This window comes from Coregonus clupeaformis, chromosome 29 (genome assembly GCF_020615455.1).
Source record: "Coregonus clupeaformis isolate EN_2021a chromosome 29, ASM2061545v1, whole genome shotgun sequence".
In the NCBI taxonomy this organism is placed as follows: Eukaryota; Metazoa; Chordata; class Actinopteri; order Salmoniformes; family Salmonidae; genus Coregonus; species Coregonus clupeaformis.
The window spans coordinates 55581861-55870218 of NC_059220.1; the positions used below are offsets into that span (position 1 = coordinate 55581861).

Consider the following 288358-nt stretch of genomic DNA (forward strand, 5'->3'; position numbering starts at 1 on the left):
CACGGTGCTTGGTCCTCTTATGGTGGGATCTTCTGTCACGATCGTTGACTGAACACACGGACCAAGGCGCAGCGTGATAAGCGTACATACTTTAATTGTACTTACACGAACAAAAACAACAGACAAACGATACGTGAAGTCCTAGGTTATACACAACAAACCAAACGGAACAAGATCCCACAAATAAACTGGTGCCAACAGGCTGCCTAAGTATGGTTCCCAATCAGAGACAACGAGCTACAGCTGTCTCTGATTGGGAACCGCCCTGGCCAACATAGATCAACACGATCTAGAAACAAAAACATAGAAAACAAAACATAGAATATCCACACCCTGGCTCAACATATAAGAGTCCCCAGAGCCAGGGCGTGACATTGTATCAGATGTTAAGACGACAAACCATTGTAATTGGGCTAATTGCGGGATTTCTTTGTCATTTCAATAGCATTGGGTCAATGGCATAGAGTAAAATCTGTAGCCAGTGTTTGGTTTGGTGATGTAGAATGGACAATTTAGCAGCGTGCTTGGTTCAAATTGAAAGACTCACTTATGCCATCGGAATAGCGAGACGATTTTGAGGTAGTCATTTAATGGTTTGCTAGTTTAAACTACTGTGAATGGAGTCGTAATTTCAATAACTAGAATGAATATTAATAATATGGATATAAATTGAATGTATGATCGTACAAAAACAGTAGATGTTTATTTTACTACCTGTAGCCTAATCATAAAGGACAGTTACCTAAATCTACTGAATAAATCATGAATAAATGAAGCTGAATAAATCATTGGGAAAACACCTAAGCACAGGAGAGGAAAGTGGTTTTATAGGTTTGAGATAAGATAAGGGAACAAAGAAAAATAAGAATATAATACCGAAGCACAGGAAAGTGAGTGTGTTATCTTAATGGGAAGTGAAGCAAGGGGACAAAGAGAATAAAAAGAGTATTAAAAAAACACCAGGGATAATGAAGCAGTGTTGGAAGGAAGCAGAGTATGAAAGATAACATTAACTGAGGAATATAGAAACTTTTAGCTGAGATCACTACAGAAATATTACTGACCCAATATCGTAACAGAGACACTGAACCAAAACATGAAGCTACCACAGCAATCTAGGATTGTGAAAGTTGTCAAGTTAGTTTTCTAACCCTACGATAGAGGTAAATGCAGAACGCTGTTTGAGAATGGATTTTATTTGTTGTCTGGAGAGTTTCCAGGTGTTGGTCTGCGGGTGTTAGCAACTGGGGCTCGCTGAACTCGAGCAAGCTGTAAGTGACATAATGGGTTAAGTTTGGTGTAGTGGGATCACTGGTTGCTGCGGAAAAGGAGGAAATCAAAGGGGGGTGAGTGTTACCGGTGTGAAATGGCTAGCTACTCATCGGTGCCAACTAGTAGCGTTTCGATTGGTGACGTGGCTTTTGTGGAGCGATGGGTAATGGTGCTTCGAGGGTGACTGTTGTCGATGTGTGCAGAGGGTCCCTGGTTCAAGCCCATGTAGGGACGGAAGCAAAACTGTTACATTGATGCTGTTGACCCGAATCACTGGTTGCATTGATTAGATTATACGTAAGGGATTGTCCTACCAACCCATGGCGGCCTAGTATAACATAGTAATTAAAGTGGCCTCCCTGTGAATAGATGTTTTGTTTGTTTTGAATACAATTTAACAATAATTTGTCACCTGTTAAAGTAACATTAGATGGAAAGACCGAGGTAGAGGACAATAGAGATTGTAGAGGGTTTTCTGGGTTAAAAGGATAGTAGGTTAATTTGGAAATGTCAAATTGGATTGTTTGAGTACACTGGTATTAAAATAATGCTTTCTAGTAATGTAAATGCAAATATGTTATTAGGTAGTATTGGTTTGTGGATAGAATTTGATAATGCCATGATTTAGTCCGCGGGTCAAAGACAGTCTTGCTCGCTGTGCTATATCGGGATGTAAAGGACGCAGGGGGTAATGTGAAGCAGAGATCTGAATAGTTGAATAGGAAACGTTCTTTGACAATTTGTAATTATTATTATTCAATTCTATAGTTTGCGTAACACCGGTGAGTTATGTAGACAGTTAATTAATTCTAAAACAATAATCTGTTTCTGGTACGTTGAACAATGGGAGGTAGTGTTGACTATTACGCTGATGGGGAAATACACATTTTTTGTAAGTTCTGGATTTATTAAACAATAGGTTTATATTTTAATACATTAATGCAACAAGTTACAAGGATTACATTACCGGAAAGGGGTTATAGGTTTATATTAGAAGGTGTCTTCAACTTAATGAAACGTGGTATTATCTGATGTGTTTTGAGTAGGATTATTTCTTATAGGATTGGTGGAAGTACCCTACAGTATGTATATTAAGGAAGACGTAGGAGATCACATATCAAATAACTTTTTATTAGACGCTTGGGATCAAATATCACTGATTCTTTATGGGTAGTAATTGATTACATTTGCGAATGACTAAAATATTACATTTAGAGGGGTGACGGGGTGACAGGAACAATCTAAGGGGAAACAGATATTACCTATGTCGTTGGACAGTGATCCAGTAACGATACCGTGATAATTTGATATGGGATCAAATGGAGACGATTTTGGGGTTGAATAATCATTGTGAGAATTACAGAGAATGCAGTCTAAAGGGTAATCAATTAAAAATACTAATTGTAAACTCAAAGAACCTTGAGTGGTTTTCATCTTTTGAGAGAGTTTGTCATCTTCTTATGGAGTAGTCACAAGGAATTAATTTCAAACAAACTATTAATGAGTTAAGGGAAGACAGTGGAATTATCGTCATCATGCTTGTTGATGATTAAATAAATGTTAACAATTTGTCAACTTTCTTTTCCAGGAGAAAAGGGCTTTCATGATCTTTTTCAGATGTTCCCGTGTATATGGTATTGGGAAGAGGTGTTAGTTATATTCGGCAGTTTGATAAGTATGAAGATATTGGGATTAGGTCGTAAGAGGGAGCTACCAAATTAAATAAGGCCTAGTCATTTTTGTTTGTTGTTTTCCAATATGGTTTTTCAAATAACCACACACAACCAACCTATTATAATGGTTATATAGGGTTTATATTTTGATTTTAGGGGGTTTTAACGGGTTAGAGATTATAAGTCTTAAAAGGGCACACACATGGAATTTTCTGAAGTTTTTGTTTTATGAGTGAGTTTTGGGTAAATACGTGATTTCTTTTGAGAAGAAATGTAATGAGGACTTACTTTACACTTAGGATACACATTTTCTGAAATGTTTTGACTGTTGTTAATGATTAGTCTACTATAGAATCAAACACTTCTTTGAAGGGTTTGAATGACCTCTGACTGTCCTGATTTTCTAGTGTGATTTGATCACCCACACTGGAAAATTGAGTGACATAGGATGATGAATTTAAGGTAATGTATTATACCGAGTTAAGGGTAATTTGTAATACTGATAATTATGAAGAAGTTTCTAATTTGGCAATAGTCCTGTATATGATTCGGACCATAACAAGGACAGAGTGAGAGAGCTAGTCCTGAATGAGGGACACCTGTCGCTAGTCAATTTTACTATTCCTTGAATTATCTTATGGGATACAATTAAGTTAAGGTATTATCAAAGGATGTCATTTTAATTTCATTTATTATTTTGGTTTAACAGGCAATGTTGTTGTTTTGTTTTTTGAACGCATGAATCACGATGTGAGTCATGTGTCCAAAGGGGGGTAGTACTGGTCGCATGGGGCTTTTTGGTAAATATGCAAATTGTATTAAGAATATGAGCAGTCGTAATTAATGTGTTATGGGTTAGATTAAATGTTTTATGTGCAAGTGTATTTGTGGTAGGAGGCAGGGTGTAGAGAAGGCCTGTCTCTGAAACTAGTGACCTATAAACTGCAAGAATGAGCACTTCCTAATCTCAAGGCTTCTCCTGACTGATAAGAAGACAGGGTATTAGCATACGGTGTCTCACCTAACAATGTTCTTAAGACTTTCTTCCCACGGGTGAAGGCTTCTATGCCCAACCTAACAGGAGAATCTGGGCATTGTCTGCGCCCTGGAGACTGGCGGTAAAGGATTACAGAAGTAAGAGATGGACAAACCCTAGGTGGGGAGGTCAGTACTAGTTGTTGCTGGCTACATCGACGGAGGGGAAAGTAGCAGAGAGAGATACCTGCATCCATGTGCCCCACTGTAGGAGTGTTCCAACCCCAGAGGAGGAAGATGGCACCGCCACTGCAGAGCATTGTTTTCTTTTGTGTCTGTCTGTGTCTGTGTGTCTTTGCAGCAGTGAATCTCAACTTCCCTATTGGTACGCTGCCAGAAGGACACACTCCACAGAACGATGTTGATAAATGGAGAAGGACTCTGCATGATCCGAGACCCTAGTGACAGAAGAAGGTTCAGTGCTAAATGGACCATACATCGTCACCCAGTCTACACCAACGGCTGTACGGATAGAGGGGAGATCTACCTGGTATCATCTAAACTACTGCAACAGAGTACTACATGGAAACCGATGACCTAGAGATGAGTGAGCTGAGGACGCTGGAGCTGACCAGAATCAGGTGATGGGAGACGATGGCAATGGGAATGCTACTGATGAGCTACATGATATGGCTGATTCCCTCAGCGGAGGGACAGACCTCCAAGAACATCCAAGAACTTCAAGATCTTTCAGAAGTTCAAGAATCACCTGACTTTCACACCCTTCATTTCTCTGTCTGTGGAGGGTTTCCCTAACAGAACTTGAGGTCTAACTTCTCGATCCTGTGAATCTGCGGTGTAGTTGATAGAGTGATAAGGGGAGTATATTAGAAATTGGTATTAAGAATAATTGGTAAAACATAATAATTTGTCATATAGTCAATGCTTATATGGATTTTTGGATTAGAAATTAACTCAACTAAACTGTTATGTTCTGTCTCCCCTTGAGATAAATAGAGATGCTGTCTTGATGCTCCCGAGTGGCGCAGTGGTCTAAGGCACTGCATCGCAGTGCTAGCTGTGCCACTAGAGATCCTGGTTCGAATCCAGGCTCTGTCGTAGCCGGCCGCGACCGGGAGACCCATGGGGCGGCGCACAATTCATTCCCAAAGAGGGGGGATTGATGTAGATTTTTAGAGTGGTACATATCTCTGTTGCTAGGCAAAAACGTAATTGGTTCCTGTCATGGGGTTTGGTGTGTGTGACATACAGTTGAAGCCAGAAGTTTACATACACTTAGGTTGGAGTCATTAAAACCCGTTTTTCAACCAATCCACACATTTCTTGTTAACAAACTATAGTTTTGGCAAGTCGGTTAGGACATCTACTTTGTGAATGACACAAGTTAATTTTCCAACAATTGTTTACAGACAGATTATTTCACATATAATTCACTGTATCACAATTCCAGTGGGTTAGAAGTTTACATACACTAAGTTGACTGTGCCTTTAAACAGCTTGGAAAATTCCAGAAAATGATGTCATGGCTTTAGAAGCTTCTGATAGTCAAACTGACATAATTTGAGTCAACTGGAGGTGTACCTGTGGATGTATTTCAAGGCCTACCTTCAAACTCAGTGCCTCTTTGCTTGACATCATGGGAAAATCAAAAGAAATCAGCCATGACCTCAGAAAAAAAATTGTAGACCTCCACAAGTCTGGTTCATCCTTGGGAGCAATTTTCAAACGCCTGAAGGTACCACATTCATCTGTACAAACAATAGTACGCAAGTATAAACACCATGGGACCACACAGCCAAAATACCACTCAGGAAGGAGACGCGTTCTGTCTCCTAGAGATGAACGTACTTTGGTGCGAAAAGTGCAAATCAATCCCAGAACAACAGCAAAGGACCTTGTGAAGATGTTGGAGGAAACAGGTACAAAAGTGTATATATCCACAGTAAAACAAGTCCTATATCGACATAACCTGAAAGGCAGCTCAGCAAGGAAGAGCCACTGCTCCAAAACCACTATTAAAAAGCCAGACTACGGTTTGCAACTGCACATGGGGACAAAGATCATACTTTTTGGAGAAATGTCCTCTGGTCTGATGAAACAAAAATAGAACTGTTTGGCCATAATGACCATCATTATGTTTCGAGGAAAAAGAGGGTGGCTTGCAACCCGAAGAACACCATCCCAAACGTGAAGCACTTGGGTGGCAGCATCATGCTGTGGGGGTGCTTTGCTGCAGGAGGGACTGGTGCACTTCACAAAATAGATGGCATCATGAGGAAGGAAAATTATGTGGATATATTGAAGCAACATCTCAAGACATCAGTCAGGAAGTTAAAGCTTGGTCGCAAATGGGTCTTCCAAATGGACAATGACCCCAAGCATGCTTCCAAAGTTGTGGCAAAATGGCTTAAGGAAAACAAAGTAAAGTTATTGGAGTTGCCATCACAAAGCCCTGACCTCAAACCTATAGAAAATGTGTGGGCAGAACTGAAAAAGCATGTGCGAGCAAGGAGGCCTACAAACCTTACTCAGTTACACCAGCTCTGTCAGGAGGAATGGGCCAAAATTCACCCAACTTATTGTGGGAAGCTTGTGGAAGGCTATCCGAAACGTTTGACCCAAGTTAAGCAATTTAAAGGCAATGCTACCAAATACTAATTGAGTGTATGTAAACTTCTGACCCACTGGGAATGTGATGAAAGAAATAAAAGCTGAAATAAATCATTCTCTCTACTATTATTCTGACATTTCACATTCTGAAAATAAAGTGGTGATCCTAACTGACCTAAGATAGGGGATTTTTACTAGGATTAAATGTCAGGAATTGTGAAAAACTGAGTTTAAATGTATTTGGCTAAGGTGTATGTAAACTTCCGACTTCAACTGTAGGTATGTTTATGCTATTTTCATCTGATCTGACCTTAGGTTGAATTCCTCAACCCTAACTAGTCCAAGGATGTACTGATTTATCAGTGACTGAAACCAGAGTGTTATCCTGTGTATCTCTCCTCAGGCATATTATGGGAACAGAGTCAGGGTTGAACAGAGTTGAACATGGTACCTATTAACAGTCATGGGTTTTCAAGCAATTGGGTCTGAAATGTCACTCATTGAACAATATGCAATTGATAATTGCATAGCATTGGATGCTATTACAGTAGATAAAGGGGGAATGTATACGATTATAGGGGGAGATGCATGTTGTACATCAGAATAGGAAGGTTTTGGGAATGAACTAAAGCTATGGGAAATATTAGAGAAATACAGGATGGGATTAGTGATTACAGCTAGAGATGTATCAGTCAATATTAATGCAAGGAGGGAAGTACAAATTCTTCATCTATATCATGATATTCAAGTGTAGAGTCCATTGATAATGTTGATTGAGGAGTGGGGAATGTGATGTTGGAACTTTATAATGGTGGATATAAGGTTTACAGGATTGGAAATGTGGAAACAAGACTACCTCAGTCGATCAGATAGCGCCCCAAGTGGCCAGAGAAGCTTGGGGGTCCTCTGAATGAAGAAATTGATAATGTACTTGAAGTTATTTTTATTGGGATATATTAATCTACCTATATTGTAGTATACTTGTAACTTAGAAATTGTCATGAATCAATGTATTTTCTGGGATGATGTCATGAGGTTAGGAATGAACGTGTATGTTTTGTTTGTTTGGTTCAAGTAATGTTATATCTGTGGAATTTTACTTAAAACAGAAAAAGAATGAAAATGGGGGATTGATATTACGTATTTTATACAGTATTAGTTAATGTTTGGAATATTGAGAGCTGCATAAGGATTTGGAGGATGAGGACATTCCATGTATTTATTTATGTCACTGGTGGGTGCCAGAAGGTATGCGGGCCAAGATAGCTGGGGGGCCGCTGGTGCTAATCTTGGAAGGAGTATGTGATGGAATATCCTGACTAGGGTGCAACACGATACCATATAGGGTGATCCTATATGTGGCGAGGAGTGACACTCAATAATGGTTGGCATCTGTTGGATAGAATTAGCTTGCGAACAAGTATATAAGCTAAGAGATTTCCTTTGTTCAGTTAGTTCCTATAGCAATGGGCTACCCACCAGGGTTTGCTATGTGAACCCGGTACCGCAATATTAAATACTTTGAATCAACTCTCTATGTAAGTGTTTAACTATTCTCTTGCATACTGAATTACTTGATACAGGAGAAAATCATCATAACAACAGGGAAATGGGAGGTTTCTGCACACCTCTTCCAGAGCAGAGAAATCCATCCCATCTCTCTCTTCCTCTCTCTCTCTGGGTGGCCCGCTGTGCAGACAGTAAGAGGCAGTGTGGTGCTACTGGAGAAAGGTCACTGATGACAGGTGTTCAGCATTGCTGTCAGAGCATCCAGCAGACAGGCAGAAAAACACAATGCCCTGAACACTGAGACAGAGACAGACAGACAGACTGCCTGCCTGGGCCTTAATGCCATCACTGACTGCCTGACTGAATGACACTCACACACAAAATACACAAGCACTCACGCACGCACGCATGCACACACACACACAGATGCACGCAAGCACACACACACACACACATTTCCACAAACAATGCTGATAGACAGGCCGAAGTAATACAATCAGAAACCCAGATTTTAGTCAGTAACACAGAACCTATGCCTTTTGAAATGACAAGTAAATCCCGCAAATAACCCAATTAGAATTGTTTGTAGTCTTAACATCTGGCACATAATAACGACTCCATTACCAGAAAATAGACTTAAAGTTTGTAATCATTCAAGTGTTTCTTTGCAAAGATTTCACATGCTCAACAAAAAAAAGAATTGCAGTCAATGAGTTAAATCAACATTCATTGATTTGGAAACAGATCTGGTGAGTTTAAGAAAAGCAGATTATATTTTCCCTTGCGACATAATGAAATTCCTTAATTACATCACATTTGCACAGCAATGAGTATTATCTTGATGGAAACCCCTAATTTGGCTTTGTACTACGTTATAAGTTACGTCGAGATTCCATCTTAATTCGCTCTAACTGTATGAGTTTTACCCGGATGGAGAAAATCCCATAAGCGTTTTATAGTTACATCGGTTAGGGTAAGTCAATTCCCCATACTTTCCAAAAATGGACATACGCCAATCAATTTCTGAGACTATTTCCCAGATAATGCTCTAACCTTATCTTTATCAAATTATCCATAAACGGGACCAACTCAGAAAACGTTTGTTTATTTTTTCCCACCTTGACGTACGTCTACGTTTGGGTGCGGAAGTTGGTATATGAATATTATACGTTCCATTATTACTTCATAAAATCTGTAGTAATAGATTACACACATACAATTTGTCACATGTTCATATATTCACAGAATCCATATATAACGTTAGAAATCTTAGGTACTCACCATCAGAACCCAGAAACGTTGGTTTCCCGGACGCTGCCCAGCGGGTCATGGGAATAATGCTCCACACGTATCCTCAACGGTTCTCTAGACTCCCAGAAATGATAGACTTGCCGCTACTGTCTAAAATAACATCCCACGCTCAATACCACCCCGTGATATTCTATGATGGGCAGTGATGGACAGAACCCCAAGATAACGTTACATATCGAAACGTATTATCCAAATTTCAATCAAATTATTAAACATATTTCTATATTATCCAAACCACAGATTAAGACTTATTTCCACATTCACACAACTCTCATATCACATTCACACAATGCTATTCCCAAACACACTGAATCAACATTGTTATAACCTGCAGGAATGGTTTCTTCTATAACGGGGCCCAAATGTGGAATGTCAAATCTATTACATTAACATTTTACCATAACCAATTTTCCCATAATCATAAATCTCCTCTAAGGATTCCACATTTGGGAAACCTGCAGGGATCGGTCCCACCGAGATACAATGGCCGGACAACACCCTAAAAGACTGGTCGAAATACAATGTCTAGACGTCAACAAACAGGATTTCTCATACTTATTTTCCAAACCTACTCCACGTCCCTCAGGAATACTTAAAAGACAATGAACACCCTTTTTGCCTAACTGCCTACCTCTTACCTAGGTAAATCCAACTTACACCACAACCTAGGATAAGGGTTACATTTCTTTCAAGAAAAATATAACATTAGCTACATGAATTAATTATTTCTTGCCCGCTCAACATTTTCACCTAAACTGCCCACTCAACATTAACAATGTTCAATTAATGTTCAATTAGTACTATTAATTCTGTGCACTTTCAAGTTTAATTATTGAAAGAAATCAGTCTCACCCTTAATCTAATTTTGTTCGAAATTATGTATCCATTCAGTTGACGCTCCCAGCCAGGTGGTGATCCGATCTGCTCCGTCTAGTGGAGTATGCATATAATGCAACTCCCGTGCACGTTTAACTTGGATTTCCCTGGGAATAATCAACAAAATGAAGATCATCATCCCATCCTCGTTGCCAAATTGTCGTGGTAATTATTCTAATCAAAGGAGAGACTTTTAGATTTTTATAGTTTTCTGAGTCCTTGTGACGAAGAACAGATATGTGAAATCATACAAAGGTATATTGTGCTCTCATGCAACAGACAGCAAGATTTACATGGCGCCAAATATCTGTCTCTAGTTCATTTACTACTTGTTTATACAGAAATACTAATGCAACATAGGATACTATGTCCTTCCCTTAATTTATGAAATCCAGTGTTCATTAATAATCTGGAGGGAGGGTTCTCCTCACCCTGGCAGACAGACCAGCATTTCACACAGACAGTACTAATGGAATGGAGTGTTTTCTTATCACCAAGCCATCGTAAATCGACTGTCAGACATTGTGAAAGTACTAATATAGGAATACTTTCTAATATAAAAGTAATGTGATTAACATAATGTTGTAATTCTATGACATTGATGACGTTGAATCAACGTGGAAAACTGATTGGATTTGCAAAAAGTCATCAACGTAAGGAAATTTCATATTTTTATCAACCAACCTTGAACCTAAATCCATGTCATGGTGATTAGTTGTTTTGATTTCACGTTGAATTCAAGTTATTTGACAACTAAACCAAATGTAAATACAAATTTCACGTTGAACTGACGTCTGTGCCCAGTGGGTCGCAAAGTGAGATTAACATTGAGATCAGTTCAGCACCCTTCATAGCAGTCCAGGTTGATGACACCACAGAGACATATCCTGCAAATGTCAATTAACAATCATAGCACCCTATGTCAATGATAAAGGTGTTATATGTGAGAAACGTCTGGGGTTTTCCGATTGTAAGCGCAGAGAGAAACGTAGCGGTGATCACTGCTGTTGTAATGCAAACTATCGGCAAATACAACCCAGAAGCCAAAATCATCTGCCAGACTTACGATGGGGCAAGCTGCATGTGTGGGCAGCGAGGTGCGATTCAGGCGCTCGTGAAAACACACTGTCAATATCCCGTGTTGATTCATTGTTATGCCAACAAACTAAACTTAGTTTTAGCACAGGGGACAAGCAAGATTCAAGATGCAAAGTTTATTTATTTGCATCCATTTGCAGTTTTCAGAACTTTTTTATCTGGTCATTCAAAAAGACAGCCATGCTTACTGAGATTGACAATACCATTCAGGTACCGGGATGTTGTACCACTCGTTGGAACTTCAAAAGTAGAGCATTCTGTACATGAAGGCCAGAGATCATTGGACATTGTTTTTGATCGGATCATTACTGAGCCCAGCTGGGATAGCGATTCAATCGACCAGACCAGGGCTCTGAAACAGAAACAGAGTTCATGTACATTTTTGGACTCACTGTTTTAGGCCCTACAGAGGAAATCTCTTGACTTAAGGCATCCCTGTGTATGGGTTGATAGTACACTGAATGCATTGAAAGCTGTCAGAAGTGACACTGTCCAGACTGTTTGAATGGAAGATGACGGACGCAAAAGACACCGCCATGGCTGGGATGGCTGTGAGCACTGACTCAGACACCGGGACAACGCTGACAACGACCCAGGCCTCCTGGACAGATAACGATGACTGTACTTCAAAATACTCAATGGAATCATACAACTCATGACCCAGAGGTTTACTGATATGAAGAGCCTCAACTTCTTCCGTGTTCTTGATCAAGGTTCATCAAGTGTCATTTCCAAAGAGAGGATGATGGCATTCCTCTAAAAGTAGGGTGAGTCCATATATTTTTCTCTTTGCACACACACACACACACACACACACACACACACCACAAACATACGCGTGGGGACCAAAAAGTGTATTCCCATTCAAAATCCTATTTTCCCTAACCCCTAACCCTAAACCTAACCCTAACCCTAACTCTTAATCTAACCCTAACCCTAACCCCAAACCCCTAACCCTAACCCTAACCCTAAAACTAAACCTAACCCTAACTCCTAACTCTAACCCCAATCCTAACCCCTAACCCTAATTCTAACCCTAATTGTAACTCTAGCCCTAAACTTAACCCTAAACCTAAATTAGCATTTTTCCTTTTGGGGACCGGCAAATTGTCCTTGTTTTACTATCCTTGTGAGGACTTTGAAACCCAAAAAGCTAGTAAAGTTAGACCACACACACACACACACACACACACACACACACACACACACACACACACACACAGACACACACACACTGATCGATTGGACTGAATAGTTTTTGGTGTTATTAATTTGCCATTGCATTAGACTAGGCATATAATTCATATTGTTGAAATGTTGAAGTTGAAATGATTTGTGTTGTCATCTTTGTCGTAAGATGATTAATGTCTATATGCTTACAATTTGCGTACCATGTTATTCATTGTTTTAGCTCAGCTTTTTTCATGTTTGCTTCCATCTTCACCGTAAAATGGTAACACTTAACTTTTAATCTAGCCTGGACTGTGGGCATATACACTGCGTATACCAAACATTAGGAACACCTTCCTAATATTGAGTTGCACACACTTTTGCGCTCAGAACAGCCTCAATTCGTCAGAGCATGGACTCTACAAGGTGTTGAATGTGTTCCACAGAGATGCTGGCCCATATTGATTCCAATGCTTCCCACAGTTGACTAGATGTCATTTGGGTCGTGGACCATTGTTGATACACACGGGAAACTGTTGAGCATGAAAAATCCAGAAGCATTGCAGTTCTTGACACAAACCGGTGTGCCTGGCGCCTACTACCATACCCCGTTCAAAGGCACTTACATTTTTTGTCTTTCTCATTTAACCTCTGAATGGAACACATACACAATCCATGTCCGAATTGTCTCAAGGCTTAAAAATCCTTCTTTAACCTGTCTCCTCCTTTTCATCCACACTAATTGAAGTGGATTTAACAAGTGAGATCAATAAGGGATCATAGCCTTCACCTGGATTCACCTGGTTAATGTCATGGAAAGAGCAGGTGTTCCTAATGTTTTGTGTACTCAGTCTATACTGCACAGGTTTATTCAAAGTTGCATATATTATTGTAATGAGTCAGTGTGAATGAGCTCGTTGACAGAGAGGCACTGTCCAGCAGGTGGTGCTGACAAATAGCGAAGGCGGGAAGCCGCGCTCGCCGTTAACTCTCCGTGGTTCTGAATCAATAGTTAGAGTGTGCTGTTTTAATGCACTTCTTGGGGTTATCACAGGTTAACATCAGTATTCTGGGGGCTTCTCCCTATAGTTAGCCTACAACATGTCAAAGTTCAAGTGCATTGCGGTTGTATTTCGCATTAGGCTATTTTAATGTTGCTGCTTCGGAAAAACATTTTAGTAAGGATGTTATTACAACTTGAGCAAGCTGATGGAGAAATATACTTTGCCAAATTACTTTAACTTGGATTAGACCATGCTGTGTAGGTCATATAACTGTTTGGTACATGCAATATTGTCTTTGTGGACTTAAACAGGACAGATGTTGCTCTCCGGTTTTATCAAATCAAATCCCATTTTATTTGTCACATGCGGCGAATACAACAGGTGTAGAGTTTACAGTGAAATGCTTACTTACGAGCCCTTTCCCAACAATATACAAGGAGTACCTGTAAGGGATCGGGGGTTGGCTGGGTCTAGACAGAGTCTGACACTTCCCCGATCTACTGAGAGGGGGAGTCATCAGACTCGATCTGGTTCACCTGAGTTCTGAGCACACCTGTCCGTAATTAGGGTAGGATATAAGGTGTGCTCAGAAGTTCAGTCGGTGCGAGGTATTGTTCCTTTGTGACTTGCTAAGCGTTTTGTTCCGAGAGAGAGAGAGAGAGTTTGTTGTTTTGATTACCCGTGTATCCGACCTGTGCCTTGTTTGACTCCCCGAATTGCTTAATCCTCTGCTTGTCTACCCCAGTGATTACTGTGCTCTGATCCTGTGCCTGTGCCCTCGACTACGACTAAGCCCGCTCCTTTGGTACCTCTGCCTGTCTATGCCTTGCCCGGTTTTGACCACAGCCCGCCCGACCACGATTAAGCTATACCCTTGTCTGTACTCTAATAAAGCATCGCTATTCTGCGATTGGATCTTACCACTCTGTCCGAGTATTCATTACAGAATACCTCGCCATTACCATGGATCCAGCGGAATTACAGAGGCGATGGGAGATACAGGAGAAACGGATGGATGAACTCCTACAGCTACTCCACGCTGGTGCGGCTGAAGGCACCACACCGAGCACGGTCAGTCCTCGTCATGCACCTCCGATTTCTCTACCTACAAGGTACGACGGGGAACCTGGCAAATGTCAGGGGTTTCTACTCCAGATGTCCCTGTATCTGTCATATAATCGTACTATGTTTTCCGATGACCGTAGCAGGGTGGATTTCATGATTTCTCTGCTAACGGGAAGAGCACTGGATTGGGCTACTGCGCTTTGGGCAGCTGAGGTCCCCGAGCTGAATGCGGAAGTTCAGTTCAAGAGACTGTTTCAAGAGATGTTCGACCACCCAGTATCTGGGCGTAGTGTGGGAGACCAACTGTGCGAACTTCAGCAGGGCCGTCGCACAGTAGCCGACTACGCTTTAGAGTTCCGTACTATAGCAGCCGGTAGCGGATGGAGCGAGACTGCTTTGCTCACAGTTTTCCGAAGAGGGCTGCGCAAAGACGTACAGACTGAGTTGGCTTGTCGAGGAGATATCACTGCACTACATGAGTTTATCAAAATAGCCATCGCTATTGATAATCTTATAGTGCAACACAAGGCATCCACTGTTCGGGAGCCCTCGATCACTGGTCCTATGCAATCGACAGAGCGGAGGAGAGAATCTGAGGAGGAACCTATGCAACTGGGACGCTTCAGAGGTTCTTGGGGTTTGCCAATTACTATAGACGGTTTGTGCGTAATTTCAGCACCACCGCAGCTCCCCTGTCGGCGATGACCAGCCACAAGGGGCGTGGTCTGAAATGGACGGAGGGGGCAGTGCGGGCTTTTGAGACATTGAAACAACGATTTACCACTGTCCCCATTTTATGTCAGCCGGATCCTACCTTGCCGTTCATCGTGGAGGTGGACGCCTCGGAGGTTGGAGTTGGAGCCGTGCTATCCCAGCGCCAAGGTGAGCCTCCCAAATCACGACCCTGTGCTTTTTTTTCCGAAGAAGCTGAATCCGGCCGAGCAGAACTACGACGTGGGAAATTGTGAATTACTGGCGGTGAAGTTAGCGCTGGAGGAGTGGAGACATTGGCTGGAGGGAGCAGCTCATCCGTTCCCAGTGCTCACGGACCACCGCAATCTGGAGTATCTTCACAGTGCTAAACGGCTGAACTCCCGACAGGCAAGGTGGTCTTTGTTCTTCAACCGTTTCCGATTCACTGTTTCTTATATTCCCGGGTCCAAGAATCGTAAGGCGGACGCGCTTTCCCGACGGTTCGAGCGCGCTGACAGACCGGTTGAACCAGAACCTATCCTCCCCATGAGTTGCCGTGCTGGTCCTGTGAGGTGGGCTATCGATGACACAATTCAGGAGAGCCTACAAGCGGAACCAGCCCCTCCAGAAACCCCGGTGTCGAAGGTGTTTGTACCAGCCCCGCTTCGACCTCAACTGATGGAATGGTGCCACACGTCGCTAGGATCTGGTCATCCCGGAATCACTCGAACTACACGACTCATCAGTCGAAAATACTGGTGGGATTCCCTCACAGATGACGTCAGAGACTACGTATTATCCTGCCCGGTATGTGCTCAGTCCAAGGCGCCTCGAGCACTACCGGAGGGTAAACTGATGCCATTGCCAACTCCTCATGACCCTGGTCGCACATTGCGATGGACTTTGTTACCGACCTACCAGAATCAGAGGGCCATACTGTAATTCTCGTGGTCATCGATCGATTCTCAAAGATGTGTCGGTTGGTACCCATGACCCGTTTACCTAACGCCACTCAGATGGCGGAGACTATGTTTAACCAGGTGTTCCGGCAGTTTGGTGTTCCAGAGGATATTGTTTCCGACCGGGGACCCCAGTTCGTATCCCGGGTATGGAAGGCCTTCTGCGAACGTTTGGGCATCTCGGTGAGCCTCACCTCCGGGTATCATCCCCAGGCCAATGGGCAGACTGAACGGCTCAACCAGGAAATTGGGAAGTATCTACGGCAACAATGTTCGCGGCAGCCGCAAGAGTGGAGCCGATTCCTTCCTTGGGTAGAGTATGCTCAGAACTCACTCGTTCACACCTCCCTACGTCTAACGCCCTTTCAGTGTGTTCTAGGGTATCAACCACCCCTGTTTCCGTGGGATACCGCACCCGGGATGGTACCGGCTGTGGACGAGTGGTTCACCTGAGTTCTGAGCACACCTGTCCGTAATTAGGGTAGGATATAAGGTGTGCTCAGAAGTTCAGTCGGTGCGAGGTATTGTTCCTTTGTGACTTGCTAAGTGTTTTGTTCCGAGAGAGAGAGAGAGAGTTTGTTGTTTTGATTACCCGTGTATCCGACCTGTGCCTTGTTTGACTCCCCGAATTGCTTAATCCTCTGCTTGTCTACCCCAGTGATTACTGTGCTCTGATCCTGTGCCTGTGCCCTCGACTACGACTAAGCCCGCTCCTTTGGTACCTCTGCCTGTCTATGCCTTGCCCGGTTTTGACCACAGCCCGCCCGACCACGATTAAGCTATACCCTTGTCTGTACTCTAATAAAGCATCGCTATTCTGCGATTGGATCTTACCACTCTGTCCGAGTATTCATTACAGTACCGGTACCTAGTCAATATGCAGGGGTACGAGTTAGTTGAGGTAATTGAGGTAATATGTACATAGTAGGGGTAAAAGTGACTAGGCAATCGGGATAGATAATAGACAGAGTAGCAGCAGCGTATTTAAAAAGAGTGTGAAAGTGTGAATGTGTGTGTATGTGGCGTCAATATCCATGTGTGTGAGCAAGTGTAATGTGTGTATGTGTGTGTTGGAGCGTCAGTGTAGTATATGTGAGTGTGTGGGTAGAGTCCAGTGAGTGTGCATATAGCCGGTGCAAGAGAGTCAGTGCAAATAAAAAGGGGGTCAATGCAAAATGTGTTTAATTGTGATGAAACACAAACGTATGTGGTTGAATGTTTTCTGCCACTGTGTCTGTGAAACGATGTAGGCCTTATATTGGCTATCATTGTCTCGTATAAATGCATTTCTAACGGGTAACAACGCAATTATCACAACAAAGGTTGTACAAAACATTCCCTGGCTTGGCTTCCCCATTGATTTTACCCATGCACCGCTACTGCCATCCAGGTTATCAGGAGGGATCAGTCAATGAATTATACTCGTGAGCAAATTCCATAACTGCAGGTGGCATTAAATCGCCAACCTTCGCTTTATACCTGTTCAAACAACACACTATAGGTAGCAGTATGCAACCTTTCAGTTTGTTTACCAACTCATAAAAGTAGTAGAAGAAGAAAATGTACTACTTCAAAATGGAGATGGCCTCAATGACGCTACCCGTTTGCTCACAGACGCCATAATGGGACAGATACAAAGATGAGTCCTCAATCATTCTCTATGGTCACTACCAATCACTGCCTATGGGTAGCCCAACTCACGTTCCACTGTGCTGAATCTGTAGTATTCTCACTGAGCTCCACATGAAATGTGTGGTGAACATGAACTGAACGTGCATTATTTAATTCCCCTTATAAATTGTTTGGCGTGTTCATGGTTTCCGCATATATTTAGTACTGTATTTCTCCAAAATGTATGCTGTTGTTCTTTTCCTCTTTTGCAGGTATCATGCCCATTGCCCAGGTCTAATCACATGTCAAGGAAATATTTGGTCAAGTTATTGGCGCGTTTCATATTTTAAATACAGTAATTTACCCATTTTCAATCCTCCAAGTGGATGTGATGTTCAGGTGCCCATGGACACTCGCTACACTTACAAAAATAAGTTTAGTTTATTTCCATATAGTAATGTTATATTACTCATTTTTCCCTTGTTTGTATTTAGCGTGTCTCGGAGCTCCAATTCCGCCCCTGTCTTTCATGTGACTCAGCGGTTCATATGACGCATATTGGCCTGCAGGCTGCAGAACTACTATTATCATTACATTTATATTTTGTACGTTTTAAAGCTAATTTCCTGCAATTCTACACATTTTCCAATGACTTAGGCCATGTTAATGATATCTGAGTGAGGGTGACTAACAAAATCATTAGGGGCACGTGCCCTGAGTGACCAGTCGGTATTCGGTAATGATTACTACAAGTTTAGATAGCTGCCTAGACTAATTTACCAATCTAATTTTTTTAGCTGACATGGCTAATTGAGTGACTGTTAGTGACTGACATAATTTCGAACTTGCACCTTGTGTATTCTATTATTCTAACTCTCAACAGTAATTTGAGACCCCGACTGGGTTCCTGAAAAACTCTGGGGCCCTCTATCGGCCTGGGGCCCTAAGCGACCTCTTATGTAGCTAATGCCTGGAGCCGGTCCTGTGTGGGGAGGCTGTCACTAGCCTGATATACCCCAACCTGTTATAGTCGGTTTGGCAGGGTAGGCCTGATTGAGGCTTAGTATTTGAATCTCTCTATTTTGTAAATATTTTTTGTACATCTATATAAATAGGCTATCCATCAGATTTCGTTTTACCTGTACTACTTTTTCACTGCACCTAATCCCTATGATATGTAGAATTTACATTAGCCAAGTAATTCAAACATTTCAAAATGAAAGTCAATTATTTCAAAATGATGAAATTATGTGTTTGTAAATGAGGGAGTTCTATTAATGCCCCGGGCATGCCCTGGGTGAAGTGGGTTAGTGTTGATTGCATTAGTTTTCGAACCGGGCTGCTTTTGTTTAGGATCCGAGACAGGTGCCCCGTTTTGGCCGACTGCGATGTCAGGTCAAAACAAAAGTGACATAGGTTAAGCATGTGGAATAATGAGTAGGCTTCTGTGTTTTCCCATGCAAAAGTGATTCCTTTTGATAAAAAAGCTATATCTGCCTTCCTAATGAAAACTAGTTTGAAAATTCAAACACATATTTTATGGAAAAGAGATGCATGTATGTTTCTGAACGATGCATCTTGCTGCCTTGTTGACGTCATGACTGAGTGGCGCAGATTACTGTTCGATTTGAGAAAGGCGCTCCTCCCTAACCGCTTTTGCCCGATCACATCACGGGACATAGTCCGATGCACTTAATAAAACTCCCTCAATGACCCTGGGAAAGCCATTCTAGAGTGAGTCATGTATATACTGCCACCTTGTGGAAGTGGTGCACACTGATTGATATTAAACCGCCTGGTCCACCTGTTTAATAGAGGGACTGAAGCTTGCAGGTTGGGGCCAAAGATCTTTGTTGTGACTCAGCTGACCACAGTACGTACAGACTGTCAGTGTGACACTGTCTGTACTGTCTGTCTGACCCCCACTCTACTGCAGCCCTCTAACCCTCTAACTGCCAGGGAAAAGGGGATAAGGGACTCTGACTGAAATCTACTCACCATGGAGCTGGGTGTGTTACTGAGTTACCTCTAAATCAGGAGTACATTTACATATGAACATACAATCAATGACTATATCTTACAGTTAAAATGTAGTAGCCTGTGGTAGGTAGCTAGACCAAAACACATCTGCTTTGTAATCTTCAAGTCCCCCTGCATGCTCTCCATTTAAGTTAATTTGCTGGTCTATTGAAGTGTTGTGGCACTGCAGGGATGTAGACCAGGCACATCTCCCAAATAGCTCCCCAGAGAGACGCTGGGGAGCAGAAAGCAGCCTTTACCTCCAAATAAGAAAATATGGACATGAATAAATAAGGATGTATGAACAGGACGAAACAAGGAAATATGAGCAGAGGAGGGAAGAAAATGAGGAAGGGAGGAGGGAGATGAAGATAAAGTATTGTAGAGGAGTACATGCGGCCTTGATGGCCCAGGGAGAGCGCATCGTTTTGTGTCTCCAGAGGTGCTGATGAGAGGAGGAATGTGCTGTCACCTTACTCAGGGCCTGTCATCTGTCTTTCTCCTTTCTCTCGCTGCACACTGTTCTCCAATGCTCAGCATGGAATACAGCAAGACACACACACACACACACACACACACACACACACACACAGTTCAAAGAAAAAGAGAGAGAAATGATGTGGGCTCCCTTAAGACATTGGAGAAGATAAAGACAGAGCCCCTGACCATGAGCTCATCAGAGCGTGCCCATGACGACATCATCAACCTCAGACATTGCAGCTCTAGTTCCAGCAGCTCCTCTCGCTCAGTCACGTGTGATGGCAGGCAGGCAGGCAGGCAGGCAGCTGAAGACAAGACAGACAACAGGCTGCCAGCAGTGGGCTAGCTGGATTAGTGCAGGCAGTGAGGGGACCTGCAGCTAGCTGCTGTCTGTCTGTCCCCGGCTGTCCCTGTGTAGGAGCTGATATGAGCCAGCGCCAGGGGGCATAACCACCCAATCAGACTGAGGTTTACCACATCCCTTAACACCACTGACAACAAACAGCAGATCTATGACACATTATCAATTCCTGGCATCAATCTAAAAACATTCAATACCAACATTTATTTGGATTCAAAGCTTTGACGCCTTGAAACTTAATTTCAAAGGTTGGTGGCTTTTGGAAGTGAATTTTAGGGAGTGAGTGTAGCTAAATTGACAAGCAAAGTGCAAAGTATTTGGTGTAAGTGTTTACTAATATGTTCCCTGGATGTCTGGTTGTGTGTCTGTCTGTCTGAAAAGGTCAGCCTCCTGGGGCAGTGTAATGACACTGATACCTGTAGGGATGTGTGTGATGAGGGCTGAAGTTGATCAAAGGCCTGTAACAATGTTGGGAGAGAACAACAGACTGTGTGCAGAGTGTGTACTGGAGTGTGTACCACCCCCCCTTCCTTCTTTTCCCGTTCCTCCCTCCCCCTGTCCACGCCCGATACAGCAGTCCCCCCCTCCCATCAGGATTGATGTGTTTAGCAACGAGAGGCCAGCAATTTAAGTCCATTGGATTGATATTCCTATTGTATGCTAGCCGGCCCTGCAGACCTGAACCTGCGTTATTGCCTCCAGATCAACTCCATTCTTCTCCAACTCCCCTGCTGCTGAGGACAGGCAGACCTTAGCTTGCAGATCAGGGATCAATACCAGGACAAACACGCTGGTTAAGACAAGGCTTCGCTGAGCCAACACACTCTGTGTCCCGACCCCTGACTAGCAAATTAAAACCAAATCACTTCGGAGCCCCAGAGACCTGTCTGCAGCACGGCAGTACGGTCGCCCAGTGACTCAGCTTGGCCGACTGGACCTCTGAATAGGAAACTTAATCATGCTTTGATTAGACACATAATCAGGCCTTGAGCTCAGGTGCAGCGGGTACACTGAGTTCATCAATCCCACACACTCACTCTCTTACTCACTCACTGCACTGTTAGAAAAAAGGGTTCTTCAAAGGGTTCTACTATGGGGACAGCCGAATAACCCTTTTAGGTTCTAGATAGCACCTTTTTTTCTAAGAGGGTACCTCACACTGTCTGCCTCTTACACTCTATAGGTTCTGTGTCAGACAACACACACACACACACACACACACACACACACACACAGCAGACACACACCCACCCAACCCACATCCACCCACCACATAGTGCTGTGGTAAACCAAATGTGTGTTCCACAGTGAATGACAGACAAGAGAGGCAGAGGCCCACACAGAGATGGATAAACACATAGGGACCCAGAGCACTGCTCCCACCCACCAGCCTGTTCTCTCTCTCTCTCTCTCTCTCTCTCTCTCTCTCTATGTACTGTGGATTCATATTCAGCCTCATCAGCAGCACAGACTGCCAATGCACAGAGCAAATAACGGCCACAGTGTATTCCAATACACTGTCTAGTCTGGGCCACAGTTAAGGTGCAACACTGCCATCTAATGGACTGGAGGGGAGTGTCAGGCCATCTTAGCATAACTATCTGAATCCCAAATCACCCCCTTTCCCTCAGTGCTCGCTCCTCCATTTGCCCCAAAGCTGAGGGAGTGAAAATTATCGAGGATGTAGGGGCTGATTAGCCCCTCCGGTAGGCACTTTGACTGAGCTTGTAACGTTGCCGGCTTCTTAGCATAGTGGAATCCAATAAGGCAACGCATTTATTTAGAGTTTGCGCAATTTCACACAAAATAATGGAAAGGCATGCCTAATTGTATGACACGTGCATTTGTTTATGTCTGATGTCGAGACTTGACACATGTAAAATATGAAATACCTCCCAAATGAAATTTGTAACTGTTATTGAGGTTTAGATTTTGTAAAACGACAGGGAGGATTTGTTAATTTGAATTTCATGCTTGTTGTATTATCTAAAAGTGGAACATTAATTGCCTCATTCAAGTCATGAGTGTGTCCCAAAGTTGATGGGTTTACTGATCCCCTCACCACTGTTTCGTCAGCAACATGTGACAACAGAGGGCCATCTGAGCAAGTTGGTAGGAGCGGGATTCACCGAGTGTTATATAATTTTACATCAGCCCCTGCTCTCCCTCTCTCCCCCCCCCCCACACATACTGCCGCCGCCCTCTGGTGTGTGATTTACATTCCCATAGTGTCCCTCCCATTGTATGAGTGATGTGACAGGTCCCCAATGTCCTATGTCAGCAATTCATCTCTGGGTCTCCTGCTACCTCCTGCTCCCTGCCGCCACGTACCACTGACCCCTTGCCCGCACCAACATAATAATAATAATAATAATATGCCATTTAGCAGACGCTTTTATCCAAAGCGACTTACAGTCATGCGTGCATACATTTTTTGTGTATGGGTGGTCCCGGGGATCGAACCCACTACCTTGGCGTTACAAGCGCCGTGCTCTACCAGCTGAGCTACAGAGGACCACTAATATGCCAACATATTACAGCTACAGAGGACCACATCAATATGCCAACGAGGAACATGGACCGGGCCAGGCCCAAGAAACACACACACACCAACGCTCAGTCTTACTGTTGGTGTCTCCCTGTATGCGCTCTCTCAGCCTTTGTAATTGACTTTCTCTGTTTCCTTAATCACTTCAGCTGAGAAGCAGATATATATCACTGTAGATAGAGTGAGATAGACAGGCTTCTGAGAAGTGTGACCTCACCTCTATATCGTTACTCAGGTTATCACACTCTCATCACACCTTTCGTATAATAATCAGATGTTTTATAAGCTGATACAATTACTGGGAGGGAATAATTATGACTAAAGGAGTTTATGATTAAGGTCTCAACAATACCATTAATTAGAGTTACCACACTCTCACACAGTTCTTTATTTGTAGGAGGGAGGATGGCAAGTCTCTTTCAGATCATCATAGATATACCTGTCAAGAACCAGGGAAATAGAACATCCATAGAATTTTTATAGAATCCATAGAATTCTCATTTTAAATCTTCAGTGACATCACAAAGCAGAAGAAACCTTGTGTTGCTCAGCATTCTATGGCTATAGAAACAAACCTGCTTGGTACTACATCCCTGTCACATGAGCTTCCCACAGCCTTTAGGATGCCTAGACCAAACCGCGGTGATGAAAATGTCCACCCCAAAGAGAGAGAACCCCGTCACCCTGGACTGGATCGACGGCACACATGTCGAACTACTCAGAGTAGCCAACCACAAAGACCCTTTTCAGGGTTAGTATACTACCGACCCCTGAGTGAGATAACCAGGTCAAAGGTTTAAAACAACTAGGTGGTTCAAAAGGTGCATAGGCCTATGTAACAGTGTATGTAAAGGTGTGTGTTACTCACACAGGAGGTTGGTGGCACCTTAATTGGGGAGGACATGCTCGTGGTAATGGCAGGAGCGGAATGAGTGGAATGGTATCAAATACATCAAACACATTAAATGTTTCCATGTGTTTGATGCGATTCCATTCGCTCCGTTCCAGCCATTATTATGAGCCATTCTCCCCTCAGCAGCCTCCACTGGTTACTCAATATGTGTCAGAGGGGGGATATACTTATTGGTACAGTATGTATCTCTGTCAGTTTAAGAAGCTGAACCAGGCCCTCAGCAGCACGGAGAGTCTCCACAAGAGCTGCTGGCTACGGGAGGAGAGGAGGGTCAAACAGAACCTAAGGAGGCTAGCTAGCGTGTCACCTACTTTCAAAAGCCAAACATTATTCCAGGTAATACGGCGTGTGCTAATATCCTGTGGGTAGTACAGACTTAAATGTTCATGAGTATGATGATTTTGAGCATGTGCCTCTCCTCCAGAGGCCTAGCGATGACAGCAGGGCTTAGTGGAGGGGGCAGCAGGGTACAGCTCCCCGCCTGCCCCCCGTCCCATGCCAGCCAAGATGACTGCTCCTCCTGCTCCATGACCCAGCCAGTCAGAGGTCAGTACACTGAAGTACCTGTATCTGTAGCACGAAACACTGAGCAGGAGAGACAGGACCGACGCAACCTCACACTGCGCCCCCTGGAGGCCCTGCGCTGCAGGTGGACACAAATCCTACACAAAATACATTATACAGCAGCCTTCAGGCTGTACCAAAATATTGAATTCAATCACTGATAAAGTGGTTGGAATATTGATTTTAAGCTGACTGGCACTGATTACAGTGCAACAGTTGCATGTTGTAATGACTGCTGCAGTACATCATGCTACGTGTGTATGTGTGTGGGTGTGTGTGTGTACAGGTACCTGCGTCTGTCTGAGAGCAACATCTGCACTCTGCTCCAGCAGTGTAAGGACACAGGTAATCAGTAGTGACATCCACCCTCATATGAAAGACTCTGATATTGACATCAGCAAGCTATTCAAGGACTCTCCCCCTCCGTGCCCTTGCACTGACATGACATGAGATACAGACACAGACGGACACAAAACACATATTAGCTCCACACACATGATAAATACATGCTTGTAATGTGCTTATAGCCTCATAACTGTGATCTGTACTTCAATTCTTCAAAAACGAAATACTAGCAACTACTTATTTTTTTGGTGTGCTTTGTGTCTAAAATAAAATGTATCAAAATTAATTAACACAAATATTGAGCCATGTCATTGAAAAAAAAACGTCTAACCTAACTTGGAAGTGCATGGCGAAATGTGACATCAGAATGTGCAGTGTTTTCATGAGGCCACTAGAGGGAGCTGGTGAAGCAGCAGAGTGGGCTGATTATCACCTGTCTGTCTGTCTGTCTGCCTGCATCCTGTGAATAAACAATTTCTGGCCTGAACAGCTTCCCATTGTCCCATCTGGACACTCAGTTCTAAAAAGAATACAGTCACCTGGTCGTGCAGTCCACCTGGTCGTGCTGCAGCTCCAGTTTAAACTCTTCTGCCTGCGGCTATGGAACCCTGACCTGTTCACCGGACGTGCTACCTTGTCCCAGACCTGCTGTTTTCAACTCTCTCTCTCTACCGCTCCTGCTATTTCAACCTCTAAATGCCAGGCTATGAAAAACAAGTGACATTTACTCCTGATGTACTGACCTGCTGCAACCTCTACAACCACTGTGATTATTATTTGACCCTGCTGGTCATCTATGAACATTTGAACATCTTGGAGAATTATCTGGCCTTAATGACCATGTACTGTAATAATCTCCACCCGGCACAGCCAGAAGGGGACCCCTCAGAGCCTGGTTCCTCTCTAGGTTTCTTCCTAGGTTTCTGCCTTTCTAGGGAGTTTTTCCTAGTCACCGTGCTTCTACATCAGCATTGCTTGCTGTTTGGGGTTTTAGGCTGGGTTTCTGTATAGCACTTTGTGACATCTGCTGATGTAAAAAGGGCTTTATAAATACATTTGATTAATTTATTGATTGATTGATACAGATTTTGTCAATTTAACGTCAAAAGTTGATTATTTTTAGTATTTTAGCTAACCCTAACCTTTTTCCTAACCTTGACCTAATTATCCTAACCTGATACATTAATTATCCTAACCTGCTGCATAAGTTCTCCTAACCTGCTACGAAAAGTCAATTTTTACAAAAGCTGTATTCCATCTAGACAAAACCTGTCTGGATGGTTCATCTACTGAAATAATCACAACCTACAGAAGACAGAGAACACGTGTTCGGAACGAAGTATCACATAAGATGAAGCATATTCAAGGAATTACAACCTGTTTACTCAAGAGATTGTGAATGATTACAACCACACTTTTGTCCCTCTGGCTTCCTATCCTCCTGGAATTTTGAGGTTTTAGAAATGTTGGCATAGAGGCAGGTTTTGGAGTGATACAACCCATGACCCAGTTTAAAGCGACAATCAGCAATTGAAACAACAAAATAGAGTCCCTGCCCCTGTTTCTGTAAAAAGCTGAGGGATGGGGCTAGAGAAATCTCAAATTCATAGACAGAACTATGGATGCAAGGACTTACCATCCATGACATCAACATTATAGTTTGTACCATGTTTTGAGGCTATATAGTTTTACATTTACTTTGTTTACAAACATTGGAGTAAAACAAGTTTATATTTTGGGTTCTGATGGGGTATGACAGTTGAACTAAGCTCATGAGGCATTTATAAGTTATATTTCTCAAGAATCAATGGGTACATACAGTATCATTAATTTTAAAAGTAAAATAATGACCAAGTTGTTACTGAAAACATACATCTTTACTAAATCATACAGCAGACAAAAACAGTAAGCTGCATGATGGAAAGTAATAATTGAATACTGATCTATTAATATAAAAAACCGTTATTTTATAAACATACAGTGCCTTGCAAAAGTATTCATCCCCTTTGGCATTTTTCCTATTTTGTTGCATTACAACCTGTAATTTAAATTGATTTTTATTTGGATTTCATGTAATGGACATACACAAAATAGTCCAAATTGGTGAAGTGAAATGAAAAAAATAACTTGTTTCAAAAAATTCTAAAAAATAAATAACGGAAAAGTGGTGCGTGCATATGTATTCACCCCCCATTGCTAAGAAGCCCCTAAATAAGATCTGGTGCAAACAATTACCTTCAGAAGTCACATAATTAGTTAAATAAAGTCCACCTGTGTGCAATCTAAGTGTCACATGATCTGTCATATGACCTCAGTATATACAGTGAGGAAAAAAGTATTTGATCCCCTGCTGATTTTGTACGTTTGCCCACTGACAAAGACATGATCAGTCTATAATTTTAATGGTAGGTTTATTTGAACAGTGAGAGACAGAAATACAACAAAAAAATCCAGAAGAACGCATGTCAAAAATGTTATATAAATTGATTTGCATTTTAATGAGGGAAATAAGTATTTGACCCCTCTGCAAAACATGACTTAGTACTTGGTGGCAAAACCCTTTTTGGCAATCACAGAGGTCAGACGTTTCTTGTAGTTGGCCACCAGGTTTGCACACATCTCAGGAGCAGTGGCAGCTCCTGAAAAAATTCTCAGGGGGGGCATTTTTTCTGATGATTTAGGTGACCTACACACATTTTAAAAAAGATATGTCCAGCAACAACATGAAGACAGGGGCAGCATATAAGTCAATACCAGAAGCATTTATTGACTGATCTCAAAAGTGTTGGCTTACACAAGCAAAATAAGTTATCACAGTAAAAATAATCAAGGGTGTTCTTTCACATTCCTCAACACTGCATAAACAATATGCATTTCCATAAAACACCTCATCTAATTGTGCCACAAAGTTGACAAGTCCAAGAAAAATACCAGGGTTGGTGGAGCCCTCAGTTTCATCTTTGCCTCGCAAAGCTAACTCAAACACTCCGCAAAACTTCACACACTGGATTAGCCGGCTGAGGATGAGGCGGTTCTTGCTAACCTCATCGTTGTGGCGGCGGACAGCTAGCCTGTATCCCTCATCCAGTTGAGTGGCAATGTTCACTCTCCCCAAAGCAGACAATCTCACACAGCTATCCATGTGGGTCTTTGACAGCTCATGTTTCTTAATCTTTTCTGAAAGATGGTGCATGTCCGTTACACCAGTCGCTGTCCAAGCGGTGCTGTCTGCCGTGCCGCCTTCAGGGTGAAAGAGTAAGCAGGGGTAGCAGAAGACTGCATTAGCTACATCGCAGCCTGCTAGCCAGGTTTTTCGTTCGTACCAATTTTTGGAAAATCCTCGGGTGTAGGACTTTCCCCCTTTAGTAGAAACCTGTTGAATTATTAAATTTGGTATGGGAGGTCCTAATTGTTTCGTTGCCAATTTATCTTGATTTGTTCGCCGACAAAAAGGAACTTCTTTCAAAGAGACAATCGAGTTGCACTGAACGCTAGCCATCTTGACAGTAGTACGTGAATTGATTGACGCTGCTACCCGCTCTTTTCTTAGTTACGTTCATGGTTATGTTACGTATGGCGAAAGCGCGTAAGTGCAAGCCCTCCCGGAGCCCATAGAGATTGTATTGAAAGCTCTGATATTTGAAAAAAAAGATTTTACATGAGAGTCTATGAGAGACTTCTGGGGCGATTTTCAACCTGACTGAAATCGCCCCAAAAGGGGCGGGGCCATTTGAAGCACGAATTTAGCCTGATTGGACATTTAGTGGCAGATCAGACGTCTAGATTAGAACACTGATAACTACTGTTGCCGTGATATAATTGATTAGAAAAAAAATCCCTTCCTTTTCCCGTTTGGCAGTGCGTCGCCCATATCGCCCTAATGAACACACCGCCCCTGCTCAGGAGGGATTTTGTCCCACTACTCTTTGCAGATCTTCTCCAAGTCATTAAGGTTTCGAGGCTGATGTTTGGCAACTCAAACCTTCAGCTCCCTCCACAGATTTTCTATGGGATTAAGGTCTGGAGACTGGCTAGGCCACTCCAGGACCTTAATGTGCTTCTTCTTGAGCCACTCCTTTGTTGCCTTGGCCGTGTGTTTTGGGTCATTGTCATGCTGGAATACCCATCCACGACCCATTTTCAATGCCCTGGCTGAGGGAAGGAGGTTTTCACCCAAGATTTGACGGTACATGGCCCCGTCCATCGTCCCTTTGATGCAGTGAAGTTGTCCTGTACCCTTAGCAGAAAAACACCCCCAAAGTATAATGTTTCCACCTCCATGTTTGACGGTGGGGATGATGTTCTTGGGGTCATAGGCAGCATTCCTTCTCCTCCAAACACGGCGAGTTGAGTTGATGCCAAAGAGCTCGATTTTGGTCTCATCTGACCACAACACTTTCGCCCAGTTCTCCTCTGAATCATTCAGATGTTCATTGGCAAACTTCAGACGGCCCTGTATATGTACTTTCTTGAGCAGGGGGACCTTGCGGGCGCTGCTGGATTTCAGTCCTTCACGGCGTAGTGTGTTACCAATTGTTTTCTTGGTGACTATGGTCCCAGCTGCCTTGAGATCATTGGCAAGATTCTCCCGTGTAGTTCTGGGCTGATTCCTCACCGTTCTCATGATCATTGCAACTCCACAAGGTGAGATCTTGCATGGAGCCCAAGGCAGAGGGAGATTGACAGTTATTTTGTGTTTGTTCCATTTGCGAATAATAGTACCAACTGTTGTCACCTTCTCACCAAGCTGCTTGGCGATGGTCTTGTAGCCCATTCCAGCCTTGTGTAGGTCTACAATCTTGTCCCTGACATCCTTGGAGAGCTCTTTGGTCTTGGCCATGGTGGAGAGTTTGGAATCTGATTGATTGATTGCCTCTGTGGACAGGTGTCTTTTAAACAGGTAACAAGCTGAGATTAGGAGCACTCCCTTTAAGAGTGTGCTCCTAATCTCAGCTCGTTACCTATATAAAAGACACCTGGAAGCCAGAAATCTTTCTGATTGAGAGGGGGTCAAATACTTATTTCCCTCATTAAAATGCAAATCAATTTATAACATTTTTGGCATGCGTTTTTCTGGATTTTTTTGTTGTTATTCTGTCTCTCACTTTTCAAATAAACCTACCATTTAAAATTATAGACTGATCATTTCTTTGTCAGTGGGCAAACGTACAAAATCAGCAGGGGATCAAATACTTTTTTGCCTCACTGTATACACCTGTTCTGAAAGGCCCCAGAGTCTGCAACACCACCAAGCAAGCGGCACCATGAAGACCAAGGAGCTCTCCAAACAGGTCAGGGACAAAGTTGTGTAGAAGTACAGATCAGGGTTGGGTTATAAAAAAATATCAAAAACTTTGAACATTAAATCCATTATTAAAAAATTGAAAGAATATGGCACCACAACAAACCTGCCAAGAGAGGGCTGCCCACCAAAACTCACAGACCAGGCAAGGAGGGCATTAATCAGAGAGGCAACAAAGAGACCAAAGATAACCCTGAAGGAGCTGCAAAGCTCCACAGCGGAGATTTGAGTATCTGTCCATAGGACCACTTTAAGCCGTACACTCCACAGAGCTGGGCTTTACGGAAGAGTGGCCAGAAAAAAGCCATTGCTTAAAGAAAAAAATAAGCAAACACGTTTGGTGTTCACCAAAAGGCATCTGGGAGACTCCCCAAACATATGGAAGAAGGTACTCTGGTCAGATGAGACTAAAATTGAGCTTTTTGGCCATCAAGAAAAACGCTATGTCTGGCGCAAACCCAACACCTCTCATCACCCCGAGAACACCATCCCCACAGTGAAGCATGGTGGTGGCAGCATCATGCTGTGGGGATGTTTTTTTATCGGCAGGGACTGGGAAACTGGTCAGAATTGAAGGAATGATGGATGGCACTAAATACAGGGAAATTCTTGAGGGAAACCTGTTTCAGTCTTTCAGAGATTTGAGACTGGGACGGAGGTTCACCTTCCAGCAGGACAATGACCCTAAGCATACTGCTAAAGCAACACTCAAGTGGTTTAAGGGGAAATATTTAAATGACTTGGAATGCATGCATGAGAGCATCAGCTGTTCCGGATGACTATGTGATCACGCTCTCCGTATCCGATGTGAGTAAGACTTTTAAGCAGGTCAACATTCACAAGGCCGCAGGGCCAGACGGATTACCAGGACGTGTATTCCGAGCATGTGCTGACCAACTGGCAAGTGTCTTCACTGAGATTTTCAACATGTCCCTGACTGAGTCTGTAATACCAACATGTTTCAAGCAGACCACCATAGTCCCTGTGCCCAAGGACACTAAGATAACCTGCCTAAATGACTACCGACCCATAGCACTCATGTCTGTGGCCATGAAGTGCTTTGAAAGGCTGGTCATGGCTCACATCAACACCATTATCCCAGAAACCTTAGACCCACTCCAATTTGCATACCGCCCCAACAGATCCACAGATTATGCAATCTCTATTGTACTCCACACTGCCCTTTCCCACCTGGACAAGAGGAACACCTACGTGAGAATGCTATTCATTGACTACAGCTCAGCGTTCAACACCATAGTGCCCTCAAGGGTAGGTAACAACACATCTGCCACGCTGATCCTCAACACGGGGGCCCCTCAGGGGTGCATGCTCAGTCCCATCCTGTACTCCCTGTTCACCCATGACTGCATGGCCAGGCACGACTCCAACGCCATCATTAAGTTTGCCGACGACACAACAGTGGTAGGCCTGATCACCGACAACGATGAGAAACCTATAGGGAGGAGGTCAGAGACCTGGCCGTGTGGTGCCAGGATAACAACCTCTCCCTCAACGTGATCAAGACAAAGGAGATGATTGTGGACTACAGGAAAAAAAAAAGATGACTGAGCATGCCCCCATTCTCATCGACGGGGCTGTAGTGGAACAGGTTGAGAGCTTCAAGTTCCTTGGTGTCCACATCACCAACGAACTATCATGGTCCAAACACACCAAGACAGTCGTGAAGAGGGCACGACAAAACCTATTCCCCCTCAGGAGACTGAAAATATTTGGCATGGGTCCTCAGATCCTCAAAAAGTTCTACAGCTGCACCATCGAGAGCATCCTGACTGGTTGCATCACCGCCTGGTATGGCAACTGCTCGGCCTCCGACCGCAAGGCACTACAGAGGGTAGTGCGTACGGCCCAGTACATCACTGGGACCAAGCTTCCTGCCATCCAGGACCTCTATACCAGGCGGTGTCAGAGGAAGGCCCTAAAAATTGTCAAAGACTTAAGCCACCCTAGTCATACTCTCTGCTACCGCACGGCAAGCGGTTCCGGAGCGTCAAGTCTAGGTCCAAAAGGCTTCTCAACAGCTTCTACCCCCAAGCCATAAGACTCCTGAACAGCTAATCATGGCTACCCAGACTATTTGCACTGCCCCCCCACCTTATCCCCCTCTTTTACGCTGCTGCTACTCTGTTTATTATTTATGCATAGTCACTTTAACTCTACCCACATGTACATATTACCTCAATTACCTCGACTAGCCGGTGCCCCCGCACATTGACTCTGTACCGGTACGCCCCTGTATATAGCCTCCCTACTGTTATTTTATTTTACTGCTGCTCTTTAGTTATTTGCTTTTATTTTATTTATTTATTTATTTAATTAACACTTTTCTTTTCTTTTTTCTTTTTTTTTTTAACTGCATTGTTGGTTAAGGGCTTGTAAGTAAGCATTTCACTGTAATGTCCACAACTGTTGTATTTGGCGCATGTGGCAAATAAAATTTGATTTGATTTGAATGGCCTAGTCAAAGTCCAGACCTGAATCCAATTGAGAATCTGTGGTATGACTTAAAGATTGCTGTATACCAGCGGAACCCATCCAACTTGAAGGAGCTGGAGCAGTTTTGGCTTGAAGAATGGGCAAAAATCCCAGTGGCTAACTGTGCCAAGATTGTAGAGACATTCCCCAAGAGACTTGCAGCTGTAATTGCTGCAAAAGGTGGCTCTACAAAGTATTGACTTTGTGGGGGTGAATAGTTATGCACGCTCAAGTTTTCAGTTTTTTTGTCTTATTTCTTCTCTGTTTCACAAAAAAAAATATTTTGCATCTTCAAAGTGGTAGGCATGTTGTGTAAATCAAATGATACAACCCCCCAAAAAATCCATTTTAATTCCAGGTTGTAAGGCAACAAAATAGGAAAAATGCCATGGGGGTTGAATACTTTCGCAAGCCACTGTAGTAATTGGTAAGTCAGTAAAGTGCAGATATTTACCTGTTGACAGTAGAACGTATTCTTTATATTCTGCTATATGAATAGCCTGCAAATGTTTGATGATCCTCTACAGTGCTTTCTTCTCCTATTTGAACATGTGAGTAGGGAAGAACAGTGAACAATGTCACAATGTTACTGGAAGTCAGCGACATTTGCTTGAGTCAATGATTCATTGGATCGTGAATGATCTAAACATAATGTCTAAACAAATTCCATTAAATCAAACAAACAAAAGCTATCAATTAAAGGCCCATACAAAAGGTAAGAAATATGGTTATTTCGCCCCAGGTATGGAGCAATATAATGTCCTTCTTACATCAAGCTGAACTTGGATCCAGAACTGACAGCCTCATTCTCTGTGTCATGTAAGACAATACCTGAGAAGGCAACATGGTTTGTCCCCTGGAGAGCCCATCCTCCAGAAATCTCGTACACTGACACCATAAAATGAAAGCTCATTGGTTAAGAGACGTAAGAAGATGCAAGCCCATTGGATGGAGGGATGAGCAGTTGAGAGTAATGGGTTAAGAAATGGGTTAAGAAATGGGTTAAGAAATTCATCTCAAAAGCCAACCTCTAGTCTGCCACTGGACCTTTAATTGCAAACAGAGTCTTTAAAACTGTGGACTGCTTCTCTTGCAACACTAAAGAAGCAAATAGCACACAAAAGTAAAGAACGGATGGATCTAACAAATATCTAGAAGACCACATTATCCGTGTATTTGCTGAGGTACTATGCCATGACAAGGAAGTATGTAGGCGTGTTATAGTATAAGGGGTAAGGGAGAGAGACCGAGGAAGAGGGTGAAAAGCAGAAAAACCCACCCCACCCTCAGTCCGCCAGCCCCAAACCCCCACCCCACTGTCCTGCTGATACAGAGAGATGCCATGTTCACGTCCTAGTCGGAGCTCTGAAATGTCCGACTTGCTAACTGGTTGTAGTTATACACATGCCACGTTCAACCAAATTTCCGACTAGGCCCAGAGCCCTTCACTCCATTTTCTTGGTCCATTCCATGTCATCACTCCGAGGCTTGTGACCCGTCATTCTCTCCATCAACCTCTCCATCCTCCGCCAGAAGCTCATCTTGTCCAGAGGGTAGTTCAACTACCCTGAGAGAGAAAGGGATGGAATAAAAAATAAAAAAGAGAGAGTGAGGGGAATGGGAAGAAATACATGAGGCAAGTTAACAACAGAATGACATCAAATGAAACATGCACACATCCCCAACACCACACTGTGTTCCAGGTAGCAGCGGTAGTAGATACATCAGCTCTCAGAGGATCTCTGCTGCCAGGGGAGAGGAAGGAGATCTGGCTTTGGCACCAGAGTAATGCACACACTTACAGTTATAAATATGTACTGTATTTCCACACACCATACATCACACAAGGCCTGCTGAACTCAAATACGTCACATACACCATCCACCCTTATCCATGCTATAGAATCAGACACCCACTCCCAGGAGGGTTGGACATCAAATATATTTTAGTAGTACACATACACAGGAAGGAAGGGAGCGAATGCAGGTGGTCATACATGCACAAAAATGCATGGACAGTGCATTTGGAAAGTATTCAAACCACTTCACTTTCTCCAAATTTTGTTATGTAGCAGCCTTATTCTAAAATGGATTAAAATATATATATATCCTAATCAATCTATGCACAATACCCCATAATGACAAAGCAAAAACAGGTTTTTAGAATTTCTTGCTAATTTTATAAAAATATAAAAAACAGAAAATGCATATTTACATAAGTATTCAGACCCTTTACTCAGTACTTTGTTGTATCACCTTTAGCAGCGATCACAGCCTCGAGTCTTCTTGGGTATGACGCTACAAGCTTGGCACACCTGTATTTGGGGAGTTTCTCCCATTCTTCTCAGCAGATCCTCTCAAGCTCTGTCAGGTTGGATGGGGAGTGTTGCTGCACAGCTATTTTCAGGTCTCTCCAGAGATGTTAGATCGCGTTCAAGTCCGGGCTCTGGCTGGGCCACTCAAGGACATTCAGAGACATGTCCCGAAGCCACTCCTGCATTGTCTTGGCTGTGTGCTTAGGGTCGTTGTCCTATTGGAAGATGAACCTTCGCTCTGGAGGAGGTTTCATCAAAGATCTCTCTGTACTTTGCTCCGTTCATCTTTCCCTCGATCCTGACTAGTCTCCCTGTCCCTGCCATTGAAAAACATCCCCACAGCATGATGCTGCCACCATCATGCTTCACCATAGGGATGGTGTCAGGTTTCCTCCAGACGTAACGCTTGGCATTCAGGCAAAAGAGTTCAATCTTGGTTTCATCAGACCAGAAAATCTTATTTCTCATGGTCTGAGAGTCCTTTAGGTGCCTTCTGGCAAACTCCAAGTGGGCTGTCATGTGCCTTTTACTGAGGAGTGGCTTCCTTCTGGCCACTCTACCATAAAGGCCTGATTGGTAGAGTGCTGCAGAGATGGTTGTCCTTCTGGAAGGTACTCCTATCTCCACAGAGGAACTCTGGAGCTCTGTCAGAGTGACCATCGGGTTCTTGGTCACATCCTTGACCAAGGCCCTTCTCCCCCGATTGCTCAGTTTGGCTTGGCAGCCAGCTCTAGGAAGAGTCTTGGTATTTCCAAACTTCTTCCATTTAAGAATGTTGGAGGCCACTGTGTTCTTGGGGACCTTCGATGCTGTAGAACTGTTTTGGTACCCTTCCCCAGATCTTTGCCTTGACACAATTCGGTCTCGGAGCTCTACGGACAATTCCTTCGATCTCATGGCTTGGTTTTTGCTCTGACCTGCACAGTCAACTGTGGGACCTTATATAGACAGGTGTGTGCCTTTCCAAATCTTATCAAATCAATTGAATTTACCACAGGTGGACTCCAATGAAGTTGTAGAAACATCTCAAGGATAATCAATACAAACAGGATGCACCAGAGCTCAATTTTGAGTCTCATAACAAAGGGTCTGAATACTTATGTAAATAAGGAATTTCTGTTTTTGTTTTTTTATACATTTGCTAAAATGTCTAAAAAACAGTTTTCACTTTGTCATTCTGGGGTATTGTGTGTAGATTGATGGGGATTTTTATTTATTTAATACATTTTAGAATAAGGCTGTAACGTAACAAAATGTGGACAAATTTAAGCGGTCTGAATACTTTCCGAATGCACTGTATGAACTCAAACACACACACACACACACACACACACACACACACACACACACACACACACACACACACACACACACACAAATACTTTAATTGTATCCACAAAGATACTAGACATATTGAAGGAATTGCACATAACCACATCTATAAAGTATTTATAAAGAAATACACATACATTTAGGCATTCGGTATATACAGGTATCTGCCAAAATGAATAAAACACTTGAGCAAATGAGGGATACAAAGTATATTGAAAGCAGGTGCTTCCACACAGGTGAGGTTCCTGAGTTAATTAAGAAATTAAAACGTCCCATCATGCTTAGGGTAATTATTTTGGCTAACATGACTAGAAGAGATCTAAAAATTTGAAAGAGGGGTCTCAAAGAAGCATAGAGGGTTTAAAGTGTGTGTGTGTGTGTGTGTGTGTGTGTGTGTGTCTCAGTCACCATATCTCAACCCAATTGAACACTAATGGGCAGAGATGGGCAGTATTTCTGTTATGTATTTCAATTACTTATAGTATTTTCAACTCAAATCAAATTTTATTGGTCACATACACATATTTAGCAGATGTTATTGCGGGTGTAGCGAAATGCTTGTGTTCCTAGCTCCAACAGTGCAGTAGTATCTAACAATTCACAACAATACACACAAATCTAAAAGTAAAATAATGGAATTAAGAAATATATAAATATTAGGACGAGCAATGTCGGAATGGCATTGACAAAAATACAGTAGAATATAATACAGTATATACATATGAGATGAGTAAAGCATTGTGTAAACATGATGAAAGTGAGTAGTGTTCCATTATTGAAGTGGCCAGTGATTCCATGTCTATGTATATAGGGCAGCAGCCTCTAAGGTGCAGGGTTGAGTAACTGGGTGGTAGCCAGCTAGTGATGGCTATTTAACAGTCTGATGGCCTTGAGATAGAAGCAGTTTTTCAGTCTCTCGGTCCCAGCTTTGATGCACCTGTACTGACCTCGCCTTCTGGATGATAGCGGGGTGAACAAGCCGTGGCTCGGGTGGTTGATGTCCTTGATGATCTTTTTGGCCTTCCTGTGACATCGGGCGCTGTAGGTGTCCTGGAGGGCAGGCAGTGTGCCCCCGGTGATGCGTTGGGCAGACCGCACCACCCTCTGGAGAGCCCTGCGGTGGCGGGCGGTGCAGTTGCCGTAGCAGGTGATGATTCAGCCCGACAGGATGCTCTCAATTGTGCATCTGTACAAGTTTGTGAGGGTCTTCAGCCTCCTGAGGTTGAAGAGGTGCTATTGCGCCTTCTTTACCACAGTGTCTGTGTTGGTGGACCATTTCAGCTTTTCACCTTCTCCACTGTGGTCCCGTCAATATGGATAGGGGCGTGCTCCCTCTGCTGTTTCCCGAAGTCCACGATCAGCTCCTTCGTTTTGTTGACGTTGAGCGAGAGGTTATTTTCCTGGCACCACTCTGCCAGGGCCCTCACCTCCTCCCTGTAGGCTGTCTCGTCATTGTTGGTAATCAGGCCTACTACTGTTGTGTCGTCTACAAACTTGATGATTGAGTTGGAGGCGTGCGTGGCCGAGCAGCCATGGGTGAACTGGGAGTACAGGAGGGGGCTGAGCATGCACCCTTGTGGGGACCCTGTGTTGAGGATCAGTGAAGTGGAAGTGTTGTTTCCCACCTTCACCACCTGGGGGCGGCCCGTCAGGAAGTCCAGGACCCAGTTGCACAGGGTGGGGTTCAGACCCAGGGCCTTGAGCTTGATGATGAGCTTGGAGGGTACTATGGTGTTGAATGCTGAGCTATAGCCAATTAACAGCATTCTTACATAGGTATTCCTCTTGTCCAGATGGATAGGGCAGTGTGCAGTGCGATGGCGATTGCATCATCTGTGGATCTATTGGGGCGGTAAGCAAATTGAGGTGGGTCTAGGGTGTCAGGTAAGGTAGAGGTGATATGATCCTTAACTAGCCTCTCAAAGCACTTAATGATGACAGAAGTGACTGCTATGGGGCAATAGTCATTTAGTTCAGTTACCGTTGCTTTCTTGGGTACAGGATCAATGGTGGACACATAGGGAGAGATTGAATATGTCCGTAAACACTCTAGCAAGCTGGTCTGCACATGCTCTGAGGACGAGGCTAGGGATGCCGTCTGGGTCGGCAGCCTTGCGAGAGTTAACACGCTTAAATGTCTTACTCACGTCGGCCACGGAGAACGAGAGCCCACAGTCCTTGGGAGCGGGCTGCGTCGGTGGCACTGTGTTATCCTCAAAGTGGGCGAAGAAGGTGTTTAGCTTGTCCGGGAGCAAGACGTCGGTGTCTGTGACTTGGCTGGTATTACCTTTGTTACCCATGATTGTCTGAGCTGTTGAATTGCGACTCCATTTTGTCTCTGTACTGACGTTTTGCCTGTTTGATTGCCTTATGGAGGGAATAACTTCATTGTTTGTATTCGACCATATTCCCAGTCACCTTGCCATGGTTAAATGTGATGGTTCGCGCTTTCAGTTTTGCGCGAATGCTGCCATCTATCCACGGTTTCTGGTTTGGATAGGTTTTAATAGTCACAGCCGGAACAACATCCCCTATACACTTCCTGATGAACTCAGTCACTGTGTCCGTGTATACCTCAATGTTATTCTCAGAGGCTACCCGTAACATATCCCAGTCCGCGTGATCAAAACAATTTTAAAGCATGGATTCCGATTGGTCAGACCAGCGTTGACTAGACCTTAGCACGGGTACTTCCTGTTTGAGTTTCTGCCTATAGGAAGCAAAATGGAGTCGTGATCTGATTTGCCAAAGGGAGGGCGGGGGAGGGCCTTGTAGGCATCCCAGAAGGGGGAGTAGCAGTTGTTGAGTGTTTTTCCAGAGCGAGTACTACAGTCAATGTGTTGATAGAACTTCGGTAGCGTTTTCCTCAAATTTGCTTTGTTAAAATCCCCAGCTACAATAAATGCGGCCTCAGGATATGTGGTTTCCAGTTTGCATAAAGTCCAGTGCAGTTCCTTGAGGGCCATCGTGGTATCGGCTTGAGGGGAAATATACATGGCTGTGACTATAACCGAAGAGAATTCTCTTGGGAGGTAATACGGTCGGCATTTGATTGTGAGGTATTATTGGTCGGGTGAACAAAAGGACTTGAGTTTCTGTATGTTATCACAATCACACAATGAGTAGTTAATCATGAAACATACACCACCGCCTTTCTTCTTCCCGGAGAGTTCTTTATTCCTGTCTGCGCAATGTACTGAGAACCCAGCTGGCTGTATGCCGGGGACAGTACATCCCGAGAGCCATGATTCTTTGAAACAGAGTATGTTACAGTCCCTGATGTCTCTCTGGAAGGAGATCCTCACCCTGATCTTGTCTACTTTATTGTCCGGAGACTGAACATTAGCGAGTAATATACTCAGAAGCGGTGGATGGTATGCACTCCTCCTGAGTCAGACTAGAAGTCCACTCCAAATACCTCTTCTCCGCCGGCGGCGTCTTGGATTAGCCTCTGGGTTAAGTTCAATTGCCCTGGGGGGTACGAACAAAGGATCCAATTCAGGAAAGTTATATTCGTGGTCGTAATGCTGGTGAGTTACCGCCGCTCTGATATCCAAAAGTTATTTCCGGCTGTATGTAATAACAAAAAAAACATTCTCGGCTAATAATGTAGGAAATATCAAAAACAAACAAAGAAACAAAATACTGCAAAGTTGTTTAGGAGCTAGAAGCAGAGCTGCCATGTCTGTCAGCGCCATCGGCGCCATTTTGTAATTTGTATTACACTGGGCTGAACTACACTCCAATGTATTTTGTAACAACATACCAAAAGCCCTATTAAGACACTTTATGTTGGTGTTTCCTTTATTTTGGCAGTTACCTGTACATCCACATGCTGTGAGCGCATACAGTGTGTGCATGCGTACATATAGGTCTGTACACCCACAGAGAAGAGTGTGTTGTGTTGTGGCTGCAGTGTGTCTGCAGTCCCCCTGTCCCTCAGGTGACCCCCTCTCTGCAGGAGGAGAGCAAAGCAGCTCCGGTTGTTTGTTCGATTTCTCCTCTCTGTCCCGCTCCCTCTCTCTCCCCATGCAGGCCTATTTGTTAGCACTGACAGCAGGTTAGCATTAAATATACATGGAGATTTCCAGCCACTGGCACACACAAAGGCAGGCGGCGGGCCCCGGGGACACAGGCAGGGAGGGTGGAGGAGTGGTGACAGAGCTGTGGAGCTCCCCTGTGTCCGCTTCCCTCTCCACTCTACTCATCACAGCCCCCCACTAAGGTTAGGGACAAGGAAGAGGAGGGAGGGTCAGAAAGACAGTGCACACACACACGTGCTCACACAAACGTGCGCACGCACACACACACACACACACATACAGTGGGGAAAAAAAGTATTTAGTCAGCCACCAATTGTGCAAGTTCTCCCACTTAAAAAGATGAGAGAGGCCTGTGATTTTCATCATAGGTACACGTCAACTATGACAGACAAATTGAGATTTTTTCCCTGAAAATCACATTGTAGGATTTTTTATGAATTTATTTGCAAATTATGGTGGAAAATAAGTATTTAGTCACCTACAAACAAGCAAGATTTCTGGCTCTCACAGACCTGTAACTTCTTCTTTAAGAGGCTCCTCTGTCTTCCACTCGTTACCTGTATTAATGGCACCTGTTTGAACTTGTTATCAGTATAAAAGACACCTGTCCACAACCTCAAACAGTCACACTCCAAACTCCACTATGGCCAAGACCAAAGAGCTGTCAAAGGACACCAGAAACAAATTTTTAGACCTGCACCAGGCTGGGAAGACTGAATCTGCAATAGGTAAGCAGCTTGGTTTGAAGAAATCAACTGTGGGAGCAATTATTAGGAAATGGAAGACATACAAGACCACTGATAATCTCCCTCGATCTGGGGCTCCACGCAAGATCTCACCCCGTGGTCAAAATGATCACAAGAACGGTGAGCAAAAATCCCAGAACCACACGGGGAGACCTAGTGAATGACCTGCAGAGAGCTGGGACCAAAGTAACAAAGCCTACCATCAGTAACACACTACGCCGCCAGGGACTCAAATCCTGCAGTGCCAGACGTGTCCCCCTGCTTAAGCCAGTACATGTCCAGGCCCGTCTGAAGTTTGCTAGAGTGCTTTTGGATGATCCAGAAGAGGATTGGGAGAATGTCATATGGTCAGATGAAACCAAAATAGAACTTTTTGGTAAAAACTAAACTCGTCGTGTTTGGAGGACAAAGAATGCTGAGTTGCATCCAAAGAACACCATACCTACTGTGAAGCATGGGGGTGGAAACATCATGCTTTGGGGCTGTTTTTCTGCAAAGGGACCAGGACGACTGATCCGTGTAAAGGAAAGAATGAATGGGGCCATGTATCGTGAGATTTTGAGTGAAAACCTCCTTCCATCAGCAAGGGCATTGAAGATGAAACGTGGCTGGGTCTTTCAGCATGACAATGATCCCAAACACACCGCCCGGGCAACGAAGGAGTGGCTTCGTAAGAAGCATTTCAAGGTCCTGGAGTGGCCTAGCCAGTCTCCAGATCTCAACCCCATAGAAAATCTTTGGAGGGAGTTGAAAGTCCGTGTTGCCCAGCGACAGCCCCAAAACATCACTGTTCTAGAGGAGATCTGCATGGAGGAATGGGCCAAAATACCAGCAACAGTGTGTGAAAACCTTGTGAAGACTTACAGAAAACGTTTGACCTGTGTCTGTCACGCCCTGGCTCTGGGGACTCTTATATGTTGAGCCAGGGTGTGGATTTTCTATGTGTGATTTTCTATGTTGTGTTCTAGTTCGTGTTTTCTATGTTGGCCAGGGTGGTTCCCAATCAGAGGCAGCTGTTTCTCGTTGTCTCTGATTGGAAACCATACTTAGGCAGCCTGTTGGCACTAGTTATTTGTGGGATCTTGTTCCGTAAGGTTTGTTTTGGTGTATAACCTAGGACTTCACGTATCGTTTGTTGTTTTGTTGTTGATGTAAAGTACTCATTAAAAGATGTACGGTTATCACGCTGCGCCTTGGTCTGCCTCTAATAACGATCGTGACAGTGTCATTGCCAACAAAAGGTATATAACAAAGTATTGAGAAACTTTTGTTATTGACCAAATACTTATTTTCCACCATAATTTGCAAGTAAATTTATTAAAAATCCTACAATGTGATTTTCTGGAGAAAAAAAAGCTCATTTTGTCTGTCATAGTTGACGTGTACCTATGATGAAAATTACAGGCCTCTCTCATCTTTTTAAGTGGGAGAACTTGCACAATTGGTGGCTGACTAAATACTTTTTTCCCCCACTGTAAACATACAAATACGCCCACCCCCCTCTGCACACACACGCACATCTGGTGTCCATAGGGGAACAGGGTGACGCATAAGCAACCTCTCTCCAGTGCACCCTCTCAGACACACACTGAATACTCATTGTGGATCTCTTACTGGGGCCTAATGCCAGCACACACATGCATAGACAAATAGATTGCTTTTCCAGGTTATTTATACTGTATCTACCACCCACATATGGCAGCCATCTAGGATGGACCTTTCAATGGAAGATACTATTTGAATTCTTCTTGATGTGATTTCTATGTTTCTATAATCATGGCCGTTAGCTCAGCCTTGTTTGATACATTGTCATATGAACCTGTATGTTTTTTTCTAGTGGTAGGTCTCAGGGGGATAGCTTCTATGATCATAAAATGGTGCATGATCTTGCAGTACACTTGGTTGGTGGAGCCCTCCAATATACCTTTATACAGTTTAACACTGCACTGCTGTAGATATCACGTATATGTGATCAGTGCCAATACCTCTGCAAAGATGCAGTGGCTTACTGTTAGTAGCCATGGTGATGCAGTGGTTACAGTAGGTGGTATGTCAGTAATGTGTTACAGCAAGAAATCTGTAAAATACTGTACAGTACCTGTGGTGATGCAGTAGTAGGCAGTATGTCAGTACAGTAAAGTTCAGAACATTACAGTACATTGCAGTACTGTTTTATCTGTGGCTATGCAATAGTAATACTTCAAGTTGTATTGTAACAGGCACAAGTATAGCGAAATGCTTAATTTGCAAGCTCTACCCACCAGTGCAGTAATGAATATCAAAAATATTATAACTAATAAAAAAAAGTATAAATATATAATATACATTTCATGCAAAAAAATGTAAATATAAACGCCAAAAGAATCACAAAATAAGGTCGGTCAGAGTTGGGTCAGAGAATGTAAAACAGCAGCCATATAGTACACCGCCATCTTGAGATCTATTAGTTCAGTACTGTACAGTCATGGTCAAAAGTTTTGAGAATGACACAATTATTGGTCTTCACAAAATTTGCTGCTTCAGTGTTTTTAGATATTTTTGTCAGATGTTACTATGGTATACTGAAGTATAATTACAAGCATTCCATAAGTGTCAAAGGCTTTTATTGACAATTACATTAAGTTTATGCAAAGAGTCAATATTTGCAGTGTTGACCCTTCTTTTTCAAGACCTCTGCAATCCGCCCTGGCATGCTGTCAATTAACTTCTGGGCCACATCCTGACTGATGGCAGCCCATTCTTGCATAATCAATGCTTGGAGTTTGTCAGAATTTGTGAGGTTTTGTTTGTCCACCCGCCTCTTGAGGATTGACCACAAGTTCTCAATGGGATTAACGTCTGGGGAGTTTCCTGGCCATGGACCCAAAATGTCGATGTTTTGTTCCCCGAGCCACTTAGTTATCACTTTTGCCTTATGGCAAGGTGCTCCATCATGCTGGAAAAGGCATTGTTCGTCACCAAACTGTTCTTGGATAGTTGGGAGAAGTTGCTCTCGGAGGATGTGTTGGTACCATTCTTTATTCATGGCTGTGTTCTTAGGCAAAATTGTGAGTGAGCCCACTCCCTTGGCTGAGAAGCAACCCCACACATGAATGGTCTCAGGATGCTTTACTGTTGGCATGACACAGGACTGATGGTAGCGCTCACCTTGTCTTCTCCGGACAAGCTTTTTTCCGGATGCCCCAAACAATCGGAAAGGGGATTCATCAGAGAAAATGACTTTACCCCAGTCCTCAGCAGTCCAATCCCTGTACCTTTTGCAGAATATCAGTCCGTCCCTGATGTTTTCCCTGGAGAGAAGTGGCTTCCTCGATGCCCTTCTTGACACCAGGCCATCCTCCAAAAGTCTTCGCCTCACTGTATGTGCAGATGCACTCACACCTGCCTGCTGCCATTCCTGAGCAAGCTCTGCACTGGTGGTGCCCCGATCCCGCAGCTGAATCAACTTTAGGAGATGGTCCTGGCGCTTGCTGGACTTTCTTGGGCGCCCTGAAGCCTTCTTTACAACAATTGAACCTCTCTCCTTGAAGTTCTTGATGATCCGATAAATGGTTGATTTAGGTGCAATCTTACTAGCAGCAATATCCTTGCCTGTGAAGCCCTTTTTGTGCAAAGCAATGATGAAGGCACGTGTTTCCTTGCAGGTAACCATGGTTAACAGAGGAAGAACAATGATTTCAAGCACCACCCTCCTTTTAAAGCTTCCAGTCTGTTATTCTAACTCAATCAGCATGACAGAGTGATCTCCAGCCTTGTCCTCGTCAACACTCTCACCTGTGTTAACGAGAGAATCACTGACATGATGTCAGCTGGTCCTTTTCTGGCATGGCTGAAATGCAGTGGAAATGTTTTTGGGGGATTAAGTTCATTTTCATGGCAAAGAGGGACTTTGCAATTAATTGCAATTCATCTGATCACTCTTCATAACATTCTGGAGTATATGCAAATTGCCATCAGAAAAACTGAGGCAGCAGACTTTGTGAAAATTAATATTTGTGTCATTCTCAAAACTTTTGACCACAACTGTATAGTACCTCATAGGTAATATACAGAATAGTGTATAGTACCTGAAGTGATAACAGTAAGCGGTATACATCAGTACAGTAGCGTATAGTACCTGTGGTGATGCAGTAGTAGGTCTCGTGAGGGGACACATGGTGGATGCGGTGGTGTTTCTGGGGTAACACCAGGTGACAGTCCTGCAGCAGCATCACCCAGTGGGGAAGACCAAAATACAGTTGAGACCACTTATGAATGTGATTGGTCAATGTGACGAAGACTGCCAGCACAAACACAAAGCACTCCCAAGGGTAGGTCTCTGCTAGGGCATCTGAGAGAAAGAGAGTGCGAGCGAGAGGAAGAGAGGGAGAGAGGGAGAGAAAGAGAAGGGGGAGAGAAAGAGATGAAGAGAGAGCGCAAGGGAGAGAGCGAGCGAGAGAGAGAGAGAGATGAAGAGAGAGCGCAAGGGAGAGAGCGAGCGAGAGAGAGAGAGAGAGAGAGATGAAGAGAGAGCGCAAGGGAGAGAGCGAGCGAGCGAGAGAGAGAGAGAGAGAGAGAGAGAGAGAGAGAGAGAGAGAGAGAGAGAGAGAGAGGGGGGGGAAGAGAGGCAGTTGTTGTTGAGGCAGATAAATGTGACATTCATTGTAAATGACACGGTGGTTTCAATGTTTTCCAGTATATGTCTGAAGCATCTTCACATGTAAGTGAGTAAAAAACAAACTTTACCCTATTTAAGGTATTCACTTACAAGTATGAAACAGTACAGCATTATCAGGATACAGTATTTTGGAGAACCAGTGTTGGTGAGATGAGGCATTGACTAGAAAGAAAGCTGTGGTGGAGTCTGTTTTCTGTTTGGCTCCACTCTCACGCTAGTGTCACTTACGTGTTCCTCCATGTCCCCCTCTCCACTCTCACCCTGAACCCCTGACCCTCAGCGAGCAGCAGACATGACAGGTGTGGATGTCACCCTGTCACTCCGCCAGGCTTCCCTGCCCTTTGCTCTCCGCCCTGCCTCCTCTTACTGTGACACGGCTCATGACAAGGTCAGTGATCTCTGGTTTGCTCCGAGCCACCATGAAGCCCTGACATCATGTCTCTCGTAAAATGAATCACCCTAACATGGCCTGAGCGTGCCCGTGTCTGTCTGTCTACAGCTCCTCTCCGTGTTGTCACACACACATCCTTTATGGATGAGACCTTGTTCAGGTTGTAATGCACGGGTGTATATGTGTGTGTGTGTGTGTGTGTGTGTGTGTGTGTGTGTGTGTGTGTGTGTGTGTGTGTGTGTGTGTGTGTGTGTGTGTGTGTGTGTGTGTGTGTGTGTGTGTCAATCCCCTCTCTCTCACCTGGCTGGTACGTCAGGAACTTGTAGGCCATATGTGCCAGAGGCAGTATTGTGAGCATGCAGTTGTCCCCATTGGTCTCTATGAAGTCGTGTAGCGTGATGGCTGTGGGGTCAATGTGGTGTTCCCGGAATGGAGAAAAAGAAAACAAGATAGAAGAGGAGGGGAGGTAGTTAGAGGAGGAATATCATTATGATAATTAAATTATAATTTCTCTCCACACAAAACTCTTGATCACCTTTACTCCACACACAGAAACGCATACAAGGCCCTCCCTTGCCCTCCCTTTGGCAAATCAGACCATAACTATATTCTCCTGATTCATGCTTACAAACAAAAACTCAAACAGGAAGTACCAGTGACGCACTCAATACGGAAGTGGTCCGACGAAGCGGATACTAAACTACAGGACTGTTTCACTAGCACAGACTGGAATATGTTCCGGGATTGATCCAATAACATTGAGGAGTTTACCACATCAGTCACCGGCTTCATTAATAAGTGCATTGACGAAGTCGTTCCCACAGTGACTGTACGTACCCCAACCAGAAGCCATGGATTACAGGCAACATCCACACTGAGCTAAAGTGTAGAGCTGCCACTTTCAAGGATCGGACATTAATCCGGACGCTTATAAAAAATCCCGCTACGACCTCTGACGTGCCATCAAATAAGGAAAGCGTCAATACAGGACTAAGATCGAATCCTACTACGCCGGCTCTGATGCTTGATGGATGTGGCAGAGCTTGCAAACTTTCACAGATTACAAAGGGAAGCCCAGCCGGAAGCCTACCAGATGAGCTAAATGCCTTCTATGCTCGCTTCAAGGAAAGCAACACTGAACCATGCATGAGAGCACCAGCTGTTCCGGTGTGAGTAAGACCTTTAAACAGGTTAACATTCATAAGGCCACGGGCCAGAAGGAATACCAGGACGCGTGCCAAGGAATACCAGGCACTGACCAGCTGGCAAGTGTCTTCACTGACATTTTCTCTGACCCGGTCTGTATCTCAGGACCCTGGGACTGAACACCTACTTCTGCAACTGGATCTTGGAATTCCTGATGAACCGCCCCTGGGCGTTAAAGGTATGCAACAACACATCCGCTACGCAGACCATGTTTACCCACGACTGGGTGGCTGTGCACGACTCCAACACCATTAGCAACTTTGCTGACGACACGATGGTGGTATGACTGATCACCCACGATGATGAGGCAGCCTATAGGTAGGAGGTCAGAGACATGGCAGTGTGGTGCCAGGACAACAACCTCTCCCTCATTGTCAGCAAAACAAAAGAGCTGACTGTGGACTACAGGGAACAGAGGGGCAAGCACACCCCCATCCACATCGATGAGGCTGTAGTGGAGCGAGTCGAGAGCTTCAAGTTCCTCTGTGTCCACATCAATAAGGAATTAACATGGTCCACACACACCCACACAGTTGTGAAGAGGACACGACAACGCGTCTTCCCCCTCAGGAGGCTGAAAAGATTTGGCATGGGCACTCAGATCCTCCTAAATTTATACAGCTGCACCATTGAGAGCATCTTGACTGGCTGAATCACCGTTTGGTACAGCAACTACAAGGCACCCGATCGCAAGGCACTATAGAGGGTGGTGAGTACGGCCCAGTACATCACTGGGAACGAGCTCCCTGCCATCCAAGACCTCTATACCAGGCGGTGTCAGAGGAAGGTCCAAAGAATTTTCAGAGACTCCAGCCACCCAAGCCATAGACTGTTCTCTCTGCTACTAGTCTGGAACCAACAGGACCCTGAACAGCTTCTACCCCCAAGCCATAAGTCTATTAAATAAGACTGCTACATTTCTTGCACTGACTCTATGCACATACACTGGACTTTACCCAAACACATACTTACACTGACATCCCAACACACACACACACACACACACACACACACTACATACGCCCACACACACATAGCATGCACACACATGCATACTGACGTCACACACATTCACACTCAACACATACGCTGCTGCTACTGTCTATTATCTTTCCTGTTGCCTAGTCACTTTACCCCTACCTGTATGTACATAGCTACCTCAATTACCTCGTACCCCTGCATATCGACTCGGTACTGGTACTCCCTGTATATAGCCATGTTATTTTTACTCGTTATTGTTATTCACTAATCACTGTGTATTTATTCCTTGTGTCACTATTTCTATTTTTATAACATTTTGTATCTTATCTTTACTCTGCATTGTTGGAAAAGGACCCATAAGTAAGCATTTCACTGTTAGTCTACACCTGTTGTTTACGAAACATGTGACAAATAAAATTGATTTAATTAACTTACAACTGAATATTCAGTGCAATCATGTCAGACATAACATGAGAGGGGATATCCATTTCAATCACAGACATTAGATGTCTATCTAGCCTGTACCTCTTCATTATCTAAAGGGTAATAAAATACCAGAGATTTCCCAAAACAATCAATGGTCATCAGGTGTGGTCATTGGTTCAACTCCATCTCGAAGGGCCATGACAAATATTGTAACTTGTGCTAGCTTGGTGGAGGTATCTCTCACAGTGCTGTGTCCATTAAAACACAGGTAAGAGATGACAGAGGAAGGATGTAAAAGGATGGATGAAAAAAGGATTGGAAGCTAAATTATGTAAGTCAGTCAGGGGGTGTGCTATGGTTGGGAATGCAATTTTCTACATAGATCCTCAACCCTGCAGCGTGACACGCATGAGAACCTGTGTTCCACCTCCAAAGGGTTAGAGGTTGGAGTTGGTCTCACAGATTAACTCATGATCCACGGCCCTGTAGAGGAGCGTACACGAAAGCCGGAGGAGAAAGCTCTCCATCACACTATACATTAAAGAACAGAGAGATAACCTCCTATAAAACGGCACAGCCCCACGGCTCTGATCCAGCATCATAATAAACCTTGGAACAGCGGTGCCCGTCATTCACAACCCGCCCGCGCTGAGACAGACACCTGCCTGTGACAGCGCGCGTGTCACAAATGAAAGGGAATGTGGGAGAGAATCGCATAATCACAAAGAGAAAATACACAAGGAAGGTCATTTTATTTCCCACATAAAAAGAGGAATCGTTTTGCGCCATATTACCATAGCGTGTCAATGACGGTAAAAAGTAATTATCCTGTGTTTGTGGGCAGAACTCAATCACATGTATATCTGAGGACGCATGGAGATGCTCTGCGGGAGCAAGGGAAACTATCTGTTTATATTTAGACAATTATCTTCCTTTACGTTCTCCCGGTCTGTCAGCGAGATTAAAGGAGCGCTAAGCCCCAGACGGCACACAGAGCGGATGTGTGGACTCCTCTGCACACTGCAGCCACACCAACACTAATCCCACATCGTTTAACGGCCCGCCTCGCCCGCCTTTCACTAATCAAGACTCACATCTACCATCGTCCTGGCAACCCCGCCATCGAAAGGACATTTCCCCTCCCCTCACCTACGGACTGAACTGGTTTAAGACGTTCAATTCGAGTTTTTTTCTCCTCTAATTACTGTCAATAATGATTCTCCCTCAAGTGAAGTTCTTCTGTTTGAACCTCGGGTACAAAATGGTGTATAAAAAACCCGCTAAGTGTTCCCTTTAATCTGCTGGTTAAGGGTCTTAAAACACTCCTTTCTAGATGTCTGTAAATTCCCCCACTCTTTTTGAAGCCCAATCGTCCCCAGGTGGCAAATCCTAATGATCCCAGAAAGCAATAGTATCGACAGCAAGCAGCAGCCATGTTGCAGAGTCAGAGCAGTAACCGCTTCACAGCGGGGCGGCAGGCTGAGCAGGGGCTTAGCACGGCTGGGCCGCTCTGGAGCTCTGACCAGACAGGCTGCTGATGACAATTAGCCCCATCATCAGCAGAAATACACACAAACCCAGCGATTCATCACCTCAAAGATCATCACATCCACCAGCTGCACTTTTAATTGGACAGGATGAGAGTGACCTTTTCTCTAATTGGACAAGGGGAGCATGACCAAGTTCTGCTTATGCATAAATACGGAGCCCAGGTGCTGTAACCCTGGTCCAAGAGGGGTGGGAAAAGTGTGGGGGGTGGGCTGGGGTGGCTGTGGTGTTGGCTGGGGGGTTCCAGTCAGGGAGTCGTATGTCCTGGGGGAGATAATTACATTTTGCTTGGAGCAGCCATGGGAGGATTAACCACTATAGACCAATAAAGCCCAGTGCTACTGTATGGTAATAACCCTGGACGTCCGTGCCCTTCACATGACTGGGATGTAGGGGGGACAGGACTGGAGGAGACTGGCTGGATGTGGCCTGCTCAGCACAGGAGCAGGACGGTGGGTGTGGGTGTACTGGGTGGTGGATTGCAAAAGCACAGAGTAGCGCTGGCACGGTTATTGTATAATTGTGTAACGGACGATTACGGATGAAGACCGTCACGAAATAAAATAACCGCCATAACCGTTTTTATTTATTTATATTTTTTAAAAATCTACTTCATATTCAAGTTGACAAACTTTACTCAAAAGCAGCAAGGTAAAAGTAAACCTGGTTTACATCTAACAGCCAATATGAGACGAGAGGACGGAAAACTAATTTTGTGTTTTGGAACGAACAGCTGACTGACGACTGGACGGCTGGGCATTCAAAAAAGATGACACATCATGTGCGGTTGAGTCCGTTTCCGCAGTAACATGGACTCTTTATAACGTGATTAAACGTTGTTGCTCCTTGACTCCTACAGAGTCAAGGCGTTGTAGCAAACAAGAAAAGTATGCTATTAGAATGATTATAACGGTGACTGCGGTCATTTGGCAGACAATAAACCGTCATCCAAACTTCCTTGACCGTCACAGTCCTAAGCACAGGTATACAGACAGTGTGGGTGTGACTTCACTGATATAACTCATTGGGAAATGGGATGATATTATGTTTAGCCTCTGTTTTGCCTAACAATCCCTCATATGACTGATATGTAGTCATTTGGAATACTTCTCAAGAGTCAAAGGATGAGTCTGAGGTCTGGGAATGACCTTGAACTCTGAACCCTGTCCCTTACCTTCCCAAAGACTGGGATGTCCACAGAGCCCCAGGTATCTGCTCCCCAGTGCACCATACCAGAGGCAAAGTCCGCCATCACTATCCCCATTACTGAAGTGGGGAGCAGAAAAGAGTGGAGGAAAGAGAAGACAAATCTTTTACCAATATATCGGACAATAGTTTTTGTAACTTCAGGCTATTTCAAGGTCATTTCAAACATTTAACTGAAAATGTTTGAGAATAACTTACGGACGGCGAATATGATTTTGTAGATGTGCACCATGGTTAAGTTGAGGAGGAGGAAGGAGAGGTTGATGATGAAGAGAGAGACGCACAGAACCACACTGATCCACTCCTGCAGTCGCTTACCTGAGGAAAACAGCAAATCACACAATATGAGTCACACAATTACAAAGACACTGGTAAATTAATAAAGCTACCGTACATTTGCACTTTCCTCTGTACTGTACAATAGTGCTGAGGACTACATTCTGAAGAGAGTGTAGAGTAACCTGTCCTGTGATCTACTGTGTTAATGAGCAGAGTGAGGTCAGCCCTGGTACCAGGAGAACGTCCACTCTCAGCTCTGTAGGGTCATTGGGTCAAACGCTGGGGGCGCCGCCACATCTGTGGGTGTCCGTCACAGTGTGTGTGCGTCCCATCAACCACAATGTTAAGGGGTAATCGGTTCGATGAAGACAAGTGTATGCCGAGGTTTGGGTTGTGACCCCTCATGTGCGGAGCACCGCTGACACAGCTCTAAACTCACAGGTCAGCTGTGACAGCGGAAAGAGATACGGTGGGTCGGACATAGGCGGGTGGAAGGACCACCATGTCGCCACTCTGCCCCAGCGGGCACGGAGACGATTAGAGGGCTGGTGAATCATTCAGCAGCCTACGGAGCAGTGCGGAGCTGCTTAAGTTAGAGGCAGCCACTACCGTACTGTACTGTACCTCATCACCACATCCACTGAGACTAGCCTGATCCCCTCTGCTTCCCCCTCTCATTCTCACTCTACCTCTCAGTTCTGATTTCCCTTCTTTTCTTCTTTTAACCTTGTCTCTCTGTCCATATCTCTTTCTCTCCTCCCTATTCAGCTCGTCTTGCTTTTTTCTTTCTATCTCCCTTTCTGCAGATGCAAGGCATCATGTGCCACAGTGAAGTCAAGGCATCTGAAAGTTTAATGACATTAGATTTTTCCAATGGAGTAGATTGGAGTGCCAGGAGGTTATGGGGTATTGATGAACGTTTTAATAGGGTCTCTCAGGCCCAACTAAACCAAGTTAACCAACCAGTCCAATACTCATGGGAATACGAGTTTCACACCTTCCTCTCATAAGACATAGAACTGGTCCTCAATCATCACAGGAGAGTTCACACACAACCCTTCACCTGTGTATTGCCGCCCTCATCTCTCACACGGCACCTGTTTACACTGTACTAGCCTAGCCATGTAGTGTTGATGGAGGAGACTGGAGTGCTCTTAGCTGTTATGAGCTGCTCTAAATGAAACGGATGAATCAAGTGAGAAGCATCCAGGTGTGCACGCTATGTATGGCGGCGAGGCCAGGTGTGCGGTGGCCAGCTGTGAAGGACAGGTGTGGGGCAGCAGAGGCTCCTGCAGAGGAATGACCTCAGAGACTGGCAGGCTTCTACCACTTAGCGACTGTCTGACTTCACTTCTTACTAGCCACTGATACAAACACACTCTGGGATGCTAACGAAATGTGTGCAAGATCCTTTCAAAGGACTGTAATTTTTGCAGAATGTGATCCAAAATGGAAGAGATGCTACCTTTTATCAAGGGGGGTGTAACCTAATAATACAGAACATAAATCACTGAATACTCTTTGATTGCAGTGGCCCATGAAAACTCTATGTAACAGAAACTTTGCCTTAGACTATGTCTAGATATACCATTTACAGCAAGGTTAAGTATTACACCATAGTTTTGTTGTCTCCACACTAAATATGACACCATTTCTACCACTCTGTCAAAACACAGGAGAGACAGACACCAGAGATTCACTACACAAAAATTCACTCTCAAGCATACTTTCATACTTACACAAGCAATCACACACTCCCCAACTACACACACATACACACACACACACACACTCGGGGTTGCGCAGTGGGGCCGCTGTCAGGTGATCTGCGTCAGTCCTTGGATCCTCCTGCTCCCTGGTGAGAGGAGAAACTAGGCCAGGCCTCGACAGAGCAACCGTGCGCAGCCAGAAACACAGTCCCCCTGTCCATAGGACCAGAGTGGTGTGCTCATTAATACAGTCCTGACAACAACACGCTCCCTGGCAACCCCTCTACCATCGCTCACACCAGCAGCCCCCGACTCTGCACGCTGGCATGGAATTAACCTGGGAGGGGCGGAAGATGAGGAAAGGGGGGTGCTAATAGGCTGAAATTAATCAACGACGCCTGATTCGGCACAGAGGGACAGCGCCAGCACCAAACAACACCCTGTGAATGCTAATGGCCTTCTCCTCTCTCTCTCCCTCGCTCAATCTCACCTGTTTACCTCCCACTCCACTTTACAGTGCAGCAGCAGAATGGGAACCATCTCTCCTGCCATAGTGACGCATCACACAGACACAGGAAGTGATTTCAAACCTCTCAATTCAAGGAATCTTGCACTATGAGTAGCTCGTGACATGGATCTCTGTGCAAGGATGTTTTTGGAAAATACATGAACCAGGAACCCAGGTTTTATATTATTCCTCCTGATACGTGGGTCTAATTGAGTGTGGTTGGGTTCTGCTTCTTCCAGGAAAGGCCCTCCGTGTACATGGCCTAGTCTACTGTACAGATGCCTTCAGTAAATCTGCAAGCATGTACCATGCCGTTGTGTGAATATTGAGCAGAGCCCGAGTTACTTATCAAAGTAGTCAATATATTGCTTGTCCTCTGGAAGTCATAGTCCTGTGTAAATAGATTCATGATTTGCATGCTTTCTGTACAGCACTTCGAAGCCTGCCCAGTATTCCGCCTCTATCTAGTCTGGACAAAGGCATATTTTCTTCCCTCACTCCTGACTGTGTTGTCCTAAACGCCGAGGCCTTGTGTTCTCAGTACAGAGTCTCTTTGAAAGACAGCCTCTCACCTCCTCCAGAGTCACAGACAAAACTAACTCACACACCCAGAATGGCTGCCTTTCACAGCACAAAGACCGAGTCAGTGGTGCCAACATACCATGACAGCATCATTCTCTCTCTCTCCCACACACACGCACACACATGCACACACACAAACACACACAAACACACACACGCAAGTTCGCATACACACATTCACAATACAATTACAAACATTTATTCATAGTAATTACTAAAACATTACACATACAACAGTGTAGATAGATGCATAATTATCTTTATGAATAGACACCTCTCTGCTATTCTTTCTTGCTCTCTGTCTCTCTGTCCCCTGGCCAGTTCTCTGTAGGCCTATCTTCAGATGGGACTTTGGGAGGGGTGGAGGGGGGAGTAGTAAAAGTGGGTCACATGCTTAGAGTGGGAGAGACTGAGAGAGCCAGAGAACGAGAAAAAGAGTGAGGTAGAATTCCCCTGATCAGGACGAACAGATCAGTCACAGGCCTCATTCCTTTCATCTGTTCTCAGTGGACATCTCATCCTGGGACACACAACACACACACACACACACCACATACACACACTAAGCACCAAACAGAGAATCCAATCCTGCCAGACAAACTTAATACATACATTACCCCATGGACAGAACTGCAACAAAGAAATGAATGTGACAAATGAGACAGATTCAATGACTGCACACCAACACAATGGAATGAAAACCAATGAATGAAACAAACACCAATGAACGAACATACACGTGCACACGCACATACACATACACACGGCCCAAGTGAGTGGTATCTAGGCCTGGCTCCATGCTCCATCCTCTTTCCCCCATGGACATGGAGAGAAAGGAGGATGAACAGATCCCGTGGTGTGTGGGGGATGTCGACAGACCCAGATGAGGGCCGCAGATGAGTAGGGTGCCCGAAAGATACAATACAGTGTAACACACACACACACATACAGTACACATGCACAAACACACACACACAGTACACACACACACACACACACACACACAGGACACACACACACACACACAGGACACACACACACACAGTACACACGCACACACACAGTACAGACACACACACACACACACACAGCACACACACAATCCACACACGGATGCATGAACACATATAAATATTGCTAAATGGAAAGTGTGCTCTATACTAATTTCTGAACGTTTGGCTCTGGATGAGAGGAATTTGAAAATAATTCTCTATAATTCTCTATTGCTCCTCACTTGAATAATGAGCTCTATAAAGAAGGTATTTAAGACTGCATTTACATTAACTCAATTCTATGAGTTATCTGAGTAGACGGAGCTTTAACAATTCTAACATTCCCAACCCATTTCCAAGTTCAGCTGCATACTGATTGAGTTACTCCTGGGGAGGGAAATATTCTATTTAATAACAGTAATTAGACCAGTTTCCCACTGCCTCCATCCTCACTATAGCAAAGTCACCAGACGATACAGAGGACCGAAGGAGAGTTCTATCAAATATTAATAACAGGTTTTGCCCTAATGTATTTGGCAGAACCTGTGTGTATGTATGTGTGTGTGTTTGCGACTGTGCATTCAGCCTAATGTATTTAGCTGCCCTGGTGGGTATATAATTGAGGAGCTCAGCAGGGGAAATGGCAGGTAGCCTATTTCTTATCGTCCTTTCTCTCTCTCTCTCTCTCTCTCTCTCTCTCTCTCTCTCTCTCTCTCTCTCTCTCTCTCTCTCTCTCTCTCTCTCTCTCTCTCTCTCTCTCTCTCTCTCTCTCTCTCTCTCTCTCTCTCTCTCTCTCTCTCTCTCTCTCTCCTTATATATATATATATTCCTGTCTCTCGGCCTCTCTCTATCTCTCCCACCACAACTCCACTTGGCTTTTACAGCAGCCAGCGCACATGCAGGAAGGCGTGTGCAGTCAGGTTTACAGTAGCACACAGCCTCTAATAAATGGCCTGCTCTTGTTTAATTCAAGTCTTCTGTATTCTTCCGTCTGCCTGAAACCGTTGGTCCACAGGCCCGGGCTGGCCCAGGTCGACCCGGGTCAGACCCAGAGTTCGGGTGAGTCACGGCCAGCACACTGAAATCCGCTTTCATGACCCTGGGGTCAGGAGTCCAGAGCCCTTCGACCCCTGGGGTGGGGTCAGCCTGGCAGAGTGGGTCTGATGAGGGGCTTCAATAATTCAGCAGCTCTGCCAGAGTACAGCAGGTTCACCTCTCTATTGGAGGTGATGGAGGTGGAGGGAGGAACTCTGGGTGTGGATGAGCTCTGCTCACAGACAGGGGGCAGTACTAGGCTAGTGGGCTATGCCTCATTCAGTCTGCGGTTCCACATGGCTGGGCTGGGTAAGGTTCTGTGTTGCTGGACTGAACTGGGCTGTGGTAGGACAGTGTTAAATTATGTGTTGCTATGGAGGTGTGCTAGGCCATTGTAAGGTTCTGTGTCACTGGGCTGGGCTAGATCAGTAGAAAATTATGTGTTTCTGGGCTGGGCTGGTGTTTGAGTGTAAGGTTCTGTAATGCTGGCTGGGCTGGGTTGGGCTAGTGTAAGGTTCTGTGTTCCTGGGTTGGGTTGGGCTAGTGTAAGGTTCTGTGTTCCTGGGCTGGGTTGGGCTAGTGTAAGGTTCTGTGTGTCAGGTTGGCAGGGTGCTAGTTTCAGTCAGACTGACGTGGGCAGGCTGTGTCAGGTGTAATGCTGTAGAGCAGCCTGTGAGTTCTGACTCCTGAGCTGCAACACAAACCCATGGCCCTGTGCAAGCCTGTGGAGAGGCACTGGATAACACACTCTCTGTCCTCACCCTCCACAGCTCTATACTACTCTACCTCTCTTTTTCTCAGTCTCACAGCTGTCTATACATTTTAAGTGAGAGTATTTTTTTATAAAAGTTCATAATAAGTGTGCACGTGCTTCTCTAATAGAGCTCTTCGCTACTGTAGCAAGAGCTCTTGTATTTTATCTTTATGAAATCCAAGTCACCTCATGTCACCTTCATAAATCCTTGATGAGAGACATTTTTGAATTTGTTTTGGTAACAAAGTCAAGACCAGACTTGTTATGAAAATGGTCTGTTGACCATAAGACTACTTTTCTTCACTGGCTCGGGCCAGATCAACTGCATGATGACAAGCTGTCCTACAGGACAGTAAGCTGATATGAGATTTACTCACCTTTACAGAAGGTCAGTTCAGTGATAGCTACATGATAGATAGGACACCGAACCAGAGACCCTCATGGTTACTCTACTTAATGTGTCTATCTAACAAACACTAAAACGTGTAAGAGATAAGAATAGGTAGGTATACAAAAAACAATACTTTTGTCTGAAGTTCAATGTATTGAGTGTCTGTTTGACATTCAAATACACAATTACAGTATGCAGTGGATAAGTGAGCACTAAATATACACAATATACATGAGTGGATGACTCAATAAAAACATGGTAATACCCACTCATGAGAGTGGCTGTGTTAGTAATCACAGAACGACCAACAGCTGTCCTAAGTCTTAACCCTATCAGTCCCGAGACCCCAGCAAAAATCTGCTTTTCATTTATCTGGCTTTCATTTATCTGCATGTCCAGCCCTTATGTTTTACCATTTTCTTTTCAGGGCAACCAGGGCTACAAGTAGAACACAATTTGACATAAACAGTTGCATTCATGAGTTTTATTGACAAATGTCAATAAGGAAATAAGGTCCGCAAAGCAAAAACCTGATGAAAATGAATTTATATGAATGCTGTAAGTACAGAAATTGTTTGCTCACTGGGAAATGAATATCCAACTAGTCAGTGACAACTGTGTGGAGTTTGGAGTTTGTGACAGTAACTATGTGAGCTTATTACAGTATTATGATCTTTCCTATGATCTTCTATGTAGAAGAACCCCTTACCTTCTAACGACTATTGTGTGACTTGTGAGCGTCATAGAGCAAAACATGTTATATTTACATTTACATAATTTAGCAGATGCTCTTATCCAGAGCGACTTACAAATTGGTGCATTCAACTTATGATAGCCAGTGGGACAACCACCTTTTTTAAAATATTTTTTTTATGGGGGGTGGGGGAAGAAGGATTACTTTATACTATTCCAGATATTCCTTAAAGAGGTAGGGTTTCAAGTGTCTCCGGAAGGTGGTCAGTGACTCTGCTGTCCTGGCGTCGTGGGGGAGCTTGTTCCACCATTGGGGTGCCAGAGCAGCGAATAGCTTTGACTGGGCTGAGCGGGAACTGTGCTTCCGTAGAGGTAGGGGAGCTAGCAGGCCAGAGGTGGATGAACGTAGTGCCCTCGTTTGGGTGTAGGGTCTGATCAGAGCCTGAAGGTAAGGAGGTGCTGTTCCCCTCACAGCTCCGTAGGCAAGCACCATGGTCTTGTAGTAGATGCGAGCCTCAACTGGAAGCCAGTGGAGTGTGCGGAGGAGCAGGGTGACGTGAGAGAACTTGGGAAGGTTTGAACACCAGACGGGCTGCAGCGTTCTGGATAAATTGTAGGGGTTTAATGGCAGAGGCAGGGAGCCCAGCCAACAGCGAGCTGCAGTAATCCAGACGGGAGATGACAAGTGCCTGGATTAGGACCTGTGCCACTTTCTATGTAAGGTAGGGTCGTACTCTGCAAATGTTGTAGAGCATGAACCTGCAGGATCGGGTCATCACTTTGATGTTAGCGGAGAATGACAAGGTTTTTTGAGGAGGGGAGCAACTCTCGCTCTCTTGAAGACGGAAGGGACATGGCCAGCGGTCAAGGATGAGTTGATGAGCGAGGTGAGGTAAGGGAGAAGATCTCTGGAAATGGTCTAGAGAAGAGAGGAGGGGATAGGGTCAAGCGGGCAGGTTGTTGGGCGGCCGGCCGTCACAAGTCGCAAGATTTCATCTGGAGAGAGAGGGGAGAAAGAAGTCAAAGCATAGGGTAGGGCAGTGTTAGCAGGACCAGCGATGTCATTTGACTTAATAAATGAGGATTGGATGTCGTCAACCTTCCTTTCAAAATGGTTGACGAAGTCATCCACAGAGAGGGAGGAGGGGGGGGAGGAGGAGGAGGATTCAGCAGGTAGGAGAAGGTGGCAAAGAGCTTCCTAGGGTTAGAGGCAGAGGCTTGAAATTTAGAGTGGTAGAAAGTGGCTTTAGCAGCAGAAACAGAGGAAGAGAATGTAGAGAGGAGGGAGTGAAAAGATGACAGGTCCGCAGGGAGTCTAGTTTTCCTCCATTTCCGCTCAGCTGCCCGGAGCCCTCTTCTGTGAGCTCGCAATGAGTCGTCAAGCCACGGAACAGGAGGGGAGGACTGAGCCGGCCGGGAGGATAGGGGACATAGAGAGTCAAAGGATGCAGAAAGGGAGGAGAGGAGGGTTGAGGAGGCAGAATCAGGAGATCGGAGGGAGAAGGATTTAGCAGAGGGAAGAGATGATAGGATGGAAGAGGAGAGAGTAGCGGGAGAGAGAGAGCGAAGATTGTGACGGCACATTACCATCTGAGTAGGGGCAGAGTGAGTAGTGTTGGAGGAGAGCGAGAGAGAAAAGGATACAAAGTAGTGGTCGGAGACTTGGAGGGGAGTTGACCTGAGATTAGTAGAAGAACAGCATCTAGTAAAGATGAGGTCAAGCGTATTGCCTGCCTTGTGAGTAGGGGGGGACGGTGAGAGGGTGAGGTCAAAAGAGGAAAGGAGTAGAAAGAAGGAGGCAGAGAGAAATTAGTCAAAGGCAGACGTAGGGAGGTTAAAGTCACCCAGAACTGTGAGGGGTGAGTCATCCTCAGGAAAGGAACTTATCAAGGCGTCAAGCTCATTGATGAACTCTCCAAGGGAACCTGGAGGGCGATAAATGACAAGGATGTTAAGCTTGAATGGGCTAGTGACTGTGACAGCATGGAATTCAAATGAGGAGATAGACAGATGGGTCAGGGGAAAAAGAGAGAATGTCGACTTGGGAGAGATGAGGATTCCTGTGCTACCGCCGCGCTGACCAGATGCTCTCAGTGTATGCGAGAATACATGGTCAGACGAGGAAAGAGCAGTAGGAGTAGCAGTGTTTTCTGTGGTAATCCATGTTTCCGTCAGCGCCAAGAAGTTGAGGGACTGGAGGGTAGCATAGGCTCAAATGAACTCTGCCTTGTTGGCCGCAGAACGGCAGTTCCAGAGGCTGCCGGAGACCTGGAACTCCACATGGGTCATGCGCGCAGGGACCACCAGATTAGAGTGGCAGCAGCCACGCGGTGTGAAGTGTTTGTATGGCCTGTGCAGAGAGGAGAGAACAGGGATAGACAGAGGCATAGTTGACAGGCTACAGAAAAAGGCTACAATAATGCAAAGGAGATCGGAATGAAATGAACTAAACATCTGGGAAAGCAAGAGAGCGGGGCCTCCCTCACTTACGTTTCACTGAAACACTCAAATATAACTCTCCCAACTTCCACTTTAGAAATTATATAATTGTTGTAAACTATAGTGGTTCAATTTTTTCTAGGAATAGACTCTAACTTGTTACAGTATTCTTCCGTGAAAACTGTCCAGGGCACCAAATCCTATGACGCCATAGCCAACTAGCATGCCAGCCTCCAATAACACAGTTTAGCACCAATACTCGGTTACAAAAAACCACCAGTGTGTTAACACACCAAACAGATAATTTGTGTCCGTGTCTAACGTTGTGTAAAGTTTTGGGTGAGTTTTGACAGTTTGAGTGAGTACTTCGTCAACTTATTCAGCCAGTTAGTTAGCTAGAATAGTTAGCATACTAGCTAGCCATTGCGCTCTGCCAACGAACCAACCCCTCCTCCCACGGCAGAGAGCCAAGCTAACGTTAACTAGTCACCCATGTCTCGAATTCCCTTGAACGACTCTGGTTACCAGTATGTAAAAACAAAACAAAAATAAATGTAGGTTATAACTTACCCTTAGTAGCTACTGTTAGCCAGTTAAGTGCAAAGCTAGCCACTGAATCGATTCAGCCAGTTCACGTCTGTCCCAACGGAGAGAAAGAGTCTCCAAATATTACAGCTAGGTCGTTCCAGCTATTGTTTAATTAGCCATCCAGGTAGCAACAAGCTAGCTACATTTCGAGTACAGTAGCTACTAACTACCTAACGTTAACGCTTCAGATAATGAGGTTAGAAAAACAGCTGAATGGTAGGTAGCTAGCTGGCATAATTACAGGTACTCTTAAGCGTGAAATAACATAGGAAACAACTATCCACAGTTGCTAATAGTTACCAGTAGCTACCCGCTAGCTAGCTAGCTAGCTTTATGTGTGTATTCATGGGAGTCTCAGCTTTTTATAGATAGCTTTTAATAGTCTGTTGCTTTTTGTTCAAAAGACCTGGCCCCTTCGGGGTCCACCCTTGTCTCACAAACACTACTCTAGCTCAGCCCCAGTTAATCACACAGACTAATCTACTGATGCAGAAGAAATAGACAAATCCAATGGTACAACCCAGAAGTCTGTAGCTCAAACACACTATGTTTAAAAGGGGTTAGAAGTCCAAAACCCACCACTGTTATGGTGGGACTCATTGAGTTAATCATGTGAACCTGACTAAATCCATTGTGTAACTGCAGAGCAGCCTTCTATCTAACCTACTCTGTGTGAACTATGTGCAGTGGCTAGTTGATCAGTCTATCTGATGGTAACCACACCTTTAGTATCTATAAATGGAAGATGTTGAATGAGTGAGTCATAGGAACAGGCCTGAGACGTGGACAAGGGAAAATATTACTATCACAGTCTAGATCACTTACAGCCAGGGAAAATAGGTCTTGAGGAGGGCAATTTTCACTTAAAATGTATGCCAAACAAAAAACATTGATTTCAAAGTTTAACAAACCGTACAACTCTATGTTTTTTGTGTCCACGTTTTTCAAAAACTCTGTTAAATATCTGCTCCGAATTAAGATTCAACGATGTGTCCAGCTATGACATGACACATTGACTTTGAAAAAATATATTTTGGTTATTGAACTACAGTAAGTGAAGTGGATTTACACCCGATAACAGAATTGCAGTAACAGAATTTCATCATGGGTCCCTGATCTGTACTACACAGAAATGCATAATTGTGGATATGAAAGTCATTCTCTTCATGGTGATGTATCCTAAATAGGTACAAAAAGGTAGAAATATGCAAAATCCTCCTTTGCATATTTGGGTATTATTCTACACACTGGCTATTATTTTAACCCCCTAGAGTCGATGTCCGCACCCCTGCGGAAATCTAATTAGCATAATAAAAATTCACCATACAAAATGTGTCCGTTTAAGCTATAGATATCTGTTTTTTTGCATTGGATGCATCTCAATCCACCGCATCAGTCGATGTCACATTTCCGCATCTGTGGTGAAAAGTGACAGAGCTAGAGCGGTGTTTGTCAGAACATGAGCCATCCCGAAAATCGGTCTTCTCACAAAATATTCTGTAGCGTTCGAACGGTTTGGCTGACAAACTAATATGAGATGTGACTCTCACGAACACGATGGTGTTCTCCGTTTCGCTCTACGACCCCCACAAGCCTCTTGGGACTCGTCTGAAGTCAGTACAGCCGATCTGCCAACTTCAGTTTGGGCTACCAGTTGAAAAACTGTATGGAAGTATATATGGAGACTGTTTAGTGTCAAAAATAAGGGGTTAAATTCACTGAACAAAAATATAAACGCAACATGTAAAGTGTTGGTCCCATGTTTCATGAGCTGAAATGAAAGATCCCAGAAATGTTCCATAAACACAAGAAGCTTATTTCTCTCAGATGTTGTGCACACATTTGTTTACATCCCGTTTAGTTAGCATTTCTCCATTGCCAAGATAATCCATCCACCTGACAGCTGTGGCATATCAAGAAGCTGATTAAAAAGCATGATCATTACACAGGTGCACCTTGTGCTGGGGACAATAAAAGGCCACTCTAAAATGTGCAGTTTTGTCACACAACACAATGCCACAGATGTCTGAAGTTTTGAGGGAGTGTGTAATTGGAATGCTGACTGCAGGAATGTCCACCAGAGCTGTTACCAGATAACTGAATGTTAATTTCTCTTCCATAAGCCACCTCCAACGGCGTTTTAGAGAATTACAACCGCAGACCATGTGTATGGCGTTTTGTGGGCGAGCAGTTTGCTGATGTCAACGTTGTGAACAGAGTGCCCCATGGTGGCTGTGGGGTTATGGTATGGGCAGGCATATGCTACCGGCAACGAACACATTTTATCGATGGCAATTTGAATGCACAGAAATACAGTGACAAGATCCTGAGGCCCATTGTGAGGCCCAAATTTTTTAAGGTATCTGTGACTAACAGATGCATATCTGTATTCCCAGTCATGTGAAACCCATAGATTAGGGCCTAATGAATTTATTTCAATTGACTGATTTTCAGATATGAACTGTAACTCAGTCAAATCTTTGAAATTGTTGCATGTTGCGTTTATATTTTTGTTCAGTATATTGTAAAAAATGTAATTAAATGTCTCCTGAACTTTCTTATATCGCTCAGATATACACTACATGACCAAAAGTAGGTGGACACCTGCTCGTCCAACATCTCATTCCAAAATCATGGGTATTAATATGGAGTTGGTCCCCCTTTGCTGCTATAACAGCCTACACTCTTCTGGGAAGGCTTTCCAGTAGATGTTGGAACATTGCTGCGGGGACTTGCTTCCATTCAGCCACAAGAGCATTAGTGAAGTCGAGCACTGATGTTGGGCGATTAGGCCTGGCTCGCAGTCGGTGTTCCAATTCATCCCAAAGGTGTTCGATGGGGTTGAGGTCAGGGCTCTGTGCTGGCCAGTCAAGTTCTTCCACACCGATCTTGACAAACCATTTCTGTATGGGCCTCACTTAGTGCATGGGGGCATTGTCATGCTGAAACAGGAAAGGGCCTTCCCCAAACTGTTGCCACAAAGTTGGAAGCACAGAATCGTCTAGAATGTAATTGTATGCTGTAGCGTTAAGATTTCCCTTCACTGGAACTAAGGGGCCTAGCCCGAACCATGAAAAACAGCCCATACCATTATTCCTCCTCCACCAAACTTTACATTTGGCACTATGCAATCAGGCAGGTAGCGTTCTCCTGGCATCCCCCAAACCCAGATTTAGACAGGGCTTACACTGTTATGGGAGCTCTGCCCCCAAACAAGACCAAATGTAGTTGGTCCGGACCAAATCTGAACCAATCATAGACGTCTATGTTTCTCAAGTTTGGACATCAAATTACAGCACAGTAGAGCTCAGTAGAGTACATTAGAGTAGAGTTCAGTACAGTACAGTACAGTAGAGTACAGTAGAGTAGAGTTCCTATGAACTTCACATGTTGGTGCTCATTGGTCCTTTTACATGGAAATGACCAGGAATCATGTGAGAACACACACACACATACGATTGAAGGCAGTAATCAGGAAAACAGAAAGTATACAAAAATCCTGTTACTTACTGGAGAATCCATAAAGTGGGATAAAAAGCACAAAGAGCAGTCAGCCATGCATGACAAACAGACATATGGCAGATAGATACGTCCAGCTGTTTGCCTGTCCTGGGCTTGCTGTAATGAGCCTTAGCCTCCATTGAGCCGACCAAAGCCTCATCAATCCCGTCCTGTAGCTAAGCCTCAACATGTCCACAAACACAGCCCTCTCATTCTAACCACTCTTCGCCTACACCTCAACACATGCCTGCTAGGTCTGCTGCCATGGACCATGAACCCCTGACATACAGTGGGGGAAAAAAGTATTTAGTCAGCCACCAATTGTGCAAGTTCTCCCACTTAAAAAGATGAGAGAGGCCTGTAATTTTCATCATAGGTACACGTCAACTATGACAGACAAAATGAGAAATAAAATTCCAGAAAATCACATAGTAGGATTTTTAATGAATTTATTTGCAAATTATGGTGGAAAATAAGTATTTGGTCAATAACAAAAGTTTCTCAAGACTTTGTTATATACCCTTTGTTGGCAATGACACAGGTCAAACGTTTTCTGTAAGTCTTCACAAGGTTTTCACACACTGTTGCTGGTATTTTGGCCCATTCCTCCATGCAGATCTCCTCTAGAGCAGTAATGTTTTGGGGCTGTCGCTGGGCAACACGGACTTTCAACTCCCTCCAAAGATTTTCTATGGGGTTGAGATCTGGAGACTGGCTAGGCCACTCCAGGACCTTGAAATGCTTCTTACGAAGCCACTCCTTCGTTGCCCGGGCGGTGTGTTTGGGATCATTGTCATGCTGAAAGACCCAGCCACGTTTCATCTTCAATGCCCTTGCTGATGGAAGGAGGTTTTCACTCAAAATCTCACGATACATGGCCCCATTCATTCTTTCCTTTACACGGATCAGTCGTCCTGGTCCCTTTGCAGAAAAACAGCCCCAAAGCATGATGTTTCCACCCCCATGCTTCACAGTAGGTATGGTGCAACTCAGCATTCTTTGTCCTCCAAACACGACGAGTTGAGTTTTTACCTAAAAGTTCTATTTTGGTTTCACCTGACCATATGACATTCTCCCAATCCTCTTCTGGATCATCCAAATGCACTCTAGCAAACTTCAGACGGGCCTGGACATGTACTGGCTTAAGCAGGGGGACACGCAGGATTTGAGTCCCTGGCGGCGTAGTGTGTTACTGATGGTAGGCTTTGTTACTTTGGTCCCAGCTCTCTGCAGGTCATTCACTAGGTCCCCCCGTGTGGTTCTGGGATTTTTGCTCACCATTCTTGTGATCATTTTGACCCCACGGGGTGAGAACTTGCGTGGAGCCCCAGATCGAGGGAGATTATCAGTGGTCTTGTATGTCTTCCATTTCCTAATAATTGCTCCCACAGTTGATTTCTTCAAACCAAGCTGCTTACCTATTGCAGATTCAGTCTTCCCAGCCTGGTGCAGGTCTACAATTTTGTTTCTGGTGTCCTTTGACAGCTCTTTGGTCTTGGCCATAGTGGAGTTTGGAGTGTGACTGTTTGAGGTTGTGGACAGGTGTCTTTTATACTGATAACATGTTCAAACAGGTGCCATTAATACAGGTAACGAGTGGAGGACAGAGGAGCCTCTTAAAGAAGAAGTTACAGGTCTGTGAGAGCCAGAAATCTTGCTTGTTTGTAGGTGACCAAATACTTATTTTCCACCATCATTTGCAAATAAATTCATTAAAAATCCTACAATGTGATTTTCAGGATTTTTTTTCCTCAATTTGTCTGTCATAGTTGACGTGTACCTATGATGAAAATTACAGGCCTCTCTCATCTTTTTAAGTGGGAGAACTTGCACAATTGGTGGCTGACTAAATACTTTTTTTCCCCACTGTACCTCTCCTCCTACTACTACTGTCCCAGTCTCTCTCTCACTCTGTGTCTCTCTGGAACACTGTATATTTTACATTTTACATTTAAGTCATTTAGCAGACGCTCTTATCCAGAGCGACTTACAAATTGGTGCATTCAACTTAGGATAGCCAGTGGGACAACCACATCTTGATCACAGTAAGTACACTTCTTCAAACAAGCAGCTGTGAGCAAAGTCAGTGCAATCAGGGACAACTACATATCGATCACAATAAGTACATTTCTTTAAACAAGTCAGTGCTAGCAGGTGAAATAAGTCAGGTGTTAGTTTAGACAAAAGACAGTGGTAGTAAAGGGGGGGTAGAAGGATTACTATAATACTATTCCAGGTATTCCTTAAAGAGGTAGGGTTTCAAGTGTCTCCGGAAGGTGGTCAGTGACTCCGCTGTCCTGGCATCGTGTGGGAGCTTGTTCCACCATTGGGGTGCCAGAGCAGCGAATAGCTTTGACTGGGCTGAGCGGGAACTGTGCTTCCGTAGAGGGAGGGGAGCTAGCAGGCCAGAGGTGGATGAACGTAGTGCCCTCGTTTGGGTGTATGGTCTAATCAGAGCCTGAAGGTAAGGAGGTGCCGTTCCCCTCACAGCTCCGTAGGCAAACACCATGGTTTTGTAGTAGATGCGAGCTTCAACTGGAAGCCAGTGGAGTGTGCGGAGGAGCGGGGTGACGTGAGAGAACTTGGGAAGGTTGAACACCAGACGGGCTGCGGCGTTCTGGAAAGTTGCAGAGGTTTAATGGCACAGGCAGGGAGCCCAGCCAACAGCGCGTTGCAGTAATCCAGACGGGAGATGACAAGTGCCTGGATTAGCACCTGTGCCACTTTCTGTGTAAGGTAGGGTCGTACTCTGCGAATGTTGTAGAGTATGAACCTGCAGGATTGGGTCACCGCTTTGATGTTAGCAGAGAACGACAGGATGTTGTCCAGGGTCACGCCAAAGTTCTTTGCACTCTGGGAGGAGGACACAATGGAGTTGTCAACCGTGATGGCGAGATCATGGAGCGGGCAGTCCTTCCCCGGGAGGAAGAGCAGCTCCGTCTTGCCGAGGTTCAGCTTGAGGTGGTGAACCGACATCCACACTGATATGTCTGCCAGACATGCAGAGATGCGATTCGCCACCTGGTTATCAGAAGGGGGAAAGGAGAAAATTAATTGTGTGTCGTCTGCGTAGCAATGATAGGAGAGACCATGTGAGGATATGACAGAGCCAAGTCACTTGGTGTATAGAGAGAATAGGAGAGGGCCTAGAACTGAGCACTGGGGGACACCAGTGGTGAGAGCACGTGGTGCGGAGACAGATTCTCACCACGCCACCTGGTAGGAGCGACCTGTCAGGTAGGACGCAATCCAAGAGTGAGCAGCGCCGGAGATGCCCAACTTAGAGAGGGTGGAGAGGAGTATCAAAGGCAGCAGATAGGTCTAAAAGGATAAGAGCAGAGGAGAGAGAGTTAGCTTTAGCAGTGCGGAGAGCCTCCGTGACACAGAGAAGAGCAGTCTCAGTTGAATGATCAGTCTTGAAACCTGACTGGTTAGGATCAAGAAGGTCATTCTGAGAGAGATAGCAGGAGAGTTGGCTAGAGACGGCACGCTCAAGAGTTTTGGAGAGAAAATAAAGAAGGGATACTGGTCTGTAGTTGTTGACATCGGAGGGATCGAGTGTAGGTTTTTGAGGAGGGGTGCAACTCACCCTCTTGAAGACGGAAGGGACATAGCCAACGGTGAAGGATGAGTTGATGAGCGAGGTGAGGTAAGGGAGAAGGTCTCCGGAAATGGTCTGGAGAAGACAGGAAGGGATAGGGTCAAGCGGGCAGGTTGTTGGGCGGCCGGCCGTCACAAGTCGCAAGATTTCATCTGGAGAGAGAGGGGAGAAAGAAGTCAAAGCATAGGGTAGGGCAGTGTGAGCAGGACCAACGGTGTCATTTGACTTAATAAATGAGGATCGGATGTCCTCAACCTTCTTTTCAAAATGGTTGACGAAGTCATCCACAGAGAGGGAGGAGTGAGGGGGAGGAGGAGGAGGATTCAGCAGGGAGGAGAAGGTGGCAAAGATCTTCCTAGGGTTAGAGGCAGAGGCTTGACATTTAGAGTGGTAGAAAGTGGCTTTAGCAGCAGAAACAGAGGAAGAAAAAGTAGAGAGGAGGGAGTGAAAAGATGACAGGTCTGCAGGGAGTCTAGTTTTCCTCCATTTCCGCTCGGCTGCCCGGAGCCCTGTTCTGTGAGCTCGCAATGAGTCGTCAAGCCACGGAGCAGGAGGGGAGGACCGAAGGGGACATAGAGAGTCAAAAGATGCAGAAAGGGAGGAGAGGAGGGTCGAGGAGGCAGAATCAGGAGACCGGAGGGAGAAGGATTTAGCAGAGGGAAGAGATGATAGGATGGAAGAGGAGAGAGTAGCGGGAGAGAGAGAGCGAAGGTTGTGACGGCGCATTACCATCTGAGTAGGGGCAGAGTGAGTAGTGTTGGAGGTGAGCGAGAGAGAAAAGGATACAAAGTAGTGGTCGGAGACATGGAGGGGAGTTGCAGTGAGATTAGTAGAAGAACAGCATCTAGTAAAGATGAGGTCAAGCGTATTGCCTGCCTTGTGAGTAGGGGGGGACGGTGAGAGGGTGAGGTCAAAAGAGGAAAGGAGTGGAAAGAACGAGGCAGAGAGAAATGAGTCAAAGGCAGACGTCGGCAGGTTAAAGTCACCCAGAACTGTGAGGGGTGAGCCATCCTCAGGAAAGGAACTTATCAAGGCGTCAAGCTCATTGATGAACTCTCCAAGGGAACCTGGAGGGCGATAAATGACAAGGATGTTAAGCTTGAATGGGCTAGTGACTGTGACAGCATGGAATTCAAATGAGGAGATAGACAGATAGGTCAGGCGGAAAAGAAAGAATGTCCACTTGGGAGAGATGAGGATTCCTGTGCCACCACCCCGCTGACCAGATGCTCTCGGGGTATGCGAGAACACATGGTCAGACGAGGAGAGAGCAGTAGGAGTAGCAGTGTTTTCAGTGGTAATCCATGTTTCCGTCAGCGCCAAGAAGTCGAGGGACTGGAGGGTAGCATAGGCTGAGATGAACTCTGCCTTGTTGGCCGCAGAACGGCAGTTCCAGAGGCTGCCGGAGACCTGGAACTCCACGTGGGTCGTGCGTGCAGGGACCACCAGGTTAGAGAGGCAGCAGCCACGTGGTGTGAGGCGTTTGTATAGCCTGTGCGGAGAGGAGAGAACAGGGATAGACAGAGGCATAGTTGACAGGCTACAGAAAATGGCTACAATAATGCAAAGGAGATCGGAATGAAATGAACTAAACATCTGGGAAAGCGAGAGAGCGGGGCCTCCCTCACTTACGTTTCACTGAAACACCCAAATATAACTCTCCCAACTTCCACCTCAGAAACTATAATTGTTGTAAACTGCAGCGGTTCAATGTTTTCTAGGAATAGACTAACTTAGTTTATTCAGCTAGCTAACTTGGTACAGTATTCTTCCGTGAAAAACCGTCCAGGGCACCTAGTCATATGACGCCACAGCCAACTAGCACTCCAACAACACCGTTTAGCACAAATACTCGGCCACAACAAACCACCAGTGTTTCAACACGCCAAGCTTCTTGTCAATACCAGTATGTAGGGGATCTAGTTTCAGGCGTTTCTTTTACTCCTGCTACTTTAGGTTACTCCTTGCTTGACAGTTCCCCTGACTGTCTAAATCTCACACTTTTGTGTCCTCAACACTTCGGAAATGCAGCTGTAAAATATTGAGGATCCTTAACATCCTGGCGCAACAGTGAACCATGGTTTGAGCTGATACACACGGTGGTGTGATGCCATTGACATGCTCTCGCCCGCTGGCACAGATCCAACAGTGCAAGACAAAAACAAAGACCTGTTGCTATTTCAGAAACTTTAATGATTCAAATATGACACTGTATTTTCTCTATTTCTTTATATAGTTTAGTCAATTAAATTGTATGCCACGTTTTTCAACCGAAGCTGGTTGGAATGGTCAGTACACTATTCTTCTCCTCCCTATAGGCTGTCTCATCGTTGTCGGTGATCAGGCCTACCACTGTTGTGTCGTCGGCATGCTTATTATGTTGTTTAATAATGTGTAGTTATTTCTACATTTCTCTATTGTTCTTTGTGCATCTATCATGTGTTTGGGTCCACATAGCCTGTTTAGCTGTTGACATGCAAATAGGCATATTTTTCCCATACTGTGCTATGGCCTAAGTTCTCCTCTTTTCTTTACAGAACCACAATTAGTATGAGAGAGAGTGGTGTTGTATGTGTGTGTGTGGATCTTCATTCAACCTTGAACTGGAACTACTGCTTCCTCGTGTTCTGAACGGACACCCTGTGGTGTTTGCTACAGGCCTAAAATCCAGCACCTAAGTTTTCTATCCCTTTTTATTGGTCCTTCGAATTCATAAACAACCCATATTTTTCAGTAATGTAAACAAATTATATATTGTTTTCTTAATTTCAATATCTCAATTTCTCACTTAGGTTTAATGAAGAAAACGGACAACATAGTTATAACTCTATGTTGGCTACTTCTGACAAAGTAACAATGGTGGCCCCCACCCCCATCAAAGTTTCCCATCCCTGGCCTAAATATTGTATCCGATTGCACCTGTTGTGTGTGCTGGCAAGAGCCCCAATGTCTTCTGTAGCCTATTGAATTGTAAAATGGAAATAGTAAATTATTAAAACAATTTCTCAAGGAAAGTTAGCCAATATTAAAATATACACATGCATTTGTCAGTTGTAGTCTAGTTAAAATAAGTAATATGGCAAGTTGACTCTCGCCCATGAATGGAGAAGTTCAACTGCTCCCAGGGCACTGTGGTATATCAATGCGTTCCGATGACTGATTTCTGGGAACGGTACCGACCTTCTGTCCAGAAGAAGCCATGAGATTCAACGGCTGAACCAGCTGCTTAAACACATGGATGCACTTCAAGCAGAAAGCCGTATGGTCGTCAAACCAAACCAACAGTCTATTACAGTCTATTACTGTTTTTAGATGATGTGAAAGTATATTTCGCTCAGTTATATTTTGTATCATGCAGATTTCAATGTCATACATTGAAACTAAATTTGTCTGATATGAGTCAATAAATGTTGTAGGATTTAGCTAAATGTGATATTACATGTATTATATATAAGTTCATTCAATCATCAGTGAATGATTTGTTGCGTCAATATTTCTCTCCTGCTATACTAGGCATTTTGTTTCCAGATTATAAATGTTTTATAAATAGGATATACATTGGTGCAGTTATATAAATTATATTAGGCCCTACATAATTATCTAAAAACGGGGAAAACAATTATAAACAAGATCCACAATGAATTTATGATAATGTCCCCAAACATCTCTGAGAAACAGAAGCATATTAAATTCCATAGATGTGTTATGATCAATTTTCATATAAAAAAATCTCTACCCCTGATGAGTCACTGATGCAGCCTGGTCTCATAGACAAGACGTAACATAGTAAACGTAAAGCCAAGACACTCAAATTAGGATGATATGTTATGTGATGTGTTACTTCAGGCAAAGCAAAATTAGGGTGGTTGGTCGGGGTGGATGGGTAGGCATGTTAGCAACGCAAATGTTGCGTGTTCGAATCTCGAACCTTTGCATTTTAGCTAATTAGAAACTTTGAAATGCCTCACTACTTTTGAGCTACATTGCAACTACTTAGCATGTTAGCTAACCCTTCCCCTTTAACCTAACCCTAACCCCTAGCCTAGCTAATGTTAGCCACATAGCAAACATTAGCCACAACAAATTGGAAATCATAACATATCATACATTTAGAAAATTCATAAAGTATTGTACGAATTGCAATTTGTAACATATCGTACAAATTGTAATTTGTAACACATATGTACTGTAATTCGTTACATTACCGAAATGGATGGACATCCACAAATTAATACGAAACGTAACATATCATATTAATTGGAGTGTCCCAGATTTAGGTTTACTATGTTACATCTGGAATGAAAGACAAACATACACACTGTGCTGCCAGTCACTATGGACAGAAAAGTGAAGGGATGCGAGATCCTACTTACATTTTGCAGGTGGGGAGAGAGCGAGAGAGGGTGGAGGAGGCTTCTCTTGAAGCACTGGGCATCTTATGACATTCATTATCTGAATTAGGCCCACAGAATTATACCTACGGAGGAGCGGCTTCTATGGAGGAAATTTGAATGTCTTTGAGCTTCTGAGAATTGACTTAACATTGGACCAGAACAGCACTAGAATTAAAAACACATCTTCCCTTTTTGTAGTTAATGAATCCAATGTGAAATGTGATAACTATAATATCCTTAGCTAGCACTGAAAAAGTTAATCCATTCTTCTCCAATGGAAAAATAAATAATTGCTTCCTATTTCTGAATCACACTTGTAACGTTGTCAGTAGGCTACAGTAACCTATGCTTCGGAGGGGGAGGAGCAGGTAGCCTACACATGCACACCCACTGGTAAAGATTTCCAGCTGGCAGGCAGACACTGGAATACGTTGACAGAGTGAGGGCTCTGCATAGGCGCTTTGCTGCGATTTTTGTGGGACAAAAAAACAACGCCCAGTCAGTTATTAACCGGTTCCCACGCTTTTAAAAATAATGGTTCGATCTAGAAAACTAAAAATCTGTTCCTTTAATATTTTCATTATTTTATAGTTTACAGTTCTGTTCCCTGAAGCGGTTCCAACCCCTGGCTTACATTGAGAGTTGCTGTAGTGAAGGTATGTTATTCTCTCCTGGTTGCCACTCTGGCGTTCATTAGAAAAACAAGACTCACACCACACACACATTCCTTTTATTCATGATTTATTTATTTGAATTTTTTTGACTGGACTAGTTATTGCAATCTGGTTAATTCACATTTAAAAAGCAGACATCATCCAGTTGCACTGAAATTGATGATATTCATTTTTACAATAACCATTAGGTCCATAGACTGGAAAATCCAATCAAACCATTATGTTTTTCTTAACTTTATTTTGTATTTTTATTTTGTAATTACAAAAAAGAAAATATAACAATAATAATAAAAAGGAGGAAAACGCAGAAATATTACGACTGGCAAACAATCACAACACAGCACAAGTACCTATTTACTGCAAGAAATAATAAGGTACAATAACAAAAGAGTAAAAACAAATGCAAAAAATTATTATAATAATTGGCACCAATGAAGTTTGATACAAGAAGCAACAGAGGACAAGGTAAATTATGCATTTCTAGAGACTAAAATCAGAGACAAAGGGTGTTTCTTTTTTTTAAAGTTTTGTTTCTTTTGTAAAAAAAAAAAACGCACAACCGGGAAGCAGGGACGATAAAAAATACTGCACGTACAATACCTTTTCTCTCCATCTCCTTTTTTTTTTTAAATATCCTTTTCTTTTTTAATAGCATATCCCATTAATATTCATTCCCCACTGCTCGTAATAGCTGTGCCTGGTGGCGGAATCGTTAGAGTTTTACATGTGAGTAGCAAATGACACTTTGATTGGCTGTGATGTTGAAATGGTCCTCCCCCACCGGGCCTGGGTCGGGGTTCTGGGCTGAGCCAGGAGTCCTGCCGGGCCCAGTCTCACTGCGCGTGCTGGCTCAGTGTGTGGTTCTGGAAGGGAAGAGAGAAGAACACATGAGGAGAGAAATAATAACCTCCGAGCCCCCACAGCCACCTACCCCCATCCCTACACCTCTCCCCCTCTCTTTATACACAACAGTCATGTCTGTCTGTCCATCAGAGGGCCCTAGCCTCCTGTAACATGGACTACCTGCTCAACCCACACACACCCACAGCCATTATATATCGAGCTGCAGATAAACCCAACCGTCATATTATATTAATTGTGTATTTGCTTTGCGGTCTTCCTTATCCATGGCAACATGAAACAATGATTTGTTTATTCAGATTTATGAGGCTCGCATCCCTTTTGATATTCTTATAAATATTTGAAAACACCATATCAATACCTTATGAGGCCCACATTCCAACAGCTCGAGCTCAACACATGAATTCATAATAACGCACAAAACACCTTTATCTAAATTACATCCACGACACCACCATCAACAACTGCAGGAGCCTGGTTTCTCTGCACACCTCAACCAGAGGGTATATAACTTCAGACCAAATAAGATAGATGTGAAGAGTTAAACTCTCAATCACAGCAGATATGGGGCTCCCAGAGGCCTGTGTGTTAGGGAGATTTCTGGTAGGCTGGCTGGTTCCTCTGCGCTCTCCCCGGGACCATAAACCCAATTCCCAGGAAAAGCTCAGCAATCATCCCCCTCTTCCCGCTAAAAGCTGCTTTCCAAGATTAATCTCTCACAGATATGCCCATGTGTTTGTGCACCACTATGAAAACAAGAAAAGGGGGAAAAATCTGAAGGATTAAACATGGTTTTCCGTTGATAAATACTTATTCTTATTCTTTGGGCCTTATCTTGGTGCGCATATTTTGCACACGACTGTTGGCAGAGCCAGGCTGCACTAGTTCAGCAGACGAGGCCAAGCGCCCGGGTCTTAAAGCCCTAGACTGACTGATTGCAGCCATTCAGGCCCAGTCTTTCTTTTCCTCTTTCTGTCTCTCCCTCTCCCCCTGCACCCCTCCCCCACGTATATGAGTGGGAACGCGCACACAGAGGGCTCTTCAGTGAGGAGCAGTCTCTCACTGGGAGCCACTGACCCCATTATGAGAGCAAACCACTTCTCGCTCTCTCTGATCCACGCCACCTACAGTTCTGCACCCCTCCAGCAGAGGTCAGGATTGGCTCTCCATCTGCCTGCTTCTCCTGTTACTCAGACCACAACAGACTGGAGAGCTCCAGCCAGAAGTGAGTCAGAACATTTTAGACAAAACAGAATATTAGACCTGGATTTCATCATCATCACATATAGGCACATGTCAGTTTCATGTGTGCTTCCTTTGAGTGTACTGTCTCCTTCTGTGACCGAAAATTGAATTTTTGGGTGTAGCCTTGCCCCATCTTTGTGTGTGAATGTGTTTGTGTGTGTCTGTGTATATGTGTGTGTTAGAGAGGGAGTGAGTGTGCGTGCATGTTTCCCCCCAGGTTTCCAGGGTTTTGTTGGTGTGTATTGATTTGCAGAGAGAGGGGATTGAGAGGCAGTGGTTGCTCCCTGAGTCCCTGGTGTCCTGGGTTACACCAGCACTGCAGCGGCCTGATGGAAACAGCACAGATAGGGGGAGGAGATGAGAGCAGAGGAGGAAGGAGCCGCACAAACACCCTCACCTACACATTCCACAGGATGGACACACCGTTTCCCTTACAACTCAAACTAGAAGATAACACACACACACACTAGAGCCTGCAATATTGGGTTGGTGTAATGGAATAGTAGCTCTTATTAAATGTGTTAATTAGTGTGAACACACACAGACAGTCATACACACTGTGATGCTGGTCTCAGCTCTCTTCATTTGAGACCGTTGTCAGGGGCTGGGGTATTGATCACGCCGCAGGCGATCGATGGTGCGTGTCTCTGAATCTGATAATGACTCTCAGTGTGACATCAGTCCTATGCAGCTGTAATTGATATATTCTCCAGGATGAGGAGATTGAGGGCTCTGCTCTCACTCTTTAAGCAGGAGGGGACTGGAGACTGAGACCACAAACACACCATGTCATCAGACAGAGAATACACACATCACCCCAATACCTGACAAACACTATTACTTACACCCCTACAACCTAAAGAACCAGCAAAGAGAGTAGTTGATCCTGAAACAACCTCCTCCTCCCATCAGACTGCACAACATCAATGGCTAACAACTCCACATTACAAATATCTAAATCGCAAACATCACATTTCAACTCCCTCACTGCCTGGTGGATCACAACGGCCAAGACAAAGACATCAAGTCGACAAGATAACCACTGTACTAACAAAGGCAGGACATCACTGACAGTGTTATTCCTTTGTATTGTACCATCAAACTAAACGGATAGGCATGCTTGCATGTCACAGTTTAGCAGGGGGACACTGTGTGATGGATGGAACAGCGCCCCTCTGCAGGGGGAGGCTGTGCAGTGGGCAGAACAGCCCCTCACTGCTCAGTCAATATCTAGGCTGTCATTGTTTTCCTAAACTGGTTATAAAAGAGAGGCTAAATCCTGCCGAGCTGTGGGCTCATGGGAAATATGGCCCAGTCGCATTACTAATGCAGAGACTGCGAGACTGCTGCACACACTAGGGGGAGGAAGAGGGGGGAGGGAAAGGGGAGAGGGGAGGAGGAGAGAGAGGGGTGGCAGGAGATAAAGATAAAGGAAAATCAAATCTACGTTTCCAACACAGGCACTTTATTAACTGCGTTACAACGCGTGAGGACCTAGACAGGGCTGCCATCATGTCACTTTCAATCAGGCGTCTGAGGCGCCACCGCAGGGCCCCCTGGCCCCCCCGGCACCTCACGGCTCCAGGATCTGTGGCATCCCCTGGGGAGCAGGCAGGGGTGGTGAGACTCAAACATGTCAGTTCACCATGAGTCCTCTAACAGACACAGTCCTCTGCTCTGCACATCAATGTACTAGAACAACAACTTTCACTACATATTTTGGCTTTTGAAGAATAGCAGCAGCCATAACAGACGTGTCCACTATTTGGGAACACTTGAACTGCTAGGGCGTTAAATCTTGTCTGTGGTGATACAGTGAGGGAAAAAAGTTGATCCCCTGCTGATTTTGTACGTTTGCCGACTGAAAGACATGATCAGTCTATAACTTTAATGGTAGGTTTATTTGAACAGTGAGAGACAGAACAATAACAACAAAATCCAGAAAAACGCATGTCAAAAATTTTATAAATTGATTTACATTTTAATGAGGGAAATAAGTATTTGACCTCTCTGCAAAACATGACTTAGAACTTGGTGGCAAAACCCTTGTTGGCAATCACAGAGGTCAGACGTTTCTTGTAGTTGGCCACCAGGTTTGCACACATCTCAGGAGGGATTTTGTCCCACTCCTCTTTGCAGATCTTCTCCAAGTCATTAATGTTTCGAGCCTGACGTTTGGCAACTCAAACCTTCAGCTCCCTCCACAGATTTTCTATGGGATTAAGGTCTGGAGACTGGCTAGGCCACTCCAGGACCTTAATGTGCTTCTTCTTGAGCCACTCCTTTGTTGCCTTGGCCGTGTGTTTTGGGTCATTGTCATGCTGGAATACCCATCCACGACCCATTTTCAATGCCCTGGCTGAGGGAAGGAGGTTCTCACCCAAGATTTAACGGTACATGGTGTCGTCCATTGTCCCTTTGATGCGGTGAAGTTGTCCTGTCCCCTTAGCAGAAAAACACCCCCAAAGCATAATGTTTCCACCTCCATGTTTGACGGTGGGGATGGTGTTCTTGGGGTCATATGCAGCATTCCTCCTCCTCCAAACACGGCGAGTTGAGTTGATGCCAAAGAGCTCGATTTTGGTCTCATCTGACCACAACACTTTCACCCAGTTCTCCTCTGAATCATTCAGATGTTCATTGGCAAACTTCAGACGGGCCTGTATATGTGCTTTCTTGAGCAGGGGGACCTTGCGGGCACTGCAGGATTTCAGTCCTTCAAAGCGTAGTGTGTTACCAATTGTTTTCTTGGTGACTATGGTCCCAGCTGCCTTGAGATCATTGAAAAGATCCTCCCGTGTAGTTCTGGGCTGATTCCTCATCGTTCTCATGATCATTGCAACTCCACGAGGTGAGATCTTGCATGGAGCCCCAGGCTGAGGGAGATTGACAGTTATTTTGTGTTTCTTCCATTTGCGAATAATCGCACCAACTGTTGTCACCTTCACACCAAGCTGCTTGGTGATGGTCTTGTAGCCCATTCCAGCCTTGTGTAGGTCTACAATCTTGTCCCTGACATCCTTGGAGAGCTCTTTGGTCTTGGCCATGGTGGAGAGTTTGGAATCTGATTGATTGATTGCTTCTGTGGACAGGTGTCTTTTATACAGGTAACAAACTGAGATTAGGAGCACTCCCTTTAAGAGTGTGCTCCTAATCTCAGCTTGTTACCTGTATAAAAGACACCTGGGAGCCAGAAATCTTTCTAATTTATAACATTTTTGACATGTGTTTTTCTGGATTTTTTTGTTGTTATTCTGTCTCTCACTGTTCAAATTAACCTACCATTAAAATTATAGACTGATCATTTCTTTGTCAGTGGGCAAACGTACAAAATCAGCAGGGGATCAAATACTTTTTTCCCTCACTGTATAACATACCAACATGAACTAGTAGCATCGCTAAGCAAGTCTAGCATACTCTGATTAGCCTACATGGCCCGGTCTCAAACAGCCACAGGAAGAGGAAATACTGCTTTTGGCGCAAGCCTGTCCCTCTCTGTTCTGCTCTGTTTTTAACACAAAATGAAAAATCACCTTTGCCGCCTGGTGCACTTTAGTGTGGCTTATTTTTAGACCGTTGAGAGTCTTCCAGGGGCCGGAGACTAACAGATGGGCTGTCTTAAAGCTTCCTATGTTCCCAGGTTTTCACCTCAGAGAGACAGGAAACTCACTTGGGAGTGCGCTACAAATAAACCCCCTCCCCCTGTATTCCCACTTTCCTCCCCCTAACCCCACCACCCCACCACCAAATAAATGTGCCCGTTCTCCAGCCATGTCCTGTTTCAACATGCTCCCCCCAGCCCCCACCCTCTCACCCAAGAGGGACTTCCCCTCCCCTGCTGCTATCACTCAGTAAAGCCAAGCTCAGACTCAGAGACATTAACACATCCAAAAGACTCCCACACACAAACCCACAGAACAGGCTAACCATAACACACAACCGCATAGAAACACACTAACCTGGTTAGACTTACTTAAACATAACAAACACTCACTGAAATGGCTGTAGATATACAGTAATGCAGGTCCTGTCCTGATGCAGCTGGTGTAACTAATGAATCCCTCCTTGGCCTTACAGGTATGGGGTTCAGTCCCTCATCTTCCCTATATCACACAATAACACACCTACCAATACATCCTGTTCCAACTATAGACTGGGGCACAGATTGTGTGTAAGTACATCCCCTTGAATATAATATGGGGTTAGCTATATACAATATGATATCAAAGATGTGCACTCACATACTATGCACGTGCACACCCAGAGAGAGAGAACAGAGAGGGGGCCTGTGGCACAGCAGTGATGTCCGTACAGACTCTAAGGGGCGTAGAGGAGTGTCGAGTGCCAGATGAGCTCAGGGGCCCCAGACGGACTGTGCCATGGGTGACAGAGTACAGAGAGACATGCAGCGCTGCTCTCCCATTCGCTCTTCCGGGCCTGATCACCAGTGCACACTCCCATTCCCTTTCCATGTCACTGTCATAACACACTCAATCCCCACATGTCCCCGGGGTCCCCGCTTATTTCATTACAATGCACCCTAAATAAAAAACTATAATAGCTAAGAGCGGGGAACAAAGCATATAGAGAGTGGTGAGGGGAGGGGTTTGATGTAGGCGGCTGGTGGTGTCACAACTATATGACCACCCAGATGGAAGAGAGAGAGGGAAATGGAGAGAGAGAGAGGGAAATGGAGAGAGAGAGAGGGAAATGGAGAGAGAGAGGGAAATGGAGAGAGAGAGAGAGGGAAATGGAGAGAGAGAGAGGGAAATGGAGAGAGAGAGAGGGAAATGGAGAGAGAGAGAGGGAAATGGAGAGAGAGAGGGAAATGGAGAGAGAGAGGGAAATGGAGAGAGAGAGGGAAATGGAGAGAGAGAGAGGGAAATGGAGAGAGAGAGAGGGAAAGGGAGAGAGAGAGAGGGAAAGGGAAAGAGAGAGAGGGAAAGGGAGAGAGAAAGGGATGGGAATATTCAGAGAGGAGGTTTGATGGTACGACTGAGCTTCTCTCCCTAGTAGAGCTGTCAGTGGTGTATGATTTATAGTGTGTGTGTGTCAGCCTCCAGCTGCTGAATAGAGAACATCAGGTTGTAAAAGACCCCGTCCTGTGTGTTCTCTATGATGGAGAAAGAGAGATGGAGAGAGAGACAGAGGAAAAGAGAGAGAATGAGAGATAGAGACCCCAAGAGAGAGAGAGACAGAGAAAGATGTACAGAGACAGAAAGACAGAGACCCCACATACAGTATCACCTCCTTGTCATTACCACACCTTCAGTGTGGTAAGTGATGTGACGTATGATGTTGATCTAGTGATCTAGCCCACATCTCTATTGTGGTTGATCAGATCACCGTGTAACCACGTCTCTACACTGTTTAGTGCCAGGAGAACCCACTCAGGGACAATACCCCAGCTCATACGTCACTGTCAAAGCCATGACAGTTCCAGTCCTGTTTTGGCAACGAGTGGAACCACACCACACAGCGCTGTTCTGTACCGCAACAACACATCTCAGTTGTACATATTACCTCTATTACCTCTACTAACCTGTACCCACACATTGACTATTACCTCTACTAACCTGTACCCACACATTGACTATTACCTCTACTAACCTGTACCCCCACATTGACTATTACCTCTACTAACCTGTACCCACACATTGGATTCGGTACCGGTACCTCCTGTATTTTATACTTTAGTTTATTTAGTAAATATTTTTCTTAACTCTTATTTTTCTTAAAACTACATTGTTGGTTAAGGGCTTGTAAGTAAGCATTTCACGGTAAGGTCTACACCTGTTGTATTTGGCGCATGTGACAAATAACATTTGATTTGATTTGAGTTCAACTGTCATGTCTGACTAGGGACGATGCTTTGCTCTGTGGAGGCAGACACACTGAAACAGAGACAGGGTCCAGGAAGAGAGAACTGCCCCCCTTCCCTTCCTCCTTCCCCTCTCTCCCCCCCATCTCCATCTCTCTCCATCTCCCTCTCTCTCCATCTCCCTCTCTCTCCATCTTGCTGTGTTTGATAGAATACATTTAATGGAATGCAACAGACAGATAAAGGGGAAAGGATGGAGAGTGAAGAACAGACACATAGAAGAGCTGACTCTATCCCAGTGGATCTCTCCTCCTCTTCGTCTCAGCGTTCCTCTCCCACCTCCACGCTGGCCCCCAAATTATTCAATTTCTCCCAGACATCTCATCTCTCTGGGAGTCAGGGAAGCCATGGCCTCCCTCTCTCTTCATTCCTCTTCATCCCACACTGTCACTTAGGGAGGGTTTTTTCATGAGGGGAAGGTTTGTGACAGAATCTCTATGGGGAGTGTGTATGAGTATTATACAGGGTGTCATTGCCCCTTTCAGAGGCTTGTAGGAAATAACGTGCACACAGAGACACACACACACACACACACACACACACACTGGTAAGATGACAGGATGTGAATGTCTTGATTTTCTCAGAAGATTAGTTTACCCCATGTAGAGCGTTTTCCATTTGAATTCACCACACTCAAATTTGTCTGAGTTTCTTTTGCAGTGCGGGAAGAGAATGAAAACAAAACAGAAAAACAGGTAAACAACTTAAACAGGTCCTGGGGCTGAGGATGTGAAGGACAATAGTATGTTCCACGCTCCATCTCCTCAGAAGTTGATATATTTGCTATGCTAATGTCACCCCTCTATACACAAAGACTGAACCAAAATACTGGTTCTCATCTCAAGTGTTGTTGCTGTACAATGTGTTTATCATGAAAGACTACACCATTGATACCATGACCACAGCTTCACACCGCTGCCTGACAACTAGAGCAGTGTAGGCTACCACAGTGGACCATAGTGTTCTGTGGTGCAGCTCAGACAGACCCAGGTATGCCAAGCCAGACAGCTGTATGTATCCTGTATGTGGTGCATGCAGTCCCTAGACTGCATCTCTCTGAGCTGGCCAATCATTTTGCAGGAGGTTTTGGGAAGGGGCGGGGGGCTGGGGTGGGGAGGAGGTCTGCAGAGAGACCACTTGGTCCCCATTCTAATAACATGGAGCGCCACTCTGCACAGCGGGGACGCAACCAGAGACTGTCACTTGGACACCTAGATCAAATCCTGCCTCCACACTGTGGCACGCCATAATGAGCAAACTAAGAACTCCCCAGTCACCTACACACACATACAGAAATACATCCATAGTTCAGACACTCACTATAATATTCACACACTGTAGCATAGCTACAGCAGAGAACATAGACAAGGACTAACAAAGGAAATACCTTTCCTAATGTGAATGTACGAGGCTAACAAAGACACTGCTCAGTGCACTACTTGTCCAATCAAACAAAGCAGACACAGATCACACACTGAATGTTAGTGGTATGCCTCCATGGCTGCGTTTACACAGGCAGCCCAATTTGGATCTTTCTTTCACTAATTGGCCTTTTGAACAAACAGATCAGCTCTGAAAATGATCTGATGTGAAAAGATATCATATGATTGGTCAAAAGACCAATTAGGGAGAAAAATATCAGAATTGGGCTGCCTGTGTAAACGCCGCAGCCCATGTTCCCTGCTCTCTGTATCTCTGCTCTAAGACCCAAACCCCAGCTCCTACAGTACAGCATAGCTTTGGATGAGAATGCGCTTCCCTCAAATATTCAACACTTTCTGGATGTAGAGGGAGGGAGGAGGAGGCATCAACAAACAAACAAGCCAGAGGACAGAGACCCCTCCCCTCCACCTCCCCTCCCATTCCAAACTGCTAACTGGAGTTAAATATTTACTAGTGCTAAAGGAAATAGTGTACACACATGCGAACAGAGGGGGAGCGCCTCTGTTAAATAGTGTAAAGATCAGCTATGCTGTCAGCGAATGACAGCAGACCACGGAGGGGTGAGTGCTAGTGTGGGGGGGAGGGAGGAGAGGCGGCTCTGAGGCACCTGGGGGAGACAAACAACAACACACAAAAAACAGCCAAGTCTCTGAAGTTTCCAGTAAAGGAATCTAGATCCGGCAGGCTGGGTCTAACAGCGCTGATCAGGGGCGAAGCATCACTTATTTACCAGCTTACGTCTGCACTATTTATGGGGCATTGGGGAGAGGCACAGATGAGGAGAGAAGAGAGGAGAGGAGCTGAGATGGGCTAAAATATGCATGGGGGCTGGTTCATATGGGACAAGGAGAGAGAGAAAGAGAAAGAGAGAGAGGGGGCATGAGAGACTGTTCTGAAAAGTGAGGAGCGTGGAGTAGGTGGCCATGAGGGAGAAGGGATGATGCAGTGACGTGTCCCCCCACAGGCCCCTGGGACAGCTGGAGGATTAACGGAGGGTTGCCCTGCCTGGGCCCTCAGAGGGCTGGGGTAGGGAGCCCCGAGCAGGGCACAGCCCAGACAGGCCAGCCAGCCTCCTCCATCCATTCAGACCTCATTAACACAAACACCTACACAACCAGCCTCACCACTAACCTCCACGACCAGCCCAGTTCATCTCCGCACTCAGACTACTGCATATCCCCAACTTAGAGCTGCTCCTCCTGGGGCAAAGCACAGGGGTGGGCTGGGGGGCTTGTGGGAGGGAAGGGTGAGGCAATGCCCAAACATGGAATAGGGCCAGTAAAAGCGAAGAAGGATACACCCTCAGGCCCATCAGAGGATGCTGCTGTGGCCATGTGAGTGTGGCGTTCCTATAGCTTGGTGATGGAGTGAGTGGTCCTCCCTAGAGGAAAATCACTTCTTTTAGACAGCGTGACCTGGTCAGAAGGGAGAGGTGTGGCCATACAGGATGGAATTAATGGAGGAAAAAGTGTGGAAAGGTGGAGATGAGCGAGATGGGGCCATGCCACACTGTGCGATCGGTTGGTGTTTATCTCTCGGTCGCCTGGCCTCGGGGTGAGGCAGACAGTGACCGACAGGGTTCAGCGCTCCTCCTGCTGCTAAATGGACTGACTGGCCATATGCCCACCACCGCCGGCCCTACATCACTGTCACGGCAAGGTGGGGGTGCCGGGTCCGGACTGGGGCTGGAGGGGTGGGGAGGGTGTGGGGACTCTGTGGGCTGGTCAGGAGATTTAGGTCACAGACCCAAAATGGAGCCATGGATATGATTTGGCCATTATGCTCACAGGCAGCTCACTCCTAGGGCTAGCATACCCACATAACCACTCCTCTACCAACCATCAGAGTGGAGGTGAGGTAGGCAGAACACATGAGGAAGAGAGGGGGTGAGGGAGGGAGAACACATGAGGAAGAGAGGGGGTGAGGGAGGGAGAACACATGAGGAAGAGAGGGGGTGAGAACACATGAGGAAGAGAGGGGGTGAGGGAGGGAGAACACATGAGGAAGAGAGGGGGAGAGGGAGGGTCTTTGGTAGTAGTACCAGGTGGCTGTGTGGGTCCATCCTCCAGCATGTGGCTCATAGCTCAGGATGATGGATCCAGCCAGGGGCAGGGCAAAATAACACTGACCACAGCTACCCACTGGACCCACTCTGGAGTGAGTTATACAGAGCTGGGCCCTCGATGATCTGTCTGGACTCTACTGACCCGACCCAGCCAGAACCCTGCCAGGACAGGGTGGGGGAGAGAAGGAGAGGGGAGGGGTGGCTGGATCCACATGTCTTTGCGTCTGCATGTACATCTACAGTGTGTCAGCGTCTACAGTGGTTAAAACAGATAGTGTGTATAAGTACAGTACCAGTCAAAAGTTACTATTTTCTACATTCTAGAATAATAGTGAAGACATCAAAACTATGAATAACACATATGGAATCATGTAGTTACCAAAAAAGTGTTAAACAATTCAAAATATGCCTTGATGACAGCTTTGCACACTCTTGGCATTCTCACAACCATCTTCATGAGGAATGCTTTTCCAACAGAGGTGTGTTTTGGGTCATTGTCCTGCTGAAAAACAAATGATAGTCCCACTAAGCGCAAACCAGATGGGATGGCGTATCGCTGCAGAATGCTGAGGTAGCCATGCTAGTTAAGTGTGCCTTGAATTCTAAATAAATCACTGACAGTGTCACCAGCAAAGCACCCCCACACCATCACACCTCCTCCTCCATGCTTTATGGTGGGAACCACACATGCAGAGATCATCCGTTCACCTACTCTGCGTCTCACAAAGACACGGCAGTTGGAACCAAAAATCTCAAATTTTGACTCATCAGACCAAAGGACAGATTTCCACCGGTCTAATGTCCATTGCTTGTGTTTCTTGGCCCAAGCAAGTCTCTTCTTATTGGTGTCCTTTAGTAGTTGTTTCTTTGCAGCAATTCAACCATGAAGGCCTGATTCACGCAGTCTCCTCTGAACAGTTGATGTTGAGATGTGTCTGTTACTTGAACTCTGTGAAGCATTTATTTGGGCTGCAATTTCTGAGGCTGGTAACTCTAATGAACTTATCTTCTGCAGCAGTGGTAACTCTGGGTCTTCCTTTCCTGTGGCGGTCCTCATGAGAGCCAGTTTCATCATAGCGCTTGATGGTTTTTGCAACTGCACTTGAAGAAACTTTCAAAGTACTTGAAATGTTCCGGATTGACTGACCTTCATGTCTTAAAGTAATGATGGACTGTCATTTCTCTTTGCTTATTTGAGCTGGTCTTGCCATAATATGGACTTGGTCTTTTACCAAATAGGGCTATCTTCTGTATACCACCCCTACCTTGTTACAACACAACTGATTGGCTCAAACGCATTAAGAAGGAAAGACATTCCACAAATTAACAAGGCACACCTGTTAATTGAAATGCATTCCAGGTGACTACCTCATTAAGCTGGTTGAGAGAATGCCAAGAGTGTGCAAAGCTGTCATCAAGGCAAAGGGTGGCTACTTTGAAGAATCTAAAATCTAAAATATATTTTGATTTGTTTAACACTTTTTTGGTTACTACATGATTCCATATGTGTTATTTCATAGGTTTGCTGTCTTCACTATTATTCTACAATGTAGAAAATAGTAAAAATAAAGAAAAACCCTTGAATGAGTAGGTGTGTCCAAACTTTTGACTGGTACTGAATATTTACATTTACATCATTTTGCAGAATATGTAGGTGTGGTCGTACTACAGGTAAGTACACTATACATATAAAAGTATGTGGACACCCCTTCAAATTAGTGGATTCGGTTATTTCAGCCACAGCCGTTGCTGACAGGTGTATAAAATCGAGCACACAGCCATGCAATCTCCATAGACAAACATTGGCAGTAGAATGGCCTTACTGAAGAGCTCAGTTACTTTCAACCTGGCACCATCATAGGATGACACCTTTCCAACAAGTCAGTTTGTCAAATTTCTGCCCTGCTAGAGCTGCCCCGGTCAACTGTTACTGTGAAGTGGAAATGTCTAGAAGCAACAACGGCTCAGCCGCGAAGTGGTAGGCCTCACAAGCTCATAGAACGGGACCGCCGAGTGCTGAAGCGCCTAGGTTGCAACACTCACTACCGAGTTCCAAACTGCTTCTGGAAGCAACGTCAGCACAATAACTGTTCGTAGAGAGCTTCATGAAATGGGTTTCCATGGCCAAGCAGCCGCACACAAGCCTAAGATCACCATGCGCAATGCCAAGCGTTGGCTGGAGTGGTGTAAAGCTCGCCGCCATTGGACTCTGTAGCAGTGGGCACTGACCTCAACCCCGTCGAACACCTTTGGGATGAATTGGAACGCAGACTGCGAGCCAGGCCTAATTGCCCAATATCAGTGCCGACCTCACTAATGGTTGTGGCTGAATGGAAGCGAGACCCAGCAGCAATGTTCCAACATCTAGTGGAAACCTTCCCAGAAGAGTGGAGGCTGTTATAGCAGCAAAGGGGGGACCAACTCCATATTAATGCCCATGATTTTGGAATGAGATGTTCGACGAGCAGGTGTCCACATACCTTTGGTCGTGTATGTGGTAGTGGTAGCCCAGCTAAATGATGGCCTCTCACTATGCTAATCAAATGGATTCCTGTAAGTGTATGTATGAATGAGAGGAGGAGTGTGTGTGCTTGTGTCAGGGGAAGTGTGTGTGTGTGTGTGTGTGTGTGTGTGTGTGTGTGTGTGTGTGTGTGTGTGTGTGTGTGTGTGTGCGTGCGTGTGCGCACCTGAGAGCCCAGCAGGAGAGCTGATTGATTAGCAATGGACTGGGGTCTAATCGTTACTGCCCATAAGGAAGCTACTCATTTACTCTGCTAATAATTTCCTTATTAATTATCAACCATACCACGAAACACATTCAGCTATACCCTGACATAACAGCCTGTTTAAGACTGGAATGGTATTCTGGTAGTGAAGACCATAAACAGAGGTGGACAAAAATATTGTTTTATAAAAAATTCTGCTAAGATACTCAGGAGTCCATTAGAAGCAATTAATCTTGAAGTCATCTCTTATGATTTTAGATCATGTTAATTGACCGTTGGCCAGCAAAATATTCTGTATGGTGCTGAGAGATGCCATCACTCTCTGTTGTTTTGAAGTAAGCGTTGCGTTAGTGTACTGACCTGGAGCTCAGTCTGGAAGAAGAACTTCTGTGGACACTGGGAGCAGTCGTAGATCTTGTCCTCCTGACCGTGGACGGCAAAGATATGCTGCTGCAGCTTATTGGCCTGGACAAAGGCTGGAGGAGGGGAGAAGGAGGAGGATAGGTTAGATGATTGGTCAGACTGGAGATAAGTTATGCTATCCAGATAACTAGGTTATTGAATACAATTTTGCGAGGGAAAAGGGAAAGGTTTCAAGTCTCGCTCTCTCTGTGTGCAAATACTGAGGCAAGAGACAAAGCCATACTAGTTGCACTAAAACAACAACTTCAAAAGCGTCAATACAAATAAAGACCCCTCTCATATGAGCATCAGTGGATGAAGCGCCATCAGAGCCACTACGTGGATGAGAGGAGAGATGGAGAGATGGGGGAGACAGCATGCAGACTACACTATCCCCTACAGACCTTGTGATATTTATCAATAAATTATCCTCCATTCCTCTGTTTTTTAATTTTCGCTCCTGTGTTTTTTTCCCCTTCTGTTTTGTTTCAGTAAACTTAAGTTTGCTGTGTGAGTGGTGAGTCTGAATTATTAACCCTCCCCAAAGGAGCAGCACCCCCTAACTTATTCATAACCCGCACAGGAATAGAGTTAAACTTTTAAAAAGTGCTGTGTACCTGTGGGGGAAGGGGGGGGGGGACATATCTACTGAGAGGAACAGAGAAGAGAGACAAGGGGGGCTGCTACATGGTCTGAGTTTACAGTAAGTCTTATGATGCAGACAGACAAACAGAATCAGGTAGCAAGGGATTGGGATGTCCAATTACTAGAGAAACAGATAGATAGAGAAACATACTAAAACAGACAAAGAAATACAGAGACAAACAGAAAGATGACAATGGATAAAGACCGACACAAAATGGCATCTCAGCTGCGGTCAGCCATATCTGTATTTCAGTGGCAATAATGATTTCTGATTCCCAGAGGGGAGCCAGAGGTCCAATGTGACTTTCAGCCTGCTGCCTGTAGAGCCCTGGCTGCTTAACTCTGAGGACACGTACAGAGGGCCCCTAAACCGTCCAGACGGCCACAGAGGATTAGCCGCCCTCCTCTTTCAAACTGCTCTTTATTCTCTGACCTCTCAGGGCCTTTCTGATCTGGGGCACAGCAGACACAGGGGACCACGGCCAAGCCTGAAGGACCTTGAGCCGCTCTGCTCGGCCTGCTAGTCTCGGCTAGTCTCAGTGTTACGCCTGACCAGCCCTGTGACTGTGCATGTGCTGTGCCTGAATCAAGCCAACTGTGGCTGGGCTAGTCTCTGTGCTACGCCTGGCCCGGCCCTGGCCCTGTGCTTTACTCTGTGGCTGTGCCTGTGACTGAGTAGAGCTGACTGTATGAGTCTTAGCCACTCAGGGGGGACGACTCACCAGGTTGCACCATGGGTAAATCAGCTCTAATTAACTTTCCCATCAGCACAGCTGGACTCTTAAAGGACCAGACTTCTCAGTCTCAGAAGCACAGAGTTGACCTCTGTTGAATGGCTCTGCTAGGTCTACTGCGGCTTGGCTATTTGTCATAATATTTTCACTATCTCGCACCCTGATTCCGATGTCTGGAGTGAGTTTTTTCTATCTTGGCTAATTCTTTACTACATGTCTTTCCTGAGATACTCCATGTCAGGTCTTCCCTCCAGCCCAACCCACCTCCTACTGAACTGATCATTAATACAGTTCAATTAAGTAGTGGAGGAGGACTGTGTTTTACCACAGGAGGGGGTATAGGGTGGAAGGTATGGAGAGACAGACTAGATGGAGGAGTGGAGAAGGAGAGGTTAGGTGAAGAATGTATCAGGGTCCGTGCATTGGCATCTCTGCCATTCTATGGGTGAGATGTTATTCTATGTATGTGAAAGGGCAACAATGTGTGGGGGCCTGCGGATCGAGTGGATCATGTGTTCAAATTGTCTCTATGTTAATGTCGGTCAGACACTGAAGCACCTTGAATGCCCTCCACCTGGCTCCCCTCTGAGGCCCCGCCCCGCCCCCTCACCTGTGAAGCAGACGGGACACTTGAAGGTGCCACCCATGCCCTCGAAACTGTGCTCGATCAGGTGACACAGGAGCTTGGCCGGAGAGTCAAACATCTGGTTACACAGCTTGCACTCGTGATTGATACCTTCCTCTGTAAAAGAAGAGCACACCATACAACAAGGAGGGTCAGAGAGTGAAGGCGGGAGAAACACATTATACACACAAAATGAAAAGTGTAAGTTCATGTACAGGTAATTGTGTGTATAGGTAAGTATAGCCGGTTCAATTCAATCATTGCCTTTTTCCCGTCTGCAGCATATAGCAAAGCTCCAACACATGCCTTGGCCACACTGTCCCTGACATAGAGCCCAGTGAGAGAGATACAATGATCCTACATTAACATGTCTAGTCTGAATCCTACTGAGAAAGCGCTCTCTCTCTCTCTCTCTCTCTCTCTCTCTCTCTCTCTCTCTCTCTCTCTCTCTCTCTCTCTCTCTCTCTCTCTCTCTCTCTCTCTCTCTCTCTCTCTCTCTCTCTCTCTCTCTCTCTCTCTCTCTCTCTCTCTCTCTCTCTCTCTCTCTCTCTCTCTCTCTCTCTCTCTCTCTCTCTCTCTCTCTCTCTCTCTCTCTCTCTCTCTCTCTCTCTCTCTCTCTCTCTCTCTCTCTCTCTCTCTCTCTCTCTCTCTCTCTCTCTCTCTCTCTCTCTCTCTCTCTCTCTCTCTCTCTCTCTCTCTCTCTCTCTCTCTCTCTCTCTCTCTCTCTCTCTCTCTCTCTCTCTCTCTCTCTCTCTCTCTCTCTCTCTCAAAATCTGGCCTGTGTGACCGGCCCGCTCCCCCCTCCCCTCCTCCCAGTGCCTCTTCTCTCCCGGCCGGTAATTGCCTGCCACCCCCAGTGGTCTGGGCTATGTGCCCTCCCCCTGCTCGCCGCTCTATTTTAAGCCTGCATGAATGACATCAGCGGCCCCCTCCGCCGTGGGACAGATGAAAGGTGGGCGTTGGGTCCTGGCTGGGCGCCTCCGCTCCTGTCTTATCGGCCGAGCGCCACACAGGACCGAGCCGCGCCCGTCCCCGTGCCATCAGATTGCCTCCACTGCGCCCCAATCGCTGCCCCTCACCAAACCCCGAACCGTGGAAGACACCGCTGCCGGTCCCTGTCCTCCCTCAAGGCAGCCTCCCAGTCTACCCCGCTGTCCCACCGCAGACAGCGTCCCCCATGCCCCGAGGTGTCCCGCTGCTCAGCAACAGGGGCACGCAGAGTTAATAAAGTCTTCAATCAAACATCCCTAACACCCCCCTGACCTCCACACCTCACCCCACCAACACCCCCCATACCAAACCCACATCCACTGACTCCAATCTCCTCTCCGTCTCAAAGGCCTGCACAAGGGTGCCTTAATCCCTGTCTGAATGGCTAGGGGAAGGAGGTGGGGGTGGGGCTGGGTGAGGACGGGGCTTAGGAGGATTGGCAAGGGAACTCCTTTGGTCTGCCCCTCCCCGCTGCTGCTTCCTCAAAGACATCACGTTTGGGTGGGATGCCTTTCTGTCCCAAACCACACTGAGATGGTTGTTGATTACCATTTAAAATATTAAATTGTGTCAAGATTGAAGCAGCAGGTGAATCTTCCCAGGAACCCAGAGACACACACAGAGAGTGAGAAGAGAGGGAATAAACCATACAGTGACAACCACAACACGACCAACAGCACCAACTGACCCATAGAATACTGATCTACAAACACCAACTGACAATAGATCTAGCATACTGCATACGGGTCCAAAAGTGAAAAATAAGTTGAAATAAGGGTTATGTATGAGTTAAACATTGGGAGAATTCTGGCAAACTATGAGAGAGAGAGAGCTGAGTTCAGTACAGAGAGCAGGGGGATAATTGGGCTGTCCGCCGGGCCAAGGGCGCAGAGCGTTTGTATGTGTGGGTCCTATGAAAGTGGTGTATTTTCTATGACAAATACAGTTGTTTTGATCAGTGAGTGGGGAGTGCACTCTGTCTGTTCTTCCTTTCAGTGCACAGAGGGAGGGCTGGTGGGCCGAGCTCTATCAGACACAAAGCGGGCTGGGTTGGGCGGGCTGTGTGTGTGGGGGGGGGGAACCATGGCGAGATGACAGGACCCTGGAACGTCCTGCCGGCCAGCTTTGTGTCTGAGAGAGCATTTGATCCGTGAGGCAGCCACACCGCCCCTACCCAGGGAGGAATGCGCTGGGGCAGGTTGGGAGGGAGGGAGGGCAGAGGTTTGGTGAAGGTGAGTCCTGGGAGTTTCACTAAACTAGCACACAAAGCCAAACAGTACTCAACTTGTACAGAGCTTATAGCATACTAATTACGCTATGACATATTAAGAATACATACTGTCCTGCTATACAAATCACTGATGCAGACTATCATGAATAAACACAATCCCTATTAGTGTGTAACCCTTCTTTTTTTCACTACATGACCATTACAATTAGAATGATTGATTAATGACAAGGAAGAGGTTCCAGACTTGGCCTGTTAGATGAGTGTATGGCTGTTTGGTACTAGCAGCCCCATAGAGGAGTCATCAGTATGGCAGCAGAGAGAGGTTAATTAAGCAATAAGGCCCGAGGAGGTGTGGTATATGGCCAATATACCACAGCTACGGGCTGTTCTTCTGCACGACGCAACGCGGAGTGCCTGGACATAGCCCTTAGCCGTGGTATATTTGCCATATATCACAAACCCCAGAGGAGCCTTATTGCTATTATAAACTGGTTACCAATGTAATTAGAGCAATAAAACGAAACGATTTGTCATACCCGTGGTATACGGTCTGATATACCATGGCTTTCAGCCAATCATAATTCAGGGCTCAAACCACCCAGTTTATAAATAGCTACAACACATCTCATCCTTTCAAGGCCTCACTTCAGCTATCTGCACCACAGATCAGACACAGAGAACAGGACGAAAGAGAAGGAAAAACAGACTGATCTGTTAAGACGCTTGATCGGTATGCAGAGTGAAGAGTGGAAGAGGAGAGAGGAAGTGCGTGAGAGAGGGAGGGAGACAGAGAGAGAAAGAGGGGAGAGAGAATATTTAACTGATTGAGAGGGGGAAAAACCTTCCCCACCTCCTAAGGTATGCACAATCTTAATTGAGAAACGGCATGACGCCGCCACACACACGCAGAATTACTGATGAGGGCTTGCCAGGACACTAATGGGAAAAAGAGAGAGGGAGTGAGACAGGGAGAGAGAGAGAGCGAGGAGCGACAAAGACAGTGTGAGATAGCAGGGGGACGCAAGAGTGAGGAAGACATAGGGGTGAAGAAAGTGATGGAGGACCAAAATATCGATACAGTTACATATCGGGATATTATTTCTGCTGATATATCGTATCACTTTGACAATATAGCAATATTATTTTTGCGCTAGTTGGCTGTACCTGCACCAAACTCCAGTATTTTTCCTTCATAGCTTGTTCTCCATCTTATTTTTAAATAGAGAGCCAATTTGTTTTCAGCACTTATTTCCGTGACTGATCAAAACTCGTTTTCTCATGGCTCTCTCTTGTCCCTCTGCAGCAGACATATGGTGAGCAATGTGTTTGGAACATTGAATCACAATAAAATCACAGTATCGAATCGCAATACATATATAATTGTGAGAATCTTGAGAATCGCAATACATATCATATTGGCATCTAAGTATCGTGATTATATCGTATCGTGAGGTCCATGGCAATTCCCAGCCCTAGAAGAAAGAGAGGGATACACTGAAAGAAAGCGGGTAAAGGATTACAGTCTAAGGTGGATGGAGAGATGGAGGGCCTTGCAGCGATGGAGAGGAAAGGTGTGAAGTGAAGGAAAGAAAACACTATTTATGTATTATTCCTAAACTGTTATTCCACCAACTGAACAGGAGTCTTATCCTGTACAAACACTGCTGCGGTACGGCGGGCCGGCTGCCTCTGTTGCTGCTTAGCCAATGTGCTTCCAGCTAATTGACCAGGGGGAGCCAGGTGGAGCCCTGACTCGCAGCCCTCCCCGGGGATAGTCCCATCTACACAGGCGCACCCTTCCTCCCACTCCAGCTCCCCCTCAGCTCCCCTCCCCCACAACCCCCTGCAGCGCGCACTGGCACACAAATTATCTCCTTGGCTGTGAGCTGGCCTTCCCCAGGGCCCCGGCCCCCTCCCCTCACCCTGCAGCCTGGCCTGGCGATTGATGGCAAGGATGGCGGGAGAGATACCAGGGGAGAGCAGAGTGAGGGAGGGGGGGGGGGGAGGACTGTGTGGTTGAGGGGGCGAAAGGGAGTAGAGGTGCTGGGCTCCTCTAGGGGGCTAGCTCAAGGTGTGTTGCCATGGAAACACAGAGAGAGGGGAGGGAGAAATCGAGGCATGCTGAGCTTGACCCATGGTAGTGGGGGCAGCAATGTGGGCCAGAGTATACACACAGGCACGCACACACACACACACACACACCCTGCTGCAGAGCTGTAGGCGTCCCAAGAGCTCTCCACCTCTACTCTCCGTCTCAGACACACACACCCATATACACACAGCAGCATACACACACACACACAAATACGTAAACACACACACACACACTGCTGCAATGCTGAGATGATCCCTGGAGCTCCTAACACCCACACATATACAGACTATTTCACTCGCCTTCACTCAATCTCTCTCTGACACAAACGTCTTGCTTACACACAAACTCTCTGTATGCCACTTCTCTGTCATAGCTATTCGCTACTCTTCTATCACCAGTTTACTGACTCTGCCAGTGACCATGCCTCTCTCCATCCTTCTCTCCCTTCAACTCCCTCTGTCTTTCCTTTCCTCTCCCTCTCCTTCTCCCTCTTTCCTGGCCACGGCCCTGGTTCACACGTTTCCTATTATCTGCAGTAAATATTTCCGGAGCGCGCTCTCCGTCTGCCAAGCGTGATGGAGTCTCCAGCTCCAGATATTTTTGGCAGACGTGGATGGCATATGGAGCTGACCAGCTTGGAATCTCCTATCAGATTACATCACAGTAGGATGCTGGATCTCACCACCCCGTAGAAACCGACCTTCATGCAAACACACAAACAAACAAACAAACTCTCCTTCCAAAGCACACTAGCCACTCGTCGCTCCACTCCTCACTCCATTTCCCCCCTTCTCCCCAACTCCCTCCATCGCAGTCATTTCTTTAAAAAACACCCCTCTACTCTTTCCTGACATACTTTATGTGGGCTTGTGACCTAAAGACTGGTGTCTACTGACCAGTCTTTAGGTCTGATTCCCAAGGTTCTCTGTTCTTATTGGGTCTGTTGACATAAGGTCAATGGCCTAAACTGGCTACTCTGAACTGCAGGAGCCATGATGAAGCCAAGGTACTAAGGGGACTGGAATCCCTCATTTCAAAGACCACCCTTATCTCTGACAAGATCCTCCGTAATCCTCCTAGTCCTATTCTACTGAACTACTAACCACTACCCTACCTCACACCAACTCCCCACCTTCCACCAATCACATTTCCTCCCTCCTCCACAACACCTGGGCTCCACCAAATCAGGGTTAGGCAGTAGGCCCGCGCCCCCTGCCCAGCAGTCCTGTCTGGCCCTGGCCGCCCGCTGTCCATCCAGGCCTCTCTCCCTGGGAGAGCTGCTTCTCATTTCCTCCACACACACGCAGATAAAGAGGCAGTACACAGAGACACAGGCAGGGGCCCCCCAGCCAACACCAGAGAAATGGGAAATAATCAACGACATAAGCTTGCATGTGCTGCGTGTCCTCAGCTTCCACCTAGCAGCCTATATGAAGATGGAAACAATATGTTTATCTTTAGGCATCTTGAGGACACTCAATAATAATGACAGCCATATGCTAAGGAAATAAAAAAGGACATATGTGCATTTAAATCTCATGGTCGAAAAATAAATAATCTCTCGGAGCTTGGTTAAAGCGAGAGTGAAAATATGGAAACGTTATTTTTATATGCCAAATGTACACAATAACACACATACACACACAACACACAGCCCAGACGGATTGTGAGAGGGGGAGTGAGCATAATGTATGCATGGTATTTGTGTTTTGAATGTTAATGGAATGCTCAAAAGTGCCCATGCGGGAATAGCTCTAATCAGTGCACCAATAAAACCGCCACATGATAAGTCTTTATAAGTGCCAGTCACTCCCAGGGCCTCCATTTACTTCAAGTGTCGCTCTATATCTTCCCTCCTCTACCTCTCACTGACTCCATCCATACGTTTCCATATGCCTCTGTCTTACAGCCCACATTAGCAGCCCCTGTGCTGTCCATAAAGGCTGCAGATAGGCCACATTAGCAGCCCCTGTGCTGTCCATAAAGGCTGCAGATAGGCCACATTACGAGACACTCTGACACACAGGCCCTGCAAAACGCCTCAGTAATAATTAAAGGTTCTATGTGGGAACATATGTTCTAATTGACATTAACCGACAATTGTCACTCTCTCCAGTGGAAGGCATTGTGACTCTGCGGTAGTCCCCACGAGAGCAACTCATACATCATCACCACCCATCCAACTAGGTTACCAAGCACTTCTGTTCTGTATCTAGGGCTAATCACCACGGCAACAGAAATTGACAGTAACCTGTAATCAAGGCTGGTGTGAATAATGTGTTCTTTTGATCGGCATCTGTGTGACTGGAGCTTTCTCTGGCCCTTGCTGACAAACACAGCTGTTTCTGAGATTGAGGGACAAGGTTTTCAGCACAGATCTGTGCCAAAACACTGCAAAGCCTTTACTAATAATCTGTAATTATTAACGGTTATTTTGCTCACTGATATTGGTCATGCAAAATGCACTGCAGCCTAACATACATCCACTGACCTAACCGGTTGCCCACAGACCTCAAGGTGAAACTCAGCACTTATTCCATGCCCAAGACATAACTTTTAATAGGTGCAAACACACACACACACACAAACACACACACACACCCATCCCAGATTGCTAATTGAGGTGATTGAAGATAATGTAGATAATGAAGACAGTGTAATTAGGTGTGTTGTAAATGGTGGTCTAGGCTGCTGCCTGGCTGCTGCTGGCCTGTGTTTCTGGACAGCCCTGGTCTGATAGAGCCTTATTGAATCTGAGGCCTGGCGCTGTGGGCTGCTGGAACAGCAAGGCACCTGGCCGGACTCACAACCCAATCTCACAGACTGGTCATCAACCTTCACAAGACACAGGGGCGCTCCACTACCCTCACTAGCTGCCAGAGATAGTCAGTAGTACTACAGTAGGGGAAGGACGTGAGAGGAGACTCTGTTGGAACACTGTTAATCATTAACACAGTGGTGGTTGACCATCATTACACTGAAGACAGGCAGGATGGCTTGATCTGAAAGAATGTTTCCCTGTACAGACAGGGCCTTCAACACAACAGATCATACAACACAGCCAACAATGCCACTGTGTGTGTATTGGGGTGTGTGTGTATTGGGGTGTGTGCGTCCACGTTTGAGCATTTCTGTGCTTTTATGTGTGAATATCGCATCCTACCCTGCTGTGGTATATCTGTGTGTGTGTGTGTGTGTTCATCTGTATACATGTGTGTATGCATGTGAATGCCTAATCCTACGCCCCTGGGTGCACTGGGGGGGTTTATCCACGGTAGATCTCCCAAATGTGTCTAAAAAGCCAATCTCCATGAACCATTCCACAACAATTACTCATTGTCATCTCTTCCCTAAGGGAGAGGGCAGATTCCAGGGACTTCATTTCCTGTCCCCCAGCCCAACAGCCCCGCTCTCTCAGCTGTGAGAGAAAATAATCACAAACAACAACCCCAGCGGCCGCAGATTTGAGCGATCACACAGATATGCAAAAGACATCCCACCCTACTTTGTAGCTAGCGATCGGCAGCCAGAAAAAAATATGAGCAAATATGAGGAAACAGCAGGATGCTAATAATGCACCTCCAGCTGTTCAAGTGAACCTGCAAATGTGTCCATCTGTAGAGAGAGAGAGAGAGAGAGAGAGAGAGAGAGAGAGAGAGAGAGAGAGAGAGAGAGAGAGAGAGAGAGAGAGAGAGAGAGAGAGAGAGAGAGAGAGAGAGAGAGAGAGAGAGAGAGTCAGGGCTGTGCTAAGGGCGCCCACGCCCGGCCCATGGTGACACTCTACATAAGCGCACCACTCACGGATAGACATCCCAGCACACACACACTACACAGACATACACACACTACACAGACAGTGCATCCATTCCCCCCAAAAAAGAGTGGATAAAAAAACAAACAGCAAATCATTTGTAGGTCTTAGCATCAATTGTTAAAACCCTCCCTTTGTCTCTTCACGCAGTGTGTCTGCTGGCTGGTGTGTGTTCACAGACTGTACTGTTAGAGTTTGGAGGGAAAAGAAACTGTACCAAGTCCAGAGGATTGAAAAATAATACTTGTTGAAAAGTAATATAATCAACATTCCAAATGTAACTTGACGTCCTGATCTCTACAGTATGTCCCCCATTACGCTCATATATTTTATTTTGTGAGAGAGGAACTCAACTCACAACTCCTATCAATTGGACGTCATAATGGGAACTGAGCAGAAAAGGAAATTGCTGCCAATCATGGCTCCTACATGTGAGAGGATATCTGTGCGTGAGACTGAAATAATTCTACAGCCATTGAAAGGAATCAGAGGTACAAGTGCCTGTAGAGCCTGGTGTAAAACTGATGTGATCAGCATGATCAAAGTCAAGGGAGCTTTGTAATACCAGGAAGAGAAAGGTTCATTTCTCAGAAATAAAACCATGAATGACTCTCCCTTTTACAGTGCAGAGCACTTTGCTCCCAACAAAACTCTAATTGAATGTCAGAGACAGGATTGCGTGACAGGAGGACATTGTGATTTGATGTAAAGAATACTATACTGTCGGGGTCGGTAACAGGCGGCCCGCAGGCCAAAACCATTCCGCAAGTGTGTTGGGGGCAAAGTTAGGGGGAAAAAAAAAGGAGATGTTATTGTGTCTCAATGTAATAAATGTATGAAATTAACGTAATTTTCAAACAAAATTATTTGGAGGGCTTTGTTGTGGTCAATTTAAATGGTTGTTAAGTAAAGGTTAAATTAAAATAAATAAATACAAATGTATTTTAATTATGTTCTGTCCCCCCGACCATCCGCTACAACAAAAATCGCCCTGCGGCTGAATCTAGTTGCCTACCCCTGCTATACAGTATGCCCTTCCCTTGAGGAATATTTTGTACTCCTCTGGAACTCATCCTCCCAGAATTCCTCACTCTACATTGGGCCTCTCTCTGCTAGCATGCAGCATAGACTTCTAAAGTAGTGTAGTCCTTGATGTCCCTGTATGCGCCACTACTATGCCTCTCTGTGGATGGGGATTGAGTCTGAGAAAGAGACTGCACAGAGAAGAAGTGACATGGGCCCTCCAGCCTCCTGCAGCCCCTCCGCTGCTACTACCACATTCAAATACAAAACAAATAAATAACGCCTTCCCCATTAATTATTCTGAGGTATGAATCAAATGTACATGTGTTGGGAGATTTGTTTGTGAGTAAGTGTAGCCTCGTCGTGACGAGAATTCACAAATGATGCTGGGATTCCCCACTGATACGAGAAGAGAGAATTAAAGCCTAACTAGCTGCAGTGTGGAGCGGAGTGGAGGACAGAACAGAACAAAGGCCATCACTCTGCAGAGGTACTGCAACCTCTGTCCACACACGGGCAGAATCCACACACGGGCCACAGAGTGACACTGCACCAGTGATCCACACACAGCTTGCTACCCAGCCCCCCCAGCTCTGCCTCACCAGGCGCTGTGTACTGTGTACTAACGGCACCACTTAGCTGCCAGACAGGGCCTCCTAATCCAATGCCAGGGCTGTTTGAAGGTTAGCAGGGGTAAAGCAACACACTAATATTAATATCAGTGTGTGAAGGATGGGAGTTATTAAAGATGACTGAGCATGTGTGGAGGGAGGCCTCTCCCTGGGGCTGACACCAAACAGGATGTTCAAAGACCCCCAGTCAAAATAAATCAATATTAATGCACACACATCCACAACAAAAGGACGAGATGTCAGCACCCCTGTTTAGAGGACGCTTTTTCATCTTAACTTTGACCCCCTCTCTCTCACCATAGAAGGAGGGAGGAGGAGGCGGCTGTTTATCCCCCTAAGCAAGCTCATCTGTCCCAGCTAGGAGGCCCTCAGTCAAATCAAAGGCTCTCCCGTCAGGGCTAATGTGGTGTCACCTACACACTGCGGCTGATGCCAGGTAGAGGTAGGGAGGCCCTGGGCGGAGGGGTTGCTATCCTCCTCGTCCTCCTACTTCCTTCCTCCACTTGCCTCTGTTCTACTGGGTCTGTCTGTCTGTGTCTGTCTTCACAGCTGCACAGTGACTGCAGACAGGGAGAGAGGAGAGTAAGTGGGCTGGAAAATGGCAGAGGGGATTTGGAGTCTTTTCATTGTGACTCTGAGGGAATCAGTGTCACTGGCACCAAATCCCATCTGAAAGCCTCCATCCTGTTCTGTTGGATTCTGTTGGATTCTGGGACTTTGGACTGGAGTGACAGAAGTTCCTTGAAAAATGCCTGGATTAGTTACCATGGTCTACCTACACAAGCTGCTCACTTGACCTTCTGATGACCTGGCAAGTGAAGGGATGAACAACTTGACTGGTACAGATACAACCGTGACAGAAAGGACCTGCATACAAATACGTCTTCAGTGTGTCTGTCCAACAGTGTGTGTCTGTCCAACAGTGTGTGTCTGTCCAACAGTGTGTGCACTTCATAAATGACACACATTAACATACATTACACACACTTGACCACAAACTCATTATGCACAGACAACAGCTGGAGCTGCAGTCAAAGTGAGGGAGCCTGTGCATCCATCCCAGTATGTACGATTAATCTTTAAACGCCATCGGATGGTTCAACAATTGTCACGGCTGAGTTGAGAACACGTATCACTAATGCCATTGTTGTTTTGTTCTTTGTCTCTCTCCCTTACCTCGAAGTCCCTCGTCAAAATAACATCTGTTTGCATCATACAGACACCTGACAGGCAGCTGATGTCGCCCCCTGCTCCACTGCCCAAAAAGGGGGCTTTGTGTGTGTGTGTGTGTGTGTGTGTGTGTGTGTCGGAGCACATCTGGGTACAGAGCGCTCATCCTCATCCAGATGTGTGTTTCCATGCTCTGCAGCCTAATGCCCACCTGGACATGTCAGCAGCCAGACACAACGAGGGGGGAACTAACCCCCCCCCCCCCTCCAAAACAACAACAAAATACTCAACACACACACAATTAACCAAATACATGAGAGAGGAGCTTTGTATTTTCATGGATGGTGCCAATTTAACGTAACAAATAGATTGTGTGTGTTTGTGTGTGTGCATGGGTTGGTGAGGTGGTGGTTTTCTGCAAGGTGTGTGTTGATGGCAGGACGGTGATGGGACACAGATCTCTCTCTCTCTTAATTCAATTAAAATGGCTTTATTGGGATGGGAAACGTATGTTTAGATTGCCAAAGCAAGTGAAATAGTTAAAACAAAAAGTGAAATCAACAATTAGAAATGAACAGTTTCAAAATAATAGATCATGGCTATGTACAGTGTTGTAACAATGTGAAAATGGTTGAATTACAAAAGGGACAATATGTTTGTATTTCACTGGTTGCCCTTTTCAGGTCACAAATATTTCTGCTGTGACGGCACACTGTGTTATTTCACCTAATATATATGGGAGTTTATCAAAAATGGATTCGTTTTTTTGAATTATTTGTGGGTCGGTCTGTGTAATCTGAGGGAAATATATGTCTCTAATATGGTCATACATTTGGCAGGATGTTAGGAAGTGCAGCTCAGTTTCCATCTCTCCCTCTCTCTCGCTTGCTGTCTCTCTCTCTCTCTCTCTCTCCCTCTCTCTCTCTGCAGTGTTGGGTGAGGTGAGGTGGGACTCAAGAGGAGGGAGGGAGGGATGGCCTGCCTGCTCTCCTCTCCAATCCCCCACACACAGCAGCCCCAGCCTAATCCCCCATGATACACCAAGGCACTTTCAGAACCACAAAGACCCATGCTACAGCTAGGGGCTAGCACACATACGGACATCCAGATGCTGAGGGTAATTAACTTACCTATCTCTCTGTCTGTCTGTGTGTGTGTGTGTGTGTGTGTGTGTGTGTGTGTGTGTGTGTGTGTGTACACGTGCGTGCGTGTGGGAGATTTCAGTATCTCACTATCTTGCAGGAAACAAAAGCATAATAGGTTTCCTTTAGCACACACACACACCTACAGGTGAACATAGATTGCAGGCAGCCCTTGCAGAGTGAGATCAGGGATGGATACCTACTGTGGCACATAGGAGGCAGTTCTGGGCTAGGCTATGCCCAGGATCTTAATGACTTAATTGAGGTAATTATTTGGATAAGAAGTCCAATCACCTAGTTCTTTTCCTGAAGGTCCTCATCAGGATCTAATTAAAGAGCTGGTCCCAGTATGAGCCCTCACTGACAACCAGGCCTGATGCGTCAGAACAAAACGCAGGCTTAGGACTAATGTATAACACAGGGTAGGTAAACCAAAGGCAACTCAGGGACTGACTGTCTCTTCCTCGTCACCTCTCCGTGACCTCTGCCTGTCCTCTCTATCTACACTCTCTCTCTCTCTCTCTCTCTCATTTCCATCCCGCTGTCAATCTCCCATTCACTCACTCCATCTGCACTCCCTCATTCATTACTCTCTCAATCACGCTCCCCTCCCTCTCTCTCTGTCTCAATTCCTCTATGTATGCCTTTCTCTCTCCAGCTCCATACTTTTTCCCTTCCCTCTTTATACCTCTCCTTCTCTCCCTTTCTCTCCCTCCCTCGCTCGCTCCCTCCCTCCCAGCAGTGGGGACAGGGTGCGTGTGGAGAGGAGGCTCTCCTCTCCTGCAGGAGCTCTGCTGTGCTGGTTTAATTGCGACAGCACCCTCATGAGCCAGCAGAGCACGGGGCGCGTCAACACCTCCACAGAGTGCTCAAGGGTATCCAGCGGGGGTGCAGAGTCCCCCCCCCCCTCCCATCCTCGGTTCCACCCCCCAACCCGAATCCTGAAACAGGCGCCCAGAGAGCGCCCGTCAAGAGCTCACTCCTCACATCTCATTAATCAGCTGCCAACATCAAACAGCAACTCTCCCCACTTCCCAGGGGCCGCCGGCCGCCCGCCCGCCTGCCTCCCTGCCTGTCTCCCTCCCTGCCTAGCTTGCAAAGGCTGTTGTGTGTTGGCAGCTATGATGTGTGCTATTTGTTGTGTCTCTTGTGTAATGTGTTGTGTTGGCTGTGTAGTTGTAAGTTATATAATTGTGTCTGTTGTATGTGTATGGTCAGTTGTATATTGTGAGTGTCATGAGTGTGTAGTGTCTATTGTTTGTCTATTGTTTGTCTATATGTCTAACATATTGTGTCTTCAGCATGGATGTGTTGTGCCATTTGTCCCATGGTATTTGTTACTGTGCATAATCAGACTGCAAAACATGTATGTGTGTATGAGGAACTCTGAATAATTTGAATATTAATCATAGCATGATTTATTAAAACATATTGATAATCTTTTGTGCCACTGAAATCCGACTCCACTGACAGCAACCACACACAATTACCACACCACAGACTCAATGAAGCCCATTAACTCACTCCTGCATGGGAATCCACACACATGATCACACAGAGAGACCCACACAGACAGTGGTATACATGAGTCAATTACTCAAATGCTCCTTGTGTGATGAATAGGAATGCACTTCCTTAATGACAACAACACATTCTCCCCCTCACTCCATCTATTATGAATGGGGCGGGACAAAAGCAGGGGTGATTACACAGCGTATAAATGTTCCATTGTAGGAGTGGACCCTCATGTCACATCAGCACAAATCCGCTTTATTGGACAGGGGCCTATCAACCCCCTTCAGAACAGGAACCCTGGTTGACCCCACTGGCCAGAAGAAGTCCCATTTGAAGTGCCAGGCTTAACCAGCAGGGCCAGGATATGGCCCCAATCAGCCTGCTATCTTAATCCAGAGCTATATCACGTATTCTAAACAAACCGGAAAAGTCCAAGCTGGAATGTTTTTTGCTACAGTACACGACAGGACAATAAAATCCAGATCCACATACTTCCTCTTTACCATAGAAAGTGGCAATGTTTTTCTAAGAAAAACTGGCCTACTCATTCAACAATGGACCAAGATGTCATCTAAAACACCTTTCCTAACAGCACATCAAACATGAAGGACTCATCAAATGTTGGGGTTAGTGTAAAGTACGTTATGTGATATTTCGTTTTTCCTCTGTTACAATGTATAATATGCTTATTACAAGTAACAATACAATATGTAATCTAACCAAGGCATGTTGGTGCTTACGGACTGCAAACTTCATTTCATTCCCTATTGGACTGTTTCTGTGAGTGTACGGTACATGAAGAACATGCTATGGAAACTTATGGATAACTCCCTAATTTCTCCAATTGGCACAAACATGCCAACCCTAGGAGAGGTTTAGGGGAGGCTTGGAGGACTCTCTACCCCTTTTAGCGCGTGAACCAATCAGCAGGGTCAGATGGTTTGGCGGGACATTTTGAACACTCCCCTCAGATGGAGGGAATAAAATAACTGAGGTAGGTTTCATACCTCAGTTCCAGTGAATGTGTTAGCTGTCAGATGACTTCTGGACGAACCACCCAAGGAGTTACTCTTGTGAGTTGTCCTTTTTCCATTGAAGCCGAGCCAAGGATTCCGGATCACCAGCTCGCATCCGACTGATCCCATCTAGATCTCAGTCATCGACAACGAACGCTACAATTCCTCGCCAAACCTACGCTGGACCCTGTTCTGCCTTGAACAGCCCAGGACTACCCGGTGTCAGCGCGCATCTGAGTCTCCAGCCTCCCAGGACTCCGATCTCTGAGCTTGCATGAAGCCAGCTCACCATCAGATAGTGCGGCATCACTGTCATCTGACCAATGCCCATTCCATCTATTGAGTATAACCATACAGCTAATTGCCTTTTTCTCTCTCTTGCATTGGCATGATGTGTAATGTGTAGCTTTTTAGGTTGACATTAAGTAACCGCATTACTTTAACATTAGAACTGAACACCTTGTAAGTTGCTTCCTACATTCACAATTCATAGACCATACTCTTTCACAGTATGCACCCGCGTGACCTGTTAAGTATAGTCTTGAGTGTGTACATGTTGCTCTATCCAAATTGAGAATATCATCCTCAAACAATTTGCTGGTAAACAACCTATTGAATTCATAATTTTCTACTGTATTGATCATATGCCATTTTCATTCATCCTGTAACAATTGATTCAATTGACTATTTTTGTTATTTACATTTTTGTATTTGACCTGTTGTTGTGTGTTTCTCTGATACAAAACAAGCTCTAGAAAACAGTACGAGTTCACAAATCTGATATTAGGCTCATCAGATATACCTTCAGATAAATCAATTATTACTATTTTGTCTTCTAGTGTTTTTGTTAAGATAACACATAAGTCAGGTCTTCTTAGAATACTATTTTTGTCCAATAATGGATTGGTGCCCCGATTCATAACAAATATGAATGATCCTTCTAGATACATTCATAATTTATAGTAATAACTTGACCAATATCCGCTACACCATCAGCGTTGGGGTAACGTTCTGCCTCGCTCCCCAGCTGCAGCCCATTAGAGGGGGAAGGAATGAATAAAATAGAGACCCATAGTAGAGATCGAGCGAGGAGAGGAGATGGAGTGATAGCGGAGGGAGTAGAGGAGGGAGAGATGGTGAGAGTGCGTGAGAAAAAGGCAGGGAGAAAGGAGGACAGGGAGGCAGGGAGAAAGGAGGACAGGGAGGGAGAGAGAAAGGGGAAGAGGGAGGTAAAGAGCGGACTCTGACAGCCCACTCACACACACCAGGGTCCCAGTAAGCGAGGGGCCATGCCGTCTCAGCCTCATCACTGGGCCGCATGGTGCTGGGAGACCTCATTAACAGGTATAGCTCTTGGGCATACAGAGAAGGTGTTAATAAATACACACTAAACAGAGGAGACTCTTCAGGACTTATCCTGTCTGTCTGTCAGTACTGATTCCCTCCACAGAAGTCTGATATCTAGGCCTACCAATGTGTTACTTACTTGCAAACAACAAAAATCCTTACAAATGTTAGATTAGTTAAGATTTCTAACCTAAATGGTTTGCTTTTACGGGGATATTACTGAAACAAACAATAACTATTTCTTAGTATTGGGTACATTAGCAGCAGCATCCCCTACTGGAGCCAGAGAGTCAGTGGTCGAGCAGCCTGTCAACTCCTCTCCCAGCCAGCACATTGTCCTGAGACAGACTGAGACCCGAGCTTGGAGTGGACAGGGTTTCCCTGGCCGCCCAGCAAGGTCTGTTCCCTGATGTCCAGCCATGCTGCAGCAGCGGTGGCCACGCTGCCTGAGCCTCCCTCCCTCCATGTAGCACAGGAAGAGAAGAGCCCAGGAGCTGGTCTGGCTTCCTGTGGAGCCACGGCGGTAATGGCAACCAGACGCCCAACAGTTAGAGGCCTGCCTGCCTGCGCAGAGGAAGTACCAGCGCCACCCGTAACCCGATCTCTGCCCACAGCTGTCCAAACACCAGGGGGAGAGAGGGAGCGAGAGAGAGACAGAGAGAGAGGGAGGGAGGAAGGGGTGAGGGTTGAAGGTTGAGGGAGGGGGGCCCCTGGGGGCCTGGAGCTGGCTGGCGCGCCCAACAGCTCCTCTCTATTCTCCCCCACCCCTCCTCCTCCTCCTCCTCCTCCTCCTCCTCCTCCTCCTCCTCCTCCTCATGCCACAGTCTGCTCCAGGAGATGGGCCAATCAGGGGGGGCATCTGGGAGCTGGGGTGGGGGAATGGAGGAACACAGTCAGTGTGTCTTTGTGCGTATACGTGTGTGAGCCTGTGCTCATATGTGTTTATCCATTTCTGATTGCGGGGGGCTCTGCTCTAATCTGGCCTCTGCAGATTGTGCGGGTACGTGTGTGTGCCCATGTGAGCGAGGTTGTGTGTGTGTGTGTGTGTTTATCCCTCTGTGTTTGTGGGGAGCTGAGCTCTAATCTGGCTCCTGTATGCCCGTGTCAGTGTGTGCTCTCTGCTCACTCTCCTGGCGATGGTGACAGTAAAGTCTCTTTAATCCCTGCCAGCCCCGGCTCCACAACACACCTCCCACAGCATGCTAATAAGGCCCTACACACACATCCACACACGTCCACACACATCTCAAATCCACATCCACGCACCAGCCAGAGGAGCGCTGCCTGTCACACCCGAGCTAATCCATAAGTACCTCACAATGGGAGAGTGGGTATTTTTCACCTGCTCTGGTACTACGAGGGAACAGAGGGGACAAACACTCTCAGCCCTCTGGTCAGGGTGCCCTCTGGTCAGGGTGCCCTCTGGTCAGGGTGCCCTCCGGTCAGGGTGCCCTCCGGTCAGGGTGCCCTCCGCCCCCCTACTTCAACACCTACACAGAGGTAGTGCCTGATGAAAATAACCCCACACCATCAAAGACATCCTTCCACTCTATGATCAGGCCTCGGGCCTGTGTTTCACTGTGTCTGCCACTGTCTGCCTGCTTCCCAAAGTCATACATGGTTACTGGGGTAATAGCCGTACACTGGGACAGCTTCCTGACCATGGCGGTACAGATATCATGATAGTCTGCTGTCTCAGCCATGTGGTTATGGCCTGCGCCTGCCACACTACACTGGGTTATACCCAGTATCACCACAGTACAGGAGACCCACACACACAGGCCCCAAATACATTAGAGAGGCCTATCACAAAAGGACAGAGGTCTCTCCTTCCCATCCTTTATCTTTCTCTCGCTCTCTCTGCTCCTCTTTCTTCTCTTCCCCAGTCTCTCCATAGCCAAGCACACTACCCTCAGACAGACAGACTCAGCCCAGAGCTGAGAGGAGAGACAGCATGTTCAAATGAACAGAGCAAAATAGATGAATAAATCCTAATAACCCCCTCCCTCAAAAACACAAAAAGCAGCCTATGCTGCTTCTGGATTAAAGCAGAAGGGGATGGGGGGTACGGGGGTGGAGGAGGAGGGGGTGGGGGTGGATAGGAGGAGGGCTCATGAAGAAACCAAGCGGGAAGTCACATCTAAGCCCCAACACTCCTCCAAACACTCCTCCGAAGAGAGGGATTTACTCTCCCAGGGAGGTAGGGAGATGTAGGGAACCTGGAGAAGAAGAGAGGCAGGAGTCGAAAACAGCACTGGGAGAGTGAGAGAAGGGACTGATAGAAAATGGGCGCCATTAAAAAAAGAGAGGGAAGCCGTGGACAACAAGAGTCATACTTGGCAGATGCTATGAACTGTTCTCCATTCTCTAGGTTGGGTTAGGGTCTTAGGACAGTTAGACCACTTGCTTTAGGTCAATATTTATCTGAGGCAGGAATTAATCTACAGAAACTGTATGCACTGTTACCAAACACATATACTAGAGTGCCAGCCTCTCAACCAGAGGAATGGAGCTCTAGAATGTATTAAACCAGAGGAATGGAGCTCGAGAATGTATTAAACCAGAGGAATGGAGCTCTAAAATGTCTTAAACCAGAGGAATGGAGCTCTAGCATGCCTCCACAGTGGATGAGATCAACAGAATAGGGCTGTGGGTCGAATGGCTTAAGTCCACCATATTTTGGAGAGACCAGGTCTGTGTGCTGCCAAATTCATGTCCTCCTCTCCTCCCTTTCCCCTCCTTCCCTCCCTCAGTAGGGCTGTATGCCCACATTGGTGAGCAGCGTGTCGTCCCACCCCTCCCTCCCAGTTGGACAGAGCCTTTCCCCACAAATCAAAAGGCTCTCTTGTCAGCCCTTCGATTGGTCTGGCTGGCCTGCCAGGCAGAGTGCAGAGACCAGGAGGGGAGGGGCCACAGCGTGGCATGGTCAACTGCATCCAGGGTGGCCGGACAGGTCGACCCCCATCCATCCACAGGACAGGACACTGGCACCACCCGCATGCCTTCATCAGAATCTGAGATGCCGATACACAGACACACCCACACACACAAACAATACAATCACACACCCCATGCACACGCTCAAAAGACACACAAGTGCGCGCAAACACACACGTGGGCACACAAACACACAACACAACACTACACTACACTAAACCTCCTCACATAGCATCAACAGAATGAGGGTACTCTCACCAGGGTTAGTATTCTAGTGGTGCTGCAGCTTCAGAATAGGCTAGAGACATGTGCATGGTTTGTTTATGAGGTGAACTCCAGTGTCATTGTTCTGTTTTCATGGGTGAGGGCATGTGTGCGTGACAGAAGTCCCCCATGCCCAGAACACAGAGCCCCACTGACTCCAGCCTCCTCAGAAAGCCCCAGTCCCCCATGACGAGAGCCTGTCAGTGTGTGTGACTGGGAATATGTGTGTGTGCGCCTGTATGTCAATGTACAAGAGAATACTTCACACACAAAAACAAAACAAAATCTGACAAGACAATATGATGTGAGCAGCATCTGTTTGCTATGCGTCACACTCGTTGCATGTGGCTGTGCTCGCTGCTGTTCCTCCCTCTAGCCTGGCCTCTGTGGATCACTGTTGTACCACTGAGCTGTGACGAATGCTGAGATCAACACTGACCACTGGACCTTAGTGACAGACTGGAGAAGAATTGTGGAGAGCTTGTTAACTCTAAATAATCCATTTCCCCAGGGTTTAACCCACATTACCATTGTAAAGGCTGCGGTAAAACACTGAACAACAGCACAAGACATTCTCCTGTCCTAAATTCCACCTGCACCCCAACACGCCCCCACACACACATACATTCAACCCCACCCTACTCCCATACCCTCCATGATCCTCCGTAAACAAACTATTAGCCACCAACTACAATTCCAACACTCCACCCCCAGGCCTGCCCCTCTCTAGCCCAAATCTGGGGGTGGCGGGCGTGGGCTGGGTTTGGTTCTTTGGGGCCTGGCCATTCTGTGCTCCCGGGGCTGCTGGGAAAGTTTGGCCTGGGTGACAGCTGTGTTGGGCCCCTCTCGGCTCTCGGCCCCGGCCCGGTGGGGGCACCAATGTACTTCATTCGGGGCCCGGGAGCCGCTTTTAATCTACCAGCGGGGCTCTGCAGCTGCTGTAAGTCAGCCCAAAAGCATCTGCCCGTGCGCTCAACTCCCAGTAACCCTTTCAGCACTGCCTTCCTGCAACCCACGCGCTCCCTCTCCTTCTCTTTAATTGGTGCCCATTCTGTCTTTCTCCTCTGCTATTCATGTTCCCGCCTTCCATTTTCTTACAGAACGTCAGCCAATGCAACATGGCCACCGCACCAGACCACAAGTCTGCCAGCTACTATTAACATCAATGCGGATTCTAACCCATAACATTTTCACGGTTGGTTTATTATGGTCATTTCCCCACTTCCTCTGTGACCAGAATGAATCCCTGTATGTGATCAGACAGGAGAGATCAGTGGGAGAATGTCAGATGTAGAGGACCCCCCCCGGCCACTCCCCTCCCTGTCTCCTGTTCCTGACACCCACCAGGGCCACAGTCAACTGCTGACCACTGCACCCCACTACCCCTCGTTAAAATTCCAGGTCAAATCACCCACTAACAAGGTTGACTCAGAGGGGAGGGACAGGCGGAGAAAGGGAGGGTGGGGACAAGGGGAAACAAGAAAGAGGGCGAAAAAGAGGTGAGAGAGTGGAGAAGTGGCGAAGCTGTGCTCTGTCTTTCCTAAAATGGCGGCGTCTGTTGGCAGCAGCCCGGCGCAGCAGAGATTAATTCAGCCCTTTATGACTCCCACGGCTCTTCCCAAACTGCCCAGCTGTCACTCACAGATTGGGGAGTCCATCACTTGCCCATTCCACTTAAACATTACATGCATACACACAAATTCACTACCATGCACACACACGCACACAGACAGTTGCATAGAGAGCAATGGCGGCCCACATTGCCCCACATGGACCCTCGGCAACCCCCTCTTGCCACGTCGTTCCCAGCCTCAAACTCAATTAGTAAATTAGTCCCACACGACTAGGTGATAAACAGTGACTAGGGAACAGATAAACACACGCCCGACACTCCATTAAGATCCAGCCTTCCTCCTCCACCTCGCTCTGTGTTACCCTGCTGGGTTTATACCTTCCCCTTCACCAGAGACAAACAGACACCAAACTCTGAGGCATCGCCTGCTACGGCACACCGTCTACTCTTCCCCTTTCTCTCCTGACAGTTTGTTCTTCTGAAACTTGGTGTTGTTCATTCTTCCTAGGAACCCAATTAATTAAACGGGAGAAGGAGAGCGAGCGGCATGGAGAGAGAGAGAAAGAGAGAGAGACAAAAGGAAAGAAAGATGCAGAAAAATACATTAGTGTGCCCACACCTTCTCCTCTCTGGGCTCTCGCACATTAAATACATATCGTAAATGAAGCGTTATGGCCTGGGCAACGCTGCTGCTAATAGGCAGACCACAGGCAGCCGGGTGTGGGGGCAGTCACTGAGGTAAAATCACTGATATGGGGGGGGATGGCAGGAGACAATAACAGGAGGAAACTTTTAAATTATGCACTGTAAATTCTGTGTTCAACAGCTCGTCAAGTGCCATCACGTTCTACTTTTCTTCACACACAGAGGAGTCTGTCGAACACACAGAGACACACTCTGTTGCACTGGCTGGAAGTACTTCCATGGTCTCCAAGAATGAACACACACCCGCACGCACACACACTAGCACACATGCGCGCACGCACGCACGCACACGAACAGTGGCGGGGAGGGGATGAGGGTATTTTGACAAGGTCTCAGGATTGAACAGTTTGTGATAACAGTGGTTAAAGCACTTAAGCTGCCGTAATTAGTGGGAGCTCCGTAGTGACAGAAGATCCGCATTTATCTGCCGTTTCACAAGCCAGAGTGAGAGGGATAAACAGCAGAGACTAACAGTTCGGCAACAACACCAGCCTTTTATACTGACGAAGATCAACACACAGACACACAAATTTACATACACTATCTCACAGACACACATATTACAACTCACATATGAAATACACACAAAGTCCTTTACAAGCCAGAGCAGCGGATCTGGGTAACAGGCCTGGTTTAGGTTAATTGGATTAGGTCAGAGGGGCTAACTGGTTTAGGCTATAGAGACCAAACCTTATCCTTTAACTTGCTTTTGTTTATGCACACTATAGTGCACTGCATTCTCTAAGGCTGGTAATATAACTTCAGTGCCTTCCATTTCCCCACACTGCCTTTAACCCCCTGAGAGAGACATAATGGAACAGACCTCTAGTATTCACTACAGAGGGGGAGGGGGTGGCGTGGTGGACAACCAATCGCCTGCCAAATATAAACAGCTACAGTCCAGTTCTCTTACAGTGTCCATACTCAATACCCACCTCCTCTTCTGCAAAGGTCCCCCTGGGTGTCCCCTTTTCACCAGTCTGCATGCCAACTCCTAAAACCTCCAACCCCCGTCTCAGCCCTCAGAATGGGAGGAGGGAGTTAAGTCTATGCAGGCTAAACCCTGATGCCCCCGGGTGTACTATGCTGAGAGCTGGAGATAGAGGGAGGGAGTGAGGGATGAGGGCAGGAAAGTGGGGATAGGGAAGAGTGAAAGACCAGGGGTTATGTGTCACTGCTTTGAGACAGTCCTAGGCCATTGACTTAACCTTCACCTCACCCTGAGTCATTACTCTCTAATCAAGAGCAGAGCTTGTAATATTACCAAAGCATTAAATTGAAACACTTATTTCTTGTAAACAATGGCAACTATTATTATGCTAATAACGGTGGTCTGCTGAGGACACGCAACGCAAGATCAGGATTCTGAATCTTCTTGTTTCTGCGGCAACAACATAAATTAATTAATCAAGTCCTTCAGCTTGTTCTTTTTCCGACAACGGGTTATTTTACGCCATCCTTTACTAATGATGTGCTACAGCTCACCTCTAATCACAAAATCACAAGAGGGCAGAGGCGCGAGGCATTCTACAGTTCCATGTGTGGAATGTAGATGTGATCAGAGTGGAACAGATATTTCCACACCTTGTCAGCAGCCCTCCGTAGAGGTGAGGAGACCAGACTAGACTCTCAAAATTTAAAAAAGACCCCCCCCATCACCAACCCCCTCGCACCACATCTCTGCCCACTCACCCCAGCTATCACTGCCCCTCACCACACCACCCTACACCTCTATCACCTAGGCATCACTCGTGTCCTGCTAGTTCATTTCCTGCCTCCTCTAACACTGCCCCTACAGGCCACTGCCCACAGACAAATACAGCAGATAAATCCACATTACATTAATGAACAGCATCAATCATCATGAATCTGGCCAAAACATATTGGGCTCATAAATTCAACACGAAAAGCCTAAATATTACAAATACCCCCATTCTACACATAAGCCAGTGCTGTTGGATTTGCGGCCCGCATCCCCACCCCCTTCCCACAACCCCCTGCTGCTGTAATTAGAGGTGTACTTGACTGTAAGATGAACAGCTTTTCACACTTATGGACCCGTCCACTTCAACAGCTCTGCTCCAATGACCACCCACTGTGTCCACACACACACCAGGGTCAATTGTAAGGTATGGTTTTGGCGCCCACAGATGAGCTCTGTCCTGGTCTGATTGGGGGTGCTAATGCCTGGGTGAGTGTGTTAGGAGGACACACTGGTATCTAACAACTGGTATTATTAGCATGTTTTATGTGTGATTCTGGCTGTGTATGAGCACATCCAGGCTAATGTGATGAATGTAACAACTCCTTCACAATCACTCTTAAACTCTCCTTCACTTTCTCTTTGTCTTACTTTAGTATCTTGCGTCGGTATCAGTTGGCCAATACCAAACCCTGCTCTGTCTCTAAACCCAACACACAACCATCTGGCCAAGTATGTCATACATACAGCACTGTCACTGGCTCAACCTGTGACCCATTTGGACCAGTGTATGATGTCTTCTCTGTTCCCTCTCCTGTCTCTCTGTCTGTCTGTCTGTCTGTTCTGTTCTGTTTGTGGACAGAAAGTGTGTGATCCAGCTTGGTCTGTCTCTTTGTGTCCGTCTTGATCCTGCCTGTCTCTGTGTTGTGCTCTCAGCCCTGCTCAGTGCGTGTTCTGTCCAGGTGCTGGGACTGCTGTGGTCCCCGGACAGGGACTCCGAGAGCCCCTGGCTCCCCTCTGCCATGCATTTACGAGCAGTGCACACGCAGGCCATATCGATCCAGGGGAGAGGGCGGGCAGGGCAGGGCAGACGCTCTGCTCCCCGTTAGCCAGCCACACAGGACCAAGGCATGAGCCCCACTGCCTTCAATCAAACCCTCCATCCCGCTCTCTCATCTGCATACAAGCCCTCCTAGCCCGGCCCCCACACACACTATTTAAGAGCAGCCTCCTACTTATACAGAAAATAAGACTTAACCCTATAGCTTCAGAGTGCCTTACATTTAAGGGGCCCTAGTTTTTGTTAAATGTGTTGGTGAGCGGTCCACTCCACTCCTCCAGAGATAGATAGATCTCTCTCGCTCTCTCTCCCTCCCCCCCCCCAAATCCTAGAAGAGCCCCAAGTGAAAAAGTTTGGGAACCCCTGCTCTAGAAGACTAGTTATGGGGTGGGCTGAACGATGTGTTCCCTCTGGAGCCGTGTGGGAGTGTGAGGATAGGGGAGTGTGTGCTGCTCTGTGTGAATACAGTCAGTGTACAGTAGGTGTAAGATATGAAGATTGTATGTGTGTGAGAGAAGGTGCCTTTGTTCTTGTTTGCCCACGTTTGGGTGTGTATTCGTATTATGACTTCCTGTATTTATGAGTTACAAGGCTCCGGACCTTGCCCCCCGTGGTCTGTAGGGTTGTGGGGGGTGGTGTGGTGAGCTGCAGGTATACAGGGCGAGAGGAGAGCTGAAGTTAAGGTGTGGGCTGCCAGCTTTATGTTTTCTGTAATTAAAACAGCATTAGGCTATTTATTTCCTCTCCCCGTGCGGAGCTGATTGGGCATGAGGGAATGTGGGACTCGCAAAGCAGAGAAGAAGCACAATTACACGCTATCAGCAGACAACATTAACTCGCTAATAGGAACACAGCAATAAAACTTTATTATTATGAGGGAAGATTATTGCAGGGTCTAAGCTAACATTTATAATACTTAGCATCGCGTGGGGCAGAAAGGGTCGAGGGGGGAGGGTGATAGGAGCAATAGGAGGTCTAGCGCTCAGCCCCATAGAGAGAGGTCTCGCTTCCATTAGCCCTATCTGTCTCAGGACCTCCGTTATCCTCAGCTCTGATGCGTTGCAGTGGGCAGGATTGACCGTAGCACACCCCTCCAGGGCTGTCACGCTTGTTTTCTTAGTTGAGGCCTCAGTGGGTAGTGAGCTATCTGAAATAGCTTAAGACTCAATAAAAACACAAAGACTCAGTAAAAGTCATGATTATTGAAGTTAATATTAGTACAACCTGAACATCAGATCAGGTCAAACTGAACTAATATCAGCGAGAAACTAAGAATACCAACATGTAACACCAACACAATTACATAGTGCAGATTGCAGGGGGAAAAAGTGAGCGAATAAATTGCGGAAGGAAGGAAGTGAGTTTGCATGAGTAAGCAACAGAGATGTAGAGAAATAGTGGTAGTTGCTAAGTCCTTCATCCTCTGCCCTGGGCTGAGGAGAGAGAGGGAGAACGGGAAGGAGGGAAAGAGGGAGAAATAGAGAGAGTGGCCTCCCCTCCTTCAGCATTCAGTCCACGTCGGGAGGATAAATTATTCACGCCCGTGGAGACGGCCGCCACATGGTGTAATGAGAAGGACACGCATTGATACCAAATATTGCTGTTGGGAAACTATCGATCGGAAAGCTATTTGTCCAAAGTTTAGTGTGGAAGCGAAGGCTGTCAGCGTGTTTTAATGTGACTGACGGACCAACCACCAGACCCACCCCTCCCTCCCTCACCCTCTCTTTTCTCTCCCGCCAAATCTCCTCAGTCTCTCAGAGAAAATGTATATTTATTTGTTCAAGAGGGTTGAGCAAATAAATATGAAATGTGTAAACCAGACAACGTTGTTAAACATGTTGAGAGGAGAGCACTAATTGAAGACACTTCGACACCGCATCTTTAACCCTTGATATCTCATGTTCGAGGTTATCAGGGCTGGATAGAGTCTGAAAACCACCCATCACTCTGATCTGATCCACACTAAACTGGACTAAACCCGGGGAGATACAGTAGCACTGACATTCTATTACACCACTGTTCACATCAGTGATCTAGACACGAAGACATGTCATGTCTGTTCAGCCTGCTCTCTGCCTCACACACAGTGTCTCGGGCTGGAAGATCATGTTCACCCTGTGCTTAGATTGGCATGTATCAGAGGAAGTCTGTGAGTCTAGTGGGTCTATGGGTAGAGACTCTTTAGAGGGAGTTTATGGTTCCTCCATGGTCCACCCTTTTAGGAAAAATCGGAATAATACCGCCCAGAGCCAACACATACACATGTATGCGTACATGCACGCACACACACACAAACACACACAGTAACACAAACTGATTTAACTACCTTGCCATTGCGTTACTTCTGCTAATGGGCAGATTAGCTGTGGACCAGGCGATGTCATAACTTTACGTCAAATATAGGTCCGCAAGAACTCACTGACAGAAAAAGGAACACTCCCATGCCTCCTAGCCTTCTACCTGCCCTCTCTGTTCTTGCCATAGTGACCCCCCACATAAATCCCCTGCACCACCTAATTCCCCTCTCTTCACCTCCCACGTCTCTCCGGTCTCCTGCAGCAGTAATAGATTAAGATATTCCTGGTTGGGAGGGTGCAGGGGAAATCAGAGCACTACCTGTGCCTGGGCCCTCGCAGGGATACAGTGAGGGAAAAAAGTATTTGATCCCCTGCTGATTTTGTACGTTTGCCCACTGACAAAGAAATGATCAGTCTATAATTTTAATGGTAGGTTTATTTGAATAGTGAGAGGCAGAATAACAACAAAAAAATCCAGAAAAACGCATGTGAAAAATGTTATAAATTGATTTGCATTTTAATGAGGGAAATACGTATTTGACCCCTCTGCAAAACATGACTTAGTACTTGGTGGCAAAATCCTTGTTGGCAATCACAGAGGTCAGACGTTTCTTGTAGTTGGCCACCAGGTTTGCACACATCTCAGGAGGGATTTTGTCCCACTCCTCTTTGCAGATCTTCTCCAAGTCATTAAGGTTTTGAGGCTGACGTTTGGCAACTCGAACCTTCAGCTCCCTTCACAGATTTTCTATGGGATTAAGGTCTGGAGACTGGCTACGCCACTCCAGGACCTTAATGTGCTTCTTCTTGAGCCACTCCTTTGTTGCCTTGGCCGTGTGTTTTGGGTCATTGTCATGCTGGAATACCCATCCACAACCCATTTGCAATGCCCTGGCTGAGGGAAGGAGGTTCTCACCCAAGATTTGACGGTACATGGCCCCGTCTATCGTCCCTTTGATGCGGTGAAGTTGTCCTGTCCCCTTAGCAGAAAAAACACCCCCAAAGCATAATGTTTCCACCTTCATGTTTGACGGTGGGGATGGTGTTCTTGGGGTCATAGGCAGCATTCCTCCTCCTCCAAACACGGCGAGTTGAGTTGATGCCAAAGAGCTCGATTTTGGTCTCATCTGACCACAACACTTTCACCCAGTTCTCCTCTGAATCATTCAGATGTTCATTGGCAAACTTCAGACGGGCATGTATATGTGCTTTCTTGAGCAGGGGGACCTTGCGGGCGCTGCAGGATTTCAGTCCTTCACGGCGTAGTGTGTTACCAATTGTTTTCTTGGTGACTATGGTCCCAGCTACCTTGGTCATTGACAAGATCCTCACGTGTAGTTCTGGGCTGATTCCTCACCGTTCTCATGATCATTGCAACTCCACGAGGTGAGATCTTGCATGGAGCCCCAGGCCGAGGGAGATTGGCAGTTCTTTTGTGTTTCTTCCATTTGCGAATAATCGCACCAACTGTTGTCACCTTCTCACCAAGCTGCTTGGCGATGGTCTTGTAGCCCATTCCAGCCTTGTGTAGGTCTACAATCTTGTCCCTGACATCCTTGGAGAGCTCTTTGGTCTTGGCCATGGTGGAGAGTTTGGAATCTGATTGATTGATTGGTTCTGTGGACAGGTGTCTTTTATACAGGTAACAAGCTGAGATTAGGAGCACTCCCTTTAAGAGTGTGCTCCTAATCTTTTTCTTTTTTTTTTCACCTTTATTTAACCTGGTAAGCCAGTTGAGAACAAGTTCTCATTTACAACTGCGACCTGGCCAAGATAAAGCAAAGCAGTGCGATAAAAACAACAACAGAGTTACATATGGGTTAAAACAAAACAAAGCCAAAAATACCACAGAAAAAAATATATACAGTGTGTGCAAATGTAGCAAGTTATGGAGGTAAGGCAATAAATAGGCCATAGTGCAAAATAATTACAATTAGTATTAACACTGGAATGATAGATGTGCAAGAGATGATGTGCAAATAGAGATACTGGGGTGCAAATGAGCAAAATAAATAACAATATGGGGATGAGGTAGTTGAGTGGGCTAATTTCAGAAGGGCTGTGTACAGGTGCAGTGATCGGTAAGGTGCTCTGACAACTGATGATTCAAGTTAGTGAGGGAGATTTTTGCAGTTCGTTCCAGTCATTGGCAGCAGAGAACTGGAAGGAATGGCGGCCAAAGGAGGTGTTGGCTTTGGGGATGACCAGTGAGATATACCGGCTGGAGCGCATACTACGGGTGGGTGTTGCTATGGTGACCAATGAGCTAAAATAAGGCGGAGATTTGCCTAGCAGTGATTTATAGATGGCCTGGAGCCAGTGGGTTTGGCGACGAATATGTAGTGAGGACCAGCCAACAAGAGCGTACAGGTCACAGTGGTGGGTAGTATATGGGGCTTTGATGACAAAACGGATGGCACTGTGATAGACTACATCCAATTTGCTGAGTAGAGTGTTGGAGGCTATTTTGTAAATGACATCGCCGAAGTCAAGGATTGGTAGGATAGTCAGTTTTACGAGGGCATGTTTGGCAGCATGAGTGAAGGAGGCTTTGTTTGCGAAATAGGAAGCCGATTCTAGATTTAACTTTGGATTGGAGATGCTTAATGTGAGTCTGGAAGGAGAGTTTACAGTCTAACCAGACACCTAAGTATTTGTAGTTGTCCACATACTCTAGGTCAGACCCGTCGAGAGTAGTGATTCTAGTCGGGTGGGCGGGTGCCAGCAGCGTTCGATTGAAGAGCATGCATTTAGTTTTACTAGTGTTTAAAAGCAGTTGGAGGCTACGGAAGGAGTGTTGTATGGCATTGAAGCTCGTTTGGAGGTTTGTTAACACAGTGTCCAATGAAGGGCCAGATGTATACAAAATGGTGTCGTCTGCGTAGAGGTGGATCTGAGAGTCACCAGCAGCAAGAGCGACATCATTGATATACAGGGAGAAAAGGGTCGGCCCAAGAATTGAACCCTGTGGCACCCCCATAGAGACTGCCATAGGTCCAGACAACAGGCCCTCCGATTTGACACATTGAACTCTATCTGAGAAGTAGTTGGTGAACCAGGCGAGGCAGTCATTTGAGAACCCAAGGCTATTTAGTCTGCCAATAAGAATGCGGTGGTTGACAGAGTCGAAAGCGTTGGCCAGGTCGATGAAGACGGCTGCACAGTACTGTCTATTATCGATCGCGGTTATAATATCGTTTAGGACCTTGAGCGTGGCTGAGGTGCACCCATGTCCAGCTGGGAAACCGGATTGCATAGCGGAGAAGGTACGGTGGGATTCGAAATGGTCGGTGATCTGTTTGTTAACTTGGCTTTCAAAAACGTTCGAAAGGCAGGGCAGGATGGATTTAGGTGTGTAACAGTTTGGATCTAGAGTGTCACCCCCTTTGAAGAGGGGGATGACCGCGGCAGCTTTCCAATCTCTGGGGATCTCAGACGTTACGAAAGAGAGGTTGAACAGGCTAGTAATAGGGGTTGCGACAATTTCGGCGGCTATTTTTAGATTGTCTAGCCCAGATGATTTGTAGGGGTCCAGATTTTGCAGCTCTTTCAGAACATCAGCTGTCTGAATTTGTGTGAAGGAGAAGCGGGGGGGTCATGGGCAAGTTGCAGCGGAGGGTGCAGAGCTGGTGGCCGGGGTAGTGGTAGCCAGGTGGAAAGCATGGTTAGCCGTAGCAAAATGCTTGTTGAAATTCTCGATTATTGTAGATTTATCGGTGGTGATAGTGTTTCCTAGCCTCAGTGCAGTGGGCAGCTGGGAGGAGGTGCTTTTATTCTCCATGGACTTTACAGTGTCCCAAAACTTTTTGGAGTTAGTGCTACAGGATGCACATTTCTGTTTGAAAAAGCTAGCCTTTGCTTTCCTAACTGCTTGTGTATATTGGTTCCTAACTTCCCTGAAAAGTTGCATATCGCGGGGGCTATTCAATGCTAATGCAGTACGCCACAGGATGTTTTTGTGCTGGTCAAGGGCAGTCAAGTCTGAGGAGAACCAGGGCTATATCTGTTCTTAGTTCTGCATTTTTTGAATGGGGCATGCTTATTTAAGATTGAGAGGAAAGCACTTTTAAAGAACAACCAGGCATCCTCTACTGACGGAATGAGATCGATATCCATCCAGGATACCTGGGCCAGGTCAATTAGGAAGGCCTGCTCGCTAAAGTGTTTTAGGGAGCGTTTGACAGTGATGAGGGGTGGTCGTTTGACCGCGGACCCATTACGGATGCAGAAAATAAGGCAGTGATCGCTGAGATCCTGGTTGAAGACAGCGGAGGTGTATTTAGAGGGTAAGTTAGTCAGGATGATATCTATGAGGGTGCCCATGTTTACGGATTTAGGGTTGTACCTGGTAGGTTCCTTGATAATCTCAGCTTGTTACCTGTATAAAAAGACACCTGGGAGCCAGAAATCTTTCTGATTGAGAGGGGGTCAAATACTTATTTCCCTCATTAAAATGCAAATCAATTTATAACATTATTGACATGCGTTTTTCTGGATTTTTTTGTTGTTATTCTGTCTCTCACTGTTCAAATACACCTACCATTAAAATTATAGAATGATCATTTCTTTGTCAGTGGGCAAACGTACAAAATCAGCAGGGGATCAAATACTTTTTTCCCTCACTGTACATACTGACTGTCAGGGGGGGTTCTAGCTGAAGGGAGAGGATACATCCATGAAACTACATATAGCTCTAAAACGACACATCGCTCAGTAAAGAGTTCTGCTGGTAAACCTAGCGTAACCACTCAAACACATTCTCTGCTTCGAACTAACCCGGAAGACATTCTGGCACGGTCTACTCTAAGTCTCTACACATGACCTTATGCCCTGCAATGTAGTCAGCCACAGCTGGTATGTGTGTGACGGCCCAGGCAGGGAGCACAACTTGTGCTCTCAGGTCTCAGCGCAGTCAGGAGATGCTAATGACCCTGCACTTACCGCCAGCGACACTTTTCCCCTCCCAAACCCTCCCAGCCCCAGACAGCACTGCTATTACTGCCTCACTATGCACTAGACCTGCCGAAAAACAGCACTACAATTACAATCTCAGGGATACGCACAGGGCTGCTGAAGTAAAGCAGAGAGGGTACTAAATAGAATAATGATCCGACATGCAGTCTAGAGACTAAAAGAGATGTGAACTATGATAACTGTGTAAGATCATAACTGTACTAACCCAGTAGAGAGCTCTAAGTGCAGACAACCTCTAAACTCAACTCACAAAAACCAGGGTAAGAAATAATTATGTTATATGAGAAAAAACACCCTCAAAGTAAGTCACACAGACACCCCTAACACCCACAGCTTCATGCCGTGCAACATGCATCACACACACACCCACACACATTGGGGCCACCATAGCATCTCCACTGGTGCAGGTCTCTAATGAAACCCCAGTTGGGACGGAATGGAGGCGTCGCTTGCTCCGACGGGATAATTACGCTGCTCCCTGGCAGCTGAGTTTGGCAGATGTATGGGAGGCAGCGCGCGGCGCAGAGCGCACCATAACGAGCACCAGGGAGCGGAGGTGGGATTCGGCAGGACCCCGCCATCCGCCATTAACAGGTTGGCACCGTCACAAATGAGTGTTTTTCACGAGAGCCCAGGAAGGCTGTGAAATTCCAAATGAATTGTTGAGCTATGTCGCAACACAGTGTTGGGAGAGAAAGAGAGAGATGAAAGAGAGACGAGAGAAAGAAAACCAAAACCAGGGAGGAAACAGAGGAAGACGAAGGGGAAAGAGGGGGAGAGGGGAAAAAAAAGGAAAGGTTCATGCCGCCATGGCCGGATTTGTCACCTCTCTCAGCACAGGGAGCCCAGAGCAGTGGACCCTGGGAAATTACTGAATCAGAATGCATTGATTTTTGGTGGGGAGAAGAAAACGTGGAAGACAAAAAAAGCCCTGAAAAACAGTAATGGCTGAGAATTTGGGAGGAGATTGTAGGAGACCTTTGTATTATTGTAGGGGGCAGAATAGAGAGAACACCATTGTACACAGCTGTTTGAGAGGGAGACGATGAGAACGGAACACTATTGTTTCAGCATTTCTCCTGTGCCCTCTCTTCCTTTCATTTCAGTCTCTTCCTGTCGTCTTACTTTGTAATTAGGAAAACACAGCCAAGATAAACCATGCGCACATCACTGCTAAAACCGCTCAGTGTGTGTGTGTATGTGTACAGAACATGCCTGGGTATATCCAATGTCTTCATACACTTACTACCTTGCCGCTGACCGCACAGCAACATTAGATCAGTGAATGCAGTGTGTCTAGTCCATATCCACCCAGAGCTGTATTCTGTATGCATGATCCTGTTTTGATCTGCTGCCATTTTCCACCTCCCTCCACATCAGCAACAGCTGCATCATTTAATGGTCATTTGTAAACGCCGTCAACAGCAATCAGTGATCACTAATCACTAATGAACCAACATTGCGTCTTATTACAGCCTGAATCACAACCATGAATCAGTACGCTGCTCACTACAAACAAAATAATGGGTGCCTCACTCTCCCTCTCTTCCTCTCTCTATCCCTCTCTATCTCTGATGCTAAACGATCGATTTCAAGGTGACCCTGGCTGAATTGAGGCAAGTGTTTTCCTCGCGCTGCTCCAGTCTGGTCCCAGTAATTACCACCAGCGCCTAATGAAGTCCAGCTGCTCACTACGCAGACTGAGCGCGTGCCAAAATCCGGAAGAGCCCCTGTCAGGCAGCTATCGCTCTCCTCACACCCCTCTCCTCTCTCTGTCCTCCCATCCCTGTGTCCGTCCCTTATCCCTCTCTCCATCAACCCCCTGTTCTCAACCTCTCCCTGGCTTTGGAAGGTCAGCCTCCCTCCGTCAGTGGCCTCCCCTCGTCATTGGCCTCCCCCCGTCAGTGGCCTCCCTTCGTCATTGGCCTAGTGGACATCTCTGCCCTCCCTCCACCTTTTCACCATCAAAAACACTGATCATGCAGTCCTCTACTACTTTCCCCTTCCTCCCTCTCACTGCCAAATTCTCTTCCTTCCCCACCGTCCAACTGATCCCTCTTTATCTCCCTCTTTCCATCTTTCCCTCTAACTTCCTGCCAACTCCCACTTCTCTCTCTCTCCATTGCCCTAATAATCTCTTTCACACTCTTTCCATCATCCCTGCCTCTCTATCTGCTTTCACTCCAATAAAAGGGAGGAGCACCATAATAGAGGTGCTGAAAGACCAATTAAAGCACAATGTAACCACAAAGTTAACACATCTTCATTTGAATTCATGAGTAATTATATTACCAGCGGAGTAATACTATACAGTAAAATAAAAAAAAGTTTGTAACAAATATTTTCTCTAAAAAGTGAAACCCCAGAAAAGCTGTGGTAGCTTGGGTCTTAAATCACATCAGGTTGCCAGCTGTACCTTTCCCTCCTGTTGCATCCTTACTCAACACTCCTATTTAACCGTGTGATGCTCTGTCACGCCCTGACTCAGGGAACTCTTATATGTTGAGTCAGGGTGTGAATGTTCTATGTTGTATTTTCTATGGTTTGTGATCTAGTATGTATAGTTCTATGTTGGCCGGTGTGGTTCCCAATCAGAGGCAGCATACTTAGGCAGCCTATTGGCACTGTCTAGTTGTGGGATCTTGTTCCGTGTATGGTATGTTGTGTGTTCTACCTTAGGACTTCACATTTCGTTTGTTGTTTTGTCGTGTCGTGTGTTTATAAGTTAATAAACATGTACGCATATCACGCTGCGCCTTGGTCTGACCCGTCCTTCAACGAACGTGACAGAAGATCCCACCAAACAAGGACCAAGCAGCGTGCCGAGAAGGAGCAAACGCCTGGGACTCAACAGGAGGTAACATTAGTAGATGTCCTCCTCGGTTGGGGGAGAATTACAGAGGAGGAGGCCGTCCGTTATCGGAAGGCGATGAAGGAGGAAGCCCGGTAGGAGAGGAGAAACGGCACCAACAGTGCCGACAACGGAGACCCGAGAGGCAACCCCAAGAAAATGTTTGGGGGGGGGGGGCACACGGTGTGGACAACGAGACAGCAGGAGGCCGTGAAAGGGCGGATCTGCAGGTTAGGAGAGGAGGCCACCATGTTACGGGGGCTGTTGGCTCAGAGGGAGCAGGAGTTATTCGGTCAGAGGGAGGCGCTACAGGAGGCTAAAAGGGAGAAGGAACAAGTAGAGGCACGGCGAGAGGAGCTGGTTAGGCAGCAGAAGGAGCGGGGGTTAATAAAGGAACCCAGTGGTGCGCGTCGCCAGCCCGGCCCGGCCTGTTCCTGCTCCTCGCACCAAGCCAGTGATGCGCGTCGCTAGCCCGGCCCGGCCTGTTCCTGCTCCTCGCACCAAGACAGTGGTGCGTGTCGCCAGCCCGGCCTGTTCCTGCTCCTCGCACCAAGCCAGTGGTGCGTGTTCCTAGTCCGGTCCGGCCCGTGCCTGTTCCGCGCACCAGCCCAGTGGTGCGTGTGTCCAGTCCGGCACGGCCCGCACCCGCTCCACCGGTGCCTGGTCCGGCACCGGTCAGCTGCTCCACTCCGGAGCCAGAGCAGTCCGCTCCACCGGTGCCTGACCCAGCTCCGGTCAGCGGCTCCACTCCGGAGCCAGAGCAGTTCGCTCCACCGGGGTCCAGTCCAGCTCCGGTCAGCGGCTCCAGTCCGGTGCCTGACTAGTCCGCTCCACCGGTGCCTGGTCCAACTCCGGTCAGCGGCTCCAGACCAGACCAGGGGCGCAACAGGGAGGCGGAGAGTAAGAGGTCATCACGCCCGGAGCCGGATCCGAGGCGGAATGCCCACCAGGCCCCTACCCTGTTATGTTTATGTTGTGCGGTCGGAGTCCGCACCTTTGGGGGGGTTGGGGGGGGGGGGGTACTGTCACGCCCTGACTCAGGGGACTCTTATATGTTGAGTCAGGGTGTGAATGTTCTATGTTGTATTTTCTATGTTTGTGATCTAGTATGTATAGTTCTATGTTGGCCGGTGTGGTTCCCAATCAGAGGCAGCTGTCGCTCGTTGTCTCTGATTGGGGACCATACTTAGGCAGCCTATTGGCACTGTCTAGTTGTGGGATCTTGTTCCGTGTATGGTATGTTGTGTGTTCTACCTTAGGACTTCACGTTTCGTTTGTTGTTTTGTCGTGTCGTGTGTTTATAAGTTAATAAACATGTACGCATATCATGCTGCGCCTTGGTCTGACCCGTCTTTCAACGAATGTAATAATAATAATAATAATAATAATAATAATAATAATAATAATATGCCATTTAGCAGACGCTTTTATCCAAAGCGACTTACAGTCATGCGTGCATACATTTTTTTTTGTGTATGGGTGGTCCCGGGGATCGAACCCACTACCTTGGCGTTACAAGCGCCGTGCTCTACCAGCTGACATGCTCACTAAAGCCCTGTATCAAAGCTGCATGTATCTGTCAGCCTGTCACCTTTCTGGGAGCCTCACTTTGCGTCCTGGGAGTTGGGCTTTGAACACAGAGAACTAGCACCTGCCTCTCCCACCCACACATACACACACGTGCAAACACACACAAGTGTACACAAACACACAGGCACATAGGGATAAGCTAATAGGAGGCGGGGGGCCTGTGATGTGCCGCGCTGGGATCTCCAACCCCGCCCCAGCTAAAAGGAAGGGGGCGTTCGGGAAACTTTCCCCAATCATCTCTAGCTGACATTCTGCCTGATTTGGGAGAGGAGAGAGATGAGTTGTGACATCCTCTCATGCCTCTCACCTGGAGCCTCGCTGACGTATCAGACTCAAATCACCTCCGACAGACAGATAGGAGATGCTAATAAGTACAGGAGTTAGCAACTTAGCATTTTACCTGACTTCATCAGAAAGACTGATCTAAAACCCATCTTCCATTCTAAATGAACTATGAGATAGCAGGTCATTAGGAGCGTTAACAGAGACACTTGGAGAAACCTGGAGGTCAAAGATCAACTGATTTATTCTCTGTTAATTAACTTGTCTCTATTACTCTCCTCCCCATCCATGACTACCTCATCCCTTCCTCCTCCCGCCATCTCTCCTATGCACTCTGTCCTCCGCTGTGAGCTCCGCTGTGAGCTCACACACTCAGGTCAATGTGATTTATTATGGTGTGTGATGCTCTGCTCTCCTGCACCCTCCCCACACCCCCTGCACCGCCTCTCACCACCGTACCCCGCACCTTCCTCACCAGCTGCGACAGATGCCACCGTCACTCGAGAAAATAAATTCAGAATACTTAACGAATTAAGCGAGGAGCTAATTGTGGCTGGCCCGTGTTTATCATGCGCAGAAAGGCAAGCGGCTTGTTTGTCTTTTAACAATTACCAGACAGAGCAGGGAGAGGAGGCAGGGGGGGAGAGGAGGCAGGGAGGGGGAGAGAGGGGGAGTAATTGTCCCATTCTCCCCAGCAGCTGGCTCAGCCACACCTGGGCGGGTGTGAGAGCCGGGCGAGGGGGGAGAAGGGCAGGTGCATCTCTGGCATCACTAAACCAAGCACAGGCCGACTTGAGGTATGAGACGCAAATACACTCTCTACTACCGTATAACACAGACATCAAGGGCTGGCACTAGTGCTTGTAGGCACAAATGACTGTACATTTACATTAGTATAACGTGATTACATGTAGCCCCTCTTTTTCTTTCTCCTCATTATTCTCATGCACACACACAACCCCCCCCACACCACACACACACACAACCCCCCCCCCACACACACACACACAACAGCCCCCCCCCCACACACACACACACAACCTCCCCCCCACACACACACACAACCCTCCCCCCCACACAACCCCCCCCCACACACACACACAACAACCCCCCCCACACACACACACACACAACCCTCCCCACCACACACACACAAACAACCCCACCCACACACACAACCACCCCCCCCACACACACACAAACAAACACACACAACCCCCCCCACACACACACAACCCCCCCCCACACACACACAACTCCCCCACACACACACACACACAACCCCCCCCCACACACACACAGTGTGCCAATTTTCCATTCTGTTCCCACACCTTTTGGAGGAGCTCCCCCTGAGCAGTTCTCTTATAGATCTCCAAACAGCTTGTAATTACTTTTAATAAACAGCATAAGAAGCAAATCAAGCGCAAACGTGGAAAAATTAGCTCTCAGGGGGATCAAGCAGCACTCAGCCTTGCAAACAAACACTTCACCAACATCTGAGCTATTTTTCTCTTGCTTTTTTAAACTTTCAAACATGTCATTCTCAGTGGGGGTAACTAGAGGAAGACAGTAGAGAGTGGCAGAGAAAGAGAGGGAGAAAGAGAGGGAGTGAAAGAGTGAATACAATGGCCATAAAGTAGTTACTATTATTGGGTTAGTTGTTACCTAGATTCTGTGGGAGGCTCTCTGACTCATAAGCACTTCAGTCTGGCTGGCAGCCTACGTCCATGTGCACACATGTGTTCCTGTGCATGTGTGCATGTAAACATTGCAACAACATTACATAACGTTGTCTGTATGATGAGAGGTCAGCTGACATTCTGCTAAACAATAGACTCCCCTCATCTCCGATCACAATGACGCAGTTAAGAAGGTCCTTAAGAGCAATAAACAAATATACATGCACTCCTCTCTCCCTTCATCCTCCCCCACTCCATGATACCCTCACTCCATCCTTTCTTTCCCTCCCTCCCTCCCTCCCCTCTGGTGTTCTGGCTGGCTGGCTCCAGGTGGTGAGAGATGTGCATAAGGGGCCTGTCATCTGTTCCCATGTTCATAGCATCACTACAGTGTGTTACTGTGTTTTCCTATGTGTTCAGTGGAGACCAGTAGACAACCAACATCCTCCAACACACCACATTAACACTATCACGTTCTACAGTCAAGGGAAGGGCAGATATAGAGGAATATACTTTAGATGGTGACTATTTGAATGAGGTTCATGGATGATACAATAATTATTTAACCTTTACTCATGAGCAATGGTGTAACGAGCCTGGACTGACTGCAGAGAGCGGCTTTCATCGGTCAGAAACACTGCCCTATGGCTATCAGGCTGGCACGCGGCGCACACACACACACACACACACTCATGCATGCAGTGGAGTGAGCCATCATCCACATTATCCACATCCACTAACTCCTAAAGCTTCTTGTGTGCTGCCTCATTAAGTCTTCAGTGACACAGAGAGCCCACACCAGGTCTCTCTCATCAGTCTCTCTCCCTAGCTCTCTCTTCATCACATACACCAACACACACACACACACCGACACACACACACACTACAACGAGATTGGTCAAGCACTGCCCTAGAGAATTCTCCTCAGACATTACTAGTGGAGCGCATCACAGACAGACATCACTAGAGGCAGATAGCTGGGCCTTCACAGGAAGAGAACAGAGTACAGGTCTGGCCTCAGTATAAAGGGTTAGTCTCATGATGCACTAAAGGATAGATAGTACCTTAAACATCACTCATGCATTAAGGCTAACATATTACTTAAAGTTCAAGACAGCAGGACTACAGTTGGGAGCATGGTCCTGATAGTAGTGGCTGATTTCCAGTGAGAGATCAGGTCTGAGCCAGAGGATGAGTAACATGACTACACTACTGTACAGTGAGATCACTTCTGGGTTAAAGGGATCAGCCGGGATGCCTTTCCGCCACTCTGTTCATCTGGGTTCATGCTCGGGGCGCTAGCTCGCTAAGTTAATTGAAATGAATAAGTGAGAATCATGAATGAGATGCATCATTAGCTGGGCTCCCCCGAGGGCACTTATATTCAGGTGATTGGCTGTACCCTGGGCATGGCTGAGAGGGAGGGGTTCATCATGCATACACAGCCATCATCAGGGGTGGGGGGTGGACCTTTATGTTGGTGTGCAAATAATATGAGAGGGTTTGTGTTGAGAGTGGGGATACAGCTCCTCTTTACACGGTTGCAATGCCAATTAAGCATTCTGCTGCTATTTGTTATTTGGAGTATTTAACAATATTATCTATTGTGTGAATCATGCAGTGTCCTGCCCTGTAGCCCTATATAACCATTTGGGCCGGTCCCCCTCCCCACTCTTTCCCAGTGCTCAACAGGCAGTGAGGCAGGTCTCCATTCACACAGCTTGGTACGGAGAGAGAAGGGGGACAAACCTTGCAGCTGGGCAGATTCTCCTACAGGCCGTCCGACAGGCAAGGTGGGTGGAAAGAGAAGGCAGGGTGACAGTTAGTCAGTAGGTCCATGATTAGATGGGGGTTAGGGGGGTTCATACATGCAGGGTTATGGTGGGGCAGCAGCTACCGTACCATGCACCTGATACTCTCTCTTTATCCAGACCCGGACTGATGCTCATCATTCAATGACAAACCAACTCACTCCACTCTGTCGTCACAAGACCAAGATGTCCACCAGGAAATAAATATGATGGAAATTCCAATGAAGAAACTCATGAGCATGAGTCATAAGGCTAGAATGCTCAACTGACGTGGTTGTATATCCAGACTTAGTTTTGTCAGGCTGTGGCCTTGCTGAGGGGAGAAACAGTCTGACTCTAGTAGATGCTTTAATAGATGTATATATTACACTGCTCTCTTCCACGGGGACAGTTACTGGAGTGGGGAAGAGAGAGACACCCAGCCTTGAGATGGGAGGAGGAGAAGAGAGAAGGGAGGGGGGTAGCGGGAGAGAGAAAGAAAGAAAGAAAGAGAGAGGAGAGAGAGAGAGAGAGGTTGAGCGAGAGGGAGAGCGAGATAGATAGGGCTGAATGGGGGGAAGGGACAGAGTACAGCTCAATCTACTAATAAAAGCAGATGAAAGTGAGGTTAAACACAATATGCTAATTGAAATGTGTTGGCTGATTAAGGGCGATTGAGAGGAGAGTGGGCGTGCTGTGAGTTCTGGGCGCCGGTGATTAGTGAGGCATTAGTGTCTGCATGCTTTTCCTCAGGATGTGTTGGAGAGCAGAGCCGCGTGTGTCGGTGTGTGTGTGTGTGTGAGTGAATGAGTGAGTGAGTGAGAAGGGGTGGGGTGGGGGTGAGGTAATGCGTGTGCATGTGAGGTGAAATGAGTAAGCTCCTCAGTTCTCCCATCTCAGCCTGTCCTGAAGTGTGTCTGCCCACACACACTCAAGAGCAGCACAGGCATCCACACGCACAAAATGGTGCTTGCACATTCTGGCCAAATACCAGTAGTAGTAGCAGTAGTACGGCCCAAATATTTGTATCAGCTACCATGAGTATTTTTAGAAGAGAAAGGTTCAAAAGAGCTGGGTATTGACAACCACAATCTGTATCTCTTTACATTGTTTATTGCTGTAGGTTGGGTTGCTAAGGCAGTCTTTGCCTGCTTAGAATTCCCTTTTCTGTCTTTTGTCTCTCCCTCACTTCTCTCCTCTCTTTGTGTGTTGGTGTCTCTCAGGAGGACCACACTGGCATTTTTTTCGCAGGCTTTATTGTTTTCCACTGTGCAGCTGCAAACCAAGGAGGAGCCCCCTGCAGGTGTGAGTGGTAAGGCTGTCCCCCCCCCCTCCCCCTTCTCCCTCTTCCTCCCCTCTCTGTCCCTCCCCCCTGCCTCTCCCACCCGTCAGCAGAGGGGGGCCGACGTGCAGGCCACGTTGCACCGCTGAGCCCTGCCAAAACAGGGCTAAAATTACACTCTGAATGCAGAGAGCACTGTGATTAACCACACAGGTGGGATCCCCAGCCTATGGCCCTGGGGGGTGGCCCCACTGTGGTGCATAGCACCCCCACAACCTCACACCCCGCTACGGCACGGCTAGCCTATAAATAGGGAAGATGCAGAACCCCTGAACTGTATCCAGTTTCCTAGAACAGTCCTTCCATCCCTACTCCCCTGTCACTCTGAGGAAAACAAGATGGAGTCGACACTGCTGTGAGAGCTTTTGTCTCAAATGTGAAGGCTTTACCACATCATACACATCAGTGTAAGACTGATGTCATGACAAAAAGCATGTGAATAAGGCCTTTTACAATTTATCTCTATAGTAAATTGTCAAGTCTAACTAATAGTTAGTCTTCATGCCCACAATACCACTCAGCTGAGACACTGAAAAAGCAGCCATCGCTAATGACTCAATTGTTCCCTACTCAGTTCTCCTTTACTTCATAATTTTTCCAGTTTTCCCTCCTCTTTCTCCACCCTCTTCCAGCAGTCGCCTCAGCCTTCCTAATGTATTGTCTCCTTGGTATCCAACCTGGACTCAGGGTTCGCCGTAACATAGTAAATGAACATCCGGAACACTGAAATTAGTATGATATGTTACGTTTGGTATGGTATGTATTTTTTTGTGGATGTCTATCATCCATTCATATGATATGTTACAAATTACAATTCGTATGATATGTTATGAATTGCAATTCATATGGATATGTTACGGATTGTTATTCATACAATATGTTACGAATTTGCAATACGTATGATATGTTACGAATTTCAATTTGTTGTGGTTAATGTTAGCTAGGTTGCTAGGTGACTAACACTAACGTTAGCTAGGCGGCTAAAGTTAGCTAGGCTAGGGGTTAGGGTTAATGGTTAAGGTTAGGGGTTAAGGTTAGGGTTAAGGTTAGGGTTAGGTTAAAGGGTTAACATTAGGGGAAGGGTTAGCTAACATGCTACGCAAATTAGCTAAAAAGTAGTAAGTAGTTGCAAAGTTTCTAATGAGCAAAAATGTTTTTCGAACACGCAACCTTTGGGTTGCTAGACGTTTGCGTTACACGCCCACCCATACACCCCGACCAACCATCCTCCTTTCATTTTTGACTTAAGTAAACTTCTGTCTTATGTGGCCATATCAAACGTAACATTTCATACTTATTTCATATTCCCATATTTTCATTTACTATGTTATGTCTAGTCTATGAGACCAGCCTGTGGTATCCCTCCATCTGGGAAAAGGAAATGAAAATGATCTGGCCCTCTGACACTCTCTCTCCCTGGGAAATGAGAGGCTCTGGTCCGCCACTCCTATTGTTCAGCATGTGGCCCTGGAAGGGGTGGACTATTATTATTGTGATTATTTCCATCTTTGCGCAGGCACGCAGACATGGGGATCAGTCACAGCCCACACGGCAGGCATGGCACAGGGCTTTACAACACAATAGCAGAACACTGGGGTGTCTCTACAGGCAGGTTATCACCCCGGGCCAAGATGTCTTCTCTCTCTCTCCTCTGCTCTGTGCGAGAAATGGGATTTAGTGTGGCTGGCTGTTTAACTATGGGAGTGTGTAGACAATTATCGTGGGTGGAGAGTGTACACCAATGTAGTGGTTGGTGGGTGTTAGCATGGACATGTGTAGACTTATCGAAAAAGTATAAACAGATCTTGTAAAATGAATTACTTCCTTTCAAAGAATCCATCAAGTTATTTAGTCCTATTATGAAAATGGTATTAAAAAGAAAATGATATCTTACGTTAATGACCAAATACACTGTTGAAGAGGATTACAGTATTAAGGAATTATTGTATTAGAATATTTATGTTGAAAAGATTAAGTGGAAAAGGTACACGTTTTTAAGAACATACAGCAGTTTCCCTCTCTCTCTCTGTCAGTTTCCATCTGTTCATCCCATTACAGCTGATGTAGTCTGACAGGGTTTTAAGGAGGCCATGGGTACACTACACTCTACTTTGCCCAGTCTGCAGTTAGTGCAGCTTTGGAAGACTCGATCACATTACTGGATTAGATTATACAGTTGGAAGTCTCTGCCTCCCTTCAAATCACCTGTCCTCCAGGACAGAGTAAAACACTGGCACAGCCACGAGGATGCTGCTGTATAATCAAATTCCAGTCTAACCTCACAGTGGAGAGACGCTACACAGGTCAGTGACTTGGATACTGAGTGACAGGCTGACAGGCCAATCTGATAGGGGAAATCTTTAACAGGGGGAGTGAGGCTGTAACGCAAGTAAACAGGTTTATCTATCTGTGTGTGTGTGTGTGTGTGTGTGTGTGTGTGTGCGCGCGTATATATATATATGTATATATGTATGTATATATATGTATATATATATATATGTGTGTGCCGTGTGTATGTCATGTATGTGTGTGTAACATAATAATTCTGCTAGCGTAATCACACGTGACACTGTCTAAGCAGTGTTGTTAGGCAGTCTCCTCTCCACCCAGGCACACAGCAGTGGTACGTCTACATTAAATAATCAGAGCAGTTCAATCAACAGGCAGTGGGAGAAATAAACCCACATTCCTCCAGGCCCACTGCCTCCTGGAGAACGCCGCTCGCATGGCGTTTGCCTGGCGCACGACTATGATTAATTAAAACCAGGTTTTTACACCCACTCTCTCCAGCTTGATTAAGCTCTCTTCCAGCAGACCGTGTCTGCTCCTCCACTTCTCCCAGTCTCATCGATTATCATCCTCACTCGAGCTTGGCTGGCAACACAAAAATAAAACCACAGATAGTGAGGATGCATGAATAACAAGCCATCTGAGTAAAGCGTCAACTTCAGCTAAATACACATCAGTTCACTGAGTTTATCTAGACACACCTGTCCCTCTTCATCCTTCCCTAGCTGTGTCCCACTCTTTCACCACAGACCGTTAAAGGAGTTTGTCAACATCGTCAAAGCTAAGCAAGTGTGTGCGCGCCCGTCCACACGCTCTGTGGGGTGGAAGTGTATGAGAAAAAAAGAAAAGTGACAATTGGGAAGTCACACATAGATCCTACACACACGCGTGTGGTGGGTTGGGCTCACACAGGAAGGGGCTGGGAGCAGCCAGCATTCAGCAGATGTTGGAGTGTTCAGGAGGTAAACTGAATGATATGCAGTGTCACCTCCTTGTTAATGATCATTCCAAGTCAAAGCTGGGAGGGGGAGAGCAGGGGTATGATCATACCATCACAAACATCACTGTGGATAATAGGCCCGGGTGGCTGGGTAGGTGGGGTGTGTCTCTGCACATCCTCACTGTGCAAATGTGAAGAGAGCAGGGAACATACAATGGGGAAGGGAAGCGTTTATTTCAGATTTCTCAGTTACATCAGGGGATTACATTGCTATGAGAGGGGCTGAGATAGTGGAAATGACAAAAGACACCCACCATAGTGAACCCACAACACACACCTCTCTACCACACACAGACCTGTGATGGCAGATGAACATTAATAACACTTATGGAAATGGAAGATGAGTGTCAGAACACCTGCGAAGTAGTGGAGAGGAAGAAATCAAGTGGACATGATTACCTCAGCTGACAAATGGTTAGACAATAGGGCAGGCCACACCACTGGTGCTTTATCATTAGTGATGTGACACACAGAAAACACACTGACTGGAGTCATCTTGTTTTAGATCCCCCTGTCCAAAACAGCCTCTCTACCACAATGGGGATAAAGACAGTATCCTTACAAACTGTGAACAACAGACTAGAATGAAGAATGTGTTCACTGTTGCTACTTTTCTAGTGAACAAACTGATTTCAAATATAGAAATGGGTGCAAAAGGCAAAAGCCCTACATGTTTCAGGAGGTTGGAAATGCATTAAAAAAGGTCCAATGCAGCCGTTTTTATCTCAATATCAAATAATTTCTGGGTAACAATTAAGTACCTTACTGTGATAATTTTTTACCATTTTAATTGAAAACAAACAAAAATAGCTTCTTAGCAAAGAGCAATTTCTCAAGCAAGAATTTTGCTAAGACTGTCTGGTAGTGGTCTGAGTGGGGAGGGGAAAACTGAAAACTAGCTGTTATTGGCAGAGAGGTTTGGAACTCTTTCTTACTGTTCTTTTAACTAATTTACCACCTGGTGATGTCACAAGGCAGACCAAAACTCCATCCCACCACAACAGGCTAACATTTCAGGCAGTCTTTTCAAACAGCTCTTACACTAAAGGGGCATTATCATCATTTTCACAATTTGGCAGTATTATTCCAACCTCAGTGTGGAAATATATATAAAAAAACATTTTTGACTACACTGGGGCTTTAAATGCATGAGAACTAATACTTGTGCATTCTGAAGGGTTTCTATAAGGAGAAATGTGGAGGGTAAAATATCAAAGCTCAGGGATAACCTCAGCAGTCATATATCAAACCTGACAGATAGTGTAGCTTTTTAATGATTGTTTCGTAATCTGCCCAAGAAAGGGAGTAGCGAGAGGGAGAGCAGAAAACTCTCCTCCTCTGTGATCTCTTACATTTTCTCACCAAAGACGCCTCGCAAGATAAAGGTTAATACACTGCTATTTTTCACTGCTGAAAAGACGTCATCCATCTTTGAAGAGGGGTTAGAAATAAATAATAAAATAATAACAGTACTTAAAATAATCTTCCTCAATTCCATAATTAATCTCCTCCAACTTTTCTGACAATAATGATGTTAATTAACCCAAAATTCCCTCCATGGCGGCTGAGAGAGCGCCAAGCATTCAAAGCGCTCCACCTGCCCCTCTTCCAGCCGCCCCAATCACCCCATCACGGTACAGTCTTTAAGGGGGAGAGCACTCTGAAAGGAGAGGATTTTCAGGTTGGAGGGGTGGTGGAGATGGAGATGGGGAGGAGAGGGAGCATGGGGACATGGATGGGATCAGAGAGCTGAGAGAAAATTAACACAGGGTGAGGCTGGGGAAGGAGGAACGGAGGAAATTAAGTCAACAGTGGAAGTGAGAGAAAAGGAGAAAACTGGGCTGGTAAATGAATCCAATGGGGAATGTCTCTGTTCCCAACCAGACTCTGGGCTGGTGCAAGCAGCAGGCCTGTATACTATAGCTGTGGATCTGTTCTGTACCAGGCATCTCTCTCCAGACACAACTACTGCAGGACTCAGGAGGACCCACGCACTGAAAATACATCAACCGGCACAACTCTGGTATCAGCTGTCAGGCCTGGAGAAGGCTGGGGAGTCATTGCGGCTCCCAGCGTTCTGCCGTTGGTTCTCCCAAATTACTCACAGGCCAAGCTCGTTAATCTACACTACAGTACGCTGCTGCAGCAATTATTACTTTACAGAATAACAACACAGAGGAAGCCCGTAAAAAACTAGAGGAACTTTTCAGTTAAATGCACATCCCAGCAAACCGGGAACATTCTCAGAACATTAGCTAAGATTCCCATTCAATTCTAGTTAATGTTTTTAATAACATTAGGATGATAACATCCTTAGAATGTTCTCCTAACATTCATTAAATGTTGTGAACAACATCTATCAACCACCACAGAACATTCCCCAAAAGTTCTCATTAGGTTTCCAGGTAATGTAATAATCTAATGTACCAGTAATATTTTCCCAGCAAACCAAAATTGGTTCTGTGAAAGTTCCTAGAACATTCGTTAGGTTGCGGCAAATGTTCTCATAACACAAAATCTGTCCAGTCGTGCTGATGATTATACAATGTTTGTATAAAACGGTCGCCTGATGTTACAAAAATGTTCCCCGAACACATTGTCTGTTCTTTAAAAGGCTCCCAGAATGTTTCATTAGGTTGTGGGTACAGTTGGGGACATCACAAATTATATGTTCCCAAAACACTAAAAACTGTCCAGTTGTGCTGACATTCAGATAATGTTTGTATCATCTGTGTGCAAAAAACATTCCTTTGATGTTACAAGAATGTTGACTGAACAGCCTTTGAGTTCTTTAAAAGGTTCACAGAACATTTAATTTGGTTGTGGGAACAGTGTGGATACATTACAAGAGATAGGTTTCCAAAATATGCTCAGTTGTGATGACATTCATACAATGTTTAAGTTAGGTTGCACATGACATTCCCTTAATGATATTCACGAAGGTTGCACAAAACATTCCCACAATGTTGCATAATGTTAAATAATTTTCAAATAAGTCAGTTTTTATGACATTCATAGTATATTGGTTTTAGATGTAACATAAAATAAAATACAGTATTACAAGTACAACAGCATGTGAAGAGGATGGGGACATCTTAATAACTCAGAAAGTGTGTTCTGTGTCCTGACTGACCATATTAGACTGAAAAACAAAACTCAGCACTACAGCTATCCCCTGGTGGCACAGTGGGTTAATGATCTGACTACAAAACTGAAGATTGCAGGTTCAATCCCACATATTCTTTAACCATGTTTTTTTTTTAAAGAACTTGAGGCTCAGAAATAATCTACTAAAAGAGAGTATGTCTTCATTTGATCCAGATTTATGAATACTGTCAGAAATGCAGAATTTAGACTAACTGTAAAAAATAAAACATTGTGTAAAAATGGACTGTTCAACTTTTAAAAACACACCCAATATAATTCCTACTTTGAGACGCTTGATATGGTCCCCCCTCTTATTTGTCATGATCTGAAAAGATCCTAGATAAGCACTCATAGTCTTGGATATCTTGTAAATATAGGCCCAAAAGTATTTGATCCCCTGCTGATTTTGTACGTTTGCCCACTGACAAAGAAATGATCAGTCTATACTTTTAATGGTAGGTTTATTTGAACAGTGAGAGACAGAATAACAACAACAAAATCCAGAAAAACATATGTCAAAAATGTTATAAATTGATTTGCATTTTAATGAGGGCAATAAGTATTTGACCCCCTCTCAATCAGAAAGATTTCTGGCTCCCAGGTGTCTTTTATACAGGTAACGAGCTGAGATTAGGAGCACACTCTTAAAGGGACTGCTCCTAATCTCAGCTTGTTACCTGTATAAAAGACACCTGTCCACAGAAGCAATCAATCAATCAGATTCCAAACTCTCCACCATGGCCAAGACCAAAGAGCTCTCCAAGGATGTCAGGGACAAGATTGTAGACCTACACAAGGCTGGAATGGGCTACAAGACCATCGCCAAGCAGCTTGGTGAGAAGGTGACAACAGTTGGTGCGATTATTCGCAAATGGAAGAAACACAAAATAACTGTCAATCTCCCTCTGCCTGGGGCTCCATGCAAGATCTCACCTCATGGAGTTGCAATGATCATGAGAACAGTGAGGAATCAGCACAGAACTACACGTGAGGATCTTGTCAATGATATCAAGGCAGCTGGGACCATATTCACCAAGAAAACAATTGGTAACACACTACGCCGTGAAGGACTGAAATCCTGCAGCGCCCGCAAGGTCCCCCTGCTCAAGAAAGCACATATACAGGCCCGTCTGAAGTTTGCCAATGAACATCTGAATGATTCAGAGGAGAACTGGGGGAAAGTGTTGTGGTCAGATGAGACCAAAATCGAGCTCTTTGGCATCAACTCAACTCGCCGTGATTGGAGAAGGAGGAATGCTGCCTATGACCCCAAGAACACCATCCCCACCGTCAAACATGGTGGTAGAAACATTATGCTTTGGGGGTGTTTTTCTGCTAAGGGGACAGGACAACTTCACCGCATCAAAGGGACAGGCCATGTACCGTCAAATCTTGGGTGAGAACCTCCTTCCCTCAGCCAGGGCATTGATAATGGGTCGTGGATGGGTATTCCAGCATGACAATGACCCAAAACACACAGCCAAGGCAACAAAGGAGTGGCTCAAGAAGAAGCACATTAAGGTCCTGGAGAGGCCTAGCCAGTCTCCAGACCTTAATCCCATAGAAAATCTGTGGAGGGAGCTGAAGGTTCGAGTTGCCAAACGTCAGGCTCGAAACCTTAATGACTTGGAGAAGATCTGCAAAGAGGAGTGGGACAAAATCCCTCCTGAGATGCGTGCAAACCTGGTGGCCAACTACAAGAAACGTCTGACCTCTGTGATTGCCAACAAGGGTTTTGCCACCAAGTACTAAGTAATGTTTTGCAGAGGGGTCAAATACTTATTTTCCTCATTAAAATGCAAATCAATTTATAACATTTTTGACATGCGTTTTTCTGGATTTTTTTGTTGTTATTCTGTCTCTCACTGTTCAAATAAACCTACCATTAAAATTATAGACTGATCATGTCTTTGTCAGTGGGCAAACGTACAAAATCAGCAGGGGATCAAATACTTTTTTCCCTCACTGTACACATCATATAAAGAGGATGGGTGAAGTGATGGTGAATAACCCAGTTACCAGTATTTCCCTGGGTTAGTTACGTATAAGAAGGCTAAAAAGGAAGTGTGGAATTCCTGATTGACCATAATGCCATGGCTATATACTGAAAAAAGAACAAGTAAGAGCGCTTTCCTGGTGGCACAGAGGATAAAAAAACCTGGCTTGGGAACGAAACATTGCAGGTTCAAACCCCACATGTGCAGACTGTGAATATATGAAGTGTAAAAAATATGGTTGTGTTTGTATGATTAAATGCTGTTCAAATGTCCTATGAATGAAATTAAAATGCCATGTGTCTCTATACCATCTTCAAATGTGAATTGCTATTAAATCTGGTGAGAAACATAATGGGGATGTATTCCAATCTGCTTTAAGGAGCTACACATTTTAATGCTGAGAATGTTGTGGTAATATTAGTTAAAACTAAAATATAACATTTTCTAAATGTTCTTGAAATGTTCTGAGGACCACCAATAAAAGGTAAAATGTATATTGGGTGAACATCACTGGAATAATATGTTAAACCTAAAACAAATATGCTATGAATGTCATACAGTGCCTTGCAAAAGTATTCATCCCCTTCATTTTTCCTATTTTGTTGCATTACAACCTGTAATTTAAATTGATTTTTATTTGGATTTCATGTAATGGACATACACAAAATAGTCCAAATTGGTGAAGTGAAATGAAAAAAATAACTTGTTTCAAAAAATTCTAAAAAGTCAATAACGGAAAAGTGGTGCGTGCATATGTATTCACCCCCTTTGCTATGAAGCCCCTAAATAAGATCTGGTGCAAACAATTACCTTCAGAAGTCACATAATTAGTTAAATAAAGTCCACCTGTGTGCAATCTAAGTGTCACATGATCTGTCACATGATCTCAGTATATATACACCTGTTCTGAAAGGCCCCAGAGTCTGCAACACCACTAAGCAAGGGGCACCACCAAGCAAGCGACACCATGAAGACCAAGGAGCTCTCCAAACAGGTTAGGGACAAAGTTGTGGAGAAGTACAGATCAGGGTTGGGTTATAAAAAAATATCAGAAACTTTGAACATCCCACGGAGCACCATTAAATCCATTATTTAAAAACATTTAGAATTTGGCACCACAACAAACCTGCCAAGAGAGGGCTGCCCACCAAAACTCACGGACCAGGCAAGGAGGGCATTAATCAGAGAGGCAACAAAGAGACCAAAGATAACCCTGAAGGAGCTGCAAAGTTCCACAGCGGAGATTGGAGTATCTGTCCATAGGACCACTTTAAGCAGTACACTCTACAGAGCTGGGCTTTACGGAAGAGTGGCCAGAAAAAAGACATTGCTTAAAAAAAGCAAACATGTTTATTTTTTATTTTTTTATTTTTTAGGGGGAATGGATCAGCTTAATATTGCAGATAGATTGTATCTTCTATCAATGTAATTGTCTGCATCACTTCCAATCCCCCATGTTTTTTTTTTATATATATTTTTTTATATATATATATATATATATACTCCCCTTTATTACTTTTCAACCCCACCATCCTTTCCCTACTTGGAGTAAATTAGTGAACAACAATGCCCAGGCCTCTACTTCCGGTCTATACTTACTATCTACACCTTATGGACAGAGTTAATTTTACAATAATTCTATTTTATATATATATATATATATATATATATATATATATATATATATATATATTTTTTTTGCTCCTGAACTTCTTCTACTCTCAACCTCTCCGATCATTTTCATGATGTCCATCCGGTTTGCTTCTATATGCCATATCTTTCTAACTGTGCTCTTTCCCAAAAGCTCCCAACATACAACCTATATACTTATTATGGACACAGTATGCTTACATTATTAGCTATCTTTGTTATTATTTGTTGTTATTTGTTATTAGTCCCATCCTTCAACTCTATTCAATACCTCCCATCTATCTCTTAACACCATCCATATAGGATTTCTATTTGCCATATATATTTCAACCGTACTGTGATGTTTTACAAAAGTTCTGAACCTTTCTATTCTCATTGCTTCTACAGATTGTGAATTAAAAATAAACATTTTTGCTAAAAGTATTATTATATTATTGATTGATTGACTATGACTTTTCAGATCACCCAGTAATGCTATCTGCAAGGTTAGTTCCAGGTGAATATTGCAATCCTTTAGCCATTCCTGGACCTGTGTCCAAAAACAAGCTACAAATGGACAGAACCAAAACAAATGATCTAATGATTCTGTCTCTTCACAGCAAAATCTGCAGAGCTGGGAAGATTTTATCCCCCATATAAATAACATTCCATTGGTAGCAATTATTTTATATAATAATTTAAATTGAAAGATTCAAATTTTTGAATCCGGTGTCGTTTTGCGTATCAGTTCATAAACACTATGCCATGGGATCGGTACGTCAAAGATCTCTTCCCAACTATTTTGCAATCTATATGGGACGGCTGTCAATCCTTTGGTCCTTAAGTGAAACTGATATACTTTTTTATTTATCACAGTTTTCCTTAACCAATTATGTTCTTTAATGCAAGGCCGACAGACAAGTTCCTTACTTTCTCCCCCCTTCCACTTTCCTCTTCCACTTTTGCGGTAAGGCTGCAATTATTTGGTTGTAATTTTGGGTAGAGCAGACATTTCCATATGTTTTTGTTAGCTGCATGTGCGTCATAACTCCACCAGTCCTACCGATGATATCATTTACGAAGATTATACCTTTTTTAAACATTCTGTCAAAAAATAAAGGTTTTTTGTCAATTAGTATATTTGAATTTAACCACAATATTTGTTGCATTATTTGTTCTGTCGTTTCTGGAGGATTAAATTGAAATTGCAACCAACTTTCTATAGCTTGTTTTAGAAATAGTGACATTTGGGAGATTATTTCCTTTTCAAATAACTGAAAGTGAGAGTTTGGTGTTTGCCAAAAGGCATGTGGAAGACTCCCCAAACATATGGAAGAAGGTACTCTGGTCAGATGAGACTAAAATTGAGCTTTTTGGCCATCAAGGAAAACGCTATGTCTGGCGCAAACCCAACACCTCTCATCACCCCGAGAACACCATCCCAGTGAAGCATGGTGGTGGCAGCATCATGCTGTGGGGATGTTTTTCATCGGCAGGGACTGGGAAACTGGTCAGAATTGAAGGAATGATGGATGGCGCCAAATACAGAGAAATTCTTGAGGGAAACCTGTTTCAGTCTTCCAGAGATTTGAGACCGGGACGGAGGTTCACCTTCCAGCAGGACAATGACCCTAAGCATGCTGCTAAAGCAACACTTGAGTGGTTTAAGGGGAAACATTTAAATGTCTTGGAATGGCCTAGTCAAAGCCCAGACCTCAATCCAATTGAGAATCTGTGGTATGACTTAAAGATTGCTGTACACCAGCTGAACCCATCCAACTTGAAGGAGCTGGAGCAGTTTTGCCTTGAAGACTGGGCGGGGGGGTTGAATAGTTATGCACGCTCAAGTTCTGTTTTTTTGTCTTATTTCTTGTTTGTTTAACAATAAAACATATTTTGCATCTTCAAAGTGGTAGGCATGTTGTGTAAATCAAATGATACAAACCCCCCAAAAATAAATTTTAATTCCAGGCAACAAAATAGGAAAAATGCCAAAGGGGGTGAATACTTTTGCAAGCCTCTGTACAAACTGACTTATTTGGAAATTGTGGAACATTGTGGAAATGTTTAAAGAACATATGACATGTGTTCTAGGAAAGTTGCAACATCAGGTGAATGTTTTATACAAACCTTCTATAATCATCAGCATGACTGGACAGTTTCTGTGTTATGACAACATTTCCACAACCTTACACATTTTCTTACAGGAACAATTAGGGATAAGTGCCTTGCTCAGACATATTTTTCACCTAGTCGGCTTAGGGATTTGAACCAGCAACCTTTTGGTTACTGGCCCAACGCTCTTAACCGCTAGGCTACCTGCCACCCAATCAGACCTGCAACCGTGGCCTCAGCTGTGCAGTCAAGTGTTAAACAATGGAACAGCTGTCGAGAGCGGCGGCAGCTCCAGAAATAGAGCTGTCCATTTCACCGGTCTGTCTCACACCTGTGTGCTGTGCAGGCCGGGGAGAGAGAGTGCAAGGGCTAGGCCAAAGAGAAGGCTGTGCAGCCAGAGAGGAAACCGAAACAAGAGACTGGCACAAAGATAAACACACAATCGTAAACATACACACACACACACAGGAAATGATGAGGCTGACTCACCGATCATGTGATTGGCGACGTGGATCTGGATCTCCCGCTCTGTCTCGAAGGTCATTTGGCATTTGATGCACTGGTACGTCTTCTTCTGCAATGCAACAGACAGGTAGACAAGAATTTCAGAGAGGTTATCAAATTACTTTTTCATTCACAGCCGGCGTGTGCGCACACACACACACACACACGCGATCTCCTGACACAAACAGAATGTACTGGGGGGGGATTCTGAGGTTTCTCCTTGCTGTTACATTGAGCTGAAACAAAGGCACAGGTAAAGATTGAGCGTCCCTGGGACCACACTGTCAATATCTAGTGGAGCGAACAGGCCGTACAATGCCTCAGCCGGGCTGAGCAGCAGGTCCCACTAGGGCCCACTGAAACGCAGCCATGAATTCACACATCTAACTGAGCACGACTTCTTACTGACACACTACCCACTGGGAACAGACACATTGCTAGAAAATACTGCTAAAATATTAGGGATTTTAAAAAGTAGGAACAACATTTCAGATCACTCAAAAAGCATTAGGAAAGAATGAATAATATGAATTTGCTTTTAAGTTTTAATCAATTCACTAGATGTTTCTAAATGCAGGGCCATTTAACTTTTTGTTGGATTGGTAATGTGTTATATTTCTTTTATACCGCAGAGGACAATGTTGGGTACTCACTATGTGATTGATTTATCAATTACTAAATTAAACATAAGTTGTTTACCTTAACCTTAGAATTTTCACATATTGTATGTAGATTTTAATATAAAATCAGTATGCTGAGCCATAGTGGAGAATATGGTGAAAGTGTTCTTACTTTAGGGACAGGCGAGGCATCCGTCACCTTCTTGGCCCCATTGGTCTCCAGGCTCATCTCGGGGTGGTCCACCTGAACGTGGCTCTCCAGGTCCTCCAGGGTCTCAAACTTCACAGCACACTCGGGGCATCGCAGCCCCGGCACAACCTTCTCTCCCCCGGCCTCCTGGGGCGTGGTGCCCCCGCTGGGAGACTGGCCGTTGGTAGCCCGGCTCATACAGCCAGCACACAGCCCATAGGGCAGCCCGTTAACATCCAGCTTCAACAGCTCCTGCTTGTTCTTGAACTCCTTGAGGCACAGGGCACACTTGTAGTGCTTGTGTTGTTGCAGCTGGCCATTGGGGGAGGAGGAGGCTGAGCCACCCCCGCCCCCGCTGCCCCCACCGGAAGAGAGCTTCTGCATGTGGAAGGTGCCGTGGATCTTGAGCTCCAGGGTGGAGGTGACCGTCTGCATGCACACCACACAGCGGAAGCCCGTCAGAGAGTTTCTCAAGTCTGGGTGCATCTGGCAGTGCTCTATGAAGTCCTCCTCGCTCTGTAGGGGCATCTTACAGATGCGGCAGGTGCCTGTGTCTAGGCTCTTGCTGTGGGTGACCTTGTGTTCGGTGAGCGTGAGCAGGGAGGGGAAGCGCTCTCCACAGATGGGGCACATGTAGTGCTTGGCTGGGCCACGGTGGGTCTGGGCATGCTCCCTCAGGCCGTTCTCGGAAAAGAAGGTCCGTGAGCACACGTTGCACTTGTGGTTGCCCTTGATGAAGTCTGCCTTCTTCTTGCGGCTGCCGGCGTCGTCGTCCCCGGGCTGGATGTTGTGGTCCCTCAGCCGGTGGTTCTGCAGAAGACTCTCCATGGTGTAGGCTGCCCCACAGATATCACAGGCGTACATGGGCTCTGAGTTGTCCAGCTCCTCCTCTCCTCCGCTGACCTCGTGGCTGTTGGCTATGTCCTGGCTGGCATTCTTCAGCAGCATGCTCTGCAGGTCAGCCTGCTCTGTGGCCACTGTCGATCTTTCGCCTCCTCCCCCACGCTTGGAGCTCTGAGTCACCCCGTTGGGTGTGCCGTTCTGGCTGCCCCCGTTCCCGGTGCCGTTGCCCCAATCGAAGACACAGTGCTTCTCCCTCAGATGCCTCTCCAGCAGCACAATAGCATGGAAGGCCTTGCCACAGAAGCGGCAGTTGAACTTCTTACTGTGGGTGGTGATGTGGCACTGCAGTTCCACCTCTGTGCCGAACGTCTCCCCACAGAATATGCACTTACGGGCCTTGCCGGCGACCCCAGGGCCAGTGGGGTGTCCCAGGTGGCTGTGCTTGACATGCAGCTGGAGGTCACTCTCCTTCCGGAAGTCCCAGGCGCAGGCTGTGCAGCGGAACATCTTCTTCTCATTGCTGTGCTTGACAGCAAGGTGGACCTGGATGGACACCTTGGAGTCAAACACCTCCTGGCACAGTGTACAGTGGTACAGCACAAAGGTGTGCATGTCCAGCAGGTGCTTCTGCAGGTCGTCTACAGAGGAGAACTGCTTATCACAGCTCTCACACACGTACTGGGTGGACGTGGTGGTGTAGTGGACCGTCAGGTGCTGCAGCAGAGACTCTTGGGAGTCGAAGTCCTCTTTGTTGCACTGCGGGCAGGACTGCCTCCTCAGCAGCATCTCCAGGTGGGACTTGAGATGGGCCTGGAATCCCTCGAAGCTGCTAAAGTGTAGGTCACACTGGTTGCAGGGGTAGTCTCCATTGAAACCTGCTAGGGTAGAGTCCCCAGCCAGCCTATGGCGTTTGGGGGAGGAGATTTCCACATCAGACGAGGCAGGGCTAAGGTCTGCTACCTTGGCTTGCCGCTTGTTATTGGCCAGTGGGATGTTCTTGTGGTTCTCCTTGATGTGCTTGGTCAGCTTGAGCAGGGAGCCAAAGATGGGCGAGTTGGTGCAGTATGGACAGGAGTAGACCTCCATGAAGGACTGGGAGGGCTGCAGGACGGGGGACTCCATCTTGGGAACACCTCCTCCGCTGCAGTGTGTCTGCTGGATGTGCTCTGTGAGAGAGGACTCTGTGAGGAAGCCCATGGAGCACTGGTTGCAGAAGAAAGCATGGTTGCCCTCCAGGGTGGTGGAGCCTGCAACCATTCCTCCAGGCAGGCAGTGGGACATGCGTATGTGCTCCTGCAGGGTGTTGATGTCTGCAAACATGTCTGGGCAGTAGTTGCAGTGGAAGGCCGACACGTTGGTGAACTGGAGCAGGGGGAAGGCCGCTGCAGCGCCCCCGCTGCCTCGGTGGGCTTTGCGGACGTGCTCGTTGAGGTTGTAGAGCGTGGGCAGGGTGTCCAGGCACAGCTGGCATGTGTGGTTCTGCTGGGGCTTGTCTGCATGGATGGTCTTCAGATGGATCTCCAGAACGGCCAGGCTGTTGAAGTCTCTCTTGGAGCAGTAGGGGCAGCTATAGGTCACCTTGGCCATCCAGTGACCCCCATCGTCATGGTCAGAGTTGGGGGCCAGCTTACGGCGGCTCTGGGTGGGTTTCAGGGTGGAGTCAGGGGTGGAACCCCTCTCCAGAGAGGCACTGGAGTCTGGGGTGGCGCTGCTCATGGATGCCACGCTGCCCAGCACTGGGTCAGGGCTGGCACTGTGGTTACTGGAGTCAGGCTGGCGGTGGCTGTCCAGATGGCAATAGACGTCCTCCACAGAGGGGAACTGCTCCGAGCACACAGGGCACTTGTGTTTACGGTTGGCGTGGGACTTCTCGATGTGGGAGAGCAGCGGGCCCTCGTCGCTGAAGATCTCAGGGCAGTGGATGCACTGCAGGTCAACGCGGTCAGACAGCTGGGGGTGGCGGGTCACTACGTGCTTCTCCAGCTCATCTGTCTGGCTGAAGGTCTCCTCACAGTAGTCACACATGTACGGGTCCTGGTCCATCTCCCCTCCACTGCCTGCATTGCTGCCACGCTTCCCCCCTTCCTTTTCAGCACGCAGGGCAAGGTGCTCCTTGTTCTTCCTGTGAGCCTGCATGTGGCTCTGCAGAGAGGACGTGGAGGAGAAGCCTCTCTTGCAAACACTGCACTTAAAGGGCTTGCTGGAGCTGTGGGTCTTCAGGTGGATCTTGAGATGGTCGCTACGGGAGAAAGCCGCCTCACACTCCTGGCAGCTGTACTTCTTGTCTCCGGTGTGGAGCTTAACGTGGCGGTCGCGGCTGCGCTTGTGCTTGAACAGGCGGCTGCAGAAGGTGCACTTGAAGGGCAGCTTGTCGCTGTGGATCTGCTCGTGGCGCTTCAGGTAGCTGAGGCGGCTGAAGGACTTGTCGCAGAACTGGCAGGGGTAGGGCAGCCCCGCGCCCCCTTCTTCCTCCCCTGTGCCCATGCCCAGATCGCAGCAGCCATCCCCCAGCATCTGTGACGGCGATGCCACATCTTTGCTAGAGGGAGAGGACGCTACCCAGGAGAGCCCAGGGTCATCATCACCATCTGCAATGCAAAACACAGACAGAATTAAAATGTTAGTGAGGACAATAAATAAAATCTAAATAGAAGCTAAGAATTAAAGACATGTATTCCCACAGGATTGAAGAAATAAGGACAAAGTGTATTTTCTCTCTCTTCATCATCCCTTAGCAAACATCCCTCACTTCCCTCTAGAATTACATCTGCCTCATCATATTTTCATTATAGGGACCAGATTGACATTCCAAAAACCTATTAGAAGACGCTCAAATAGTGAGGGTATTCTTATATAACAAAGTGAATGAAATAAAACATGGGATTATGCATGCTTTTCTCCAGTTTAGTGCAGACAAAAGGGAAAGTCTATTAATGCATACATAATATAAATATATACAAAGCAGAGCATATATTCATTCTGTCCTGCTTTGTGCATTCTGAGGAGGCCTGACAGCCCACCCGTCATCCATTTAGCATCTAAACTAGAGCCCTCTGAAAAGACGAGAGGAGAGGAAAGTAGAGTAGAGTAGAAGAGAGGAGAGGAGGAGATGGGAGAGGAGAAATCCTCATGACTTATTGAGCAGGAATGCTGTGAGCCTGGATCCCACGGTGGCTCAGACAAACCCAGAATTCTCCAGCTCAGCCGGTTTGTTTGCTTTATTTGACTGCGTTTTACGCTCTGCTCTAAATGGATGAATAGAGAAGCCTCTGGTATTCCTCATCACACATAACCACATGTTTACAATAAGTAAACAGCCTCCCCCTTTCCCCTTTCCACACATACTACATCTTATAAAACACTCTTTTTTATAAACTAGTCTGTAGCTGGATACCATGAGACTGCATCTCATTTTGGCATGAGCACTCTCAAATAAATGACTGTCTTCTCAATGTTATTATGTAACAAAACAAAACAAGTATAATGTTGCTGCAAAGAATATTTAAATATTGACAAAAACATGTATCTAAGAGAGAGAATAGCCTAACCTTGAAAGCACTTGGTGTAGACTTATCCCTGCAAGCAACTGTGAGTTTGTATCCCCTCCCACCACCCCTCCTACAGTATGTGTGTTATACAAAGGTGTGCAGAGCATATTTGGTTGAAAATAAATTCATGTGATGAATCGATGCACTCTAAAATGTAGGTGGTGTGCGGAGCAAATAAAACTCCACAGGGGTTTGTGGGTACTTTTTTTTATAAAAACATGAATTATGAATTTAGCTTGGAGCAAGGAAAGAATCCTACGCTGTAAAAGACTATAAAATAGAGATATCACATGGAGCATCAAGGCAACAGGAGAGAGATGCCATCCAGCAGCACATTTCAGGAGAGAGGAATATTACAGGATCAGTACAAATTAAGAAATGAGCATGAACGAGAAAGGACAGAGATAGTGAATCAAAGATGTTAGAAAATGTAATAAGAGGATTTGTTCAGGAGACACTAACAATTACTGAAATTGGTCTATTTATTTCCTACAGCCCATACCAGGAGCACACTGCTTTGTTCAGTACATACATCTAAACACACATTTTATTTTTGAGCCCAGAAGTGTAGTAACTGGAATTGCTTGAATAGATTGTGTGTGTGATGTATTTATATGTGTGTGTGTGAGAGTGACGGAGGGGAGAACAACTCTGTTTCTCAGATTACAGTTCAGGCCTGTACACCACTGTCTCCACAGCTGGGGTGTCTGGACAAGCCCCTCCCTATTGTAGCCACTCCCCCCAGTCCTCTTCTCATGTCTTTGTGTCCGTGTCAGAATAAGAGTAATCCTGACACAAGTTAAACCCCGGCAACACAGGAGAGAGAGAGGCCCCAAGAAAGTGAGGGGAAGAAAAGCCCAAAGGGCCTTAACTGAGGTGAATTCTTTGGCTACACAATGAAAGCGTGGCCCCTGACAGGCTAGTCTCTGATGTGAGCCGAGCGGAGGTGAGAGAGCAGAGGGGAGAGCTGCTCACGACTGACAGGTACGCCGTCCTGCTGAGCCCCAGCCATGTACTGCACCACAGCACACCACATACAAAGGAACACTTGCTTGAGCATAAAAAATATATATAAATAAATAAGATAACTAAGAAGTAGAGGAGGAGGAGGGAGAAAGAATGGTGAGAGAAGAGAAAAAAAACTCCTGGCACATGTGGTCATTCTGGCAAATTATAAATCTATTAATGCTAATGCAATCCCTCTGACTGCGACAGAATGTGAGAAATCACTTTGAGAAAGAAGGAGATTATAGTCATTAAATAGCCTTAATCCTCAGAAGTGTGGCTGTCGGAAAATGGAAGATCACATGGCTTTTAGAGGGCTTTTGTCATCCGTCCGCCGGGGGACTTGGCAAGAGCACTAAACAGGGTTAGAAATGTCTATGAAAAGTTAAATTAGAAAAGAAACCGAAAAGAAAGAGGGGGAAAGACGAGGGGGAAGCCGAGAGAAAAGCGAGAAAAGACTGGAATGGGCACGCAAACACATGCTGCTCCCATGTCTCCTCGCTCCAGCGTTCCCGAGTGCAGCCCTGACAGTTTCTCCATCTTTATCTCGCCCTCCACGTCCATTCCCCACTCCGTCCGCCCACGTCTTTCATGTTGTGACTCATTACTGAATTAACAGGCTGCAGTCGTGGCTGCCCCTGGCGCTGGCCTTCACCTCTGCTGCCCTGGCCCATGTGGAGGGGTGGGGACTGGCAGGGAGGAGGGGAGGGCCTGGCAGATGGAGACACTCTGAAGACCAGAAGAAGAGCGGCCATCCCACCTCCAACTAGGGCACAGTAATTGGAACCGGCCGAACAAAACACATGGCCAAAGAAGAAGGCCCAAACTCAGCTCTACCCGAGCAGAGTGGTGGTGGATGGAGCATGGATGGCCACTTTGGTGTGAGGTTCAAGAGAAGGCCCCATGCCGCACCACCCCCCACCTCCACCACGCTCCATCCAGGCTGGGCCGGCCCGATGACGCCTGTCCCCCTCTAATAGGCTGGCCAGCCAGCCGGCATGCTGAGGCCAGAGCTTGGAGGAAACACGGTAATGAAGACGCGCCCAGCCTGGCATCCCCAGTCTCTTGCCCGCTCTTCCCCTCATCAGACACGAGGACAAAGGTCGGTCTCCCCATGTCCCCCATCCCAAAACCCTGCCAACCCCGAGAACCTGCTTTTGTGGCTTCTCCTCTGAAGTAGAGTAGAAACACAGCCTCAGATAGTAGCCAGGCTGTTCATTAGAGCAGGACGCCTCCAGGAGGCCAGTACTGATGATGGCACACGCTCCCTCTGCTTTCACATGATGTCCACAACACTGGCAGACAGACAGACAGACAGACTGACAGACTGACTGACTGACTGACTGACTGACTGACTGACTCCTTCCTTCATGTCCATCGGTTACAACCAGCTTTCAAGACACCAAAACAATGTGATCATTAATAATCTGTCCTATCAACTGTAATGCCGCTAAACCTGTTCTATATGCATATGGAGATAATCTGCAGTGTCAACGTGCTCCCTCGGGTGGAAAACAAGAGCAAACAGCCAGCTTGACTGGGCTGACATCATCTCTCTGTTAAGACTTGATTAGAAGCAGGGGTCTGTTTATAGGAGTTTATAGAAAACAGCAGTCTGGAACTCAGGAGAACCGTGGTGTCACTATTATATACGCTTTACATCTTGTCAACAACACACAACATGGTTTGAAGAGTAAAACTGAAGGCTCTTGGTTGCTGTAGCCCTCCAGGAGGTCAGAGAGTGAGACAACATGAGTCAGGGAACAGAACTGGATTATGCTGGTCCAGCTAAGTAGTGAGCAACTTCTAGAACAGTTTACAGCAGGGATCATCAACTATATAGATTCAGCCGCGGGCAGAATTTTTCTTGAGTTGATGGTCAGGAGGCCGGAACATAATTACAAATAATTTGTAGACTACAAATTGACCACAAGAAGCCCAAACGGATATAATATTTGACTAAAACATAATCATTTCAAACCTTGCTTACATTTGTATATGACCAAATCCCCCACCTTCACCTGGATTCACCTGGTCAGTCTATGTCATGTGTTTTGTACACCCAGTGTATATCTCCCTATTATGAGTGGGAATACTTTGGAACAGTTTTCCCAAATTAAAATCACTTAGAGCTGATTTTCTGGTGTTTTTAGTCTTATGTCCAACAAAAAAAACAAGCGCCGGCCACCCTGAGTGTGTGTGTTTATCATACATGCTCACCTCGTCACATTCCCCTGCCCTCTACTCACACCCCTCCTTCTCCCTAACTAACATTTCCACCTTTGAGTCTGGCTCCCTGCCCAAACTTCCACCTTTCCCACCAAGCCCCCTGCCTGGCTTCCAACCCCATCCCCTTGGCCCCCTTCCCATGGCCCCAGGCAGCAGAGACACACCGTAGGGGGCAGAAAAACAACTTCCACCCAGGTCTCTGACATGGCAGCGCAGCACGCATGCCAGACAAGCCTGGAGCAAAGGACAGACCGACAGGAGGAATAGAACTTTCAAGAGGAGAACCTCTCCACTTTTCAGCTTTCTTCTCACCTCTCCTCCTCTCCACTCTTCCTCACCAGCAATCCCATCCTTTCCTTTGACTAATTATCCCCTCAACTTTTTGGGGGTAAAATTCTCAACCTAAAGCCTGTGTTATACTTAATTAACAAGGACTGAGGGGGTGTGGTATATGGCCAATATACCACGGCTAAGGGCTGGTCCAGTGCGCGACGCAGAGTGCCTAGATACCAAATCAAATCAAATCAAATTTTATTGGTCACATGCGCCGAATACAACAGGTGCAGACATTACAGTGAAATGCTTACTTACAGCCCTTAACCAACAGTGCATTTATTTTAAACAAAAAAAGTAAGAATAAAACAACAACAAAAAAAGTGTTGAGAAAAAAAGAGCAGAAGTAAAATAAAGTGACAGTAGGGAGGCTATATATACAGTAAAATAAAGTGACAGTAGGGAGGCTATATATACAGGGGGGTACCGTTGCATAGTCAATGTGCGGGGGCACCGGCTAGTTGAGGTAGTTGAGGTAATATGTACATGTGGGTAGAGTTAAAGTGACTATGCATAAATACTTAACAGAGTAGCAGCAGCGTAAAAAGGGTGGGGTGGGGGCAGTGCAAATAGTCCGGGTAGCCATGATTAGCTGTTCAGGAGTCTTATGGCTTGGGGGTAGAAGCTGTTGAGAAGTCTTTTGGACCTAGACTTGGCACTCCGGTACCGCTTGCCGTGCGGTAGCAGAGAGAACAGTCTATGACTAGGGTGGCTGGAGTCTTTGACAATTTTGAGGGCCTTCCTCTGACACCGCCTGGTATAGAGGTCCTGGATGGCAGGGAGCTTTGCCCCAGTGATGTACTGGGCCGTACGCACTACCCTCTGTAGTGCCTTGCGGTCAGAGGCCAAGCAGTTGCCATACCAGGCGGTGATGCAACCAGTCAGGATGCTCTCGATGGTGCAGCTGTAGAATTTTTTGAGGATCTGAGGACCCATGCCAAATCTTTTTAGTCTCCTGAGGGGAATAGGCTTTGTCGTGCCCTCTTCACGACTGTCTTGGTGTGTTTGGACCATGATAGTTCGTTGGTGATGTGGACACCAAGGAACTTGAAGCTCTCAACCTGTTCCACTACAGCCCCGTCGATGAGAATGGGGGGCGTGCTCAGTCCTCTTTTTTTCCTGTAGTCCACAATCATCTCCTTTGTCTTGGTCACGTTGAGGGAGAGGTTGTTGTCCTGGCACCACACGGCCAGATCTCTGACCTCCTCCCCTATAGGCTGTCTCATCGTTGTCGGTGATCAGGCCTACCACTGTTGTGTCGTCGGCAAACTTAATGATGGTGTTGGAGTCGTGCCTGGCCATGCAGTCATGGGTGAACAGAGAGTACAGGAGGGGGACTGAGCACGCACCCCTGAGGGGCCCCCGTGTTGAGGATCAGTGTGGCAGATGTGTTGTTACCTACCCTTACCACCTGGGGGCGGCCCGTCAGGAAGTCCAGGATCCAGTTGCAGAGGGAGGTGTTTAGTCCCAGGATCCTTAGCTTAGTGATGAGCTTAGAGGGCACTATGGTGTTGAATGCAGAGCTGTAGTCAATGAATAGCATTCTCACGTAGGTGTTCCTCTTGTCCAGGTGGGAAAGGGCAGTGTGGAGTGCGATAGAGATTGCATCATCTGTGGATCTGTTGGGGCGGTATGCAAATTGGAGTGGGTCTAGGGTTTCTGGGATTATGCTGTTGATGTGAGCCATGACCAGTCTTTCAAAGCACTTCATGGCTACAGACGTCAGTGCTACGGGTCGGTAGTCATTTAGGCAGGTTATCTTAGAGTTCTTGGGCACGGGGACTATGGTGGTCTGCTTGAAACATACAGCCTTTAGCCGTGGTATTTTGGCCATATACCAAAAAACCCAGAGGTGCCTTATTGCTATTATAAACTGTCTACCAACTATATTAGAGCAGTAAAAATAAAAATGTCATTCAGGGCTCGAACCACCCAGTTTATAATATGTTATAACTCATTCCTTACTCCTCAGTGAGCAGTCATCACAACACAACAATTTCTGAGAGGAGACTCAGGGGTTCTGGAGCCATTTTGGGTTGTGGTTGACCATCAAGATGAGTGCTGTGTTAAAACCTGTTTACTCTCTCAAAAACACACACACATATTTAACTCCCTGGTCTGTCTCTAGAGGTCCCCAGTCAACTGCTGTCCACATGGGAGCCAGTCTGCCAGGGACCTGAGTACTGGAGGACACACAGACACAGACAGACACACACACACACTCACAGGGTGGGTGATGTCAGAGTGGAGGCAGTCTGTCAGGGGCTTGAGTCCTGGAGGACACACTCACACGCTGCCCACAGCTCATATGGAGCAGTTGGCGCCAAAAGTGCCCAAGCAGCCGGCCACATTCCCAGGGCAGAAGGTGAGGGGCAGGGGGCGTCGGGGTGAGGGGGGCATGGGGCGGCAACAGCTGACAGGCCTCCCCACCGTCCCAGAGACATCCAGGTAACAGGAGGGGAACTGGGACAAACATGGGAGGTTGACCACTATATGAGACACTGGGTCCTATAAAGACAACTTGAAGACACTGAGATCTTTCACCATCGCCCCTTGCATGTAGGGGGATATGTACACAACTAGAGGCAACTAGAACACAACCTCAAATAGTGATCCAAGAAAGTATTGTGAATGTAAATAGCAGAGTGTAATATGAAAGAAAGAATGAAAGAAAGAAAACTAGTTGGCGTGCAGCAGAGAGAGTGACCATGGTTGGATAAGATGTGTTTGACTCCAGTCTTCCTCAGTCTGTGAGAGCTGCAGGAGCCAGCACTGTTAAACAGCTGCACATTAATTACATGTGAAGTGTACCAAAACAAGCCTTGCTACAGAGGCCATGTGGAGGAAGACAGCTGGCATCTGGTTCCTCTTTCTCCTGCTCTTCTTTCTACTCTATCATGCGCTCTATAGCTCGACTCTCTCCCTCTAGTCTCTCTCTCCCTCTGTCCTTGCCCCTCTCTACGCCTCTCTCGCTCCCTCTCCCTTGCCTGTGTCACTGAGTGCCGTCTCTTTCCCTAGGCTTTAGGCAGATCCCACTGAAGTGTTTTCTCCATCCTTCAGCCCTCAACCTATCCCCTTGGATCAAACACATCCCTTCTCTCACAACTTACCAGGTCCTCTCATTGCACGTGCCCCTCCTCCCTCTCTCCTAACTATACTCCAGAACTTTTCAATAGGATGTGACTCAGGTCTTATGGTGTTGTTCTGTTCTGTAGGGTTGTGAGTCAGTCAGGTACAGTGTGTTGGTCTCTGTGCTGTGATAAAGGTGTATGCTTTTCTAGGTTAGAGCTCGGATGTTCTCTTCTCTCACCATCATTCAACGGAGCTCAATCAACTAAACCTCACTGTTAAAAATAGCTGGCATCAACGGCGGCAGGTTCAGAATAGAAGGAGTTTAGTGGAGGGGTTAGTGTGTGTACTCAGAAGGAGGGGCCATGGGATAGAGGAGTTACCAGGAGACATTACTTATGTAATGTCACTCCTACCATCTATCTGTGGTATGACAGCCCTGTCCACTCAGTAATCTAACAAGGGACATATGGCCCCTTAGTAAACACTAATGGAATATATTCTGCAAACAGCCCTTTGCAGACAGTCCAGGCCTGGCAAAAAACATCAAAACAAAATCTGCTTCAGAAAAAGAGCTAACCCAACAACTAGAGACATGGCCACCTACAGTCTGTCTGGGAGAATACAGGTCAGTGGATGAAGCCAAAAGGGCTCCCATATACTGTACAGGGCCACAACCACGCACCCATATATCCACTGAATGAGATGTGGAACTTCTGGGAGATATTACACCATTATATATTGGCTGTCGAATAACAGACAGACTTGTAAACAAAATGTCCTCATGTTTGTGAGAGTTTACAACCAGACTACACTCCGCTGTACCTCCACCAGTGGAGCCGAGCTAGTTGTCATTCTGCCAGTTTTTCTGTTCCTCTGAGGTTACCCCATGTTTGTAGCCCCCCACCCCCACCCTGGTGTAGTAGGGTATGTAAATAAGTTGTGCAGGCAGCTGGAGCTGAGCAGAAGCAGTAGACTGAGTTCTGTGGTTTCAGATTGGGGGGACGAAGGCAGAGAGGCAGGCAGGCAGGCAGGCAGGCAGGCAGGCAGGCAGGCAGGCAGCAGCCTGGGCTGAGCTGAGAAATGGGGTTTAGGGCTGGGGCTCCAGGGAGGCGCGGGGCCCAGGGGACCCACAGCACAGGCAGAGAGAGGCGGGTACCTCCTGCCCACTGCTACACCTTGGGAGCCCCCGGCAACCCTGGGGAGGTGCGGCACTGAGAGGAACACCTGGACCTGCCATTAGTGACACACTGAGGGAGTAGAGCACAGACGGTGAGCAGGAACGGCGCACACACTGGCAGATACACACACTGGCAGATGCACACACTGTACACACAGCGAGATACAAACACAGGCATACACAGAGTTACACACAGCGAGTGATAGAGAGAGGGAGCAGAGTGAATGAGACACCTGGACGGCCCTGGTACTGTGACTGTGACTGTGACTGTGCACGGTGAATAAGGACAGGATAATCACCCTTGTATTAATCTCTCTCTCCCCAGGGTGACACCAGAGCACCCAGCTGGGGTTCAAGGACACAGAGAGAGCTCCACCTCAACACTGTCATTACACCACCTCTACCTGTCACACAGACAGAGAGGAGGGGGGGGGGGGGACAAAAACAGGAAGATGTAGAGGAATAGAGAAATATATTTTATAGAGAGATGTAGAAATGAGCAGCACAATACTTTCTTTACGCAAATATTTCGATTTTGCTGTAATTTATGCCTTAAGCATCTCCTCTCCTGGAGGGTAGTGGGAGAGCTGATTAGAGTAAAGCCATGTCCAGGGGCTGTGTGTCTTCTACTCTACTACACACTGACTGGAACCAACTGCAAATATCTCTGAAGCTGGAGACACTTATCTCCCTTACTATCTTTAAGCATCAGTTGTCAGAGCAGCTTACCGATCACTGCACCTGTACACAGCCCATCTGTAATTAGCCCACCCAACTACATCATCCCCATATTGTTATTTACATTGTTATTTATTTTGCTCATTTGCACCCCAGTATCTCTATTTGCACATCATCTTCTGCACATCTATCACTCCAGTGTTAATACTAAGTTGTAATTATTTTGCACTATGGCCTATTTATTGCCTTACCTCCATAACTTACTACATTTGCACACACTGTATATAGATTTTCTATTGTGTTATTGGCTTTACGTTTTGTTTATTCCATATGTAACTCTGTGTTGTTGTTGTTTTTATCACACTGCTTTACTTTATCTTGGCCAGGTCGCAGTTGTAAATGAGAACTTGTTCTCAACTGGCTTACCTGGTTAAATAAAGGTGAAATAAAAAATACAAAAATAAACACACACACACACACACACACCTTAAAATAAGCCCAGTCACCTGTCAAAATATACCTGTAGTACACTCCACTTATTTCCAGTCCAATGGGAACTAGTACACCACCTCAGTTCAACTGAAATTAGGGGTTTAGAGATGTGTACTGATTATGTAAAGGTAGAATTGCTGATTATGTAAAGGTGGAATTGCCTAGCAGTAGCTAACAATACTGGCGTGAGTGAGCTGCCTATGGGCTGTGTGTATACACACACTAGCAATTAACGGAGTAGAATGGCTATATCAAATACACAGGGTGGTGAATCAATGGGCTATTATTGTAGCGTGGTCATTACCGTACAAACAAGCACAATGCCTGTCCCCGCCTCCACCCACACAGCCACAGCTAGGCCAGGCCAGGCAAGGCAGATCAATGCCCGGCAGGACATGACTCTGACAGAGCTACACACAGGCAACAGGTGGGGTTCCGTGTTTACTGCAGGTCCACTTTCATAATTGCATTATTATTTTCTACCTGACAGTTCCTGGCACTCACCAAGCCATCTCTCCTACACACATACACTCATCATGCATTTGCCTCATAATTGTTTACTGTTCAAACGAGAGATGGGACCTTTGAACGAGGGACTACGGTCGGTGGGGAGAAAGTATTAGAACTAGGATGGGGCATCTGTGTGTCTAGGAGTCAGTCAGGGCCGGCCCAACGAGGGGATGGTTATTAGCTTTGTGGGTCCGCTTCACACTTTAACACAATAGAAGACCTAAGAGAGGAGCTTTCTCCTTTTGACTACAAGGTTGAGAGAAAAAAAAATCTATATCAAGTTCAAAGTGTTTGTCAACAAAAAAGGGCCCAACTTTAAAACAAAATGGGTGGAAAAAAGAATTATCTTTGTGTATTAAACAGCGCAGACCCACACGGTGTCTGCATCAAAGGGGGCATGGACAGGGGGAATAGGAGCCACAGAGAAAAGAAACAGAGGACGAGACAAAGGTAGTGCTAGTGGGAAAATAATATCTGCCCAACATGAAACAGATCAAAGAGAGAGGCTGTGAGAATGAGAGGCCAGGGGGTCCTGTAATTACGGCCTACATCCGCCAAACCATGGGCGAGAGAGAGGGAGGTTGGGGGTTCCCAAAAACTTCTCAAATCCATTGGCTCCTGGAGTTGCCTTTGCGCTAGTCCTCACCCCGCGCCCCCCAAACCCCCACCAGGCCGTACAAACAGTGCCAGATTTCCCCCCGCCGCCAGCGAGGCCCCAATCCACACAGGGGTCCTCCCACTGGCCTGCGTGGGGGTGCTGTCCACCGACAGAGAGAGAAAAAAACTTTTGCTGGGAACTTCTGGCATCGCCCCAGGGGCTGTTCTCTGGGAAGGAGAAACCAAGCTGAACTTCACACACGCACGCAAACACACATGCACACAGACACGCATGCATGCAACAAAACGCACACAAAAACATGGACAAAACCACACATAACACATCAACACAAAACCATTGCGCTATCCCTCTCACATTCTGTTACATACAAATACCTGCATGCACCAAGCCTGCATGTGAGAGAGAATGCTTACACACACACACGCTCACACACACAGTTGGGTTTTTGGGGATGCATGGCGGGAGGAATAGATCAATGGTGACCCATGGCTGGTTTGACTCCACAGCAGAAAAAAGGATTACAGAGCGACCAGACAAAAAGTACAGCACCATCCTGACTCCAAACGCCTTACCACCTCTACTTTTTAATAAAGCACAAGAACAGAACATTTTTCATGTTATAAAAAAAGCCAATGCGGCTTTTGGCTGATTGTGCTTTCATGCCTTTCTATGGACTCCTCGCCCCCCCCCCTGCCTACCCAGCTTTCTGATGCTGCCTGCCCTTGGCATTGTAATGACAGCTAACCCGTCAGGCTGCCCGTCAGACTGTCAAAGACTCAAGGTACAGTAGACCACAGCACGTCTCAAAGACACCACACACCCACCAGGTGTTGTAGTAACACACACCCACCAGGTGTTGTAGTAACACACACCCACCAGGTGTTGTAGTAACACACACCCACCAGGTGTTGTAGTAACACACACACACACACACACACCTACCAGGTGTTGTAGTAACACACACCCACCAGGTGTTGTAGTAACACACACACACACACACACACACACACACACACACACACACACACACACCTACCAGGTGTTGTAGTAACACACACCCACCAGGTGTTGTAGTAACATACACCCACCAGGTGTTGTAGTAACACACACCCACCAGGTGTTGTAGTAACACACACCCACCAGGTGTTGTAGTAACACACACCCACCAGGTGTTGTAGTAACATACACCCACCAGGTGTTGTAGTAACATACACCCACCAGGTGTTGTAGTAACACACACCCACCAGGTGTTGTAGTAACACACACCCACCAGGTGTTGTAGTAACACACACCCACCAGGTGTTGTAGTAACATACACCCACTTAGACCACACTAAAACACACACACACCTGAGCTATAATAATATACATGGGTAGTGCTTTTACAGAATGTAGAAACCTAATATTCCACAAATTACTTTGTAATTTCAATGACAGGTTTTTGTTTCAACATTTTAGCTTTTTATAATAAACAAATGTCTTTATAGGGTTAAATATTAGTTTCTAGAGAACATGTGCTTCAAAAGTAGCCAGAATTTGTATGGGTTTCTCCTACCACAGCCATTAAACTGTGTAACTGTTTTAAAGTCACCATTGGCCTCATGGTGAAATCCCTGAGAGGTTTCCTTCTTCTTTGTAGTGACTGGGTGTATTGATACAACATCCAAAGTGTAATTAATAACTTCACCCTTCTCAAAGGGATATATATTTTTACCCATCTATCAATAGGTGCCCTTCTTTGCAAAGCATTGGAAAACATCCCTGGTCTTTATGGTTGAATCTGTGTTTGAAATTCACTGCTTGATCTTACAGATAATTGTATGTGTGGGGTATAGAGATGAGGTAGTCATTAACAAATCATGTTAAACACTATTATTGCACACAGAGTGAGTCCATGCAACTTATTATGTGACTTGTTAAGCAAATGTTTACTCCTGAACTTGTTTAGCCTTGACATAACAAAGGGGTTGAATACTTATTGACTTCAGATATTTGAGCTTAAAAATTCGAATTAAATTTATACAAATTACAACAAAGAAAACATAATTCCACTTTGACATTATGGTGTTATTGTGTGTAGGTCAGTGACAAAAAACAACAACCATTAAACTATTTTACATTCAGGCTGTAAAACAAGAAAATTTGAAAAAAGTGAAGGGGTGTGAATACTTTCTGAAGGAACCGTATCTCAATCAATAAAAAAAATTGACATATTCTGGTGCTCCTAGATTTTATGTTGGTAGCAATTATATATATTTGTAAAAGTATACACCCACCTAGGCTACACCAAACATACACCCACCTGAGCTATAATAATATACACCCACCTGGGCTACCGTACCACACAACCACCTGGGCTCAGCACAATACCTGAATTACTGGCGCCAGTAGGTTAATGCAGTAATATTGCATTCCATTTCAGAATCATAGAGACTCTATAGCCATTGGCTGGCAGGATAGGAAAATGTTATTCCATTTCCTTATTGTATTAAAAGGGTTTGACTGATTGATTGTAATCTAGTATGTGACCACTCAACATGACAAGAGAGAATAAGGACAGGGAAAGACAGAAGCTGCCAAACTCATATAATCTACTAAATGTACCTGGATGCGTACCCGTCTGTCTGCTACACCTGTTAGAAAGCTCTCCTTTTACACACCACCACCTCTCCGGCACTCAGCTCGACGGCAGGCAAGACTAAAAGCACACGCCTGCCCCAAAATTTAATTAATATGAAAATTAAATTAAATCAAACCCCCTAGTGTTTTATTACTTACTAGTGTTTCGTGCCATTACTGAAATTGTATTACTAAAAAATGTATAATTAAAAGACATGGGTATTATTACATCTAGAAAAAATAATTTCCATTTGCCGTATTTAATGTGGATTTTCTTGTTGATCCTCTCTCTGCTCTGACATTGATACCTAAGAGTTATGAAGGGACTACGGGGTCAGGCCTGGGGGAAACGTTGGGGAAGGGGGGGTGAAGGTAAGATGTTATGTTGGGTTTTACTATAGCCATAATGCTAGCTAGCTACTACCGCCCAACAGAACTAGACACAACAGCACACTGCAACTCTGTGTCCCATAGAGACGCCTCCACCATCACTATTACAGATATGCAAAAGGGAAAGATACTGCAGTTCACCAGACATCTCTACATGACCAGCGAGAGGGAGCACATACAGTATGCACTGGTGAGTGAATTAGATCAAACAAAAGACAGTAAGGCTCTGTATGGAGTGACGTCTTCTTTCAGCTTCATGCTGCCTGTTTGAAAGAGGGGAGCAGGCCTCTCCTCTCCAGGTGGACTTACCAAACCAGGACAACAATACAGAGACCCAAGATGGCTGACCGTAAAGAAGATAACAAACCAGTGACTGAACTCCGACCTCCAGTTTGCTGCGATGTGATTGGACTACAGTATTTTAACTTTATCTGAACAAGATGTGCTTCGGTCCCCTCCTCTCCTCACCCAAGACACACATCACCCCCACACCGCTGGTCTCTGCGCTCCCTCTAGCTTTCCATAACTTTTCCACATGTGGCAGTCTGCTGGAGGATTATTAGTGTTCTCCCCGTGCCTCCGATCCATACCGACCCTTATCAGCGCCTCACCAGTCAGTCCCAAGCCCCTCACAGCTGTCAGCCCCCCCGCTTCTCCTCCCAGCATCCCCCCTACACTTTATCTGCTCACTCACAGGCCGCACAGTTTGGGGGCAAGTCTCTCTCCTCTCTCCAAAGCCACCCCCCCACATCAGCAGCACCACCCCAGCCCTCCCTGCCTTCCCTGGGAACAGCACATGGAAAAAGGCCCGCATTGCTGTGCCGCGTCCTGGGGGAATTCATTACTCGAGCAGGGGACTCCCACCAGTGAGCCAGAGTGCAGGCCCGCCACGTCCTCACCGCGATCCACTGGAGCTGCTCTCATTTAAAAACAAAAAAAAGAAAGGAAAGAGACTTCTTGCCTCTGAAAAGATGACGACGCAGCAAGACTAATAACGTGACCGCTTTTTTTTTTTTTGGGGGGGGGGGTTGTTGTGTGTTTTGTTGTGTATTTGAAGGCTTGTCTGATTCTATCCCCCGTGGTTCTGCTTACTTATTTAGGAGTATGTTTTCTATCATATTTGAAAATGAAAAGCAGATTTAAATATTTCAAAACATCTCTGTGCGTGGGATGTAGGGAAGAGGGAATAGAGGGAGGATTCTCTTGGTCCTTAACCCCAATTCTGGGCCTTCTGCGTTGAGCTCACTGCCTGGCCCCACAGTGCTCCCCACCCGCTACCCTCTACCACCTCCCTGGGGAGGCTCCAATGTCACAACCACTGACAAATCAATGCTCACTCACCTAGACACATTTTGTTCTTTCCCCCAGAAAAAAAACTCCACTCATAGCCCACATCATAGCCAACCCCTCTCTACTTCACCATGTGTGTAATGACCCCCATTCCATCACCCCCCACCCAGTCATCTCCAGTGACTGCCAAAGAGCAGCGAATTCCAATCAGGCACTAAGCAGGCCGGCTATTGCCAGGGACAAAGGACAGGGAGAGGAGCGGTGTGGAGCAGGGTTATGGGGGAGGGAGGGGGAGGAGGGGAAACAAAGGCTGCTCCAGGCACCCAGGGGAGCAGCCAGTCACATGCTGACGTCAGGGGGTGGGGGTAAGTGGGTGTATGAGAGAGGCTGCCAGAAGCTGGTCCAGGCCCCCCAGGGGAGCCCTTCATACAGGAAGAACTGGAGAACAGAGCCTCCCCCAACCCCCATCCAACCTCCTCTGTGGCTGGCTGCTCTCACCACCGTCACTGTAGTGTTGTCCGTTGTCTCTACTAGTGCTGCTTCCTAAATATACTACGCTGTCCACTCTGCCATCTCCCTCCATATCACAGTGGGTATTTTTCTTCCCTCTCTGTGTCGTTCCACTTCCTAGTGTAGTGCCCCCACACTATGGCAGCTGCGTGGTCTAGCCTGACCCAGACACGAACTGCCTGTCTCACGATTAAAACATCCCATTTACTGCCAGCCTACAGCCTCTGAGATTCCATCCCCATACACACACACCTCAAAACCGCCCTCTTACAGATTCACAACAGTCCACTCTAAAAAGCACATGAAAGTGGCCAAACTGTCTGACAGAGAGCTGTAAAAACAGCAGCGTGTGCAGAGTATATGAGTGTGCGCATGTGTTTGCATGAATGTGCGTGTGTGTGTGTGCATGCGTGTGTGTGTCTGGTTGGGGGCATTAGATTGAGAGAGAGAAAGAGAGAGATAGAGGGGAAGAGAGAGAGTGTGTGTGTGCCTGCCTTTTAGTTAATGGACTCTGGTTTTGCAGTAAAGGGGGCATGGCTCTGGTCTTTGAAAAGACTGTGGAGCAGACAGCCTTGCTCTCCCTCTCTCTTCGTGTGGGCCTCTCCGGGGCATTGCTTTTCCCTGACATTTCACTTGACAAAGGCGAGCCACACCTGTGCACAGGGTTAAAACTATTATAACAGCTCTCCCCCTGGCACACTGGCCTTTGCCACTGGTTTGTGTGTGTGTGTGTGTGTGTGTGTAGCGGTGTGTTTGAAATAGTATTTAGATACGTGTGAGGCTGTGTGCTGATAATGCCTGAGAGGTTTTGTGCAGTTTGTGCCATTATAATTTGAGGTCCTTGGTCTAGAAAGTACACACAGAAACCAGCCATGTCAATTCCAATAGGGGAGGAACAGTGACTTAAGGCAGGAGAAAATGCTTCCTCACAGGGTTCCATCTTAGGCCTACAGCCCAAGGGGACCAGACTGGGCCCAGGCATAATGTTCACACAAGAGAGATCAGACAAGCTAGTTATGTTAGGAAAGGGGTTAGGCAGGAAGTGAGAGATGTTTGGAGCAGACTACAGGACGGATAAGAGAGGGAGAGAGGGATGAGGGAGAGAGGGGGCCAGGTTTTAGGGCAGACTCAACAGGGTGAGAGGAGGGAGAGATGAGGGGAGGGAGGAGAGTGGGGCAGGTTTTAGGGCAGACTCGACAGGGTGAGAGGAGGGAGAGATGGGGGGGGAGTGGAGCAGGTTTTAGGGCAGACAACAGGGTGAGAGGAGGGAGAGATGGGGGGAGTGGAGCAGGTTTTAGGGGCAGACTCGACAGGGTGAGAGGAGGGAGAGATGGGGGGGGGAGTGGAGCAGGTTTTAGGACAGACAACAAGGTGAGAGGAGGGAGAGATGGGGGGGGGTGGAGCAGGTTTTAGGGCAGACAACAGGGTGAGAGGAGGGAGAGATGGGGGGGGGGGAGTGGGGCAGGTTTTGGGGCAGACAACAGGGTGCATGGGAGCGGGGGGAGGGGGGCAGTTTTGGGGCTTACTCAACAGGGTACTAGGGAGAGGGGCAGTTTTGGGGCTTACTCAACAGGGTACTAGGGAGAGGGGCAGTTTTGGGGCTTACTCTATGGGATGCTTGGGAGAGGGGGAGAGGGGCAATTTTGGGGCAGACTCTACAGGGTGTATGAGACAGGGAGGGGGCACTGGATTCCAAGGGAACAGTCTGTATCTCATTATCCTGACTCCCTGTGAGGGGCCTGGTGACGGCTCTGTTCTGCCCCCCTCTAGGTCACAGGGTCAGCACGGCCCGCAGGGGTCAACTCTCCCACAAACACCTCAACCACACTAATCACCACCAACCAGACACACACACACACACACACATACACACAACTATCTACACAACTAGGGGACAAAAACACTTGACCCAAAATATATATTTGCCCATTAGGCCTCCAAACACACATACACACTACTGTGAACAATGACAAATATATAATAGGCCCTAATTAAAAGAGGTAAACACCCATTCTCTTCCTGATATCATCAGTTATTGTGAATACCTGTTGCTATGACAGCCTACAGTAAATTACTGACAACAAACCCAATCATCTAGTCCCATGGTCTGAACATTGAACCAGCATGTCAAATAAAGAGTAAACTACACTGAACTGAAACATAACAATATATTAGCTTCAAACACATAGTAAATGACAATGTTATGTACATGTATATTATCATAAGCTGCATGTGTAAATCTTTTCTAAATATACAATAAAACTCTGTAGCACAGGAATACAAATTAATGTATGGAAACACATGAAATCCCCCCCACCCCCCCACACTCCTAAGACCCTGAAAAAAACTATGGATATTCCACCAGATTTAGGCTTTTTCTGGGCACACACAGACAGCACACATATTTACTCTCTGCTCTTCAGACTGCAAGCTGAACACGACGGCACACAAGGAGAGAGAGAGGGAGAGCAAACAGGCTGAATACAAGGAGGTTAGCACCAACACACACACACACACACACACTTTTTGTGTCCTTTGGCAAACTCTTATTTTTTACTCTTGCATGAAGAACAAAAAAATTAAGAGAGGAGAAGAGAAGGAAAGAGAAAACGTCCCCACAGAGTTGTTCTCCCTTCCTGGTGCGAGCGCGGGCCCCCGCTGAATCCCTGTGTAATTTCCAGTCCCTCAGAATTCAGGTATTAATAAAGGCCCCATGGGGAACTGCATACAATATAACCCTACAATTTCAGGCATTATGAAAGGACGCCCCCAGGGGACTTTGGCTCAAATTTCTGAAATGCAGGCATTGTAAAAAAGGCACTCCAGGGGAGTCCCCCCCTCAATAGAAATCTGCTGAATTCAAAGCTTTTTCGGAGCCCTGGTGGGAGCCATTACTCCCTCTGGAAGCTTTTAATATATATAAATATATAAATATATATATATATATATATTTTTTACAAAACATGTGTTGCTGACATGTTGACAGATTGCTCAGTGAAGTGTTTAGGTGCATGCACAAGCCGGGTATCTTCAGAGACAGAGCACCGCACTCTGCCAGAAAAGCTCTCAGCGCCCGCGCCCAAAACTGGTACCATCCATATTTTATAACAGGGAGAGGAAAGTAGGCTGGGGAGAGAGAGAAAGAGAAGAAGAATGAGAGAGGGACAGAACGATAGAAGAGAGGAATAGAAAAACACAAAGGGAGAACGCGGGAGGGGAACAAGGAAGGGAGAAAGGGAGGGAGGAATAGAGGGAGAGAGAACTTCATCATGAAAAATGAACCCTGTGATGAAAAATGACTTCCAGTGTGCTTCACAACATCCCTCCTCCGTCTCACCCCCTTCTCCCTCTCGCCCTCTCTCCCACCCCCTGCATGCTGTGCCCCCCTTCCATTCCCCCAATTCCCCTCTCTTATGGAGGCAGATCTCTTGCTCTCCCTGGAAAACCTGAGTTTACAACCAGCTGTGACTGCATTTGTATCTGTGCCAAGGGCTTAGTGGAGGAATCTTCAGGCCACCCTCGGGCTCCGAGCAGAGAGAGGGAGGGAAGAGCGAGCGAGGGAGAAGGAGACAGAGGGAGAGAGATAAAGAGAATGCAGCCAAACCCAGCTAACACCAGTAAGATACCCACAGTCCAAAGCGTTTACTCTGTCAAACACACTCAAAATAGCTTTTACTAAATAGATAATAGATTTTACTCAACAGACAAAACCACTCACATAAAAACCACACACATTCAGTACAAACACTTGCGTACACACATACGCACGCGCACACATGCACACGCACAGTATAGACAGAAAGGAGCCGTCTGGCGATTCTGGCTCAGGTTGCAGGACTCTCATCCCAATCTCCTCTCACTATTCTCTCACTACACTCTCCCTGTCTCAACCTCTCCTTCCATATCTCCCTCTCTTCTCTCTCTCCAGCACTTCTCTCGCTCTCTTTCTATCCATTTATTTCTCTCTCTCTCACCTTCCCTTTCTCTCCCTCCCTCCCTCCCTCTCGGTGGAGGAAAGTGATCTGTGGCTTTAATAAGAGCCCTGGCCTCATAGGATTCAGCTGCCGCCGTGACGACAGGCAGGAGCTGGGGGCTGCTGGGGGGTGGGGGAGGATGGAAATGTATTCATGGCTTGGGGAACCTGGGGTGAGAGGGGCTGGGGGGAACACTAGGGACGCCCAATCACCCAGGGGCCCACGCCTCAGACACTCTACCCTCTTCTTTCTCCTTACCCTCCTCTCCTTCTAGAAAGACTCCCTGGCAGGCTGGGGGCTCCAACACTATGCCCTCCTACTGAGGAGAGAGTACAGCTGCACCCAGAGAGATAGGGGGGAGAGAGAAAAAGAGAGAGAGATGGAGGAAAAATGTATATGATCTTAAAAGAGAGAGAGAGAGAGAGAGAGAGAGAGAGAGAGAGAGAGAGAGAGAGAGAGCGAGAGGTAGAGTAAAATAGAGAGAGAGATAAAGTGAGCAGTAGTGAAAGTGTCATATTCCCGTCTGTCCGTCTCATTACCAGGGACATGGGTGACCGTAACAGGCAGACAGAGGGCACAGGGCCAGAGCTCAACCTAAATGTCCCAAACAAATACAGCCTGTGCTAGCGCTTTCGTTAGTCTTATGTCGTAGAATGCATGCATGTTACGCATTTGTATGTAAGACACTGGATGTGTATTTGTGTGAGAGGAAACTATACATCAACTGCAGTGTAGTTAGAAGGATGCTGAAAGAAAGTGTCATTCTCCCACTCCCCCCTCTCTCTCTTCCTCCCTCGCTCTTTCTGAGGTGAAAGAGTGTGAGAGCAGTGCAGTGCTTTTCTCGTTGTCGAGTCTGTAGCCACCCTCTCACACACACAGAGACCCATATACACACACGCTCCCCTCCTCCTTGTCTGTGCTCCTAGCAGCTCCTCTCAGTCTACTGAAGGTGGGTTAATTAGTGCTCACCTCCTATTTGTTTCTGACAGGCCGAGGCGCCACCCCCTATCCTGACTGACAGCTCTTTCACCCACCCACAGAGCTCCACTGTTCAGAACCAGCAGCCCTGTCATTGCCTGCCTAGAAACTCTCACTCTCTCCCTCGCCTGTTCTCTCCCTCTACTATTCTTTCCCTCTCTCCCTCAATTCCTCACACTGTGCTTCCTTCAACCTTCCTTAGTCTCTGGTTTACACATTCAAACACACAGCCTACAGTATGTAGAACATGTATGATACACTTCCATTATTGTTTCTCTTAGGACTGATTTTGCAGTCGCAGATAGAAATGTGAAAAGGTGAGCTGATGCATTCAGTTCAGGCATGGTGCTCAGCTGCAGTCCAGAGATCACCCTGGACACTTCTGTGTGTGTGTGTGTGTGTCTCAATGTGCCAACTCTCTACCCCCCACTTGCCCGCTGCTATGCCACATGGTTTGAAGAGAGGAGTGTGTGTGTATGTGATGGGGGAGGGGGGGCAGTCTGCTATATATAAACCAGCCAAACTAAAACGGAGGATGGGTGCATGGGGCCCCATGGAACAGAACAAGGAGGAGGTGGTACTGCCAGGAGGGAGAGGGGAGTCTGAATGGCCCCATTGGCTCAGGCTGGTCCACTGGTTCTGTGATGGTGTCTTAACCCCGGGGCCCCTCCCGACCCCCGCCACTCGGCTCCAGCCCAGATTTGACAGGCCGTGGGGAGGCGGGGGGCTGGGGGGCAGGGGTCAGCTGTGCAAAGCCGTGGGGGAGAAAGGGGATGCAAAGGGAGGGGAGGGGTTCTCACAGCCAGAGCCCAACCTTGGCCGGTCGCAGGGCAGCGGAGCAGAGCACCGAATGTTCTCCATTTGATCTCGAGGTTTTTTCAAGCGTTCCTCAGGGAGCCAGTGCTCCAGATTTCTCCTCCTGTTGACTCTCCCCAGACTCTTCCTACACTATGGCACGCATGCACAGACCAGCCTCCAGTATCTGTCTCTGACACACACACACACACATTAAAACACACACACACACACACACACACACACACACACACACACACACACCACTCCATGTCAGACAGAAATACAGACAAAAAACAAACACCAGATAACATTAAATACCAAAACCATGGCATAGGCCTATGTCTTGTGGCAATAAAGACATCCTCTCTAACACATAAGCACTGTCCTTCTGCTTCCACTAAAACAAACATGGCCTCTCCAGAACAATCAACAGCAGCAGGAGGAAAGAGGTACTGCAGTGTGTTTTCCTCTATAAACACCCAGCTGGCTTATGTCAGCTGTGGAATGGAATTACTCCATCATATTGTGCCTGTGGTCAGTCCCCCTGCAGTCAACATGGCCTCCCAAACTCACATGTGCTCAGAGTAATATCAAATTAATGGAACCACGTTATGAGCCTGCTGCTAAGTGGCTGAATTACCTGGTACTTGTCTAAACACCTGGGACCCATCCTCTGCCTACCACCCATACAAAGATAGCCTCTGATTCACACACACAGTGGTGGCGTGTGTTTATCCCCGACAGATAGAGGGAGGCAGCATCCTGTGCCACTGTCCCCCACAAGGGAGGTTCCCAGGGGTGCCACAGAGAACTTAAAAGGATTCTTCAGCGAATGTTTTTTAATTTACTGTTCTTTTCAATAATAATAATAATAAAGCTGAGGTCCGGGGGGAAATGCCATCCCCCCAGTCGAAGCATGGGATTATTCTGCAATCTGCACCACTCACTCCCTAGGGACCGTGTGTTTTATCATTTCATTTAATTTATTTATTTTCCTCCACTCTTTCTCCGCTCAGCAACTCAGTAGTTCTCCCTTGACTGAGCTGAAATCACATCTCCCAGCCTTCAATCTGACAGGCAGAGGAATGGAGGAAGGGAGTCAAAGAGGAACATCAGTGTGAGACGCATCTGCTGGGTCATCATCTGTCTTTCAACATTAGAATAGACACCTAACGTCCAGGCAACCCATTGGTCAATTCTAGTCATACACCTTCCCTCCTCTCTACTGTGTTACAGTTCAGGCCATGCTCCCTCTCCCTGTCTGAAAGCCACTAGCCCCCACCCTGACTCCCCCTCCCCTCCCCAGCCCCTATCAAACACACACACACACACACACACACACACACACACACACACACAGTCTTCTCCAACTAACCTTGTGGAGACACAGAATTCAGTCCCACTCATAATCCTATTTTCCCTAACCCCTAAAACCTAACCCTAACCCGTACCCTAACCTTAACCCTAGATCCTAACCCTAAAACTAACCCTAGATCCTAACCCTAAAACTAACCCTAGATCCTAACCCTAAAACTAACCCTAGCTCCTAACCCTAACACTAATTATAACCTTAACCCTAAACCACCTAGAAATAACATTTGACCTTGTGGGGACCAACAAAATGGCACCAGTTGGTCAAATGTGTGTTTGTTTGCTATTCTTGTGGGGACTTCTGGTATAGTTCAACACGTCCACACACACACACACACACACACACACACACACACACACACACACACACACACAACAGGCACACGCTAAGGGCTGTTGTGTTAGGAGCTTGAGTGGCTCTGTCGATCGTGTTTGCACTCGTTAAGGAGCAGGCCTTGATTAATCTGCTAAGAAACAGATGCCCCTGCAGGGCTCCTTTGAGCCTTTCATTAATTACACTGCTCCTAATAACGCCTATTGTGTGCGTGTGTGTGTGCCCTGTGTTAGCTTTAAACAAGTCTGTCCCTTAGGAACACTAAGCAACACTGGCGTTAGTGGCGTATGACTACATATGACTACAGCCAACAGCAATAGGAGTCCAGAGATGGGGGACGGCCCTTAGCCACTTATAACCAATCATGTGGCTGAACTTTAAGTGAAATCAATATAAACGTGGTCACATATCACAGTCATTTAGTCTCAGACCTTAGAGTACAGGAGATTTGTAATGGAATGAAACTGAGACAGTCCAAAAGGGAACACTGGATATACATACTAAAACAACACCAACCCAGTCAGACAGTCACCTAAGGACACAGACACAGGTTGGATATACAGTGGGGAAAAAAAGTATTTAGTCAGCCACCAATTGTGCAAGTTCTCCCACTTAAAAAGATGAGAGAGGCCTGTAACTTTCATCATATGTACACGTCAACTATGACAGACAAAATGAGAAAAAAATTTCTCCAGAAAATCACATTGTAGGATTTTTAATGAATTTATTTGCAAATTATGGTGGAAAATAAGTATTTGGTCAATAACAAAAGTTTCTCAATACTTTGTTATATACAGTGAGGGAAAAAAGTATTTGATCCCCTGCTGATTTTGTACGTTTGCCCACTGACAAAGAAATGATCAGTCTATAATTTTAATGGTAGATTTATTTCAAACAGTGAGAGACAGAATAACAACAAAAAAATCCAGAAAAACGAATGTCAAAAATGTTATAAATTGATTTGCATTTTAATGAGGGAAAGAAGTATTTGACCCCTCTGCAAAACATGACTTAGTACTTGGTGGCAAAACCCTTGTTGGCAATCACAGAGGTCAGACGTTTCTTGTAGTTGGCCACCAGGTTTGCACAAATCTCAGGAGGGATTTTGTCCCACTCCTCTTTGCAGATCTTCTCCAAGTCATTAAGGTTTCGAGGCTGACATTTGGCAACTCAAACCTTCAGTTCCCTCCACAGATTTTCTATGGGATTAAGGTCTGGAGACTGGCTAGGCCACTCCATGACCTTAATGTGCTTCTTCTTGAGCCACCCCTGTGTTGCCTTGGCCATGTGTTTTGGGTTATTGTCATGCCGGAATACCCATCCACGACTCATTTTCAATGCCCTGGCTGAGGGAAGGAGGTTCTCACCCAAGAATTGACGGTACATGGCCCCGTCCATCGTCCCTTTGATGCGGTGAAGTTGCCCTGTCCCCTTAGCAGAAAAACACCCCCAAAGCATAATGTTTCCACCTCCATGTTTGATGGTGGGGATGGTGTTCTTGGGGTCATAGGCAGTATTCCTCCTCCTCCAAACACGGCGAGTTGAGTTGATGCCAAAGAGCTCAATTTTGGTCTCATCTGACCACAACACTTTCACCCAGTTCTCCTCTGAATCATTCAGATGTTCATTGGCAAACTTCAGACGGGCATGTATATGTGCTTTCTTGAGCAGGGGGACCTTGCGGGCGCTGCAGGATTTCAGTCCTTCACAGCGTAATGTGTTACCAATTGTTTTCTTGGTGACTATGGTCCCAGCTGCCTTGGGATCATTGACAAGATCCTCCCGTGTAGTTCTGGGCTGATTCCTCACCGTTCTCATGATCATTGCAACTCCACGAGGTGAGATCTTGCATGGCGCCCCAGGCCGAGGGAGATTGACAGTTCTTTTGCGCTTCTTCCATTTGCGAATAATCGCACCAACTGTTGTCACCTTCTCACCAAGCTGCTTGGCGATGGTCTTGTAGCCCATTCCAGCCTTGTGTAGGTCTACAATCTTGTCCCTCACATCCTTGGAGAGCTCTTTGGTCTTGGCCATGGTGGAGAGTTTGGATTCTGATTGATTGATTGCTTCTGTGGACAGGTGTCTTTTATACAGGTAACAAACTGAGATTAGGAGCACTCCCTTTAAGAGTGTGCTCCTAATCTCAGCTCGTTACTTGTATAAAAGACACCTGGGAGCCAGAAATCTTTCTGATTGAGAGGGGGTCAAATACTTATTTCCCTCATTAAAATGCAAATCAATTTATAACATTTTTGACATGCATTTTTCTGGATTTTTTTGTTGTTATTCTGTCTCTCACTGTTCAAATAAACCTACCATTAAAAATTATAGACGGATCATTTCTTTGTCAGTGGGCAAACATACAAAATCAGCAGGGGATCAAATACTTTTTTCCCCTCACTGTACCCTTTGTTGGCAATGACACAGGTCAAACGTTTTCTGTAAGTCTTCACAAGGATTTCACACACTGTTGCTGGTATTTTGGCCCATTCCTCCATGCAGATCTCCTCTAGAACAGTGATGTTTTGGGGCTGTCGCTGGGCAACATGGACTTTCAACTCCCTCCAAAGATGTTCTATGGGGTTGAGCTCTGGAGACTGGCTAGGCCACTCCAGGACCTTGAAATGCTTCTTACGAAGCCACTCCTTCGTTGCCCGGGCGGTGTGTTTGGGATCATTGTCATGCTGAAAGACTCAGCCACGTTTAATCTTCAATGCCCTTGCTAATGGAAGGAGGTTTTCACTCAAAATCTCACGATACATGGCCCCATTCATTCTTTCCTTTACACGGATCAGTCGTCCTGGTCCCTTTGCAGAAAAACAGCCCCAAAGCATGATGTTTCCAACCCCATGCTTCACAGTAGGTATGGTGTTCTTTGGATGCAACTCAGCATTCTTTGTCCTCCAAACACGACGAGTTAAGTTTTTACCAAAAAGTTCTATTTTGGTTTCATCTGACCATATGACATTCTCCCAATCCTCTTCTGGATCATCCAAATGCACTCTAGCAAACTTCAGACGGGCCTGGACATGTACTGGCTTAAGCAGGGGACACGTCTGGCACTGCAGGATTTGAGTCCCTGGCGGCGTAGTGTGTTACTGATGGTAGGCTTTGTTACTTTGGTCCCAGCTCTCTGCAGGTCATTCACTAGGTCCCCCCGTGTGGTTCTGGGATTTTTGCTCACCGTTCTTGTGATCATTTTGACCCCACGGGGTGAGATCTTGCGTGGAGCCCCAGATCGAGAGAGATTATCAGTGGTCTTGTATGTCTTCCATTTCCTAATAATTGCTCCCACAGTTGATTTCTTCAAATCAAGCTGCTTACCTATTGCAGATTCAGTCTTCCCAGCCTGGTGCAGGTCTACAATTTTGTTTCTGGTGTCCTTTGACAGCTCTTTGGTCTTGGCCATAGTGGAGTTTGGATTGTGACTGTTTGAGGTTGTGGACAGGTGTCTTTTATACTGATAACAAGTTCAAACAGGTGCCATTAATACAGGTAACGAGTGGAGGACAGAGGAGCCTCTTAAAGAAGAAGAGCCAGAATTCTTGCTTGTTTGTAGGTGACCAAATACTTATTTTCTACCATAATTTGCAAATAAATTCATTAAAAATCCTACAATGTGATTTTCTGGAATTTTTTTTCTTATTTTGTCTGTCATAGTTGACGTGTACCTATGATGAAAATTACAGGCCTCTCTCATCTTTTTAAGTGGGAGAACTTGCACAATTGGTGGCTGACTAAATACTTGTTTCCCCCACTGTATATTCCATCTACCATGGTGATATTTATGTATTCACACACCTTCTTATTCTGAAAACTGCAGGCATCTAGCTACCTGTGATGGGAGCAGTGTTTCCGCTGCATTAATTTAGCTGTGGTGCTTCGTCACGGCAAAATCATTGCCAACACTACAATAAAAAAAGTATAAAATAATAATAATAATAATACATATCTAATAAAATAAAAACATTTTACCTAACATACTCTAAATAATCTGTCTGGGTACAACACCGTTCTAAAGGTTATTTAGCTCTTTGTGCCACATTTGGCAGCCAAACCGAGCCTAGTGGTTAAGAGCGTTGGGCCAAGTAACCGAAATGTTGCTGGTATGAATCCCCGAGCCGGCAAGGTGGAATAATCTGCCGTTCTACCCTTGAGCAAGAAGTTAACCCCCAACAACAACTGCTCCACAGGCGCCAATGATGTGGATATCAATTAATGCATCCCCCCGCACCGTTCTGATTCAGATGGGTTGGGTTAAATGCAGAAGACACATTTCGGTAGAATGCATTCAGTTGTGCAACTGACTAGGTATCCCCCTTTCCCCGTGCACTGTCCCCAAGACAGTGCGCTAGTCAGACATGGAGAGACAGCGTGCCAGTCACTGGTACGGAATAGATATTAGCAACCTCATCCTTCCTCCTCCTTAGCCCTCAAGTAGTTAAGTCTCAACACTGCACTAGTCAAGTCTCAACCCTTCCCCCTCCCCCTCAACCCGCAGTTTCATGAGGCAAGGTCAGTATTTTTTGAGGAAAACTGCTAACGTCTAGCAATTCTACACATTTTTCCATGGGGCAGAGAGAACAAAATTGCAATTTTATAGCTAATCTCATGCTATTCTATACATTTTGCCATGAGGCTGAGAGAAAATGTTGCTGTTTTAAAGCTAATTTCCCTAGCTAGAGAGTCCACCTAGTGTTTACTGTACACATTTCCTACCATTCAACAATATAATAACTGTGCCTTTTAAAAAATTGGATGTAGTTCTGTCCTTGAGCTGTTCTTGTCTATTAATGATCTGTATTATGTCATGTTTCATGTTTTGTGTGGACCCCAGGAAGAGTAGCTGCTGCTTTTGTAACAGCTAATGGGGATCCTAATAAAATACCAAATAACTATGGGAAAAGGGTTATTTGATATGCTTCTGTTTAAATACTGTACAAGGTATTGGATTGATTGAATTGAAAGGTTGTATTGACCTGAGCTCCATGTCCTATAAGAACCCTGTGTTTGTAGATGTAGCCAACCCTGTGGATCTCTTACCTGCGGGCTGGTGGATTTATTTCAGTGTGTGTATAATGTCTTACCTGCGGGGCAGTGGTTGGTGCGGTGGTCAGTCAGCTCGGCCAGACACTCAAAGTCCTGCTGGCAGTTATCGCAGGTGAAGATGGACTCATCGTCCAGGTCATCGTCCCCGATGCGATCGTCATGGCTGGTGACACTATGGTCGCCGTCCTCCAGGGCTGCACGCCGCTCTTTCCTCTCCACCTCTCGGTCTGCTATAGCAGGGACATCTAGAACAACAACGCAGAGAGAGGGAAACTGAGTATCAGCATGGAACACATACAGCTGGAACTTACTGATCTACTGCAGAAAGGCCTGAGGTAATAGAATCAGATTAGTTTTTGATTGAGTCAATTTGTACCAGGAATTGACCCGGACAAGCATTATTTCAGGTCCATCTCATACTAAAGATGTCCGTGCTCACATTATCTGTTTGTGCACTTTTTAATAGAGGGTCTATGTGAGGTGGCATCTGAGGGGGGTATGAGGACTCTGGAGGGAGAAGGCTCATGACAGCCTGTGTGCCCACACTGCGACTCATGGCATACAGTGAGGAGTGAGGAGGACCAGTGGAAAAATCTTCCTCTGCCATTGTGGCTCCATTTTCACACCATATTATCACATTAAACACTCTGTTCCAAAAGGACTGCACTGAGGAGGGAGGGAAAGGGGGATGAGAGAGGGAGGGAGGGAAAGAGAGTGAGAGGGATTGAGAGAAAGAAAGAGGGGAACGTGAGTGCAGAAGGGGAGGGAGGTAAAAGGAAAGAGGGAGTGGGGATGGTTTTGCTGGCTGGCTCCCTAAGGCTCCACATCCTCTCTAATCATGGTGGACTTGTGCAATCAGAGGAGAGAAGGATGAGGCCATTCCTGCGCTCCACAGCTCTGATCAGCTCTAATTTGGCAGTGCCCACTGCCCAGCACTCTGCCCGCAACTCTGCTGCTGGTAATGGGCTCTGACCCACGGGTGGGTTAGGCCTGGCCCCAGCCAATTGCAGCCCCACACTGAAGCCCCACAGCACAGCCTAGGTGTTGGGTAGGTGGTGTTGGGGAGAGAGAGAGGAGTAGGGGTCTGGTCTGGATCAAATAGATAGATACTGGCTGTGGAGGTGCTCCAATTCCACATTCGTCCTCTCGGGGAGAGGTGTGGAGGGTGGATGGACGGATGGAGGGAGGGATGAATGGGCATTTAGGGGGGAGGGAGGGTTATGGCCATCTGTCCAGTGGTGAGAGCACCGTCTGGACAGGGAGGAGAGTGGTCCCTAACTGACGCTACACGGACACAGTCCTACACTGTCTTACAAAGACACAGGCACCTTACACACAGACTACACATACACCAACACATCTAGACATAAACATACCCACATGTTCATTGACATGCACCTTAAATAAACAATCTTTTATCCATGACAGAGGAAATGCATATTAGCAGTCAAACAAAAGCACATGAATTCACAATCAAACTAACATTAAAAACACACACACAAACCCTCATTCCCCCAGGTGCCCTCATGCCAGAGGTATGGGTACTGTGAACTCCAGTACATGCCAGCACAACCTGCTACCATGACAATGAGGGAGGAGCTAGACGGGACCTTGCTCTGCCCCTCTCCACCCCCTCGCTCTGCCCCTTCTCCATCCGTCTACTCCACAGGGCTCAGGGAGATGGATGGGGCTCGGCAGGAGGAAGAGGAGAGGATGAGAGTGCCTGGCACGGTTGGGAGGGTGTTTGTTGGAGGGGGGTGCCCCATGCCATTCAGCACTCCCTCCCCAGCCCCCCATCACCCCTGCTCTGCAGCATCCCCCCTCCAGTAAGTGTTTCCAATCTCTGAGGGAGGAGGGGGTCTCAGGAGGGGGTCCGGCGCACACTTCATTTAGAGGCCTGCTACACAGTTCTGCTGCCTCCATCATTAGGCCTCCCTGGATGTGCCTGCTACTGGGGAAGATTGATACGGCTGTGGCGCACGCCCCAGCTGTAACCACTGCAGCTCCAGCAGTGGCCCTGATAAACACAGAGCACACTATTTATCTGGAGGGAGGAGAGAAGAGGAGAGGGAGGCTGGGGGGGAGCAGGTGGGGGAATTTGGTGGTGGTGGTGTGTGTGTGTGTGTGTGTCGCTGCAGGATATTGGTCCTGACTGGAGGAGATTGGTTTTCAGAAGAGGTGACATACCAGTTGACGTAAACAAAGAGAGCTGGTTTCTCTACCTGGTTTAGACCACGCGGCTGGAATGGATGGCAGGGGCTTTATAGCTACACTACAGACACCGACGCAAAGATGAATACACAGAACAGCTATAGTCTAACATTATCATCCATACAGCAACAATGCCCTCAGAGGCAAAGACAAAATATAGACTACAAAAATCACCCAACCACAGTCAGCATACACATACCTACAGACACACACGTACACGCACACAAAAATAACTACATCTGCCATAATGTGTGCTGAGGTCATTACTAATAAGGCTCTGCAGAGTCGTTTGAGAGTGTTTTCAAACATAATTCAATTTGAGGGGAGGAAACCGAAATGAAATGAGGGCTTACGTTGGAAGTGGTGTCCAAGGAGACTAATGATTTCTAAAAGGCCAGTCAGAAGAACAAGGCCTCTTTATGCCCCCAGGTATATTCTTAGACCCCATATTTCTCACCCAGAAAGCTTACTTTCTTCCTACCTGTCTGCTAGGTTAGAAAGCTAAAGATGCACAGAGCTCTGTCAATAGTTAACGCAATGACAGCACTGCTAAGGGTCAGTTTTCCTCTGCCACTAACAAACAGTAGTGTTCCTAGATTTCATGTAGCAAACACAAATTGCATGTATGTGTGAGGTCAATAAGCTTATACACTCTTAGAAGAAAAGGTGCTATCTAGAACCTAAAAGGGTTCTTCGGTTGTCACCATAGGATAACCCTTTGAAGAACCAGTTTGGGTTCAAGGTAGAACCATTTTTGGTTCCAGGTAGAACCCAAAAAAGGGTTCTACCTGGAACCAAAAATGTTTCAAAACAACAAAAACACCTACCTGACAACTCATTGTATTTTCACAAAGACAGTTTTAGCTGACCCCATTACCTTACTCCAATACTCCCTCTCCCTCTCTACTTTTGCTTGCATATGTTTGTTTTTATCACAAATGTATAGTCCACTCCTGGCTGCACCCCCTCCCCAGTCTCCCATCCAGAGTAGGAAGACTTAATGAGGGCCTGGGGCTCCCAGGGGTGGGGCGTTAGGGACACAGGCAGGATCTGTGTGGCGGGCAGCAGCAGTCCCAGCAGCACACGTCACGTCTCCCTGTGCCAGCTGGAGCTCCGGTCCCCCACTCTGCAGAGTGCCATTATCTCTGAGTCACAGACTGTCCCCACGCCAAGAGGCCGACCAAAACAGACACAAACTCATACACACATTAACCCAAACACATAGTACACACACTTACATACACACTTACAAAAACACATACTATCACACACTCACAAGCACAGTCAGATAAATGCACACACACACACGCGTGCGTTCGAATCCCAGAGCTGACAAGGTGAAAAATCTGTCAATGTGCCCTTGAGCAAGGCACTTGTTCCAGGGTCGCCGTTGATAATGGCAGACCCAGGCTGTGACCCCACTCTCTGAGGGTCTCAGGGAGAGTGGGATATGCAAAAAAATAGGACAAATATAAGCACCCACTAAATTATTGTATTATTATAAACACATTAAGATATTCACAAAACGTGCACCCAAACACACACATCCACAAATACACACAAATCTATATGTATGTTCCCGCTTATGCATGTGTGTGTGTTTATGAGAGGGAGGAGGGTGTCTAATGCTGCAGATAATGCCCATCTCTCTCTAACAGACATGTTTGTGTGGGGTAATTAGATGAAGAGAAGTGAATTAACAGAATCCATAGAGCTGTGGTGTTGTCGAGGAGAGCCCCGCCTTGCAGGGACCCGCTAATTACCGCTCGTTAGGTTGATATGTTTTTTGTCCTCCTGTTTTAACGATGCAAAACTCCAACATGAGATCTGGGAAATAATTAGGTGCTGAGCGATGTGGGCTTAATGGACACCACCAGGCATGCGACAGGGGAGACACCAAAAGACAAAGGCAACGGCAATGACCGAGAGTCTCTCTCTTTCTTCCTAATTTTCTCTCCCCCTCGCTTTCACTCCACCACCAGAGTCCAGCTATCACCATCCTAGTGTTACAATGAGGGGGGTGAATTAGTGGGCAGGTAAAGCAATCTATTCTCACTATTATAGTTCAGCAAATATCGTTTGACTTGGGAAAAAATACCAACTGAAATACAGGTAAAATGGTTGGGAATTTTTCATAGATGCTCCCTCCCCTCCACTCAAAATGCTCAGAACCAAAACCGACAGTGCCTTTTGACATTTAAAGTTAAATTTGATACGATCCCCCTGGCAAGATCCAGTCCCAGCCTTCTGCTCTGCCCTGACCTCTGGAGGCAGTCTCCTATTACTCACACAGTACAGTGGGCACGCAATGATTTGATTTGATTTTAATAACTTGGTCCTACTGTAATACACAGAGGGAGAACACAGGCAAACAGTAAATGGAAGGGGAATACACAGTCACTTTAATGGAGTCCTCAGTGACCCAGAGCGAGCGAGAGAAAGAAACTGTATGGGCCTAGCGGTTTCAGCACAGAACCCCCTCCTGAGTCAGACCTAGATGTTGGAGCGTTGCTGTGAGCCAAGATGGAGGCCTGTTTGGGACACGATCGCGCTGAGAGAGGCGTACATCTGCAGGACACCCGGCCCTGGGTCAGCCAAACACGTCCGGAATACCACCACACTGCCCTCCCTACCCAGCCTGCAGCCTGGGAGCTGGAAAAATACGAGCTCCAAGTTCCACAAGTCCAGTGTTTTTATAAAAAACAACTAGAGTACAAGGCTGCCTTTCAACTCTCTACAGAACACACTTATATACACACACACACACACACACACACACACACCTTCAAACCAACCGGAGGCAGCCAAGTGAAGTATAACATGGATTGGCTGCAAATAGCTCTAGCTGGAGTATGTTTGAGAGGAGATTCAGAAGGAATGCTCCACTTTACTGAGAGCATGAGTCAGGTAGGCTACAGCGGATAGATGGCAACAACGGATAGATATTATGGGATATTCTGAACTTCCAAGATTGAGGTGCATACCATTGTATTCACTCTGCCTGGTAAATTCTTTCAAAAAGAATGTCAGGACTATTTCCTGAGTGAAAACAACATGTTTTTGTTAGGGACATTCAGCGTGCCCAAGGCATATGCCTCTCACCGTACAGGAAAACACGTAACACCTTGTGCACTTTAAAAAGTGACCGCTAATCACTGTGGGAGGTTTACTGGGTTTACAGTGTGAGAATTTGTACAATGTTGTATGGATCTGTAAACCTCCTGAACTGGCCTATAGGCTTCGCGTACGCTGTCAGGTGCATACAGTATGGGTACTAACAAGCGGTCACTGAGCAGGTGCAGCTGGATGCGGCCGCATTGCCTCCGTCTCTCTGGGGAACCCTCTCCTTCTCCCAGTAAACAGGGGGACCTATTTAAAGCAGGCCTCTCTCAACAGCTCCCCTTCCTCTGGCGACTGTGTTTTCACAATAAGTGCGCCCCCCAGGGAGCCAGCGAAGGCTGTGTACCAGGCTCAGAGTGTGTTTCTACCCAAACCCCCACTCCCCCAGAGAGGCAGGGAGGCAGGGGAGCACAGCACCCAACACCAGCGCCTTCACCTAGAGTGGATGATGAAAACCAACAGGCGTCATGGAAGGAAGAGAGCAAATTAAATCACACAAACAGCCTGACAGCTGCTCACCAATGCCATCACCTGTTCCAGCCTGTGGCTTCGCACACACACACAAGCACGTACCTCCTCTTCACACATTAAAACTGTTTTCCTGTTGTTGCCTTACACCATACTGTTCCCTATAGCGATGACACCATAATGTTCCTATAGCGATGACACCATACTGTTCCTATAGAGATGACACCATACTGTTCCTATAGCGATGACACCATACTGTTCCTATAGCGATGACACCATACTGTTCCTATAGCGATGACACCATTCTGTTCCTATAGAGATGACACCATACTGTTCCTATAGCGATGACACCATACTGTTCGTATAGCGATGACACCATACTGTTCCTATAGCGATGACTGACAGGTGACCTAGTCGTCACATAGGATGTTCTGTAGTGAGGTCACAGACAACACCCACGGCCCAATGGTATAATCAAAGACAGTACAGTATGAAGATCGGCAGAAACTGCTTTTCCAATAGAAAATCCCTGATCACGCTTGTAGGCGATGTCATGGCGATGTTGGCTAGCTAAGCTCATGCGCAGAAACACGTCATCGGGTCTAACGGTCGTCTTGCGCCGAACTGCGCAATCAAAGGCACTCCTTCGATATAAAGATGTTTTTCACGAGGTTGGAGTACTAACATGTGCAACTACTTTAGACATTGTCTCAAATCTAGGTTGTGCCTTTAGTTTCCTCGAAAATTTACAACTAAGGAAAAACTTTTCACTTCTCAAATCCCAAACCCCGGCCAGGTCTGTTTTGCAAGTATTCCCAGAAGTCTCGTGATGTTGCGCCTCTGGGTTTAGAAACTCTGTGGTGTAATGGCAGGGCCGGGAAAAACAGCCCTTCTCATTGGTGTCACTGATGCAACGCCAAGCCAATGGCTGAAGGAGGAAATTAATAAAATAATCGAATTCAGCTCCATTACAGCCCCTTATCGGCCCTATGCTCAGGGATATGAGACTACTTTTTCCACCCTGAATCACAGACCACATGGACAGGGTGCAGTGTGTTTGATTGTGTATTTTAAGGGGAGGTCATAGAGAAACCTTTGCCTCACTAAATTCTGCCTAGAAGACAGCCAGTAGAATGTGGTGTTTCCTATCAGTGTGTGTGTGAATTTTAAGCACACACAGTGAGGCAGGAGTGGCTTTCCAACAGGAAGCCTGCAAAACAAGGCTGAACTTCACAGCTCTGATGGCACTTATTAAAAACATCACCACTTATGGCCCCTCTTCCTTCTCCTCAATCCACAGAAATGACAAACGTCTGCATCCCTCTCCAAAAAAAAAAAAAAACTCTCTCTCTCTCTCTCTCTCTCAGAAAGGGATGGGTTGTTTTTCTCTCTCAGGGAGGCTTGGGTGGAGGGCGGGGGCAGGCACCTCCGGCCAATTCCCCTGTGGGACAGACCGAAGGGGCCCTCGGAGGTCCTTAGGGGCACGCAGGCAGGGGGGGTAGGGCTGTTTGGCTCTTCCCTGGGTCTCCCCCTCAGCCTCCCCCTTGCTGCTCTTTCCAAACTCAACACATTTTCCAGAGAAGGGAAGATTTGAATTTAATATCAAGAAAAGCCTGCCAGTGTCCTTGTCGACATCATCTCGTAGGGAAAAGGGAAGGAAGATGTTTTATCTTTTTAAATAAAAAATGCCCATGAACACAGGAGAACAAACACACTGAGAGAGGGAGTGAATTGATAGAGAGGAAAGAGAGAGAACGAGAGAGAAAGGAGAGAGAAAAGAGAGATGGAGATGTAGAGAAAGAGAGAGATATAGATAGAGAGTGTGTGTAGGGAAGAGGTGAAGAGAAGTAGCAGGGAGGAAGAGAGCAGAGCTAGAGTGAGAGCACAGGGACTCCCCTTCCTGCTGTATCTCACACACACAGCACTTTCCAGCCACCCAGGACCTCAGTCAGCACCCCCGCAGCAGCAACAGCCCCTGCCCCCTGAGGGGAGTTAGCAGAGGGCTGGGGGGGGTGCACGTCATCATACCCCAGGGCCTCACTTTCCATTTCCCCTCCCAGGAGTGAGGGAGGGCAGAGTGAGCGAGATAGAGCACCGTTTACATATAGAACCTTCAGCTCTCTTATCTCTCACAGCTCTACAATAAGACAAGTAATATTCCCCTCCATAATGTTACACTGCGGGCTGATTCAGACTACAGTAGGGCCAACATGTCACCATCACCATAAGCGGTCACTATCCTCATACAGTGTTCTGTAAAATTGAACCACTTCAAATCAAATCAAATCAAATTTTATTGGTCACATGCGCCGAATACAACAGGTGCAGACATTACAGTGAAATGCTTACTTACAGCCCTTAACCAACAGTGCATTTATTTTAAACAAAAAAAGTAAGAATAAAACAACAACAAAAAAAGTGTTGAGGAAAAAAAGAGCAGAAGTAAAATAAAGTGACAGTAGGGAGGCTATATATACAGTAAAATAAAGTGACAGTAGGGAGGCTATTTATACAGGGGGGTACCGTTGCAGAGTCAATGTGCGGGGGCACCGGCTAGTTGAGGTAGTTGAGGTAATATGTACATGTGGGTAGAGTTAAAGTGACTATGCATAAATACTTAACAGAGTGTGTAGGGAACTTATCTGTTGCATTATCTCCAGGTAGGCCCTGATACAGCTATACCAATGACTCCATGTAGGGTGCTACTGTGGATCTGCACTGCATGTCAAACAATTGAAGTGGGTGCCATGCTTTAATCAAAGGGACCCATAAATTAAATTTAACAAAATTATCTTGATTGCATTCACCATGAGTCTATTTGGGCCCATCATGGACCCATCTTACTGCTGTGCTCTAGGACCTATGTGAATAGCTGGATAGAGCAGGCTGGGAGGAGGGAGGACAGGGGCGTTGATTCAGTGCAACTACTTTACCACCAAAACCTCAAAACAGGATGTGAGACCACTGGAGCACCAGAGCTCTACCTGCCAGGTCTGGACATCAGCCTCCTGAGTCTTGTGAAAAGCTCTCCCTCTCTCGCTCCATACCTCCCTCTCTCATTCCCCTCTCCCTGCGCTCCCTCGCAGCAGAACATTATGGGCCATGTGGAATTGATATTATAGATTCTGATTCAGTGGGTTGTCTGGTGGAAGAGCTGGAATGTAACATACAGTATAGAATCTAATCTGTGTGTCGGACCTGACATCTTCCTGGCAGGCTGCACACTTCCAATAACAAAGTGGATACCTGTTTGGGCAGACGATGAATCCCAGTTCCCTGCAGACTCCGACGACTCGCCTTCTTCCACCGCTAGAGAGAGAGAGAGAGGTAGGGGGGGATGCTTAGAAATACATACAGTATCTGTAGGATTAAATCCTTTTGTTATTTGGTTTAACTGACTCCACATACGACCATGCTTTAAAAACACAAAGGTAGACATCGAAGTAAGTGTTCAATCATTCATTAGCTGGGTGGTTGGGTGGGAGAAAACATCAAAAGGTCCCCTGTCTGTCTGTCTACCCTGAGGTGACTGTGTGCCTGTAAATGTGCTCTCTGTGTTTTGATTTCGTGTACTAATTTCAGAAGTGCAATATACTGTATGTAACAACAACAACCAGATCAGAACAGGGACGTGTGATGAAGGTTTTCCTGGGCACTGCAGAGGAAGGAAGCTCCGCTGGCACACAAACAGGAAATGACAGTAGTCAGGACACAATGAGGACTCCCTCCCTCCCTCCCTCCCTCCCTCCCTCTCCTCAGGGGTGGTCAGAGTGGACTCCTCACCTCCTCACCAGACCAGTTAACACTGTATTTCATATTCCCCTACAAAGCCAAGGGCAACAGGCTCAGTTTTCCTTTCTACAACCATTCCATCTTCATTTCATGAGTGTGATCCAGAGATCCAGTGCTCGGACCAGTGTGTCGGCCAGAAGGCCCAGTCCGGATTGGCCTTGTTGCTGATGGCCTAGAGCTAAAACCAAGCAGGCTGCCAAACCCCTGGAAGACCAGGGTCAACTCTGGTCCTGCACCATAACATCTCTCTCCATCGCTCACTATTCCTCTTCCCTGGAGTTAGCCAGGACTCTGTTCAAGCTGAAGCGCTGCCATTGGTCAGCTCACTCAGTAGTACCTTTTCACCATTAATGGAGCATTCCCATTGTACAGGAGACTCAGAAGCCATATTTCTATTTTTCCATCCTAGGTTAGAGAGTTACCTGTATCTGTGTTTCTGAGGAGAGATCACTCTCCAGGCATGTTTGTGGAAAACTGTGGGCTGGATGAAGATCCTGATCCCATTAGGACTGTGGTATGGGCCCATCCTGCTCTTAGATCCTCCTATTGGACTGTTACTGAGCTCAAGGTATTTTCAGAAAATATATAATTTGTCAAGCCATCCAATACCAACGACTGTAGAAGTCTAGAGTCAGTTGACCGGAGGTCTTCTTTAAATAGTTCTAGCATGCAGTGGACTTCTTAATTCCTGAAGACACTGCTTTCCCAGTTGAGGAAGAAAACCGCTAAATTACACCCAATCAGGGCTTCCCTCATCTTCCATTTAGCGCTTCATTCGAGGGGGAATAGTGGAGTGTAGTCAGGCAGAGAGGAGAGCAGAGCAGGGTAGAGGAGAGGAGGTGGGATGGTGCTTTATAGAAACACAACTACCCAGTACTACTGTGCTCAGTTAACCTGCAGGCAACAGCACACAACAACCCCGTACACGCACACAACTCTCCACACAGCTCCCTAGCTAAAACAAGCTCAGGGCACTACCAGACCCCAGCCTCCCACACAGAGCTACAATGCACTGGGAGTAATACAGCAAACCCATCCATCTCTGATGGGAAGCGGACAGGATCATTAACGGCTTTAAAACCTAATTTAGGATTGTGGAGATAACGCAGACATGTATTGATCGGTCTGGGCTTTCTAGGAATTATTTATCTCGAAATGTTGCCAGATTTTTATTTTACCTTATTTAGATTGCATAAATCAATCACTGGGGTGGAGTTCAGAGGAAATGCAGATACTCACACTATCTCTGTCATACAACCAAACAGCCATACACAGAGTCTTATTGCTATGGAGAGGCAGGGTAAGGGAGGGGTGCAGGGTATGGCCAGTGCAGGGTAAGGCCAGTTCTGGCGGGCCGGGATTTGGGGCTTGGCCCTACACAAGACGGGATACAGATGTTTCCCGGAGCGATGGGTCCTGGGCAAGACCAACCCCACACTCCTAGAAACACATTCTGAAAAGAGCCAGTGGAGGATAGAGACAGACCTCACACCACGATCACCAGGCAGCCAAACAAAACAAGAGAAGCAGACAGAGAAGAGAAGGGGTGAATAAAGAAAACGGTCATTAGAAAGAGATAAAAACACCATTCTAATAAAAGCATTTTCGTGATTTGACTGTGGGGAATTGCTCGTCTTCATTAGCAGAGAGGATATATTTATTTATCTCCAGATTTCCTCCTCCTGCCTGCGTCCCATGTGTACCTAGCACTGTTCATATGAACCCTGAAGCCAGCGGGAGGTAGAGAGAGTGGGAGTGGGAGAGTAGTGGAGGGGGAGACTGCTAGACAGAGGCAGAAAGAGAATGTAAGGTAGGGAAAGTATATACACTACTACTTTATACAGTAGGCCCCTCCCCTGTTTTTAAATTCCCTCAGAAACTCTGTGACATCATCATTAACCTACAGTAAAACTGCCCTGTGAGAGGAACGGGTGGTCTAATGACTCCAACATGTTTCAATAGGTTACCTTGGATACCCTCGGTTTCCTACGCACACTGACCAGCCTTTGCCAAATCACACATCGGGGCTGTGAGAGAAATGGCAAACTGATACCTATAACTCAACAACCAGAATGGGACCCACCTCTGCTGCCATCCCCTCCTAGTACACTCACCACTGCTGCCATCCCCTCCTAGTACACTCACCACTGCTGCCATCCCCTCCTAGTACACTCACCACTGCTGCCATCCCCTCCTAGTACACTCACCACTGCTGCCATCCCCTCCTAGTACACTCACCACTGCTGCCATCCCCTCCTAGTCCACTCACCACTGCTACCATCCCCTCCTAGTACACCCACCACTGCTGCCATCCCCTCCTAGTACACCCACCACTGCTGCCATCCCCTCCTAGTACACTCACCACTGCTGCCATCCCCTCCTAGTCCACTCACCACTGCTACCATCCCCTCCTAGTCCACTCACCACTGCTGCCATCCCCTCCTAGTACACTCACCACTGCTGCCATCCCCTCCTAGTACACTCACCACTGCTGCCATCCCCTCCTAGTCCACTCACCACTGCTGCCATCCCCTCCTAGTCCACTCACCACTGCTACCATCCCCTCCTAGTCCACTCACCACTGCTACCATCCCCTCCTAGTACACTCACCACTGCTGCCATCCCCTCCTAGTACACTCACCACTGCTGCCATCCCCTCCTAGTCCACTCACCACTGCTGCCATCCCCTCCTAGTACACTCACCACTGCTGCCATCCCCTCCTAGTACACTCACCACTGCTGCCATCCCCTCCTAGTACACTCACCACTGCTGCCATCCCCTCCTAGTACACTCACCTCTGCTGCCATCCCCTCCTAGTACACTCACCACTGCTGCCATCCCCTCCTAGTACACCCACCACTGCTGCCATCCCCTCCTAGTACACTCACCACTGCTGCCATCCCCTCCTAGCACACTCACCACTGCTGCCATCCCCTCCTAGTCCACTCCCCACTGAGGTGTGGTTTAGCCCCTCTTTCACCAACTGGGACCATTTCCACAAATCATAACCTAAGTTATAGAGTGGGTGTACCCAGTATTGGTATAGGCTGATGAGAACCTCCTACCAGGTTCCTTCCAGACTGTTCCACTACAACAGTCCACTCCCCCTCTCTAAACACCTGTATGTTGAATGTTAAGCTGAGTATGCGAGCTCCTAGCTCCCAGAGGGAGCACATTGTGTTTAGCAGCATTGCAGGGGCAGGCTCCTCTCCCTCCCGCTCTCGTTAAACTTTTATTTCAGAGGAGGAAAAAAAAACACAGATCCCCCATGGGGCACACACAAACACACAAACCCAATCCTTGATACAATTTATTTCTATATTATTGAAATTCCTTTTCTGTTAATTGCTGCTCCGGTGGTGGGAGAGCGTGCTGCTATTTGCATTTCTGGGCCCTGTTAAGTAGTGTTAAGCTGCAACATTATGGGACTAAAGCTAATGTAGCTATGGTTGCGTTGCTGTTGGCAACACAGCAATCCGCGAAGTAGCGAATAGCGCGAGGGTAGAGATCAAATGAGCCACTCTCGACGACATCACAAACAGCAAGCATGAATTTACCAGATAAGCCCATGTACCCATAGGGGGGGGGGGGGGACGTTGTGTTCCAATTGTGCTTTTTCTAAATGAGAGCTTTAATTTATCCAAGGAACGGTGCGTGTGCTCCTCCACACAAAGCAAACAGGGTGCAGGGGACCTCAGGGCACACACCCAGACCCCCCTATCAGACAAAGAACCTACCTCAGCCTGTTCATACAACCCCAAAACACAACTGTGCTCCTGTCTACCCAGGGGAGGGCCTTTCATTAACAAAGAGACTGCAGGTCAGGCAGCCTCAGTCTGCAGCCTTGTCCTTCTGTTAGCACACTGCAGAGTACAGAGATATAGTGCTAGACACAGACACAGAAAGAAAGGATGGTTAGAGAGATAAAAGGCTGCTATATTATGCAGATCGGATAATGAACAATCTAACAGTAAGTGTGAGCTATGTGAGAGCGCTGCAGACCTAACCAGAGTGAGAGCACAGAGGAGAGAGAGAGCAGTGGAGAGAGCGAGAGCACTGGGGAGAGAGAGAGCACTGGAGAGAGAGAGTGGTAGAGGGAGGGAGAGAGTAAGTGGTCTCACCTGGGCCCAGCTCCATTGCAGCAGTCTACAGGAGAGGTAGACGCAGAATGCGTAATGTGTGTGGAGTTGCTCCCCTGGCCAGGAGAGGAGGGCCGCACAGTCCTGTTGCTGGCCCCCGGCCATTCTGTCTGATTAAGTCTTCTACACTTAAAGGATAAAACCCTGCTCTCCCCCTTTCCCACTGGAAGCCATTAGCAGCCGCCCATTTGCAGATCTATGTTTGTGTGTGTGTGTGTTGTACAGAGCACGTGTGAGTGTATGAATTTTAATGCATCCGATAGTGTGTGTGAGTGTACAGGCCTGTGTGTAAGTGTGTACAAGAGTATGCGTGTTTCTTTAAGAACAAAACTGCAGCGCAACACCTTGGGAGCCTACCCGACAGGAAGCAGGAGTTTGTTTTGCGGCTCAGAGCAGAGCCCTGCTAGAGCCTCAGCCAGATCCCTTCATTAACATGGACGCTCACTGGATCCACAGGGCCCCGGCCCTGCACCACCCCATACCACAGCACGTACCCACCACACTACACCACATCGCAACAAGCAGCTATTGCGCAGTCCGCAGCCAGACACACAATCAGGCCTCTTGCCCACGGAGCAACACACACACACACAACATTTGTAATCCCCACCCCATTGTACCTGAATGATGGCGGTTTGATCTCCAAACATAAGGTGGAAGAGAGCTCCATCTCTATAAATGTGTAAAACAGACATAGAGAAAAAGAGAGCGCCTCCCTCCTGATCCTCCTCATAATACAGAAACATGAAAGAGGTGAAATCATTACAAACTCGCAGTGTGTTTCCCCCAACACTCCACCGCGCTACTTCCTGGTTCTATTAGCCAAGCACAACTGGAGCCGTTCTCTTTTAAAAGCCTTTGGCTGTTCACTTCTCTTCAACTCAAATACGATGTCAGACTGATAGAATGCAACCTGAACAACCCCAAGACAGACGGAACACTAACATCTAAGAGCTGCCTGACTACTGCCCTTTTTACTAATGGTGCACTTGTGTCTTTTCAAACATAATGGTCCTCTACGACTCGTCCTCACACACTGCACTGAGCTATAGCCAATGGCTTTTCCATAGACATAGCAGAGGGAAAGACTGCGAGTCTTGGGTTTCAAGATCATTAATAAAAGATAAAAGCCTGGCTTGTTCTGCATGGCTTAATGGCTTTTAATAGCTGGGAGAATGATGTGGACATGCACAGTGCAGTCTGCATGTGATGGACCAAACCCTCCTAGGGAGCAAGCAATGCTACTGACTACACACATCTACTCACACACACACACAGCCCTGCTCACCTGATCTGACACACACACACACACACACACACACACACACACACAGCCCTGCTTAACTGAACACACACACACAAATGCTCTCCCATTCTCCTACACACACATTCACTCATGAAATACTTATTCACTCTGCCTGTCTCACCCTCTCTCATCCTCTAACATACGTACACAGTTGGGGATTAGGACTTGGTGCTAGACCGAGTTCACTCTTGCGGTTCACTGCATCGTGCGGAGACACACAAACACACACAACTGGAATACAAGAGAATTCCTGTGCCAGTGAAGAGAGCTGAACATCATTGTAGTCTTGACTCGAAGGCCAGCAGCCACGGCAGACCAGTCTGCTTCCAGACAAACTGACTGGCATGTTGGTGACTTCCACAGGGAACGACTAAACCAACTCACCACTAACAGAAAGACAACAACAATGCAGTCATATTTACAGAGCTATAGTCATTCATCACAGTGATGGGAGAGTATAGTGCAGCCCATTGCTGCATGTGGTTCTGTGTGGCTCAGTTGGTAGAACATGGCGCTTGCAATGCCAGGGTTGTGGGTTCGATTCCCAAGGGGGAACAATATGAAAATGTATGCACTCACTACTGTAAGTCGCTCTGGATAAGAGTGTCTGCTAAATGACTAGAATGTAAACGTATGCAGCAGTCTGTCTGCTCTGCATCTCTATCCCCCAGTTTAGTTTATTAATTCGACCATTTAAAAAAAACAAGCACGCATTAAACTTGAAAAAGCCATACATGCACATTAGTAAAATCATGGAGGATAACACACAGTAAAGTCTGGGACTTATTTCCATTGTGGTCCTCTTGAGATAAGATGGCTAGGCAAGATCCAACACGGTTGAACACAGTATGACAGCTTCACCAGAACGCACGCAGGGCCGCATTGTCTGGCCTACCGTTCCTTACTCCCCAAACAAATGGGCACAATGGCAGGGATGCCAAATCCCAGGGTGCTCCTCTGCGCAAGTGCGGGCTGAGAGAGGATCTCTCATTGGCTGGCTGTAGTGTCCCTCTGGTCTGTGGGACACTGTGCCACCACTGACCAAGCGTGATGCCAATCTGCAGCCCAAGCCGTCCAGAGCTCTAACTTCAATGGCCTGTCCTCCAAGCCACCACTATGGGACAGGGACAGAAGCTGATTAACCAAATTATTTTATCAGCACTGAAACCGCTCTACAGCCCTAAAAACACAAACCACCGGCCAGAAAAGCACAAATGGGGGAAAGGGGGAAAACAGCAGAGCTTAGATGGCACAGAGAAAAAACACAAAGCCTGACGGGGCCCACAGCTCTGTCTATCTCACAGAGGACATTACGGCTCCAAAATCCTGTCGAGCCGTCCAGCTGCTCCCCCCCTACCCCCCCTCTCATACCCCTACAGCCCCATCTCTACAGGAGCAAGGGTTTATGGGTCTAGAGGCTGGAGAATGCCGGAGAACTGAAGGACAAGCGAGAATGGAAAGAGCTGTAGAGAGAGAGGAAGCGAGGATAGGGGTGGAAGAGCAGAGGACGGAGGATGGGAGTGTGGGTGGATGGCTAGTAGCAGCGGTTGTGGGGTTTTAGGTTCTGTTTCCTCAGGCAGATCTTGGCTGATGCCCTGGGGAGAACCTGGCTAGTTGGAGCCAAGCAGAGCTCTGTGAAGAGTAGGCCATCTCCCTGGCTTGATCACTCACTTTCTCTCTCTTGCCTGGAGCATGCAAGCAGCAGCACCCACGCCAAGACCATGCCTTAGGCCCAGCTCTACAACTAGAGGAGCACTGGCAGAACCAACACCAGACACAAATCACCAGATACAGGCCTATGCCTTTACTTCTTGGAGAGAGTCAATGGAGGAGCAGAATGCCTACTACATTCCTCCACAAAGTAGAGTTCCACAGCAGGACAGGATCCATCTGGCTGGTCTCTCTAACCAACACCAGAGCAGCAGAGCTGAGCGGTTTCAGGTGTGGAAGGCTCTGATCACTCTCTGTTCACTGGTTCAAACAGAGACAAACATCCAAGTGCATTAAACACGCTCTGTTAGTACAGGGTCTGAATTCACGGTCATGTGAGAGCTGGGATACTGGTGACTCAGTGGAAGGGAGAAAAGGGCCAAAGGGAAATGGAAGACAGTTTCCTTTAGATAGGCCCATTCTCTTGTTTACACTCACAGGATAGGTCCCGTGTATTTATTTCTCACACACACACACACATCCCCTTTGTACACATGTCACACTCCTGGCTGTGCTGTGTTGTTGTGTTTGTCGCTCTTGTCGTCAGCAGGCGTTTCCTGAGGAAAGCCCTGGTTGCAGAGTCAACTCTCCCCCTTCCTTTTGATTCTGCACCGTCTGCGCCTGCCTGCGCTACCTTTGTCTCAGGCAGCTAAGGAATCCACACGCTCAGCCTCAGATACAGCGCCAAGAGCTTATCAGCCGACAACAAATCAACCTCTCAACACCAAGAGAGAGCCACAATCAACTTTATAGTCATATACACACACACACACAGGCACCCTGACACACACTCACACAAACACGTCTCTGTCATGTTAGGGAGCAGACAACAGTGGAAGATTAAAGGGCCTCTCAGATCTCAAATGTGGTTTTTTTCTCAACTGTCAGAGCAGAGGGGGAAATGGTTTCAATATACCTCTAGCATGTACATAAAACACCAGAGAGAGAGAGAATGAAGGAGGGAGGGAGAGGGGGGTAGAAAAAAGGAATAGGAATGTGTGAAGACAAAAGCAGACATGATTAAATCACAAGGGCTGCCTCCCGCTGTCATTGAATGCGACACAGGTTCACAACAGAACCCACTGGGGAAGCGACGAGGTATTCACGTTCCAAACGCTCCGCTATGGTGCCATTAGAAGGGGACGGGACAGAGAAAGAGAGAATGCAGTCCCTGCCCCCCCACCCCCACTAGCTCCCCATCCAAAAAGGCAGCATTTGACTGGTGACCTAGGAGGAGGAGGAAGGCCTCTCTGGATTAGAGACCCTCATGAGACCCTCCAGGAATAGATGTTCTGCATAGAGTTACACCAACACCAAACAATACCGTACCCACGTACTGTTCAGCAGCATGTACAGATAGTGAGACAGACACACTCATATAGACATGCAGAGACAGGGAGAACAACACACACATGCAGAGACACAGACATGCAGAGAGAGAATATGCATGCATACACACACACACACACACACACATACACACTGACAATGGCATCAGACTCAGAGAGGACCCGGGGCTGCTTGGGAGAGAGAGAGGCAGAATGGGGACCCTTAATTGCCTTATCCTGTAGTACAGGCTGGGGAGTGCTTTTTGACTTGAGATTCCAATTTCACGCTAAGGCATTATTTAGTTTGATACAGACTTGATTAGGCATTACAGCAGGACCCTTTCTGGAGGAGCTTTGTGGCTCTCATATCACTGGAGGACAGATTAACTTTGCAGTCACGCTCCATCTGAGACCCACCGCCTCACACTCCTCACACAGCCTGCTGCCGGTCTGCCTGCTTGGTGTGTCATGGGAGGGTTCCTCTTATCCCAAACACAAACACATTCAACGTTCACCAACACCAGTCTCCTCAATCACTGCCACTAAGTATAGCCAGATGGACCATGCGTAGAAAGGGAAAGGCTTACAGGTGAAGTTGAGGTGAAGGTGCATGACACTATGCAAAACCCTAATAACTACCAACTACTACTCTACCGTAGAAGGAGAGAAGGGCATTACAATGGACATGGTGATGCAGGGCACCACCCTCCTCAATCCTCCCCCACCTACCCATGTATTTTTGGGGAAGAGGAGAGGATGGTCCCTGGACTGCCCATCAACACGGCTGGACCAGCAGGCTGAGACAGGCCTAGACTCTACATTTTTAAAGCAAAGATCCATCGACCAACACACGGGCCCCACAGTCCACAGCCCTGTCCTCTCACCCGGCTATCTCCTATTCTCTTTCTGCAGACTCTCACTCCGTCTCTCAGCCCCTGTTTGATGGTGACATAAAGCATTTATTAGGGGAAAGATAAACAAGCAAGAAAAAACAGATGTTATATATCTTTTAAGAATGTTCTCCTCTTTTGACTCCTTCCTTCACACACCTTGGTGTAGTCTGAGTGATGGACTCAAAAGCCTCTGAGACACTGACAATACAAAGACAACCCCAGAGTAGGACATTCACAGATAGATGGTTTCAGTGCACAGTGCTAGACAGCCATCTCTTCATAGATGCTGCGTGGTTGGCTCAATCAACATTAGACTACAACTAAACTTGCCTCTGAAAAATGACCTCTTAAACATCTCTAGCTCTCCCCTGGATACTGCTAGCTCTCCCCTGGATACCGCTCTCACACACATCTGCACCCCATTCTCCCACCCACTTCTTATCCTCCACTGGCCTCCAGTCACTCATGGCCTTGGATGTAGAATAACAAAGAGCTGTGACTGGGAGCTGGGAGCAGAGGCCTCACCCTCATCTTCACACATAAACATATGGACTCAAGACCTCTCTGTTTCCGGCCATCAACGCATCAATTCACACACACACACACACACACACACACACACACACACACACACACACTGTGTTTCGAGACCTTCATTTAGATTGTTTCATTTGACCTTCAATATTTCTCACATAACAGTACTGTTAGAAAATGTGTGAGAAAGGAGGGAGACATTGTGGGGGAGGGAAAGAGAAAGCGTGAACCTTTCCACCCTCTATCTTTCGCTCATGGGAACACCATCTGTAAGTAGCTCACCATTCAACAATGCATGTGTGTTAAGTGAAAATGCACCATAGACAATACTGTAATAGGGAAATGAAAACATCTCAGATGTGTGCATGCTTTGTAAATGTAATTTACAAAGCGTGCTGAAAATCGAGAGCGACGTGAAATCGAGAGTGACTTGTGAAATCGAGAGCGACATATGAAATCAAGAGCGACATGCGAAATCAAGACTAGTTTCTTTCCCGCTCCTCACCCTGCTGTTTGCAAGGTGTATTATTCTGGGCTCTGTAGGAGGTTCTCGCCTTTTGACAGAGGAACTGAATGAAAATAAATAAGAAAAACACAAGTGACTAACATCAAGGACTAGCTATTCGCAGAGGCCAGCATAAAGGAGGGCCATACAATAAGGGCTAATTCTGTCTGAGCTTAATACTCCTATGTGATGCAATGTTCCAAGTGAGTGTCTAGCCCCAGGATAAAGAGAAGCTGCTTCACGGCTTAAATCAATTTGGAGATGACATTGCGAGCTGTATCAAGACACTATACTGCAAAACACAGAGCAACGCTTTTCTGTAAACATAAATCTCCTTAGTAACTTCTATTAAAGCTCAAAAGACTATGAACCTTGTTCGCCAGGCTTTTAACCATGACTTCATTCAGGTTATACAATAACAAAGTCCATGGCATGGTGGAGGCAAGCATTGTCATGCTGGTGGATACAAGCAGGTAGTGTTGTCTTAAAAGGCCAAGCAGCAGGACCAAGATAAATATTGGACCACTGAAAAATATTGAAAAGAATAGTCTATGAAATGCTGTTCAGTTTTTTCATCTTCCTGAATGTACTTTATGTTCAATGAGTCAAAGAGCTACATAATAACTTAACACAGCTAATATATACACACAGCCCAAGGCACTCAATCCATTGGAGTAATTTCTGTATGTTTCTAACTCAATGCGTTTTTCAGAGGAAAGTTTCCAGGCACAGTGGAATCAATAGGTTGAGCAGAAGGAAGCTATTGGAGGATTTTTCCTGGTGCGTGCGTGGGCACAGTCAGTCTCCCATCTCCAACCCAGGACTGTTCCAGATGCCTACCCCTGCAGCTCTGAGAGACCCATACTAGCCCTGGAAGACACCCTGGAACCAGTCGGATTCAGGCAGGATGGAGGAGCCAGGGCCTGGCCAGCAGGAGGCCTAGCTTCCCCTGGCCAGAGTTCAAGGCAGGCTGCAGGGGTCAACACAGGACCAAAGCTCTTCATTAGACTTCAGCATCAGGCCTCCTCCTCTCCTCCCCAACAACCACCCTTTAATCGTCAGAGCTGGGACGAGGAGCCTTCCGAAGGGGAGGCTCCCCAATAAATATATGCATCAGCCAGGTGTGGTGAAGGTGTTTAATTGCCCCCTTTGCTTATGTTTAATGTACAGCCTACGGATACACCGTGGGGTCGAGGAGCAGCTGCCTAGAGAAAGAAGCATGAACACAGCCTCACTGACATCAGGGAGGGCCGAGGAGAGAAACCTGGTCTCAGAGCATTTCATTTTATTCTGTAAGTAAATCCGAGAAACTCCATTCAGTGTGATATGCTACATTTGGTATGGTTACATAAGACAGATGGTTAATTAAGGCAAAAACGAAAGGTCGGGGTGGATGTGTGCGCGTATAACGCAAACGTCTAGCAACCCAAAGGTTGCGAGTTCGAATCTAATCACAGACAACTTTAGCATTTTAGCAACTTTTCAACTACTTACTACTTTTTAGCTACTTCGCAACTACTTAGCATGTTAGCTAACCCTTCACCTAACCCTAACAGTAATCCTTTTAACTAAACAATCCGCTAACCCTAACCTTAACCTAACTCCTAAACTTACCCCTAACCTTAACCCTAACCTCTAGCTAATATTTGCCACCTAGATAGAATTCATAACATATAATATGTTTTGCAAATTCGTAACATATCGTACGTTTTGCTAATTCGTAACATATTGTACGTTTTGAAAATTCGTAACATATCATACGAATTGTAATTCATAACATATCATAGGGAATGGGTGTTGGACATCCACAAATTAATACATACCATACAAAACTTAACATATCATACTAAATGGAGTATCTCTGATTTACTTACAGAATTATACAACATGCTCTGAGACCAGGTTGAGGAAAGAGGAGATGAGAGGAGAGCAGGGGGGAAGCAAGGTGAGGAAGATGGGAAGGGATGAAAGGAGGAGGAGACAAAATAGGAAGAAAAAAATGAACATGAAGACCTCTGCCTACACTGTTGGACCAGACAGACAGCAGTTTTCTGCTAGTGCTGATCTGGCTCTTGCAGCTACCCTCCAGAAGGTTCATGGTTCTGGCCTTCTCTCTGAGGTAAGAGCAGAGCTGGTCACAGCCCTCTCTCCACATTGGAGACACTGCACTGACATTTACACACAAAACTCATTACCACACTCACTCACATACTCACTGGCTCAAAAAAGGCTGCGCTTGACATATCCCATTTACAGAGCCTGCACCTTGCTCAGGCGTTTAGGCTGGTTAACTCTGGGTGTCTGCCACAGATCCGCCTGGATCAACATCAAACAACAGGTGGGCCATTCCAAATGTCCTCAGGTTAACATTGCACAATAAAGAACAGCTCACTACATGACGCAAAATATGAAATCATATATCTAATCCCACATTTGGCGAGAGAGAATTGGCCGTTCTGATGCTATGGTCCTGTACACAATTTGCACAGGAAGGAGCAGAAATGAAAATATATTTCTGAACGCATTGTTCCAACACATTTTAATCCACCCACTGCAGCAGCACAATCAGAGTTTCAGAGCGAGGGAACTCAGAGAGGACAGACTCCACAGGGAGGTACTGGTGGGGGAGCTGTGGTTGGCAGGCCAGGTGTAGAGGGGTTCGGGGGGAGCAGAGGAGCAGGAACCAACCACACAAACAGAATTAATAACAGAAGTCACCCCGGCGTTGCTGGCTCTTTAGAAAGGAAGCCCAGAGCGGAGAGGGTCCTGAGCGGGCGCCGGTTCCAGCCCAGTAAGTCCAGAGTGCTGATAAACCCTGGTGCTAAGCCGGTACAATGGCACAGCCTACGACTGAGCTCGTCCATTAAGACAGATCCTTCCACACACACTAGCAGGCAGGCTGCTGATAAGGAATTGTCATTGGCAGACACACTGGCCGCATGGGAGCTCACCCTTCCTGGGCACGCGCACGCACACATCTCCACACAAGTAGGGTCCGCTGTAGAGCAAGACTACACTACATTACAGGAAGGAAGGAATGTCCATCCTGGACAATATCTTTATAATAAGCGATTGATTCTAAAGCAAAGTTTATTGTAAATATCGGACCACTATAAGCAGTTTATTACATTTCCTATGTCTAGGACTCTAATAAGCATAGTGCACTGTACCTTTAAAAAGCCCCCCCTTCTCATCTTGAAAAAGTGCAAAATGCAAACTAATAGGCTCTATATAAAAATAGACTACCGCTGTGGCTGAACAATGACCAATTACTTTTTTTGTCATATCAAAATACAAAGTACAAGACAAAATCGCTCTCCCTGCTATTTAGTCAATGAACATTTTACAAATGCTTAGAAAAATCTATTTTGTGGTTCACCTACCAATAATACAGGTCAACAGTCTTCTATACTTACAAATTGCAACAATTATTGGTAAAAGACATTACATGCATGCCTGCTTTCCTGCTGCCAGTTAACAAGGACGCACATAAAATGATAATATCATAATGTGAAAGTGACAGACCAGACTCTCTATTATTCCCTCTCTTAAACACAGACACGCACACACGTGCGCGCACACACTGAATAAAGACAGGGGAGCAGGCTCTCGACACTCAATCAGCCCTGTGGTAATTCACTTCACTGTTTTATAACAGCCTGTTGACCAATGAAACTTTGGCTATGCTGCCAAAAGCCTAGGTGACAATAAAAAAGCAATTTAATGTTGAAAACATATGGTCTTAGGAAGGAATAGAAAGGGTAGAGGGATGTCAGGAATACGCTTCATGCACACACACTTTAAAAAAAAACTAAACTACATCAATCCAAAACAAAATATACAGCAGTAACACTTGCAATAAGATGCTAACCTGTATATTATTAACACTGTAATTATAATGAATACAAATATTTACGCAACATGCAACAATTTCCAAGATTTTACTGAGGTAGAGCTCATATAAGGAAATCATTCAATTTAAATAACTTACTTAGGCTCTAATCTATGGATGTCACATGACTGGGAAAACAGATATGCATCTGTTGGTCACAGATAAAGGTAGGGGCACCTGTGTAATGATCATGCTGTTTAATCAGCTTATTGATATGCCACACCTGTCAGGTCAATAGATGATCTTGGCAAATGAGAAATGCTCACTAACAGGGATGTAAACACATTTGTGCACAACATTTGAGAGAAAAGGTTTTTGTGCGTATGGAACATTTATTTATCTATTATTACTTTTTTTGTATTTTACCCAATTTTTTCGATCTTGTCTCATCGCTGCAACTCCCCAACGGGCTCGGGAGGCGAAGGTCGAGTTATGCGTCCCCCGAAAACAAGACCCGCCAAACCGCGCTTCTTAACACCCACCCGCTTAACCCAGAAGCCAGCCGCAACAAGTGTCGGAGGAATCACTGTTCACCTGACGACCGAGGTCAACCTGCAGGAGTCGCTAGAGCGCGATGAGCCAAGTCAAACCCTCCCCTAACCTGGACGACGCTGGGCCAATTGTGCACCGCCCTATGGTACTCCCGATCACGGCCGGTTGTGATACAGCCCGGGATCGAACCCGGGTCTGTAGTGACGCCTCTAGCACTGAGATGCAGTGCCTTAGACAGCTGCGCCACTCGGGAGGGCCTGGAACATTTCTGGGATATTTTATTTCAGCTCATGAAACATGGGACCAACACTTACATGTTGCGTTTATATTTTTGTTCAGTGTACTTGAGTACCAACATCGTTGTTACATTGTGGTCAATTGCTTTTTGGCCAGGTGAAGCTATCAATGGATTAAGATTTTTTAAATATTTCAATGCAATTTTGAAAATGTTTGAATTGATAACTTGTGTAAACAGAGTAGTACTGGTAGAATTTGGTGTGGAATGAGGTGGAAAAGCAGAAGGGAGGTGGAGTGGAAATTATGCCTTAGATCCCTACTCTCTCAGCTAGCCCTAGACAAGCCTTGTTCCAACATCTCTTTCTCCCACATCGCAGGTTAAAAGGTCCAATTTGATTTGATTGACTGTAAACAACATTGTGGAAAAGAAATAAGTGCTCTCTCGCTCCCTGACTGTCATGTGCACTCATTCCCGCTTAATGTCCTGCAAATGAAGAGGATTTATTAATGTGTAATTATCACTACATAATGCATGAAATACTCATGGGGATGGGGGAGATATGAAACAGAAATGCCCCGGCCAGGCACTCTATGCAAAGACACACATTAAAAAGGGATTAATCGGGAGAAATAATATTTTGATAAGAACCGCTCGCTCCCCTCTCTCTCTCCTCTCCCCCCTCCCCATTAGTAAAAGAGCCAATCCTAGATATTCATGCAACCTCAATTAGCCATCTACAATTAGGATTGAAAATCCCCCCAACAAAAACCACTGATAATAACAAGGATTGGTGGTTTCCACAATCCTTTTTCATCATAGACGTCTGACTGTCTTGTCTGTGTGTATAGCAAACTAGGAATAAAAATGATTCTCAATGTGCTGTTTCTGCTTTGGCATTGACAGCCACTCTTTGGAGTTGAATGAGCAGGTGAGAGACAACGGGACATGAAAAACACAAATAATCCCCGGTGCATGCCCTGCACCACTCTGCTGCATGCCTTGAACCACTCTGCTGCTCACTCATTATTTGAGAATATGCCAGGCCGTGGGAAAGGTGTTGTGGGTTGATAGCAACATAACACATCTTAGTTACACATTGAGCTGCTGTGCATCACTGACTAAGCAAAAGCTTTGTTCATTCAAAGTCACAAGCTGAAGCTGCCCAACCCACTCAGGATAGAAAACAGTACAAAGACAAGCCTTCTTTACCCTGCAGGGAAATTAGGATTACTTTCAGACGTGGAATATATACTTGTATTCCTTGTACTTCATCAATATAAGAAATTGTTAAAATAATCAAGTGATCTCTTCCCCACATTCAGCTTACATGTGATATTTTTTCATGCTTTGAAACAGTGGATCCTTAGTACAGACACCACAGGCATCCTGACACCAAGCTCTGGTGACTCAGAACCAGACCAACCACTGTGGTCATGAACACAGCTTCAACTTGCCATTAGTCTTGGTGAACAAGTCACTACACAGACCACATGCATTAAAACAAAAACATATAATAATTTAAACAATGTAGGCCTTAGAATCTTTCCACCATAATTAACCATTGCATATTGTTGCCATCAATTAGATAGAACAAAATGACTCTTTGGGGAGGGGTAATGTATGCACTCACTAACTGTAAATCGCTCTGGATAAGAGCGTCTGCTAAATGACTAAAATGTAAATGTAAAATGGGTAACCTAATAATTCTGGACCACATGGCCACCACATTGCCCATCTGGTTTCCATAGGCTGTGTTTACACAGACAGCCCAATTCTGATATGTTGCCAATAATTGACCATTCAGATCAGATCTTTTGTCAATATTGTGCAAAATATCAGAATTGGATATCAGAATTGGGCTGCCTGTGTAAGCGCAGCCAGAGGCAAAACGAGCCAAATGCCCCTCGCCATCCCTGTCACTGTTTAATTTTACTAGAAAATATGGCTCACCAAGAAAATGGTCTCAAGTAAAACACAAACCAATGTGCCCATGCTTTAATCATGGCGACGAAAAACAACGTGCTAGATGTGGGCATGCATGGGCAGCTAACGGGTCACATGGCACGGGTGACAATAATGACTCACACATCAACGATACCGGTGAGCAGGAGCTAATACGTTGCAGTCTAGTCGGGTAACGAATGTGGTCCCAATTTACAATCAATTAAGTAATTAACTGACCAGGGAACACCTGAATGACTATTGTAACACTACAGAGAGTAGCCTACGTTGGACCGGGTAAATTATATATTATTTACTTTACGTTGTTTAGAGATATAAGACAACACAGTGACGATATTTGAATTTCACAGTACTCGCCTAAGGTTGCCATGAAATATTCTTATTGGTTATGCGTCCACTCGTGAGTTTGTCCCCAGTCTCTCCATAAAAAAATAAAAACACTTACCTTTTACCGAACGCGGTTTGGCCTGTTTTCGTCTAGACATCTCTGGGTTGATAGTATTTTCTTCTCGTATAGATCTCTAATGCTTTGCGAATACAGTCATACAGATGGATACTTTAGCTGGCGTTTTTTCACTTCTTTGCCTGTTGCAATGCGGCAACTTCTGTCTCTGATAGTAGCCTATTGTCCAGTTAAAAGGAGGTAGCTACAAGCAGTGCCCGGATACTCCAGCAATGTAACTTCTTCAACTGGACTCAACCTGTAAAATTAACGGAATAACTTGTGTTTCTTTCGGGGTCCGTGGCGACAGTATGTATATTTTGTTCCTTTATGTTCATACACACATTGACGATAGCGCGACTTTATCAGTAGTTTCAAGAGAAAGCCAAATGACAGCTGTACGATGCGGTAACACCTGATCGGCAGTTAGAAAGCTGCCAATACGTCCAAATAATGTGATTACCGGACTAAACAATTCGAGAATTCGGTTCAAACAAGCTTTACGTTTTATTTTTCCTCTTGTTCTTCTTGAGGCTGTTCTCGGAACTAAGTCTCTTTCTCCCTGATCTTGCGAACACCGAACCTCCCTCCTCAGTCCGTCTGTTATTTTTCAGAAGGTGGCATGGTCAATGCAACCTAACCCAGCATTTTCTCCCTTGGGGATTTGTTTATATCTCCTCCTTTTTAATTTAATTCCTAAACCCAGTCAAATGTTTGCGGTCGCTAGCCTCTTTCTCCCTTTTTCTTTGTCCCGACTCTGGTCTTCCCTCCGCCTCCCGATCCGACTACTGGCGCGGCTGCAGCGCAGGCACACATAATAAAGCCAGGCTTGGCTGGAAATGTAGCTGTGTCCCAGCAGGAGGATGTGAGAGTAGGGTCCCGGCGGGGGAGCGCTCTGATCCCGCTGGGAGCACTGCACAGCCTGGGTTGAGCAGACAGAGCGAGCCAACAGCACCAAACCATGGTCAGCCATGGAAACTACAGTTTAACTTTGAGCACAGATTGGGGCCAAAACACGGAGCTTCGAGGAACTCTGCAACGCGGCTGAAAAATCCGGACTGGATTCGGTTTTAGTCCTTTCAATCTTAAATTGTTGCCTATAATTTTGAAGTAGTTGGTCGTGAAACGCATCCTGTTTCTTTCCATGCATAATTTCGATATTTTATTATAAATTAGTTTATCTTCAAGATTGGGCTATTATTTTGACGGGCTTAACAGTGCATAATGGATTTTTTAAAATGCACCTTAATACAAAGACTGTCATTTCATTATTCAGAATTATTTTTAATGTGAAATAATGTGGTTTATTTCTGTGTTGTTTTTACAAAGGGGTCTGGGCCCTCACCAATGGCTGTATGAATGGGAAAAGTCATCGATCACGTGACACCATTCATTCCTATGTGAAGAATCAATGGGAGTGTTAGAGCGGTAAGCCCAACTAAACCGACTAGACGAAAGTCAGCAAGTGAAATCGGGGGAGGTGCATCTGCAATAGCCAAAAGTCGGACACCATAGTGCCTTCAAACTCAACTCTGATTTAGACCTGGAACACCAGGTGGGTGCAATTAATTATCAGGTAGAAAACCATCCGGCTCCGGACTTCATAGGGTAAGAGTTGAATACCCCTGCTGTAGTGGTTTTCCAACAGCAAGGCTCTAATGAACATGGCAGTGTCAACATAGCTGCTGTTATTTATAAAAGTTTGTCTGTATAAATGTTGAACACCTTTTCTATCCCCCCTATCACATACTCAAACTGGAAACATAATGTGTACAATTCATTGGTTAGAGAGACAGGGGTCTCAAATGTCACTTTTCATTTGTATCCCCTGTGGCTTAAAAGGCGCTGCATGGTCAATCTGATGTCGGCATTGGCCGTACAACATTTAGGTGATATGGCCTCTGCAGAAGTCAAGGCATTCATACTTCTTGCGCTTCGCAGCGCAGAGTTGTTGTGATGGAAGTTGTCAGGGAAGTGAGTTTGTGTTTATACAGGACCTCCTCCTCCCGACTACTGTAAACCAATCATGTCAATGTGGAGCTATACGGAGCGTCGGCATTGTCACAAAATTTGGGAGGTGCATGGCGATGTGGTACGGAGCTCAATTTGGCCTCTGCATGCCTGCGGAGGCTCTGCAATTGTGTCAGACGGAGCCTCCAACCACATTTTCGGATCAAGCATAAATTGATTTTTAAAGTCAGGGCAAACTTTGTTCCTGTTTCAGTCACGTATTTAGCCACGTTTGCGTGGGTCAAACAAAAACACCCTAATTGGTTGACATGTAGTGCCTCCCATAATGCAGGTAATGGCTGCATGGTGCAGTTGCTGAGAAGCAATTTTACATCTAACTAAGATGCGTACGATAAGCTTGACCCTTTTCCTAACCTTAACCTAATTTTCCTAACCTGCCACGTTAATTCTCCTAACCTGTTGCAAAAAGTAACTTCTACTAGTCAAAACCGGCAGACTTGCCCTGAGAACAGTCTTGATTTACACTAACGCGATACAGTTAACTGCATGGAGTGAATAAAAGTGGGTGTGTCAACAGAAGTGGGAAGATCAACAGAAGTGGGTGTATGGAAAGCAAATCAGCTAATTTATGCAGATTTGTTGGCACTCCAGACCGTTTTGCGTGGCTGATTGGGCTGCACGACGAGTCGATTGTTGGCAAATGTAGCGTTTTAGCTAAGCCTAACCATTTTCCTTACCTAAATCTCATTCTCCTAACCTGCCACGTTAATTATCCTAATCTGCTATGTGAACATTAAACTGACCCGCGGCGCACCTGGTTACAGCCAGTCTAACCAATAATGGAGCGCTGATGTTACACCCGTTTCTGTTGATCCACCCACTTCTTATGCAACGCCCACTTTCAGACACACTCCAAGTATGCAGTTACCAATACATGGAGTGAAGCCAAATGAAGTCGGTTAAGATCAATGACGTATATACAGTGAGGGAAAAAAGTATTTGATCCCCTGCTGATTTTGTATGTTTGCCCACTGACAAAGAAATGATCAGTCTATAATTTTAATGGTAGGTTTATTTGAACAGTGAGAGACAGAATAACAAAACAAAAATCCACTAAAACGTACGTCAAAAATGTTATAAATTGATTAGCATTTTAATGAGGGAAATAAGTATTTGACCCCTCAACAAAACATGACTTAGTACTTGGTGGCAAAATCCTTGTTGGCAATCACAGAGGTCAGACGTTTCTTGTAGTTGGCCACCAGGTTTGCAAACATCTCAGGAGGGATTTTGTCCCACTCCTCTTTGCAGATCTTCTCCAAGTCATTAAGGTTTTGAGCCTGACGTTTGGCAACTTGAACCTTCAGCTCCCTCCACAGATGTTCTATGGGATTAAGATCTGGAGACTGGCTAGGCCACTCCAGGACCTTAATGTGCTTCTTCTTGAGCCAGTCCTTTGTTGCCTTGGCCGTGTGTTTTGGGTCATTGTCATGCTTGAATACCCATCCACGACCCATTTTCAATGCCCTGGCTGAGGGAAGGAGGTTCTCACCCAAGATTTGACGGTACATGGCCCCGTCCATCGTCCCTTTGATGCGGTGAAGTTGTTCTGTCCCTTTAGCAGAAAAACACCCCCAAAGCATAATGTTTCCACCTCCATGTTTGACGGTGGGGATGGTGTTCTTGGGGTCATAGGCAGCATTCCTCCTCCTCCAAACACGGCGAGTTGAGTTGATGCCAAAGAGCTTGATTTTGGTCTCATCTGACCACAACACTTTCACCCAGTTCTCCACTGAATCATTCAGATGTTCATTGGCAAACTTCAGACGGCCCTGTATATGTGCTTTCTTGAGCAGGGGGACCTTGCGGGCGATCATTGCAACTCCACGAGGTGAGATCTTGCATGGAGCCCCAGGCCGAGGGAGATTGACAGTTATTTTGTGTTTCTTCCATTTGCGAATAATCGCACCAACTGTTGTCACCTTCTCACCAAGCTGCTTGGCGGTGGTCTTGTAGCCCATTCCAGCCTTGTGTAGGTCTACAATCTTGTCCCTGACATCCTTGGAGAGCTCTTTGGTCTTGGCCATGGTGGAGAGTTTGGAATCTGATTGATTGATTGCTTCTGTGGACAGGTTTCTTTTATACAGGTAACAAGCTGAGATTAGGAGCAGTCCCTTTAAGAGTGTGCTCCTAATCTCAGCTCGTTACCTGTATAAAAGACACCTGGGAGACATACATCTTTCTGATTGAGAGGGGGTCAAATACTTATTTCCCTCATTAAAATGCAAATCAATTTATAACATTTTTGACATACGTTTTTCTGGATTTTTTTGTTGTTATTCTGTCTCTCACTGTTCAAATAAACCTACCATTAAAATTATAGACTGATAATTTCTTTGTCAGTGGGCAAACCTACAAAATCAGCAGGGGATCAAATAAATGTTTCCCTCACTGTAAACCCTGGATTGCTGAAGCTATGTATTGGCCATTGAGAGGCTTTGAAGCCACCGGTCGGCCATATTGGCACTACCTAGTAAGAGCAGTCCTACATAGGAATGAATGGAATTCTACAGTATTTCAATTAAAAGTTTTAAGGACAAAATGACATGTATTTAAGTATATTTTTGAAGTATTGGGGACAGTAACATTAGTACTCCCTAAAACCCTACTTGGTCCTGCTTTAAATGACATTCAGCTTATAAAGGCTTCATAAAGCCTTGATAAACACTACATAAATGTGTTATAAATCATCTATAACTATGTCATGCTTTATAAATGTGGCATAACTGTGTGACATAACCACCAATGTCAAATATGACAAACCTGTGCTTTATAAAGGGTGGCATAAGCACTGCTTAATAAAGGCCTTATAAATCATATCAATTTGAGGCTTCACAAAGCATTTATAACACTGTCATGCATCTTGGTAGAGCATTGTAATGCCAGGATATTGGGTTCGATTCCCAGAACCTCCCATACGTAAAAATGTAAGTCGCTTTTTCCCCAAAAAATTCTGTTTTCTTGGTTGTGTTTTTCCAGGTTTCGGAGTTCCACCAGTTTTTCCGGTTTACCAAAGTTTTATCATACTTTTTTAAATAGTTAGCTGTTTTCTGTAGTGCAATAAGCACATGTGATGTGATTCGGCCGCCAATGCAATGGGTGCAGTAAAAGGCCAGCAACACTCCCTATTATTCAGAGCCCCATGTAATGACACTATATATACATTCTACAGACCCTACTGAGTATTTCCAACAATACTTTTACTGCTGCACCCAGAATAGATCTTGCTCTAAGCCAATCTGCATTCCATATACAGTGATTCACATTGGGGGCATTTATTTTACCTTGGAACATGTTCTAAAACCCCAATTTAATGCAAATGTCACTTAAATATCAACAAATATGAATCATTGTTCATGTTTAGACAATTATTTTTCATATCATGAATGGTTATTGACACTTCTACTATTACGTGGGATACTTTTATTTTGAAAATGTTCGAAATTCCGTGACCTGGAATATTTTTTTTAGTGTTGCTGACGAAATGCAGATCGTGTTATGAGTTCGCAAATAAAATGCCCCACTTGTGCTGTCACTGGACAGCGAAACACAAGTAAGTTCACCTTTTATTTAATTTAAATTAGTTTGTTGTAGTTAAAGCAGGAAGTACCAGTGGCGGGCCGCCCCCAGGTGGTAAGGGTAGGCAACAACACATCTGCCATGCGTGATTAGTCTCCTCCTGTACTCCCTGTTCACCCACGACTGTGTGGCCAAGCACGACTCCAACACCATCATTAAGTTTGCTGTTGACACAACAGTGGTAGGCCTGATCACCGACAACGATGAGACTGCCTATAGGGAGGAGGTCAGAGAACTGGCAGTGTGGTGCCAGGACAACAACCTCTCCCTCAATGTGAGCAAGACAAAGGAGATGATTGTGGACTACAGGAAAAGGAGGGCCAAACACTTCCCCCATTCACATCGACGGGGCTGTATTGGAGCGGGTCGCGACTATCAAGTTCCTTGGTGTCCACATCACCAACAAACTATCATGGTCCAAACACACCAAGAAAGTTGTGATGAGGGCACAACGACACCTTTCCCCCCTCAGGAGACTGAAAAGATTTGACATGGGTCCCTAGATCTTCAAAAAGTTGTACAGCTGCACCATCAAGAGCATCCTGACCGGTTGCATCACCGCCTGGTATGGCAACTGCTCGGCATCTGACCGTAAGGCGCTACAGAGGGCAGTTCGTACGGCCCAATACATCACTGGGGCCAAGCTTCCTGTCATCCAGGACCTATATACTAGGCGGTGTAAGAGGAAGGCCCAAAAAATGGTAAAAGACTCCAGTCACCGAAGTTATAGACTGTTCTCTCTGCTACCGCACGGCAAGCGGTTTCGGAGTATCAAGTCTAGGTCCCAAAGGCTCCTTAACAGCTTCTACCTCAACGCTATAAGACTGCTGAACAAATAATAAAATGGCCACCCGGACTATTTACATTGACCCCCCCCACCCCCTCTGCGCTTTATTATCTATCCATAGTCACCCTACCTACACGTACAAATTACCTCAACTAACCTGTAACCCCGCACATTGACTCGGTACCGGTACCCCCTGTATATAGCCTGGTTATTGTTATCTAATTTTTTACTTTATTTTATTTAGTAAATATTTTCTTTACTTTATTTCTTGAACTGCATTGTTGGTTAAGGGCTTGTACGTAAGCATTTCATGGTTAGGTCTACCCCTGTTGTATTCGGCGCATGTGACAAATACAATTAGATTTTTATTTGATAAGTGTTGAGTTAGATTACAGGCTGTAGCTACCTCAATCGTTATTTGAAATTATTTAGGTGACTTCACAGCAATTGCTAGCTAGCCGAAATGTAGCTAGCTAGCAGGCTCAGCTAAATACAAATCCCCCTAGATACATCCATGTCTCATGGTCACATCATGAGATTTGTAAATGAAAGAGGAATATAATAATACGAATGAATGGAGTTTCCCATCTTCCCATTTAGTGTTTCTGGCGCAGCACAGAAATGCCCTTATCCAGATGGTGTAACAAAGGCATTTCCTAACAGACCTGCTAATTTTCTTTGATGTTACTTTTAAGGTTGGAACCAACATGCAGTACCTCCAGCTGGAATAGAGGCAAGAACCATTTGTCCGCTAGCTCAGGGACAAGCTACACTATTCACAGCCCTGTGTAATGTTCGATGTAATTGCATTGGTTGACTTTTTGAAACTTCTTGTATTTGTATTTATTTTTTTAATGTAAAAATAAAAGGAAATGTATGGTTTAAACATGTCTTTAATGTTTATTTGTTTTAGTTGTTAGTGATCATTCCCTAAGTGTTAATACATTTGTGTTTACATCATGAAGCCTTTATGTATGTGTTATGAATGACCGGAGGTGTCTCACTTCAAACTAAGCATTACAGGACACTACATGATGATTTAGAGTAGCCCAACCTGAGACTACCACACCAGGTATTCCTCTTCTGTTCCCATGCTGGAGACCAGGGCTTGATTACAACCTGTTACAATGGTGCCAACATTTTGTGTCTGATCTTTCAGCGGGGAAGTGGATGAATGTGTCAAAGATCTGACTGGGCCCAGCACCGCGCCCTATGGGTTGTTTTTTGTTGTGTGCGTTTGTGTACTGAGAAACATGTAACTTGGTTCCAGAAGAAAGACAATTTCAATGTCTTTAGGTTGGGGGCTTTCATCAAGGTAAGTATTTCTTGGTGTAACGTCGTCCCCAGGCTATTGCACACACAGCGCATATAAGCCTGGAATATCAACCATTCAAAGTTGGCCTTAGTAGGCGTGACCATAGAATTCTATAGGAGAGGCCTCCCGAGTGGCGCAGCGGTCTAAGGCACTGCATTGCAATGCTTGAGGGTTTGGCCGTCTGGGATTTCCTTGTTCCATCGCGCTCTAGCGACTCCTTGTGGCGGGCCGGGCGCCTGCAAGTTGACTTCGGTCGCCAGCTAGACGGTGTGTCCTGCGGCTGGCTTCCCGGTTAAGCGAGCAGTGTGTCAAGAAACAGTGCGGCTTGGCAGGGTCGTGTTTTGGAGGACGCATGGCTCTCGACCTTCTCCTCTCCCGAGTACATAGGGGAGTAGCAGCAACGGGACAAGACTGTAACTACCAATTGCATATCAGAGAAAAGTAATTCTATAGAAGTGACCTTAGGGACAGATCGAGATTTACTTGGGAGGAGTGGTTGGTCCAACTCAAGGTGTCATAAAAGAAAAATGCACCCCCCTCCCCAAAGTAATAATAATAATATGCCATTTAGCAGACGCTTTTATCCAAAGCGACTTAGTCATGCGTGCATACATTTTTGTGTATGGTTGGTCCCGGGGATCGAACCCACTACCCTGGCGTTACAAGCGCCGTGCTCTACCAGCTGAGCTACAGAGGACCACGTAAAGTAAAACATATTTTCACATGACCCTCCTTATACATGACCCTCCATAGAATTAACTCAAAATAATGTTTATGCCCACAAATAATAACTGTAGTGACCCAGTGTTTATGAACGTGGATATCGACTTTACCACTTCATCATGCTTTTGTGGCACAGTCGATGCCACCCAGGGCTACGGGCCAGAAGTTTGAGGGTTCGCCGACCACCACAGACGAGCTCACTCTCTCTGCCTGTTTCATTACACTACGATCAGAGCTGGCTGCAGACAATGATCAGCTAGGGGGGAAATCTGATTTTCAATATTTTTATGCCATATTTATAATTTTAATAAAATATATTTAATGAATTTTCCACCAACAGGTTTCTGTGCCAATGCACCACACAACCAATAAACAAAGCATAATGACTTTGGGCACTTCAATATCATGGTTTGCGTTTTCAACACCACAATAGACTATGTAAATCTCAACAAACAAAACAAAAATATAAACGCAAGATAAAAACATTAAGATTTTACTGAGTTACAGCTCATATAAGGAAATCAGTCAATGGAAATGAATTCATTAGGCCCTAATCTCTGGATTTCATGACTGGGCAGGGGCGCAGCCATGGGTGGGCCAGGCAGGGCATAGGCCTACCCACTGGGGAGCCAGGCCCAGCCAATCAGAATGAGTTTTTCCCCACAAAAGGGCTTTATTACAGACAGAAATACTCCTCAGTTTCATCAGCTGTCCGGGTGGCTGGTCTCAGACGATCCCACGGGTGAAGAAGCCGGATGTGGAGGTCCTGGGCTGGCGTGGTTACACATGGTCTGCGGTTTTTAGTCCGGTTGGACGTACTGCCAAATTCTCTAAAACGACATTGGAGTTGGCTTCTGGTGGACATTCCTGCAGTCAGAATGCCAATTGCACGCTCCATCAAAACTTGAGGCATCTGTGGCATTGTGTTGTGTGACAAAACTGCACATTTTAGAGTGGCCTTTTATTGTCCTCAGCACAAGGTGCACCTGTGTAATGATCATGCTGTTTAATCAGCTCCTTGATATGCCACACCTGTTAGGTGGATGGATTATCTTTGCAAGGGAGAAATGCTCACTAACAGGGATGTAAAGAAATGTGAGCACAACATTTTGGAGAAATATGCTTGTGCGTATGGAACATTTCTGGGATATTTTATTTCAGCTCATGAAACATGGGACCAACACTTTACAGGTTGCGTTTATATTTTTGTTCAGTATACATCCCTCCTGACGTAGGCTCACTCAGTATCGAAGGCTTGGCTAGACAATCTCCGAACGTCATTAAACTTTTTGTTGTTTTGTAACAGATATCTCTTTCCATTCATCAATTGGCCGCTGCACAGTTTGGATTGTTTGATTTTGATTTGCCAGTTAAAATAAATACACAAACATTTTAAGTGACTGGGATTGATATTAAAGTCGGGGACTTATTTCCATTGTGGTCCTTATTTTGTACATAAATACATATACAATTACATAGATACAGACACATTACAGAGATAGAGACAAAAAAAAGCTCAACCTCCAGATGAGTATGAGGGGGGATTTTAAGTACAATTCTTACAAGCTTGTTTGGCAGGTAGCTTATTCTATAGATGTTTGGGGCAACTGTTGAACCATTATGTGCAGGCATAATCAAAGTGACACTGGTCTAGCGCACTTGCCAGAGTCTTTAGAGTGTCTATAGCTAGGTTCCCATCCAATTGGCAACAGATTTTCATGTGAATATTCTAAAATCTTCATTAAAAACAATATGCCATTTTAGAGTTTCCTTTAGGAAAATGTGGCGCCGGACAACATGACAGGGAAGATTTTAATTGACCAGACATTTGAGAAATTTTATGGACATCCGTATGCATTCAGATCCAACCTGGCGCAGCCAGCACCATCACTAAATGAGGAATGTTGGCCAAATGAGCCACATTTAAATTTCCTTAGAAACAGCCTATAACAAATTACAAAAACACTATTCCTTGTGTTTCAATGTGTAGCAGTGCATTTGGAAAGTATTCAGACCCCTTGACTTTTTCCACATTTTGTTATGTTACAGCTTTATTCTAAAATTGATTTTTTTTTTTAACAAATCCTTCAATCTACACACAATACCCCATAATGACAAAGCAAAAACAGCTTTTAGAATTATTTGCAAAAAATATTCATAATTAAATATCACATTTACATAAGTATTCTGACCCTTTACTCAGTACTTTGTTGAAGCACCTTTGGCACAGATTACAGCCTTGAGTCTTCTTGGGTATGACGCTGCAAGCTTGGCACACCTGTATTTGGGGAGTTTCTCCCATTCTTCTCTACAGATCCTCTCAAGCTCTGTCAGGTTGGATGGGTCTCTCCAGAGATGTTCGATCGGGTTCAAGACCGGGCTCTGGCTGTAGAGTCAATGTAAATAGTCCGGGTGGCCATTTGATTAATTGTTCAGCTGTCTTATGGCTTAGGGGTAGAAGCTGTTAAGGAGCCTTTTGGACCTAGACTTGGCGCTCCGGTACCGCTTGCCGTGCAGTAGCAGAGAGAACAGTCTATAACTTGGGTGACTGGAGTCTTTGACAATTTTTTGGGCCTTCCTCTGACACCGCCTAGTATATAGGTCATGGATGGCAGGAAGCTTGGGCCTGTACTGGGCCATATGCACTACCCTCTGTAGCACCTTACGGTCAGATGCCGAGGAGATGCCATACCAGGCGGTGATGCAACCGGTCAGGATGCTCTCGATGATGCAGCTGTATAACTTTTTGAGGATCTGGGGACCCATGCCAAATCTTTTCAGTCTCCTGAGGGGGAAAAGGTGTTGTCGTGCCCTCATCATGACTGTTGTGGTGTGTTTGGACCATGATAGTTTGTTGGTGATGTGGACACCAAGGAACTTTAAAACTCTCAACCAGTTCCACCACAGCCCCATCGATGTTAATGAGGGCCTGTTCGGCCCTCCTTTTCCTGTAGTCCACGATCACCTCCTATGTCTTGCTCACATTGAGGGAGAGGTTGTTGTCTGTGACACATTGAGGGAGAGGTTGTTGTCTCTGACCTCCTCCCTATAGGCTGTCTCATCGTTGTCGGTGATCAGGCCTACCACTGTTGTGTCGTCAGCAAACTTAATGATAGTGTTGGAGTCGTGCTTGGCCACGCAGTCGTGGGTGAACAGGGCATACAGGAGGGGACTAAGCACACACCCCTGAGGGGCCCCAGTGTTGAGGATCAGCGTGGCAGATGTGTTGTTGCCTACGCTTACCCCCTGGGGGCGGCCGTCAGGAAGTCCAGGACCTCATGGCTTGGTTTTTGCTCTGACATACATTGTCAACTGTGGAACCTTATATAGACAGGTGTGTGCCTTTCCACATACTGTCCAATCAATGGAATTTACCACAGGTGGACTCCAATCAAGTTGTAGAAATATCTCAAGGATGATCAATGCAAACAGGATGCACCTGAGCTCAATTTCGTGTCTCATAGCAATGGGTCTGAATAGTTATGTAAATAACATTTCTAAAAACCTGTTTGCGCTTTGTTATTATGGGGGTATTGTGTGTAGATTAATGAGGAAAACAATTAATTTAATCAATTTTAGAATAAGACTGTAACGTAACAATGTGGGAAAAAATCAAGGGGTCTGAATACTTTCCGAATGCACTGTACATTTACATTTTAGTTATTTAGCAGACGTACTTATCCAGAGCGACTTACAGTTAGTGCGTTCATCTTAAGATAGCTATGTGGGACAACCACATCACAGGCATAGAAAGTACATTTTCCTCAATAAAGTAGCTATCAGTAGAGTCAGAGCTAGGGGGGGTGGTGGGTCGAGGTGAGGAGGAGGATTATTTAACACTGTTTGAACCTTCACAAACATTTATAAACTTTATTAGGGTAATATCAAAAGTTAGTCAAGAAATTGTTTATAGAGAAAATACGAGCAGAAGAGCAAATGTAAACAAGGAAAAAAACACACTACCCTCCCCTGTGCCTGCCAAAAAAACACATAACTACCGGTTGACAACCCTCCCCTATTTTGGACCACCCTTCCCCCCAGTAAATTTCGATCTGGCCCTTACTGAGTAAAGTATTTGTCACCATCACTACTTAGCACAGTCAAAAAGTCCTAATTATTGCTAAACCCTGCCCTTTTCCACAATTTATCGTCTTAAAATTTGACCACGTAGACACTTCTCATAAATGCCTATAGACAATTGTCAGAGGGGCTTTTCCTGCCCTCACTCTAGCCTTCTTCTAAGACTATCTATAGGCTTCAAAGATTATGCTACCTTTCTTCATTTTTATGTTTAGTTTTATTCGTTTTATTCGATTAATTTTTATACAAATTCATTTAAATTGACTCTCTGAAATTCAGTAAACGTGTCCCTCAGAGGTTTGCGGATCAGTTATCTTCCCCCGGGCAGCTCATTGTAAAGGTCTGGGCAGGTCCACGTTGTCTTTGGTCAGACGGGAATTTCCCTCACGCCTTCACACGGAATGCGCCACTGGTGTTCCACAGGCGGAATCGATGATCCTGTTCCGTGACGCCAAGATTGTGGTGGAAATTCAACACCAGGGACAAAAAAAAACAAAAAAAAAACATGAACAATGTAAATGGTCTGACTAGGAGAATTAAATGAATCACTCTTTATTATCAGTTAACTGGAGAGGTTACAAGAAACACATGTACAAAGTACAAGTCTGCCACAAGCTCCGCCAGCGCGGTCCCTTCAGTCCTCTTATATACTGCTCTACAAAAAAGCTACATAGGCATGGTTCATAGGGTTAGTTCCTGAAGGTGACTGGCTGTTATTGCGCAGGCTCAGTTTCCCAGGAAACTGAGCAATGTCTGCTATCTTAACTTCCAGAACATATTCTGGGTGTTCTGCCAATTGGTATGAGGAGGAGGTCGAGGAGGAGGTCACAGTCACCTGCATGAACCAAGATAGAGGGAGAGAAGATGCATAGTGTACAATTCAAGGCTATCTCTTCAGACAATAAAATGGTCCCTTACAAGCTACTCCAGGAAGTGATGCTGCAGGCCAGCTCAGTGCTGCTTCCTCTCACTGAGTAACTCAAGTTGAAGTCCCACCGGGGTACTGCAGGCTGCCATTAGCAACAAAATGATCCTTATAATTCTTCTGTGTGCGATTTTTTTAAACATACATCTAGTGTGTTAGAAGCAATTATTCGTACCATGATTGTCTTCTAAACCTTTTTTTGTTTACACAAAGATTCACCACGAAGATTGCAATTGTTCCATTCACTATAATGGGGGATCCTGTTTTCTGCTAACAATGCCTGCAGTACCGCAGTCGGCCTTGAACTTCAGTGGCTTCAATAAGAGAGGGGGCAGTCGTTCTCCTGTGGCCCTCACAGTAAACCCTCGGATATCTCCTATTACAGAGCCATATGTTTTCAGCACTAAAGGAAATCATAATGTCAGGATTTATTTATTGGGGCAAGCTGCTGAACCCTTATCTAACTATAATTCGATTTGAGTAGTCTATAAAGGCTACTTACAGTTCAGACTAGGCCTACAGTCTGTATTTGTCCCATACAGAAAAAGGACATGTTGCCAACATGAGACAGAAAAATATTTAAAATCACATGGTGCTTTGTTCTTTTCTCTCCTGCGCAGTGCTCTTTGACCGAGCTAGAGCTTCCCAGGCGTTGTCATGGATAACTTGGTGGGCTCCCAGTCTTGACCAGCGGGGTGTCCCGCAGATTGAGCCTCACCCCCCGTCGTGAGACGGAGCGGCCTTTAAAATTGACCCCCCATCGAGGTGGGGGCCCCTCTTGTCTCGTCTGAACTCCCCCTGAAATGAGCGCGCGCCTGGAGACCGCTTTTTAAAGCGCTTGTGGCGTCCCAGAGAGAGGCCGCTGGCACGCAGGGGTGAAAGCGCTCCACAGTGGTCCCTTATTCTCAGATAAATACAAAGGAAGAAAATAGCCCACATTACAAGCTCCTTAAGGTCAAGGACAGCCGAGACATGAATGGTTTCAAAAAGTCGTATTGTTGAATCACATAGCAAGCGATTACACCCTCTGTCATCTTCGTTCGGATTTGCTTTTATAGAGCATATACCACCTTTGAATAAGGCAAATAGACATGTGGCTGAAATTAATTAAGACAGTCTCTGGTCTACCAGTAACAAGGCAGGGACATATGAATATCCTGCTTGTCATTTAGATTTTCCACTACACTGGGCCATGGAGGAACATTAGGCAAATATAAGCACCCACAAAATTATTTATTATTATTATTATTATAGAAGAGAAATGTAATGTGGCTAGTTATGCCTTCAGAAAGTATTCACACCCCTTTACTTTTTCCACATTTTGTTGTGTTACAGCCTGAATTTAAAATGGATAAAATTGAGTTTGTGTAACTGATCTATCTACACACAATACCCCATAATGTCAAAGTGGAATTTTGTTAGTAGAAATGTTTTGAAATTAATAAAAAATGTAAAGCTAAAATGTCAATAAGTATTCAACCCCTTTGATATGGTAAGCCTAAATAAGTTCAGGAGTAAAAATGTGCTTAACAAATCGCATAAGTTGCATGGACTCATTCCGTGGTCAATAATAGTGGTTAACTTGATTTTTGAATGTCTACCCCATCTCTGTACCCCACACATACAATTATCTGTAAGGTCCCTTAATCGAGTAGTGAATTTCCAGCACAGATTCAACCACACAGACCAGGGAGGTTTTTCAATGCCTCACAAAGAAGGGCACCGATTGGTAGATCTGTAAAAAAAAAAAAAAAAGCAGACACTGATTATTCCTTTCAGCATGGTGAATTTATTAATTACACTTTGGATGGTGTATCAATACACCCAGTCACTACAAAGATACAGGTGTCCTTCCTAACTCAGTTGCCAGAGAGGAAGGAAACTGCTCAGGGATTTCACTGTGAGGCCAATGGTGATTTTAAAACAGTTACAGAGTTTAACGGTTGTGTTATGAGAAAACTGAGGATGGATCAACAACATTGTAGTTACTCCTCAATGCTAACCTAAATGACAGTGAAAAGAAGGAAGCCTGTTCAGAATACAAATATTTGAAAACATGCATCCTGTTTACAACAACGCACTTAAGTAATACTGCTAAAAAATATGCCAAAGCAATTAACTTCTTGTCCTGAACACAAAATGTTATGTTTGGGGCAAACACAGCACATAACTGAGTACCACTCTTCATATTTTCAAGCATGGAGGAGGCTGCATCATGTTATGGGTATGCTTGTAATCGTTAAGGACTGGGGAATTTTTCAACAAAAAAAATTACGGAATGGAGCTAAACTGTGAAGGTTTGACTGTGGGTAGGCCTTTTTTCCACTAGGGGGAGTGGTAGGACCACAGTCAAGCCCTCACATGAATACGAAGGGTGGTTGATGATCCCCAATCAGAGACAGCTGTCTAGAGTTAGTCTCTGATTGGGGATAGTATTTAGGCACCTCTCACATCCACCTGTGTGTGGATCATTGTTCGCGCTTGTCTGCTATTGTGTTCACGGCACGTAAGTCACTTGGTGCTTGTCTCTCTTTGCTTATTTTTGAGAACGTATAGTGTGATAAGTTTAATAAAAGGATGACACTCTACGAGCGCTCCGTTTACCATCCCTTAACTCAGCACCGTGACATAAGCACAGGCAAAATCCTAGAGGAAAACTGCTTTCCACCATACACTGGGAGATTAATTCACCTTTCAGAAGGACCTAAAACACAAGGCCAAATCTACACTGGAATTGCTTTCCAAGAAGACTGTGAATGTGGCAGAGTTACAGTTTTGACTTAAATCTGCTTGAGAATCTATGGCAAGACCTGAAAATGATTGTCTAGCAATAATCCAAAACCAATTTGACAGCGCTTGAAGAATTTAGAAAATAATAATGGGCAAATGTTGCACATTCCAGGTGTGCAAAGCTCTTGGAGGCTTACCCAGAAAGACTCACATCTGTAATCATGCCACAGGTGCTTCTACAAAATATTGACTCAGGGGTGTGAATACCTATTTAAATTAGATTTCTGTATTTCATTTAATACATTTGCATACATTTCGAAAAACATGTTTTCACTTTTGTGTGTAGATGGGTGGGAGAAAAAAGTTATCAATTTTGAACTAAGGCTGTAACACACAACAAAATGTGGAATAAGTCAAGCGGTATGAATACTTTCTGAAGGCACAGGACCTTTTGAGCTCCCGAGTGGAACAGCGGTCTAAGGCACTGCATCTCAGTGCTAGAGGTGTCACTTCAGACCCTGGTTCCATTCCAGGCTGTATCACAATCCGGCCGTGATTGGGAGTCCCATAGAGCGGCGCACAATTGGCCCAGCATTGGCCGGGGTAGGCCGTCATTGTAAATTTGCCTAGTTAAATTAATTTTAACTTTTTTTAAACCTAATGCTGTTCTGTTTAACTGAATATTGTGTTAGAAAACCAGTCTGATTTGGAGACATCTATTCTACATGGCTAAATCATGTATATAAGGCCTACATTGATTTAGAACAGCATGTGAGATGTGACTCCAATGTGCATTTTATTGAATCAAATGTACAATATAGACACATGTAGGCATACATTTATTTAGAACAGGGGTTCCCAAACTTTTCTGGCCCATGACACCATTTTGATATCTTAAAATTCTTGTGACCCCAACCATGTGAAAATGTTGTATGTAATTAACAGCCAATGTTAACTTTTTTATTTGAGGCTATAACAGTATTTCTGATTGTCTTCTCAACTCACCATCACATACTTTTAATGTGGGGCTATGACAGTCAATTGCAAATTAGTCTGACATAAAGTCTCTTATCTCATCACCACTAATGGAATGGGTGTGCTTGATGCATGTCGCGTCGGAGCTTCTCAAAGTCAGGGGGCATGGTCGACAGTGCGCACCTCATCGCTGCTATCACATCCAATCTGGATCGATATTTGGTTTTAATGCAGACAAGAGCACTGAATCCAGCTTCACACTGATATGAGCTGCTGAAGGGTACCATGAGTTTTATGGTGCTTTCAAGACAACTGGGAACTCTGAAAAATACGAGGTCAAATGATGACGTCAGTGATCTTCCGGTCGGAAAGTCAGAGCTCTAGAAAGAGGCCTGAGTTCCCGAGTTGGAATTCAGAGTTGGATGACCAAATTCCCAGTTTCCAGTTGTTTTAAACGTAGCAATAATGCTCAGAGGGAGACTGGAGCGTTTCCCTTTGAGTCAGGAAGGAAAACTCCTCAGTAGTAACCTGTGAATGCGTTGTCTGCAGAATTCGGTCACATGATCGACAGCTCGATCAGCTATTCGATTTCACTTACCGGCATGTCAACTGAGCAAGGATCACAGTCAAACGTTTTGGGAAGTAGGTCCCCAAGTGCTCTTCCAAACATTGGAGGTGAGCAGTCATCACTCGTGTGGGAAACTTACTGATGCTGTTTTCTGTTAGAAACATGCACAGCGGAGGGAAGGGGGCATTGTTAGCTTTTGAAGACTCTCTCCGATAAGAATTATTTCCTCTGAATCCACTGATACGGTCACTCATCTGTAGAATGTTTTTGTATTTCCCCTGCATGCTTGCGTTCAGTTTGTTCAGTTTCCCAAATATGTCTGTTACATAGGCAAGGAGACACTTTTTATTTTCATTAAACAAAGTCAACCAAGTTTGTTTATTTTTTTCATCCATTGTGAATAACAGTTCCTCTCTCAATGCGAAAAATCTTTCCAAAACTTCCCTTAGATAACCACCAAGCCTCAGTGTGAAATAAAACATTGTCATGCTCTGATCCCATATCTTTACATACAGTAGTTTTGCGAACAGGCATGCGCGCAGTGGATGTGTTTTGATGTAGTTTACAATCGAAGTTACCTGCTGCAGTATATCTCAGAGCTCTGTGCTTAGCTCTTTTGCCGCCAGTTGCGCTCGGTGTATCATACAATGCGTCCATATGGCAGATGGAGACACATTCATAACTAGAGTGCAGAGGCCCATCTGTGCAAAAGCCCACCATTCGATCCCATGGAATCTGTTTTTCGTCAATATAGCCACGCAGCACACTGAACATCCCCTGTGCCGTTTCATGCTCGGGAATCGAGAGACAACAATATGTCCGTGAATAGCATCCCCCGACATGTATAGCGAACAAAAGCCAATGCATGGGCATCTCAGCCCTCAAAGCTAACGTCCATTTGGCGAGCATAAGCTGAGGAGTTTGAGTCATTCAGTCAGTTTCCTCTTGATTGCTAGCAATAGCATGAACTCTTTGTTTAACAGTGTTATCTGACAAAGGTATTGATGTGAGTTTCTGTGCCTCTCCCTCCCCACACATTGTTTTGACCATATCAATTGCGGCTGGTAATATCAAAGTCTCTGTAATAGTGTGTGGTTTCATCGCGTAGCGGGCCTAACCATTCACCATGGGAATGAGTTACATTTACATTTTAGTCATTTAGCAGACGCTCTTATCCAGAGCGAGTTCAAGCGCAACTGTCAAGTGCGGCCTTTTCCCATGATCTAAGGGCGCTCTCTGGGTTAACCACATTACAATGATTTTGAGATACAAAGATGATAATATACACTGCTCAAAAAAATTAAGGGAACACTAAAATAACACATCTTAGATCTGAATGAATGAAATAATCGTATTAAATACTTTTTTCTTTACGTAGTTGAATGTGCTGACAACAAAATCACACAACAATTATCAATGGAAATCAAATTTATCAACCCATGGAGGTCTGGATTTGGAGTCACCCTCAAAATCAAAGTGGAAAACCACACTACAGGCTGATCCAACTTTGATGTAATGTCCTTAAAACAAGTCAAAATGAGGCTCAGTAGTAGTGTGTGGCCTCCACGTGCCTGTATGACCTCCCTACAATGCCTGGGCATGCTCCTGATGAGGTGGCGGATGGTCTCCTGAGGGATCTCCTCCCAGACCTGGACTAAAGCATCCGCCAAGTCCTGGACAGTCTGTGGTGCAACGTGGCGTTGGTGGATGGAGCGAGACATGATGTCCCAGATGTGCTCAATTGGATTCAGGTCTGGGGAACGGGCGGGCCAGTCCATAGCATCAATGCCTTCCTCTTGCAGGAACTGCTGACACACTCCAGCCACATGAGGTCTAGCATTGTCTTGCATTAGGAGGAACCTCACAAGGGGTCTGAGGATCTCATCTCGGTACCTAATGGCAGTCAGGCTACCTCTGGCGAGCACATGGAGGGCTGTGCGGCCCCCCAAAGAAATGCCACCCCACACCATGACTGACCCACCGCCAAACCGGTCATGCTGGAGGATGTTGCAGGCAGCAGAACATTCTCCACGGCGTCTCCAGACTCTGTCACGTCTGTCACGTGCTCAGTGTGAACCTGCTTTCATCTGTGAAGAGCACAGGGCGCCAGTGGCGAATATGCCAATCTTGGTGAATATGCCAAACGTCCTGCACGGTGTTGGGCTGTAAGCACAATCCCCACCTGTGGACGTCGGGCCCTCATACCACCCTCATGGAGTCTGTTTCTGACCGTTTGAGCAGACACATGCACATTTGTGGCCTGCTGGAGGTCATTTTGCAGGGCTCTGGCAGTGCTCCTCCTGCTCGTCCTTGCACAAAGGCGGAGGTAGCAGTCCTGCTGCTGGGCTGTTGCCCTCCTCCACGTCTCCTGATGTACTGGCCTGTCTCCTGGTAGCGCCTCCATGCTCTGGACACTACGCTGACAGACACAGCAAACCTTCTTGCCACAGCTCGCATTGATGTGCCATCCTGGATGAGCTGCACTACCTGAGCCACTTGTGTGGGTTGTAGACTCCGTCTCATGCTACCACTAGAGTGAAAGTACCGCCAGCATTCAAAAGTGACCAAAACATCAGCCAGGAAGCATAGGAACTGAGAAGTGGTCTGTGGTCACCACCTGCAAAACCAGTCCTTTATTGGGGGTGTCTTGCTAATTGCCTATAATTTCCACCTGTTGTCTATTCCATTTGCACAACAGCATGTGAAATTTATTGTCAATCAGTGTTGCTTCCTAAGTGGACAGTTTGATTTCAAAGAAGTGTGATTGACTTGGAGTTACATTGTGTTGTTTAAGTGTTCCCTTTATTTTTTTTTAGCAGTGTATATATATATACACACACACACACACACACACACACTACCATTCAAAAGTTTGGGGTCACTTAGAAATGTCCTTGTCTTCGAAAGAAAAGCAATTTTTTTGTCCATTAAAATAACATTGGATTGATCAGAAATACAGTGTAGACATTGTTAATGTTGTAAATGGCTATTGTAGCTGGAAATGGCTGGTGGAATATCTACATAGGCGTACAGAGGCCCATTATCAGCAACCATCAGTCCTGTGTTCCAAAGGCACGTTGTGTTTGCTAATCCAAGTTTATCATTTTAAAAGGCTAATTGATCATTAGAAAACCCTTTGGCAATTATGTTAGAAAACTGTTGTGCTGATTAAATAAGCAATAAAACGGGCCTTCTTGAGACTAGTTGAGTATCTGGAGCATCAGCAATTGTGGGTTCGATTACAGGCTCAAAATGGCCAGAAACAAATAACTTTCTTCTGAAACTCGTCAGTCTATTCTTGTTCTGAGAAATGAAGGCTATTCCATGCGAGAAATTGCCAAGAAACTGAAGATCTCGTACAATGCTGTGTACTACTCCCTTTCACAGAACAGCGCAAACTGGCTCTAACCAGAATAGAAAGAGGAGTGGGAGGCCCCGGTGCACAACTGAGCAAGAGGGCGTCTCCTTCCTGAGCGGTATGATGGCTGCGTGGTCCAATGGTGTTTATACTTGCGTACTATTGTTTGTACAGAAGAACGTGGTACCTTCATGCGTTTGGAAATTGCTCCCAAGGATGAACCAGACTTGTGGAGGTTTACAATTGTTTTTCTGAGGTCTTGGCTGATTTCTTTACATTTTCCCATGATGTCAAGCAAAGAGGCACTGAGTTTGAAGGTAGGCCTTGAAATACATCCACAGGTACACCTCCAATTGACTCAAATTATGTCAATTAGCCTATCAGAAGCTTCTAAAGCCATGACATCATTTTCTGGAATTTTCCAAGCTGTTTAAAGGCACAGTCAACTTAGTGTATGTAAACTTCTGACCCACTGGAATTGTGAAACAGTGAATTATAAGTGAAATAATCTGTCTGTAAACAATTGTTGGACAAATTACTTGTGTCATGCACAAAGTAGATGTCCTAACCGACTTGCCAAAACTATAGTTCGTTAACAAGAAATGTATGGAGTGGTTGAAAAACGAGTTTTAATGACTCCAACCTAAGTGTATGTAAACTTCCGACTTCAACTGTAGATATTCCATAAAAAAATCAGCCATTTCCAGCTACAATAGCCATTTACAACATTAACAATGTCTACACTGTATTTCTGATCAATTTGATGTTATTTTAATGGGCAAAAAAATTGCTTTTCTTTCGAAAACAAGGACATTTCTAAGCGACCCCAAACTTTTTAACGGTTGTGTATATGTAAATATTTGTTCCTTCAGGATTTTGGAAATTCTCCCGCGACCCCTAGTTTGAGAACCGCTCATTTAGAACAGCATTTGAGACGTGACTTCAATATGCATTTTATTCAATCACATTTACAATACAGACATCACTGTGTGCGTTGCTTGATTTGAAATGCTGTTTGATTATTGGTAACACATTTAATGATGACACATTAGGATGTGAAGGAGCACACCACTATTATACACCTGTCACACAAATCATAGACAACACAGTTGATGGAAAGAGCATACAGTCTTACTTACTCACTCACTCACTCATACATTTAGGCCGTATAGTCTTTGTGTAGTAGACTAGCTGCCTAGTGAAGCCCCAGAAAGCCCTGTTAAACACTCCCTCATTGTACTGTCACAAGCCTGGAGAGTTCATGTTATATTTATGTTGCCTACAGCGGATTCTCTGTTCTGTTCTGTTCAGCTGAACTCTTGCCAGCTCCGCTACGTCCCCCCTCCACAGACAATGTTACATCTCATTGGTTTTGCCCTAGATAAGCTATTTTTATAGGAAATAATTAGACATAACTGATTTAAATACTGCAAAGCCATACTCTTTTGTCTCGTTAGCGTAGTGTGTGTGGATGGTGAGCACTAAGGTGAGAGCATAGGAAACATTTTGCCTCTAGTATATTTTTTATAAATATGCATGAGAAAATAAACATTTGTTTACCAATATTTATCTGTATTTCTTTGGGGTCTATTAGGATTCATCCCTCTCCTCTGACTGCGTTAAACTCTAGCCAAATCTGCATAGAGGCATTTATGCTATACCATTGTTCAGGTTCCCTAGCACAGTTTGGGGGGTTTGCAGCAGTGATTTCAGCTGCTCTACATGAGCAGGCCACTATGGACCAGAGCACAATAATGATAATGATGATGAGGGGAGATTGGCGGAGGAGGGGGTTGGAGAGGTGTACTGGTTGATGGGATAGTCATGCGTCCATGTACATAAATTATGTTATCCATTTGTTAAGTAATAACTGTTTTCCTCATATTTTTTCCCCACCTAGAATATTTCATTAAATCCTTGACTTCTGTGTTAATGCACATTCAATGGGATTTCTGCTTCCCATACTGTGTTATGTGTATTTTTGGCGTATGTTTACCTTGTGCAGGGGCCAGGCAGCCAGTGAAAAGGGGAAGAGGAGGCAGTGGCAAGGATGACAGCACTCCAGCGAAAATTCTTTTTCTGATGAGCTATAACACTCCCACGACATCAGCTCTCGGTAGGGAGTCGTCTCCTAATTTCCTCCATCCATAATAAAAAAAGAGCTTTGTTAAACAGTGCCATTAGTGCCAGCAATTTGTTTTATTCTCAACAGAAATAAATGTTATCTGTGGCGGACAAACTTAACCTAATTAAAGCCCATTGTGCGGAGGGTCCTGATGCTGAGTAACGAAGGAACAGCGGCACAGCCAAGCCAACCAAAAACTGAAAGAAAAAAGAAAGAAAGAGGAGTGTGTTTTTGCCAAATAGGCGGAGGAGAAAAAGAGAAATGTCTTGAAGAATGGATTGAAAAACAAAATAAATAGCCTCTCATCTCTCTTTACTGTGTCTGTGTCAGTGAGTGACTAATCTCATGCATACACTACATACCACATATACACAAATACAGTGGGGAGAACAAGTATTTGATACACTGCCGATTTTGCAGGTTTTCCTACTTACAAAGCATGTAGAGGTCTGTAATTTTTATCATAGGTACACTTCAACTGTGAGAGACGGAATCTAAAACAAAAATCCAGAAAGTCACATTGTATGATTTTTAAGTAATTAATTTGCATTTTATTGCATGACATAAGTATTTGATACATCAGAAAAGCAGAACTTAATATTTGGTACAGAAACCTTTGTTTGCAATTACAGAGATCATACGTTTCCTGTAGGTCTTGACCAGGTTTGCACACACTGCAGCAGGGATTTTGGCCCACTCCTCCATACAGACCTTCTCCAGATCCTTCAGGTTTCGGGGCTGTCGCTGGGCAATACGGACTTTCAGCTCCCTCCAAAGATGTTCTATTGGGTTCAGGTCTGGAGACTGGCTAGGCCACTCCAGGACCTTGAGATGCTTCTTACGGAGCCACTCCTTAGTTGCCCTGGCTGTGTGTTTCGGTCGTTGTCATGCTGGAAGACCCGGCCACGACTCCATCTTCAATGCTCTTACTGAGGGAAGGAGGTTGTTGGCCAAGATCTCGCGATACATGGCCCCATACATCCTCCCCTCAATACGGTGCAGTCGTCCTGTCCACTTTGCAGAAAAGCATCCCCAAAGAATGATGTTTCCACCTCCATGCTTCACGGTTGGGATGGTGTTCTTGGGGTTGTACTCATCCTTCTTCTTCCTCCAAACACGGCGAGTGGAGTTTAGACCAAAAAGCTATATTTTTGTCTCATCAGACCACATTACCTTCTCCCATTCCTCCTCTGGATCATCCAGATGGTCATTGGCAAACTTCAGACGGGCCTGGACATGCGCTGGCTTGAGCAGGGGGACCTTGCGTGCGCTGCAGGATTTTAATCCATGACGGCGTAGTGTGTTACTAATGGTTTTCTTTGAGACTGTGGTCCCAGCTCTCTTCAGGTCATTGACCAGGTCCTGCCGTGTAGTTCTGGGCTGATCCCTCACCTTCCTCATGATCATTGAGGCCCCACGAGGTGAGATCTTGCATGGAGCCCCAGCCCGAGGGTGATTGACCGTCATCTTGAACTTCTTCCATTTTCTAATAATTGCGGCAACAGTTGTTGCCTTCTCACCAAGCTGTTTGCCTATTGCCCTGTAGCCCATCCCAGCCTTGTGCAGGTCTACAATTTTATCCCTGATGTCCTTACACAGCTCTCTGGTTTTGGCCATTGTGGAGAGGTTGGAGTCTGTTTGATGAGTGTGTGGACAGGTGTCTTTTATACAGGTAACGAGTTCAAACAGGTGCAGTTAATACAGGTAATGAGTGGAGAACAGGAGGGCTTCTTAAAGAAAAACTAACAGGTCTGTGAGAGCCGGAATTCTTATTGGTTGGTAGGTGATCAAATGCTTATGTCATGCAATAAAATGCATATTAATTACTTAAAAATCATACAATGTGATTTTCTGGATTTTTGTTTTAGATTCCGTCTCTCACAGTTGAAGTGTACCTATGATAAAAATTACAGACCTCTACATGCTTTGTAAGTAGGAAAACCTGCAAAATCGGCAGTGTATCAAATACTTGTTCTCCCCACTGTACATGCAGACTATAGCACACATTTCCCCTCAATATTAAAAACCATTAAATAAAATATACATACAAAATGTACCATACAGAAATGTGCTCAATCAGAATCTAGAGGCTTTCTCATAGACCCTTAGTCACATTTAAATGAGAAGGGGGCATTCAATCTAGACACACAAAGCCACCGACCCCAAATCACTCAACCCCACCCCACAGATACCCAAACATTGGAGTGTTAATTGTTGTGATAACACCTTCCAATAACAGGGGTCTAATTATCAACATGTTTGGCTGTTAGAGTACCTACCTGGCACTCATCCGTGGTGATGGGGGGGTCGGAGCTGGAGGATCCTAATGAAGATCTCATTCACAGCAGCACACACAGGCACAGTTTGAGGTTAAGGTAACTTAGAAACAAGTCCCATTAAGAACCAACTGCAGATCAGATCCTGTGAATTCTGACACAATGGTGCCAGGAATAGTCAGTGATACATTTTGATTGATATCCAACTGTGAAGCTAACTCAGAAGTAGAAAGTAAACATATAATGCTTCAGGGGAGGGCGATGTTACTGTGCATCTAAGTTTTCTCAATGTGATTACTTACTGTACATAGGCTACATGTGCAAAGACATGGGTAAGAAGTTGTTGAACGGTTGATCTGTCAGTCTGTCTGTCTGATTATCCATCTTTCAGTCTAGCCATTCATCTGATTTATAGGATGTTGTTTTTCCCTTCTCCCACAAAGCTCCAATCAACATTTCTCAGCTGGTGAAATGAAGCATAAACAGTTCTCCATTACTTTGAGAGTCGATGGATTCTTCACAGCTGCAGCCGAGGGCCTGTGATCAGGAGTTGGAGACAAAAACAACTGGAGAACATGCCTGACCACACACGTCCACCCACTCACACTGACTGTACACCACTACTACATGCCACACTTACTCCTAAACAGAACACTACATCACAATCACCTAACACAACCACACACTAACACAACTTAACCATGATCATGTTAATTGGATTCTTTCCGGCATGTATTTATTTATTTTTTGATTATTGTGTACCGTTTGACATTTTACTGTATTGTTAGGAGCTAGTAACATAAGCATTTTGATGCACCCGCTACGTCTGCTATATTGTGTACACGACCAATAAACGTTGATTTGATTTGTGTGCATCCTTTAATACATACACTGCCAAAGGAGAAAACAAACAGAGGATAGATATTTGATTTTCACTTCGCAAGCATTGGACAACCGACAGTGTAATGGAAATACATATAATACTGTCTGAATCTTAGCCGACAATGTCTTTCTTTTTTAGCACTAATGTAGGATATCAGCCTTTTCTCTGAAAATAAAGTTATTTGATTCAACCTTTGAATAGAGCCACCATTACTGTTATATTAGATATCTATTGCATATGCCCTCATGGAAACCTCAATGGTGTTCAGACTGGGAACATTTTAATACACTTTTTTATGAATAAAAACATCAAAATATAATACAGTTCTGACATGAAGCACAATATGAAATGGATGAAAATAGAATTCAAGAGGAATTGATTTTATTTTCAAAAAGTCTGACACCTTTATCTGTCTCAGAACACTTTCAGTAACAAGATTGTTTCCTTTAATCTCAATCATCAATTCAGTGAAGTGCTTAGTTCGCTTAAACTGATACAGAATAAGAAATTACTAAGGAAGCAATCTCATGCAAAACAACATTACAGGCTTGCGGCAAAAACAATGAAAACATAACTGGGACTTCCGATTCCAATAAATTGATTTTAGCCTTTTAATTTCAGAGAAGACAAACCACATTTGATATTGGCGATGCAGTGGTTTCAAAGATAATGATAGTTTAATGGATCTATAGCACCATCTAGTGATAGAAAGAATACAAAATGTCTGATTTTACGTCAGACCACTGCCAATGTTGGTTTAGATACACACAGTATCTCATCCATGTTTGATATAGTACAGCACGTAGATAAAAAAAAAACATCTCCACAATAACTTTTTTAAATTTTCATGGGCACATACTGAGGGTTCCCAATAGGAAACTGCTTAGTCACACCTTTTATACTGTCCTAAACACTGTTTGATCATGGGAGATAATACAGAAAAAGGAATTAACATTAGGTTCTCTAAAACAGCATTAATTTCTCTGACTGCCAACTGAAAACACTACAATGGAATGTTTTATCCAAATAAAACACCTGTAGAGCATATATTAATATAGAGCCTAAGAAACTGAGTTCAAAGTCATTATTTATTAGCTCATTTTATTCCAGTATCATTACCAATTTACCTAGTTAACAAAATAAATGACGAAGTTGATAACCACATGTTCAGACCTGCTCCTGAACATATCGCCTTAATATTTACCACAAGATTAAAATCTAATTATATTTGTCACTGAATACAACAGGTGCAGACTTTATCGTGAAATGCTTACTATGTTCTAGGACAAATCTGGGATCCAAAGACAGACCATTGAGTGTGATGAAATAATAGCAAAAGAGATGAGATTGATTAGCCTTTATTCTATTGTTTATTATAATATTCGACAGCCAATTTTCAGATAAAAACTTAAACTACAAAAACAGATCAATGAAACAAAAACACAAAACAAAGAATCTGAGAACGCAATAAAAAAAAAAAAACATCTCATTTGTTCTGACTTGGCTCCTGAACATTGCTGTGGGTCAACTCAAATGCTCATAAAAATTGAGCTCTGAACTTCCAAATAGTCAAATACATCCAAACATTCTATTTCAGCTTGCTAAACTATGGATACAGAGATACTCTATCTACACAGGGCTCTGGGATGAGGAGTGGTAGTGTGGGGTCCTGAGAGAGCAGCAGCAGGGTACTGAGCTGAAGGAGATCCCACTCCTCAGGCCAGTATGACAGTGTTTCCTGGTCAGCTCTGATGCTTTCTGCTGTCTGTCCATGGTGGTCTAGAGGTGTTCTTCTCTCAGCGCCTGGGTGTGTTAGGGTGTGGAGGCAGACCACCTGATCAGACAGGAGACAGGAACATGGTTGGATTAAATGTACAATAGTTTTGTGGATATTGACATGTTACAGAAATTCTAATGTTGTATTATACTGTAATGTGTTGCTGACCCCTGCCTAAGACGCCAAGAGGGAAAACATTATAACGAACGTCGGCCGTGCAGTCAATTATGTGCTGGGTGATGAAGAACAGTGACAATTCAACATGTTGAAGCATTGGGAAATGAAAATAAAAGAACATTTGATGTTCTGTGGTCAGAGGCGATAGGACTGCCACCCGCTGCTTTTAAGTACACTCTGCAGTCTGTTGCTCTGGTCCGTTTCCTCTTTAAGACGCTTACATTTCATGGAATAGGGCTCTTAGTGAGCCTAACCTAAGATGACAGCTGAAGGGCATGAAATAGTAAGGCATGTGACTAACCTGGACAGGGGAGCAGCCCAGGCTGTGGTCCCATGTGAAGGCTCTTCAGTGATGGTGGGGCTCCTCTGGGGCCGTGTGGGGGCATGGGGCCACTCTGTGGAGGACCACGGGGGGGAGGGGGCCCTCGGGGGTTAGGGGGGCCATGGTGGTGTGGGGGTCCACGAGGTAGTGGACCGTGGGGGCCGTGAGGAGGTCCATGTGTAGAAGAGGGGCCGTGAGGAGGTGGGGGACCATGAGGGGAACGATGAGATAGCCCCTGTCCCTGGTGCATGGACAGCAGTGGAGGGGGCTTGGTCTTCGGGTATGAGCCTAGATAGAAAACAGATCAGAGAGACTGTCAACAGTTACATATACAAGCATAGCCATAACAAGTTACTCATGAGTGATTGATTTTAACATTCCCATCTGATACCCATCCCATCTACCCTGTAGAACATTTATATTTAGAGAATGGTAACTCACCTGGAGTCATGAGGGGGGTGGCAGGGTGCTCTCCCATCCCAGGGGGTGGCTCTCTGCCATGAGGGCCTGAGGGGGTAGGTAGCAGCGGTGGAGGTTTCCCTAAACCAGGAGGCAACATCTTCTTCCTCTCAGGCCGGGGGCCATCACCAGTCTCAGACGTGGCTTGGAAAGAGACAAAACATTAGAACAACCCTTTACAGGAGTGTATAACACCCTAAAAATACATTAGTTATAACTCAGCAGTCACTTTAGTGTCCTGTATTTCCATTAACAAATTGCAATATATGGTGTAGTTAGAGACAAAGAACAATCACATTCATGATTGGAAAATAAGGAGATCTCATTCGCAGTCCTAAATAAAAAGCTTGTACTGTGCATAAAGCCTATGGGCACTATGGTTGTGTGGCTGCACCTTGCAGATGGTCCTGGCGGTTGCGAAGGTACTCTGCGATGGTGCTCAGCTCCTCGGGGTACAGGTGGACTCCCTCGGCCAGGAAGAAGAGCAGCTGGCGGGTGTCAGAGGGCACAGCATGCCTCTCCATTTTCTCTCTCTCCAGGTAGTCATCCACCAGCTCGGCTGCCCGCGCCCCTGTTTCTGCAGGGTCCTTCTGCTGCGTCCGCTCCCCAAGCCCACGGCCATACTCCGCCATTACAAAGTCCATGGCATGGTCCTTGGGCATGTTGCGGTGGACTAGTAGAGGGGTTTGAAGGTTAAAGTTAAGACATTATATAAGTGAATCATACAGGAGGTCTTGCTCTGATATGTCCCGCTTCTTTCATACAAGTCTATTTTATATTGGGTTTTACTTTGGGTTTGAGTGAAAATGCAATGACATTTGTGTTTATTCATGGTAAATTTGCAGTAGTGGGAATGATGTGTGTTCATATTGCAGTAATATGTAATAAATCAGTAATAAATTGACACATTTTAAACAATGTTTTTAATACATTTACTTTGAATACTGGTATTATATTTGATAGGGTGAATGTTACATTGTATAGCAAATCATACAGAAAATGATTTGATGTACAGCAAAAATTTCTTTTTTGGTATGTTGTATGCCTAAAAGTTGAAAAATGGTTAGTTATCCATTTGTGTATAAATACACAGTATTATTTCACTATACAGACTTTGCATGAAAGGCAGTATCGCTTCAAGGATAATAACATTTTATGTAGATTAAGGAAAGGCATCTTTGAGGATTATTTGAGAGTTGAGGATTATATATTTCAGTTCCTGAGAACAATTTAAAAAGATTATATAGGCCCATAACAATATATGTGCTGAATAGGGAAAAAAAACATTCTAAATACTTTCCAAATATTAAATAACAGTACAATTACAGCAATTATTTTACTTATTAAATAGTATTTGATGATAATATTTAATTAAAGAAATACAAGCATATGGACTGTTCATGATTTAGATACTATCATTATTGTAATAAATGCATTAGGCTATATATTTACATATATTTATCTACCTAGTAATAGCCCTACATGTCTAGGATATATGTTATATTAAAGTAATACATCGTTGAGACAAATACATTTTTTAAACATAATTTGAAGCTGTAAAGTTGCTTGTTCACTGGTAAGTGGACAGTCTGGCCACCCTCAATGTATACAAACAGCTTCTTCCTGTTGCACGATTGGTTCTTGTTCTCAGAGGTACGAACAACAATATAATACTGTTTGTTTTACTAAAAATATAAAACAATTGTAATAATTTCAGGTATTTCTAAGTCTTATTCCCCTGAAGGAAATCAAAGTTATTTAAGTGATAATGCCAGAGAAGCCGTGGTTTGGAGGATATATTGGCATGGGTGATATAAAATGCTGCAGAGTACACCTTTAAGAAGCTATTCAATAATAGTTTAAAAGAAGACCTTAAGTGTAACAAATAGAAATATATTTTAAAAAAAGAAAGATGTGATGCAATTGACATTTTAGTCATTTAGCAGACGCTCTTATCCAAAGCGACTTACAATTAGTGAGTGCATACATTTTCATACTGGCCCCCAATGTAAGAATTTGGTCATCGTCATCTTTGTTAGTTTGACATTTTCTGAGGATTTATATCAAGCAATTAATACTTTTCTAAAGTGTGACTGATATGTGCATATATGTCAGTATGATTTAAAACCTAAATTAATATTAAGTATAATTTGAGAGCCTCTGATGAGGGGATCTTAACTGTGAACTGCTGAGTTCTGAGGACTCAACTACAGAATGAAACTAAATCACCAGGAAACTTGTAATGTTCTTCACCCTTAAATGATCTATATTTAGAAGTTTTATCACGAGTGTTAGACTTGGTATTGTTGCTCTTTTAGAGATACATTTTTCATTGTTTAGTTAGAAGGGGCCAGGTGACTGTGGGGACTTACTTTTGAGGGATTCTGAAAATATGATTACTGTGCACGAGGACAGAGCTACGTTAGTCTGTTCGACAAGAATACATAAGGGGGAACCGTCGGAGCGGACATCTTGTAGGGCCCGGGTCAGGCCCGACTCCGCCTGCAGGTAAATCATTTCCACCGAGAGGCCACGGTCCTGCAAACAGTGGCCTATAGATTTGGGGTAATCCCTTTGAAAGAAGAGAAGAAAGCTGGTTATTGACTTCTGCACACAAACGAGGGGTGCGCAGGCATGTCGTGTGAGGAGAGCAGCACCGCTGTGCTGTGGCAGCATGTCCAGGCCTGGCTTCAATCAACCACAAAGACACCTCAACTGAATCATAATTCTTATCAAGGTGTAGTTAAGTGACCAGTGAAGAGCAGGATAACCTGGTATATCCATTAGGCTTGGGCGGTATACCATATACTGGGGGTATTTGGAAAAACTAATGGGATTTCTTTGAAGTTTTTCATTACATTTGAATATTTGTAGGTACTTTTTAAGTTAATAATGGCAGTCAACTTGTGCAATACCTTAGGAGATGAAGCAGAATGCGTTCTTCATTTGACCTGTCACATTATGAAGCTTACCATACTTCCCCAGAACATTTGAGCCAGTCACGTGTTTGTTTGTAAATAGCACAACGGGAGAAAGCGGGAGCCAGTGAGTCCATAGCTTTCTATATCGGTGAGTCTCTGTTGTGCGGCGCACATGAGGTGATGAAGTTACACTTGCAATTCACTACTAAATGTTTGCCATCAAATATCTTATTACGGCTTTCTGTCAGAAGTCAGAGCTCTGGATGAGTTCTGTACAGTTGCCATTTTTTTTCCTGTGCTTCCTAATAGCTTTTCTCCTGCGTTCTTCTCCCCTCTCCGTTCAGAAAAGCATGTATCACAACTTGGTTCATTTGCACAATTTATCTTGTTCACTTTTGCTTGTAAATGTCCATACTCACCGAAATTGACCTTCTGTAGCTACGAGCTATGCTTGTATAACTGAGTGCTGGATTTGCAATTAGTTTGATAATTTTCGCTCGTTAGCATTTAGCTAACAGCATCTGTGATTTCGCTATTAGTTGGTGCAAATTTTGTTAGCGTTCTGGTAAGAGGCCCAATGGGCTTTTCTTGCAATTTTAGCACCCCTTTGTGTGCTATGCCGGTAATACTGTAAATCACGGGATGAGAGAAGGACGGTATGAAATCCTGGATACCGCCCAAGCCTAATATCCATAGGTCTAATACTATAAAAATGAATGTGATAGGTTGATTAAATCCAGCCTGCTGTGAGTTCTTTATCTGTTGATGTGCATTTTGTATTTAAATATGCTTATAATCTCTGTGTGCTTCTTAAATATCTTACATCTACAGTATTGAAAGAGCATGAACAGTATTGACCAGTGACAATGTTCATTGAAACTACAAAGTCACTACTGTGTGTAACATACAATATGTTGAGGAGGGTGGGACAGTGATGTCTCTTGAAGCCCACAACAGGTACACATCATAACACTCAGAGAAAGTATCAGCAACACCTTTAGGCAGGGGTGACCATTTCAAAACACAGAAGGTGAGTGTGTCAAGTTGTGCCCACAAGGACCAAGAGGAGCGTGAGTTAATAGTAACGATGTAAGTTGAATAGGTCATCCGGGTTTACAGTATATAACATATTCAAATGTAACATTGTTACATTTTATGTGAGTGTTGCAATAACACTTTTGAGCAGGGAATTTAATAGGTTTGCTAGGGGTGGACATGTCAATTTCTTTATGGGGGGCGTACAATCATTTAAGAATGACTGCAAATTCCGTCCTGTTACTACTATTTACAGGTGTAAGTAGCTACCAAAGCAGTGCTAAAGCAGGCTACTTACAGTATGAAATTAAAACCTAACGTTACAATAAAAGGTTACCAGAACTTTTTGAAAAGGCAGAGTGAACCCATGGAGGTCAATGGACCTTCAGTCTCTTTTCAATGGCTGAGAGAACTGCTTAATTCTGTTTAATGAGTTTGATGTCTAACTCATCTATCCCATTTCATGAAGTATATGAACGGGTGAATAGTAATGAGTTAAATACACATGTATTATATTACATGACATTCCAGACAAGTGTGTACAATATTCGCTCGTCAGACCGATGATGATCGGATTAAGAATTGAGAGTGCACTCTGAACAAGGCATTCCATGAATGTTTACAAAAAATAAAAAGGTATGTGCTCCAAGAGGTTTTTTGTTTTCATAGCACATTGTGTTATGTTTCTGTTGATTTGTTTTGTAGTGTCTGTTGTGAATGTCTGGATTAATGTTTTTGATGGTTATGTCAAGAATCAACAAAATATGTATCTTCAACAAATCAAGCTGGCATATTATGGGATATCAAACAATCCCTAATAGAGTTAGTCAGTAGTTTGATTAACTGGGTGCAATTTGAACCAGAATCTGGCCTTACAGGAGATGTTGATATGGCGAGTCTCCTTTAAGCCTAGGAAGGTGCAATTTAGATCATATTTTTTAAGCAGAGACAGTTTGAATTTCTGCATGTGAAGAAACTAATTTATCAGTGATTGCAAGGAAAACAAAAACTACTACAGGTCTTGGGTGGGTGTGATTCATAAACAGGGAGGCAGTTTTCTACAAGTAGATAAACAATTTTTCAGCTAACCTGGAGAGAAAGACATGAGTATTATGGAAGTTCATGCAAACGTGTAAGTAACAAATATATACAAAATAGAAGAGTAATAGCATTTTAACCATTAAAATAACCTAAAACAATAGTTTTAATTTACCTCAGTCACAATCTTACAATTGACTTCAGTTCAGTTTTTCAGGTTGTTGCCATTCATACATAGGTCTTCTTGGCTATTACAGTTAAACTCCCACACAAGTGATCCCCAACAGGAGTAGGGGTATTTTCATTCCTCTTCACACACAACCACCACAGTTGCTGAACTCTCCATCCTCACTCCTGGAGTAACACACATACACCTCCCCTTTCAAGGGCATAGAACATTTTGCCAAAGGAAGACCCAAAAAGCATAAATAGCCTATTTGCTTAAAGGTGAGGTACTCACGTGCTCTGGTTGCTCACAGACAGAACAACACAGTCTGCAGGTGTCTTCTCCTGGAGTTGCTTGTAGAACCGCTGGTAGAGGGCGCTACGTTTGTCAGCTGCATTGTAAACCTTGGGAGAAGCTGAGACGGGAGAGAATACATTTTCTAAACGAGTTGTTGGCAAACAAATACATTTCGTTGACATAAGATAAATGTGATCTTACCATTTTGTTGATATCCTTCATAGTCCATGTTGTTACCTGAGTAGTCATGCTGTTGGTCCAACTCCTCGTAACTGAAAGTAACACAGATATTCATGCATGAAGTGGCTTTCACAATGGCAAAGACATATGCACCATACTAGTATAGGCCTAATGTATCACTTCGGAGATTAGTGACGCACTAACATGTCATGCCATGCTCTTTCAGTCAAAATGGTACAGTAGCTCCCCTGTAAACGAAAACCTCACTAGGCTTTGTAGCGTTTTTTCAAACCTTCCTCCACCCAACACAAAGCGGACAGCGTAACTCCCCAAGTATCTGGCATTAGCAGATTATGGTACATATTCACAAGACATTTGATTGCAATGTCTTGATGCGCCACCTCGCCACACAGCATCATCACCCCTCAAACAAGCCTTTTTAGAATCTGAGAATGAAATACTTACACACTTGTCTCTAACATGCAGGCTCAGCATTCCCGAACAGTCCCACTACAAGTCAGAATGTTGAAACAAACTTATTTTCAACTTACTTCACCTGTTGTCCGACGATTTTGTCCCTATGTCGGAGGTAATCGAATTCAAAATATCCACAGGGAAGTGTTATCAACCGGACCTTCAGTACACTGGTCTGTATATTGTTTGTATTTCCGGTTTTTACTTTCAATACTGATGCAATTCGCAGGTGACAAACACTTGCACAATTTGGCCAATATTGCAAGGAAAAGTGCTTTGGTCGACTACATTTGGCTATTGTTTACATATTGTGCATCACGTGCAATGCGTCAACAGATTGAAAATAAAAGTGACAGAAACTACCGGTGCAGTAAAATGTAGGGTAAACACTTTCCTGTGGATACCCTATCTCCACCTCCTACCACCAGAAGGACCAACAGCATGTACAACCGGTAATGTAAGTGTAAATATAATTTATTAAACATTCTGCTTGTAGAGACTATTGTCTTTTTTACAATTACTTCTTTCAGACTGATATTCGTGGAGTAACCATGGTAACAGTGACGTTTCGGCAACCCTCAAATTATCCAACTACACTACACAATTTATGATGGACTTCAGTTTAGTGGGCTACCCTCAAAACCTGCTATGAACATTTATCAACAGTCAATCAAGGGATGTTGGCAGACTAGCTAGCTAGCTAACTTAGGGTACGTTCGTAAATTCACTCTGGCTATCTACTCCGATTTCAGAACACTCATCTGAGTCTGCCAGAGTGCAGAATAACTGATGAATTTACAAATGCACAACACCTGTTGAATATGACCGGTGTCAGTAAACGTCAGCAAAAAAACGTTATTAAATTGTTGCTAGCAGCACAGTTACCAATGTTCTAGATAACATGAAAACAGCATAACCAGCTCTGCTAGGGCGAGTAAAATGATCAGAGTGAGGTGTTCTCTCATTTGTGTCTGAAAGTAGCTAGCAAGCTAGACAACTTTAGCCAGTTAGCTTGGGTGCTTGACTGCAGTTGTGAGGTCAGAACATTCGGATCAACCCTACTCCTTGGTCAGAGCGTCCAGTGTGCGCTCTGAACACTCCTAGAGCAAAACGCTCTTAATTTACAAACGGACAATCTGACAACATTCTGAATTTACAAATGCCCAGAGCGCACTATAGCACTCCAGAGTAAATTTACGAACACACCCATAGTTCGCTGTAATGTTAACTACCTCTCAGAATCCTTGTGGTCGTCGGTTCTGTCTTCTCTCACGGGGTATGGTGCTGGTCTTCGAAAAGGCCGAAGAGGTTTAACACTGCTGAAGGAGATTGACAGTTAGCCAGCTATTAGCATCATAGACAGAGTATGTGAGTGGAGCAAGGAGCGGAGATTGCCCAATTTGACTGGAGTGCAGAGCGAGTTTCCCCAAAGGCTGGAGCATCGGCCTTCTCGCCCGCTCCAGTACTGCTCACTTCACGAGCTCAGGGCATGCCTGGCCCAGCATGCATTTGTACGCTACTTGTGTGCCGTTATAGCCCCTTGCTTTAGCTACTGTCATGGAGTTCACTAAATATATTAATAAAGAAACTGATCAAACACACAGGTGCAAAATCAAGGTGACTTAGAAAGATGAGGAGGACCAAGAGAGGGAGTGCGGTGATGGAGTGTCCACAACTAAAGAATCATTGTGGAATCTGAAAATACATATCCCGAAAGCATGATGTGAACATGCTAACATTAATGAAAAAGGTGGGTAGCTAGCTAAGTGTGTCATTGTCGCAAAGTACTTACAAATAAAAAATTTGATCTCTTCAAAGTTTCTCATTTTCGTTCTATTACCTATATAATATGCTATCATTGATTTAGGCCCAATAGGCCTGACATATTACCTCCTTCAAGGAGCTTTCTTTTTTGATAGGGTTATTTTGGCCGAAAAAACTTTAGGCCTAGCTATAGAAAAATTTAAAAACAACTCTCCATCCCTGCCCGGCAAGAGCGGCCCGAGGGATGTTTAGAATCCCCAGTGGCTCTGCAAGCGCAGAGAGAGTATTCTCCGCTGCTGCCCTGCTCACCAGGCACCATCGCACGAGCCTGAAGCTAGACTCAGGCCAAACTCGTGATTCAAAGGCACTGTAGAGTGAGCTTAGTAAGGCATTTTTCATAAAAAAATTATATTTAATTATACAAAGGTGGGTCTAATCCTTATTGGTTAAAAACGCATTCCAGCCGGTGTCTATTCCACAAGTTATCACCAGCTAAATCTGACCTTAAAAATGCCTATTTACTATGTTCCTTCTGACTGTGCAATCCCACTGTCTCATCAGCCCAGACACGCAATTTATATAGTTTATCTCCACTATATAAAACATCTAGATATTATCTCACATTTCTTTTAGACTAACATTTCGTTTTCAACATCTCCCACAGTAATGAACTTGTCGGGAGGAGACAGGCAGCTTTTCTCAGCCAGTCGAAATCATGAATCAGCTGGCATATTATTTATGGATATATACAAAGAAATGTCAATTGAAAAAAGGTCAAACGAAACTAAGTGCAGCTAGTTTGCAGTCTTTCCAGCTTCAGTTTGAAGTGATTGTGTTACTGTAGCTGTGTTGTTGGCTAGCTCCTCTAAACAACAGTGCCCTGACGAGAGAGCACATTTTCTATGCCAGGCGAAATCGTGCCTCATTAGCTCATTATGGATGCATCCAAATAAATGTCACTAGAAAATAGCTTAAACAAATGCAGATACTGTTGTTATTCTGGCTGCACTGTTTGACGTGACTGTAAGTTAGTTGGCTAGCTAGCAAGCAAGGGATAAGAACGTTGCCAGCCAGTATGGCAATGGCACATTTAGAACGAACGACTGGGTCGCGTCCATAGATCCCCCCCCCCAAAAAAAGACTGAACGACTTGGTAGCGTCTCTGGCAACCGAACTGATAGAACGAACGAGCCGGCTTGGGCAGTAACCCTAGATTTGTGTCGGGACTATATCTTGCGGAAGGATATAATAACGTTAATGAAAATATGTCAATTATTATTTGAATATGTTGGTACACCGTTGTATAAAAGTGATAATGCCCTCGAAGCCGGTGTTTGGAGGATATATTGGCACAGTTTGCCGCCCGAGACGAACACCCGTGCAAATATATCCTCCAAACACCGGCTTCGAGGGCAATATCACTTAAGTCACAGCTTATAAACGCAATTTATAGACAATAATAATTTAATACAACAAAATGTTGTTTAAATGCTGAGCGCTTAATGTTCCTGCCAGTCTAGTGTGTCACACTCACAAAGGCTTCACAATGTATTTCTTTGTAGACTATAGCCTTGAATTTATTTTTAAATAGGCCAACAATATAGTCTAAATAATTCATTTTCGTTCCTTCTTAGGCTACCTGTCTGGCTCCCGATTTATTTAGAATGTTGATATACTGTTTAACAAGATATGTACAGTAGCTAGCCTATTTGAAATGATGAGCGCTTCTTAGTCACCTTTTCATGTTTATTCAAATACTTTTTAATTCAAATCATATGGTTTGGTTTCAGTACTTCAAAACCAAATGGTAGGTCCAGGTAGTCACAAAAATAGATGTGTGTTGGTTAAATTGTCATTTAAATTAATGGAGTGAATTTGGAGCGGCAATTCTTTTTCCAGCAGGAGCGGTTTTTAGCGGTGCGGTTGGAAAGGACGTGCAGCAATAAGCAAGATTTCCGACCGATGAACTCCGCTCACATACTCTGATCATAGCTAACACCTAGCCATTCCTTTGTGAATAACGGCGTTAGCTAGCTAGGCTAACTACGTTACACACACCCACAACACAATAGTCATCCGGTTAATTGGCTAGCTAATTAGGGAGGCTCCAAATATTACTTCTGCCATAGCTAGTTTAATATCTTGCTAGTTAGCTATCTAATTAGGCAAGAATGAGGCTGATTGAAGCGACACTAGCTAGCTAGAAACTTACCCTCCGTTTGGGTTGGGTTGAGGCCGTCTGCCGCCTGGTGCCCACGACGACATTGCACCTTCGTCAAGTGGGACTAGCTCTAAATAAACTGTGGGAAGAGAACAATTATTTGGCCGAACGAACGAACGTTTGTTTGTTTTCTTGCTAGCTAGCTAACAGTGCGCCCTAACCTAGCATAGCAGGCTTGAAATAAACAGGCCGTGTTCGAGAGGATCAAAACCGCAATATATGTGGCAAATTCGGACTGATCTACAAATAATAATGTGTGGTTTTTATGATGCAAAGTGATTTTTAAATCAGTCAGTATGCAGTCCTTTTGATGCTCTCGAACACAGCCACAGGCTTCTTCTTCTTCTTTAAATGTTGTAATGGCAGATCGCAACCAACTGAAAGGTGCATACACCGCCACCTACTGCACTGGAGTGTGGGACCGGTCACGGCCTCCTTAGTCATCTAGTCCTGTGTTAACGCCTTCTGGAGTGTGAATTCAATACACTTTGTGACACAAAAAGGGACGGGAAAAGGGAAGAAAAATTGCCCTACCAACTAACCCTACACCCATTAAAACCTCACCACTATTCCACTACTTGGCCCTATCTGATCCTACACCAGGCCGACAGCCTGGGAGGACGGAACACTATCGTTCAATACACCCTGGAACTCTTCTGCAGTAAAATCTCATACATCCAAGTACTTCTCTGCAGCTGCCACCACAACATTTATTTTCTGTGATTTACATTCCATTTCTGCGATAACCATGGCTATGAACGCTAAGAAACCAACCTTACTGAAACACATGTTATTCCTTCCTATCACTCTCTATTGGCCTCAGCCTACTCACAGGGATCCTCTTAGAATCCCTTGCCCTGTACCCATTTTCTTCTACTACTCTCTCTCCACTGCCTCAGCATATGACACCTTCTATACTACTCTGATCCTGGCAACCTCAACCTGCCGTTCTCTCACTGGACACTTCTGATTTCCAGCACCATGGATACCCCTACAGTTAACACACAACCTTTTCCACCGATACTACACATTCCTTTGTCTCATGCCCTCCTGCACACTTCTCACATCTAGGAACTTCCCTCCTACACACTGCTGCAACATGACCATAAGTTTGGCACCTAAAACACCGTAATGGGTTCGGGACAAAAGCTCTCACAGGATAACTGACGCATCGTAACTTGATTTTGTCGAATAAAGACTCTGCATCCAAACTCAGCAGGACAGACAGTGCCTTCTCTGTTTCACCACGCTCTCCACCGGGTCTGCGTCCACCAAATGGCAGGCGTCACAGACACTGGGAATCTTAAAAGAAACAGTCAGAGAGGAAGATGCGAAGCGAGATAACTGGGCCCAAAATCTGTCTTCTCCAGCAGGTGGCGTTTTTTATTTTTTTGCTCACCAAGCGAGGAGTTTTTGACGTTATCTATTATAGTCTGCTGATGGAAAAACGTATATGTTATGGCTTTACACCCCCTGCTATATTGTGGATAAATAGTTACCTGTTTAACAGAACACAGATAGTGTTATTTAATTGAAGCCTGTCCAACATAATCCAGGTAGAATCAGGAATTTCCCAGGGCAGCTGTCTAGGCCCCTTACCTTTTTCAATCTTTACTAATGTCATGCCACTGGCCTTGAGTAAAGCCAGTGTGGCTATGTATGCGGATGACTCAACACTATACACGTCAGCTACTACAGCGAGTGAAATCACTGCAACACTTAACAAAGAGCTGCAGTTAGTTTCAGAATGGGTGGCAAGGAATAAGTTGGTACTAAATATTTCAAAAACTAAAAGCATTGTATTTGGGACAAATTATTCACTAAACCATAAACCTCAACTAAATATTGTAATAAATAATGTGGAAATTGAGCAAGTTGAGGTGACTAAACTGCTTGGAGTAACCCTGGATTGTAAACTGTCACAGTCAAAACATGTTGATACATCAGTAGCTTCGATGGAGAGAAGTCTGTCCATAATAAAGTGCATTCTGCCTTTTAACAACACTATCAACAAGGCTGGTCCTACAGGCTCTAGTTTTGTGGCACCTGGACTACTGTTCAGTTCTGTGGTCAGGTGCCACAAAGAGGGACCTTGGAAAATTACAATTGGCTCAGAACAGGTCAGCACGGCTGGCTCTTAAATGTACATGTAGAGCTAACATTAATAATATGCATGTAAAGCTCTCATGGCTCAAAGTGGAGGAGAGATTGACTTCATCATTACTTGTTTTTGAAAGAAGTGTTGACATGCTGAATGCACCGAGGTGTCTGTTTAAACTACTAGCACTCAGCTCGGACACCCATGCATACCCCACAAGACATGCCACCAAAGGTCTCTTCACAAACCCCAAGTCAAGAACAGACTATGGGAGGTGCACAGTACTACATAGAGCCATGGCTACATGGAACTCTATTCCACATCAGGTAACTGATGCAAGCAGTAGAATCGGATTCAAAAAACTGATAAAAATACACCTTATGGAACAGCGGGGACTGTGAAGATACACATACAGGCAGAGACACACATACACATGATAAGACACGCAATCTACACTAACGTGCACATGGATGTTGTATTGTAAATATGTGGTGGGGGCCTGAGGGAACACACTGAATGTGTTGGGTAAGGTGTTATGAAATGTAATGTCATGTAGTGTTTTAAACTGTATATAACTGTCTTATGTTGCTGGACCCCAGGAAGATACAAATACAAATGAGAGTGTCGAATTTGGTTAACAAAAAATGTAATGGCTTATTTGCTACGTGTGGCTTATTTGATCGAATCGAGGTTTCGTAATAATTAGGTCGTTACGAGTGTACTGATATAAGTGGGACACGTGACAGCCTGACAACTTTGAGAAAATACACTTTATATCGGAGTTGTGCCTGGTTGTCACTTGTTACCACAGCCACAGAGTCATAAAACCCGTCTATTTCCACAATTTACCTTCTTAAAATGTGATTTCAAACCTAACCTTAACCACACTGCTAACCTTATGCCTAACCCTAACCTTAAATTAAGACCAAAAATCAAATGCTTTTATTAATGCGTTTTTACGATATAGCCAATTTTGACTTTGTGGCTGTGGTAACTAGTGCCTGTTGTTCAGAAGCATATCTGCCCTCTCATTGGCTAGAATGGTCCCACCGGATCATGCTTCCTCCCGACTGCCTTCCATTTTTGAATACATTTATTTTCATTGTTAGAGCGGCCACTAGAGTATCTTGTTAATATAATGGATAATGTGTGCTACAGTGAGTGCACAGCAAAGTAAAGCCAGGCAGCTAGGCTAGCACGGGTCACAGGATCATGTGACATTTCAAGTGGGCGGAGTTAGCAACTAAAAAATCACCACTGAAATCGTATGGAGGACAAGCTGATCCTAGATCTGTAGCCTACCTTGCACAGTCAAGGGGCATCTACAGTTGAAGTTGGAAGTTTACGTACACCTTAGCCAAATACATTTAAACTCAGTTTTTTACAATTCCTGACATTTAATCCTAGTAAAAATTCCCTGTCTTAGGTCAGTTAGGATCACCACTTTATTTTAAGAATGTGAAATGTCACAATAATAGTAGAGAGAATGATTTATTTCAACGTTTATTTATTTCATCACATTCCCAGTGGGTCAGAAGTTTACATATACTCAATTAGTATTTGGTAGCATTGCCTTTAAATTGTTTAACTTTGGTCAAACGTCTCCTGAGTGGCGCAGTGGTCTAAGGCACTGCTTCACAGTGCTAACTGTGCCACTAGAGATCCTGGTTCGAATCCAGGCTCTGTCGCAGCCGGCCGCGACCGGGAGACTCATGGGCGGCGCACAATTGGCCCAGCGTCGTCCAGAGTAGGGGAGGGAATGGCCGGCAGGGATGTAGCTCAGTTGATAGAGCATGGCGTTTGCAACGCCAGGGTTGTGGGTTCGATTCCCACGGGGGGCCAGTATAAAAAAAAATAAAAAATGTATTCACTAACTGTAAGTCGCTCTGGATAAGGGCGTCTGCTAAATGACTAAAATGTAAATGTAAACGTTTCAGGTAGCCTTCCACAAGCTTCCCACAATAAGTTGGGTGAATTTTGGCCCATTCCTCCTGACAGAGATGGTGTAACTGAGTCAGGTTTGTAGGCCTCCTTGCTTGCACACGCTTTTTCAGTTCTGCCCACACATTTTCTATAGGATTGAGGTCAGGGCTTTGTGATGGCCAATCAAATACCTTGACTTTGTTGTCCTTAAGCCATTTTGCCAGAACTTTGGAAGTATGCTTGGGGTCATTGTCCATTTGGAAGACCCATTTGCGACCAAGCTTTAACTTCCTGACTGATGTCTTGAGATGTTGCTTCAATATATCCACATCATTTTCCTTCCTCATGATGCCATCTATTTTGTGAAGTGCACCAGTCCCTCCTGCAGCAAAGCACCCCCACAGCATGATGCTGCCACCCCCGTGCTTCACGTTTGGGATGGTGTTCTTCGGCTTGCAAGCCACCCCCCTTTTCCTCCAAACATAACAATGGTCATTATGGCCAAACAGTTCTATTTTTGTTTCGTCAGACCAGAGGACATTTCTCCAAAAAGTACAAACTTTGTCCCCATGTGCAGTTGCAAACCGTAGTCTGGCTTTTTTATGGCGGTTTTGGAGCAATGGCTTCTTCCTTGCTGAGCGGACTTTCAGGTTATGTCGATATAGGACTCGTTTAACTATGGATGTAGATACATTTGTACCTGTTTCCTCCAGCATCTTCACAAGGTCCTTTGCTGTTGTTCTGGGATTGATTTGCACTTTTCGCATCAAAGTACGTTAATCTCTAGGAGACAGAACGCGTGTCCTTCCTGAGAGGTATGACGTCTGCGTGGTCCCATGGTGTTTATACTTGCATACTATTGTTTGTACAAATGAATGTGGTACCTTCAGGCGTTTGGAAATTGCTCCCAAGGATGAACCAGACTTGTGGAGGTCTACAATTTATTTTCTGAGGTCTTGGCTGATTTCTTTTGATTTTCCCATGGTGTCAAGCAAAGAAGCACTGAGTTTGAAGGTAGGCCTTGAAATACATGGAGTGGTTGAAAACGAGTTTTAATGACTCCAACATAAGTGTATGTAAACTTCCGACTTCAACTGTTATATATATATATATATATATATATATATGTTGTTTCTCTGTAATACTACTAGCCACTTAGCAATTTTATGAAGTTGGCTTTAGCTAGCCCAGATAGGTTCCCAATCTCCCAACCTCATAACTAGCTATCAAGAAGCCATTTCAGGCTATCAATCAAGTAAGAGTAGCTAGCTTGTCTAACTACAGGTAACTGCCAAAATAAAGGAAACACCACGAGCCAGAACAGCTTCAATTCACCTTGGTATAGATTCTACAAGTGTCTGGAACTCTATTGGGGGGATGCGACACCATTCTTCCACAATAAATTCCTTTTGGTGTTTTGTTGATGGTGAAAAACAATTTGGTGTTTTCTTGATGGAGGTGGAAAACACTGTCAGGCGCCGCTACATAATCTCCCATAAGTGTTCAATTGGATTGAGATCTGGTGACTGAGACTGCCATGGCATATGGCTTACATCATTTTCATGCTAATGGGGGCATAGCTATGGTAGCTAAAATAATGGCCTGCCCATGATGGGATGTTAATTGCTTAATTAACTCAGGAACCATGTGTGGAAGAACCTGCTTTCAATATACATTGTATCCCTCATTTACTCAAGTGTTCCCATTATGTTGGCAGTTACAGTTGAAGTCGGAAGTTTACATACACTTAGGTTGGAGTCATTAAAACTAAATTTTCAGCCACTCCACAAATTTATTTTTAACAAACTATAGTTTTGGCAAGTCGGTTAGGACATCTATTTTGTGCATGACACAAGTAATGTTTCCAACAATGGTTTACAGACAGATTATTTCACTTATAATTCACTGTATCACAATTCCAGTAGGTCAGAAGTTTACATACACTAAGTTGACTGTGCCTTTAAACAGCTTGGAAAATTCCAGAAAATGATGTCATGGCTTTAGAAGCTTCTGATAGGCTAATTGACATAATTTGAGTCAATTGGAGGTGTACCTGTGGATGTATTTCAAGGCCTACCTTCAAACTCAGTGCCTCTTTGCTTGACATCATGGGAAAATCAAAGCAAATCACCCAAGACCTCAGAAAAAAAATTGTAGACCTCCACAAGTCTGGTTCATCCTTGGGAGCAATTTCCAAATACCTGAAGGTACCACTTTCATCTGTAGAAACAATAGTACGCAAGTATAAACACCATGGGACCATGCAGCCGCCATACCGCTCAGGAAGGAGACGCGTTCTGTCTCCTAGAGATGAATGTACTTTGGTGCGAAAAGTGCAAATCAATCCCAGAACAACAGCAAAGGACCTTGTGAAGATGTTGGAGGAAACAGGTACAAAAGTGTCTATATCCACAGTAAAACAAGTCCTATATCGACATAACCTGAAAGGCTGCTCAGCAAGGAAGAGCCACTGCTCCAAAACCACTATTAAAAAGCCAGACTACGGTTTGCAACTGCACATGGGGACAAAGATCATACTTTTTGGAGAAATGTCCTCTGGTCTGATTAAACAAAAATAGAACTGTTTGGCCATAATGACCATCATTATGTTTCGAGGAAAAATGGGGTGGCTTGCAAGCCGAAGAACACCATCCCAAATGTGAAGCACGGGGGTGGCAGCATCATGCTGTGGGGGTGCTTTGCTGCAGGAGGGACTGGTGCACTTCACAAAATAGATGGCATCATGAGGAAGGAAAATTATGTGGATATATTGAAGCAACATCTCAAGACATCAGTCAGGAAGTTAAAGCTTGGTCGCAAATGGGTCTTCCAAATGGACAATGACCCCAAGCATACTTCCAAAGTTCTGGCAAAATGGCTTAAGGACAACAAAGTCAAGGTATTGGTGTGGCCATCACAAAGCCCTGACCTCAATCATATAGAACATTTGTTGGCAGAACTGAAAAAGCGTGTGCGAGCAAGGAGGCCTACAAACCTGACTCAGTTACACCATCTCTGTCAGGAGGAATGGGCCAAAATTCACCCAACTTATTGTGGGAAGCTTGTGGAAGGCTACCCGAAACGTTTGACCCAAGGTAAACAATTTGAAGGCAATGCTACCAAATACTAATTGAGTATATGTAAACTTCTGACCCACTGGGAATGTGATGAAATAAATAAACGTTGAAATAAATCATTCTCTCTACTATTATTCAGACATTTCACATTCTTAAAATAAAGTGGTGATCCTAACTGACATAAAACAGGGAATTTTTACTAGGATTAAATGTCAGGAATTGTGAAAAACTGAGTTTAAATGTATTTGGCTAAGGTGTATGTAAACCTCTGACTTCAACTGTACATCTTAGCTGGCATGCCTGCTGGCAAGGTTGGTAGTCTTTGGAAAGTAATAACTAAATGTATTGAATAAGACTCACATTCCTTTCAATCGTTTACCCAGATTTTAGCAGAGATGCAGAGAAGCATATTTGCGTTTCTTTAAAAAATGAACAACCAGTCAGGAGGATACAGACAGCTCAAGAGTTATGTTTATATATAAAGAAAAATAGAAATATATATATTATTTTTTTTAACATAGAATTAAGCATACTCATTATGGCTATAGATTGCAGGAAAAAGCTGTTTTAGGTGTTTGAAAAATGCAAGATTCTCCAATGTACGGACAGGGGGACTATCCACCCGCTGGACCATCCCCCAGCCATCCTCACGTACTTTATGCCCCCTCTGAGTTTTGGGGTGCATGACACCCCTGGTCACCGTGCTGCTGCCTTATCAAAAATTTACAGGGAAACAGAGGAAAAATAAATAACGATATGACTATAAGTGATTTACAAAAACTCTCATTATGATCTTTTAAGATGTGACATCTGCTCAACCAAGAAGCAGTCCCAATACAATGATTGATGAGTAAGAAAAATTTAGATAGAATAATCAAGAAAAGATAAAGGCTGGAACAGGTGCCTTTTGGGGGCCCTAAGCGAGATATTGATATAATAACCATCATATCGAAGTAAACTTGGAGTCACGCGATGACATGTTGTGTGGTCCTCCCATGATAATCGATGCCAGGCCGATGGCGCAGAAGCTTCTTTGGACCGCCAGCCATCTCCTGAGGAAGTTGTTAATGTTCCTCTCTTGAGCTTCCATGGTTGAAAGCTGTACCTCATAGGCAAACAGTTGCAAGTTGAGTCTGGGAAAACCCTGTTTTGTTAGCCCCAGGCCTGAAACTTGTCATGTAGGCCTCTTCTCTCCAGAGATGTCATCTAAAGATTGACTTGCAAGAGCATCTCCTTCACACTATCTTTGTCGTTTGTCCTTCACACTCTCTGACAGTGGGGATGGTCTCCGCTCTGATTTTAAATCGGTACCGTTCCTGGACATGTCCCTTTTTCAGTTCTAGGCTTCTAGACTTTGCAGGCTTGAACTCCATTCTGGCTCATTTGGTGAGCTCTACCAGATCTTCCAGAATCCATATGCCTTCTGGAACTGACTTTTCTGTGATCGTCAGATTGTCCATGAATGCTCTGATTGGAGCCTGCTGGACGCCGCTTGCCAGTACTACACCCCTTCTTAGCATCTCTGCTGATTTGACAAGGAGTTTCATCGCTGCAGAAAACAGAATAACTGATATTCACCCTGTGACGATGCCTACCTCCAGCCTCTGCCATGTGGTGGTGAAGTCTCCACTTGTGAAGCGCATCTTGAAGTTGTCAAAGTAGCACTGGAGGAGCTTCTGGAATCTCACAAGAACATGATAGGTCTTGAGTGTGGTTTCCACCAGATTGTGGGGTAGCCACAGGACTGCCAGATCTCCTTGCTTATGTGTGTTCAAGGCAGCCGGACACTCCTGGAACTCCACCCTTTTGTACTGAGGTGTCAATGTAGTTGTTGTCTAACATGAATGTTGTCAGCCTCTTTGCAAGAATTCCAAAGAAGATTTGATCTTCTACATTGAGGAGTGAGATGGTTCAGAATTGATTGATGTTTGTGGAGTTTTCTTCTTTTGGAATGAAACACCTCTCAGCATCTAGCCAGCTTTCGGCAAGGTACTCTTTCCTCCAAGCCACTTTCAGCATCCTCCAGTCTCCTCCTGAGCCTCTCACAGTATTTGAACACCTTGTACGAAATACCATTAGGCCCTGGCGCTGATCTTCCTCTGGCCTTCTTGAGAAAGTAATTTACCTCCTGCCAGCTGGGTTACGACACTTCAAAGGGGACGGTGGGCTCATTGATGAGTTTTGCCATCTCCTCTAGCTCGTCCTCACATCTGGGGTCGCTGTGGACTCCACGAATGTGCTCCTCCACCTCTTTCTTTATTGCTTTCAGTTCTCCTGATCTTTTGTTACTCCAGGAGTTTTGAAAGATACTGGAAGGGGTTCTTTGTGAAATCCATGCTCTCCTTCATCTGCCTCCTTCTGTCCCTGCCATGATACTCAGCTCGGCACAAGGTCTTAATGCGCTCTATCAGGTTGTCACAGATATCCTTCAATGCTAGTTTCTCTTCCTCCCTTGCTTGTTAAAAAAGCCTTCTTCTGCCTCCGCAGGTCGCACTTAGGGTGGTTATCTCCTTCAGACATCTGTTTTCTGATGTAAAAATAATAATGAATTATTGTTTTTTAATCTTAAATGTATTTTGATGTATTTTTCATTTTACCTGTGCTGTTGATTTGTATTTGTGTCTTGTTACAATAAAATCAAATAAAAATAAAGCCTTTTTTTCTCTTCTCTTCGTTGATGCCTCTCGGAGCTCCGAGAGCTTCTCGTGCACGTCCACGGTCTGTATGAGGCACACACCCCTTTTTTCGGTCATTTGATCAATTTACTATTTTGTTTATTAATCAGATCTTGGTTGTTGTTTGAATTGGAAAGGCCGGTGTGATTGTGATGGTATTATTCTGACATTTCTATAGCCTCTGTCTTGGGAAAATAGATTTCAACCAGTTAATTGGGGCACCCCTGCTCTGGTGGCTATGACTTAGCCCAGGTAGTGGCACAAGGTATTTCTACTTGGCTTTGCCAGTGTACTGTAAACTCTGAAGGGAAGAGTATCTGTAGGCTATGTGGGTAGGCTTTGTTTCACAGCCTAGGCCTACCTGTAGCCCGTTTCCCAAGGCCAAATCCTGATTTTGGATTGTTTGATTTTATTCTGATTTCTTTGGAGAAATTCATGTTTCTTATTGTTTGTTTATTTTTGTAAGTCCTTTTTACAGATTTTTGCCTCCTGCCTGCCTGTCGCAGTTCACATGCTACTTAGGAAATGTGTTAAGTAATTATATTTGTCCTTCTTTTCTTGATTGAATAACTCATTGTTCAATAACATGATGACATAACACAGGGGCATTTCTAGGATTTGAAGACATTAAGGGCTTAGCCCAAAGCCTGTAGGGGGATCCGGGGGCATTCTTCCCCGGCAAAAAAATAATGAATTTCAACAGCTAAATGCATGAATTTGGTGCACTTTGAGATTAACATTGAGCGATTAGAGCATTGAGAGATTAGATATTTTTCAGGTAACTTGCACCCTCCCACTTGCCACAGCAGACACAGCCAGTACTCAGTTACAGTTGCTACTGTGGGTCTCTCTACTCTGGAACACTCTCTACTCTGATCTGATACACATACATCTACAGTGTATGGCCAAAAACCACTCAACAACTTCAAACATAGACTCTGACCTATCCAATGAGCTAAACTGATTAAAGAATCCCACAGTACCCAAACACCCTTCTCTCTCTCTCTCTCTCTCTCTCTCTCTCTCTCACTCTCACACACACACACACACACACACACATAACACACACACACACACACACACACACACACACACACACACACACACACACACACACACAGTGCAGTAATTAGAATCCATAGAGCAGCTTTAAGTGATACAGTCTACGATGTGCTCACCCCTCCTCTGCCTCTCTCCATCGCTTTCTCTGTGTCGTCTGTTGCTGTCTCTTAGTATTATATCTTGTTGTCGCTTGTCTACCCTCCTCTCTCGTTCTGTCCTGGTTGTAAAAAGTATACAAGAAAACAATTTTTTAAATAGTAATTTCACAGGCTTTTTCACCTGCAAATTCTTTGTAAACCATGTTTTACTTTTTCACTGTCTGTATTTGACTTCTTATAATTTGTGCACATAAATACAACTACATTTTACATTTTAGTCATTTAGCAGACGCTCTTATCCAGAGCGACTTACAGTTAGTGAATACATATTTTTTTTTACTGGCCCCCCGTGGGAAACTAACCCACAACCCTGGCGTTGCAAACGCCATGCTCTATCAACTGAGCTACATCCCTGCCGGCCATTCCCTCCCCTACCCTGGACAACGCTGGGCCAATTGTGCGCCGCCCATGAGACTCCTGGTCGCGGCCAGCTGCGACAGAGCCTGGATTCGAACCAGGATCTCTAGTGGCACAGTTAGCACTGCGATGCAGTGCCTTAGACCACTGCGCCACTCAGGAGCAGCTTAAAGTGATGTCTGTGTGCTCAATCCACCTCTTTTCTCTCTCCATCTGCCGTCTTCTCTCACTTTCTCTGTGTCTTGTCTGTTGCTATCTGTGTCTTGTCTGTTGCTGTTTCAGGTTCTTGTTTGTTACTGTCTCCTTTGTCTATCCTCTTCTGTTATGGCCTGTTCTGTTCTTCTGGTGTCTCTGTGTCTTGTCTGGTGTGTCTCTCTCCATCCTATCCTACTCTTCTGTTGCTTTCTCTGTGTCTTGTCTGGTGTCTCTCTCCATCACCTATTCTTCTGTTGCGGTCTCTGTGTCTTGTCTGGTGTCTCTCCATCACCTACTCTTCCATTGCTGTCTCTGTGTCTTGTATGGTGTGTCTCTTTAGTTTTGCAATCCAAAATGGTCAAGGGGATACTGGGGTAGCTTAACTTGTTTTGGTGACTGGGTCACCTAAATCATCCTCTTCCCTACCATTTGCCCCTGGCTGCTGCTGTTCTAAGTGTTCCACTGGCCTGCTGTTCTCATCTGTCTTCCTCCTTGGCTCATCTGAAAGGTAGCAAGGTAGAGGTGCAACATGTCATGAGTTAGTTTTAAAGGGCGACCAGATTTGGTTAATTAAGAAATCCTAGCGGTCATGACTGAATTCAAACGCGAGTTGGTTTCGGGGTATGGTTTGATGTGGGTGTCTGGTGTGTGTGTTCGCAGGTGGGAAGAGTTAGCCAAATTATTTAGCCAATTAGCTTCAGCCGGCTGGTGTGCGACCTGACATTGACTTTGGATAGCCTATCTCCGGGGTTAGTTAGGGACCGTCAATAAATTACAAAATGTAAATTAGACAATATTTTCATGTTGCACACCTTTTAGTTTTCTCATTAAATGCTTTCAATATGTGTATATGAATTTCTACAATTTATTGTTGGTTTGAGGTTTTTAAATCAGTGAAATGTTTAGCTATTGGAATTGTAACATTTTGTCCATGTACAGTACCAGTCAAAAGTTTGGACACACATACTCATTCAAGGGTTTTTCTTTATTTTTACTATTTTCTACATTGTAGAATAATAGTGAAGACATCAAAACTATGAAATAACACATATGGAATCAAGTAGTAACCAAAAAAGTTTTAAACAAATCTAAATATATTTTATATTTTATATTCTTCAAAGTAGCCACCCTTTGCCTTGATGACAGCTTTGCACACTCTTGGCATTCTCTCAACCAGCTTCACCTGGAATGCTTTTCCAACAGTCTTGAAGGAGTTCCCACATATGCTGAGCACTTGTTGGCTGCTTTTCCTTCATTCTGCGGTCCATAGAGCAGCTTTAAGTGATACAGTCTACGATGTGCTCACCCCTCCTCTGCCTCTCTCCATCGCTTTCTCTGTGTCGTCTGTTGCTGTCCCTCTTGTCTGCCCTCTTCTGTTGCTTTCTCTTAGTATTATATTGTGTTGTCTCTTGTTTGGTGGCCATGAGGCCTTTCGTTTTGATTTTGAATCTTTAGTTTAGGCATACCTGTTTGTAGTTTTTCTTTTTGTATAGATTAGCAAAATCAGTAGGCTCGTTATTGGGTGATTCCATGCCAGCGGGATTTCAAAAATATTAATATAAGTATAAAAAACTACCCATTTTGATTTTGTTAATTTTAAGACATATTGTTTGGAACAATATACTCTACAAGTACATCACATTTCCACAGTGGGCTCTCTGCTAATTCTGAAGTTATGATACATTTTATGAGGACCACCAACACAGTGAATGGGAAAATTGATTTAAAGGGAACTCCCTTCGCTGGTGATTTGCTGAATGTGCAATCCTTAGGGAGGGCTGTGATTGATTAATGACCTATAATGTCATATAATTTCTATGTATAAAATGTGTACCAGAGAGCCCACTCTGGGAATTTGTTTGTACTGGTTGGGAACCACTGGTGTAGGACACAGTCTGAACAATGACTGTAGCAGGAACCCGCTTTCGTCCGTTGAGGTAGTTCCTAGCTAAGACAGTTTCTCCATGATTGAAAGCTCTGTCCTTTGCTCTCAGTTCACAACATTTGACTTGACTCGCCTGTTGACGTTGCGCTGTATCTTTTGCGTTCAGAGGTTTGAGTAGGTCAAAGCTTGTCCGTAGTGCTCTCTTCATGATTAGTGATGCATGATTAGTCTTGGTGGCTGCATGAGGTGTGTCCCTGTCGGATAGAAGGAAGCTGTTCAAGAGTTGGTGCAGTGTCCCTTGACCCTGAGATAATTTTAGGACATGTTTCATGGTCTGTACGAAACTCTCCATTAGTCCGTTGGTAGATGGATGATACGATGCAGACCTAAGGTGCTGTATGACATTCACCTGTAGGAACATGGCAATTCTTTGGGACACTAGCTGCAGTCCGTTGTTGCTAACGAGTTGGAGTGGCAATCCGAACCGACTAAACACTTCTTCAAGCTTCTCGATGGTCTTCTCTGCAGTAGTAGACCTCATGATGGCAACTTCTGGCCACATGCTATGAGCATCCACGACCACGAGAAACATTCGGTCTTCGAATGGACCTGCAAAGTCGATGTGTATGCATTGCCATGGATGAAGAGGTGCAAGTTGAGGTACTTTGCGAACCTTCTGACATGAGTAACATATTTTTGCTTTCTCCTCGATGCTTCCATCCAATCCAGGCCACCAGAAGTAGCTTCGTGGCGATTTCCTTCATGCAAACCATTCCACAATGACCTGAGTGTAGCTGTTGCAACACTGGTGCAACACTGGTTTCCTCAGCAAAGTGGAATGATAACTCTTCTCCCTCACAGCAGACAACTGGACTGTACTGACATCTCAGTTCTCCTGGAAAAGCAAAGTTTCAGTTCTGGAGTATGTCCTCCAACTTTACCTTTGATGATAATGTCCATCACTTCAGATAACAACAGGTCATTTCCGGTGTTTCCCCGCACTTGTGTTGAAGTGACTGGTGCGTTTTCCACTTTTGATTCTGGCTTGACCACCTGTAGTGGTAACCTGGAAAGTCCATCTACGTTGCAGTGCAGTTCTGATGTTGTAGGTGTGTGCTGACAACAACAAAGCCCACTTCTGCATTCTGCTTGCAGCAAGTGACGGAATTCCAGTATGCGGTCGAAAGATGCTCGTCAGCGGACAATGATCAGTAAGAAGGGTGAACGTACTCCCGTACCGATACTGGTGAAATTTACGCACTCCAAATATGATGCTATGGGCTTCTCGTTCTATCTGTGCGTAGTTACTTTCTGCTTTGTTCAATGTCCTCAATGCGAAAACGATCGGTTTCTCTTCACCGGAAGACATGATATGGGACATAACTGCACCCGCACCATATGGACTAGTATCACAAGCTAGTTGGATCGGCAATGTCAGGTCAAAGTGTTTCCCTGGTTTTGTTCTGTCCATTTACATGTTTTGTCCTGACAAAGCAACTGATGCAGCTGCTTCAGCTTCGTTGCTAACCTCAGGATAAAGCGTCCATAGTAATTCAGTAACCCCATGATTGGAAGAATGCACATTTGTCCTTACGAACTTGCAGTCTGTAATACTTCAACCTTTGTAAGTTTGCGTCCAAGTTCAAGATGTGCTTTTTCGTCCTTCCCAGTAACAAAGATCCAGGTAGCATTGTACTCCTGGCTATCCACTCAAGATCTGGTCCGTCGCCTTCCGGAACAGCGCTGGCGCACTTGTGATTCCAAATGGTAGACGACAGTACCTGAAGAGCCCCTTGTGTGTCACGATGGTCAGCAGCTCCTTTGACTTTTCATCCACGTGCATCTGCAGGTAGGCTTGGCAGAAGTCGATGTCGCTGAATTTTGACCCTCAGCTAAGCCCGCCAAAGTTTGGTGATGTGTGGTAGCGGTTACTGCTCAGCTGACATCACAGAGTTAACTGTGACTTTAAAGTCTCCACATATCCTGATTCCACCATCCTTCTTAAGGACTGGTATGATGGGTGTTGCCCATTCACTCACACTGACTGGCTCCAGGACTTTGTTCTTGACTAGATCGTCCAAGTCAGCCTCGACTTTTGGTCTGATAGCATAAGGTATGGGTTGTGCTTTCAGAAACTTTGGTTTGCTGTCTGGCTCAATGCTAAGCTCCACTGTAATGTCTTTCATTCTACCCGGCTCTCCATTGAAGACTTCTTTATGTTTCTTTAATATGGCGGGTAGGCCCGTTTCTCCACGGCGACAGATTTATCTCTGTAAGTCTTTAACACGATGTGCGCTGGCTGAAGTGGAAGGTGTTTCAGTGTCTTTTTGTAGACTCTGTCTGACACAAGAAATACAGCTACCCCTGTGTCAATCTCCATACGCACCAGCTGCCCCTCTAGCAAAGGAGAGACATAGTTTTAGTGCAGCCCCCCAGCAACAGTCAGTATATTCAGTGTGATTTCCTCATCTGATGAGTCACTCACCTCAGTGTTCTCTAGCTCAACAGCGTGAACATGTCTCTTTTTCATTCGTTGGAATGTCTCTTTCTTGTTTTCAGTCTTTGACGTTTTCTCTGAGCGCTTTTTGTTTCTGCAGGCTCGTTCGATATGGCCCTTTTTTACCACAGGCTCGGCAATCTATGTCCTTACACCAGCATGTAGACGCCTGATGAATGTGCCATGATTTCCCTGTCTCTGATTTTCAGTTACAACTCTGTGCACTTTTCCTGATAAACTCAACTGCTAAGCCTCTTTAGCAGCTAGTTCCATAGACACACTGACTTCAATGGCCTTTGCCAAGGTCAGATTACTTTCAGGCAATAGTTTATTTTGTGTAGCTTCACTCCGTAGCCCACATACTAGTCTGTCTCTAATGGTATCATTTAGAACAGGGTTTCCCAAACTCGGTCCTGGGGAACCCCCCGTGTTTAGAGTGGTTATCTCTGGGGCTTTGAGCGCGTAGATGTATTGGTTGGTTAGCGGTGAGCTAGTGGCTAACTGTGGCTATGGTTTGTAGCTTTTGTGTATGCTGTTTTTTTTGTGACTATTTAGAATGGTTATCTCTGGAGCTTTGAGTGTGTGCAATTATTGGTTAGTTAGCTAGTGGCTAACTGTGACTTCCGTCAGTTGATTTATTGGTTCTGTTTGGCCTACTGATTTTGACTATGGCGGCGTTTGAGCCAGTAGTGTTTTGTGCTGAGGTAGAGGATAGTTGGGGTTTTCTCAAGCTAACGAGGGATCAGTTAGGTCAAGTGGCAAAAATGCTGGAGGTTGACATAGTAGAGGAGTTGTACAAGTTGTTGCAGTGCTGTTATGGGAGTGATTTCATGCCACCGGTTCTGGTGGATAGCAGTCAGGAGGAAGAATATTTGTTAGAAAAGCGAGGCTAGAACAGGAAATGGCACTTTTGAAACAGGAAATGAGTGAAGGGCTGACAGTCTTGTCACTAAACCAGTTTCCTCCAGTGATCAGAGTGATGAGCTAGTTTCCCCAAGTGATCAGGTTGGTGTAACCCCAGTGAAAAGTCAGGTGTCTCAGGGGGCGAAGTCTCTCAGAGTTTTGACATATCCCCAATTTATGAAATTAATCAGGTTCAGAAGAGTACTGATGGCAAACCAGATAGGGAGGAGGATGATGTGTTTGGGGACTTGGAGGAAACATTCTTTGCCAAACTAGACAGTGGTTATAAGCACTTTGTATAAGCACTTTGTGACATCTGCTCATGTAAAAAGGGCTTTATGAATACATTTGATTTGATTCCCAGGAAATGCTTCTCCCTAGTGAGGAAGGTGGTTCTTGTATGTCTCTAGCTGAGACCTTCTGGGCAGAGATATGTGATGTACTGTGCCCTCTGCAGGTTGAGCATGAGGCTGATTTCATTTGTCAATTTAGGGGAGATGTTCTTTGTTGGGTTGAGTGACACTGAGCAACTAGATTCTGTTTGTGATCTGATAACGGTTTTGGTTCCCCTAAGTGATCTGTTAGATTAAGAGATTGTCAAAGCTAGGTTTCCATTAACTTGTCCAGTGATTTTTTTGTAGACATGTAGGATGTTCACATAGAAAATAAATGTGACAATTGCCTGCTAGGGTGTGTTTCCATTTAACTATATATTGTGTTGATAAAAACAGCTGGACGTAATGATGTCACACCTAAAAACACTAAAACCTACAGTGTTGAATGAAAATGTAGTGGTTTCCATTACCCATTTAGGCAAATTGTGCATTAATAAATTGGTGACAGCCTGTATGTTATGTTAAGGACGTTTTATGGAATATAAATAGAAAAAAAAGTACACAAGTTATGAAAATTCAGGGAAATAGATACTGGTGACTATGAGGGGTTTTCTTTTCTTGTTGGGGGGGGTAATGGAATAGGTTAGGTAGTTTAGACAGCACAGTGAGGATTCGCTGGAAGACCCAGTCTGGGTTTTGCAGGTGACTCGGCTGTGTTTTGTGATGAGAATCAGGAGCTTGAAGAAGTGAGTTTGGTGGTGTCGTGTATTGAGATTATGACTGTTTTGGAGGAACAAGGAATGTTGTTTATGTTAGTATCAAGAGGGAATGTTTTAGGTGTAATACCACATACCACAGACAGGAGGTGGGTTGTAGACAGGGGAGACTGGTGATTGGCCAGAAGAGGGGGCATCATTGTTTATAAATAGGGGGGAAAACGACGGAGAGGGGAGAGCAAGCAGCCATTCTGAGGCATCGCTCTCCGGGTGTCATGTCACCTGTTACTCATGCTGAAGCTTGTGATCTGAATAAACCTTATGATCAACGTTCAGTATGAGCAGACTCTTTAATTGATGGTATCACCTACGATTGACGTATACTACAAATGGAGGCTCCGCTGAGATATTGATTGCATCGTTGTTGGTCCCTTTCCTGGATTCGCGAGGTGACTACTGTCCAAGCCGGCTTTAAAGGTGAGAGATTACTCACAAAGAAATTTGGCCATTGGTTATCCCGCTGATTCATGAGAGGGCTTTGACGGTGTACAGTTAAAAGTACTTGGGTCGTGGTCAATGTGGGGTGTTGCTGTTGATTGGGAGTCTGATAACAAATATTCTAAATTTGGTTGATGTGTAAACGCTGTTTACAACAATGGATTGTACAAATGGATTGGAGAATAATGTTGGGATACGTATGCATTTTTAGGGCACCGTTAATCTGGAAAGACCTCAACACGGGGCGACTCGCAGGAGTGGGCCAGAAATCCAGGGCTTAGTTAGACTGAGTCAGGTTGATTCCTTAAGCGGGAATTATGAAGTGAATGGTTGTAGCTATGTTATACTCCTCCTCTGGTCGACGGGAAATTGGTTGGGGGTAACCTCTTGATATGAGATTCATCTTTCAAGGCAGCATAAAGTTAGACGGGGAGAATTGGACGATTATTTATTTGGCAACGGTGCAGGATATTGATTTGTGTAGTAGGCTGCAGTTGGCTAGAGGCTGAAGCTAAGGCTGGATTGTTTTGGGCCACGTGGTATATCGTTGCTCAGGCTAATTTTTGTAAGGCTAGAGTGTGAATCATGCTATAGTGTACCTTAGGCTAAGCTAAATGCTAATGCTACATGCTAATTGTGTTGCGTGCTACATGCTAACGTATCCTTAGAGATTCCGTTGCGACGGGTGAAAGTCTCTTAAACTTGTTTATGTGTTTGTAAGTCAGGTTATATGTTTTGTGAGCGCTGTTAAATGTTGTTTGACTATAAGGGGGAAATGGGGAATTACAGCTGGACTGGTATTCTGTTTGGAGAGAGAGAGTAGAGAATCTTCCTTTCACGGTGAAAGTGTAGTGAGGAATGATATTTGCGCATGCGTTTAATTTTGCGACACTACAGTACCAAACGTGGGAGTTGGAGTTTATGGCACGAGATTAGGGAACGTTTTGTTTTACGGCACCATGAGGGGATGCTGAGACTCAAGTGAGGTTAAAATGATATTTGCGCATGCGTGATTTTACGGGGCTAAAAACTACAACATGTGGTTATGTGCTAAGCCTACAAAGCACGGCATTATGGGTAAGGGTCATAGGTCCCATGTGGGGGGTCGGCAAGGGACAATGGTCACAGAATAGAGAGATTTTGGGGAAAAATCTCTTAGGTGTTAAACGGCTGTTGTTCGAACGGGAAACTATTTGGCGATATGTAGTAAAGTTATAAATCAAATATATGTTGACGGAGTATAATTAATTAAATTAAAAGACGATTAAAATTAAATGAAATGTTTTGGAGCGATCTATGTAATAAATGATATTTGCGCATGCGTGGGATTCTGCAAAACAACACATGGGTTAAACTGCAGGGGGAGACAGAGGAACACAGACGACGGAACAAATAGGCACAAGGAGATTTTAACACGATGATTCTAGTTTACACGGTGGTGGGTTAAGATGAAACTTGTTTGGGGACCTATTGAATTTATAAATTAAATATATGGTAACGGATTATAATAGAGTGAATTAAATAATTAAATGACGGATTAAAATCAAGGTTTTTGGGCGAGCTATTTAGTTTTGAGTTTAGTCTTAGAGTGAATAATGTAGAACAAACGAATATTGAATGGTTGGAAATAATCAGTGATTGCATTAACTACTAAAGTCTTTTTCTGTGTATGTTCTTCTGTCATATGAGTGGAGCGATACGATACGACAGGAGAGAGGAGGGGTTAACGAAGGACTGACGTGCGTCACGTGACAAGGTGTGACGAGGCAGAGTCAGACGAGAGGATCAGATCAGGCTAGTGTACAAAATCATCCTAACAAGATATGTGATGTTATGACAATTTTACATCGGCTTGGCAAATACTATTTCATTAAAAGTTGTATTTTGGTGGCTCTGTGTATCACTGGGGTTTGATTACAGATGTGTTGGGAATCCAGGATGGATTGAGGATTCTTCTGTAAATTTATGATAATTAGGGGTTATAGAGCAAGGGGTTAAAGGCTTTGTTTATGGGTATTTTAGTCTGAAGATGACTAACTTGCATTTACTTGCAGTTGATGGGTTGTGGTAATATTGTAACGATCCCGGCTGTCTGAGTCGGGGTCTGGTCGTAATCTCCAGTTTCCCGAGGGTTCGGGAACGCTCCGGGGAGCGCTCTGGTTTCCGCACCTGATTCCTGTTAGCAATCTGCACACCTGGGCCTAATCAGCACCTTTCTTAGGTTCTGGCCCAACATCCAGTTCCTGCCGGATCGTTAGCCATGAACAGTAGGTGTTCTGTGTATCAGTTGAGCGTTCTAGCGTGAGTTTTGTTATTTTGTACCTTGTTGAGTTTTTTGTGTCCTTACCTCCGTTTTTGTTCCACCTGCAGTCACACGTCCGGAACCTTCACCCCACCTCTGCCTGATGGTCGGCGGCTGCCGAGCCATCACTGGACCCAGACTGCACCCCCAACTACTCAACCACGCCGCCCGCTCTGTCCCTGGATTATTCTGCACCTTTTTGTTATCTGAATAAACCCTCACTTTCGTTCAACTCTCCTTGTCCTGGTCTGCTTCTGGGTTCTGGCTGAGGGAACTGTGACAGAACGATCCGGCCAATTATGAACCCAGCGGACCTGGACTCTGTTCGCCATGCCATTACCCAGCAGGAGAAGATGTTGGGCCATCATGGCATGGTACTACAGGAGATCGCGTTGTCAGTTCGGAACCTTTCGACCGGCCTGACGGAGGTCCAGAACCAACGCCAGTGTCCGGTGGAGGACTCACTACCGGTTTCACCCATCTCGCCTGCCGCTTCTGAAGTTGTGTCCCTCCGTGAACCCAAGGTCCCGACGCCGGATAAATATGAGGGGGAGCTGGGAAGATGCCGTTCCTTCCTTATGCAGTGTGGATTAGTGTTCGATCTACAGCCCTACTCTTATGCCACTGACAAGGCTAGGATAGCCTTTTTGATTGAGTTGCTGCGTGGTCGAGCGCTGGAGTGGGCTTCAGCCGTTTGGGAACGACAGGATCCCTGCATGGCTTCATACCAGGGGTTCACGGCCGAGATGAGGAAGCTCTTCGACCATTCCGTCCGTGGGAGGGACGCAGCTAGGCGCCTGTTTTCTCTTCACCAAGGAGCTCGCAGCGTGGCCGACTTCGTGATCGAGTTCAAGACGTTGGCTGTGGAGAGTGGGTGGAACGAGGAGTCTTTGCAAGCGGCCTTTTACCAGGGCCTGTCGGAGCAGCTCAAGGATGAGTTGATCTCCTATCCGGAGCCTAGTGACCTGGACAGCTTGGTAGCCTTGTCTATTCGGGTGGATAATCGAGTCCGAGAGCGAAGGAGGGAGAAGCAATGGGGTCCGTCCAATCGATCAGCTTCTCAGGTCCCAGTCGGATCGGGTGGTGGACCAGAACACGTCGATCATTTTCCACCACTAAGGATTAGTAGAGAGGACCTCTCTCCCGATTCTGAACCCATGCAAGTGGGGCGGCACGGGTTAACCAAGGAGGAGCGTCAACATAGACGTAAGACCAACTGCTGCCTCTACTGTGGTCGCTCGGGACATTACATCTCCACTTGTTCCCGGCGGTCGTCAAACTGCCCGGCTCGCTAAAGTTGGGAGGACTTTTAGCGAGCCAGTTTCAACCTCTCAGTACCTCTGTCAGACCCCGCTTCCCGGCTACCCTTGTGAACAGGAATCAGAGCTTAGCGCTTAACGCTTTTATCGATTCAGGTGCCGATGGAAGCTTTCTTGATGCCGAGTTGGTGGAACAGCTGGGGCTTTCCAAGGAGCAATTGCCGGAAGCCATTGAAGCGACCACTCTGAACGGCAGTAGTCTGGCACGTATCACGATGAGGACTGAACCGGTTAAGATGCGGTTGTCGGGGAATCATTCGGAGATGATTTCATTTTTTCATTCTGCCGTCTTCCCATGTTCCTCTGGTCCTTGGATACCCCTGGCTGAAGGAACACAATCCCACGTTCGATTGGGCGACGGGCAAGGTAACGAGTTGGAGCCTTGATTGTCATGCTAACTGTCTCAAGACTGCCTGCCCCCATGCGGTTCCCAGTCAGGTGATTGAGGCTAAACCCCCAGATTTGTCCCTGGTTCCCGAGACATATCACGATTTGGGGGAAGTTTTCAGTAAGCAGAAGGCTCTGTCACTCCCTCCCCACCGACCATATGATTGTGCCATCAACCTGGTCCCTGGAGCTGTCTACCCCAAGGGAAGGTTATACAGTATCTCCCGACCTGAACGTGAGGCGTTGGAGACCTACATCAAGGAGTCCCTAGCTGCTGGTCTCGTTCGTCCCTCGTCATCACCCCTGGGGGCAGGATTCTTCTTTGTGGGTAAGAAGGATGGCTCTCTTCGACCATGTATTGACTATCGGGGGTTGAATGACATCACGGTCAAGAACAAGTATCCCCTGCCCTTGATGAGTTCTGCCTTCGACTCCTTACAGGGTGCTACGGTGTTCACCAAGTTAGACCCTACGCAATGCGTATCACCTGGTCCGGATCAGAGAGGGGGACGAGTGGTTGACGGGTTTCAATACACCGATGGGGCACTTCGAGTATCAGGTGATGCCGTTTGGACTGACCAATGCTCCAGCGGTATTCCAGAGTATGGTGAACGATGTCCTGAGAGATATGATCGGTCTCTTCGTGTTTGTTTACCTGGATGACATTCTGATCTTCTCGAAGGAACCTTCCGACCACGTCCAGCATGTCCGGCAGGTTCTGCAGCGATTATTGGAGAATCGCCTGTTCGTGAAGGCCGAGAAGTGCGAGTTTCACGCCCACACGACATCCTTTCTCGGGTACATCATCTCCAGGGGTGAGATTAGGATGGACCAGGAGAAGGTTAGAGCGGTTCTGGAATGGGCCCAGCCCGGTACGAGATTGCAGCTCCAGAGATTTTTGGGGTTTGCGAATTTCTACCGCAGATTCATCCGGGATTACAGCCGTGTGGCCGCTCCATTAACTGCCTTGACTTCCAGCATCAGGACCTTCAAGTGGAATCCGGAGGCGGATCGAGCGTTTCTGGATTTGAAGAGGCGATTCACCAACGCACCGATTCTCTCTCAACCGGACACGGCCCGTCAGTTCGTCGTTGAAGTGGACGCGTCTGATGTGGGAGTTGGCGCCATCCTGTCGCAGCGATGCTCCACGGACAGTAAACTCCATCCCTGCGCCTACTACTCGTCGCCTTTCGCCTGCGGAGAGGAATTACGATGTGGGTAACCGGGAGCTTCTCGCGGTGAAACTTGCCTTGGAGGAGTGGCGCCACTGGTTGGAGGGGGCGGAGCAACCGTTTATTGTCTGGACTGACCACAAGAATCTTGCTTACGTGCAATCGGCTAAACGTCTCAACTCCCGTCAGGCCAGGTGGGCGTTGTTTTTCGGACGATTCAAGTTTGCCCTGACGTTCCGACCTGGATCTAAGAACGGCAAGGCGGACGCCTTGTCCCGGATGTTCTCCAAGACGGAGGAGAGTGGGTCCAAGACCGAGACTATTCTCCCCCGGAACTGCGTCGTGGGAGCAGTGATGTGGAAGATTGAGGAGGAGGTGCTGGCTGCCCTTCGGACTCAGCCCGGTCCCGTAACGGTCCACCCGGTCGGTTGTTTGTGCCTGAGTCGGTTCGTCCTGCTGTCCTCAAATGGTCCCACGCCAGCAAGATGGCTTGTCACCCCGGCGTGGCTCGGACGATGGCGTTTCTTCGCAGACGCTTTTTGGTGGCCTGCCATGGCCGAGGATACTCGGGGTTTTGTTGCTGCCTGTCCAGTGTGTGCGCAGAATAAGAGTACCAATCGGCCCAGCTCTGGACTACTTCATCCCCTTCCTATTCCCGGCGTCCATGGTCGCATCTGGCCCTGGACTTCGTCACGGGGTTGCCCGCTTCTGAGGGGAACACGGTCGTTCTGACTATCGTGGACAGATTCAGCAAGTTCGCCCACTTTGTGCCTATTGCCAAGCTTCCCTCTGCCTCGGAGACGTCCGAGATCCTGGTTAGGGAGGTTTTCAGGGTCCACGGGTTGCCCAGTGATATCGTTTCCGACCGTGGCCCTCAGTTTACCTCTGCTGTCTGGAAGTCCTTCTGTTTGGCCATTGGAGCTACAGTCAGTCTCACATCTGGTTTTCACCCCCAATCCAATGGTCAGGCGGAGAGAGCCAACCAGAAGATGGAATCCACGCTACGCTGTCTGGTCTCTTCCAACCCCACCTCCTGGGCCTCTCAGTTGCCTTGGGTTGAGTATGCCCACAATACTCTCCCTACATCGGCCACTGGGATGTCTCCCTTCCAGTGCCTGTATGGCTACCAACCTCCCCTGTTCCCTTCTCAGGAGAAGGAGCTCTCAGTGCCTTCTGTTCAGGCCCATATTCGGCGTTGCCACCGGACCTGGCATCGGGCCAGAAAGGCACTCCTTAGAGGTTCGGACCGGTATCAGCTCCAGGCGAATCGTCGCCGGATCCCCGCTCCCACCTATACCATCGGAGATAGGGTTTGGTTGGCCACACGGGATCTTCCGTTACGGACTGAGTCTAGGAAGTTGTTACCGAAGTTTATTGGTCCGTTTGTGGTGGAGAAGGTGATCAATCCAGTGGCAGTGCGACTCAAACTACCGAGGACGCTCAGGGTCCATCCCACTTTTCATGTCTCCTGCCTCAAGCCTGTCTTCCTCAGTCCTCTGTTGCCTCCTCCGCCTCCTCCTCCTCCTCCTCGGATGATCGGAGGTGGTCCTGCCTACACGGTGCGTCGCATTATGGATGCCAGACGGCGGGGCCGGGGTTTCCAGTATCTCGTGGACTGGGAGGGGTATGGTCCGGAGGAGAGGAGTTGGATTCCGCGGCGACAGGTCCTAGATGCGGATCTCATCAGGGGACTTTTACCGCCTCCATCCTGGCGCTCCGGGAGTCCGCCCGGTGGCGTTCGCCGGAGGGGGGTACTGTAACGATCCCGGCTGTCTGAGTCGGGGTCTGGTCGTAATCTCCAGTTTCCCGAGGGTTCGGGAACGCTCCGGGGAGCGCTCTGGTTTCCGCACCTGATTCCTGTTAGCAATCTGCACACCTGGGCCTAATCAGCACCTTTCTTAGGTTCTGGCCCAACATCCAGTTCCTGCCGGATCGTTAGCCATGAACAGTAGGTGTTCTGTGTATCAGTTGAGCGTTCTAGCGTGAGTTTTGTTATTTTGTACCTTGTTGAGTTTTTGTGTCCTTACCTCCGTTTTTGTTCCACCTGCAGTCACACGTCCGGAACCTTCACCCCACCTCTGCCTGATGGTCGGCGGCTGCCGAGCCATCACTGGACCCAGACTGCACCCCCAACTACTCAACCACGCCGCCCGCTCTGTCCCTGGATTATTCTGCACCTTTTTGTTATCTGAATAAACCCTCACTTTCGTTCAACTCTCCTTGTCCTGGTCTGCTTCTGGGTTCTGGCTGAGGGAACTGTGACAAATATAGCCACCACTAATTGATAAATTGGTGACATAGAATATAGGAATAAAAGAATTGTTTTAAATTATTCATAATTTTTGATTGAGGTTTTAATTGGTTTTTTATTTTTAATTAAAATGGTTTTTGAATAAGGTATTTAATTGAATTTTTTAATATTCATATTTTATTTTATTTTATTTTTTGGGGGGTTCTTAGGGTTATATTAATAATTTAAGGGGGGAAGTCATAGCCATAGGCTATACAGTCTAAAATAACATAGGTCACAATAAAGGAATATAAAGGGCTTGATATAGGGGAAAATTGATTAAAATAGTCATTTTTTAATCAAAGTAGGGTTAGAGTAGTGTTAGGAGAGACTAATGGCAGAAGTTAGTACACCTTTCTCACATATGGATTCAGCAGAAAGACATCATCCAGCAGGGTGATTATGGCATCAGAGATGAAGACGAATACGAGCAGAAACGACGATGAAGATGAATTCAAAACTCCAGAAGGAAGGAAAACCGGGATGTCTGGGAACTTAAGGAGATGAGGATGATGAAGATGAGAGTGATTGAGAGAGGTCATGGGTGGATATGACTCTGTGATCAGAAGGAAGTTGGCAAGAGAGAAACGAAGAAGGGTACAACGAGATTTGATCTCTGATGGAAGTTGAAGATGAAGAAAGCGATGAAGATTTGGAGATTAAAGGTGCTTTATTTTCAAGAGGAGTTTGTCCTACAAGGACTGGCACAGAAGAAAAGTAAGAAGATGATGGAAGATGATATTTCGAGGACAGAACTTAGAAGAGAACCTTTTGAAGAATACTGATATGTCAACGACGAGAACAACAGGACGAAGAAAACTCAATCAAATACAACTTATAACTGGTGGTGGAGAAGAAGAAAATAAGTGTTGGTTATGAAGAATCAGAGTGAATCAAATCAACAATCACTGTTACAGCTTTAACTGAACAATATCAAAGGCAATTGTACCAGCCAAGGGGGACCAGATGTTCCATATCGACCGCCAGTTTCTGGACAGACACAGAATTGGAGAGGGAGAAGAACAAAGAAGAAGGAGGAATATTTCAGCTACACTTTCAGCAACTTTCAGAAGACTGGTATAATTATGGACAGATTGGGTACTTTACCTGTTCATGCAACAAGTTAGGAGGAAGAACAGAGAACATTTTTAAGGAAGATACAGGGGCAATTCAAGATCACCTGTTAGTGTCTAGAGGAGATCCGGAAGGGGGGTGCATTGCTGAGAGCCTCGATTAGAGGAGAAGAGAAAATAGCCAACAATTGAAGTAAAAACAACCGACCATTAGAAGTGATAGTGAATAGGGGAAAAACTTATCTGGGTTCAGTCTAAAGAGGTTAAACATATCACTCTGTAAAATAAACTAATTAGGTTAGGATAGGGATTGGAAGTTGTAAAACAGTTTAATTACTCTTAAGGAATCAATTGAGCTCTGCTATAGAAGTCAAATAGGAATTAAAAGAGACAATATACCAATGACATTGTGGGAAGAGATGCATGGTGTAAATTGAAGTGTTCAATCAGAGGCACACTAGACGACTGACTGTCTGGTAGAATATTTTAAGAAGTAGGGTTTTTTGGGAATCATTTGCTTAAAAGATAATATCATAGGAAGGATGATAATGTATTAGATTACCTGTTAGACAATCTGTCTGGGAAAATAAACTTAATAGAGTGACTGTTATTCTGGGTTACATCCTGACACTAAGGGATTTCAGGCTAGGCTAAAAGGTGTTTAGACGTTTGCCAAGTCTGTGTGTAATGAGTCAGAAGCAGGTGGGGAACTTTCCCAATCACATAGTCTAAACATTTGGTGGTAGGGGATTTTGTGAAAATCAGGGGAAAAGGTTTTAAATGTTATGAGAGAAAAGATTAGATTAAAATAAGTTAGGAGTAGATTAGGGTTGAAGGAACTCTGAGACAGTAAGCTAAGTTTTAACGTTAGTAGTAAGAGAGAGAGAGAACCGTAATGAATGACACTTTAGAATAGGAAGATCAAGGTAATTGTGGGTACCTTTTGTTATAATCAGAAGGTTTAAAGTTTAGAGGTAGAACTGAAAGGGGGAAAAAGTGACACTAGTGGTGATGGATGGAAGTACAAGTAAAGAGTTCAGAGCTTTGGGAAAACTAGGTTGTTTATAGGGAACCAATACAGCACCAATGTTAGGGAAAACTACTTATTAGGGTTTAGGATGGGGACGTTTCTCCCATATGGAGAGATAATTATGGAGAATAAGTATTGTTATCAGGACCAGGAGTAAAAGGAGGTATAGTTTAGAAGAGGGTTAGGAGGGACTGTTCACTTATTTGGCGTAAGGGTACAGAGAAAGGTCAGGGAGAATATATGTGTACTTATCTAGTGCAAGCATTAGAAGTTGTTCCGGTTAGGAATTATTGGTTAAAGGGCTATGTAATTTGTAAGGTGACGCTTATAATGGAAGATTTGAAGTCTGTAGAAGTTTCCACAGTCACAGAGGGAGTTAAGGATAAGTTTATTACAGTAGTCACTCCAACAGGGAATAATCGAATAGGATGTTGGTAGTTTCCCACTAGAGGGAATTAAGGGTTTTAATTCATCAACTAAATCAACAACGTTAATGGTAACTTTGGGAAGGGATTAATGATACGATGGTAATAGCAAATGTAGGAAGGAGGACAACAACTTTTCTGAAGTTAAAGGAGGCAGCAAGAGAGACTCAGGGGTTTAGGTTACTACGAATAGGGTTAAAAAAGTAGAGCAGATAGTAGTAGAGAGTAATATAGATTAATCTGAAATGGAGAAGAGAGATTCATCATGGAAACTGCAGGATGAGGTCTTTTGATTTTGATGACAGAGGGGGGGGGGGCATCTGATCAGTGCTGCTCGTTCCTCTGTTGTGAAAATTAGAGATAGATTAACTCATTCTGTAAGAATCAGTGAGGAATCTTGAGGGTTGATGTCTGTTGGGGATGCCAGCCCAAGACGTGTTAGACGGTCGCGCGGCCTCTGTCAGGTATGGGTTAGAGTTATGCTTTGTCATGACTGTGGTATCGGCAACAGTCATTGACCGATAAAATAATGTCGTTGTCAGAACAGTGGTTTAAGCCTAGGGTTTAAGTGTTCTTGGGTAAATGGATTACCCTATGGGAATTGTTAGATGGAAAGTAAAGTCAGGTAACAGTGGAAACCTGAAGTATTCAGGTGAACCAGTGAAGATAAAAGTTGTTGTTGTTCTAATAAAACATATGAGGTAAGGGGTATGTTTATGGGAATATCAGAGTGTGATGAGTATAGGATAACCTTGGATAAGTAATGACAAATAATAGGTTACTTTTTATATATCAGGTAGTAAGAAGAGCAGGACTTGGATGGTTAAAAGATTAGCTTTTGACTGACAATGTGACTATGGGAATTTTAGAGATATTTGGTGGGTTTGTGATGATAGAGTATATTCTTACCCTATGGGGGTAGGATGTTGTTACAGGTCAACGTTTAAGCTTCCATATGAGGTTTTTACCATTAAAAGAGGAGTGGTACCAACACAGAAATCTGAAGCTAGGGTTGAAAATGGGGTGAAAAGAGACATGGCTACATGTCATAGTCTTCAAGCCTATCATTGAAGGGTAAGTCTAAGGGAGAAGGGGGACTTCATTCATGGTATGGTGTAACATTTGGGAAGATAATATTGATAAATATTAGTTATACTTTGAGTCCAGATAGTTCAGATAATATCACTGGGGTTATAGATGCATTATAAGGGATGTGTTTGGGAGATCTGAGAGGATGCAAGATCAATTAGGCCAGTAGGGGCAGTGATGGGTCAGATTTTAGTTTCAGCTTTGATAACACTGTGTGATGTTTGTACTGACTTTTGAGAAAGTTATGAGATTGAGATAGGTTGGAGAAGTGGTGCCTGGAGACAACACTCAGATGCCGGTGTTGACTGTTCCTGATCTGGATAAAGATGGACAAGTGGAACTGATGGATAAATATCATTTTGGATTATTTGATGATTTTTTTTTTTTTTTTTTTTTTCAAATTGTTTTTTCAATTTTAGTATGATTTTTTTGTATGATTTATGAATCAAAGGGGGGAATGGATAATGTGATTCATGCATCATTTATGTATCATTGTTTAAATTCTTAGGTGAAATTGAGGTTTAATTTGAAAGTGGTTGTTTTGCAAAGGATACTGTTTGGTCGTTTCTTTTCTTTTCATTCCAGAAGCATTTGGGGGAACATGTGACTCAAACAAAGACAATATGAAGGGACAATATGAATGGAGGAGATGAAACAAGGACGGTGTGGCTGATTTCATCATCAACAAGTCCATTGGAGGAGGAGAATACGGAGGAGATGAAGTGTAGTGGACTACATTCCAGTGTCTGCAATGAAATATAGACATATTTGATGTGTAATACATAATTGTGTCATATTCTTAGGTATTGATTTTAGTAGAATGATGTTTGATGTTATTGAATGCAGATGAGGATCTTAGATGCTTTTGTTTATTTCGATGGGGTTAGGGAAAGGACGTTTAGGCAGGGAGAGATTCCTTTTCAAGTCCTATGGGTTGACCAGCTTGAGAGTGGATGTTTCTGGATAGGATTTTGTTTGCAGGGGAAACATGTGTATTTAATGGCATCATAGTTTCAAATGTCTTTACATGATTTATGAGTTTATCTGGAGTACCGCGGTGGTTGCCTGGGGCAGAGGGACCGTGAGAGAATTTTACTGTCTTGATTGATGGATGGATGGATTTGGAACAAAGGTTGCCGGACAGGTTTTTCGCTCTCACACTCCATAAAGATTTATTCATAATTCATAGTAATGTGTTCACACTTCATAAACAGTTTATTCATAATTCATAGTAATGTGTTCACACTTCATAAACAGTTTATTCATAATTCATAGTAATGTGTTCACACTTCATAAACAGTTATTCATATTTCATAGAAAGATATTTACACTCTAGAGGAGAATGGTTTGGTTTAAGGTTAAAGATACTCAATAAGATAAGTTGTTACTAGTCATAATCCTATTCTGTTTGGTTTCGAGACGTTTAGTTCGTCTCGAAGGGGGGAATATGTCGTGTATTGAGATTATGACTGTTTTGGAGGAACAAGGAATGTTGTTTATGTTAGTATCAAGAGGGAATGTTTTAGGTGTAATACCACATACCACAGACAGGAGGTGGGTTGTAGACAGGGGAGACTGGTGATTGGCCAGAAGAGGGGGCATCATTGTTTATAAATAGGGGGGAAAACGACGGAGAGGGGAGAGCAAGCAGCCATTCTGAGGCATCGCTCTCCGGGTGTCATGTCACCTGTTACTCATGCTGAAGCTTGTGATCTGAATAAACCTTATGATCAACGTTCAGTATGAGCAGACTCTTTAATTGATGGTAACACCTACGATTGACGTATACTACAGTGGAAAAGCCAGATCCACCGGTCTTGTCACTTCCGGTTGTTGAAGAGCGGCTGACAGTTCCTGCAGCAGGTAGTGTGTCTCCTGTTAAATTGGAGTGAGGTGAGGAGAATATGGTTAGTGTTTTCCTAATTGGTAATGCTTGTGTGATGAACACTGAGGCTCAGGGGAAGGTATAGAAAGGTCTCAGTAGGTTCTCTGAAAGTCAAAGTGAGGAGAATATGACTAGTGGTTCCCTTCCAGTGAGTGCTCAGGGCTGGAGCAAAGAGATGTTGGGGAGAGCAGTGAATTTGATGGTTTTAGTTTTTGACTGGTTTCCGGTTTTGAGAATGGCTTTATCTCAGAGTTGAGTTTTTTGTAGCCAAGTTTTATAGTGTTTATAGTGGACATATAGTGGGGGTAGTTTAGACAGAACACTACCACTTCCACACTCCATTTCCCCAGGGGGCAGCAGCAACTGTGTCCAGATGCTGAGCCCAGTTGATAAGGAGACAGGTGCTGCCAATTAAAGGATGGTCAGTCAGTGTCCCAGCTTGCAAGCCATGATGCTGCTGGTTTGTTTGGTGGCCATGATGCCTTTTATATTTTTTTGGAAAATGTAGTTTTGCCTGTTTGTAGTTTTCCTTTTTGTATATGTTTGTTTCTGTCACCATCTGAACACAACAATCCGCTTGGGCTCGCCCACCCAAAGGAGTCAAGACAGAGCTGGCCCTGGATCTACGGTAAGGTTGCTGTCTCCCTGGGCACACATGCATCCAACACAGGCATCAAATGCTGATTTCTCACATAAATGCACACATTCATTCAGGTTCCAGACCAGTTAACTAGGCCTAGGACCCCTAGACATAACAAGTGCAGCAAAATCAGTAGGCTAGTTATTGGTTTCATAACACAGTGTTGTGTGCATTTGAGACAAAAATAATCAATTGAGAACTAAGCAGTCCCAAGGTTAGTGTTTTCACCAGGGAACACTGGAAGGCCAGAACAAGGGTTTAGCAATTAGCTAAGCAACAAATGCCAACAACCATAGTCAAATAGTAGAGCTAAGACTAAAATGGGGGAAATAGAAGCTGGCTTTATATGATTTATTAGGATGAAAGGGGTTCTTTCTTTACCCACCTGCTCATAGATTGGCACAGTGCTTTGTATTTGCACTGTATTCCATAGAGACACTGACACATAGGTATAATTCTTATTTCAGTTTTGTCACTCTTCCTGTCCAAAACGAGGTGGTAATGGATTTTCAACACAGTTCAATATTGCAGGTCTTTCTCTGCCATGCCGGCCACTGTTGACCAAAACTAGGAGAATTAATTAGAATTGATTAAAGCGGTCTCTACTGGAATTCATCCTTCATCTAAAAATAATTATGCACTTCTTTTTGTTCTCTAATCAGAGAGGAACTTTTTTCCCATTCCCTTTTTTTAAAAGGAAATAATCTTACAAATGAATTAATCTCTTTTCAGGGGTAGAATGACCAGGAGAGACAATGGGTGGTAGGCTTTCTATGCTCTGATAAAAAAAGGTGTGCCAGAACATTTGAAAGACCTCGATTTCTGGCTGAGATTAAATAAATGATTGTTATAGAAGCTCTATTATGAATATGTGATCAGTAAAAATGTCTTTAACTTTCCATTCTTGAATCACTTAGCCTGTAAATTGATGTAAAATCTACATTAAATACAGTTATTTGATGCTTTTTGAAATCATGTCAATCCTTGGTTCATTCACTCTGAATTCTGTTTCAGCTCCACCATTTAAAGCCACAGAGCCGAGATGGAAGAAGGATCTGTGGAGGCTCTAAGGGAGGCAGGCAGATGTGGAGACCTCCTCAACAACATATTATATGAGTTTGAGTTTTTTTTACCAATAATTTGTCTCCTTTCAGCTTTCTCTATAAGTTTCTCTATAAGTACAGCTCAATTCTTATTCTCCTCCACAAATCTTTTCTCCTGATGAGTGGTCTCCACGGTGAAGACCTTGACACAAGAAAAATACAATTCCTCACTCTTCTTCCTCACTCTCAGTAATAGTTTTGACTTTTAGGCCTATTTTACTTGGTTTGATAAACTCTAATTTGGAACATCAATCAATGTTGTAGTGGGGTCTGGAGGTGTGGGTTGAATGAGCCAATTCTAACATATGGATGATTATGTAGCAATGATTGTATGAGGGGCCTGGTGGGGCATTTAGCCAGAACACCAAGGTTTACACCCCTACTCCTGTTACACATGCCAAAGGATTGATGATGGCAAGCTCTGGTAGGATGAGCTAACTGCCATGTTTTCCCACACTATATGGATTTCACACATTTTGTGTCTGTATTTATACTGTAGTAATCTCAGTAGGCTATTTTTTCTTTGATAACAAAAATGTTCTATTGGGCTTAGTTGTCAGACATCCTTTTCCTCAAGATGTCCAGCCAGCACCTATTTTAGTCACCTTTAGATTGTGAATTCAGAGACACAGCAGTGCCCATATGAGCTGTTCTATGCTATACATTTAAATCAATAATCAGATGCTCTTATCCAGAGTGACTTACAGTAGTGAGTGATTACATTTTTGTACTTTTTCATACTGGTCCAGTGTGGAAGTCAAACCCACAACTCCAGCATTACAAGCGCCATGCTCTACCAACTGAGCCACACGGGACCTCCCTGTAGAGGTTCTGTGTCAGGCACATGCTCTGCTCCTGGAAGGCCTGGTCTGGCCTGGGAGGCTCTGCTCTCTCCGTCTCAGGGTAGGCAGGGACATGACAGAACTGTCAGCACTGTGCATGTAAATGGCTGGCTGACAGCGGATTGTGGTTGGTGATGGAGCGAGGGAAAGAGATGTATTGCTTTGTGCTAATCCACTCTTCTTCGGTGTGCTGGTCCTCCATGCCTTAAATCTCCCCCATGTACTCGTTTCCCTTCAAAGGGCTTCACGCTTTCTGAGCAGCCATGGCAGCAGAGCAGATGCCCACTCTCCCCTGACTGGTGGGAAAGCGACCCATAGAGGGCAGCAGTACCACACGCAGTGTGTAGAGCGTGTGTATTGTGTTCAGGTATTGAGCAGGCTCTTCCTCCCTGGCATGGAGCAACACAGTGGTGGGCAGTCATAATTAACAGATCACTATTTACATTCCCTCTTTTCTGCCTTTTCTCTATTTCCACCGTCTCTCTCCACTGACAAATGAGTTGGTTGAGATTGACGGATTTGCTATTTCTGGTTATCAGCTGTAATTAAAACAAATTCAGGTCGCTGATGGCATTTTCCGCCCCCGCCATACCTTCCAATTACAGACAGTATTGGGTTCCTAACATCTTGCATCAGATAGGGTTATTGCGAGGGGATTACAAGCAAGCAGAGACACCACCACCCTGGGGTGTCCTGGGACGGCTCTCCTCTCAGGCCGATGGATGGATGGAGGAGTTATAGGTATTCTAGAATGCATGATCGGCTCTTCTGCCTTATTGATCAGGTAAACACTCAGAGCTCAGGATGTGATAGATTACACAGGAAAATAAATCCTTAAAACCTGTCCTGTCTGCCTGTGGCCCAGGCACTGGGACTGGGACTGCTCTCCAGCTTGATCCTAGCATCAGCTCGATTTAGAGCCTACAAGACCAGCAGAGTGTCACAGTTACAGCTCTAGGCTTAACATTTCAGGAAGTATGGATGCAGAATGGATCCAGAGTGAATGGATCCAGAGTGAATTTGAGTTTCAGTAGGCTACCTGTGACTGAGCAATTATTGAACTTGGGTTGTCTTTGAGATTGAAGTCTGCTTTAGTCCAGTGAGCTAAGCTTGTTGGCCTGAGCTATGGGTGTCTTCAGGTCTTCAGGTTAGTCATCACACAAACATAATCCACTTGCTTATTTGAGCTGTTCTTGCCATAATATGGACTTGGTCTTTTACCAAATAGGGCTATCTTCTGTATACCAACCCTACCTTGTCACAACACAACTGATTGGCTCAAACGCATTAAGAAGGAAATAAATTCCACAAATTAACGTTTAAGAAGGCACACCTGTTAATTGACATGCATTCCATGTGACTACCTCATGAAGCTGGTTGAGAGAATGCCAAGAGTGTGCAAAGCTGTCATCAAGGCAAAGGGTGGCTATTTGAAGAATCTCAAATATAAAATATATTTTGATTTGTTTAACACTTTTTGGGTTACTACATGATTCCATATGTGTTATTTCATTGTTTTGATGTCTTCACTATTATTCTACAATATAGAAAATAGTAAAAATTAAGAAAAACCCTTGAATGAGTAGGTGTTCTAAAACTTTTGACCGATAGTGTAGCTGATATGGCTGCTTGGCCTCAGACCGCAGGGCACTACAGAGGGTAGTGCGTACGGCCCAGTACATCACTGGGGCCAAGCTTCCTGCCATCCAGGACCTCTACACCAGGCGGTGTCAGAGGAAGGCCCTCAAAATTGACTCCAGCCACCCTAGTCATAGACTGTTCTCTCTGCTACCGCATGGCAAGCGGTACTGGAGCATCAAGTCTCGGTCCAAAAGGCTTCTCAACAGCTTCTACCCCCAAGCCATAAGACTTCTGAACAGCTAATCATGGCTACCCGGTCTATTTGCACTGCCCCCCCTCCCCCCCCTCTTTTACGCTGCTGCTACTCTGTTTATTATTTATGCATAGTCACTTTAACTCTACCCACATGTACATATTATCTCAGTTACCTCGACTAGCCGGTGCCCCCACACATTGACTCTGCACCGGTACCCCCCTGTATATAGCCTCCCTGCTGTTATTTTATTTTACTGCTGCTCTTTGGACAACTACGGGGAGTTCGCTCGCCTCTGTCTTCGATCACCCGCCCGAGGGTCGAGAGGCGGGCGAGCAGCTGGTCCACCTGAGGCAGGGGACGAGGACCGCGCAGGACTTCGCCCTGGAGTTCCGGACTCTGGCAGCTGAGTCCGGGTGGAACGAGCGGGCCCTTATCGACCATTTCCGGTGCCATCTGTGGTAGGACGTCCGAAGGGAGCTAGCCTGCCGGGACACCATATTGTCCTTCTCTCAACTGGTGGACATGGCCATCAGTTTGGACAACCTGCTGGCAGCCAGAGGACGTCCTGGAGGGGGTCTTCCCGTTACAACCACGCCCGACTCGGATCACGAGCTGATGGAGCTGGGTGGAGCGGCGATCCGAGAGAGCGTAGGACGACAGCGCTATTCACTCTGGTGGCACGAGAGGACATTTCACTGCACGACGTCGTCAACATTCTTTTGGGTCTGGAGGCGGCAGGCAGGGCACTCTTGCGTCACCCCAGGTATCAAACACCCACACTTGTTCAGAGCCCTCTGCTACGCACTGTACCCTACCCATCCACTTTCCTGATTACATTGTAGCTGGGAACTTTATGGACAGATCATTCTCACACAGTCTAGGCATTTCCTTGGTTCCCCTATCCATTCCACTCCCCATCAGAGCACTTGACAGTCTACCATTAGGGTCCGGGTTTGTTAGGGAAGTTGCAACACCAGTCACTATGGTTACCCACGAGACTCATCGCGAGCAAGTTATTATTGAGTCTCCTGCTTTCCCTGTTGTATTAGGTATTCCTTGGTTAGTACTCCACAACCCCACCTTCTCATGGCCGCAGAGGGTTCTCATGGGGTGGTCGCGAGAGTGTCAGGGTAGGTGTCTCTGTGTTTCCGTTGGTGCAACCACAGTGGAAAGTCCAGACAGTACCTCCACCGTGCGCACTCCCCCCGAATACCTCGATGTGGCACACACGTTTTCCAAAACGCAGGCGAACAAGTTACCACCTCATCGGGCAGGGGATTGCGCGATAAACCTCCGGGTAGACGCTGTGCCTCCCAGGAGTCATGTGTATCGCCTGTCACAGCCTGAAACGGAGGCTATGGAAACATACAGTATCTCACAAAAGTGAGTACACCCCTCACATTTTTGTAAATATTTGAGTATATCTTTTCATGTGACAACACTGAAGAAATGACATTTTGCTACAATGTAAAGTAGTGAGTGTACAGCTTGTTTAACAGTGTACATTTGCTGTTCCCTCAAAATAACTCAACACACAGCCATTAATGTCTAAACCGCTGGCAACAAAAGTGAGTACACCCCTAAGTGAAAATGTCCTGGTGCGTGTCCGAGAGGGGGATGAGTGGAAGACAGCATTCAGCACAACCACGGGGCATTATGAATACCTGGTGATGCCCTACGGTTTGATGAATGCTCCATCCGTCTTCCAGTCCTTTGTGAACAAGGTGTTTCGGTACATGCTTGGTCGCAGTGTAATGGTCTACATCTCCACTACGCGCGCCGAGCATGTGTCCCTGGTTCGCAAAGTGCTGGCCCGACTGTTGGAAAATGACCTTTATGCCAAGGCAGAAAAGTGTCTGTTTTTTCCAGCAGTCCGTTTCCTTCCTCGGATACCGCATTATCACCTCATGTGTGGAGATGGAGGGAGATCGCATTTCAGCCGTGCGTAATTGGCCGACTCCAACCATATTTAAGGAGGTGCAGCGCTTTATTGGCTTTGCCAACTACTATCAGAGTTTTATCCGGGGCTTTGGCAAGGTCGCAGCTCCCATTACATCTCTGTTGAAGGGTGCGCTGTCCCGACTCCGCTGGTCTGCTGAGGCGGACAGGGCCTTCAGTAACCTGAGGGGTCTATTCACCTCCGCTCCGGTACTGGCCTACCCCGATCCATCACTACCGTTCGTAGTGGAGGTGGATGCGTCTGAGGTAGGGATAGATGCTGTCCTATCTCAACGCTCGGGCACGCCACCCAAGCTCCGCCCCTGTGCCTTCTTCTCCAAGAAGCTCAGCCCGGCGGAGCAGAACTACGACGTTGGTGATCGGGAGCTGTTGGCTGTTGTCCGAGCCCTGACCGTGTGGAGGCATTGGTTCGTAGGGGAGATACACCCTTTCCTCGTCTGGACGGACTACCGTAACCTGGAGTACATCCGGGCAGCGAGGAGGCTGAATCCTCGCCAGGCCAGGTGGGCCCTATTCTTCACCCGGTTTGATTTCACACTATCATACATCCCGGGCACAAAGAACGTGAAGCCAGACACATTGTCACGGCTGTATGACACAGAGGAGAGGCCCAGAGACAACACCCCCATACTCCCGGCCTCCTGCATTGTGGCGCCGGTAGTATGGGCGATGGACGCAGATATAGAGCAGGCGTTACGCACAGAGCCTTCTCCACCTCAGTGTCCAGCTGGGCTGCAGTACGTGCTTGCTCTTATCTGCGACCGTCTGATCTACTGGGAACACACGTCACCCTCCTCTGGTCACCCAGGTATCGGTCGTACAGTGTGCTGCCTGACCGGAAAGCATTGGTGGCCTACCTTTGCTAAGGACGTGAGGGTGTATGTCTCCTCCTGCTCGGTGTGCGCCCAGAGTAAGGCACCTAGGCACCTCCCAGCGGGTAAGTTACAGCCTTTACCAGTTCCACAACGACAATGGTCTCACCTGAGTGTTGATTTCCTTACCGATCTTCCCCTCTCTCAAGGTAACACCACCATCCTGGTTGTGGTGGACTGCTTTTCCAAGGCCTGCCGCCTCCTTCCTCTGCCCGGTCTCCCCACGGCCCTGCAAACTGCGGAGGCCCTGTTTACATACGTCTTCTGGCACTACGGGGTACCAGAGGATATAGTGTCTGACCGGGGTCCCCAGTTCACATCCAAGGTCTGGAAGGCGTTCATGGAACGTGTGGGGGTCTCGGTCAGCCTGACCTCTGGTTTCCACCCCGAGTCTAATGGGCAGGTGGAACGGGTAAATCAGGATGTGGGTAGGTTCCTGCGGTCCTACTGCCAGGACCGGCCGGGTGAGTGGTCGGTGTTCTTGCCATGGGCCGAATATGCCCAGAACTCTCTCCGTCACTCATCCACTAACCTAACGCCATTGCAATGTGTTTTAGATTACCAACCGGTTCTGGCACCGTGGCACCAGAGCCAGACCGAGGCTCCTGCGGTGGATGACTGGTTTCGGTGCGCGGAGGAGACGTGGGACGCTGCTCACGTCCACCTCCAACGTGCTGTGTGTTGTCAGAAGGCCAACGCTGACTGCCACCGCAGTGAGGCCCCGGTCTTCGTACCGGGTGATCGGGTCTGGCTCTCGACCCAGAATCTGCCCCTCCGCCTGCCCTGCCGCCTGCCCTGCCGGAAGCTGAGCCCGCGGTTTGTGGGGCCGTTCAAAGTCCTGAGGAGAATCAACGAGGTTACCTATAGGTTATTACCCTATGATTATCGTATTAACCCCTCGTTTCATTTGTCTCTCCTCACGCCGGTGGTGGCTGGTCCGCTCCAGGAGTCTGAGGTGCGGGAGGTCCCTCCGCCTCCTCTGGACATTGAGGGGGCCCTGGCGTACTCCGTCTGTTCCAACCTGGATTCGAGGCGTCGGGTGGGGGGCCTTCAGTACCTCGTGGAGTGAGAGGGGTACAGTCCGGAGGAACGGTGCTGGGTCCCAATGAGGGATATCCTCGATCCCTCCCTGTTGCGGGATTTCCACCGTTGCCATCTGGCTCGCCCTGCTCCGCGTCCTGCTGGCCGTCCCGAGGCCGGTGTCGGCGCGCTCCTGGAGCTGCCCGTCAATGGGGGGGTGCTGTCATGACTTCCTCCGAAGCTGCCTCCTCTCCTTGTTCGGGCAGGCTTCGGCGTTCGTTGTCACTGGCCTTCTAGCCGCTGCCGCTCCATATCTCATCATTCCATTTGTTTTGTCTTGTCTATTACACACACCTGGTTCATATCCCCTCATTAGTATGTGTATAAGTGTTCCCTCTGCCCCCTTGTCCTTGTGGGTGATAGGTTATTGTGAGGAGATAGTAGCTTGGTTGAGCTCAGTGTATTTTGTATTGCCAGGGTATTTTCCCTGTGTACCTGTTTGTTCCAGTGCGCCTGTGCTTCAAATCACACATCACACCGTAGGATAAATAAAGGGGGCGTATAAGCAGACAATGAAAGCTCTTACAATATTCTCTAAAACAGGTTATAGGCTACATGTGCACAACCAAGTAAGAACAATAGGCAAAATTTAGAGGGGAAAATATTAGAGGGAGGCACATGGGCTACTAACAGCTTACTACACAACATACACTTAGTTTTACTTTCTTAGCTACAGTATACATATCTCCCTGGCATATTACATCATTTATGCAAAAGCATACAATACATTTTTGGACTCACCTTGTTGTGCTGTGCTCACTTGAACAGAAAGGTGGTGCGGCAGTCCTTCGTGGGCAAATTCTGTCATCAAACTTTGTCATCAAAGTCTAGCATTCTCTGGATTTATGGTGCTTTCAAGACAACTGGGAACTCTGAAAAAAACAAGGTTGAATCATGATAACGTCAGTGATCTTCAGGTCATAGCTTTTGAAAGAGGCCCGAGTTCCCGACTTACAATTCCGAGTTGGATGACCGTTCAAAACGTATTTTCCCAGTCTGAGCTCGTTTTTTCCCGAGTTCCCAGTTGTCTTGAACTCACTGAAGTCAGATTTCCCAGTTCCGAGTTAACAGTTGTTTTGAGCACGGCAGAAATCATGCTGGATTGACAGCATGGCCAATGTTAAATGTTTATAATTTTAAGCTTGGAAAAGAGACCCTTAAACCCAGACTTTGGACCACACAGCCACTCCACTGAATGGCAGACTAGTGATTGCTTTGCAATGCTTGCAGTTAGCCACTGATTACTTCCAAACCACTCATTGTTGAATTTGCGATTTCCAACATGTCCAATGGCCGATGAGCACCGATATGTTTTATCTATAATTTCTCTTCATTATTTCTCTACATATGACAAGGATTAAAAGGATTTGCCAGTAGATTGTCGACTTGATTCATAATGATGACTGCTAGCTAAGATTTTGGAAGTATGATGTTGACATGATCTGTCCAATCAAAGATACCGTAGATATAACGTGATTTGTTGTCTTTTTCTCTGTGGCCAATGACCTTGAGCCTTCTTGGATGGGCACTTCTAATGTAACTCTATGGCAGCACCTAAGGGTCTTGAATTTACAAGCTCTGCCCTTAGATTTGGCAGTGACGTAGTGTCCCCATGAGTGACAGAACACTGAGCCAATCACGGCGCAACTAGAGAACATTACCAACCCCTACGCTCCGTATTTTCCGCTGGCTGACCCACCACCACAGAAAGCACTGAGCTAGGCTGAAACACCTGCATTTTGGAGCTGCCTTACTCAAGAAAGCAAAAAAGAGACCATGTTTGATAGCGGCTTTATTAACTCAATGATTTTTAATTCATTTTTACATTGTTTGCAAACTGATATGTGACACGTATTAATGCCAAAATAACATGCAAACAGGCAACCCAAAAAAACAATGTGTTTATTTTTTGCTAATATGTTGGGCTCAAAACAGGTGGGGCTCTACCCTGAATGACGGGTCGCCACTGCTTTTAAAGTGTCTTACAATGTCTGTTCTGTTAGCGTCTCTGCTGGATCAGGATCAGTTCATAATTTCCCCCCTATCTCTAGTCATAGGCAATCAGGGATCAGGTGTGTGACTTTATGCAAAATAAAAATGAATGCTCTAATGGGTTGTGCAATGAGGAGTGATATTATCTGTAGATTTTAATGTCACCACTGAATGAGTTTACCAACCTACCTTAACCCCCCACCCCGCCACCCCCCACCTCTCTCTCCCTCTCTCTATGAGGCATTTTTTGGTCTGATGAAAAGTGTTTTATACTAATGGCAATGAATAATTCATAGCTTACTCTGAGTTCCCAATCTAACCTATTCTCTATTCACTGCCGGCCGTATTCATAGAAGTCAGTATCATATTAAAAATATATATATATATCTTGTCTTTGCCTTTCTGCATGAATTCAGATGACCTGTCGAATGTATAAACGTCCCCTGCATGCAATCTTAAACAGCCATTTCAAGTGTCATTCACAACAAGGCATTGGGATGTATCACGCAGATAGATACACAGTGGAATATGGCTCTCTCCCGACACACAGTGTGACATATTGAAAGGGAACATGGTCTCACTTCATGAACTGAGAGCTAATTTAAATAGCTTCGCCAGCTGGGCTGACAGTCGTTGCCTCATGACTCCATGTTCTCTTGGCAGCGGAAGGAAGAGACGGATTCTGTGACAAACTGTGTTTTATTACTTCTCTTTTTCTCGCTGAGGCTAGGGCTAGGTTTATTCTTGCTCTCTGCGTCTTCCTCCTCTCCTTTTTTGGAGTCTGCGTTGCAGTAATAGAGCTGATTAATTGGCCCTTGCTTTGTCTTGCTTTGTGGAGGAGGCCAAGGGAGGTGCCAATTTTATCTCTGGGGTACCGACCCGCTGTGGCTTCTCCGAGAGCTTGGAGAGAGCATCTCCCTCTGCCTGACTCTGGGAAAAAAAGTTTCATATAAATGCTAATCCAATTCAAGCCATTCATGCATTCACAGGCATTTTCCGATGCTGCAGTCAAATAGAGAAAATGAAAAATAAACAAAAAGTTGGTTTGGCAGGACAAGGTGATGGACAGATATAGCCCAGTTTGATTTAATTGAAATGTTAGAGGTACAGTGGCTTGAGAAAGTATTCACCCCCCTTGGCATTTTTCCTATTTTGTTGCCTTACAACCTGGAATTAAAATGGATTTTTGGGGGGGTTGTGTCATTTGATTTACACAACATGTCTACTACTTTGAAGTTATTGTGAAACAAACAAGAAATAAAACAAGAAACAGAAAACCCCCCAAGGTCAATACTTTGTAGAGCCACCTTTTGCAGCATTTACAGCTGCAAGTCTCTTGGGGTATGTCTCTATAAGCTTGGCACATCTAGCCACTGGAATTTTTGCCCATTCTTCAAGGCAAAACTGCTCCAGCTCCTTCAAGTTGGATGGGTTCCGCTGGTGTACAGCAATCTTTAAGTCACCACAGCTTCTCAATTGGATTGAGGTCTGGGCTTTGACTAGGCCATTCCAAGACATTTAAATGTTTCCCCTTAAACCACTCGAGTGTTGCTTTAGCAGTATGCTTAGGGTCATTGTCCTGCTGGAAGGTGAACCTCTGTCCCAGTCTCAAATCTCTGGAAGACTGAAACAGGTTTCCCTCAAGAATTTCCCTGTATTTAGCGCCATCCATCATTCCTTCAATTCTGACCAGTTTCTCAGTCCTTGCCGATGAAAAACATCCCCACAGCATGATGCTGCCACCACCATGCTTCACTGTGGGGATGGTGTTCTCAGGGTGATGAGAGGTGTTGGGTTTGCGCCAAACATAGCATTTTCCTTGATGGCCAAAAAGCTCAATTTTAGTCTCATCTGACCAGAGTACCTTCTTCCATATGTTTGGGGAGTCTCCCACATGCCTTTTGGCGAACACAAAATGTGTTTGCTTATTTTTTTCTTTAAGCAATTGTAACGATCCCAGCTGTCTGAGTCGGGTCCTGTCTGGTGACTAGTTTTTCCTGTTCGTAATCTCCAGTTTCCCGAGGGTTCGGGAACGCTCCGGGGAGCGCTCTGGTTTTCCGCACCTGCATCCCATCAGCAATCTGCACACCTGGTCCTGATCATCACCCTTCTTAGGCTCTGGCCGAACATCCAGTTCCTGCCGGATCGTTAGCTATGAACAGTATGTTTGTCAGCGTGTCAGCCTCTGAGCCCTTAGTTAGTTTTGTTGTTTTGCACCTTGTTACTTGCTGTGTACTGACCTCCGTTTTTGTTCTGTCTGCAGTCTCTCACCCGAACCTTCACCCAACCTCTGCCTGATGGTCGGCGGCTGCCGAGCCAGTACCGGACCAACCACTGCACCCTCAACAACCCATCCACGCCACCCGCTCTGTTCCCTGGATTATTCAGCCTCACTCGGAATCTACTAAATAAACACTCACCTTTCTCTCAACGTACCTTGTCCTTGTCTGCTTCTGGGTTCTGGCATAGTAAACCGTGACAGAACGATCCGCCAGTAATGAACCCAGCGGACCTGGACTCCGTTCGCCATGCTATTACCCAGCAGGAGAAGATGTTGGGCCATCATAGCACGGTACTACAGGAGATCGCGTTGTCAGTTCGGAACCTTTCTACCGGTCTGGCGGAGGTCCAGAACCAACGTAAGTGTCCGGTGGAGGATCCACTACCGGTTTCACCCATCTCGCCTGCCGCTTCTGAAGCTGTGTCCATCCGTGAGCCCAAGGTTCCGACGCCGGATAAATATGAGGGGGAGCTGGGAAGATGCCGTTCCTTCCTTATGCAGTGTGGATTAGTGTTCGATCTACAGCCCTACTCTTATGCCACAGACAAGGCTAGGATAGCCTTTGTGATTGAGTTGCTGCGTGGTCGAGCGCTGGAGTGGGCTTCAGCCGTTTGGGAACGACAGGATCCCTGCATGGCTTCATACCAGGGGTTCACGGCCGAGATGAGGAAGCTCTTCGACCATTCCGTCCGAGGGAGGGACGCAGCTAGGCGCCTGTTTTCGCTTCGCCAAGGAACTCGCAGCGTGGCCGACTTCGTGATCGAGTTCAAGACGTTGGCTGTGGAGAGTGGGTGGAACGAGGAGTCGCTGCAAGCGGCCTTTTACCAGGGTCTGTCGGAGCAGCTCAAGGATGAGTTGATCTCCTATCCGGAGCCTAGTGACCTGGACAGCTTGGTAGCCTTGTCTATTCGGGTGGATAATCGAGTCCGAGAGCGAAGGAGGGAGAAGCAATGGGGTCCGTCCAATCGATCAGCTTCTCAGTTCCCAGTCGGGTCGGGTGGTGGACCAGAACACGTCGATCATTCTCCACCACAATGGATTAGTGGAGAGGTCCTCTCTCCCGATTCTGAACCCATGCAAGTGGGGCGGCACGGGTTAACCAAGGAGGAGCGTCAACATAGACGTAAGACCAACTGCTGCCTCTACTGTGGTAGCTCGGGACATTACATCTCCACTTGTTCCCGGCGGTTGTCAAACTGCCCGGCTCGCTAAAGTTGGGAGGACTTTTAGCGAGCCAGTTTCAACCTCTCAGTACCTCTGTCAGACCCCGTTTCCCGGCTACCCTTGTGAACAGGAATCAGAGCTTAGCGCTTAACGCTTTTATCGATTCAGGTGCCGATGGAAGCTTTCTTGATGCCGAGTT

The 288358-nt window shown here is 45.5% G+C and overlaps 2 protein-coding genes, 1 long non-coding RNA gene and 1 pseudogene across 9 annotated transcripts; 1 reads left to right on the forward strand and 3 right to left on the reverse strand.

The window, feature by feature from the left end:
- Window positions 1-34221: 34221 nt before the first annotated feature.
- On the reverse strand, window positions 34222-54262 carry LOC121577467 (annotated as a pseudogene).
- A 19656-nt stretch (window positions 54263-73918) lies between these two features.
- On the reverse strand, window positions 73919-204808 carry LOC121576673 (zinc finger protein 423-like). Of its 3 annotated transcripts, XM_041890020.2 has the most exons (9): window positions 203856-204808; window positions 185865-185927; window positions 176858-177064; window positions 144984-148432; window positions 144177-144261; window positions 130128-130148; window positions 90475-90606; window positions 88444-88559; window positions 73919-74725 (listed from the first exon to the last, which is right to left on the reverse strand). In XM_041890020.2, exons 1-9 carry the CDS (start codon window positions 203893-203895, stop codon window positions 74696-74698), a joined length of 4143 nt encoding a protein of 1380 aa, XP_041745954.1. In that variant the 5' UTR covers window positions 203896-204808; the 3' UTR covers window positions 73919-74695. The 3 variants fall into 3 exon arrangements, with proteins under 3 accessions (XP_041745954.1, XP_041745957.1, XP_041745956.1); XM_041890023.2 differs by lacking the exon at window positions 185865-185927; XM_041890022.2 differs by lacking the exon at window positions 130128-130148 and having other exon boundaries at window positions 203856-204807.
- Window positions 203643-211110, forward strand: LOC121576674. Its single transcript, XR_006002508.1, has 3 exons — window positions 203643-203686; window positions 205182-205407; window positions 210945-211110. It is a non-coding gene; the product is annotated as an uncharacterized LOC121576674 (long non-coding RNA).
- Window positions 211111-231549: 20439 nt separating this feature from the next.
- LOC121576675 (nuclear receptor coactivator 5) lies at window positions 231550-243365 on the reverse strand. 5 transcript variants are annotated; one of them, XM_041890026.2, is made up of 9 exons: window positions 243030-243365; window positions 240286-240372; window positions 238637-238671; window positions 238397-238517; window positions 235315-235514; window positions 233337-233615; window positions 232925-233086; window positions 232463-232771; window positions 231550-232041 (listed from the first exon to the last, which is right to left on the reverse strand). In XM_041890026.2, the coding sequence occupies exons 1-9, from the start codon at window positions 243080-243082 to the stop codon at window positions 232004-232006; spliced, it is 1284 nt and encodes a 427-aa protein (XP_041745960.2). In that variant the 5' UTR covers window positions 243083-243365; the 3' UTR covers window positions 231550-232003. The 5 variants fall into 5 exon arrangements, with proteins under 5 accessions (XP_041745960.2, XP_041745959.2, XP_041745958.2 ...); XM_041890025.2 differs by having other exon boundaries at window positions 238601-238671; window positions 240286-240369; window positions 243030-243364; XM_041890024.2 differs by having other exon boundaries at window positions 238601-238671; window positions 243030-243364.
- Window positions 243366-288358: the final 44993 nt, after the last annotated feature.

What these genes read in the sequence shown, in the direction of transcription:
- LOC121576673 (XM_041890020.2), bottom strand. Translation starts at nt 203,895, where the DNA reads ATGTCTAGACGAAAACAGGCCAAACCGCGTTCGGTAAAAG. An exon ending in CAAACCGCGTTCGGTAAAAG is followed by an intron (nt 185,928 to 203,855) that starts GTAAGTGTTTTT and finishes CTCTCTCTCTAG; the next exon opens with CGGTGGAAGAAGGCGAGTCG. An exon ending in TCTTCCAGACTGAGCTCCAG is followed by an intron (nt 74,726 to 88,443) that starts GTCAGTACACTA and finishes CTTCCCTTCCAG; the next exon opens with AACCACACACTGAGCCAGCA.
- LOC121576675 (XM_041890024.2), bottom strand. Translation starts at nt 243,082, where the DNA reads ATGTCGTCGTGGGCACCAGGCGGCAGACGGCCTCAACCCAACCCAAAC. An exon ending in CAACCCAACCCAAACGGAGG is followed by an intron (nt 240,373 to 243,029) that starts GTAAGTTTCTAG and finishes AATCTCCTTCAG; the next exon opens with CAGTGTTAAACCTCTTCGGC. An exon ending in TGAAGGATATCAACAAAATG is followed by an intron (nt 238,518 to 238,600) that starts GTAAGATCACAT and finishes CTCCCGTCTCAG; the next exon opens with CTTCTCCCAAGGTTTACAAT.